Source organism: Gymnoscopelus braueri (genome assembly GCF_963280865.1).
Source record: "Gymnoscopelus braueri genome assembly, chromosome: 1".
In the NCBI taxonomy this organism is placed as follows: domain Eukaryota; kingdom Metazoa; phylum Chordata; class Actinopteri; order Myctophiformes; family Myctophidae; genus Gymnoscopelus; species Gymnoscopelus braueri.
The window spans coordinates 24,573,636-24,827,071 of NC_137603.1; the positions used below are offsets into that span (position 1 = coordinate 24,573,636).

The following is a 253,436-nucleotide window of genomic DNA, read 5'->3' on the forward strand; positions in this document are numbered from 1 at the left end:
CCCCACTCCTGTGAATGCTGTCTCTCTCTCTTTAGCTCCCCTGTTTCTCTTTCTTTGTCTGTCTCTCTCATACACGCGCCGTCCACACTGTTGTTCCAGCCCTATGTGCACAGTACAGTATCTCTCTCATCTACACACACTCGAAACACTTCACTTTAGCGCGAACACACACACACCCACACACATGCCTTACTCAGCAGTTAATCTAGATTCCTAATCTTCTCCAAGAAAGAGAGAGAGGGAGAGAAAGAGAATGAGTTCAGAGAGAGTGTAGTCGCCTCGCATGGCTGCGTGTATCAATATCTGTACATTGATCTCGCCTTGCCTCCTCCTCCGCCATCCGTCCAGATATAGATTGGTTTTCCCAGCAGATATCTGAGCCCAGCATCTGACTGATGGGCGGTATGTATGTGTGGTGGTAGGCTATTGAACCGGGGGGGGGGGGTGTCCTGCATGCCACACCACTGTGTAATGCCTGTTTTATGCTCCGTCGTACAACGGTAAAATAGCAGATGTACAAGCTCACAACGCATCGCACATACGGGCCGTTGTGAGCTTGTAGATTCACCTGATGGCTATTTTAGCTGTGCGACACCGGTCATTAGGGCGAAGTACAGGTTGCAGGCATCAGCAGCCAGGTAGCACATACAGGACAAGTCTTCAGGCACGGTTATTGGTTATGCAAGTGACGCGGTCATGGGTGGGGGGGCTACTACTCCAGCGTTTCTCTATCACTGTCTCAATTAGTATGCATGTGTGTTTGTGTGCGTGCGTGCGCGCGCACGCATGCGTGTGTATACGCGTGCGTGTCTGTCTGTGCTGTTGTCATCAGTGGCTGACCATAAATCAGACACCCCGGGCCTGGGGATCGCCTGGCTCGTGCCTCCATGTGTAATTACAAAGCTGACATTTAAACAGCAGCAACCATATTTCACTCCCTGCCAGCACTGGACCCAGAGTGGTCTACAGATGGAGTAAAAGTTTTCAGGAAAAAAAAAAGAGAGAGAGAGAGAGAGTAGGAGAAAAATCAATAAGAGGTAAAATGCATTCTAATGCCTTGTTAATGGACCCGCATATTAATTATTCAGCGGTGGCCATTTTATCTGCTCATTAAAGTGGCAGCTCAGAGGAGAAATATGCAGCATTGTTCTGCTCTGCTGCTTGCAGGGTTATTACCAGCGTGTCCTCTCCCCTCTCTAACACTGCTTACACAGCGCTGGACACAATGTTCACAGCATTTGTGTTCTTGTTGCAGAGCTGATTCGCCATTGTTGTCTTTGTCTTACATAAAGATCGATATCCACGTGTCACTGTCTCTTAGTGTCCATCTATCGAGAGTGCAATCGAGAAAACAATTCTAAGGACTAGTATAAAGTTAATTAAATGCATTGGAGACTGTAATAGGCTTGTACAGTGTAAAGTTCAGGCTATTTTCCATTAATTTCACTACCTTTAATCTCTAGTATATATATTTGAAAGAAAATGTTTACAAATTTGCTGGATATAACTCTGATATATGCTACCATGATCTGTATCCATAATTAACTGTAATTGGAAAATATGTGATTGGAATCTTAAAAGGAAACATCAGTACATCATGTACTTATAATTTAGGTTGCATGAAGGTCAGAACATCATTGACACTCAGCCAATATCCCCTTTATTAAACTTGAGGAAAATGTAAAAACAAACAAAAGTAAATTGATTTAATGCCATAAATAAAATAAGAGTCAGGCAGAACAAGACCTAAAAACCTTGAACACTTTAGGCTGGCAGCTGGGGGTAGTACAAAGCATGCCATTTGAGCTAGTCCAAAGAAGGGCAATGAGGCTAGTTAAATTATTATAGATACTTCCATTTGTGTACAGTATCGCAAAAGTATTTGCTGCATATATTCATATCTATATACATAATTCCTAATGTATAAAGTACATGGACAAGTACATTTCATGCTTGTTTTTCCCCATTGCACAATGCACATATCTTATCTGTCCAGATTGGTCGCATATTATTTGTACATGACACTGCATATACGTACACTGTATATGACTCTGTATACTCTATCTCCTCGAATTGCTCTTCTGTTTTTTGGATTGTATTCTTTTCTGTTTTGGGGGGATTGTATTATCTCTATTTTGCTTTCCTTATTTATAGCTTAGTTGGAGTACATTTATTCTGCAAGTTGTACAAATATAGCTAGTCCTGCGCCAGACCTTCCACAGCTCCGCCACATCACAGTTATGCCTTCTCTAGATCTCCATTTTAGTGGTTTCTTACTGTTATCGTTGGTCTACAGTCCATCCCACTGTTTGGATATAAAGATTTGACAAGTGATGTACAGTGAAATATTTCAAGCTGTCCATCTTGTACGTTGTGTCATTTACCTCCAGGACAATACGCATGTCAGATGTCTATCTAGATAACCAAAGAAACATTCCTTACATTATTTAACGTTCTGTCTCCAATAAAATAATAGTCAACCTGACTGGAATAAAACTGAATGCTGGGACTCAGTAGACACTGTGGATGAGGCTGGAGGGTGGAGGGAGGCTACTATTAGCAGTGCGTGCTTGGAGTTGGGGAGAAGTAGGTGAGGTGGGATTTGTTAGAGGGGGGAAAAATTAAAATTCCTCTTTGGCCTGCTGTCAACCTGCGTATGCTGGCTGCTCAGAGGAGCTGCGTGACAGGATTCCTAATGACACTGCAGCAGCCATTGCCACAAATTGCTTTGACTTGATTTATTTCTCCTTCTTTTACCACCACCGTTCCTCCCTCCCTCCCTCCCTCCGACACTGCCATTCAAGCATTCAGTCTCTGGCGCGCGCACACACACACACACACACACACACACACACACACACACACACACACACACACACACACACACACACACCCACAGCAATGTCTCCTCTTCAGCACCATGCCAGTGGCAGAGAACATCTGTCTCTGGGTCCCCCTGCCACACAGTGTTATAGTCAGTGTAGGTCGCTCAGTCGAGTGACCGGTCTGGAACGGCCTCTGGGCAGAGCAAACCACAGCTGACTGGGGGATGGGGGCGTCTAAGCGTAAACTTGTCCCCAGGTCCATCCTGCTTGTCTGACCCACACCATGCCCTTTCTGATAAAGACTGGGTCTAAAATAAAAGTATTTAATAATAATCTCCAATCAATGTTTAAAACCAATGATGATAACTAATGAAAATAATTATTTTACTCGTTTATGTTTATTTTTATGATTACTATAGTATGGTCAATCATCTAATTGCCCATGCACTGTGATTGGTGGTAGAGCGTGACAGCTGGTAGCCTTGCTCAGTGGTTGTCAAGGACCCCAAAATTTATTTTGTGCCAGGGAACTCCATACAAGATTTTTGTTGTTAAAATGTTTCAATGTTTCATTTTGATGCTATATGAGCTTATTTTGCTGGTGGTACTGTAGAGCATTGGTTCTCAAAGTGGGGTCCGGGGACCCCCAGGGGTACTTGAGGGTGTTCCAGGGGGTACCCAGAAAAATTTGTAAATATAGCATCAGAATAATTATGACCTTTTATACTTTGGCTATTCAAAAATAGCAGATATACAAGCTCATAGCGCGGCACCGAGTGCCGCGTGCCGCGCTATAAGCTTGTAGATCTGCTATTTTTGAAAAATCTTGAAAATTTGTGCAAATCTTTGAATATATATTTCTTAAAGCGAATAACTCAAATCTTTGCTTCTGGAGGGTCCCTGGACCAAAATATTTTTAGATGGGGGTCCGCGGCCAAATACATATCATTTTGGGGGTCCTTGGCATGAAAAAGTTTGAGAACCACTGCTGTAGAGGGTTTAAGTAGTTAAAATCTGCAGAAAATAAAGTAGACGTTCCCCCACTTCCATTTTGTCTCATAAATAAGTGCTACTCCAAATCAAATTAGCAGAAATCGAAGTTCTGAAATATATTCTAGGTGCTCGGGTGGCGCAGTGGGTAAAGTGCCTGCCCACCACCGCGGAGGTTGTGGGTTCAAATCCACCGTGGTGCATCCGGCTTTGCCGAGCATCGATGTACGAACACAATTGGCCCGTGTTCGGGGGAGTGGAGCCGGGCGGGGAGGGTGAGAATTTTCACTGCATGGAAATCCTACGGGCTGGTGAGGCACCTGTCAGCAGGGAGTGCTGGGCAGGAGGAGTAGGACCTCCTAGTGGGGACTCCTCACTGGTAGGTGAGTCAGTATGATACAACAGCAGTGACAGCACAGAAATGTGCTTGGGGAGGATTTACGACTAAATTGGGAAGAAAAAGGGGCAAAAAGCACACAAAGACATTTTTAAATACAAATTTGTGAATGGAAATGAGCAGATGACAAACAGATGACAGCTTCCTGTGATGGACTTGTAGCGGGCAGGAGTACGGACTATTTCAACTCATTTCAACTCAGACCATTCTGGCTTAGAGAGTTCCGTGCTGTGATCTTTATTGGTCTCTACTTCCATCCAAGAGCCAGTATAGACACAGCACTGAACGACACAAGGTCATCAGTGAAAACTGCTCAGCCATAATGTGTCTTTGTGGTGGCCGGAGACTTTAATAAGGCACATCTTAAGAAAGTTCTCCCCAAGTTCCACCAGCACATCACCTGCAACAGGCAGAGGCTGAAACGAGAGCCCATCTGCAAAAAGGAAGTACGGTCAAGCCGCCGGCCTGGGTTGGCATCCTAGGCCGCGTGCTCAAGGCATGCGTAGCCCAGCTGACGGGAGTGTTCATAGACATTTTCAACCTCTCCCAAGCCGTGGTCCCAGCTGGCTTTAGATCATCCATCGTGGTCCCGATTCCCAAGTATTCCAAGGTGGCCGTGCCTCAATGACTGGAGACCGGTCGCTCTTACACCGATCGTTAGTAAGTGCGTTGAGAGATTGGTGAGAGACTACACCTGCTCCGTGCTGCCTGCCACGCTGGACCCATGGCAATTTGCCTATCGTCAAAACAGATCAACTGACTTGCCTTGGCTTGGCTGTACATTCTCTGCTCACCCACTTATACAAGGGGAAGATTGTGGACTACAGCTCTGCTTGTAACACCATCATCCCAACCAGACTGAACGCAAAGCTCAAAGACCTGGGCCTGCACTCGACCATGTGCAGCTGGATACTGGACTTTCTGTCGGGCCGCCATCAGGTGCTGAGAATAGGTAACATCACGTCGGACCCCCTGACCCTCAACACAGGAGCCCCTCAGGGTTGCGTACTAAGCCCTCTCCTCTATTCCCTCTACACATATGACTTTACGCACAGCTCCAAACGTCATGATAAATGCGAATGACACGACGGGCGATGGGCCTGATCGAAAACAATGACGAAGCGGCCTACAGAGTTGGAACTCTGTGGTGCCAGGAGAATAGCCTGGCTCTCAACGTCAGTAAAACCATGGAACTGATCGTGGATTTTTAGGAGGCCAGAGAGGGAGCACGCACCTATTTACATCAACGGTGTTGCAATGGAGCAGGTCTGTGACTTCAAGTTCCTTGGAATACACATCTCAAGGGGCCACACACACCACACAAGTGGTGATAAATAAATAAAGGCAGAAATATTTTTAAAAGGCCCAACAATGACTCTACTGCCTCCGGCGCCTGAAGAAGTACAGAGTGAGCCCCCGCATCCTCAGAGCGTTCTACAGCAGCACCATTCTGACGAGTTGCACCACTGCCTGCTCTGGGAACTGCGGCGCCATGGAACGCAAAGCACTGCAGAGAGTGGTGCGAACAGCGAACAGCGCATCGTAAGAGGGGAGCTTCACCCCTCCAGGAAATACATGAGAGACGTTGTGTGGCTAAGGCTGAAAGCATCATCAGGGACAGTCACCACCCCAGCCATAGTCTGTTGAGACCGCTGCCGCATCCACGGCCAGGCAAACGATGCAGGGGCATCATGAGCAATAAGACACCAGACTCATGAACAGTTTTTATCTAGCAGTAATTAGACTGCTGAACAAGAGCTGGTGACACTGCACAGACTGAACTGAAATGTGTTTTAAAGGGACTCCTTTTATGTACATACATTCATGACTCCTATTTATTATGCACTTTAGTCACATTAATTTATTATGCAGATTAGTCATATATTATGCACTGTATGCCTCTCCTCTCTCTTTTATGATATGACTCTCTATCTATCTTTTAACTTCAGTGATGAGCCTACACACAACTAAGAATTTCACCCACCTTACTTGTAATGTGATGTGACAATAAAGATTGATTCTAATTCTTCTGATTCTGTAGCATTCGGAGATTGTGGTTGCCCTCCTTGAAACGGTGGGGATTGTATAGATCTTCTGTGCTGCATGGTTGAAGATGTGTGTGAAATGTTTTATAATTTGTAATTCTGAGCAGCAACATCCATATTTGAAGCATTGTCTACTGTCATGGCTACAACTTTGTGTTCAACTGTATGCGAAGCAGATTTACTGGAAAGCACGCTAAGTTAGCACATTTGATTCTGTTTTTGTTTCTTTCAATGAACTTAAAGGGTTATTTCACTTTCAAAACAATTTTGGGTCATTTTATCGTCTACTCAGGCTTATGTGAACCCCCCAGACAGTTTTTAAGTTGCTTGATTCAGTATTTAGATATTTGATATTCATTTTATCAGACACGCCCCCTTCCTATACAAACCCATTGTAACTTCAAACTCCAGTTGTTGTAACACGTTAGATTCATCAAAAACACCCGTCCTTGGTTCTGGTAACTCATCCTGCCCTCCTAATACGTGAGGGGGTCGTGTTTTCTTAATTACTTTTTTCATTTATTTTATTTACATTTTTTATTGTATTTGATTTGTTTCATTTAAAAAAAGAAAATAATTTTTTTTTTTGAAAGAACACGGTCTCCTCACGTATTAGAAGGACAATATCAGTTACCAGAACCAAGGACGGTGTTTCTTATTTTTTACCTTACATTTTTTATCCCGCGATTTTTGTAACCCATTTTTTTCACCCGGTGCCAATTTCCTAAGTGATCCTGGGCGCTACACCAGCCCTACACCAGCACTACACCAGTCCCCCACAGTAGGGAGGCCAGGGCCGAGCTCATGCTTCCTTCAGGCATGAGAGCCAACTGACCTTCTTGTCACCTGACAGGGGGGAGTTTCCCTGGTTGGACGTAGCGCGTGGAAGGAACACGTTATTCCAACCAGTTCCCTTCCCCTCCATCAGGCGCCCCGGCTGTCATGGGGGAGGCGGTATAGCGACCAGGATTACTACATGTTTTTGTGAGGGTATTAACTACCCTAGGAGACACGGGGAGAACATGCAAACTCCAAAGGACGGTGTTTCTGATGAATCTAACATGTTTAAAATTGAGTTTGAAGTTACAATGGGTTTGTATTGGAAGGGGTGTGTCTGATAAAATGAATATCAAATATATAAATACTGAATCAAGCAACTTAAAACGGTCCGGGGCGCTCCTAAAAGCCTGAGTAGACGATAAAATGTTTTTTTGTTTTTTTTAAAGTGAAATATCCCTTTAAACTCTAATAGTCATACAGCAGCACAAGAACAACAATGCTTAAAATCAAGGAGGGCAGCCACACACATCCAAAGTGTGGTCCAAAGTGTGGTTTAATTAAATCAGAAAAATCTATCTCTGATCAATAAATGTCCATGTAAAGTATTCTTCGCACAAAAACATCCATAAAGGAGTTTTATAGTACCTAAAACTTGGCTCTATCTTTGCCCTCATTTAGCATTCCAAGACCTATTAATTATGCCAATATGCCATGCCTTTAGAATCAAGTCCTCATTAATATGCCAATATGACACACCCCTAGAATCATCATGCTGAAATGTCCACGCCGCTGCTCAAATGAGAATGTATCCAGAGGACCCTCTAGTCTGCATTGATTCCAATCACATCTTCAACTGTGCTTTTTATTTGTTCACTTTGATAGCCCATTTGTTTAATATATTTTCCAAGTTATAACTTAATTGCAATGTAAATAATAGTAACCTACTTGTGGCAATACATATATATATATGTATATGTATATATATATATATATATATATATATATATATATATATATATATATATATATATATATATATATATATATATATATATATATATATATATATATATACATACATACATACATATATGTTACAGGGAAATTGGAAAACCAGTGAAATTGAAAAAGGAGCGCTCGTTTTCACCCCCCCTCGCTTCCCCCTTTGTTATCGATTCACTTTGATTGCGACTGGCGACGTTAATCTGTCTATGTAATCAACACACCTGTTACTAGGCAATTCTGTAGAGCCCCCCCCCACACACACACACACGCACGCATGCATGCACACTAATCAGAGAGTATCGTGGATAGTAACCCATGAAAAGATCTATTCTCCCCCTATTGGTTTACAACTCGGACGGCGCTGAGTCGACTAGCAGACCATCGGCCAGTCGGCGCGGGCACTCGCCTCCTCGGCCTCAAGGTCTGCTGAGTCGGCGCGCCTCCGTCATGGACAATAACTATTATCACCGTCTCACGAGTAAAAAATACAGCGTTACTCTGCTCAGTTTGGCTAACCGCTTCATTATCCAACCTGTCATAGAATATTTCTCTCATATTATCCATTTTATTTTCAGCGCTCCTCCGCCTCGCATCAAAGCCCCGCCTCGCATCAAAGCCCCGCCTCGCGCCGAAACCCCGCCTCGTGCCGAAGCCCCGCGCCTAAAAACGAGCATACCTTTCCAATTTCCCAACGAATGCCAATTTCCCTGTAACATACTGTATGTATATATATATATATATATATATATATATATATATATATACACACACACACACACACACACACACACACACACACACACACACACACACAAATCGAGCAAGTATAGACAGCCTGCCGTGCACTGATGTCCTCTGCAATTTTCCCTGTTTCTCTCTCGCCTTGTCGTTCTGATGTGCTCTGTGGATTGGATTTGACGCTTTGCTCGTGTTGTTCTGTTTTAATTTGTGATCCATATTTCCACACTGTGCACGACCGGGCGTGCATGGATATTTCTCTTTCATTCCTGCGGTGCTGTCTGCATAATCAACAGCGATGCATCCCTATATATGCTCAAACCCCGTTGTTTGGCCAGTTTTTTTAATCTCCTCACATTTAGACTGTTTAAATTGTTTCAGTTGAGTTAAGCTTCTATTTACCTTAACCAATGTGGAATGCTATCAGAGGCAGCAGGCGGTACTCTGCCAGTCAGCCAGCAGATAGCTTGTTCATGCAGGGAAAGCCCCGATAAGGAGGTTGAGGAGGGAATACTGTTTAATCAAACAGTGAAGCACAGGGGAGATGAGTGCAGGGAGCCAGGTGTGTTTAAAGGACATTTTTGCTTCCACTTTTCTGTGTCTCTCTTTTACTCGCTCTCGCTCTCTGTCGTTCTCTCTTACTCTGAATCTCTTTTCATTTTTCCATTTTCATTTTCATCTCTCTCAATCACTACATTTCTATATCTCCCTGCCGTCTCTCTCTATCTATATCACCCCCTCATTCCTCCTCCCCCCTCCTCCTCCCCTTTCTCTCTATGCCCTTTGCGGCAGGAGTGGTTGAGGTATTTATCATCTTTATACCTGGAGGTTTGAGGGCCATGCGTTGGGCCTGATAGATGGGCCAGCCACTGATGTGCAGCCACCTCAGGAGACACAAACCAGACAGCTATTTAGTGGCTGAACAAGACACATTGCTTTTCTTTTATTGTTTTCAAACTGCCAGGATGGGTGGGTGGGTTTGTGTGTGTGTGTGGGGGGGGGAAACAACAACAACAAAGAAGAAAACAACACAGATGTGCCCTCCTCCTTGTCCAGAAAAGCCCACAAGGAGCGGGAGCACAAGGGGAGGGCCGTTATCCATCCACTGTGGCGGAGGGCCCGGGGTCTCACCATGCTGTTGACAAATCTCTAGCCCTCTTGACAATGATGACTCTGTGTTATAGCATACATAAAGCACTCAGACACATTCCCTCCCTGCTATAGAGACTGCAGCATGGGAGCACCCTGGGCAAGGGCACACATAGCCAGGAGAGAGAGTGTGTGTGTGTGTGTGTGTGTGTGTGTGTGTGTTGTGTGTGTGTGTGTGTGTGTGTGTGTGTGTGTGTGTGTGTGTGTGTGTGTGTGTGTGTGTGTGTGTGTGTGTGTGTGTGTGTAGAGAGTTTGTACAGTATATTTTCTGTGCATGTGTAAAGGCTTTGCTTATGTGAGTGCTTTGTCTGTGCAAAAGTGTATGCGTGCAGAGTAGTTTCTCGCTGAAACCTGCATGCCACTGATTAGCAATTTATGAATCTGACTATTATAGCTAATGGCAATGTCATTTAGAAAACCCACTCAATTGTTCACCGTGTGCGAGAAGAAAAAATAGAAGCTATGCATTTCCCAGCGCTGTGTGCCAATGTGTGCTGCAGAGAGAACCACACACCACAACACTGTAGTAGCGCTGTAACACAAAGGAGCCACCAGCATGGCATCTCAAGTTCACCCAGCAGAAAGCCTTCCATGTGTGACTTGTAACCTGGCTCTTGTTAAAGTTTCCCTGCTGTCATCTGGCCATAGAAACAAACACGTGTGATTATTTATTGTCAACATGCAAAGCACAATTCACTAAAATACTCACTGGTAATAGAATAGTCTTTTTTTTTACACTCTCATAGTTAAGCACTTAAGCACTCACAAGGCATCACGATGTGATACGTTGTGAGCTTATACAATTGTTATTTTCAACATTTTTGACAGTTTTCACCTATAATAACCATAGACTGTAAAAATATGGACAAAGGGAGCCCCAATGGTTTCTACAGACCGTTTTGAAGCCACTTTTTCGGCGGATTCAAATCCGCCATCTTTGAACTTCCGGTCCTGAAAATAAAACCAGAAACGACTACCATTAATAAAAAAGAATTTATGGGACCATAATTTACTAAACGCATATCATGGTAATTGAAAGAAGACTTTAAACTGGCAACTGAAAGCATAAAGTATTTATGACGATGTTTATTAAGGTAATAAAATCAAGTGTAAAGTCCGGCCAAAAAAACATTTCGCTTGAATAGAGAGTTATTGCTTCTGCAGGCAGCAGGGGGGGAAATAGCGAAACTAGTGGCCATTCGTATGAACTGTCACTTCCTAAATGCTTGCCGCCTCAAACTTAGCCTAGTTATAGCTTAACCACATTCAATCCGGGAAAGTATCTCTGTCATTTTATATTTCTTTGGCTATTAAAAAATAGCAGATATACAAGCTCATAGCGCGGCACCGAGTGCCGCGCTATGAGCTTGTAGATCTGCTATTTTTTGAAAAATCGTGAAAATGTGTGAAAATCGTTAAATATATATATTTTTAAAAATATATATATATTTAAAGATTTGCCAAAAAAAATCACATTTAAAAAAAAATAGCAGATCTACAAGCTCATAGCGCAGCACTCGGTGCCGCGCTATGAGCTTGTATATCTGCTATTTTTGAATTGCCAAAGAAATCTAAAAATGACACTTTCCCGGCTAAATGGGTTAAATGGCTTAAGCTATAACTAGGCTAAGTTTGAACTTAGTGTGAGGTGGTGCAACTGGCCCCTGGTGTACATCGCTGTTGTCAGGCAGAAACCTCTTATCTCCATATATATAAAGCTTTTTATATATTTGTTTGCAACATACATTCGTCATACTACAGGGTCGTGCAGAAATATCTGATCTACAAGCTCACAACGTGTTTTGACACGTTGTGAGCTTGTAGATCGACTATTTTTGCTATCTCTGATGTTTTTTTATGTGAAAGTGAAAGTGGTTAAGTGGTCTGTGGGTTTCATAAATACTGAACCAAGGAAATGTATTAACGAGAGCTTTTGACTAAATAATCACTCCATTGGAATCCATTAGAACAGAGGTCTTCATCAGGGGGTCCGGGACCCCTAGGGGGTCCTCAGAGTTACTACAGGGGGTCCCCCAAATCTTTGTGTGATATGATTATTTTGTTTTACATTAACCACTTCAACCCTAGTATCCCTTTTCTGAGGAGAACTTTAGCCAAAAATAGCAGATCTACAAGCTCACAATGCCTCGCGCTGCGAGGCGTTGTGAGCTTGTAGATCTGCTATTTTTGGCAAAGAGTTATATATGTAGAGGGGAAAAAGAGCAGCAAAAGTTGATCTGAAACACAATTTTATACAATATAGAGGGGGTCCCTGCTTCATCTCTCTCTCAGCTAGGGGGTCCTTGGCCTGAAAACGTTGAAGACCCCTGCATTAGAACACAGGTTCTTTTTACCATTTCCTGAAAAGTATCAGTTTTGGACACTGTTCCACCTGACAGCGGTGATATCCATGTGGACTTACAGAGTGATAGGGCAGTGAGTGGTGAGATGTGGGTGGCAGAGAGAGGGAGGGGGGCCACATGTAATGAGTCAACCGGGGTCTTCTCAGTTTGACTGACAGTTAGTCCTTCACCCCCCTGTGGAAGGTGCCAGGGCCAGGTCACTAGAGAAAGAGTGAGTCTGCTGTCACTGGCATAATGGGTCTCCTTCTATCAAACTTTTTCAGTTACGTTTTGTGTGAAAAATAATTTGAAAAATAGAGGTTAATCGAACTAATCAAATTAATTGAATTAAAAAAAGAATTGATGGCCCGGATTGCTGGCTTTTAGCGGTCCGGGCACTTAGGCTCATAAGTAGCCTGACAGCGCACCGCGGGTTCGAGTCCCGTTCTCGACGGTTTGCTGCATGTCTCTCCCCATCTCTTTCCCCCTGTTTCCTTTCCGTCTCTACTATATAAACTACAAATAAAGGCAGAAAAAAGCCCAACAAAAAAAAGTATGTATAATAAAAATAATAAAAATGATCTTTGATTATTCAATCAAATAATCGATCACTATTTTGGGATTGTTATTTTCTTTTAAAATCTTTTAAAGAAATTCAAAAACTTAAAAATAGAGAAAATAGCTGATCTACAAGATCATAACGTGTGGTGATGTGACGCGTTGTGAGCTTGTAGATCGGCTATTTTGTGCGACAAGGAAGGTATAAAATAGGGATGTAGTGGTTAATCGATTCGTTGAAATAGAAACCATTTTAAAAACTAGAGGTTCGGGGTTAGCTAAGCTGCAATGCATCTACTGTACGTAGGCGGTGCGCTTCTTGCCTTTCCTGGCTTGCCACTAGTTCCAGGTGCCTGACGCAGTGCCCTGCCAGCCTCATCCTCTCTCTGACACTGTCTGTGACCCGTAGTAGGCCTCGGTAGAGGACCACAGTTCTGATGTGGTCCGTCCATGTGACACCTAGTGCCATTCGTAGCATTCATGTGTAGACTCCATCCAAGACCCTTTCCTGTTGTGCTGTGAGGGTCCATGTCTCAGCCTCGTTCAGCAGTACTGACTCCACTGTACCTACGAACAGCTGCCTCTCTCCTCATCCCATGCAGGGCATTCCAGGCAAGTTCCCTCCGGATCTTCAGGTCCTGTTCCGTTGAAGCAGTCCAGGCCCCGAGATATGCCATGACGGGCCCCCCTGATGCCATGACGACACAATTGAGGTTAGACAACACACTCCATATTTGGGCGTAGCTGCATTGGGAACTCCTTATATGGTTATGGCTGAGTCATAGTGACATGACGTGACAACGTCCAATTTGAATAATCTTTTATAATTTGTATTGGCCGGCCAATTTTAATAAAAGAAGATAGAAGAATAATCAAATAATGTTGCTTCACGAGGATCTCGAACTTCATGTGGTCAGACTGTGTAGGGATGCACGATATGGACAATTTGGCCGATATCTGTTTAATTGCAGGGTCAAATCAATTGATACTGATAACGATATTTCAATACAAGTTTCCAGTAGCGTTTACCTTACCTGTTGTACAATAACTGTGATTCTGTGTGCTGATGCAGACTTCTAAAGAACTTTTTATGTATGTATTGTATGTATGTATGTATGTATGTATGTATGTATGTATGTATGTATGTATGTATGTATGTATGTATGTATGTATGTATGTATGTATGTATGTATGTATGTATGTATGTATGTATGTATGTATGTATGTATGTATGTATGTATGTATGTATGTATGTATGTATGTATGTATGTATGTTGAATCTGCAGCCGTCAATCTTTCTAAGCTTCATAAAACATAAATATTCTAAATCTAAAATGTAATAAAGTCAAAACAATTGGGATTATTTAGCTGATACTGATTTTACCGATATAAATTTTTTAAGTAAATATAGTTTATAGATGAACGATTAATCGTGCATCCTTAAGACTGTGCCCACATATGGAGTCATATATCATAGATTCTATGACATATGACTCCATATTTGGGCAAGGTTTCAGCTGCATTATAAAAGTTTATTATTTAAAAGAAAATATTAAATATATGTGTAGGGGGAGGGGGGAAATGTGTAGATGTATTTCCTTGGTCACCTTTGGCACTGATCGGTCAAGCGGTTTGCGGGATTAGCCCCCGAAACACAGACCGACACCATTTCTAGGTGACTCCCCCTGCAGAGCGACACCATAGATACAGGAAGATAAGGTGACTCAGGGGTTCTGGATCATCTCCACACGATGATGGTACTGTACTGTTGGATGCGGTCTGCTCAGAGATGCAACGGGAGGCTGTTTTGTTGAACCACTTGAACCCCAGCATCCATAGTCTGAGGGGGGGGGGGGGACATTAGCCAAATGTTTCTGACGAAGAGATTTAGTGTAGACGGGGGAAAAAGCAGGTCCACGTACAGAGCCAACTCAGGTCCACTTTACTAAGTCTAGAGGGTTTAATTAAGAGGACAAAAAATATGCCAAACACAAAGCCTGAAGAGCGCAGCTACTGTTGGAGCACCACCTCAGCTGCTGCTAACGGACCAGAGGAGGAGGAGGAGAGAGGGGGAGGAGGGGTGCGAAGGAGTTAACCCATTCAAATCGGGAACGGATCTGTGTCACTTTAGATTTCTTTGGCTATTTAAAAATAGCAGATCTACAAGCTCATAGCACGGCACCGAGTGCCGCGCTATGAGCTTGTGGATCTGCTATTTTTGAAAAAAAAATGAACATTTGTGCAAATCTTTGAATATTTATATACATATTTAACTCAATCTTTTTTGCTTCTGGGGGTCCCTGGAACAACACATTTCGAGATGGGGGGCTCGCGGCCAAATACGTATCATTTGTTTGACATGAAATAGTTTGAGAACCACTGATTATAGCAACATACGTTTTTTCAAAAAACTAACATTTGTAGAATCCCCAGAAGCAGAGATTTTAGTTACAAATGTTCGCTTTAGAAAAATATATGCAAAGATTTGCAAAAATGTGCAAAAAAAGATGCTATTTTTTAATAGCCAAATAAATATAAAAATGACACAGACGCGTTCCCGGTCTTAACGGGTTAAGAGGAGGACGGCATCAGCGGCACATCCGAGCGGAAAGAAGACACGTGGCGGCAACGACAGGAAAAAGACGAAGGCTGCCCATGTCCCCATGTCTCCTATGTGCCCCCCCCACCCCCACCCCCTACTGCAGACAAGCATATGTGGGCTGACAACATGACATTGCCATTGGAGAGAGAGAGAGAGAGAGAGAGAGAGAGAGGACCGGGAGCTTCTGTGGCCCTGACGTCCCTGGCTCTGACAGCTGATGGGGGGGAGATTAGACTCACGCTTGCTGGCAACTGTCAGCCCCCCCACCACCCCCACCGCACCCCAAAAGCCACGCGCTGCCCTTTACTCACCTCCACCCACCCTTCACCTCCGGCCTCCTGCCCCCACAGCCATGCAGGCAGAGACGGGCAGGGACCAGGGTATACAGTAGTGTACATTGTCTGTCCTCTGCCTACTCCTGTATGCATGCATGCACGCACACACACACACACACACGCACATACACACACGCGCACGCACATATGTACACATTGCTCACACATATACATATACACACACACACACACGTAGTTTCCCAGACCATGGTCAGAAGTGTTGCATCGATACGTTTGCATCTCTCAATGAATTCGCCTTGATTTTCTTTGTGTGCATTCTGTGCAATATGCTTAGCCTTTGGTTTAGCCAGCTAAACAGTAAAGTCCTACAAAGTGGATGCTTTGATCCATTTGAACACTCTCTGAGTTAAATTAACACAGAGGATTGTAGACTGCAGGAGGCCTTTTAGCCACAGTCTCACGACGACCGTCTTAAGATGATGGGTCAGGAATGGAAATGTTCAGGAGGCCTGAGAGAGAGTTTATACAAGCCGTCTGCCAATTACCGTGCACATTAGATACCTATTACTTTTAAGACTGTAATCACCATGACTCATCGCTGACAGTCATCTTTTACTCCTATAGAGCTATACTATATGTATGAATGCAGTTTGCTGTACCTAACACATAACATCTATTCTGGAAACCATTGTTCGTGTGTGTGCGCGTGCGTGGGTGCGTGTGTGCATTCGTGAATGTGTGTGTGTGTGTGTGTGTGTGTGTGTGTGTGTGTGTGTGTGTGTGTGTGTGTGTGTGTGTGTGTGTGTGTGTGTGTGTGTGTGTGTGTGTGTGTGTGTGTGTGTGTGTGTGTGTGTGTGTGTGTGTGTGTGTGTGTGTGTGTGAGACAGAGAGAGAGGGAGTTGCTTCTATATTTAGTGTGGTTGCCCGAATGGGCAACCAGACTATTGTTTTACAGAAACTTTATTCTCTCTAGATAAACAATATTTCGGGCTGCATCTCCTCCCACAGTTTATTTTTCCCAATTTAGTGCCATATGTCAAAATGACCGGCTTCACCGGGAATCGTGCACTTGTATTTTGCTAAGAGATTGGTTGCATAGTTTTATTGATATTGATTTATTAGTGCATTAAATTTCCCCATCCACTTTAATGAAAAAGTGAAAAAACTCAAATTCAAGTATTTTTTTCTCTGAAACCGTAAGAGCTAGAGTTACCAGATTTGGTGGGGAGGTTCATGATTTAGTCCGAAATTATTTTTTAGAAAAACATTACACCAGTCGGCCTCATGGTGGCGCTATAACAGCCCACTTTACGTTTTGGCCTATAACTCTTGAACCGTAGGTCCTAGAATAAAAATCTTTTTCCCCCTAGATTCCTTGGGTCATGACGCAGCTCCCCATATAGACCACGCCCATTTGCGTCAGGATAGATTTTCCGCCATTTTGAATTTTCTTCAAAACACACTTTTTGCACCTTTTCCTACAGATTTTGTCCAAATCTCACAAAAATCTGTACACATGATCTCTGGACCCATGCGATAATCTGGATGAAACAGAATTTTGATAGTCCATACCGTTCGTCCGTAAATGGCTTCCAAAGTTAGCGGGAGGGGCCCGTTTTACAAAAAAGCCCACAAATCACGAACAAAACGTCCAGTCAATCCCAAATTTGAATCACATGTCAAGTGAGCTTTACTCAACAAATCCCCAAAAGCATTTCCACTTTGACCCATAGGGGGCGCCACAAATGCGCAAAATGTAACCGTTTGACACAAAAACATGATTTTTGGGGGGATCAGTTCTCTCAAAAAGAAAAGCAAGTGATCTCAGGAGTGACATGAAGATGTCATTGGCCCGCTACATTTGTGGGAGGGGCCTGTTTCTTTAGTGGGAGGGGCCTATTTCCTCAAATCAAAACGGCACGCGTCACGAACGCGGGATCCGATCGGCACCGAATTCGAATCGCACGTCGCGCGTCCTCCGACGGTAATCCTCCCGGCGTAATCCTCGCATCCCGGTGGCCGCCCGCGACCGTCGTCGGCGCAACCACACTCTGCAATTGCCCTGAATTGCGACGCGTCTAGTTGTATATATTTTCTGTAAGAAATTAGGAAGCTGACATTTTCCTCACTGACAGATGGAGAGGATGTGTAGTCTGACTCTGCAGTACTGTACATGTGCTTGTGTGTGCATGCACACAGTGTCTGTGTGTGTTCTGTGCACGCGCGTGTGCGTGTGTGTGTGTGCGCGTGCGTGCGCGCACACGTGCGTGCATGCATGTGCTGAGGCAGACATCCACCTAGGGAGGGACAGTATATGTCATCGATTGAGCTGCAGGAAGAGGCCTATTATCTCTCGCCATGGTTCAAGCGGGGGAGTCAAGTGTGTCATATGTGTTAGCTCTAATTGGCAGCCTACCCTGGTGGAAGCTGACTGAAGCTAAAGCTGGAATAACCCCCACCTACTCCTCTCACCCTCAAGCCTGATTTATAGCTCGTAGTAGGAAGGCGTCACGCGCCGGAAATAGACGATCTACAAGCTCACAACGCGTGGCATGGCGGTGCATTGTGAGCTTGCAGATTGGTTCTTTTTGGCCATCGTACAATGGAGTATATAAACTTAGCATCACGCTACCATTGCTTGAGAATTCTTCCCATATCTATTAGCCTACTGTTACATTCTGCTCTGCCTCTTACTTTTGTTTATGTTGTTGTTGTTGTTGTTCTTGTCAGAACAGGAGGAGTGAAAAGTGAAAATATAATTTGGACGTCGTCCAAATGGAGGCAAGTGTCAAATCTCCACTCCTGAAAATGGTGGTGAGCAAGATAACTATAGCAACTACTGCTTTAATCCAAATATTGTTTGGATTATACTTGGTCGTTGTGAGTGTTATTTTCTGACACCTTATTTGGTGTTTTCTTTGTGCAAGGCTTTTCCACCCTGATGTTCTGACTGGCAAAAAGAGTAAACCTGTCTACTGTCTGTTGTTCATCTATTCTGTACTTTACCTTGTCTTCATGGTTGAGATTTGTTCCTCCCTTCTGCAAGGTCTCTCTAATTAGAGAGCCTTCCTGTCTTAACAATCTCCACCTCTCCTCTCCCCTCCCCTCCTCCCCTCCCCTCTCCTCTCCTCTCCTCTCCTCTCCTCTCCTCTCCTCTCCTCTCCTCTCCTCTCCTCTCCTCTCCTCTCCTCACAGTATTGTTAGATGGTCCTACACTGCCCTCTGCAGGAACCTAACAATTGTTCAAGCATTTGTTGCAGCCTCAAACACTGGCAGATAACGTTTTGATCCACCCACAATGAATAACAATGCATGCATTTCTTTTATTGCAAACATATCCATTCACACGGTGCCCTGTTGTTGGAGGCGAAAGAAAGAAGACATAGACATATAAATAAACAAGCAGATAGAAATAACTATAGACAGGGGAAGACTGACAGACACAATGACAAAACAATAGACAGCAGGTGTGAGTGTCATAATTGCGCCCCCAATCTATCTCCCATTCCATTTCTCACCATCTCCCATATCAATCTGATATTTTATGCCTTTATCTGAATCAAATCAAAGGCTGTGCATAATTCCTCCAAGGCTCTGTGAAAGCCTGATTATCCATTAAAAAAGATATCCGTGTTGAAAGAGATTATTCTTCCAAATGGATTAATCAGTGTTTAATTTATTCTTTCTGCACAAAAAGCTCAAAAATGAAACCCTTTTGTTCCTATTATTTGTCTAAGCGCACCATCCTTGATTAGAAATGACATGACGATCAATCATAATTCTGATTTATTTAATTTTATTTAATCAAACAATAAACAACTTCAGGTTGACACTTATACTGTAGCTACTACTTCCACAAATATGACTGGCATCCGTCATTTTCTTATACTTCCAAAAAATTATCTATACCTCTCACTCCAATACTGTGTCAGATCATTCAGGATTTGACTGTAGGAGCTATGATCAGATCCCCAGTTCCTGAAAGGACCTGAAACCATGTCTATGCTTAAATTATATTCCATTATACTACTGTGTTGCTTTAGTTAGAGTACCCGTTGTACCCTGTCTGTCTGTGACCCTTTTGTGCCCATATATGGAGAGATCTTTGTATCTGTTTGTCTACCTGTGTCCCTTTTATGCCCATATATGGAGATCCCTGATGTCATTAGTATATGCCCATACCATGTATTTTAGCATGTGGTTCTGGACAACAGGATCTCCCTATATGCCTATATATGGGCATTTCAGGTTTGTTTATGGTTATGTCTGAGTCAGAGTGACGTGGCCGTGGTCCACCTGCCAGCCGGCTCTCCATTAGACAATTTTAATATAGGATATTGTGGGGGGTTATGGCAGTATGGGAGTGGGGGTTGTGGAGCATGGTGGTATGAGGGGGGGGCTTTCAAGTAGGATGGGGCCAAACAACCAGAGGATGCTTTTTTTTCTAGTAGAGAATTATCAGTGTTTTCTTTTTTTGAGCTAAGAACTTTTATAACGGTAACATTGCAGTTGGAATATATTTTTGTTAAATGGTATAAAATGTCCAATTTAATCACACAATTAAAAACGTACTCAATACAATACATTTTAATATGGACAAAGACCACCATAATTTGGTTTGGGCCTTTCAATGCAGGTTGAGGCCTAGGGTCAAAACCTAAGGTATCACTTTACAATACTTTTCTGTAGTTAACTAAGCAGGCACAAATTAATAGCACTAATTTAACACTTATGTCTGCATCACAATGAGCTACTTACTGTAGGAGTAATGCTTAGTTGTACCCAGTTGGTAATAGCAGACTGAGGCTAGGGATATTTCACTATTAACTAATCAATAATTAAGGCATATATTAATGTCAAAGACCATACTTCCTGGAGAAGAAATAACTTTAACAACTAATAATGAATTACTGATTTTTTCCCCCATAATCAACCAAATCGATTAGTCTGATTAACCACTTAACCCTGTATTATACGGTACTTTGTTGTACAATTGTGGCGCACAAAAATTGCAAAAATAGCTGATCTACATGCTCGCATAGATCTGCTAATTTTTTTAAATAATCGTTCATTAACTGCAATCAAGGCACAAGTTTGTAAGATAGTATCATTCACCACTTTACTTTATACTTAATGTGCAAAATATAAAACCGAAATCTGCTGAGAATGACTGGACCTGCTCATAATGGTTATTAGTTATTTGTTCTCCAAGAGGAATGTCTGTGTCATTAAGATTCATTAATTATTGATTAGTTGAATATTTTGCAGTGACTGATCACTCAAGATAGATATTAGCCAATAATAGCCTAAATGACAACATAGTGACTGAGGAGTTAATAATAGTGCTATTAATTGGCCCCTGCATAGTTACCAGTGATGGAAGAAGTACTCACATGTTTTACTTAAGTAAAAGTATCAATACTGCAATGTAGTACTTACAGTACAAGTAGAAGTCCCGTATTCAAAATGTACTTGAGTAAGGTACAAAAATATTGGTATCAAAATATACTTAAAGTACCAAAAGTAAAAGTACTCATTGTGCAGAATGTCCCATTTCACAACTTCTAAATGTATGAACACTCTTTTGAAAATAGCAGATCTACAAGCTCACAAATCTTTGTTTTTTCCTCTGAGATGTAGTGGGGTAGAAGTAAAAGTATTGAAAATTGTAAATATGGAAGAAAGTAAAAATACATTATTTTTTAACTTAAGTACAGTACTTGAGTACAAGTACTTAGTTACTTTAAACCACTGATAGTTACATAGTAATTACAGAACGGTATTGTAAATTATTACCACTTATAAAAGTTGTATTATTTCCATTTATGAAACACCGTCATGTCTGTTTTATGTTGGTCTCATGTGGCCAGGCCTCCAACTCGCTTCACTCCAAAGCAAGCCTGGGATCTTCAAAGTAACTAAAGCTGTATAAGAAGTGTAAAGTATAAAATAATGGAAATGCCCCGGTAAAATAAAAACACCTCAAAATTGTACTCAAGTAGTACTTATTTATTTACAGGAAATATACTATAGTTACTTTCCACGACTGATCACTACCAGCAGTGGGCAGCAGAGAGCTTCTACCCAGTCTATGGCAAAGGTCCAGAACTTCAAGAATCATTTGTGTCACTTTATACTAGCATCCAGACTTTTTAAAAATAATTATGCTGCTGTCATGATGATCCATCAGATAACACTCCCCTAACACTCCCCAGGCCCATTTGAGCTTCCAATGCCCTCCAGAGTTAAGAAAATAAGGGTCCAAGTTATGGGTATGTGATATTCTAGCTTTACCCCCCACAACCATGTTACGCATGTACATGTAGCGTGGTATGAGAGACTGTTGTGAGGGAGGAAGGGTGTGTATGGACCGAAGAGTTAGGAGAATGGGGCGGCTGCTGCCAGCTGCCGCGGCCTGACATGACAGAGACAGGTGCTGTACAATCATCCCTTAGGGATGAACACACACACACACACACACACACACAGACAGATTCAGGAAACCACGCAAACGCCCACTCATCAAGAAATGTTAGCCAGAAAAGCATTTGTTTTGCTGATCTACTCTCCAGCACAGTGGTTCTCAAAGTGGGGTCCAGGGACCCTCAGGGTTCCTTGGGGGGGTTCCAAATTAATGGACCCTTACAGGTCTGTAACTCTGAGAGTGTAATTTCATTTGTACACTCTCAGAGTTGGAGGTCCTTAAAATTAAAACGTTTGACCGCTGCTCTAGCTTGAGCTAGCAAACCTAGCAGACCACATCTCTTGTGTGATCCCTATCTTTTGCTCTATGCTAAAACTTTCACTTGTTGAATGTATTCCTTGTCCCTTCTCTCTCACCGTGGCGGTCTGGATCCAGTGTAGCCACACGTTACTGAGGTCAATTCCCCGTTCAGCTGTAACCAGCCATCTCTTCTGAGATCCCTGTGTCAAAGCAACGTTAAGACAACACAGGCTGAAGATGTTTAGCAGTCAAACGTCCATATCCACCTTTGACCTGTAAACAGACCTGCTGAGAGGGTGGTGATGGCTGTTGGGACTGGTGTGTGGAGAACACTTAGGGGTCTGGACTCTATACCCTCATCCCCTCAAACCCCTCCAAAGCTTCTTTCATATGTGTTCTCCCTGCCCTACACACACACCTAGCTACTGTAGCTATCACTGCCACAGGAGTCTCTGCCTTGACATCACTCAGAGATGGCTGTAGATCTTCATCTTCTCTTTTGACAGGGAGTCCAAAATAGCTAGGGATCAAAGGGTGCTGTCAGAATGTTGTGCATTTTCAAGGGCAATAACACGGACAGCTCTGCCTGAACAGTGGAACGTCCATTATGCAGCCTTAGAGGCTCCTGTGAAGAGAGGGCCGGTGAAATGTATTGTCTGTACAATGCTTAAAGCATTTAAATTATTATATCCAGGTGCGCAATGATGCGGTGCTACTGCAGAGCTTTAGAGTCCCGGCTTGAACGTGTATAGGGCGACTTTACTTGCTCCAAGATCTAAGAGTGATTACCTCATGAGGTGCAAAACACTTTTCTATAGTTGCCTCCGGCTCAACCGTCAAAAAATATACCTTCCTTCATGCACTGTGACTCTTTCTTCACCGGCACCAGCTGCCTGGCTTCTCTCCTCAACTCCATTATTCCCTCTCTCTTGCTCTCTGCTGTCTCTCTCTCTCTCTCTCTCTCTCTCTCCCTCACTCTGCCTCTCATTGGACTGTGAGTGACAGCACATGTGCTGGGGTACATGGGAGGGCCACTGTTGAAATTCTAACCCCTTCCCCCAAGTCTCCGAGACATGCCCCAGCTATGGCCAGGGAGGGGCTGTGAGAGACATGCACTGGGGGGACAGGGACACACACTGAAAGTGGAGGCTTGGAAAGGCGAAAGGAGGGGGTTCATGATTTTGAGAATTTTGTCCCCATTGCCCAATACTGCCCAGAGCGTGGAGGACTGTGGAGTCTGTGGGTGTCAGAGGCCTTAACACCAGAGGTTTTGAGGCAGGCACAGAGGATGGCAGCCCGGGTGTTGGCAGTGTTGTGCGTTCTAGGATCTCTGCATTGGCAGGTAAGAAAAAATTATTCTTCTTCGTTGCCATCGGTGACACAACAGAGCAAATTAAATGAATTACATTTGAACCCTACATTATGTGGTCCATTAGAAACAGGGTCTGGCGACCTCTGTGAAATGATGTGACCAAAGTTGTACTCGTATAAACTTGTATTATTTAAATATTGAATTCTGCAATGGGCCTTTTCCTGTAAAGCCTATATGTGGGACAGGTGGTCGTGACTTCCACTAGATTCCCCCTCCTGGGGGGTCCGGGGTTACAACACAATCAAATCACTTCTATTTGCCACTTACAGTCCAATGGTGTGAGGAAATATTATATACGGTGATGCCGCACTATAATGCAACCTATACTGTTCTTGGCTTTTCAAAAGGACATTTACTAGGAGGCTAATAGCAGTGTTTGGTGTTAACTTTATGGATGAGTTGAATGCTTTTGCTTCTGGGCACTTATGTTAATTAAGGCATTTGAGAGAAAATGAAAATGTTTCTTAGAGTAGGATCTCGGTTGAGGAATGAACTTAAGCTGTGCCACTCTTCAAATCTACAATTCATTCATGTTTATATGTGCGATCTGTTGAACTAAACATGAACCCACTTTCATCAATAGAGGCAATAAACTTTGTCTGGATTCAAGGGATGTGAGTGAAATAAACATTTCAGCCTAGATGGAGATAATATGATGGATAGCGTTTGAAAGCACAGGAGACTACAGATGTGTTTAGAGGTATCGGGGCATCATTAGTACCCTCTGTCATCAGACACCATTATGAGAACTAGAATGGATGGCCATGTAAACAGATATTTTACCAACTGCACTTTGTTTGGAGCAGTAATGGAAGCCAGGTTAGGGGGTGAGAGAGAAATGACCTCCGCTGAATCTGGGGTGAAGACAAATGGCCTTAATTTGCTCTATAATTAATTATAACTGTTGCAGGTGCTATATAGCAGAGAAAATTTATATCTAATGATGTGTGTTCCAATCACTGAAATGTAAGTAAACTCATGAATACATTAAGTGTACATTAATGAATACATTAAGTGTATAAAAATGTTTCTTCATGGTAGAAACTGAAAGCCTTTTTTATGCTGGCTTTAGGCTATGTTGTGCGAATCAGTTACAGTACATTAGTTGATTTTTGAACATGGGAGTGACAAATCATTTATAGAAATAGGTAGATAACTAGTTCGTCATAGCCATATGTTTGACACAACATAAGACAGAGAAGTAGTGAGTTATGGCTAGCGTCACTGATATCTAGTTAAAAAGGTAATGTTTTGCACATCCATGTAATCCGTGGCTGGTGTAGGACAAAGTAAATGTATCAAAAGAAATAAAAAGTCTGCAGCTTAATGCTCTGAACAAGTTTTACTGTGCAAAATCAGCAAATAACGACCACGTTTAGTCCTCCTCAAGTGAAGATCATTACAGTGACCCAAGACTCTTATCTAGGATTGTGGTGTCACGTGAGCAGAATGATGCAGTAGGGGAAACATATGCAGGTTCAATGTACACAACAAGTGCAGAGACAGTTATACATTTTGTAAGGAGTCCCACCACTAAGATGTGCTAAGAAGATTGCCTAATACAAAAGTAAATACGAAGATAGATTAAAAATACTCCGACAAAAATGACATGGTAAAGCATACAACAGTAACTGTACAAGCGACCTCACTGTTGCATTAAGGCAGGCAAGTGTCCAGTCTTAAAGGTACAGTACATGGTACAATGAAGGCAACACTTGATGTGATAAACAGAGTTAACTATTTGTCAATTCCACCAGGTCAAAATGCAAAGCAATAGGCGCGCACACAATCTACACACATCAAGATGGCAGTTTAACAAACGAACGGCTGCTGAATCTGTAGAAAGAGAAGACAGATCAAAGGTTTTTCTGTTTCTTTCCTTTGACAGCCTCACTGATTATGTCATCAAACCATGATGACATTAAACTGAAAAGGCATTTTAAGACGTATCAACCGTATAGCTAATAATTCCAGTTATGCACAGATCATAATCATCATTAGATTATATAAGCCCTGGAACGATTTCAAAGTCCATACTTGTAGGCTACAAGCCTTCATGATCTAGGCTGCGGGATCCATTAAAGGGGTATTTCACTTTAAAACACTTCTGTGGTCATTTTAACGTCTTCTCTGGCTTTTGTAGGCAGTCCCTTACAGTTTTTAAGTTGCTTGATTCAATATCTAGATATTTGATATTCACCATATTAGATTAATTGAAAACACACGTCCCTGCTTCTGGTGACTGATATGTCCTTCTAATGCGTGAGGGGGCAGTGTATTTTTTTATAATTTTTTAAGTAATTAAAACAACCCCGTCACGCATTAGAAGGACAATATCTGTCACCAGAACCAGGTAGTTGTGTTTTCAGTCTCACATGGTTAAAATAGAATTTGAAGTTACATGTCTGATAATAATAATAATAATATCTCAAATTTATATAGTGCTTTTCTAACTACCCAAAGACGCTTTACATGGGGGGGATACCCCTTTAATATACTTTTTACAGTATTCTACATACAGTATATTGGAGAACCCGCACAGCTCTGTGTGGTGGAACCCACATTGGTATGAATTCCACACTGCAAATGCCAGAGGTGTCATAAGTCAGAGTGGGCTGCTGGTGACAACAACTGAGCTAGGTTACATTACAGACTGTGAGGACAGAAACTCGGTTTGTTTGTTTTCACGTGTTCCAGGTGGACTCGAGGCAATCTGCAATTAATTAGTGAGCGAAATCACCAACATTTATCTCACCTACAATAGCTGGTTTTTCCCAGAGCCAGGCCTTTCATCAGTTTTGCCTGATGACTTTTATTCTCATAATATGCTTTCTTTTTTTAGTTTTTAGTTTTTTTCCCCCCCCCAACAATACATTTGTATTGTTTATGAAATGACCTATTTTAACGTCTACACAGTAAAAATCCTCAGTGTTCTTTTAACTCAGAGAGCGTACCAATATATGGGTCCATTATGGTTTCATTGGTACACTGTCTGAGTTAAATGAACACTGAGGATTTTAACGTCTACTGAGGGTGGGATATACAGTAAGGAGTGGGCAGAAGCCACAGCTGTTTCCAGATGCATACATGATGCCATTTGTCCCGCTCTGTAATCCCCCAGGCGGAAAGAGGAGAGCGGGCCGCTCCTCAACCATGAAATCAGGGACAAATCGAGAGTCCGTAGCACCAGCCGGCTGGTGCTGAGTTCTTCTTACTCATTGGAAACAATCAGTCAGTACACTAGGACAGCGGCTAAATCACAGGATACCTGCTGGCGGTTTTACACTGTCTTCTTGGTTTCAGAGAGAGAGAGAGAGAGAGATAGAGAGAGAGAGATTTGTTCTAAACAGACTAAATCAGCTAAAAAGCAATCTGGCTTTTTTCCCGGCTTTTTGACGGATGTTATAACACATCAACAGTATCAGTAACAGTATTATAAAAGGTTGATGTGGTCTCACTTGAATTGACTCAAATGGATGACTCTGAAGTAATTTAATGGTAAACCTGTGATAGTGCTTCAATAGTCACAATGTATAGTGTATGTGTATGTGTGTGGGTATGAAAATGTGCTTGTGTACCGTATTCATTTATATAGGAGTCTTTACTACATTCTATTCTTATTTGTTAAAAGATTTCTTTAATTTCTGAAAACAAATTCAGTCATTTTGGAGTCTAGGTTATATCCACATTATGTATTTATTGCTGTTATCTGTGTAGTGCTAATTTTAGTTAACAAGCTCACTCAGCAATCATAAAATTCAGACATCTGCATCAGGGGGAAGACACACTTGGAGTGGCCCCGAAAATAGAGTGTTCGGGCCTGGGCCAAGTAGACACAATTTGGCAGGCAGTGGAAGTGAGACGGCATCGGACAGACAGACAGACACGCACACGCACACGCGCACACACACACACACACACACACACACACACACACACACACACACACGCACACACACACACGCACACACACACGCACACGCACACGTACACGTCTTACTGATACAGTGATATTGAATGAATGGGTGACTGGGCCTGGGGGCCAGTAATAGAAATGACCAGAGTCAACATAACCAAGGGACACCTGTGTGACCTCCAACCTTTTGGCAGAAAGGATTGTCAGGCATGCTATATGCTATGCTTCCTGTGTGGCCTCTCCTAGAGCTTTCTGACTGAACAAGGAATAGATATTATGATAATCAGATTTTAATCACATTCCTAACAGACGATTAATGCCAGCTCATAGACTCAAGCCTGATTTATACTACGTCACATGACGGTGTTGCACAGTGTAAATAGCAGAGCTAGGAGTTCACAATGCGTCGCAGTGCGTTGTCATCTTGTTGACAGAGTATATATTAAGCTTAAGCCACCATATCTAAATATGTATTTAAATGTATAACAAAATGAACCTGAAAATGTAAACTTGCAACCTTAAAGGAGGAGTTCACCCAAAAAAATACTTATTTTCTATCAATTGCACACCCTATGAAGCCTTGAATCCATGGATTATTTTTTGGTTTTGTCGCATTCCTAAGCTAATAATTTGATTCCCGTCTCCTACCGGCTAATGTATCCGGTAGGAGACACAAAGTAGATTATTTGTGTGTCCTACCGGAAATACACACGGTCATCAAATTATTGTCTTAGGAATGCCACAAAAACTAAAATAAATCCATGAAATCAAGGCTTCATGGGGTGTGTAATTGATAGAAAATAAGATTTTTTTTGGGTGAACTCCTCCTTTAAGCATGAACCTTATTGTGATTGGTTAGTGCCATTAGATTCATAATAACAAATACCATCATTTGTCTTAGTAACTGTGGCTCTCTACTTTTAGTGGTAAGCTTACCTGTTAAAGGCTAACTGAAACTACGTTGGAAAACAGAAACAGAAATATGCTCTGCAAATATTGATGTGAGCTCATCATAACCACATCCAAATGTCATACAGTCAAATAATGGCACTCGTTTTTTCACATGAATGGTTTGAACCAGCTGACACAGCCAGGCATGTGTGGCCTGATCTGTGGAGGAAGGGAAGATAGACAGCAACAGTAGTTCATTATTTGTTTTCTCTGGGAAATTCCAGGCCTCATAAGACTCCGATAAGTGTAGGATAAAAAATGAGAATGCATGTCAGCGATGTAAATCATACTATATACTGATTTCATGGTAAGATTATAGCTGAACTTATTTGCTCCAAAACTCACGTTCTGTGTGTGTGTGTGTGTGTGTGTGTGTGTGTGTGTGTGTGTGTGTGTGCGTGTGCGTGTGCGTGTGCGTGTGCGTGTGCGTGTGTGTGTGTGTGTGTGTGTGTGTGACCCAGCGTCTGACCAACCACTAAGTTGGCCCCCACCACACTTACCAATGACATTAAAAAAAATGTCATGGGTGTTAAATTTGTAGTTGATGTAGGCCTAAGCCCTTTCTCTCCAAGGCCCAGATTTCATTCATTTCAGCCATGCATGTGTACTAGTGCCACAGCATTGGTATTGCAATCATTTCTGTCTGTGTGTGATTGTAATAGCCATTGTTCCTACAGTTCTGCTTGGATTTGGGTAGTGTTGACAGTTGTCCAAGGATCTGAAAGCATTTCATCTCATCGTCTTCTTCTTATATTAAAATTGGCTTAAGGGAGGACCGGCCGACGGGCGGGCCGGCGGACCACGTCATCATGCTCATGTCACTATGACTCAGCCATAACCATATAAGGAAGTCGCAATGCAACTACACCCAAATACGGAGTGTGTTGTCTAATCTCAATGTGTCGTCATGGCACCAGGCGCACAAATTGGGGTGTAGTAGGTGTGAGGGAAGCGTAGCGGCCCGAACCTCGTGTGTAATAATTTCGATCAATGTCTAATGGAGATTAGATTTTAAAGGGGTTAGAATTGAGTTTGAAGTTACTATGGGGGTTTCTATAGGAAGGGGTCGTGTCTAACACAACATGCACTGATGTCAGACGTAATATAAACCGTTGCCTAACAACACCGACTTGTGAATGTGTCCCCTGGGGGCCCTGATATGGCCATATATGGGCATACCGGTCGAATCGGCGGTGCAACGTAGGTGTGAGGGCCTGAACCTCTAGTCAACATAAATGAGCACAACATGAGTTTTGAGTGCAGTTCATCCATTACATGACATCTCCCTCTATTTGTAGCTACCTATTTCTGAGTTTTGAGTGGATTTTTAACATCGTACCAAAGAAAGAATTCTCCATCTCATCCATTAGCTTTTACAGAGTCGTGTGTTTCATCCAATCACACAATAGTGTCCCGGGCTGAATGTCATGATGCTCTAACTCTCAACTAATGGTTCATGAGCTTGTGCTCTCTCTCTCTCTCTCTCTCTCTCTCTCTCTCTCTCTCTCTCTCTCTCTCTCTCTCTCTCTCTCTCTCTCTCTCTCTGAACTGTCCACAGCCCTCCTCTCAGACACAAGTAGACAGAAATGGTGCTTATAATGAGCATTAGTGAGGAGGACCAATTATATGAAGATGGGTGAAGTGGTCCTTTTAGAGTGTCCCGGCTGAATGTTGCTCTGACCCAACAGATTGCTCATGAGAGCCTGTGCCCGCATCAGCCAGGTACTCAAATATATATTAATATATATAAAAACAAAAACCTTTCATTCATACAAACATGGAAACCCGTTCACCAAGCCATGCTGGCTGCACTAGTACTACTCTTCTCATAAAGATGCTTCTGTGGCAGGGACCGGTGCACAGGGCACATTATTATTGAAATACCTACTTCCTATCTCAAATTCAAAATCAAAGCCTGTGCACTAAAAAGGTCTGGCACAGAAAGTATCCTCTCAAACATAAAAATGTGTAAATGCATTATGAAACATTATGAAGTCACCATAATGGACATATTATGTCCATTATGGTGACTTCCAACAGCAGGCAACATGTCCTGATGTAAGTTTTTGGTTAATGGGTATGAAAAACATCATCAGTGACGATTCAAAGCTAATGGAAACTACAGAAAGCTAGCACACTGAGGTATAGAAGCCTTTGTTCTTGCATCAAAAAAAGAAAAGAAACAGTACAGGTAGTACAGTCAAAGGTTACGCTAAAAGAATAACATGTGCGTGTGCGTGTGAGTGAGTGAGTGAGTGAGTGAGTGAGTGAGTGAGTGAGTGAGTGAGTGAGTGTGTGTGTGTGTGTGTGTGTGTGTGTGTGCGTATGTACGCATCAGTGTGTGTATTTTCAGCTAAAGCACAAGTTTTTGTTGGTATCTTTTTATTATTAGAAAGTTGTTATGGTACACAGCTCTGTTACCACGTTTCTTTATTCTAGAAGGCCTTTATCTTTTATTTTTGTTTGTTTTTATTTCACACTTGGAATTGGAATGGAATTTGAGAATTTGAATTGAATTGAATTTGATTTAATTGAATTGACAAAACTGTCCTCAGGAGGACTAGTCCAAAGGAAGCAGACTGGAATCTGTAAATGTAATTATTAGTATTATTATTATTATTATTATTATTATTATTATTATTATTATTATTATTATTATTATTATTATTATTATTATTTCAATTGTCTCAGTAATAACCAATCAGCATCTCAATAGAGCTACTGTCAAAGGCTGAAAACCAAACATTCTTTCCTCCATTAGTGGCCCTTGGTAACAATGTGCTCCAAAAAGCCTTCCATGCTACACCAAGGGGCTAAGGTGAAAGGCCAGGGTGTTAAAGTATCAGTAAAAAGCCCCTAAAAACAGATAATCTGTGTGTAGTGTTATTGCCCTGCCTGTCAGACAGGGCAGACATTGGTGTAATTGGTAAGATGACACCTTGTTGTTGCCCCATGCTAGCCTGGTAAAGACATTAAGACGGTGGCAGAGATTCACTGGGGCTGCCACCCAGAGACGAGTGTCATCTAGAGTTCAGCCTGCTGGAGCATGACAAGACGGTGACTAAGGGTCTTAAATGGACTGTGAAAAATTTGTTATAGAGCTTGTTAGGAGGTTGTTAGGAGCCTTTCTCGCCACCTCTGAAATGTCTTCTAAAACAGTTGGTAGTTATTGCCTTCAATGTTGGAAAGTGTTGCCAAAGCCTTGAAAATGGACAGTCATCCACATAGATACGAAGTTCAAAATGAGACAACATATAACTGGACCAGAGGAAGCGGTAAGATTAGGGGCCATAATACCCTGTGGTCGCTCAGCAGGGCAGCTTGTGCAGCGCTGTGTCTACGTACAGTATATATAGTTAGATTATAACTATGACTTTGATTTTGAAGTATTACGCCATGTAAGGTTTTACAATTGCCATATAGTGAAGTAATAGCCATGAAAATAGCTGGCTTCCTCATTGATGATACTGGATGACAAGTACTCGTGGAATGTGATTGTAAACATCTCAGTGAGTGTGTACTGTAGATGATGCCTGTAAGTAGGTGGGAGTGGAGAATATAGATCAGTCTAAGATTAGCATGCCCTCTAACTCAGCCCACACATGCCAGCCATGGCTGGCATTCCCTTCCTCACTATTCAGCTGCATGCCACAGTATCAGTGTATCATTTTACCTAAGCAAGAGACCGGGCAGGGCTGCCAGGCCATTCACGAAATAACAATGTAATTGACTGAAATCCACCAAACGACTTAGTCATTTAGGCCTATGGCTCCATTTATTGAAAATTAAGAGGTGACCCATAATATTCTCTTTGACAGGATCAATAATCTTCACATATAGAGTGACATTAAAGTAAATACTTAGCTTTTAATGGAAAAACATCAAGTGCCTGACTTAGAGTAAGCTGGTGTAAGTGATATACTTTAGCTGTTGGTGACACAGAATGGAATAAATGCTGAATTTGCAGCACTCCACAGTCCACTGTGTGTGTGTGTGTGTGTGTGTGTGTGTGTGTGTGTGTGTGTGTGTGTGTGTGTGTGTGTGTGTGTGTGTGTGTGTGTGTGTGTGTGTGTGTGTGTGTGTGTGTGTGTGTGTGTGTGTGTGTGTGTGTGTGTGTGTGTGTGTGTGTGTGTGTGTGTGTGTGTGTGTGTGTGTGTGTGTTTATGCATGTGTTTGGGTGAGGAATTTTGACAGCAGGACAGATCCGTAAGGTGACCCCCAACCTCTAGTCAGGTGCAGAGCTGAGCATAAAGGGGAATTTGTGTGGTGACTGTGTATGAGGGTGGGAAAGCACAGACTCTAAATCCATAGTCGACAGCTGTCATGTGAGTGTGAGTCTTGCATGTGTATGTGTGTGGGTGTGGGTGTGTTCGAATACTGTGGCAAGGCAGCGATGAGGCAAATGAATGTGTGTATGAGTATGTGAAAGTGAACATGAGGCGTTTGTGTTTCCTGGTCTTAAAATTAATTTGCACCCAGATCAAAGGAGGCCGACAAAGACAGAGTGAAACCTGAAGCCATTCCTCCGTATCCCCTCTGCCCTGGCCAGTGCTGTGGATTCCGCATTAGAGACGGAGGGGTTAAGGCTGGAGTTAGGATAGAGCCATTCAATCAGACCCAAAGAAATGCTGTAGCATAGACATAGGGGAAATGTTGACATGGTCCGAAACAGCTGCAAAGTTTGGAACACAGTTTGTATTTGACTAAGAAAGAGTACATCAAACTGTGGATAGACAATACTCTTTCTGTAGTGATCATGTTGCTGGTGGTGGTGGGCGGAAATTGAGTAACCCTGGCGACATAATGATACCGTCCAATATGTGTTGAAGAATAATGGACTAGTGTGTAGGACATTATTCTTCAGCATATCTTCGCTGTCGACCGAAACCTTGTAGTAAATCGTTACTTTTCAGGAAATGGAACAAATATCAATGGATCTAATGTAGTTATTATTTAGTTAAAAGCTCTTGTTAATACTTTTCAGTAGTTAAATATGTATAAAATCTTCAACCCGGCATCCCAATTTTGGTCATGTCATTATAGGTGAAAATGTAATTATTATTATTATTTTAAAAAAATCCAAAAATAACAGAGCTACAAGCTCACAAAGTGTCATGATGTGACGCGTTGTAAAATAGGCATCAAGGCTATCAAGGACAGGGTGTATGTATACATGATCCCACAAAAGTAGACCTATCACAGTGAACTACACAGCTCAGCTGACGCTGCTACACCAGTCGTTAGTCCCCACAAAAGTAGACCAATCCCCACAAACCACACAGCTCAGCTGACGCTGCTAGTACGCCAATCACAGCTCACCTAAGCTCAAGAGTAGCACATAATCATTCATTAGCACATCATTGCTGCCTCATTCACAAACTGTACACTTAAGTAACTTTCTGTTACAGATTGCACAGGGAAGCCCCACCATTATTAAACACTGACTGTTTGTTCTACACCAGTGGTTCTCAAATTGGGTTCTCAGGGGTCCTTAAAGGCGTTCCAGGGGGTCCCCAGCAAAATGAGTAGATATAGCATAAAAGGCAGTTTAACCACTATAAACCTACACCGACAAGCTCAATACACGTCACATAAAAAATGTGAGCAATGTGGAATATTTTTCTTGTGTGGGGTTCCCTGGCACAAAGTATTTTCAGATTGGGGTCCCCAGCCAAATGCATTCATTTGGGGGTCCTTGACATGACAAGTTTGAGAACCATTGTTCTACACGCCTGCCCAAAACAGATCTTTCAGGTCTTATTTGTTTGTGCTGACATTTTTTCTTGACTCATGCTGGAATTGTTGATTCTTTCAGGTGCAAAGCTCCTCAGAAACACAATACAAGATGGAAGAGCTCCGGCCTGAGATCTTTAATCCATGGAGACATAACAGCAGGGGATTGGTCAGGGTGAAGAGGGACTGGATCATCCCTCCAATCAGAGTGTTGGAGAACAGCAAGCAAGTTCCTGAAAACTTGGTCCAGGTTAGATTATATTTTTCTAAAGTAGAGTGATTACTTTGTCAGTCAATGCTTGGGCAACTTTCAAATGAAACGGAATGCCAGTGTTTTCATTATTCATTATTATTATTGTTATCAATATTATTAAAATTATTATTATTATTTTGTTTTTTATTGATGTGATGTGATGGTTGGAAAGGTTGAAACCTTTCCTATGCATGTGTTGACATTCCTGGTCATAGATAATAGGTGTTAGTATATGCGTGTTTATAAAGACATGGTTAAATGTAAATGTTAGTTTTAGAGTGCTAAGTAACCCACAGGTGCATACATCTTACCTTATAAGGAGATGCACATAGAACATACATTTAGAGAAAATATCAACATTGGGTGCGTACAAGTTTTATGCAGTAGCCTCGAATTGCTCTATTTATAGTCTTGAATATTTCCTCCTGTTATAGGTCAAAGGCCACTGTGAGCTCATACCCTCCCAACTTAACCTCCCTTTAAGCGTCAACACACTCACATGTGGTGTGACCACATGTGTTTTGCACTTTCCCGTCCCTCATCCACCTTCCCATAAGGTTCTGATCACCAGCCTTTGTCTCCTGTCTGTGTCTGTCCAGATCAAATCAGACAAAGTCTTCACAGGAGAGGTGATCTATAAATTAGAGGGACAAGGTGTGGACCAGGACCCCAAGAACTTGTTCGAGATTGATGATAAAACTGGTATGATACGAAGCAAGGCGCCTCTTGACAGAGAGAAATTCCAAACCTTCACGGTGAGACCACATACTGCACAGCACATGAGAACGAAGGTGTTGAATGTTCTGATGCCGCTATACAAATACACTTGTAATGGCTCTAAAAGGACGCATACATACAGTACATGAAAGTTGCACAATCAGACGCACATATAGAAAAGTCACAGTGTACTAGGGCTGGGCAATTAACCAAAAATATAATTAGATGCTATCATTAGAACCAATAACTGACTTATAATCGCATAATCGAGAAGAAAGACCGATGTGCAAGCTCACAACGCGTCGCATTGCGACGCGTTGTGAGCTTGTAGATCGGCTATTTTCACTTTTTCATTTATCGTATTCGAGGCAAAGATTTGAAATAATCGTGATATTGATTTGAAGTCATATCGCCCAGCCCCAGCATGCATGCTACAAAACATTGCACAACCTCCTTCAATCCAAGGTTCTGTGATGTTGTTTCACGTCATATATCACACTCGTGTCACAGACATAAGTTACAAAAAGTCAGAGGTCAGTTTGTATGGCCCTTAATGGGCAACCAGGGACAGACTTCAGAATGTTTTGGAACAGAGGACTTGACATGTAACCCATGGCGCTGAAGAAAATATCCTGCACATGTAACATTCCAAAAAGAACAAAAGATATTGTTGCTTTCGGGTAGAAACCTTGTATCTCATATTTCACCTTTTTCTTTTATTCATTTTTGCCTAAAATAGGGACATCAGCTTGAAAGTGCTTTATAAATATTTTGCCAATAAACAATAACAAGAGCTTGTGACTGAATAATAATGACATTGGATCCATTGGAACACAGGCTCATTTTTCTATGTTCTGAATAGTAACGGTTTCGGAGATACAAGGTTTCCGCCTGACAGGGATGATGTGTTTTAGATGGTGTCCCAGAGAGACTTACCAGGCATTTGATTTATATACAGTATGTTGTAAAACCACATGTGTTCACATAGCAGAAAAAACAACATTCACATGAAAACATTTACCTGTTCACAGAACAGGTTAATGTGTTCATAGAACAAGTGTAATGTACTGTGTGTAATGTCTAGTGTGTGTGTGTGTGTGTGTGTGTGTGTGTGTGTGTGTGTGTGTGTGTGTGTGTGTGTGTGTGTGTGTGTGTGTGTGTGTGTGTGTGTGTGTGTGTGTGTGTGTGTGTGTGTGTGTGTGTGTGTGTGTGTGTGTGTGTGTGTGTGTGTGTGTGTGTGTGTGTGTGTGTGTAGCTCAAAGCCTTCGCCCTGTCCACAAGTGGAGAGAGACTGGAGAACCCTACTACAATAGAGATAGTGGTGCTGGACCAGAATGATAACAGACCCACCTTCACCCAGAGCCAGTTTGATGGTGACGTCCCAGAGTTCTCAATTCCAGGTAAATCCATATATTTGACACAAACCCCTCCTCTGACACATCTTGTTGAAGCACATGCACATCTACGACACATTCCCGCTCTGCATTTCATGATTTCAACCTTATGTAAATCGCAAAGTCGTCTTTCGAGTATTAGTCAAACTAGCAATAGAACACAATATTCTATTGATTATTGTAATTCATTTTCCAAAAACCCATAAAGGCCTCGGATATATCATAAAAACAAATAGGTTAAATCCTCAATCTGCAATTTCTTCAACTTGTTGGCTGTATCTATGTAGAACAGTAGGAACATACAGTAGGTTTAGAATGATAATACCCAAACATCATAATTCTACATATTTTGCAGCTATTCAGCTGTTTAGCCTGATACTCCCTGAAAATATTATTATGACTTATCTTCAACTGACAATGTGTTTTGTTCTGTTGTGTTGTTGGTCTTTGTCTGTTATGTTATGTCATGTTTATTTGTTGAAAAATTTATAAATACCTTAATTACAAAAAAAACTGACAATGTGTTACTTTTGGTGAGTGACACAGTCATACGACAGAGTGTAAAATAGGCTTTACATACAGTGTCTTAACTTTGCAGTTGACCTAGTATTTATTTTGATTGTTTTGACAGGCACTTCAGTTATGTCAGTCTCTGCCACTGATGCTGACGACCCGAACACGGATAACGCTCATCTGAGCTACGCCATCCTTCGCCAGGAGAGCGACCCTCCCAACGCTGTGACCAAGACCATGTTTGGCATCAACAACCAGACTGGGGCCATTTACACCAGAGACGTTGGCCTAGACCGAGAGGTAGGGGGCGCTGATGAGACATCTCTGTAGATGTCAACCTCATACATGCTTCAGCTTCTTTTTCTAAATATTCTCGAGATACAATATTCATATATGGTCCTGGTCATATGTCCAAAACCGTAGCTTTACAGGAAATTGAAAAATGTTCTAAATGGATACAATGTTGTTATTTTTTAGTCACAAGCTGTTGTTACTACTTTTCCTTGGTTCAATATTTATAAAACCCACAGACAAACGTAACCACTTTCACGTTCACTTGACGAGTGACGAGTTGTAAGCTTGTTTTTCCTATGATAATACATAATAATACATGAAATATGGAGATACAAGGTTTCTGCCTGACAGCAATGATATATTTGCAAGGATACAAGCAGACCCAAGGACACACGCTCAGAACTTTAGCAGTTGATTTCAGTAAAATGTTCTAAGCTTATATTACATGCCCTCCCTAGGTGGTGAAAAGTTTCAAACTGACCCTGCAGGTGGCTGACATGTCAGGCATGGGCCTGACGAGTGAGGGCGTGGCCATCATACGTATAAAGGATATCAATAACCACGCCCCACAATTCAACCCTGACCTGGTGAGTTTCATACGACCAGTCGTGCTGTCTTTTGCTTCTGACAAAACATCAAACAATCAATAATTTCTGGATAATTTGAGGTGGGAAAAAACTGTGTGTGTGTGTGTGTGTGCGCGTGTGTGTGCGTGTGTGTGTGTGTGTGTGTGTGTGTGTGTGTGTGTGTGTACATACAGTATACATACAGTACATATACTGTATTTAGGTTCTATTCATAGGATGCTATATTTTGTGTGTTTTAATCCCTGCTCTGTGCTTGTAATGTCTGGTTACTGCAGTATGCCATGTCAGCGGTGGAGAACAGGAAGGACTTTGACATTGGCAGGGTCAACGTGACAGACAGAGACGACCGTGGAACAGAAAACTGGGAGGCCAAGTACTCCATTGCCGAGGGCGACCCCAATGGCAACTTTGCCATCAGCACAGACCCTGACACCAACGAGGGCATTTTGACAGTGCTGCAGGTACAGTAAGCTACTGTCAGATATATCTCTAAAACACTGAAATATATATCTCTAAAACACTGAAATGTTTGCAACATTCACCACGTGTCCCGGTTTGACATTTTGATTCTGAAAATATGGTCACCCTAAGGTGGGAGCAGGGGTTTATTGTTGTTATGTATCTCACATGCTACGTATAGCTCCATCATGTTAGAATGACAACCATTGCACGGTGCACTTTTACACAGCTCCATTTGATGCGAACAAATAACTGGTGGCAGCATGGTTCTTTACCATGGTTCTCTATTTAGATTTTTATAAATCAATTCTAAAAAATGGAGGGGAGTTTAGATACAACAGAAGCTCCTGTCTAATTTAAACCTGAAACTACACTGAAGCCCCCCGCCCTTCACACACGCACGCACGCACGCACGCACGCACGCACGCACGCACGCACGCACGCACGCACGCACGCACACACACACACACACACACACACACACACACACACACACACACACACACACACACACACATCCACACTCATTCACTCACTCATACCGCAATTCAATAGCATCATCTAGTGGTTAACTCCTAAACCACAGGACTGTGGCACTCATCTCATGTATCTCAACAGATGCAGTAGGAAATCAAGTTGAATACCAGGCATACACAGTCAAATACGGAATGTTAATTTATCTCTGAAAGCGTAAAAATGCACCTGTAAATGTCCAAACTGTCTGGTTTTCAAGACTGTTGTCATTCTTTACGTGTTTAGGTAGCTCATTCGGCAGAGCACTTGCCTTTGAACCACATGGTCCTGGGTTTGATTCTGTGTATTCAGTGTATGAGTTGGGTAACCAGAGCGCTCGCCCCAAAACACAGTCGTCCCCTTCTTTTTTCCCGCGGACCGCTCGCCCCCCAGCGATTCTTGAATTTGTTTTACTGAGGTTAAGGTTAGGAATAAGTTTAGGGTTAGGTTAGGCATAGTTTTACTGAGGTTACGTTTAGGAATAAGGTTACGTGTAGGCATAGTTGCTCTGAGGTTACGTTTAGGAACAAGGTTAGGTTTTAGCCATAGTTTTACTGCGGTTACATTCAGGAATACCATGGCGACCGTTCCGAGGTCGCCGGATTTGACCCGGGCGAGTGTGTTTTGGGTCGAGTGATCTTGTATTCATGAGTTGCACGGCTTTGGTAACTGAGTTGTGCGTAAAGTAGCCTACTGAGACCTGATGCGCTATACCTCAGCAATCCATCTCCCAGGGGTCTAGCGCATTGAAAAGGGGATAGACCACCTCATCTATCCCCTTTTTTCAGCTTTCAGCTTCAGCTTCTGTGTTGTATCTTCAGCTTTCAGCTTCTGTGTTGTATTTTCAGCTTCTGTGTTGTATCTTGTTTGCCTTACAGCCATTGGATTATGAGATGCAACCCGAGTACAGTCTGATCCTGACAGTGGGAAATGTCAGACCTCTGAGCAAGGCTCTCAGCGCCCCAGTGAGCAGTGCTACAGTGGTGGTCACTGTACTAAATGAGAATGAAGCCCCTCGCTTCAGGGAGGACCCCATAAGGATCGTGGTCCCGGAGTCAGTGGTCCCTGGCACGATACTGTTAAGCAACATTGCCTTTGACCCAGACAATACCAAACTGAGGTACAATTCAGCTATACCCATGTGTCGATTTAAAAGAATGAAAAAAGTAATAATATTAAGTGAACCGGATCGTTCCATTTTACAAGTGTGTCCTCTTCTGTGTCTATGCCAGGTATGAGATGAGCAGAGATCCTGACGGGTGGTTGGACATTGACAAAGAGACAGGAGACATCATCGCCAAGAGAACCTTCAACATTCGATCCCCGCATGTTCAAAACAACGTCTACAGGGCTGTTATCAAAGTTGTAGGTCAGTGGTGGACAATGTTTTGTCCTTGATAGTTACTGTATTAGCCCTAACCAGGCTTTTATACTGATTGCTGCATTTTGTTAACTTATGTTACGTATTTCTCTGTGTGAATAGATGCTGGTGGCGTATCAAGCACTGCCACGCTGGCCATCACCCTCAAGGAGACCAATGACTTCCCCCCTAAGCTGTTACCGCTGAGTGGAACTGTGTGTAGCCATGCATACGGGATGAAGGCCGGCCTGGTTCTGACGGCTGTGGACGAGGACTTGCCTCCACATGCAGAGCCCTTCACCTTTGAACTGCCAGAAGACCTGTCCATCAACTGGACCATTATACAAATCAACGGTAAGGAGGAGTGAGTGGAAGAAGCGCAGAGAAATACTAGCACGACGCTTACAGTTGCACTGGATGAAGTCTCGTCTAATGCCACTGTCGTCCTCCCCCCTTTCTCACATTGTCTCCAGAGACGCATGCTGTGCTTCAGTCGCTAGTGGAAATGGAGACTGGAGAATATGCAGTGACCGTGCTGGTGTCAGACTCTGGCAGCCCCGCCCTGAGCGCATACGCTGAGGTCAACGTTACCGTGTGTCCCTGTGACTCCTTTGGAGACTGTAAGTCGGAGGCGGCGGCCATCTTGGGCTCTAGTGTGGGAATCAGCTTCATCGCCCTGATAATCGTCATGGCCAGCATTGTTCTCTTACTGCGTAAGTGATGACATTCTTATAGACACTCCCCATAGAGTCAAATACAATTGTTAATGCTATTTTGTGGCCGTATACTATAGTCTAACATTATTATGGCATAGTTAAACCCAAATCACAATAACTATATCTAGATTGATCAGGGTCATGGCCCTTAACGAGGTGATGATACACAAGTTTTAAGTTGTTTGACGGTTTCCTCTGCTGTGTGATGTTATTGCAGTGCTGCTCCTCCTGGCGGTGGCGGTAAACACCTGCACCAGAAGCCATCACATCAAAAAAGGAACAGGTCTGCTGGTTGGTGAATCAGATGACGACATACGAGACAACGTGTTCAACTATGACGAGCAGGGAGGAGGAGAGGAAGATGAGGTTAGATTACGTGCTCGCACGCATGTGCATGTTGTGGACACATAAACACTCACACGGGAGCATAGCAGATATTTAATCTAAATCCCTATCCCAGCGTGTCGAGTCTGCTAGAAAATGTTCGTCAGTCTATGTAAAACTCTTGGAAGAGTTGTGTCGGGTTTCCATGTCCTCTCCATAGAACAATGTATGTTAAATATCAGCAGAATTGCCCTTTAACTGATTTGATAAAATCTGCCTTTGTTTGATTCTCGTCCAGAATGCCTTTAACGTTGACCTGCTGTGTAACCCCAACGATGCCCCTTCGACCCCTGGGTCCTTCTGCCCGGCGCCCGGCGTCCCCCGAGGGAGGCAGCCTCACCTGAGGATGGATGCCCCACACAACCTACCTTCTCCTACCTACCCACGGAGGCCTCCTGCAGACCCTACTGACATCGAGGACTACATCAATGACGTAAGAAGCTTTCACGGTGGCCCGTACTTTGAAAGAGCCTATATTTACAGTGGTTCTCAACCAGTGGTCCGGGGACCACCAGTGGTCCTTGAGGGGGTTACACCATGGGACTACACCATGAATTTTAACTTTTTCTTATTATTTTTTTGTTTTTGGTCTCCCCTACCTCTCTTCTATCCCCAAAAATACCCCAGTTTGAACACTCAGGCTTTCACAGCAAATCTAGGGTTTTCTGTAAATTGGTCTCAAAACTGGCCAAACTGATTTGGTCCCTGACGTCACGTCACGTCAGGGTACAATCGCTCCCGTTTTTCAGTTCCAACCCAAAAAAACAAAAACAAAAATATATTATTTTGTTTTACTTTTTCCACACAGAACCAGGAGATAACATGCATACAAACTGGCTCAATAGCACCCGTGCCAAACAGGACAATGTGGTATTGCAGGTGAAAGTGCTTTATAAGCCAGAGAGAAGTTAGTTGGAATGAGTATATCTGAGGCTTGATTTAGGGTCAAACCTTTTGAAAAACGTTTGAGGGACATAAACAATATGATATTAAATATAATTATTATTTTTTTAATTCATGGTGTAGTCCCTTTAATTAAAGAATTGTTATTTTGATCAACGTTTTGCCTGTTTATCTCTCCTATGGATAACAAAACGTTCTTGGTCTGAGGTGCTAAATCTCATCAAACGGTGGTCCGTGGCTCAAATGCCGAATAAACGATGGACCTTGAGATGAAAAGGGTTGAAAACCACTGGCCTATAATAACAGCACTCTTTTCCAGGTTGGCATCTGACGCGTGTTGTCATTTTGTCCTTTAGGGCCTGGAGGTTGCGGATAATGATCCTAATGTGCCTCCGTACGACACGGCGTTGATCTATGACTATGAGGGAGAGGGCTCACTGGCGGGCAGCCTCAGCTCCATCGCCTCAGGCAGCTCTGATGGAGACCAGGACTATGACTACCTGAATGACTGGGGACCACGCTTCAAGAAACTGGCCAACTTGTATGACCCACGCTAAAATGGGCAACAAAGTATTGGCAGGATGACCTATGCGGATAATCCAAGTTAGAGATTATGCCTGGTCTTGGACACGATGTGAACTGGACACACTTGAGCACAATTCAGTCCAGGACTAGGGTTAGAATATGTTGAGAAATATATTCACATAATGCCACATTTAAATCTCTGCTATGGCAAGTCCAATGCCCTTAATTTGTTGGGTAACATTTGGAGTCATTTGCAACAGACTAGGGAGACAATTCTTCAATTTGGTCTCTCTGTAATGTACTCTGGATCATAAGGAACAGTACACATGAAAGTAAAAGTGGTTGTTGACATGATTTGCAAAGAGTGGAATGCAACAAGGGAAACAGAATGTGTTTAGAAAATGTACTTTAACCTCATTCTCAGATTATATGATTGTGCATAGTGCGTACAATCAACAGGACTGAGATATTTTTTTATATATATAAAAGTGACAATTTTGTAAAATACATTTCCTTTGATATTGATTTTATTTGTAAACATATTTATCCATTTGTATCATGAATCCTCCATTCCAGCATCCATTACCTAAGCTTTTTGGAGGCATCTCTTACAGTTTAACATTCAACCACTTCACACAGACGATGTCCTATTTGATCAAATTGTTTAGATGCAATGGTTTGATTGGTGTTTTTAAACATTTTCACTTGGTTTTGATTTTATTGTCAAATACAGAATAAATGTAATAATTTCATGTATTGTGTGTATTCATTATGAAGAGATGTTCCTTCCAGGATGCACATTTTAGATAATTCATCCATTTAAAGACAGAATATCCATCCATGCAAAGATGTAATCAGAATGTTTTAAATAAACCTTTATTTTAATATTTGTTCAGCATGATAAAGCATTGGGGGCTTCACATTCAACTGTGTCAAAGGGGGTGTAAGTGATATGTTTTGTTAAAATAAGTGTTAAATCGCTATATATTCCCATAGCAATCATTGCTATGGAGTGTTTGTTCAGTAACAGGGGTCTACCCGTCACTCCAGCTCTTTAGTAAACAGAAAATACATTTTCAGGTCAGAATACCAATTTCATCCAATCAGGAGAGAGAACTCATACAGATACAGGACCAACAAGTGAAATTGGAAGTGATGAAACAAAAACATTACCAGACAAAATTGGAAATGCAACCTTTACATTTTTTATTTGATCAAATTGGTGACCCACCTGAAAATGTATTTTCTGTTACTAAAGAGCTGGAGAGATTGGGAGAATCCTGTTCAATCAATCATAGCAGTGATTATCACAATTTAGAAAAAAGATTAAGGGGATAAAAGAACGTTAACCAAAAATATCACTTTACAGCACCTTTAAACAAACCAATACTTGGTAGCCTGGTAAACCCTCCCTCCGGAAATCTCATTTGTAATTTATTTCAAATGGAAATGAGATTTTCCGGAGGGAGGGTTTACCAGGCTAAATACTTGGACCCTTTTACAAAAATAATATATATTATATTAGTTTTCTAATGAAAACAAATTACTCCCCCCGCCCCAACTACTTCAACTACTACTGCATGCTGTGCACGTGTCTTGAGCGGCAATGACCAAAAGGCTCAGCATGTTAAGTGCTCACTTTTTCATTATCAATACATAGACTGTATCCATGGTACTTTCTACAATATGGTTAATGTAGTGCTGAATGCTGATCAATAACTGGATGCTAGTCTGAAAGATACATCTGTTGACTCCAAGAGTCAAGCTAGACCAGTGAATCCAGTGAAAGTTTTGAAAATCAACCGAACGAAAAATACAGTCCAGTGGTGGTTCCCAACCTTTTCTGGATCAGGGCCAACTTGAGAATCCTGAGACCAATGTTAAGTGGTCAGATGGGTGGGCCGCGTGCATTTTCAGAGCATGTTTATTTTAATGATCAATCAATCGACTGTGTTCCAGCTTGGATAAATGGAACTAAAGTAGTATACTTTGTTTCTCTTTATCGGTATCACGATGAATTTTTTTCTCTCCAATGTTTTAAATTAGATTATATAACTTTTCATATTAAGTTATATTATCATTAAAATCTTAAGTGTTTTGCCAATTATTTGGTGGACCACTTGCAATATCCTCCAGCCCACAGGTTGAAACACTGAGCTACACCATGGTGAGTATCCTGTAGGTCTGCTGATGTTATCTATTTTCACTGCCCAGTCAAAAGTCTTGAGCTGTTGGACTCTCCATTTTTAATAATGTGAATAACATTTTTTTTCTCAAACCCAGTGTTTGAAATAAACCCACTGCACACCAATAGACCTAAATTCCATTCTACTCCAAGCAATAGGTTTTTTTTTATTCCAGTATTTTCTACGCTCTACTGGTATATGCATCTCAACTGACTACCAAACATGACATTCTCTAGTCATTGTGTATTGATCTAAAATCTCTCAGAAAGCATATGATTTGTCACAAAAAATGCAAAGAACTGTTTGACACAGGGACGCTTATATGGGAAGCTTTTTTTCTCAATGGGATAATGTATGCGAGTACAAATGTAAGTGCAATTCCTGGGGTCACATCTGAAAAGATATGTTACGTTCAAAACTGATGTATTTGTACACACATTTTGAATTTGTGTAGGATTTGTTTAGGGCATGCTTTTTTCCACATAAACTATACCTTACTTGGTGATGTTTCACTTGCTTGTTGAGGACTGCTTTACTTTACTTCCCTTTCTCCTTCTTGTCAATTTATTAAACCTAAGCATTTTTTATTTATGCACAATTTCACAGAGATTGTGACTTAAGTCACGCAAAATATACAGTTTTTGAGGTTTTCTTTTAGGCTTCCAGAGGGTTGTTTGTGTGGAACCTGAGCCACATTTTCTGGAACCAAGAGGCCTCCTCAAAACACAAGAGAAAACCAACATTTTACATACATGCTCCTTCCGACGTCCAAACTTTTCTTCGGAAAGGGAGATGATATAACTACAAATGGACGTCATTCAGAACTGAGGGGCGGTCTCAGAACTCCTGCACCACCAGAAGTCTCCCAACTAGTTCAGAAAGCCCGTCCGAAACGGCAGTTTGTTTCTGACGTCGGTCGGAGCATGTATTGGCCTTAAGAATCATTCTGAGAATTCAGATTTTTCAAATCAGATCATCTGTGGATTCATGTCGTCCTCCACGTCTTTACGGGGCGGTGGCTGCGGTTCATCGTGTCCAGTGTCCTGTTTGTCTTTCTCAGCCTCAACCCAGCTCTGTGGGGGGATCATCTTCTTGGGCCCGTGGGGCGATGGACCGAGCAGAGCCTCTATGTCATCATAGTTCACCACCTCACGCTCCAACAGTGCATTGGCCAACTGGAAATACACATGCACACACACATACGGTTTACAAGTATGTAAAGAGTCAAGACATCAACATTTTAGAACGGCAATGAATGCCAATTTTCAAAACATTTAGCCATTGTTAACCATAACTGTAAAGCCGAAGATAGCAGATCTACAAGCTCACTTGTAGAATGCTGCGAGCATTGTAGATCGGCTATTTTTCGGTGCATGACACTGGCGTGCAACAAAATATAAATCAGGCATGCATCTCCAGCCCCCAACCCCCTAAATATCTGTTTTAACCATAAAACATTCTCTTGTGAGTACCAGGAAAATTGTCCTCACAATGTCTATTTTTCAAATTCTACTATACTTGTATGGGATGTTTGGTCACCACAAGTATAGTAACACTAGCCCCCCCCCCCACACACACGGCTGCAACCGAGTCTTACCAATGTCAGCTTGTCTCTGTTTTCCAGAAGCAGTTTCTCTGTGCGCCTGTAGGCACGCGCGATCAACATCTTAGCCTCCTAGAACGACAACAAAATACATTCAAATCAATGCGTTTACTCAGCTGCCAAACATGTCATTGTATGGAAACAATTACACTTTTTTTGTGTTATCCTTTTAGCCTTAATGTCTGACTGTACCATGTGCTGTTTACAGTTCTGACTAATAAAATCAAAAAGTCAGTTGTCGTCACCATGCACTGCTTTAGGCCTGTCACAATTAATACACAATCGCCTGATCGGAATGATTTGATATAGTCGCAATTATTTTTGCATAATCGTCATAATCATTTCCATGTTGAAAGATGTTCATACAAATTCAAACAATTGTTCATGTACATGTTCAATGCCAAAAACACACTTAAATCAATAATCGCAATTTTTTTGTATGACAATTAATCGTCAAGTACAATTTCATGATCGTGACAACCCTACACTGTGTGCCAAGGTGGCCCATCTGGAAGTGCAGAAGTGGTGCTATTTTGGAACCTACATGGTCCATCTGCTGCTGCAGGCCTTGGCTGAAAGGTCGCCGTCCAACACCTTGCTCCTGGGTGTCTGGGAACGAAACCTGGCCCACACTGTCACACATGCCATACTGCTTCACCATGGAGTATGCCACACGGGTGACCTTACGCAAGTCATCCTGAGCCCCTAGCACAACATAGGGAAACAGGGTGTTTTTTTTCCTTACCAACAACATTGAAATGACACATTTTGACAGTGATGTAGTACATTAGTGTGTGCTACGGGTAAAGGTCAATCAACGTGGCCGTGAATGCATGTTAGCGGCTGTCTTTCATTGCCTTTCTTTTGAAATGTCACTGTACTGAACATGTGGGGGGTGTGGGTCTTAAAGGTCCATAGCTGAGTGGTTAGTGAGCCCGCCCAGGGAGCCAAAGACCCTGGTTGTCTCAGGTACTATTCCAGGGAGGCCAGGCCAGCAATGTGTCGATGTGTGTCCCTGAGCAAGACTTTTAACCCCTAATTGCTCCCAGAGTGCCGTAGAATGGCTACTCACTGCTCCTAGTAGTTATAGGATGGGTAAATGCAGAGGACAGATTTACAGTGACAAAAAACACCCCAAGATTATTATTATTATATGGTCAAATGCTTCTTTTTTTTTTGCACTCAGAGGGGTTGAACACTGTGAAAATGTATTCCCTCTTACAAGAGCAATAATTAGACTGCGTTGCTATGAGACAATAAACAACTTGAACTTGAGTTCGCATAAAATGACCAGTAAATGAGTCCATGGGAAATGTTATTATCCTGGCTGCCAAGTAGTCACTACACAGACCCTTGAAACAGAACACTATGCTAAAATGGGACCTCTTCTTGGTCATTTTGCAGCAAGCATGGAATAAAGTAATTATTTGAATAACATTAGGGTAAATGTGTTTGCAGCCAATTGTTCCTGGCCTGCTTGTCACTCAAGAGGGGCTTGTGTACGTTACCTTAAAGCTCAGAAGTAGGTGATGCGTACCTGTTGTAACCTTATTGAAGACAATAGCCTCGGCGGCCCGTCCCCCCAGGGCCATGCACATCCTCTCAAACAGCTGCTCCTTGGTGAACAGGTACTGGTCACGGGGCAGCATCTGGGCAAATCCCAGGGCAGCGTTTGTCCGCGGGGCAATTGAGACCTGCGATGCACGACAGAAAATTAAGAAGGAAAGATCCTTGAACTCAACTGGATTAACTTCAAGCCTCTATATAAAAAGGTTAATTAAGAATAAAACAAATCAGCGGGTGGATGAGGATGCCTGCAAGGCCTTGTCAAAACAAATCAGGCTTTCTCTGTCTGCATGTAGATACGTACTCCAAACTTTTTTCCATATTCTTTCTTTGGCTTTAACTCATATACCGCCAATCGCGCATTAACCCATTAACTGCCAGAGGTATTTTCATATTTTTTTAGCCAGTGCCAGAGATTTTTCATTGAAAAAACAAAAAGTACTCAGGAGCCGAGATACAGAATTTTTAAGTTTTAAGGAAGTGGATAGGAGTCTCGATCTTCGGAAAATCATATCTCCTTGGTCTTTGGGTCAAATTGGATTTTTTTTGTTCACGTAGATCTACGTGATTGGCAGTGAATCAGTTAATGCGATCTAATAAATAGCGCGCTTGTCCGCCAAGATCGCATTAACACATCCACCGCCAAGGGCTAATCTCATAATGTACTCACCAGTGCCAAGGTTTTATTGTTGTTTTTTGTTTTTTTCAGGTCGCCATAGGCCCCGTTAAAATCCTTTAGATTGCGTGATCCACTGTTTGTAAACAACGTGCACATGTTCTGGTGTCTACTCGTCGAGACCGCGTGTCAAACGGAGCCGCCATGTTTGAGTTCTGACCGTTTATGTTAACATGGGAAATGCGAGGATGAAAAACTACATGGTTTTACAGGGCTTTTTGTGTACGACTTAGAATGGAGGCCGACGGGAAACAAAAAACGGGATCGCACTTCCGGTCGACTTCCAGTGGTGTTACACTGAAAATCGTCCCCCTAGAAAATTGAAAAATGTTTTTTTTTTCGAAAAAAAAGGAAAAAGCACCACAGCCCGTAGGCTACGGGATCGGCGCTTAACCGTTGGATTTAACGGCCCGTAGAACTACGGGCCCGGCGGTCTATGTGTTAATGCGATCTAGTGATTAATTGGGGTTTATATCTCTGATCGCGCTATTCTGCTTATTTTTCATTCTAGGTTTCGAGTTCCACTTACTTCACCCACACTGGGATCCGGTTTCATGACTCGGGTTCCGTTTCCGGTTTTCATTTCCCCCCCCCCCAGTCATTTTCGGCCAGAATAGGGAAAACCACGGTTTTTCACACGGTATAAAAAACTAACGGAGAGGTCCACTTCTATAATCTATGGTCTGGGTGACGAACAGTCATCGCCGTCGTGTATCACATCGTATTTTTCGGCGATCGGAGAATCTGAGAACACGTCACATCCGGTTTGATGTATTTGACTGTTTGACTCTGTGTGGGGGAGGGCGAGCGAGTCAGCGAGCTGATCAATGTGTCTATTTGCTGCTCTCTAGTGGCAGATTTGTCGTATGTGTTTAAAAAAGCACTCAGACAATTTATTTTAATGAAAAATTACAAAATAAAAAAATAAAAAAACACGCAAATCGCTGGCACAGGGGTGAGTACATTAGGAATAAACTCTGGCAGTCAATGAGCTAATTACACTGTGAAAGGTGTTCTTTATGATCTGACCAACGTTTTGTCCGTAGCCCTCGTCTGGGTCTTCTGAAGGCTATGGCAGAAAGGTTAGTCGGATGATAAAGTTCACTTGCATCTATAGATAGATTGTGTGGTTAATCCGTTTTTGGCATGTTTTATGCTACCAGCACCTAAAGGGGAGATGCTTGGTGTGCGTTCTTTTTTTTCTGCCTACCAACTGTAATTCCACTGTACTCACTGTACTAGTACTAACACACAGTGGACTGAAATCAATCCATGCTCTATGGCAGTGGTTTTCAACCAGTGGTCCTTGAGGGAGTACCAGGGGGTCCCCAGCAAATTTAGTTAATAGCGTCACAATCATTTTTAACCACTTAGCTTTGGCTATTCAAAAATAGCAGATATACAAGCTCATAGCGCGGCACCGAGCTTGTAGATCTGCTATTTTCGAAAAAGTGTGCATATCTTTGAATATTTATATTTTTTAAAGCGAAAATTAACTGATATCTTTGCTTCTGGGGGTCCCTGGCACAAAACATTTTCAAATGGTGGTCCGCGGCCAAATGTTTATCAATTTAGGGGTCCTTGGCATGAAAAAGGTTGAAAACCACTGCTCTATGGCCATTACCTTCATGACTGCCTCTGTGTGTTCAAGTAGCCATCCCACTAAAGCGTGGCCAGACTCGTGGAAAGCGACCACCCTCTGCTCTTCTTTAGACAGGATCTTATTCTTCTTTATGCTACCTGAACACACAAACACACACACACACACACACACACACACACACACACACACACACACACACACACACACACACACACACACACACACACACACATGAGTGACATTCTGTCCTAATGTAGACTCATAGAAAATCAACCCTTCCTCTCTGAATACAAGTAGTGCTGCCTGTTGTAATAGATGTACCTGCTATCACTCTCTCCACTGCGTATTCAAAGTTGAAAGTATGAATGGACTTGTAGCCTTCTCTGGCAGCATGCAGGGCAGCCTCGTTGCAGATATTAGCAATGTCTGCGCCTGGAAACAAGATGGGTTTACAAAACACATTGAGCAATCAACATATATGGCTGCAATGTCAACAGCCAGAGATGTACACGAGACAAAAACGTACCACTGAAGCCTGGGGTGAGTTCGGCCAGACGTAGGGAGTAGAAATTAGCGGGTTGAGTTAGCTTCAAGATCTTCAAATGTTGCTCAAAGATCTCCTTCCTCTCCTACAAAACAAATCAGGAAAACACCAAAATATATTTCAATTTACTTTTCAATTCACACCCAAGAAATGTGGGTGAAGTATCCTGTGGATACCTAGTTTGCAAGCGGAATATATTTCTTGCTTTTCCATCCATTCGGCAAACTATGATGCACGCTTTCACTGCTTGGTAATGTACCACTTAACCACTTACTCAGCAGCTACAAAGCTTATAATGTAATGTTCTGACAATTCATTATGTTCATCTATGATCTCTAGATTCTAATGACATAAGAGCAAAAGAAAACATGATGCTCATGAACACACAGAACAGCCTTACGATCAGATAGATTGCAGTATATGTGTGATTGTCACAATGTCACATTCTTGTACAGTATCCTTATTCATTACCCTTATAATGGAATGTAACTTTGCACACAAGGGCCATTTTAAATGCCAAACTATTTATGCAGTTTAACCCATTAAGACCGGGGACGCATCTGTGTAATTTTGGCTGTTTTAAAAAATAGCAGATATACGAGCTCATATCTTGTAGATCTGCTATTTATTTTTAAATCGTGAAAAATATGTACAATTCTTTGTCACTCAATTCTGTCACTGGGGATTCTACAAATGTCTTCTAAATCCTAACAGGTTCTTTTTTTCTTTGTTTTTTGTGTTTGCTATAATATCAGTGGTTCTCAAAAAATCTATGTATTTGGCCGTGGACCCCCATCTCAAAATATTTTGTTCCAGGGACCACCCAGAAGTTGTTAAAAAAGAGTTACAAAATTTTGCTTTGGAAAAATACACAATATTCAAAGATTTGCACACACTTTCACGATAAAAAAAAAATAGCAGATCTACAAGCTCATAGTGCGGCAATCGGTGCCGAGCTATGAGCTTGTATATCTGCTATTTTTGAATAGCCAAAGAAATCTTCAAATTACACAGATGCGTTCCCGGAGAAAATATTTAAATTATGAATATTTTTAAAATATGCATTAATATCTTAATCAAATATCCCATGGTTGGTTTTGAGTGCTTTAAAGCCACCTGTAAAGTGGGCAGGTCTATGAAGATGTGTCTGTCCAGTCTGCCTGGTCTCATCAGTGCAGCGTCCAGGATGTCTGCTCTGTTGGTGGAGGCCAGAACAATCACATGGTCCGTCGTGCCCATTCCTGGAAGAGAGAAACGTCATTCAAGCTTCTTGGAATATTTTCCAGTGTGACTGGGTCAACAGTCCTAAACTCAAAACTCACCGTCCATTTCTACCAGTAGCTGGTTCAGGGTCTGTTCTTCCTCAGTGTTGGAGAAGCCTGCACTGTTGTTTGAGCGTTTCTTCCCCACAGCATCAATCTCATCTATGTAGACGATGCAGGGAGCTCGGGCGCGAGCCTCCTTGAACAGGCTCCTCACCCTGGCAGCACCCAAGCCTAAGCACACAAAAAAAAATCAGATTTCAAAATACAAACTATAAACACAGTAAAATCCTGTACAGTAAAAGAGTGTTCATTTAATTGTGTTCAAATTGATTCCATTTGTAAATCCGAGAGTGTAAGAGACAATTTGCATACACTAAAGAGTTAAATTCACATTGAGGACTTTACTGTGTAAGTTTATAACATCGACATCCACTGATAAGACTAACTCGTAAAATGGGGGGATTATCCTTACCCCCGATCACCTCCACAAACTCAGAACCAGCCATGGCCAGGAATGGTACCTGTGCCTCTGTGGCCACAGCCTTGGCCAGTAGGGTCTTCCCACAGCCTGGGGGCCCCAGTAGCAATGAGCCCTTGGGAACCTTGGCCCCCAGTATAATGTATCGGTCTGGATTCTGAGAAAAGATATCATTAGAGATATTTAAAAGGATAAACCCTTGTTTTATTTGCCTTATTATCATCTAAGGCCCTTTTCTGAAGCTAGAATATAAAATATCCAATATTTAGTTCTAACTGGTGTCAGTAAATTGTAGCTACCACTGGGTTCCTAACGCCAAATCAAATGGGTTCAGATCTGAGCCATGTCTCCTGCAGGAGCGCGTACACACACACACACACACACACACACACACACACACACACACACACACACACACACACACACACACACACACACACACACACACACACACACACACACACACACACACACACACACACACACACACACACACACACACACACACACACACACACGATGTGCCACCATCTTTAATGTAGTTCGGACATCAATACAATGATGCTGAGAGGGAGACAACAGACATAAAACTGATGCATTATAGCTTTAACGGGCTAAAACATGCAAAAACACTGGTAAGGTACTTTAATGTGACAAATTAAGAATTATGAAAAAACAGGTAGCAATTACCATGTACGTAAGTAAGTAATAAGTTTATTGTCAGTATCAGCCGATAATGTCGTGTCTATCCCTGTTTCAATGCAGTAGACACCTGGGAGATGGAATGCTGAGATGGAGTACAACACCTACCATCACAGCACCCAGTACCTACCACTCAACTTAAGCCATGCTACTCATGCACTGAGTTGGCTGTGCCAAGGATCTAACCTAGGACCTTGTGGTTCAAGGTCGAGTGCTCTACCGACTGAGCTACCCGGCTAATTTCATAAATGTAAGATTTGCAACGAAATACAGTATTTTTTGGTTTGTTTCTTACCTTCAAGTAGTCAACAAATTCCTTCACTTCCATCTTAGCCTCATGCATGCCTGCCACATCTTTGAAGCTCACACCTTTCCCTGATTTGCCATCTACAATGGTGAACTTTGCCATCTTCAGCTGATTCTGTTAAGTACATCCAGGAATACAATTAGTGCTCTATAAAAACAACATAATATAGGAATTATTTTGGTACTGTCTACTCACAAAAGCACTGAAGCCACCCTCTCCTCTCATACCCATGCCTGCTAGACGGAAGATATACCAGAGAATAGCCACACCAATGGCAGCCAGTCCCAAAGCATAAACCGCACTGCAATGATAAAGAAACATTGGCTGTAGTCATTATGTATAAGATGGCAATTAGACCAATCAGATTGCTGGGTCAGTACTAAAATACAGTACATACATACATTATAAAATTATACAAATTAAATAAATAAATGCCACCCACAAATATACCTGCAGATCATATTATTTCAGAAACTTAGGCAAACCTATGGATTAACCACACAGAGATTTGGTGTATAGGGGAAAAAAGGGTACCGAGTATAGACCGCTAGGGGAATGATTTACAAATCATGTTCTATTAATGTTTTTAATGTTGTTATACCTAATTGTTTTTTTTTGTTTTGTTCTTTTTAATTTGATTTATTGTATTGTATTGTATTGTATTGGTTGTGGTTTTTGTTGCATTTGTTGTCTATTTGTATGTCTGCTTCTTGTGTTTAACATTCTCCTTTTGTTTATCTTCTACTTTTTGTGTATAACTGAAAAATGAATAAACATTGAATCATAAAAAAAAAATAAAAAAAAGTTGTCATACATAGGTAGAGGCCTCGTACTGTATAAGCCCTTTGGGCTTCTTGCCTGCTCCTGGCCTTTTCTATTTATATTTTGTATTGTTTTTTTTTGTATTGTTTTTACATTTTGTGCTAAATAAATCAAATTTTACCTGGTCAACGACATATATATACATATATACATATATATATATATATATATATATATATATACATACACATATAATGAGTTTAAGTGGTTAATGCACATGCAACAAATGCAACATTCAGGAAGATAATTCTACTAAAACAAAAACAAAATCACTTTGAGTTAAGTATCCCTTACTTCCCAAAGAATCCAGTCCGCTTGTAGGACACCGGTATCCTGTCCTTTGTGTCAATGTGTAATTCCTCTTCCGCAGCTCTCAGTTTCTCCTCAAATTTGTCAATGTTAGCAACCTGCATACGATACATTAGGGCCAGTCTCTGCCAAAAAAGGTAACATAGCACATACAGTGAAAAGCAAGCACAATCTGTCTGCTCACAGAAAACATAATTTAAATATTTTGGATCAGACAGTGGGTAGCAGCATATAGTATTTACCACGACAACCTTATCCGTATCATTATGCAAAATCTAAATCAGTGAATTTAAACACAAAACTGAGTGGGAGGAGATAATTGCAACAGGGGAGAATTTTTTGAGCACACTGTACTCCAAACCTTGATTACTATTATGGCATCTTCCCTAATAGTAAGGAGGTATATTAAAATAAATATTAAACATACAGGCCTTCCAAAGATCACTGCGCCAGGGTGAAGGTAGATGTCCACTATGTCACTCTCTGGAACAACTTGCACTCGGGACACCTCTCCCTTGGCCAGCATCTCATGCACAAAGTCATTCCAAGATATGTTTCCACCACTGGTGTTAATAGAATTCAACAGGATCATGATGAGTGCTATGATGAAGAGCGTCCGCAGGCGCTCCCGGTACATCTGGTCCTCCTGCTCCTTGCGCTTCTTCTCCTCTGAAAGGAAGGGTAGATGAGGAGAGCAAAGAGCAGGAACAACAGGAGGAGCAAGTGAAGGCAATGAATCTACAGTGAATGTATGCCATCAAATACTGAACATGATGATCTACCATCCATGACACCTCTTACCTTCATCTTCCGCTGGAGTTTTCCCCTTTGATCCTTCACTTTTATTTTTCTCTTTTTTGGACTGAGATGTACTAAAAAAATGTGTAGCCCCTGTAACAAAAGGCTTGCTCATGTAACTAGTTAGGTAGATAACATTGCCGGTAGAATATTAATATGTACAGGACACACACACACACACACACACACACACACACACACACACACACACACAGTCTTTACCTAATAGATTTACCAAACCAACAGGGTTTTCCATCAAATGGTTCTTGATTAACACTCTGTTCAATCCCAGCATTTCAGGACTCAATGGTCTGTAGAGGAGATTCTAAAACAGGAAGATTAGGTTTAATACATTATATAAACACAATTATTGGGGCATAGGTGTAGAGGGGCAGTTAACCTTGGAGCCAGGGTGCCATAACACTGAAAGAAATACATGTTCAAATCCTCTGTCCAGATGAACATACTACAAACCATAATTTGACCTCAATACAATATACATCAGTGGTTCTCAAAGTGGGGTCTGGGGACCCCCAGGGGTCATTGAATGGGTTGCAGGGGGTCCCCAGCTAAATGTGTTAAATATAGCATCAAAATCAGTTTAACCACTTTAACCACCCTCCAATACAAATCAAGTTGGGGGTCCTTGACATGAAAATGAACCACTGCGTTACATAACGTGTCTTGAGTAACAACAAGCTTACCTTAAGGATGTTAGAGTTAAACTTCACACCACTGTGTGATTGTCGTATTAGCGACCGTTGTTGTGATCCTGAAGGCATCAGCGTTTGATCACTGACGCATTTCGACAGCAGATGTTTACTGCCATAACTGTGTATGTTTGTTGTCATTAACGGCGAGTTGTTTCGCAACAGTGTCCATTGTAAAGTCCTGTACTTTCTGCAGGAGCCAACGACAGGTCGTTGTAAAAGCATGGCTGCCATGATGACGGCTCGGTTAGATTAGATCAGCGCCCACGTGTAGCAACAAAACTAGAATGTTGTGAAAAGGAGCATATTGTCATGCCTTTTAATTAGAACATTTGTTTACTCAATGCCCCCATCATCTCTGTAGCAGCTAGCTTACCCAACCAGACCCAACCCACACAGTCGTGCAAAGATGGCAATACGACAAGAGAAAAGTAACTCCACCAGTGTTGCCATGTTCACTTATTATAAGCTACTTTGGGCTTCTTTTTCTGTGAAGTTGCTTGTAAATACTGGTAGTTGCGGCGGGTTGTGGTTTTTTGGGCTTGCAAGTGTAGTGTCGTGTAGTTGCTTATTTGGGCCAATTCATATTTAAACCAGTGGTTCTCAAATATTTTCATGTCATGGGCCCCCATCTGAAAATGTTTTGTGCCCGATTTGTGATGTTATTCCACATTTTATTTCAAGATTTAGAAAAATATATAGCAGATCAGAGCAGGTAGATCGGCTATTTTCAAATAGCTGATGTACAGTGGTATATAGGTTTAAAGTGTTTATGTGGCTTGTAATCTTGTAGATCGGCTATTTTCAAATAGCCAATGTGTTAAAGGGCTTGCTTCTTTTGGGCTTGTTTTCAGAGACCTGGTTGCTTATTTCTCTCACAACATCTGGCAACGCTGCACTCCACCCACTCAGTAATATTGTTATTAACGGTTTCAGTAACCTCGCGTCTCTCCAGGCTTTCCACTTGTTCAGTGGGAGGAAGGGTGGAAAAAAACAATACATAAACTCGTTAAATAATAATACATGTATCGTTATTATTGTGTATTTATTTTTTGCATGGGATATGGACTGGAGACTATAATACTTATCTTAACTGCATGTACAATATCTTTACTACACAAACTCCGAACTCTGAACTCTGAAGTGAACCCTGTTCTTTATGCAACTCACTGCTGCGGCGACGTTTGCGCAGGACAGATTGATAAAAAGCACTAGAACCATGAAACATAAACCATGGAGGTATAAATAATATATACATCTTTGCTGATGGCATTTGCAGCAAATCTCTTATACACACGCACGCACGCACGCGCGCGCGCACACACACACACACACACACACACACACACACACACACACACTCGCCCCCAGCGGTTCTTGTATTCTTGATTTGGGTTTACTGAGGATAAGTTTAGAAATAACAAGTTTGGGGTTTAGGCATAGTTTTACCGAGGTTTAGTTGAGAAGTAAGGTTAGGTTTTGGCACCGTTTTACTGAGGTTACGTTTAGGAATAAGGTTAGGTTTAATAGGCATAGTTTTACTGAGGTTACGTTTAGGAATACCAGGTGACTGATTGATTGATTGATTGATTGATGTACTTTATTTAGTAAGACATGTGAACAGTACAGTACATGGGAGTACAAATTCACAAAACGACCGTAACGAGCTCGCAGGATTTGCCCCGGTGTGTCTGTTTTGGGGCGAGCGTTTTGGTATTCCTCTCATCTTGGTCATTCTGACCTACCATAATCCTCCAGCAGAGGGTAGTATTTGTCAATTCTAGCAGTGGTGCTCGACAAACGTTCGCGCGCATGAGCAGTGCGGTGATCTAGGAAGTGAAGTGTTAAAGCCCTGCCCTCTATATTTATTATGTGCCACAGAGCTTTCCATAACACTCGGGTGCCCACCTATGGTGGTGCACTACTGGACATAAACCAGTACATATTCATGTCAAGGACCCCCCAAATTAATATGTATTTGGCCGTAGACCCCCCCTTCCATTAGAAAATATGTTGTACCAGCCACCCATATAGAAGATTTGTCAATATTTGTCAAATAGTTGATCTATCGCGACGCGTTGTGACCTTATAGATATGCTATTTTCGAATTAAGTTTTCCCACTGTACCTCATTTAATGGGGAACCCCCCCCAAGAAGTATCTCTGGGGTCTGGGGGTCCCCTGACCCCACTCTGAGAACCATCGACCATAGGTCAATAGGCATAGCTCAAAGCCTACACGTCTTGAGCAAGATGAAGCTCAAGACTCTCAGTGAACCAAGTTTAAATTCTTAAGTTTACGACTTCACGACGGTGCATGTGTGGATGTGGAAAAGCCTGTTGACTCGAGGTTAACCGTTATGGTGCATTTACTTTCAATAGATCTCACACAGGTAATGAAATAGAAGGGGCAATCAATGTCATTGTTGATCATTAACCTCCCCGTGCCTGAATAAATAACAGCCAACCACCGTGTTCATAAATAAACGTAGGCAATGTTATGGTTACTGGCGCAAAAAAAGAAAAGAAAAACAGGATGTGGATTAAGCGCTTAACGTCACGTTGATTGACATTGAAATAAACCAATGAGATTAGAAAACACTGATTTTAGCCAATGGAAGGGTCCGTTTCATGCTCTTGCGTTTCATTTGGACCAGGCTGAGCCCATGTTGTGGTGTGTTGGGTTTATATACAGTTATGCCCCGCAATACGCTGCTTACCCATTATCTAACCCTTCTCAACCCGTGGGCCGGGATCTTTTAAGACCTTTTTAATACCTTAAAAAGAAAAAAGACCATTACTGCATCAAAAGTAACATACTATACTTTGACACCTGGTTGAAACATTGGCCAAATTATCAAATAATATAAGAAAGAGGATTTTTTAAATTTGTTTTAATATCGGCTATTTTCATAATGTTTATCTGTGGAACCGAGTCAAACTAAATGTACTGCCTCAACTCCAAGTGCTTGTCAGGGTGGGGGGGGGGGGGGTCCCCAGTTCAAATATGATTATTTTGGGGGGTCACGGCCTGAAAAGGTTGAGAACCACATCGATCTGTATAATATACTATATATCTGGTGCTAAATAGTCTCTCAATTGTATGCAAATATGAAGATTTCATGCTGTAGAGAGGGTCGTTTTAATATGATGTATTTTCTAAAAAACTATTATACTATGCCATACATATTTTTTTCTTATCACAATAATATACATATTATTGTGATAAGAAAAAAATATGTACATGCTCGTACATGTGCGAGCATTCTTTATCTCTGAAAATGTTCATTTCCATAAACAAACCACCTATTTAATGAATATCTAGGAAGACAAATCAAGTGCACCTAATGTCCGTACTCCATTTCCTTTGCCTGGTCCCCCAACTGTATAATGGAGCTTGGTCTCCTGCAACTGGAAACTGCGGGCCATGGGTAGCCATGTTGGCGCCAAATCACTGTCACTTCAAAGGGAGAACGGTCCCCTGGCCAGATCCAAAATGGCGTCTGTTTCCGTCAGTGTAAAAATAGTATCCGCCCATAATACGAGTGCGAATCGCGTCCTGCGTTTCATTCCGAAGCAGTGTTGCCATGTCCGCTTATTGTATGCGACTTTGGGCTTGTTTTTCTGTAAAGTCGCTTGTAAATATTGGTAGTTTGCGGTTTTGGGGGCTTGTTTCTTTCTTCCAAATTTCATAATTATTATTTTAGCCAGTGGTTCTCAAACATTTTCATGTCATCATGGACTACCCAAATTAATATGTAGCCTATTTGTGTTGTTAAAAATGTTTCAAAACGTTTCCAAATATTCCACATATTATTTCAACATTTTGTTTTGAAAATAGCAGATCTACAAGCTCACAACGGGTCGCACCGATGCATATAGGTTTAAAGTGTTCATGTGGCCTAGTTGCTTCCAGAGCCAGTTGCTTCTCACATGGTTGCTTATTTCTCTCAGAGAACCTGGCAACACGGTTCCTTCCCCAGCCCCATACTTCACACCAACGTCAAAGGCCGCTCGAAAACGTTCGAATGGGTTTGCTAGAGAGGATTAAACCGAAACAAAACATGACATTTCAAGGTTTTTACGTTCACCAACGAAGCCGTCAAGTTTTAACGATGGACCATTAAACGTTCCCGCGTGGTGACGAAGACAACATAACTCCATTGTTTTCACGTTTTCGGGGGGATATTTGAAGCCTCGTCTTCGGTCGTCTTGTTTGTTGGGTCTCTAAGAATTAGCACTAGCCTGGGCTGCTAGTGAGAATTAGCACTAGCCTGGGCTGCTAGTGAGCCCGATTTAAAGCTGCGATGGTGGCTGCAGGTTTATGCGGATGTCTCCGCCGGACGATGTCTTTTTACTGAACACCGGGGGTGACAAATGGGAACATCCAGCATCGGGGGAGAACATCGGGGGATAGACTCGAGTTGGCTGACATTCTGAAAGAGGTAAGAAGACGCATTATTGTTGATTTAACATGTAAACAAACGGGACCATTGCATGTCTCGATGTGGCGTGCGCGTGGGCGTGTTACGACCACCACACACACACACACACACACACACACACACACACACACACACACACACACACACACACACACACGCACTCACACAGCTCGTAGTGTTTTCAACACAACGTTGACGTATTGTCATGTTGATTTGGATTAGCGAGTATCTCTAAAATCACTTAACCGAGTTCCTGGGTTGGAATTGATTGTGATGGTAATCAGGCTTGTTGAATCGTTTCGTTCATTTGCACTAGACAACACACGGAATAGAAAATAGGATGCAGAGTTAAGTTACACACACGCAACGTTATTATTCGTGCCTTATTCAAAGGTTAGTACGTATTTGCAGTGTTACTTTAAAACTCAAAGCCCAACACACACACACACACACACACACACAGGGTAATACATCAAATGTATAGAAATAGTAATCTAGGATCATAAAGGTAAACCAAGAACCTATCATCAGTCTAACAGTAGAATATATAATAATACAAAAATTGGTGTACATTGAAACTATACACACACACACACACACACACACACACACACACACACACAAAAGCCAGGTAGGACTATTTCAAGTTTTTGGAGGACATATCTTGGAGGTAGCCTTGAATAGTTGTCTTCTTTAGGATAGCCAAATGCTGTACGGCTTGTGGTAAAGTATAGAAGAGCTGCTTCAATATCTTTAGCCCAAACAGTGATAATCAAGTCAATTTATAGGAAACGTAAGATAAAAGTAATTTTGTAATGGGTATGACAACAGAATAGTAGTCTGTCTGCTTCATGGTCACATGGTCTGGGAGAGTGCCTCTATTTATGTCCTTAAGCATCGGCTAATAGATTTAACTAATTATTCCTGTAATGAAACATTATTCACCCCATGCATTTGCTGGCCCAGTATTAAAGCAGTGAGAATGTATGCTTGTAGGTTGCAGGTATCCTAAGTGAATGAACACAACATCAATATTTTTACACAGAGAGAGAAATGTTGGCCATATACTGTAGATTACATAATGGTTAGGATGCAGGTTAGTTGTGTTCTAGTAGGAAGTGGTATTATCAATATCATGTAATAATAACATGTTTTCAGTGGGAAATTCAGATTGACAAACATCTGAAGTTTTGCATTCTGCTGAGTTCAGGACAAATCCCAGCACTATGTATGACTTTTAAGTGCAATGGTTTGCAGTGTGGGATAACAAGAAAGAGAAGGGCACAGTATAATGGGACAACATAGCAGTATAGTGGAAACAGAATATGGATGAGAAGAAGCCCTCTACTTTGGTGCAGTATCAGTGCTGAGGAAAACACTGCAGTACCGCTAGTGGTGTTTTCCTCCAAGATACTGTGAGCTCTTAAGCTTGCTGGGGCGTTCACGTCTTCTACACTGCAGAGGTAGTGATGCATATCACACCATCCCTCTTGAGCTTGCACAGGACCTATTTTTATATTATGTAATTTAAGGCCTCAGTTACAATACTAACTCAATTATGCTATACATTTATGGTTGCTGACTTGTGGAATCCAGAGATTTCCTACACACCCGTGTAAAATTGTAACTCACCTGATTTACAGGTCAAGCTTATTTCACAGTACAATGCTGTAAGGGTAAATGTGAACCAAAAATGTACAGCATCAGAATGCATTTAAAATAAACATTTAGTTTATCCATATCTAGTCTAGCGTAAACATCCCATTAGTAGCTCTACTAGCTCTGTCAAAGAATCGTTTCAGACCATGGACTAATTTAGTAGTTTTCAGATTTCAAACCATGTCAAGTCTTGGACTTTTTTGCATTGACAAGGAAATATCCTGAGATGCTATAAACATTCATGGTTGTAGTCACAGTGTATATTATTGATATTTAATGATATCGTTTTTTGCAGATACTACTTTGCCTTATGGGGTCTAAAGGTCCTTACACACCGGCGAATATGCGAATATACGCAAAATTCGGACTCGTTCCGAATAATTAAAAGACGCTTTTTCGCTTCGTGAAACTGATGTGGACGCTTGCATTGACTTTATAAGGTTTTTAAAAAAAAAGTATTTATTCGCATGAAGAATTCGCCCCGGTGTGTAAGGACCTTAAGAAGTAAGAACATGATGATTAGTTTTCTGCTTATAGTCATTGGTATAATGGCTGCATTTTACTTGTCGATTTATCTACTCAATGAAACAAAACAACACAACTTTGTGCTAAATTATTATGGCTTGATGCTATTTGATGCTTCTAGGGCTCCCTTTCAGCTAGCATCAGTGGTGACCAAGGTTCGTCATTCATAGGACTGTGAACAGAGAATCAAGCCATGCCTTGTGCCTGCAGCAGGAAATGGAGTCCTGACTGGGTCGGGAGGTCAGGGGTTATGTCGGTAGCTGGGATTTCTCACGTTTCCTGTTTTAGGAAGACAGCCTGCCATTCTCTGCTTTGTTGATTGGCCTTATGCTGTCTACAATTCTCCCACAACTAACTAACCTCACTCAGTGCCTTTCATAATCTAAACAGTAGCTCTTGTATCTCAAGACGCTCAGTCCAGGTTGTCCACCCTGACCTACTTAGACCGGAGTATCAGTCATGCTTGCTTTCAATAACTGCCACCAACATGTGAAATAGAACATTTAACAAGCTTCATGTATTGCAGGTCAGGCAACGTCAGGGTTGCTCTTAGATTAGCTCTTTGCAGTGCTGTGAAATGTTGCGTAGCAGCATGAGCTTAAAACATGGCTGGCTACTATTCCCGTTTGTATGTGTGGTTTTGTCCTACCACTTCCTCCATATTCTCATAATTTGAGAGTATTATGCAGGGCAGGGGTTTCATTAGCCTGCAGCTTTGATAATAATATGTGCCACAATACAGAGGAGATGAATAGTATGAAATGTAACAATGGCTGAATGGTTAAATGATTATAATGTCAATGTTTTAAATTTAGAGTAGGATTACATTGTCTTTGAGGAGAGATGGATTATTGGCAACACAAAATCCTTTAGACCTGTTTATTGTACACATTGAATATTTTATAGTTCATCAGTGGACTTGAGTAGAAGGCGTTTTGCTGTTGTTCTGCCCTCTGCTATCTTGCAGTGTTTAATATGGTGAGTGAGCGTCTGACAGCAGAGCACCCAGTAGATTGTGCAGTGGTTGTCGAGGTAACCTACTTCTGGAGGTGCTAATGGAAGAGCAGAACGTCTGATGCTCAGGAGGAGGGGAAATCGGCCCTAAGCACCAAGTCAGCCTCACACACTGTGCCTGCCTCCTGTCTGTCCAAGCAACCCCCCCCCCCCTGTGCTGCTGAGAGAGTGGTATTTTAGGTAAACAAGCATGGCTGCTCTTGTTTCTTGTTTCTCTCTCTGTCTCCCTCACACAGCTCTTTCTCGTTTCACCCTTTTTCAGCTGTGTAAATCTTTTATAGCTCCTGACCTAGCAGTACAATCTCAGCGGACAGTCAAATGACATCTGAAGCCCTTTGAAATCCAGCCTACTCCTTTCCCCCTCTACCCTGCAAGCGAAATAGAACAAAATGGCGGGCCCCATTCCTGCTGTCTCCCTGAGGGACAGTGGAGCCTCATTTGGGGGTTTAGGAGGTCTTGATGGCTGATGCGCTGTCTCCCCTGCTTAGGTCGTACTTGCCTGCTACCCTTCCGCTGCACCACTTTTGATAATATTTTCTCTCTCTGGATCTCCTGTACATCAAAGTGGGAAAGGTTCTCTATTCTGGCTTGCTACTGCTTCTACAAAAATGTACTTTTAAAAGATTTTGCTTTTGCTTTTTCTGACAGCAGTGACACTTTAAGAAAGGGAATGAATACATTTAGCTGTTTTTCTTCATGGATGGGAGAAATTTTCATGAACTTTTACATGATAACAGACTCGAAAGGTTTATGCTATTGCTAGACTTTGTCAGATTGTAGGCTGGGTTGTAGGATTAGAATTATACAGGTATTCTGCTTCACTGCCTGTATGTGACATATTTATACTTAACCATTTCATTTCATCATACACTGTTAATTGGGATATTTTTTGGCAGACGTCATTACAGACAGTGAACGTAGTACCGTACGTGTGGCGTTTATTGTGTCAGTTATTACCAATAAATGTATCATGTATCATATTGCAGCATCATAATATAGTTTCCACTATACGTGGGTTGCATACTGTGTTTTATTCACCTGTTCTTGGACATAAACGATAATAAATAATACGCCAGGTTGACCTCTAAATGTATTGTAGGTCAGGTCTCCCAAAAGTAGTATCATCAATAGTTCACCACTAACATTACATTTAACTAACGCATAGAGGTCACACTATCCGTTCACACTGAACGGGTAGTGTGTGTGTCAGTATGGGGAATGTGCTCTGTGAACGTGGGCAGACATGAGTTTGGGGGAGGGGGTGGAGAGAACATTTGGTGATTTGATTGGGTGTGCTGTGGAGCAGGGGGCTGCACAGGGATGATCTATTATCCATTTGTGGCATTGGAAATGTCCTGAGGTTAGTCAGCCAGGTCTGGGAGCTGAGAAGGTAGAGACTTGATGTGCCCCTCTGGGCTCGGCTGCTCTGGTCTAATCAGCAAGTCCTGCTTTCATGAGATCACTTGTCTTTTCTGTACCACCTCCTCGATCTTAAATGTTTCATATGTCTTCCCATCTCCATCTCTGTAGCCTCACCTCTGATCAGAGCTTGCCTGCTTTTGAACCAAACTTTTTATGCCCCTCTCAGATGTATAAGTCATGTTATGTAAAGCGGATGACTGGCATTTTTCAGGAGGGGAAAAAATTTGCTCACTACTGACCACTGCATTGGTCTGAATCACATAATGAGCGCAAGCAGAGAAACTAGCCGCTGTGTCTGTGTGGGCTGCCTTAAGTTGTGCCCAGCACTCTTCTGTGGCACGGGGGATCAGCCGCAAGCTGAGAGGTGGGGTGGTATGACCAAGTGTTGGGGGGGTGAGGGTTGGGCTGGTGTGGCCTGGCTGAATCTCAATCACCAGGGCCCTTTAGTGGTGCTGCCCTTTTGAAGGGCCAGCTGCAGCCTTTCAATCTGCCCATTTACATTGAAATGCACCGACAGGAAGGGGGGAGGGGAGGAGAGAACGAGAGAGAGGAGACAGACCTCTGCGTCTGTCTGTGTGGGTGGGTGGGTAGTGGGGTTTGGGGTGGGTGTGTGTGTGTGCGTGAAAGCAGAGCATACCTAACCACAAAACACCCAGGAGAGGAGGTCCATCAGCGGGGAGGGGGTGTGCCCCGATCGTCCAGTCCCAGCGACACTTTGTTTTCACCAGCCTGCTGCGGGGCCATATAGTGCACACAAAGGCTCTAAGCACCCTCTTTTGACCGGTGCCTACGTTTCCACCACTCAGCTCTTTTCTGTCTTTACAGCTAGGCCGGCAGCACTGATTTGTGGAGGTTGTGGTTTGTCCCCCATCAACCTTTTTTTAACAACACGTTCCTGTTAGACTCATTGTCGGTGCTGCTTTCACACTTTTATCCCTTTCGCAGAGTGTTTGTCTAGTTTAGCTTCAGACGAAGTCGTTATTTGTGAGCTTTTTGTTTATCGGGGCTCGATCAGTCACATAGCCTAGCGTGGAGATGATGTTTTGAGTCCTGGTTGCTGGCTCAGTGTAATGGAGATCATACTGTGCTGTTGGCTGGTAAAAGGAAGCCTGTTCTGTAACTCATTAGGGGCTCCATAGACAGGCTGCGGTTCAGACAAATGAGGCCAGTGTGTCATATTCCTATGTTCATCTAGCTTTCCAGGATAACTTGGAGCTCCTCAGAGGTGTGTGTGTGTGCATGACAGTGATTGAGGGGATAGTCGTGAGTGGGGGGATGGGCTAATCACTAGTTTCGTGTTAGGCTTGGGTGGGAAGGGTGTTTAATTTTTCTCACATGTTCTGAGCTGCTGGTAAGCAGTTTGGACAGGTTTCAGGTTGGCTGCAGAGACTTGCCCTGTGGGTTATTTAGCTTTTCTCTCTCTCTCTCTCGCTGGCTGAGATCACTATAACTGTTCAAGCAACAGCAGCAGAGTTACACGCCTTTGTTTGTTTTGTACCTAAATCCTCCTCTGTTGTAACTGCACTTTGAACCGCACTGAGGTTACCACGGCTGTAGTAGACGGCTGACAACAGCCCAGAGGCTTTGCATATTTATCCATTGATATATGGACAGAGGTTCCTGGCACTTTCAGACTTGCTGCAGAATCTGGAATAGATGTGAAATGGAATGGTTTGGAATGTCAAGCATGTAATTCCACTTCCTTATCCCTCAGCATCATAAAGATGACGTCTTCAACATAAAGATGACGTCTACTGCAGTGCATGCACGACATAAAATGATTGTGTATCTATGTGGAAAACAAACCTTCTGTCTTGGAAGTTAAAAGTTCAGTGATTAATTATTCCAGTGCAGTCTAAATACAGCCTATCATCGCACCTGCTCTGTGGAAGTAGTGGTATACTACTCCACTTGACTGTGTGATCTCTTTGATGTGTAAGATGCACAGGCTGCACCACCATACCATGTGTGTTTTAGGTCCAATTGTGACATTTTATTAAGTTGCAGTCCACTGTTATGAATGCTGACTGTAGCCCATATAGCAACACCGGCCTTTAAAGTTAGTCTATGTCCTCAGTTAGGCCTACTGGTCATTGTTTAATTATCACAGTGTTTACTAAGCAGTTGTGGCTTGTGCCAAGCTAGAACAAGCACAGCATATTTTGGTCATTGAGTCTTAAAACGGTCCCCCACCTTTGTTGATTTTTGTTGTTTTGTAACATGCCAGTTAATTTCTGCCAAAATCGACATTACTCTAATCTAAGTACATTGAAATTGCTGATAAACAAACGCCTCAGTGCACTCAGGTGGCACTGTGCCATATAACTATAATCTCAAACACACCTGAGAATTGGTCACACTGGTTGAAAAAAAATCTTCAATTTATTGGATATTTGTTTAACCTTCAGGTAACAATATTGTGCAAGATAACATTTTATTGTTCCCATGTTGAATAACACTGGCTATTTTCTGATGTTTAGCCTAATTATAATAATACACTTTATTTATAAAGGGCTTTTCGAAAATGGTGTTACAAAGTGCTTTACAGTGCCAAGATAAAGACCATAGGGATAAACAACAGTCAATACAAATTCATAGATGAAATAAAACCAAAGCATATACATAAACGTTCATACACATATACATATATTGAAAGTAACACAATTGAGACAACCAAATGTGGAAGGTAAGGGTACTAAAATCTAAGGAAAGGCCTTGGTATACAAATACGTTTTTTTAAGATGACACTGACTTAGCTAGCCTTAGATCCACAGGCAGGGCATTCCAGAGCCTGGGCGCCCGGGCCGCAAAAGCCAGATCGCCCATGGTGACGAGGCGAGTACACAGAGTTTCGCTATCTACTTCGTTTTAACTTTGCCAAGAAAAGTTTCTAAAGATGCATCTGTTGGTAACAAACATACGTTTATTATCGGGTAAAGGTGGCTCCACCAAACCCACTACTCCAGACTACTACAGAGACTGGCAGTTGGGTCCGATGTCGGATTTTCAGGTGTCCAAAAGCTCTGGTCGCCACAAACTATTGCAAATGGTCGGCCAATGGCACCTTGTTGTGCGCATGCGTCAAGAGGAAATCGGATGAAATAACTCCACACCAAGAGGTGGCTGTAGTCTACAGTCCTCAGAGCACTTGGACCAAAACAAAAAACACAGAGCATTTTTGCGCTAGTCGTAGTACTGCTTTGCTTTGGAGTTGATCGTATAGGAATTGAGAGTTGAGAATATGGTATCAAGTTCAAATGTGCGATGTTCAGATGAGAGGTCTACTTCTCTTTCTCTACGGAGCCTTTACCCTTTGTCCCCCCTCTCCACCACCCTGCTGCTACCGACGGGCAGTAGCTGTCGGTAGCCGAACGAGCAAGTTTGGTCGGCTTTCAACACTTCTTACGACCTGACAAGACAGCATGCCCATTTGACAACAGAGTTTCGGCCACAGACGCTTTCCAACGCTTACCCACGCCGACGTCTGTGCGGTGGTGAGCTACCCTAACATGAAAATACATTTTACACACAAGTTGGCAATCATTAAGCGACCAAACAACCAAACAGTGCCACTTTGCATCATGTGACATTTGCACTAATGTAGTGTACATTGTTTGTTCACTATGTTTACAGTTGTAGGCCAGATCATTTGCAGTGGACTATGAATTCTTTGAGGTTTGGAACACCCAACAAAATGGCTGACACCCTAAAAGTAGTTCACTATATTCTGAATGAGTGATTGATTTGGAACACAGCCTTGGGTGTATGTATGCAAACTGGATGCGAAGCATACATGCGCTCACAGAGCTGAAAGACCTGCGGTGTAAAATACATTGTAGATTGTTGTTTTAGCATCATACTACAAAACGGCAACTCATCTTCTATATAATAGTCATATTTGTGGTTAGAATAACCGTTTCTCTGTGTCATTGATCACGCCTGGTGTTGCATATGAGTTTATTCATTTGATAAACACCAGTCTTGAGGCTCTGTGATGCACTACTATGTTTACAGAAAACAATAATACTTTCATTGACAAAATCATGCCACGGAAGGTGTGGAGAAAATTACACCAGCGTAGACCCTACAGCAAACCAAAGGCTTATTATTATTGTTATTATTATTATTATTCACAAGAAAAGTGGAATAAAAATGGGATACCCTTATCCTGATAAAGGTGCATGACTAGGCCTAGCTACTGTGTGTTTAACCAGACCAGTCTGCAGGGAGTGGAAAAACACATCTTCCTTCATTTGGCCTGCATGGGGACTTTCCCTCCTGGATATGTGGCAGCAGAGAGAGCAGCTCTTAAAGCTACAAGCCTGCCTATGTTTAGCATGTCTATTAGGCTGCTGCGTTCACATCGTAGTCCTGCTCTGATGCCATCAAGAACGTTCAGCCATGTTACTTGGTTTGCCCATTAATGAAAGGAGTCGAAGAAAGTTTCGAAGTTGTTTGGAATAACGGGAGATAGAGTGGACATTTCAAGTTGACCTACAGTGAGCTGTCATTGGCCCTTGTGGTTGAAGCTATTTGTTCACCATTTGTTTGTTTTTAGCCAAGGCCCAAATGTTCACTGATCTAGATCCAGAGACAGTAGTGAACCAGATGTTAATCTAACAAAGTTGTTTTGACTCTGAAACCGTATTACTTCTAAATGCACATCAATTTGTGTGTCTGTGTGTAGCAGTCAAAATTCCCTGCAGTGTATCTTTTTATAGAAACACCAGCAGTCTAATCTCTGGTGTAGATGTAGGACAGTCTTTTACTCTTCCTAATTATGCAAAGCCATTTTACAACAATTACTGCATTGCCTCTTTGAATGTGTCAACGTCACTGATGGCCACATACTTGAACCTTACATTTCCATATGTTGATTGAATGATTGATTTTATGGTCCATCTAGTGCTACGTACTGAAATTCGATACCTTTATAGCACTGATGAAACTGCGTCGATAGCATTGAGTACCGAAAAATACCTTGTCATTCGGTACCAAATATCGATACCTACAGCCCTAATGTATCTAACAACGGATCGCAGCACTAGGTGTTTTTAGCTTGCAGATCTGTTTTTTTCACAAGGCATACAGAAAAAACACTACGTTATGCCCAGAGGCAGATTTCAGGTGTGTGTGTCTGTGTGTTATATTGATAGGCTGGACTACTGTGTGCTGTATGTGTACTAAGAACGGAAAAGTATGGCTTCATATCAAGCTCGATTCCAATAGTGCATGATACAATTTAGAAGATATGCAAAAAGACATTGGTACCAAGAATGCGTTTGACTGCTCAACTGCTGAGGACAGCGATTTACACCAATTTTCATTGCTGTATAAATCCTTCCAGGTTGTGCATAAAATGTACTGTATATCTGCGTTATTCTTTGATCCCTGACCAAACACAAAACACTCATACGCTCCAGTGACATTTGAACCAGTTCATTAAAACTTCGGCACTACCTTAGCCCGTAGCACTTGACCTAGCCTTGACGACCATGCATTGCAATCTTATGCAAAAGTAAAAATTAGATTAGTAGATTAGTTATTTAGACAGATGCCAGGTTCATTTGTTGACCTGGAATCCTATAGTTTGTGTAGTTTCAATGTACAGATTTTTTTTTTTTTTAATGTTATACTGCTTGGATTGATGCTAGGTTCTTGGTTTACCTAGATTCTATCTATCTATCTAGACATAGATTACTGAGGCACTACACTGTCTCTATGCATTTGATATTGTGTTTACCTTGCTTACTGTAAGTCGCTCTGGAGAAAAAGCATCTGCTAAATGCAACTACAATAGGAATCATGGGATGCAACAAAAATGGACATTGCCATTTCTTCTCACAGTACTATATCTGTAAGAAATTATACATAATTTACCAGATGTTAAATATGACCTTTTGTTTAAAAAAAAGTTTAAAACATTCGATTTGTTTTTAACAAAGTCACATCAATGCTTGCCAGTGAGGCAGTAAGTCTGTCAGCAGATACTGTTTGTTTGTTTGTATGTAATCCTGCTCATCCTAATTTGTTTTATTTGTTAAGAAAATTGATAAGCTGTTAATATGTACTGTAATGTGTAATATATGTCAGGGCTTGAATTTGGGCATGGGATTGCGAGAATTGCGAATATGTTTTAGAATATTTAAATTGATTCCTGCAAATATAGAGCTTATAATGCAGGACATTTCCAGCAATGTTAATAATATAATCTGAGCCAATGTGAATGCGGGACTCGGTACCGGCTGGCGCTGTATAGACGGACCTCATGCATGCTCTCTCCAGAGTGTCTGCCTCTCTCTACAGGCCACAAGCCCGCTCCCACTTCCCTCTCTGCTGGCTATGTTTATTTATAAATCATCGTACGTCGGGTGTCGTGCACCAAACCTCGCGATGCGCTGCTCAATGGCGATGCACTGTGAGCTTGTAGTCTATAGATGACTATTTTAGGCATGACACTGTTGCAGACAAAGTGTAAATTAGACTTAAAAACATATAATACATAATCTGAAGGGAATCTTTGTAACAAAATACCAGACCAATAAATGCTGGCACAACCGTCTGTACTTTTTCCTCTCCTCCAAATCTTACTGTTCTGTCTCTGTTTTTCTTCCCCCTTCCACATAGCGTTTGTTGCCTTGTTCTTTAGTTCCAAATCTATCTGTGAAGTGAAATGATCTTTTTCATATTATTACTTGACTATGCATCTTTATCCTTGCATTCTGACTTTTCAAAGAGTAGATACGTGCATAGAACATATAGTAGGAGACATGTACTGTAGGCACAGAAATGCATACAGTAGACCTCATACCTAACCTACATAATTCTATTGATATTTAAAATCAATATTAAAACTGTAGACTACTACAGTTTCTTTCTGTCCATCTCTCATCCCTTACTCTCCCCTCTCATTCTCTCACTCTCACTCTCTCACACACACACACACACACACACACACACACACACACACACTGAAACATACAGTATAGAAACCTAGAGCAGACATACAAGCTCACAACTCGCCGCGATGCAAAGCATTCTGAGCTTGTAGATTTGTTAATTTCAAATAGCCTAAGTACATAGGGCTGAAGTGGTAAATTTACGTTTTGTAATAATTGAACCCTATAAAAGTATAGTGACTAAAAGTACAATATTTGCCTCTGAGAGGTAGTGTAGTAGAAGTAAAATATTTAAAATACTCAGTAAAGTAAAAGTACCTCAAAATTGTACTTAAGTACAGTACTAGAGTAAAAGTACTTATATACTTTCCACCACTGATACAAACCGTCCCACAGACACTGCTGATGTGAGGTTAGTTTTGTTGCAATTAAAGGCTATATACATATAATTCAATGAAGGCACAGTGAAGGCTACTGACTGCACTTTGCTAGAAGTCCGATTGAGAGAGGATACAGAAACGGTTTGTGTGCGTGCATGTAGGTGAAATAACTGAATGTCATACTATCGAGGGAAAGTTCTCACAGACTGCAAATGATTCTGGTTAGCTTAGCATCACCAGCAGTGTTGCTAACACCAGGGCAGGGGTACATTAAAAGACAGAGTAGCTGCAAAAATTAACAGATGATGATTAAATGTCTCCGTACAGTCAACTATTTCCATCATCAAGCATAGACCTCTCAGTTAGTCACCCCTGATATGTCCACAGAGGCTGCCCATGTAATTGCTTCTGTTTATTTACCTCTAAAAATGTCACCCTGTCCTCCCCAAATAAATATAAATAAATAAAATAAGGGTTGTTCGGAAACCCTACCAAATGTCTGATCCCTTATTAATTGCTTCGGGGCCAGTCCTACATTGAGGAACCGGTATTGAAGTCAAGTTAACTGTATTGACCATTTTTGAATGATACCCAGCCCTTGGTCTATCAAACACAGAAACAAAAGATATAAACGATAACATGATTAAGTGACGACACTTATTTCCAACAACTATGGTCATTAGTGTTTTTGTGTTCCGTGTTGCATAGCAGGTGGATTTCTTTAGCGAGAGGAGGCTTTTTGAGTTGCCCAAGAGGCTGAAATTGAGTTCTATTTAAAGCTACAGCTGTTCTATTATGAATGTTTTGCCTAATTAATTATTTAGTTGTGAGGAAGGAGACTATATTTGGAGTTAGTTAAAGCCGGAGAGGGATATAGATGAAGAGAAGGTCCACTGTCACTACAACAGCATTGTGTTTTCGGCCAGCCTCACAAGCTTGTCCTGCAAGTGTGTGTGGGCAGGTGCGGCCACCACGTATGGACACTGCAGTGCACACTCAGCCACGTAACACACACACACACACACACACACACACACACACACACACACACACACACACACACACACACACACACACACACACACACACACACACACACACACACACACACACACACACACACACACACACACACACACATCCTCGTCCTTCTGGTAAGCAACGTTTCTGATTTGTAATTGCATGTCTGCATCGTTGGATGCATGATTAGACTGTCCTGGCCACCAGTTGAACCCAGACAAGCCATGTGCTGTTATGCTGGTCTCTCTCTCCCAGATATCCCCCTCTGCCACCTCCTGTTCCCTCTTTCTACCCCACCCCCCAACACACACACACACACACACACACACACACACACACACACACACGTCTGCCTCTGCACAGCAGTGCTGGTTCCACAGGAAGTGCTGCTTGCAGGAAGCCAAGGGCGTTGGACCTGACTGTTTGCCCCGTTTCCTCCTCTGAGCAAATCACCATAACACATACGCACACGCACATATGTATCTAGTATTCTGTTACCTTTGGTCTGTTGCTTTTATCATTTTCATTTCAACTCCTGTTGGGAGTTCTAAGCCTCCACGTTGTCCCAAAACAAAAAGGCTCAACTTGCCCTCAGTCAGCAGAATAGAACTTCTCTGGAACAACACATGTGCTTTAATCTAAGTGCAGTGTGATGGAGAGAGCTGTGGTGAAAGTAGTTTCTCTTCCCTCTGTGCGGTGGGAGGTTGTGTTTGGGCCTCATCTTCAGTCCTGCTTCCACAGGAGGTGGAGAGAGCTGTCAGTCTGTTTTCATCTGCCAGATCAAAGCTCTCCACTGCGAGCCCTGTGTGATTTACCTCTCCAAGCTAGTACAGAGAAAAGAAAACAACATGCACATAACACAGATGCACACACAATGGCGTGGATGTCTATAAGTTGTGATGTGGATCATTGGTAATGAATGTTGGTGGTAATAGGGCTGCAACATTAATCGAACTAGTCCATTTAATCGATCATAAAAAAATAACCAATCATTTAAGCTTGCTGTGCACCACGACACATTGTGAGCTTGCAGATCTTCACTATTTTTGTATAAAGTATAAAATAATGCTTAAATGGTTAATTGATTTGTTGATATGCGTACATACTGTATGTGTGTGTGTGTGTATCTATCTATATACATACATATGCACACACAAATGCTCTTCTTGATCATACAATTAATTGAAAAAGTAATAGAAAAGAATCGATAGTTGCAGCCCTATTTGGTAGAATGTATATTCTTGGCAGTCTCGCTTATGGGGGTGTTGTGGTCTGTCTTTCAGAGCTAAACGTAAAGTGATGCATCTCTGTCCACCTTCACAGTCTTGACCATAATCAGAGGATGAAGCATTACTTTGTGTGTTGATATGCATTTTTTTGTTTTTACTCCCCAATTTCCCTAAAATGACATTGCAATTTGCCATGTAATGGATTTTCAATTTTCATTACTCTTTTTGTAGGCAATACTGTCTACACACACACACACACACACACACACACCCCCACACACACACACACACACACAGCCTTTTGTGAGCTGTGCAGTAATTTCAGCAGGCATTAATTCATGCACATCCTGCTCTCCTGGGCAGACAGCTTTCCAATGAGGACGGAATGAGAAATCACAGAACGAGGGGCTCGGCAGGTGTGTTTGGCTGCGGCCTATCAGCAGACAGGGGATAGGCAGTGACAAACAAGCCCAGCAGAATGCAACGGTAGTCTGAAATGGCTCCTCGGCAAGGTGACAAGGGCTGCTGTGTATATGCGTGCAATGTGTGTGTGCGCACACACACACACACACACACACACACACGGCAGAGTTAGACGTTTTGGTCAGTTCTTGTTCTTGTTACTATGCTACTGTCAGTGCTATGTCTGCCTGTCAGCTAAACAGGAGAGCAAACTCTACTTTACCATGCTATCAACATCGCCAGCCATCACACCCATCCCTGGGAATCGATAGCATACGTTTACCGTCACAAGCTGGAGAGTTGCATGTGGTAAACAAGGCTATCCGTAATGATAGGAATCAGTTAGACTTCTGGGATGAGGGAGCTGGATTCAGCTGGATTCAGGTATGTGTGTGTGGAGGCTGTGTACATCAGCTGGACCTGACTGAGAATTGTGTGGGTGGATGGAGGCTGCAGGCATTATAATGTAACACAGTTGACTTGGATTGCAGTGTGAGAGAGCATGTGCGGGTGTTTGTGTAGATGATGTACCATGTGCTGCGCCTCCATTTCCAATATTGCTGGAACCTTGTCCTCCTATGCTACCATGGCAACAGAAAGTGACAAACTGAATTGCTGTAGAAACGCTCAGGTTTCTGCAATTCTGAAATTTTGCAAGCACTTTCCCATTAGTCGGAGGAAGAAATGCCTCTTGAAAATGTGCAAATCAGCCTCATGGTGGCGCTATTACAGGCCGATTCGTGTTTTTGTCTACAACTGCACTGATCATTTTTCACATTTGCCTTTTATTGCGCCACCAAAAGGCTGACTTATGTAAAACATATTATTTTATATTACTCCTTCAAATGTTATCAACATTTCCTGCAAATCGGTACATATGATGATGTGATCAAGATGGATCTGTTTGATTTTTCATATTCCATCCTGATTGGCTAAGATTGACATCTAAAGTTTGCAGGAGTGGCCCGTTATGAACAAAATGCCACAAACCATGAACGCAGCGTCCGATTGCTGTGAAACTTGTACGTACGCAGATTCGCACTACGTTGAGGAACAAATGCCACCCTTTTAACATTGCCCTATTATAGAGTTTTGCAAAACACATTTGTTTATATTACTTATATATGTTAAACTATTTGTTTAACATCACGTAAATCGGTACACATTATCTCTACAGTCAAGTGATCAATATGGATCGGTCCGATTTCATATTCCATCCTGATTGGAGAATTCCGAACATTGCTGGCCCACAATAACCTACCTGACCTGGCGGAGACCTAGTTGATATCTGTTTTCGATTTAGTATATTTTTGGTTAATTGCCCACTCAAGGGAAACTTGAAATAGTGGGAAATCACTGGACTTCTTGTCAGAAAACAAGATTAAACATGAGGCTGATCTTGCCAGTACAATTCATTTCAAATTGATAGCTGACTATATAAACAAGACATGGCGTGAATTCCCTGTGTAACAATTGAAAAGGCTTTCAGACAGTTGGCTAAATTAATTAGGTTATCGGTTATCTGGCTAACCGGCTTAAATCCCCATACATATAATTGCCTACATGATCAAATACAATTTGGAAGAATAGTGGGAGAATTGCTTTCTTTCATCCTTTTACATTGGGCTATACAGTATCTTGGAACAATGCCTATACACATCACCAATGATAATGCTAACGTGAGCTTTGTGTGCTACTGTTGCTGACCTGTGATTGGTGTAGCAGTATCATCTCAGTGCTAATGTCGCTTAATTGTGATTGGCAAAGTAGCGTAAGAGAAGCTTTGTGATTCTCTGTGATTGGACTGCTTTTATGGGGATTGTGATTGGTGTAGCAATGTCAGCTAAGCTGTGTAGCTTGCTGTGATTGAACAATCTAGAATCCATTCCAGAAAAAAACGCACCAAAACCAACCGAGGGACTCAAACATGGGTAGCAAGCAACATCTAACTGTTTTTTGTCTGTGATGATTTCGGCTTGTTTCAGAATGTCCGGGTCTAGGAGTCTATCTGTGTTTATTCCAACATTATGGAAAGCAGTAGCAGTTAAAGCTTTATTCATAGGAAACCCACTAGACCTTTAAATGATAAGGATTGTATCGATTCAGATTACTTAATTTTTATGGGTACCTGGCTATTTGGATTCGGTTCCTATTTGGAACTTTGGAATTTTGACACCCAACCCTAGACACCAGTGGTAGCTACCTGGTCATTACAGCGATCTGTTCAAACTGCAATTCCCAGAAGTCTGTTTGAAATTACTCTCATTTCGCCAGAAGCACCAGTCCGAAATGGTTTGAGCTGACTATGAGGCGACGAGTCTGCAGGCGGACATGCCACTCCACCAGATCAGAAACACCTCTAACAGTAGAGCATTTACTCTGATAAATAATCTTAACTGTACACACAGTGCACTCCTGCTTTCACAACCTTACTGCTAAAGGCACATTTATACTTTGTTGTGGGGCTGGGTGTTAGGTTCGAAATCAAATATATCTTGACTAAATTCCTCTTTCGATTCCATCTATATTTATTTCCCCCCTTCTCCAAACTGCATCTGTCTTGCTGGTTCTTTATTCCCTATCCATCTCTGTTTCTGTTAAGTGTAAATTATCTTCATATTATCATTATGAACTTTGCATCATTGTCCGTCGTGTATGGACTTTCCGAGGATTAATGTATAGGTCGTACAATAGGAGACATGTACTGTAGGCACAGAAATGCATAAACCTCTTACCTACTGTAACATTAAAACTGCCCATACTACTGTGCAGTTTGTCCATCTCTCGTCCCCCACTCTCTCTCTGTCTCTCTCTCACTCACTCACTCACTCACACCCACGCACACACACATCCCTTAAATTGGAACAGAGCGACAATGCAATCTGAGACGGACAATCTAAGACCTTTAGTTAAGCTCACAAGTAGTATCCACCCCAAAGTGTATAAATCCCTCTTATGTGAAGCTGGGAGGCAAACTGGAGCTGGAAGTACAATGGAATTCATGCAGTCAATGACAGCCGGTTGGACCAGCTTATAAATAAACAATATTTGTCTCCGCCAGGCTGAAGGCATGGTGGAGAGTATGTTTTACCCTCCGTCCGTCCGTGTGTGTGTGTGTGTCCGTCCGTCTGTGAACACCTAACATTGGTCAAGCTTCACGTGACATCAAAATATGTAAAATAAATAGGTAAGACAGAATTAATCAGGAACAGTACTTTCTTTTACCACCTCGCCTGGCGGAGACCTGTGCTCCGAGGAGCACATTTTCTAGTTTTTAATGATTGCAACCTTTGCCAGATGAGCGATTCAGGAAGATAAAAGAAGACATATTACTCTTAGTTTTCTGCTCTCTTGTTTTTTGATGTGCACATAATATCATTTATATGCCTCAATACGATTATATAGTGTGCACACCGAAAAACATGAGACCAGGATATGTGATTTGTCTTCATTTATTGTTCTGAACCGATTATTTAACAAAGGTTGCGATCATTAAAAGATGGTGTTTATTCATAAGCTTGTCCACAGGACTCTCATTGACTTCAATGCATTCCATCGAACTTCCAGCTGGCTACAGTTTACCTCCCAGTACCTGACGTATCTACCAGCTGTAATTGCTTGACCAAGAAATTGACATATGTCCTTTCGTTCTTTACATATCCTTTATTAAAACCAGGAAAATATAACATTATTCTTTTGCACCATATTACCACATCGGAGATCCCAGACTATATCTAGTCTCGATATCAATATAATATCCTTATTTAGCCCAGCCCCACTCATTACTATGATAGCGTCACATGCCAATGCCCCAATTGGGTATCTGCAATCTCACAGGGTGCCGAGAGGATGATCTGAGTATGTTCGCCTAACTCTCCCTAGGGTGTGGTGTGTTGTAAATGTATGCTATTTTCCCGTCTTTCCAATGATGTCTCCCCCATATCCTCTGACAATCCCATTAAACACTTCTCCATTCACGACTCCATCCTCTGCCCTATCTGCATTCTCAGGCTGTGTTGATGCACCAATTCAGGCACCCGCCACGGTGGCAGCGATGCTCGATGTGTCCATGAGTAGTAATACACTGTAAAGAGGTGTGGTGAAAGCACACGAAAAGCACTGTCTAACGCAAAGATGGCTGTAAACAAACGCAGCCAGGTAGACATTTGCAGGCAAAGTACAGATGCTCAGCACAGGGCTGATTACATCAGATCATCATTATGAGCTCTCAGAAATCCCACTGAAATGCCAAGTGTAACCCCTGCTCATACAGAACGGCAGAGAGAGAGAGGGACAGACGTTTTGGCTAACATGCTGGACCAAGAGACTTTAGCATCCTGCTGCTGCTGTGGCTGTGGTCGCCCCTGCTGAGGAGGAATCTGTGAGATTGCTGCACAGATTACCATGGTGACAAGTAGAGTGCTGGGCAGGGGAAAGAGACGGATGGTTGGGTTGGCCTTGACTGCCAGTGGTCAGATGCACTTCTAAGTATTTTCTCACTAAACACTGCAGCTTGGTTGCGTTGAATGCAATGATCGCTGGCACTGTAAAATCTAGTGTATCTGTTATAGTTAAGAAAGATAGAAATATTAAGGTCGACGTTGTACTGAAGGCGGCGCCTATAAGCCGTGTGCTACTAGTGAATGGTAAATCCTTGTTTATATTCTGAGAGAGAGAGCGCTGTGTGATTTTGTCCCCAAAAATTTGATATTTTAGCATCCCCAAATGCCCAGTCTCATGTGCTTCTAAACACCTCTCGCATAATCTTACAATAACTACTGTACCGGTAGGGCTTGGCAATTAACCGAAAATATATTGAAAACCGATGTTAAGAACCAATAACTTAGCTCCATAGACTTGTTTTTTTTGTTGTTTTTTTACCCGGTTTTACGCGGTAGAATATCCCTCAACGCATTTGTTGTCTTTTTTCTGCCTGTTAGCATTGGGAGGTATAACGGTCGGTAATACAAGGCATCACGATGGTATCGATTTCACCACCTTATGCAATTTCATCACCTTATGCAATGCAAACAGATACAGTGGGTGTTGTCCTCTGTAGAAGCTAGTGTCAAGACTCTGTGATCTGAAAGCTGTTTATTTGTTTCCCCCATAACCACTTAAACCCTATGCACTTCATTGAGAGATCTTTTTTTTAAAAACCTTTTTCTCTACACCAAAATGAAATCTCTTTCCCAAAAATAGCTGATCTGCAAGCTCACAAATTGACGCCATGCCACCGGATGTACACCCCAGAATAAGGAAGCTAAAGTTCATGTGTTTATTGGTTATGTTCACTTCTTTGCGGTTCATACTGGAGTGGGGTTTGCATGCATGAGGGAAGTTGGTTTTGCAAATCGCGACAACAGCATGAGAGTCAGCAGTGGCTCAGAAGATGGAGCAGCCATCTGGGAGTTTTAAGGTTCCCGGTTCGATCCCTGGCTCGATCCCTGGCTCCTCCTGGCTGCATGTTGAAGTGTACTTGACTAAGACAATGAACCCTTAACTGCTCCGGATGAGCATGTTGGTGCCTTGCATGGTCGCCCCCGCTGACAGTGTGTGGATGTCTACTGCATTGTAAATGTGTAATTGTTCTGCCGTTGTGGTATGTGAATGAGTGAATGTGAAGTACATTGTAAAGCATATTTGAGTGGTCAGAAAACTAGAAAAGGTGCCAAATGACCGCAGTCCATTTCAGTTAACATTAGCCAGGCTCGATGGGAGAAAGAGGGTCATCATGGCTATGAGTTGGGGCTGGGCAATATGTCGATATTGTATGGATATCGTGACATGGGTGTAGATATCATCTTTTTGGTATTGGATATTGTTGTGATATGGCATTTGTGTTGTGTTTTCCTGGCTTTAATCACTTATTTTCAGCCTTATTTTATACTTAAATATAATACTCAATCTACAAATGTAGGTCACACACACACACACACACACACACACAAACACACAAACACACAAACACACAAACACACACACACACACACACACACCCCTCCCTACCTAGTACCTACACACAGTCACACATGCCGTCACCCACACACACACACACAGTCACACACACACCCTAGTACCTACACACCCTAGTATCTACACACAGTCACACACGCACACACACACACACACACACACAATCCAACCACCTCTGGTGTTGCAGATGGATTGAGCTGTGTAGAATAGATACTAGGCGTGCTGGAGTAAGGGTTCACCCCATGTGTGTGTATGTATGCCTGTTGGTCATAAACAAGCCCACGCTCATAGCAGAGGGATGCTGGTGCACAGCTCTGCTTGACTCCTCAGTCCATCTATAAGCTTTAATGGCAACCATTAAGACATGACACGGTTACTGTCTGTGTCATGTCCAGGGAAGTAGCCCATAACTGCATTTCTATTACTAGTCTGCATTCCCTTAACTGTTGTGTTCACAACCTTGGTCATCGAGCCACATGAGGAGTAGAGAACATGGATCTGGCTCCATAGATGGAACACCTTTCACTAGGAAAGAGCACCTTTTCTGCACTAAACTGAATATAATTCCCAGCACAAATATTGTACACTAGAAACCCACTGCTTTTCAGGTATGTTTCAGTGTTTGAGAAGTCATTTCTTTTTTGAATGTGAGGGGTTTATTTATTTTTTATTTTTTTATTATTTTTCCTGTACAGAAAACTGGTTACCTTGACAACAGCAGAAGATTGGAAGTGAGTGAGCAGGCTTGTGAGCGAGCGTTGAGCTCAACGCGGCATGGCTGTGCTGAACAAACAAGCACTGCTGCTAACTGTGTCACGAGTGCTGCTGCTGCTGTTGCCTTCTCAATGCGGCCCTCTATTCCTCCCTCCCTCCCTCCCTCCCTCCCTGGCTGCACCTCCTCTTCCTTCGCCTCCCTCTCCCTTCACCTAATATCAGCCTTTTATTTAGCAGGTTTGTTGTTTGACTAGTATCCACCCCTCCTGGCCATCTGTCCGCCTCGACTCCTCATCTTCCTGATTTCGACTTGTTTTTTCTCCCCCCCCCCCCCCCCTACTCTCCTCTTTCCGTTCTCCTCCTCCATTCTTTTATTATTGACTGTTATTCTCATCCTTTAGCCTGATGTATTAGCCCTGGTACCATGTGGTGTGTGTGTAGTAACCGTAACTAGACTATGATAGAGAGGATGAGCATGTGAGCATGTTGCTGGCCAATGTGGGGAGACCCTCCCCTGCAGAAGGCAGGCAGTCTGATCAATAATGTAGATGTTATTGAAGAGTAGGAGGAGAGGTGTGGTGTGCATCGCTCTCACTCTCTCTCTCTGTCTCTCCTGCTCTCTCCCTCTCTCTCTGTCTTTCTCCCTCTTCCTTGCTCTTTTTCACACTGTCCCCCCTTTTCAGTGTCAGGTTTCTCTCCAGTGTGTTTGGGCAGGGCAGATAGAATGACTGGATCTAATTAGTGATATATTTCAATAAGCGCTGATACCTGATGCTTTGACATACAGCATACGGCAGGACCTTGGCTGTCGTATTGAACTGCTGCTGCTTCCTGTTGTCGGTCGTGGCTCGCAGCTCTGACTGAACGCAGAAGCGTCCGCTGTGCCGAACCTCTGCCGAGATGGTCCTCTATGCCCTGGCCCGCTGTTATTGACACTTCATCCATAACATGCTAATGCATTAGGCAGAGATGGGATGAAGATGGCAAGATTGGATGCGGGAACATGAATATAGAGCGGTTGTTTACTTGGTAGATATTTTTCAATGTTGCTAGCCACGTTGTGTTGAATCTCCTGACAGAACAGGCTGATGTACAGATCTGGCATTTTCTCATTTTTCATTTTCACCCAATGACGTCTCAGTTTGTTTTTGTGTGTTGTCATCTGGCCATATCGGCTACAATATTCTGCCTATGTGATGCTATGCTAGGTCATGATATTTCTAACATTACTCAACAAAATCAATGATGGGAGGGAACCATTTGACAAACCCAATGACAGAGGCATTAATCTAATGTAGGTTTCACTTCTACATACAGTATGTGCCCATTCTAAAAGTCACATGGGATGGATACTAGGGCTTAACAACATAAAGGAATCTTCATCACTATTAAATGTTTTCATGTGGCCTACTTTGTTTATTGTTTACTGCTGTCGTGCTTACATCCAATTGAGCCATTCTCTTTGTATGCGAACGGTGGATTTCATGGCACGTGATGAAGTCATTAGCACTGACATGTTTCTGTGTGACACGCTATGCCCTAAACCATCTGTATCATTGTTTTGGTAAAGACATGTTTTTGTTATTGTTACATATGGCATCTACAGTCCTGTTACGCTGTGCAGCATTTCTCATAGGTTTTTACCATCTGCACGATGGAGTCAGTTGAGCAGCAGAAACTAGTGCCTCCATGCAAGGCAGTACTAATAATAATGCTGTGGGATGATGAAGTTGTTGGACACACCACATCACAATAGCCTACTTTTGATGAATTTTGATTGCAAAACTGGAGACTGAACTTCCGTAGCAAAGGGAGAAATGCTGTGCAGTGTGTACAATAATCTAAATGGTTTGCAGACGCAGACATCCAAAACGAGTAACGGCAATGCATTTCTTTATACATCCCACACATCTGAGACACAAGCAAAGTTAATTCACCTGGTCATATTCATATAGTATTTATAGTTCACTTTGCTTTGCGCAGCCCCCTGATGACGTAAATGTGTCACTTGTAGCCTAGATGCCAGTCAGGCGTGGGGACTGGGGAGTATGAACATTTTGGGTTGCACACAACAGGGTGACTTAAAAGGTTATGAGAATAGATATTTTTTACAAAAATAAGCCGTCATCTTTGATAACATTTTAGTTACTTACCGTAAGTTAAATTAGTGGTTGAAGTGTTTAATTTGGCACTTGTAGGAAATGCCAACTCAAGTTCTTCTCTTCTGGCATTCCTGACCAGACTGTCCCAAGCATAACTCGGGAACTTGCTTCGTTCTTAGTAGGCCGGTGCCCGTTAATTGTTGATTGTAATATCTAACGTTATTTGTACTGTGTTAATGGGTACCGCAGTGGTTACTCTAAAGGTGGCTCTCCACCAAACAGAATAGACTACTACAGATTACTACAGACTGGCAATCGAATTAAGTCGTGAGATCAGTCGGTTGGAAGGTGTGGGGAAAAAAAGTTGCTAAATGCACCTGAGAGCCGACACCGACAGACGGCTACTATGGTGCTAAAAATAGCCTATGGCTTGATGTCTTTTTCAACAACAAACACATGAACATGTACATGCTTAAATAAATCATTTGAGAAATGATATAAGGATAATTACTTCACTGCAGGGTGCTTAGGGCATGGGCACAAGGTTATCTGTATTTAAACTATTTTCCTTTCAACAGAAAAAAAACTAAAATGTATATTCATTATGATCTTATGTTTGTAAACACACACGCTATCCGTGTTCGTCGCCCAGACAACAAACATTCCAATCGGATCGGCTACTTCTCATGCAGCTCCATGTGAACACGCCATTTCTCGTCAAATATGCACGGTTCTCTTACTTTTTCAGCTCGCCACAGAAAATGTACATCCCTTATGATCGCTTGTCCGACTGTTGGTAAACACACAGGGTACATGTCTGTGTGGCCCAGAGAATAAATATTCCATCCGCGACATTTCCTTCTCCCCTATCAGCAGTTTCAAAACGGTGCATCTGGCGGAACACAGCGAAAAAAAGAGGCAACTTGAAAGAGTTAAACAGGAAGCGGACGGAAACGGAAATCTTGGATTGACGTTATTTTCGTATCCGTGTGAGTTATAGTGAAAGTAGTCACTGCGAGTGATAAAGAACAGCGAGATCTTTTATAAAATCAAATAAATTACGTTTATTACGTCTGTGGCAGAATTGGTTATTGGAAAAAAAAAAAATCCTTGGCAGTGAATGACTTTCCAAAGCTTACCGCAGTCGGTGCGATGGAGAGCTACCTTAACAATGGGTACAGCGAGTACAACAGGTACTGCATAACCGGGTCGGGCATGCATTCCCAACTTGCATCGTTCCTGTCTTGCATCGTTCCTGTCTTGCATGGTCCCTGTCTTGCATGGTCCCTGTCTTGCATGGTCCCAGAGTAAGCCGTTCGTCTAGTATAAACAAAGTAAACAAGCAAATACAAACAAAATAAATAATACTGTTTTTGATGGACTCGTGAAGGAATAGTTTAACAGGGCCCAATTACATGAAACATTTTCGTAAAGCCTGAGTTTTGCACTACAGAACACAGGGGGGGGAAGTCTGCTGACATAACCTAACTTTCTCTCATGTAGCAGATGGATGCAACGTACTATTGCCTTTTTTATCCACCACTCTCTTGCTATCGCTCTCATAATTCACAGGGAACGCCAGACCTGCTGATCTTCTGTTTCTGGTCTCTCTACTATGGCATTAGCGCAGCACACCTCTCAGCGTGTCTCACTGGAGTAGTGTTGTTTTTATTTGGGGTTGGAAGGGGCACGCAGCACGTTGCAACTTGCCTTTTGGTTACATCGTTTACGCTGCCTTGTTGAGTGCAGAGACTCAAGCAACAGGTCTAGTTCATTGTGAGGAAGTAGATTCCTCTGAGCCTTTATTTGATAGGAACACGAAACTGAAAGAGTAGGGGAGTGACATGCAGCAAATGCTCCAGCTGGCCGGGATTTGAACTGGGGACTTGCTGTCAATCATAAGGGCCCATAGTATGCTCCCTGACCACTCGGCTATCTGGTTGCCCCAGAGGAAGTCGATTAAAAAAAGAGAGCGTGCATGCCGAGAAATCACTGCAAATGCTTGGTTTCAAGCTGTTCTCGAAGGGATTGCCCCTGGTGGAAAATTGGAGAACGATTGTAGTTGATGTCCGGGACTATCTAGCCATGTGGACCATCTGTGGCGCTTTCAAATTGCGGCTGAGCATATAGGCGTGTATATAGTATAGAACATAACAATGACATGGCTTCCTTGTGGATCTCAGAAATTATGTGGCCAGTATATCAGTCATCTCCATATTTGGGCAGTTTCAGCCCAGTCCAACCTCCATTGACTTTCTGTATTAAGTTTAAGTTCCAAAAAGTTTAACTTTAAATAATATTCACAATCTGTTGGGGAACAAAGTCGGGGTGTTACTTCCTTGGCCTACTGACATTATGCACAAGGAATGTGGCTGATTGGTCCAACGGTTTACGAGATTAGCCCCAGAGAGTCAGACAGACACACACCTGTAATTGCTACACCACTAGTAACCATCCAATTACTAGCATTGATTTAAACATTTCAATAAGCACCGCAAACAGTTTTCACTATACTGAGATTTTCCTTTTCATAGTTTGATGAGATATTTAACCCCACCTAATTTAGCTAACTTATGTGTTTATCAAAAATGTTAGCTATGCGACAAAGTGGTCAGAATGAATGGTGTACATGTGTGGACTATGATGCACATTATGTATTCAGACAGAGGTCAGAGCTGGCCTCCCAGGTTGCCTTTCAGCTGGCTCTGATCTGTTCTCTGATAGGACAACGAGACACAAGGCTGACTAGAGATGTGTTCTATAGCTCTGGGGGCCTCAAAGGGGTATGTGTTGTTGGTTGGTTGGGTGGGTGGGTAGGTGGGTGTGTGTCTGTTTAGGTGAGTCTGCCTCATGGTCCAGATTTTCCAGATAGATGCAGCTATGATGCCAGATTGTGGAAATGGCGGCTATTCCTGTAATCTGATGCCATGGGGATGGGGGGGGGGCATCATGACAGGCGAGAAGCTGCACAAAACATGGTGGTGCCCCAGGGCTAGTATTAGAGCCCCCATCGACTACTTAATCCCACAATACCCAGTGGTGCATATAGGACTGCGTTCTTTCTTTTTCTTGCACACACCGTACACACACACAAACCTACACAAACGCATGGCATAACACCTCTGAGTAGCACGCATACAACCAATGCTGTGCCGACAAGCAATCTACAGCTGGAGCTGTATTGTGCAGTTAGTTTCTTAGTTCTACCATCTTTGGGCTGGGCTGAGGTTTGTGTTTTCCAACTCTACTGAAAATGAAACTACTGGAAAACACCTAAATTCCCAAGCCACCTTCCATGCATCTTTGACATGGTGCATAGCCTCATTCACACATGCACTGTAACCGTGAAATTATCTAGACATTAACCGGTGGGGCTGTATCCGTGAACGTAAACATCCGACACAGTAGGACATGACATGCAATGGACTGGACGCTTCTAGCTCACATGAGTTAAGTCGGTGTAATGTCCGATTCAGCCCAAACAGCTCAATGTGTGAATGGACCTCACCAGGTTATTGTCCGGTGAATTTACTTTGAGCTAATGGGCGTGTTGATGAGGCTTCCATTGTCAAGGAGAGAGAAGCCTTCCAGAGTGCTTGGAGAATGAGATTTTATCACAGTAAAACTGTTAATTAATTCTGCCGTTTCTATTAGTAGTACTGTTTGAGCTGGAAATATTCACAGATTTTAACTTTGGTGATAAATGGCTCTTAAGCAAAACATTGTTAAAACATAAACAATTCCTCTTCCCTTCCGTAGTAATGTAAACGAGATGCAACCAAATTTTCATTTCAGACGGTCCCTGCACATACAGACTGATGTTATTTGTAGGATGGCTCATGTTGATGAAAATGAGTTTGTAGCCCGTTGTCAACACTACCGGAAATTGATTGATTGATTGAATATTTTATTAGGCAAAAAAATGTAAAACAGCACAGTTACATTTAAAATACTTTGTCTAACAGGTCCGTTCATAAAAGTCCTTGCGGACTTGTTTCCAATGAGGGCCTTGGTATAGGCGAGTTGTTTTGGGTTTAACAATGTTTTGCTATTTATTATGAAAGTTTGATCTCTTTACCATAGTTATTATAGTTGCAAGTTGCACATACTCCCCCTTCTGTATTCCTTTATACCCCCTTTGCAGTATTATTTAAAAAAAATGAGCGTGTGTAATATGCTTACAAATTTGATAATGGTTTGATTGATCTTTCTTTACACAGTCCTTGTAGTGAGTGGTCTGTTGTGCATGGGTGCATCAATGAGAGACTACAGTTACATTCCTATACATTAAAAAAATGTATTTCATATCTTGTCATGTTCTGTGGAAGGAAATTAATAATAAAGAAACTGGACAATGTCCTCACCTGATTCCCTGGACAGGACACGTGAAAGACTTGTAATAAAAGCTAGAGTGGGTTTGTCTGAGCTTGTTATGGATTTGCAGTTTGCAGTGTTGATGCTGTGCAGTTCTAATGGTGAGGTCCATGTGGAGATGAGCTATTTTTTGAGACCTGAATTACTGCAGCCACAATGTCCACTCTAGTCATTACTTTCTCTGAGCGTCATTGAAAACATGGCCCCTATTCTGCACTCGTGATGGACTGTCTGCGTCAAAGCTAGCCTGTGAATGTGCTTGAAGGTTAGTGTTGAACTAGGGCTGGTCTCGCCAGATCTCTCACTCAGCAATGCTTTGAAGAACTTGTAGGGGAGCTGCCTTGAATGCACACACATGTGCTAGCTCCCCCACCCTCTTCTTACAAGCACTGAATTGTAGCAATGTGTCCTACGCTATTGGGGACTATTTTGGGTCTAAAACACAGTGCTGAGATTTCAGCTGTTAGGTAACAGGGACATGTCCAGTAATCATGCCGATACATACAAATATGCTGTGTATATATAGACTACTTTGGCATGGCAGTTAAGGCAAAGGTTAGCCCCGGAGACCCAAATGGTATTTGAAACAGTGTGTCATTTCAGTCCTGGAGTGAAGCTATATTCTTGTAGTGTTGTCAGTGTAAAAACGTCAAACCAACTTGATATTTAATTTGAAACCGTATCAAACTACTTACTGACTTTGACCACTTACGGATGCTTTTTTCTTCTGAACTTTAACATCAAAAGAGTATATAAAATAATACATTTCATTGTTTACATTGAGCTCACCTCTTTTCGTTGACTTGAAATCCAAAATGTTGCAGTTAAAGTTTTCTTTGACACTAAGCGAGTCACTGCGTAGACTCCTCTTGTCAGAAATCTTGAACTATGTCAACAACAGACCATGTTTGTTGCTAGAGGTGTGTAAATATATCACTTCTAAGATGCATCACAATGCAGACATGGACAATTCTGCATCAATGCAGTGACATTACATATATTCGATTATAGCCTTAACGTTTATTGTCACGTTGAACTGTGCCCTAGCAAACTAGGCTACGTGCAAGGCCAACTTTATGGAGGGGAGATATGACTGAATAATAGGCTGAGATTAGCAACAAGTCATAAAATGTGCACCCGGTATTTTGAAAGCGTGCATCTGGAAACATCTCATTTTACTTCACAGTCAAATCCTCTGTTAATTTAATGCCGGTGTACAACGCCTATCTACATGCTCACAATTGAAAAAAGCAGATCTATAAGGCCGCAACGTGTTGTGATGTGGCGCGCTGTGAGGTGGCTGGGGCTGTCTGGTTGGCTGTTACCCTTGTTCAGCCCGAGCAACTAGTTCTGTCAACATGTGGAACTGCACAGGAAAAATGTTAGAAAGTCTTTCACAAAACAGGGCAGTGACTGCAATGACTAAATGACAATTAAGCCTTCTTTAGTGGTTGCTTCTTCGATTTGTGCTGTTGAAAAGCAATGATCCATAAATCATTATTTGAGATCTACATGAAAACTGTATATGCAGTTGTGCATTGCACTCTGACCATTTAATAGCATAGCAGTTATAAGTGTCAGATTTACTATGTTTAGACTACTTGCATATGGCTGTACTGCACAGTCCCCAGTACTTTTGCTTTCCTAGTTGTCTCTTTATCAGCTTTGTGAGCAAAACCTTTCTTGTTTTTAAAAGACGAGCCATTCAGAACAAAGGTGAAACTTATCTAGCTGGTTTCTATATAGCATGCAAAGCCTCATTACGCATATAAGCTTGATTGATCGCTTCTTGCCTGCAGGAAAATTACATGCCAAGTTCATTGCTGTGATCTTAGTCTACTCTTGAAAATAATATCCTAATAGAAGTGATATGTTTTACAATTTGTTTTTATATAAAAAAGTTTTGGTCGACAAGAGGGGGTGAGAGGTGCATAAAGACAGACAATTCAATCTGAATATGCATGTGTCTTAACAATCCCATTTACAATGTCAATCACACTTAGGCCTACACAATGTAAAGCAAAACACGCTATTAATTTAACATTCAAGTGCATTCGTGTTGTCTCATCTCTGTTCCTCATTGACAGTGTGCTGTCGTGTTGCTATAGTAACCCGACACTGCTTTGTTTTTGTTCCCAATGCTGCTTGAGCTTGAGTCATGCAGACTGCTGCCTCCTCCTGGCATGGAGACTTATTTCCTTTCACGCAGGCACAAAACGGCGCCATCAGCCGACCGTCTGTGCGGTGTGTAGAGAGTTTGCACACGGCAACCTTTTTCACACCTTTCACCTGACTGATAACTCGAGCCTCTTTCACATGTTTGGTGGAATCAAGTCAGGACATTGTCTGGTGCTGCCCTTCCACACATGTAGCACAACAGAAGAATGTCCTTTTCAGACTTGTTCTGACATAAATCTAAAATTGTCTGTTTGATTAGGCAAGAGGTGGTGTCTGGATAGTAGAGGAATTAGAGGCCGACCGGTACCCGATTTGGCCTCATTTGGCCATATTGGGCCTCATCTTATCGGTGAAATGTCTCCCGATATGAAAGAAAATACATGTTGCTGGTTTGATTTTAATACCTAGTTTACTGTAGGCCTGTCCCCGACTAAGGATTTGTTTAGTCGAATCTAATTGGCGACTAATTGCCAATAGTCGACTGGCAGTCGACTAATGCAAAAAAAAAAAAACGTGTGGTTGCAGGTGTAGACTTGGCCAAAAAACAATTAAAAACATTTTTGGCCCTTAAAAAAAATATATATATATATATTATTATTATTATTTTTATTTTTTTCGACTAGATTCGACTAAGAGACACGCAGTCGACTCGGACCCCCCGCGACTAACCAGTCGACTAGTCGACTTAGTCGAGGTCAGGCCTAGTTTACTGATATAGTTTGTCCAGCTGAGCGTGCCGAGCTCACAGCCCGCCCATCGGCACTCACTCATTGAGACATGAAGTCTCACATGACACCTTTCAATTCGTCACTCAACTCTTTTACATAGAGGTGTAATCGATTCTAAGATGCATCGCCATGCGGCCTTGCACACTTCTGCATCAATGCAGTGAGGTGACATTATCGATTATAGCCTATAGACGACGTTCAGTGTTGATTTTCCTCTGCGTCTTCACTGTCTGTACTGCTAGTTAGCTACATGCTAACGCTAGTGCCGTTGACGTCCCTCTGAGGGACAAAGTGATGCTCGCGTCGCCAGGCTTTCCACCGCTAGAGAGTCATGAATTCAAAAGTCATAAAACGTAGTCAAGTGTTTTCAAAGCAGACAATCTAATTAGCAGTGATTTACAACAGCCGTTCTACCGAGCGTTCTACACACTCACAATATATCGCGTCTCCCGTCCGCTTGTACACTCGGTAACCTCAGTGTTAATTTAACTCTTGAGTCAAGAGTTAAATTAACAGCAAGGTTTTTACTGTGTCTAATCTACTTTGAACTTGAAGTGCCCCTTCTCTTACAGCTGTGAAAACCTTATTTGTGAGAATCATATCTTTTATTCATGTGTGAATGTAGGCAGTTTGATGTGTAGGGGCCTTTAAACCCATTTAGACCTGGAACGCATCTGTGTCACTTTAGGTTTCTTGGCTATTCAAAAATAGCAGATATACAAGCTCATAGCGCGGCACCGAGTGCCGCGCTACGAGCTTGCAGATCTGCTATTTTTGAAAAATCATAAAAAAAAATGTTTTATATTTTTTTTCAAAAATCTTTTAGGATTTAGAAAACATTCTAAGAATCGCCTCAGGTCTTAATGGGTTAATGCTACCAGCCAGGACTAGAGTCAGACTGGTGCCCGTTGGGCACCGGCCTACTCGGGAACAATGCAAGTTGGGAACGATGCAAGTTGGAAATGCATGCCCCACTCGGTTATGTAATATCCGTTGTACCCGTGTCAGAGTACCCATTGTACCCGTCTGTCGGTCTGTGTCCCTTTTATGCCCATATATGGAGTTCTGTCATGCATGCCCAAATATGGAGTCTAGGCCAGTTGATGACGTCGGGTTGCTCCATATGCGAATAGCGTTTTCCTAGGGAGGCGAGGGGGCGGATGGGCCTGGGATTCTAGTGCTGAGATGCTCTCAGCAGGAGGAGCGATGTTCTCACTAAATAAGTGAGGAATATCTTGTGAAGTTTCAGCGACTATGCATCCCAGAAATATATAGCTTATAAGGATTTGTAATGTAAGGAATTTGTAAGCTGTAATGAAATGTAAATATGGCAACTCATTTAGATGTATGCCTAGGTAGCTTTATGGTTTCCCAAGGACTAGCCGTTTCACTCATGATACAATTTCTCTTTCATAACAGATACATGTGCCAGATAATCCCCTACAACAAAACACCAAGAGAGTAAAAAATCACACCCAGTGTGAAGTGGGCGGTGTGGTCATCACAGTGGTCATCATAGTGATAGAAGCTCACTTCGAAAAAATAAGGATTTTTCGAAGTGCATAATCCTATTTATAGGTTATTAATGTCATCATGTGTCTCGCTAGCCAATCACAATGCTGAATAGAGTCAGCCAATAGAGTCAGCCAATCACAGTACAGCTAGGGGTGTACTAATGAGCCAATCACAATACAGCTAATGAGGTGTCCCAACCCCACTTATAGGGGCGGCTACACCGCCCAAAAATAAAGTTTCAGTCATCCAGTCCGACTTCACTGTAGCCTATAGTAGCCTTTTCATAAATTATATTTGTACTTAGACATTTAGACTGAATGGCCCTCATTTATCAACGCAGCGTATAAACCGGCTTATATTTTTCCATATATTCGGCGTACACCAACGTCAAAGTCACATTTATCAACGGATCCTACACAGCCAATCCTGGCGTACATCAGGTCGGAGCTTTGATAAATCTCACGTCTGAAAACGAGCGTCATTTAAATAACACGCCCTTAAATATTCTCAAAACGCCCCGATTTTACGACATGAAGAAGAATCAGAATACGACCAAAGACATCAAAAGCCAATAAGAAAGAGTTTCCCCCGATCGCCTCGCCTCGCTGCCTGTCAAGTCACACACACACGCACACGCACACGCCTCACCTCTCTCTCTCTCTCTCTCTCACTCACACACACACACACACACACACACACACACACGCCCAACTGTGTCTTTCATGTAATCCGTAGCGGTACAATATTTGTTACTTAGGCTTGTAGCCTTGTAGCCTACATGAATGACATATTATGATACCAATCACATCGCCATGAATGGAATACGTTTGTATATTAATTTATTTAACCCATACCGAGCAGTGCACAAGCAGTCATGTAGGATATTCCCCGTGAGACTCGGACGGGCGGCAGTCATTCCGCGGCAGTGATTCCGCCACGTTAATAAGAGATTGGAGCGTCGGGTTTATATCCTTAACCCAGCCAGGTTGTAGACTTCGTAACTCTCTATGACATAACTCCATAACATAGGACAAGTTACTGTAAGTTTGTACACCTCACTGTCCATGAAAAGATCGTCGGCAGTCCCGACCGCGGGACTCCCGAGTCCCGACGCAAAAGCGCTCGTATATTTTGAAAATAGCAGATCTACAAGCTCACAAGGCGTCGCGATGCGACCCGTTTTTGAGCTTGCAGATCTGCTATTTTAAAATAGCCAATGCAACTGAATGACTGTTAAAGCAGTTTGTTTAAATTACTTTATAAAATGTTATATTTTCACAGGGATTAATTATTAGTGTGTAGATATACATTTAGGAGTGGATTATGTGTCCAGATGCCTGTCAGACAGTCAGACAATGCTGCTCCGCAGGTCTAGAATGGAATAAACGGGCGCAGCCAACGTCAACAACTGGTCTCGACCAGACGTGAGATCTCAGTGTACGGTAGGATGAAGCCCACGTCAGGATATATTGATAAATGCCGAAAGGTGCGGTGATCTCGCTCTACGCCCATTATTTGGGCTGCACCGCGTTGATAAATGAGGGCCAGTGTGTCCTTTATCCTCAGCTTGCGCTAATGCACGCAACTGTTTTGGCAGGTTTTATTTTTGTTGTTTCTCACAAGCGTGCATCCGTTGTCCGTCAACAACACAGCCAGGCTCTCTCCCCACCCGCCCCCTTGCCTTCAACTCCCTAGGAAAATGCTGTTCGTGCTCCATATATGGGTATTTGTGCTGTTAAGTCTGTGGATTATTAGTGTAATCCCTGGGTGAAAATATGTTTCCTACAGGTGTGTTACAACAACTTTTTTCCAATGTTTAAATTGAGAAGACCTATTTTCTACAACTGAAATTAAAATGTATTTAAGAGAGTAAAGTACAGACGAAATGTACAGTTGGTTACGAATTCCAGGTATATGTATAAATGTGAATGGTACCATCCAACCCTAGTGTTGTGCATCACTTTATTTTTGTCTTGAGTTAGTGCATTGAGGCAACGCTTCTGACTAAAGGTTGGGTGAAATGGAAACCTGCCTTCAGTAGGGGGTTGGTCCTTCAACTCTGACCTTCGACCACCACTATTGTATTTGCACCTTGTGTAGATAATCACCCAGATCCCATTGAAAATATATGCATTTGTGCCAGTGTGTAATCCTTGTCACTTCATGTAGCTCACCTTAAAATCCATGCCATGCTGCTGATTGGTATCTGAGGATTTGAGTTCCCTTTTGTGGCAACATTGACTTGTCAGCAGCTTTTGTGTGTTTGTGTGTGTGTTTTATTTACATGTTTGTGTGTGTGTGTGTGTGTGTGTGTGTGTGTGTGTGTTTCCTTTTCACTCTCTCCTGGTGCTGCTGAGTCAAAGCTAATTAGTTAGGAAGCAGCCGTTACTAAGGAGCCTGTCAATGCCCCCCAGTGTGCCTGTCTCCAGTCATGTAAACATATTGAATTTGGGAAACCAACATCGTCACCAGAGCCCTGTTTGACTGGTCCCACCGTTAACTCTGGGAAAGGTAACTGAATTAGAAACATCCATGGGTGGATAGTGGTTTAATTACTACTTAAACATTCAACTCACTTCCTAATAAGACAATAGTGCTCGTAGGCTATTTGAGAGTGAATTATGTTTTGGTCCTCTGCAAGGACGTCGCCATTCGCATTCAGTCCTGTGTGTGTGTTTGTGTGTGTGTGTGTGTGTGTGTGTTTGATTCATCTACTAGATCTCTAAGTATCCTGACCTGTGCCATAAAATCCTCTTGTGCAGCAAACATGCATCACTTTTATTTTAAATGTAAGCCCTAATAGGAGATTTATCACTGAACTTTGTGTGATTCTGCCGTTTTTACTGTTTGCTACGCATGCCCAGTGACAGTGTCTTTAGAAGCTTACATATTGCCGGTGGAATAAACATTTTGTGACCCTGCAGCCTGAGGCATTAAAGCAAGAAGCTTTTCAAGCTGTCTTTTTTTCCTTTTTTACAATAAAATAAACAGATAAATCCTTTTATCTAATCCTCCGTAGGAATGGATGGCATTCGGGCTATGACATTTTGTTTGGCACTGAGATATTGAAGCCACAACAAAATTGTAATGGCCGAACTCTTCAATATTATTGAAGTTGTAATGTTATTGGCTACAAGTCTATTAGTACAGTGTTTATAATGGGTTATGGTTATCCAATATATTTGATATTTTTCAGTCAGATTTGTAATTCTCCTGTCTGCCCTCAGTTTTTCATGCTGAATTACTTCTTAAGGCCTTTCCCTGGAGTTCTGCTACCTGGTATAAACAACTCACTAGTAACTAGTGTGTTGTGATGAGATATACACAGATTTTGATTAAGTTTGACCAATGACCATCATCCATCAATGATGTTTAAGGTTATGTGATGTGAAATGGTTTATTTGCATTCGACATAGCAAGCTAGGATGCTGTTGTTGCTTGGTCTGGCTCTGACGTATTACTTTAGCTAGTATTTCAAGTTTAGACATTCAAAATATTTGGACACAGCTTTCAGTTAAATCCTGTCAAATCTAGATGAGGCACTTCTGTAATAAACCTCCCCCTGTTCCTCACAATGCTTTATGACTTGCTCAAGCTTGCAGCTAAACGCTGCTGGCAGAACAGACTAGCATTAGCATTACACAATTTATGCTAGAGTTAAAACCTTTGTGCTGCTGATTGAAATGCCAATGCTATGAAACTAGCCTAATAATACATAATTTGAAAGCTACCTACATTGAAAATGATTGAAACTAGCAGGCTGATTAAGCAGTTAAGTTGGCAATATCATCTATAGGCGTGTTTCTTCTGTGCTGCGAGTGGGTGTAACATCACTGTGCATGGATGCTCCCAAGTTTTGTTAGCATGCTATAAGAATGGATGCTGGCATTGTTTTTCACCAAGTCACCAAGAGACACTGAGCAGACATTAGCTCCCTAGGGTTGATGTGGTGTCACTGCTTGCTGTTTCTGTGTGTGTTGGCCTGTCAGAATTATTACATAATCGACTGATCGCAATTATTTGAGCGAATGTAAATTATTTTGCATAATCGTATATGAAAACAGCTGGATGAAATTTACATGTCGTGCACCCTCTTTTAAACACTCAGTTTCAACCTGTTGTTCCATGTCATGATGTGCCACATTGTGAACCTGTAGATTGGCTAGCCCATTTTGTCATTTGACCATACTACATTATTTATTTTGATTAATGGTACCAGTCATTGTCAGTCATTTATTTGGATATTTCAGTAATGTACAGCATATATAATTTGTCATATCTGCCCTGAGTATTTTTTGTTTACAGAAAATACGTGATATCAATATCACGATTACGTGATGCATGATATCGTGATATACGTGATATCAATATCACGATTATTTCAAACTTTTGCCCTGATTACAATGACTGAACTGCTATAATTTTTTAAATAACGAAAATAGCCGATCTACAAACTCACAACGCGTCGCATTCAACAACAAAGTATAATGCAGGGTTAAGTGGTTAATCAGACTTCGAAAAATATATTCTAAGTTTTTCATGTCGATTCTGCTTCTGATTATTCAGTTAACCTACATAAGCAAGATGATTATGTACTTCTAATTGTCAGTTTCGATATATTTGCAGTTAATTGCCCAGCCCTATGGCAACCTTATCTGTGTGGTCATCATCAGTAGGGGATTGTTTTAGCTATATGCTAACTCTCCGTTAGGAGGCCAGTGCCGTTCTGCCTCCTGACAGGATTATACCAATCCTCCAATCCTGCACTTGCCGCTGGGAAAACCCTGCGTGGTGCTGATGGAGAGACACGAACACACAACTACAGTGTTTCTCACTGGTTGAGACTAGGCGCAAACTAATTGATTGAATCGATTATAAAATAATAATCAATAGTTTTAAACAATTATCGAATGGTGAATAATCAATCCCTTTTTAGGCATGTCATTAAATGTCAAAACATTTCTACAAAATAAATCAGCGTTGTAGATCGGCTATTTTCAAAAAGATTGCACAACACTGTTATACAACAAAGTATAATGACGTTTAAGTGTTTCATTGTTGTGTTGATGTATAACATTCTTGATTATTCGATTACCGGTAATCAAAGAATTCATCGTTAGAATAATCACTACAAACATAATCGATAGCTGCAGCCCTAGTTGGGACCTTATTTGCGGTGGGGGAGTATCACTCTAGTCAATCTACAATCAATAACTAATTCAAGTTTAGATATAGGCTATAAGCTAAATACTCAATTTCATACCTACACCAAGACCTATCACGTTGATGCATTTCATCTTCTAATCAACAGTGTTCAGGTGATTTATTTATTTTTCCAAATATTTTTTATGTTAGCTTTATGTCACACAGACATATACCAGGTCAGTGGTTGTTTGCCAACCAACTAGCCAATTTGACTGCCCCTCCAGATTACGGGATCTACACTATCAACTACCCAATTTGGGGACTGTCCCTTTGGGTTGTAGCAGTGGTTCTCAACCTGTGGGCCGGGACTCCAGGGGGGTCCCTAAGTGCTTGTCAGGGTGGGGGGTCCCCAGCTCAAATATGATTATTTTGGGGGCTCGCGTCCTGAAAATGTTGAGAATCCACTGGGTTATACGAACTAGACCAGTGGTTGTCAGGGACCCTCAAATTGATATGTATTACTATTAGGCAGTGGACCCACATTTGAAAAGATTTTGTGCCAGGGACCGCAATAAGGAGCAGATTTTTGTTATCAGATTAGACTTACCACAGAATTCTACAACTCTATACTGTAGGTGGAGAGAGTGAAACCTGTGATCTGAATAGTCCTTCTTATACATTCTCTCATTGGACTAACTTGAAATAGCTGTTGAAATAGTACTGAAATTAAACCATTCCTTATTTTTGCTGGGGCCTCCCTGGAACCTCTCAAGGACCCCTGTGGGATCCCAGACCCCACTTTGAGAACCATTGACCTCGATTATATGAATCGCATTTTAATTTGTATATTGTGCAAATCAAAATCTGGTCGGTGTGCGGACAAGTTTAGCAGTGAGATCGTTCAAAGGACTGAACTCCAAAATGTTGTTTATGAAAATAATTGCAGACAGATATACCAAACTGTTTAGCCAGGTCTACGTGTTAAATGACTCTATTGTACTATTTGTGGCATAACATGTTTTGACTAAACCCCAGTGATACTGCACGAATGATTGCTTTGGCAGTTAGGGACTCAAACTTCTTGTTTGAAGATTACGATCATTGATTACCAACAGGTTTAGCCACGACAGCGACATGTGTGCTCTGCTGAGTGTTAGGATTTTATGATGTAATTTACAGGTGATGCTGAGTCTCAGTCTTAAAGTGATTGTACAGCACCAGTGGAAAAGTTAGTCTGGAGCCCTCACTGAGCATGTCTGATCTGAAATGACTATGATTGATTTGATAGGTTCAGTTTCTGCCATATTGCTTTTACCTGTTCATACTACAATTAAGTTAATAGCTGAAACTTGGAACCAATTCTCAATTTCTCATCTACAATTATTTATGATTGATTTAATATAGATTATAGATCGGAGAACGATAGGTGGAAAGCCACGGTTAATTGATCATCGATGACATAGTTTCCACAGGTTTTATAAAAAATATATACATTCTATAGAAATGCATTTTTAAAATGGGTCTCCAAATATGAGTGGTCGTTAATATACCTGGGCAGCTGTTCATATACCTAGGTATACCTATGTGTATGAAACACTGTACTTCCACCCTCATCCTCCTCATCACTCCTGGTTTGGCTATCCTAAACCCCATTCTCACTCGCTTGAAATGGCTGCAATGTACTGGTATGTTTAATTTTGGTGTCCTGTGGGATCGTGCACTGCTTTTGAATGCCGGTATATTCCGTGTGTGTGTACTGGGGCGAGAGAGCAGAGCGTGTGTGACGGCGAGCCAATCACACAGCGAGGCTTCCTGCAACCGAGGCAAATGTGTTCAATGAAAGCTTGATAAAAAAAAACAGCAATGTTGGCGTAACTGTAAGAGGTTAGCTGAAAAGATACTGTATATGTTTTGCATGCATGGAGATGGAGTGTCCAACTACGATGAGAGGTATACAAGTAACGGGATTCTACTCGGTACACTGTGGTGCAGAGGAAGAGAGAGAGAGACCAACGGAGATTAAAGATAAATTAGCTGGTCTGCTAGCCTGCAGATGGTTATTTATTATAATATTGTTAGTTACTTTACCAGTAATATTATCTCTCGTGGGAACAGTCACATGACAGTAATGTGGGAATGACTCTTACCTGCCTAATGCCGGCTTATATCTGGCAATATACTGGTCTTCCAGTGGAAACATGGCTCTAGTGAGTCCTGATTCACTAGACCTGGACCTATCTGCCATCCTACCTGGTCTGTCTTCTACTCTGCATCCTTTACTACCTTTTTGGCGTGTTCGTTGACATTTGTAGATATTTCTGAGCAAGTAAACCTTGTTGCTTCTAGACACTGGTTTGTGCATGCTGGTATTGCCCTTTGGTCGCCCCTGGTCCCTGCGTCTCTCACTGTTAACTTTATACCAGTGTCATGGAAGAAATGCGAGTTCAGTCCTGGGTGACAGTCACACAGCCATGTAGGAATGTCACCCCTCAGAGCCCCACACTGGGCCCCTGCAAAGCCCCCCTGACTGCCTCCCAAATCCAGATAAACCCCTGTCCTGACTGAGAGAAGGGATGGGACTGGGGGCAGGGCAACTGGAACCGGGGATAGGAACTTGAGCAGGACTGGGCATGGCTCAGGGACACTGGGTTGGGCTTTGGCTGTGTTTCTGGACCATGGGGCCAGAGATGGGAGAGAGTTTGGGGGGACAGCTGGGTTTGGGTTAGTTTGGGTTAGATGCAGGGGCGTATAGAGCTGGGGCACTGCTGCCGCCCACAGAGACTGGGTGAGACGCTGGAACAGAGGCAGGACACATGGAGCCAGAACAAAAGGTTGCGGACAGGACAGTAGACCTCCCTGTGGTACATGACTGAGGAGGAGGCCCGGCTGCAGGCCAAGGGCTAATGTATACGTCGTCGTACGACTGTCTCTAGAAGAAAACACCACATTTTCACCATGCTTTTCAGTTGAAAATCTGTATATATTAGGCGTAAGTTTGTGACACATGGGGAGGGGGCTGAATCTGCAGCATATAGTCCCTTTATTAGGATGAGGGGCTCTTTCTGGGGACTGAAAGGCTTGTGGTGGGTTGGGGTTCAGGCCCAATGTGCGCAGCCCTCCACATGGCTCCCTGGACTGGAGGCTTCCAGCCCTGCCAGAGAGAAGTGATCCTGGGAGCGAAACATGACCCTCTCCCATTCCTCCTCCTCTGCCCCCCATCCGTCATAAGGAATGTGAAACTACTAGCACCGTGCACGTAATTAATCCCTGGTTCTGGTTTCTTCTTGTTTTTCAGGATTCTGTGGACTCTTCGGCAGTGGAAGCAGTGTTTTTTTTTTTTTTTCTCCAAGCGGGAATTCAGTCCCCTGACATCCTCCCACAGCCATGGAATCGGTATGTTGGTTCTCCTCGTCTTCCTGAAAATGACTCCATCTGACTGTCAAACAATGCTCTCAAGGCCTTTGCCATAGCTACTGTTATGGAGACCATTTTGATTAAAAGCAAAACAAAAAAAAAACACATAGTGGATAGTTTTTCATAGTTGGCTGTTAAGTGTTTTTGACTGATGTAGACGGTAAGATGGAAACTGTTTGTGGATACATAGTACGACAGGCCAGCCACGCTCTTCATCCAGACATACAAGGGTGTGTGTGTGTGTGTGTGGGCACTGCTTGTACCAACAGGCAAGCTCAAAGAGCTACAGCATTGAGCTTTCTACACTGGAATGCATGTATTAAGAGCAGAGCTTAGTGCATACCTAGGCTCTGCCTTCCTGTCCTTTTGTCAAAGGCTTTCTGTTTGTGTGTGCGTGCATTTGTGTGTGTATGGTGTATGGTGGTGTGTGTATTAGTGAGACTGAAGAAAGTGGGTCACCGTCTCTGTTGTACAGAACCAGCGGGTGACCAGCAGCAGCGACCACCCCACACCTCCTTCTCTCACACAAACACGTACATAGTTAGGCCTCGACTTTGTCTTTATATTTCACTTTGCCTGTTGTCGGGCTGAAGCACACTCGAATCCTCATCTCTCTGAGGCTGGATCAGAGACGGGGACAGAGAACTGCACCGTGACGCAGGCAATTTTTCCATCATGTAACCGTGTTCCCAAACATCTGCATCACTGGCTCAGACGCACTCCGCCATGCACAGGAAGCTAGCCTTGCTCTCTGAATTTCTCTCTCGCTCGCTCTCCTTCTATCTTTCCCTTCTCTTTTCCTCCCTGTGTCTCTCTCCCTCCCCCCTACACGTTGTGAGCCAGAGGCAGTGAACCAATGGGAGCTGCTGCTGCTGTTTACCACTCTGAGCCGCCTATATCTGCTTACTGTCAGTGGAAACCAAGGAAACTGATCACAAAGCTTAGTATGCCACCGGGGGTGTAATGTGTGTAGTGTTTATGCCACCCCCCCTTTCTCTCTCTCTCAATCGCTCTCTCGCTCTCTCTCTCTCCTCCTCTCTACTCATGTGATGTAAGTCACATGGTTTCCAGGCAAGCATCTCAGTAAATCAGAATCAGACTTTATTTTTAACCGCTCCAAATCCTCCACCTTGCCCGTGGTGAGCAGAGACAGACTGAAAGTGCCTGACTCTATCTCGTTCCCTCTGTCTCTGTGTGTGAGTGTGTCTGTCTCTCTCTCTCTCTGCCTTTCTCTACCTCTACCTATATCTCTCGGTCTCTCTCTCTGTCTGTGTGGCTCTCTTGGGTGCCACTCCCTCTACATCTCATGAAACGCCTTGCTGCAGCTCTTGCTCCCATTCTCAGTTTCTCATGTCACCTGCATCTCCCTCTTTCTATATTAGTACCCAAGTAAAAAAATGCTGCTCTCCAAATATAAATATAAAAAGAATAAAGTATATAAAACACCAAACATATTGACAAACATAGAACTAATCACACATATACACACCCAACAAAAGGCATACGAAAAAATGCATGCATATTAAGCGTTACACTGTCAGAGAGATCATCTCGTTCAACAGTGAAACAGTGAAATAGGTACAAAAAACATTTTTGTACTGCTAAATTCAGAATCTCAGGGCTCTATAAGCTGCCAGCCAGAGTGAAACAAATACAATTGAATTCACTGTAAGGTTGAGAACAGTCCTATAGAATAGATCTGGCCACCACCACACTCTGTAGCTGCTTGGTGTAATAGAGATGATACGCTGAATTGAGCTTTACCTGTCAGGTTGGTTTAGGCTGTTCTGTTTTTAAAGGCCAGATTACCAAACCATGACACAAGAGATTATACAGTAAAAATATCTACAGTGTGTGTGTGTATATATAATACGCACACACACCATGTATATGTGTGTGTGTGTGTGTGTGTGTGTGTGTGTATATATATGCACACACGCACGCACACACACATACACACACATATACACCCACACACACGCTGTATGTCACCCTGAGTTTACCTGTCACCTCAGCTTTATGTAATGGAATACCGAAGCTGTTGCCCAGGTCCCACTCGGTAAGCCACGACCCCATGATTGCCATGACGCAACAGTCTCTGTAATCCCAAAGTTGTCAAGCATTTACTTGCAATTTGTCAATTTCTTTTTCAAGGACTGAGCATTAACCATGTTCAGAGAAGGCAGTGGGTTATGGCTTAGCGGCTGTTTCCTTAATCACAGTCTGACACCACTTTCATTGTATGTCTATTAAGTTTCATTTTTTATCTCTACGAAGTCTGGCTACTGGAGGTCTGTCCTGCAGAATCGACTCGGTTACGTTCAGATCTCTAGTGTATTGTGTCCTCTGAAGATTGAGTGGAGCTGCGTTGCAGACAATGTATAAGTTGATAAAATTCCACAGGGTGGCAAGAAGCAGAAAATCCATCTCTTTAATGAACACTAAGAGTAGTATGAACACTTAATTCATGACGCCAGAAACCCATAGCCGGTTCATAAACCCATTGCTGCTCAGGACCCTCCAGTCATGGCCATCGGCCATGTCATTCCTAGTGTTATGACTAGGGGTGGGACGATATTGCGATATATCGCGATACTTCCTCCCGCGATAAATAATCGATATACTGCCGAAAAATATCTATATTAAAAAATATATACCGTATATATATATATATATATATATATTTTTTTTTTTATACGTTTATTTTCCGACTCTGTATTTGTGTGATGATGATTTTGAACTGTTTGGTGCTATTTTATGTGTTTATGAATTGAATACAAGGACTATCGTGATATTTCGTTGGTGAAATTTCATGCAATATATCGTGATATCGCAATATATCGAATATCGTGATATTGTTGTTATCGAGGGCCTAATATCGCCACAGATATCATATCGTGAGATACCCATATCGTCCCACCCCTAGTTATGACCTAGCAGAGGTGTGTGTGTGTGTGTGTGTGTGTTGGATGAGATACAGATGAAATACCTGTGATCGTTCTTTCCTACCTGCTTATTCCCACCATATGTTGTTCATGTGTCCTCTCTCCCTCTCTCTCATTCACATTTCTCTGTCTCTCTACGTATGTTTATTATATATCTTTCTGTCCAAGTGTCCGTCCCTCCCCTGTCCCACTCTGAAGCGGGGCCCTGTTTCTCAGTGGGGATTAGTGTGTGGTAGCTCTGTGAACAGGCTAGTGGGCCCTGCCAGTCATATTACATAACTCTCCCCTGCTGGCCCGGCCCGGCCCGGCTGGAGACAACTATAGGGGCTTTGTTCTCCCAACCTTCACTTCTTCCTCCCCTCTCCTCACCCCCAACCCCCCCCTCCTCCCTCAGGCAGGCCACATACTAATGGCAGATAGAAGGAGTCTGTTTGCGGAGAACAGGCACGGCTCTGTGAAGCAGAGTAAGTCGCCATTAGCAAGCAGGATGGCAGGCCGCTCACATCTTCAGCAGAGGAATGTGAAGTCTGCAAGCGGGGCTGCACGGACCCAGAGAGAGAGATAGGGCCGGCGCTTTGTTGTGCTGCCGGGTCAGCCTGACCTAGGCTCTCTGTCCACTCGCGCTGCAAGATCAGAGAGGGAGGTTGGAGTTCATTTAGGGAATTACTGTGCATGGCATTGACTTTCATCGGGGTTTGATTGGTTGCTTGTTCCCTAATTCTTCCACGTTCTTGAGCTGTTGTGCACTGCAGTATGATTTTGGCCACAAGCAAGTTTCCCACCTGGCAGCGGGCCACAGTTAGCAGGCAAGGAGTGGGAGGCCAGCATCCCATGTGACGGTGGTTCAGACCAGTTAGCCTTCTGAGCTGGAGACGCAGCAGCATGTGGGCGTGAGATTGAAAAGGATAAATAGTCGAGCACGGATGGTAGGAGCTTCTACACTGAACAGTTTTATACTGTTGTTGAGTCTCTCGGTCTCTCTCTCTCTCGGTCTCTCTCTCGGTCGGAGTATCACTTTTGTGTGTGAGACTCAAAAGACAGAGTTCTTTCTGACTCTTTCTGGGGTTTTAGGGTTACTGCTGAGGGATGGCAGTGGTTTCACTGAATGGTGAAATTCAGAATAATATATCGATGTTTGGAGGAAGACGAGCACAGTGTGTGACTTTCCTTCCATGTTTTATTTTCTGTGGGAAGTTGGTGTTTGTTTCCCAGGCTCTGCTCTCCATCGTATTCTCGCCCTAGCATCATGCTAGTGCTATCATGCACACGCGTATTGTAACTCTCGATAGGAGACGGTCAGACCTGTGTGTCCTCTAGTCGGTGTGTGCGTCTGTGTTTGCATACAGTCCTGGTTCGGTCCCTGTGTGTTGTGTTCAAGCCACAAGCCAAGTTCCCATCAGAGAGTGGCCGCTACACCAAAGTCTGTGTTTAGATGTAGAGGCTAATTTTAGAGTTGCTAGGCTCTCGTCCAGCATGGCGGAGGATAAGATAACATTGAACTAGACCTCCCTCCACCACTTTTCTGGTTTGTTTGTCCACCCAACACCGTCAACCCACTCACTGCAGCCCCTATGAATTTTGAATGCGAGTACAAAATAACAAGTTTCATTCATGTTAGACTGGCTGGTACTCAGATCCCACCAGTGTCACACAAGCAAGTAGGTACTCTCTCACGCACCTGTCAACCTAGGACATTTGAAGCTGCATTGTATTGATATTTGAAATAGCCACAAGGCATGAAAATAAATGTCCTTTATGAAGGTTTCATTGAGACAAGAACAATGTTATCAATATCCACCCCAAATTCGAAACTTCTCCTGAAGGCCCTGACACACCAAGCCGCCGTCAATTAGCGTAAATGGACGGAAATCACCCGATTTGGACAGCTCACACAGAGAGAGAGAGATAGAGAGTGAGGCAGAGAGCGAGTCTCGCTCTCACTTCTGGCCAAATTACATCATCATTGTTCAGATCGTGACAGACATTCTTTATTATTTGTAATGGCAGATAAAGCTCCTGTGGTGATCATTTTGTGCCCATACTATAAACGGGTATGATCTGATTCAAACGTGAATTGTCACTCGGATTTGCCCTAGTGTAGCTGGCACAGCACACTAGGCCGAATGTCATGTTTGATGTCATTGTCGCAGACAAACATGTAAAAAGGGGGTGGGTTCAACAACCCAAGTATGGTAGATTTATTTCCTCTCACGCAGTTGCAGAAAAGTGCCATGAACTGATTGTCAGCTGCTGTCTGTGTGGTGTGTGCAGGAGCAACTTTTAACACCTTTTTAAGACCCAACGTCTCCCAATCTGATCTCCTGACCCCTAGCCTGTAGCCAGTTTGGTGTGTCAGGGCCTTTTGACTTTCGGCTCCCCTCCCCAAGCTCCTACCAGATTTGTTTTAGCACCTTGGCATCTCCCTCACGCTTTAAATGGGCTCACACCCTCCCATACCCTTGTTTTCAACTGGTGGATTGCTAAGTGCAAGATGGCTTCTTTCTAACTGCATTTCATTTCAATGGCCTTTACTAATTACAAAGATCTGTATCCGTGCAACACAATAACCAATTGAATTGCTAGGAAACATTTAAACTACCTACTTATTCAGTCTTCATTTGACATAATAATAAAACTGAACGAGCCTGCCAGTAGTTGCTGAGTTTGTCTCGCTATGGGTACCATACTAGTCTTTATGAATGAATGAATGAATGGGTTTTATTTCGAACATCATTAATAAAAAGACAAATAGAATACAAAACTGTAGAAAAAAACAACAACAACAACAATGTCCGAAAAGGAGTAGGATGAAGTTTAAAACGTATAAACTCCTACCCCCTTTTTCACTAGCAATTTTCACATTTTTTGAAAAAAAATAAATGTATTCACACCTAAACATCTCCACTGCATGTTAAAAAGCAAATATAAAAATAGAACAATAAAAATAACCGCAGTAATAACAGATACAATAAAAATAAAATAAAACCAACCCTACTAGTAGATACTAGTCTACATGGGTCAACATGGCCCCTCCTCAACCAAATATCTCTTAAATATGACACATTTATAAACCTTCTTGAAGTGATTCAAATTTGGACTTTGCTGAACCTCCAAACTCAGTCCATTCCACAATTTGTGTGGAAATGCACATACTTTTCAAGGTTGAACCAACACAATGCATTGTTATATGCAATTGTATTTTTATATACAATGCATATAGTCTGTTGGCAACAGAGCCAGAGGATGGGGAGGGTTGTTTTGAAACGGCTTGTTATAGTAACTTCCCTTGTTAATCATTGTGTATCACACAATGCAGCTTTAAATTCCCCGTATTGCATCAGAATGTAAGTACACAGTATGCTTAGCCAGAACCACACCAGTCTTTTGCTGGAAGTTTTTGAGGTTGAAGACATGACGTAATTTGCAAAAAACTCTGCGTCCTCCTTGACTGTGCTGAGAGAGACACTCTAGTTCCATCTCCCTACCCATTATATATAGGTAGAGAGATCAAAAAATCCTTTAGATCATTGGAAGGAACACACATAATCAGAGCTGGGGGGGGGGGGGGGTCAAGGCCTGTCTGGATGGGCAGTAGAGCTAGTTTGAATTGCTAAACCTTACCATCTGCCCAGGGCTTTGGGTTGAATTGGTGGTGTTCAGTTTCTATAGGCCTCTCTGCTGTAATCTCTAGCTCTATCAGAGGGCTCCACTGGTAGATGGGGCCTTTTTTTTTTTTTTTACGAAACCAGTCAAAGCCATGCAGCGGGCTATTAAAGGTTGAATGAGCATAGAAGTAGAGAGCAGCTAAGATCCCTACTCTCCAGTTTCCAGCCATAATGGCAGCGATAATGGCTCCTTTTTCTGATTTGTTTATGTCAGACTGGCATCTGATTTCAGGAAACTCAGCACTGAACGGGGAGTAGATGTGTTTGTTGCCTTTTTTTTCTCCCTTCCAGTAATCTGAATTCCATCCATCTCAGTGCACGACGGACACATGCATCCACGCGCACACGCATCCACTTGAATGTTACATGTATGCACACACACATACGTGCATGGGAACATGCACACACGAGCATAGAGCCCCGATGGCACAGCCCTCCCTGTCTGGCCCCAGTCTCCTGTCCCTCTTGTAGCCACAGAGCAGTGACCTTGGTTTCAAGTGGCTGTGCTCTGTTAGTAAGCCAACACCTCTCCTGGGATGGGCTGACCTTGTTCTCTGACACACTGTAAGTCTGCCCATCACACACACATACTCATGAACACACACACACACACACACACACACACACACACACACACACACACACACACACACACACAGTGGTGGTGTCCATCGTGATACTTCAATGCGAGAATCAGAATTTGAGGTTAGAGCGTGCGGGCCATGCTGCTACATTGCTGTTGTTTGGTCAAATGTGTTTGCTAGCAGCTAGTGTTGTCACAATAACATGTTTTTGTTTCAATGCCAACACCAAGTCATGAATGTTGATTCTTAATTACTTTTTCCTAAAAACAGGGGAAATACTCCCAAATGCCATTATTGTGCTTTGTTTCGAATGCTGACTTCAGTCAAAATTACAAACTTTTACATATGGAATAACTAGTATTGCAGCATAGCTGACTTGAATTCCATTATTGGCACAACATTTGCAAATTAGTTGACTGTCAGTGGCAGTGCACATGTCACTGTCATTGGATAAATGTCAGTCTTCTGATTGCTCGCTGCATTGGCAACTTGTGTAACGTGTAAAATCAGTCCAGATGAAACTAAGTTGCATTGTAGTTGATAATCTATACATGTAGAAATATATATATTTCAGCAAATCTCTTACATTGTTAGTGTAAATAGTTCTTACTTGTATTGTAAGATTATATAGTTCACTATGTCCAAGACAAGCCTGATGTTACAGTAAACTGGCCACTGCCTTGCGTTGCTTAAATAATGTAGTTATAGTTCACCTACTATACATTGCATTGATGTCAGTGCAATTTTTATAACCAAAGTGAAAGTCATTAACCCTATGCCCTATTTTACAATAGTGTCGTTCACCAAGAAAATGGCAAATCTACAAGCTCACAGTCGCAACATGTTGCGTATGGCAACGTGCTTTGAACTTGTAGATCTGTTGAAAATGTCACCTGTAATGATGACATACAGACATAGGGACACCAGGGTGAAAGTGGTTACGAGAAAGTGAAACTTACTCAGGCTATTGTAGAGAGAGAGTGGGGCAATTTATGGAATTGCATTTTACGAAATGCCTCCTGCTCCCACATTACGCCAATATGGAACATTGCCAGTTGATTTATGGCTTCCAGTGCAAGTCGGAAAGGGGCTTATAACATCGCATGCACAGCGATGGCGCTGTATTTACTGGCTCGCCTTTTTCATTCACTTTTAATCCAAAGCATTGCCATATTTCACTTTGTGCCCCCTCTCTTTCAACAAATTGGGGTCTTGTTGGCACTGCTGCCATCTCGTATATCTCAAAACACAATTCTCTGGACAATGCTCCGCTCTGTACCAATGCTGTGTCACATGTAACTCAGTCATGCTTGTTTCCTGATACGTCATTAGCTCAACATCACTGCTGTGATGCAGTGACGCTGACATGATCCCTATTAACCAGATAACGCAGTCATTTGCTTTTTACGGCTTGGCGCCTAAGAGGGCGAGCCGTCTAGAACAGTGGATCTCAAACCTTTTCATTTCAAGGACCCCCCAGTTTGGTATTCATTAGACCATGGATGGACCCCCATAACTCTGTCGGTATACAAATGGAACCATGTCCATTTGGTTCCATTTGTACACTGACAGAGTTACAGACCTATTGGTGGTCCACTTGGTTCTTAACTATCAATCATCATGCTGGGGACCCCCTGGAACCCCCTCAAGGAACCCTTGGTGTCCCTGAACCCAACTTTGAGAACGACTGGTCTAGAACAGGGTTTGTGCCACAAATTTCGTCCATAAGTTCGCTCCCCCCCCCTTCAGTCTATCTGCGGCTGATCTCGTAAACCACTACACAGCTCAGCACAACATTTCTTGTGCACGCTGCCAGTAGGCCAAGGATACATGATGGATTAAAGTTCTCCGTCGTGGCAACGGATTTCCGTCGTGAGGATTCCTAAGGGTCTATTTATGAGATCAGTGCAGATATGCAAAAAAAATAAGGGCGTTGGGGGTTATGTGTAGCGATGGCCGCGGTGTGAATGACATGACCGAAGTCGTCAAAACGCAGCATATACTTGCTTGTCAAAATGATCTCCAGACTACAAAGCATCCATCCTCCCCAGTGATCTATCATAAAGATCAGCTGCAGTGCAGAGTGCTGCGCCACGACGAGCTGAATGTAACTTGACACCCCCACGTGTTAGCCTCAGCTATACTTACAGTACGTTTTAACAGCGGGCGACTCTCGGGCGATCCCGGGCGACATCGTCCAAAAGATAAAGAAAATCCATCTTTCATCGCCCCCCCGCCCACTTCGCCCTATCGCCAGTAGTCGCCGGCTCTCATAGACATATAATGCACTTCCGGAAAATACTATCCTGATCGCCCGCTGTTAAAACGCACCGTTAGTTGTGTGCCGGTGTCGTGCGCAGTAAATAGCAGATCTACAAGCTCACAACGCATCACGAATAGGACGCGGTGTGAGCTTGTAGATCTGCTATTTACGGCATGCAACAACAGTGTGCAATTAAGTATGTTGTGCTCCGTTCCCCCTCATTAATTTATGACTTAAAGTAGCACAGATTTACCACTGAAGTTATGGAAGGTGGAAGGTTTCCAAAAGATGAAATCCCAGGAATAATGGAAGACAATGGAGTTTTAAATTGAAAGTGGATTACGCTATGTAACGGGTAGGATCTCATTATTTGTTGACACGGAAGACCAGCAGTAATTAACAATAAACGTATGCTTACGTTCTCTTGCATTAAAATAAGCAGCGGAACAATTGCTATGTTAGTATCATGATAGGTTTTCAAATCAGTAGTTGGAGGTTTATCCAGTGGCCTCTATGTTGGATTGTTTCTCGAGAGAAGATGCATTAAATTACTCCAGTCGAACGATATCATCACGGTGGCGTAGGTGATAAAAGAAGGTTCGGACGTGACTGTCATTGAGAGCACAGTTAAACATGAATGGAGATGAGCTTGGCTGAATGAAAAAGTTGAAACGGGAAAGCCGTTCAGGTCATGGTGCCAATCCTGTGGGTGCTCAGGAGCTCATGCACCCACGGGAGACGGCGAACTCCGTGTATGCTGTTGTCCGTGCTGCATATGAATTAAAAGTACCAGAAAGGACTTTGAAGTGCTGGCTATTGCTTTATTTACTGTGAATCTTTGTGAGCCGTGCACCCGCAAACTGCACCTTATACAGACTGAGAGTGCTCGTTGTTATTTTCTATAGTGATATATATATAGTACCATTTTCAAAACACTGCTACAAGGTACTTTTTATGGCGTGGCTCCTAGGCCACACTGTTAGTAGACCCCATCTTGTTCAGTACCGGTTTAGTGTGCAGCACCATTAGCAGCTAGCCTGCATCAGACGTAGGACGGTCTTCCCTTTCATCGCATGCCATTGTTGGTTCTGGGTTAAGGGGGTTATATTTACTCTGGCAAGTGTCATGTGCAGTCCAGGGTTTGTATGTTGGAGCGGGTTAATGGGGATACATTGTGTAATTCATAATACAAAGGCAGAACAGGTCGAGGCAGATGGCCGCCCAGCCTAGAGCCTGGGTACATCTGACGTTTCTTCCAGTTAAGGGGGAGTTTTTTGTTGCCACTGTGACTGTCGCAAAAATTGCTTGCTCAGGGTGGGACAATGTCGGGTCTCTGCTATATATGTAAAGTGTCTTGAGACAACTTGTTGTGATTTATTTGGCACTATAATAACATTTTATAGGATTGAACAGCAGTGAGGGTTCAGCACGTTTGTTTCTCCTCTAACCAGGTGTGCCTTCGTGAGACCACAACAACATGCTCTTTTATGAGGGTGTGTGCAGATGCACGTGTCGTTCCCCCTGTTCCTGACTTTGATTGTCTGCAGCTGTCCGGCTGCACACTGTGCGGATGAGTCCAGGCTTGTATGGCTGCTTAACTTTAGGTAGCTGTTGTATGTTTTTCTTCCTCTCTCCCCTTTATTCTTTCTTTCCTTTTTTCCCCCCATGCATAAGCTCAGCTCCGTGGGTTATAGCCTAGCCTTCTCAGATTGCCTTGTTAGAGTTTCTATTTCCACGTGTATGGATTGAATAAAGGACTAGACCCGTATTGGAGCAGGGGCTGCCTTGCTTTTAGTTTGTAGTCGCTCTCTTTTGGTCAGTGTTACGATCATTTCCTGTTACATATCAATTAAGACATTTTGGAGAAGTATAGTCATGCTCACATTATTGTCCCTATTTGAACAAAAGGTTCACATCTGGATCAAAGATGGGCATCTGTGATCTGTATTTGGACAGGGATTCTGCACAATACCTGAATACCTTTTTTGTTGGCCATATGGAAACCTTTTCACTTTGATAAAAACATCATAGACCCTTACAATTTGGACATTTGAGTGTGTGTGAGCGTGTGCGTGCGTGTACACAGTACATGTCAGTTGTCCATGCTTTGTGTCGGGCTGCAGACTGGGTAAGAACTGGGCCAGGAGCCAGCCAACAGAACAGACAAGGAAGCAGATGGGCCTGCTTGGACTTAACCCTTCCCACGCCACTCCATCCTCCAGCCCAACCCCCCACCCAGCCAGCAGGCCCGTATGGGCAGAGGGGTGGTGGGGGAGACATAGGAAGACCTCTAGTGTTTTCCTCTCTCCCTTTGACCAGACACCCAGTGTGGGCTGACCTGTGGTCAGGCAAACATGTGGCTGTTACCTCCATGCCCCCCCCCCCCCTTACTGTCCTTTTCTATCTCATCTCCTTTGTCGGTTCCCGCTGTGCTTTCTTTAAACTGAACCAGAGCTGTGCTCTTCACTGCAGTGCAAAGTCCCTGTGATGTTGTGCTTTTTTCCTGGGATGTAGAGACACCACACCCTGTGAGATCCCCTGGCTGTCTGCCAATTGTCTCCAGCCACTACTCTCTCTCGCGCTCTCTCTCTCTGTCTCTCTCTCTGTATCTCTCTATCTATCTTCCTGTCCTGGAGAGCGAAGTCTGTGTCTCACTGGTAAACAGGCCATATGCTAGTTGCACGGCACACATCCTATCACTATCAGTACGCTATCACTATCGGTACAGTGACTTAATGACTTTTCACAACGTCTGTGTGAGTTTACCATCGGGCAGGTACTGGTAGTATGTTTGAAGAACACAGGGTATCTGAGAAATGTAGATTAGGTCCACAAACGCAGAATCCTGGGAAATTGCTGATCAATGGTTGCTGAGTAAAGTTTCTGGAAGACATAGCACACACGCACACACACGTATGTTCTCCCTGCTGACTAACAGACTGTAAATAGAAACCCCTGTGGGGGGATCAATACCAGTTCGGCGATTGATGAGGCGAAAGCAGCGCTCGAGCTTAAGGACCTCCTGTCGTCCCAGGGCCAATAAATATAGGATAGGGGAGGATGTAAATTCATTTTGGGACAAGAAATGAGTGGGGACTGGGGAATGCTAATATTATAATGAACGGTGATGAAAATGAAACTGACTGCATGTTTTGTGTAGCACAGTCCTTCATAAACATCCATGACAACATTCAAACGCTTACATTACAGTATGTTACAGTAGACGTGATATAGTAACAGTCAGAGTCAGTAATCTTACCATAAAGAATACACATTAACATTGCTTACCAAACATCACCAAGAGGACAGTTAGCCTTTCTCTATTTGTGAAGATGGAAGGCTGGTGCATGGGTGGGCCAATGGGAGAGATACTTCTCTAAAGATGAAACGGGGCAGAGAGGATCACCAGGATACTCACACATGCTGCTCTCTTTATTCTTCTCTTGTGGCTCTTTGTGATTGTTTTGTAAGGTTTATGCTCGTTGAACACCAAGATTGTATATTTAACTCTGTTTAGGTCTTTTCTGGTTGTGATTGAGGTGGGTTTTTGGGCTGCCCTAGTTGCAGTTGGCAGTCAAAACCACACCTTATTCACCAGGCCATCCCAGAGTGTTGCCATCCAGGGCTTTCTTAATTTCCTTGAATTCATCCTCTTGATATTGAAGCAATGATGGACTGTCTTGTCGAGTCAGTTTATATTCTAAAGGTTTTCTCAACACCAGTAAATACAGTGATGCATTTTGTAAACTCTGAATACTAGGTTGTTATTGTATCAGTTAGGCCCACAAGGAGACATGTATAGCTGATATCTGATAATGGCATAGAAATCTTGCAAGATTTTAGACCCTTGACGCTGTTTGAAGATTTAACAATTTTCATCTGACGGACAACTTTATTTGCTTAATAGTATTTTTTTTATAGATAATATGCCTCCACAGAGGTTTTGCATAGGGTCAGGGTGTATGTTGTTCATATATCGTTTGCTTGCATAGTGTCATTGCTCTGGGCGGGACACTGTTTTGACACTGACTATGTATCTTTTGTCCTACGTAGTGCAGGCTATTTGTATAGGGTGTATGTAGGCTGTCTTATACTCTTCGTATACGTCATTAGCACAACATCACTTCTGTGATGAACTGACATTTCATCATTCATGGTGCTTTTTTGTGATGTTTGTCTTATGACTACAGCACCGCTCTTACTCTGTACCTGTAACTCGACTGCTGTGCTGCCTCTGGCGCCTGAATTCCCCCCACGGGATCAATAAGAGAGAAGTTAACCTTAAATGTTGTCATTTTGGTGTTGATTTCAGCTCGTGATTTTGAACGATTTTACCCCTTAGTGAATTAGAACTGTACAAAGGCAGACTCCATGGTATATGGTTGTTATTAGAGCTAACACAATATATCGATGTTACGCGTTGGAAGCTTGTAGGTTTTTGAGTTGGACTTAAAAGTTCAGTGTCTATTTTATGTTTACGTGTTTGCTTGTATAATTCAAGTTAAATGTAAAATGTTGTTTTCATATATTTCAGTTTCATATAATATACTTAATTAAAGTTGTATGTATCAAAGTTATATATATTTTATTTTTTTATTATATTTTTGCAATATTTTGTAATATATAATGTTAACAAAAGGTGGTCTAGGACTGGGCGAATCGGCATCTGACCCAAAAATCTGGCATTTGGTTGCTCTGGTTATCGAATAATTTGTATGATATATTATCTATTTTAAAGGTCACATCAATTTCAGGACAGCTTAGTCCTGGCTAGCTGAAAGGATGGCCATGTTGGACATGTGAGAGCCGTCTTCCTTTTAGAGTTAAAGACGTTATCAATGGCTTGTGTAGCTAGTTGTTATCACTCTACATAGCTCTCCTTTAGGTTGGTGAAGATAGCAGAGGTCACGAACAGCCCACATTTCACGCCACACTCCCCTCCTCCTCTTGCCCCCCTTTTGGAAAGTAAGCAGCCGTGGACCAGTGGAGTGATGTCATCTGTTGTAACAATACCTTTGGTCACCAAACCCCCTATCCATACCTCCAGCGGGGCCCCTCAACTGGCTGGAGGAAGCTCAATGCGTGGAGGGGGGGTAGGCAGGCATCTGTGGCCTGGCCTTTATTGTTTTGGAGACACATGGATAACCGTAGCTGAAAGGAGGGATGGAGAGCCACAGCCACTGGGGGATATTATTGACATGTAGTCCTTCATGGTGCAGGGGATGGGAGTGTGCAGTCAGTGCTCAGTCAAATCTTTGCTGTTCTTTTAGAAACATTGAACCTGAAGTTCCTATTTTGGCCTTTTTATCAAATGTTTTCTGAAAATGTCCAAAACAAACATTTTAAACATAAAAAAAAATAGCACATCACTTTAGCTATTCATCGTACAATGAAGTATATCAGGCTCAATGGTTAACTCGGTAAACAAAAGGGTGAAATGTGGACCCAAATGGACCAGTAACACAACATTTTATGGTTCGGTTGGAGTCTGCACAATTATAGAAAAGGGGGCTGTTGGCTGTGGATTTCGTCAGAGCTGACCCCTGCTTTGAAAGCAGACGCAGTGTGTTAATCAGTCAGTTCACCGTGTCCTGGCTTCTCTCTCATGTCGTCTTCTCCGCTGGACATTGGTCTGAGGCTGGGCAAAGAGTTCTGCTCCACTCCACTCTCCTCCTCACTCCTTCATTGTTCTGCTAGCTGGTTTCCATTATTCTTCCCATCGTACAGACCAGTATTGACCTCTCCATCGACCTATCGCCAAGACATAATGACAATGCATTGACAGCCCTACAGGCCTCCTCTTCCACCCTACCATCCTTTGCTTATTGTGCGAGGAGCAGAGTGCAAAGGTCGGGTTCAGGACACACAGCATTGCTTTGAATGATGTGCTGTTCTTTGGAGGTGTTTTTGTTTGTGTGTGTCCTTTTTTTTAGGTGTTTTCTGAAACATTCAAATGTTTGAAACTCACTGGTAGATGACCGGAGAGTCTTCTGTGTCGACCACATAATCGCAAGTTCACAGCATCCCTTGTTTAAGTCCGGCTTGAGACCTGTGTTTCTTGTCCTTCCACCACTGCCCTCAGTTTCTTGTCTCTACTATTGTAGAGTGTGTATGTTGTCGAAGTATTAAACCTAATCTAGGCCAATATAAACCATTTGGTCCAGGGTGCAGTTTATTTGTAGTCCTAGTAGCCAGGTGGCTGAGATGATGCCTGGATTCCTCCAGCTCCTGAGCCAGAGACCAGTAGATGACCTTACAGTGAGGCCTTTAGATTGTAAGCTTGGAATTGTGTGGTATAGTTGCTAATTGTTCCACTGCTGTGACTCCCAGAGTGTCTTGTGTTGGACAGGCTCTGCCGGTTCTGTCACCACCAGGAATGTTAACTAATTTTAAGTTAATGAACGACACCACTGTGTGTGTGCGTTAGGACTGGTAACTTTCCTCAGAAATGATGTTCGAATATTGGTCTAAAAAATTGGCAGATATTCGAAAATATTATTATAAAAAATATATTTATTAATTTGTTATGTTTATTTGACAGGGACAATACAAAAAACAATGTATCAAGTGCTAGGATCCAATAATACATTGTTTTTTGTATTGTCCCTGTCAAATAAACGTAAAAAAAGAATATTAATTTACCAGCCCTAGTGTGTGTGTGTGCACAAATGTGTTCGTACATGCATCCTCTTATGCAGCCACATTCATTTTGTGTGTGTGTGTCATCCTTGAGTGACTGTGTACTAGAGATGCGCGGATCGCAGTTTTAGCCGCGGTTGACCGCAGTTTGGGTGGATTCGGGTCAATCAAATATAATTATTAATTAATATTGGATAAACCGCGGGTGAAATATTGCGGTAAATAAATTAATGACATCTAATATATCTATCCATAAAATAGCTAAATCTCTGCGTGCTTGTGTCTGTGTGAGTGTGTAGAGCAGCCTCTGTGCGATACGATCTCAAAATGCATTGATTTAGCCTATGGAATGTCGGTGCGTCTTTTTTATTTTTTTCAAACCGGTGCTGCGCTGGCAGCAGAGCAGTGCGCTCTGTATGTTGGATGCCTGTATGTTGGATGCTGCACAGTATATGTTCAGCGCAGCAGAGCATGTGCGCTCATGTTCAGCGCAGCACCGGTTTTAAAAAAAAGAAAAAAGACGCACCGACATTCCATAGGCTAAATCAATGCATTTTGTGATCGCATCGCACAACTAACGGGGAATACCAGAAAATAATCATATTTTGACATACGGGAAAAACGGTTGGTGCGGATATTTAAATTGGCTAATATAATTATTGCGGTTGGATAACGGGCGGATAATTAATTTGTACATGCGGATTCGGATGACGTGAGAAGCCATCCACGCATCTCTACTGTGTACCTATGTACAACATTTAGGTGTAGACCAGGAAGAATGTCATACCAGTACTCCTGCTTAAATTTGAATCCATTTGAATTCTGCCATATTTGACTTTGATATCGGACTAGTGTCCTTACTTACTATGAAAATAAATAATAATAATACATAATTTCTTAAATTTTTTAATACAAACAAATCGACACAAAATAATATTTTTTTATTCTACTTTTTATAATTGACTAAATCGAGTCTGATTAACCACTTTAGCCTTTTTTATACTTTATTGTACAACGCTGTCACGCATAAATAACCAATCTACACACTCACAACTCATTGTAAGCTTGTAGATGTGATATTTGTGCTATTTAAAAAAAAAAATTGAACATTTTCGCCTGGAATTATTATTTTTTCCCCCACAAAATCAATTATTTTATTAAAATATACACATATATATATATATTATATTCTTATCATTGATTTGATTAGTATTAGTTCAATTAACTTTTGCACCCCTGTATTGGACACAAGAAGCCAACGAGGAGGTCGCTGTTATTTTGATGTACTGTTTGTGATCCCAATTCAACGTCATTGAACCTCGCTAGATAGACGGCAATGTTTGTGTTGTCCAAAGCAGCCGATGAATTCACCTCCCGACTTCACGTCTCGTTCCTTTCCCAGAGCCTCCTGCGCTTCATTATTCAACGCTTGCTCCAGTTGTGGGGTGTTATATTTAGAAGCGTTGTTGGGGAAACCAACATACTGCATGTACCAGTTGGTAGTCAAGAGGCACATGTGGCTGATCTATATCTGTGGTTCAGGGCAACATGGCAAATTATGGACATATACCTCCTTACTGTCTCATCTCATGCTATCTTTAGCCCTCTCTGTCTTTTTGTCCTGTCCTGTCCCTCAGTGATGTGTTTTGAGTGTTTTTCCTGCCAGAGCAGTGGGAGCTGGTTACTGGCACTCAGGGCCCAGGGTTCATTCTGCTCCACATTTACTCCGTTTGTCTTGAGAAAAAAAAATCTCTATCTTCTCCCGTTCCCCCTCGTTTTGCCTCCCTCCCTCTTCATCGCTCCTATTTCACCTAGTTCTCTTTTTCTCTTTCTCTCTCTCTCCCTCTCTCTTTTTCGCACACACCCACCTATACCCACACACGCTATGCTCGCTTGAGGAACTGATTTATTTGCCTACCAAAAATAGCAGCCCAATTATGATACGTATATTTTCTTCCTCGTGTTTCTTGTTTCTTCTCTTCCAGCGACATGCATTTTATCCGTGCTCTGTTCAAATTGCAGTACATACATAGCCATAATCATGATGCCCAGCTTCGCTCAGCATCAGTTTCTAGCTTATTAAAATGTGTTGCTCATTGCCGTTTTCATTGTGTGTGTATACACACACACACACACACACACACACACACACACACACACACACACACACACACACACACACACACACACACACACACCATGTATATCCATGCACCATTGTTATTCTTTACAAAAATAATACATCACTCAAATAATACATCATATATTATTAACAATATTGCTGCTTTGTTTGTCATGTGCCAGACAACAAATCCATGTTTTTCATCAGGCTTCACAGGTAAAGTAATAATAATCAACAATATTCCAAAAAGGATTGAACAAAGAGGGAGATTTATGTTGTCATGAAGTGTCCCTGGACTCCCTTTTATGCCCATATATGGATATCTCTGTATCTGTCTGTCCACCTGGGTACCTTTTTATACCCATATATGGAGTAGTCCTGATGTCATTAGTATATGCCCATACCCTGGATATTGGCATGCCCATATATGGGCATATTGGTTGGATCGGCGGTTCTGGACAACTGGATATCCATACATGCCCATATACAGTATGGACAATTTGGTCGGACTTATGGTTCTGGACAACCGCATATCACCGTACTCCCTCTGGTTATTTATGGTTATGTCTGAGTCATAGTGACATGCCTATTGCTGATATATGGGTGTATCGAGTTTGTTTATGGTTATATCTGGGTGATAGTGATATGCCTATATATGGGCGTATGGGGTTTGTTTATGGTTATGTCTGAGTCAGAGTCAAGTGCCCCTGAATTAATGTTGTTGTTAAATGTCCCCAAATTGATATTTGTGTTGATATTAACTGATTCACTGCCAATCACGTAGATCTACGCGAACCGATTTAAAGCCGCCACGTGCCAATCGCGTAGATCTACGCTTTTTTTTTTTTTTTTTGGTATTTATTTTCCCCAATTTGACCCAAAGACCAAGGAGATATGATTTGTTGAAGATCTAGACTCCTATCCACTTCCTTGTTAACTTAAAACTTAAACATTCTGTATCTCGGCTCCTGAGTACTTTTTTTTTTCAATGAAAAACTCTGGCACTGGCTAAAAAAATATGAAAATACCTCTGGCAGTTAATGGGTTAAGTGTCCTTGAATTTCATTAAGTGTCCCTGAATTCTTGTTGTCATTAACCACTTGAATCCAGCGTCCCTATTCTGGAGCAAACAAGGCAAAAATAGCAGATATATAAACTCAAAACGCATAGCGACGTGACACATTGTGAGCTTGTAGATTTATTTTTGGCAAAGAAATTTGGTGTAGAGGGAAAAAGGGACAGGACCAAGTATAGAACCCGGGAGGACCCCAGTCAAACAAGTATAGGGTTTAATTGGTTAAGTGTCTTCATGTTCTCGTTGAGTGTTCATAAATTGATGTTGATGTCAAGTGCCCCTGTGTTCATGTTCTCGCTAAGTGAATACATTTTGTCATTAAGTGTCCCTGTGACGATGAGAATGTGTCCTGAAGTTATATCGGCCGCAGGACGGTTCTGCACATCAGTGCCGACCGTGGACATGACACCGAGCAGGTAGCCTACACCTCCAGGCCGCACTCGACTTTCCATCTTGCCATCTTTCCATCTCTCTGCTTCCATCATCCCTCTCTCTCCGCAGGGTGAGAGCATTATCTCTCCTGGCTGCTAGAGCTCCATTACCTAGCCAGCAGACCTGAGTCTTACCCCTTCATAATACAATGTTCCATTAGATTGCATCAGCTAGATTTATAGCTAGTCTCTCTCTCTCTCTCTCTCTGCTCTCTCTGCTCCTCATTTTCTTTGTCTCCTTTCCCGTACTTTAATGTCCGAAGAATGGACGGTTTTGTGATGGTGGTGTCGGAATGCTGAGCGGAACAGTGTCAATCAAAAGACAGATGGACCAATATGAGGCTGTTGTTTATCATTATATTATGTCCAGGCACAAGCAAGACTGGTTTGTGTGTTTCTGACCAGCCATAGAGACTAGTTGTGATGAGGCACTTGCCTGAATATGTCTAGTAACATTGCAGTGAGGTAGCTGTAACACGTGATATTTCATTGTTTTCCTGTGCCTAACCGAAGCAGTTGTACTGATCGTGTTATGTTAATGTTGACAAAGACTAAATGTACCTATAGCATAATGGCCATAGTGGCCAAGGCCCAATCCCTTCTTAGATTGCTGTTTGTTCAAGGCCAGAAGGCAGAGTGACTCACTGCCATCCGCCCACACATGGAGTGGGAATGGGTGCATGTGTGTGTATGAACACCGCTGAGGGGTTTGTGTGTGTGACAGTGATGTGTGCAGATAAGACATCAACGATGCGGTGACTGTCTGTGTTCCCTGCCACATCTAAATCAGCTCGTCCTGGCCACATCATTAGTTTGAAACAGGCCTGTAGAATACCTTAGATAATAGAGACCCATTTGTGAATAGTGGTAATGGTCTAGCCGGGCACAGACTGATCCAGCGTGATCAATGTCAGGAATATTAGTATTACCATGATGCTGTCCATTTAATCACAATCATCTTGGGGAAAAAAAGAAAAAGCCCCACAATGCTGGCACTCCTTGTTTTTTTTACAATAATAATAATCAGGCATGCAAAAACAGCCCCGGGGTGAAAAGGGTGACAACATGTTGTTTTATTTTCGGGTCAGGTGTCACACTATTGCCCTATTTGGATTCAGAACGGCTATTGTAGCTGAAAAGCTACAAGTTCGCATGTCTGAATAATGCAAAAACAGAATTATTTGTTTGCATTTGCTTTTTTTCTCCCCCATATATTTTTCATAATAAAAAAGTGCGTATCGTATCGAAATCGTATCGAAGTTGTGAGCCAAATATCGTATCGTATCGTTTGGTGAAATTAGTGTATCGGCACACCCCTATGCAGCATGCATGCAGGCCTCTTTATTTCCAGCTCCAGAATTGATCAGTAAATTCATACGGCACCAAAATTGAGTGGTCGTTTTCCTTAAAGCCTGATTTATAATCGTACATTACAACATTCATGTTGGATGATTATATTATTCGCTGTTTCTGCATCCTGATTGAGTTCTCTGTCCTGGTTGGATAAAATTGGAAATGAAACTGAAACTGAAACAAAAATGCATTTTCTGTTTAATAAAGAGGTGGAGAGACAAGGAGACTCCTGTTACTGAACAAACACACTATAGCAATGAGTACTATCAGAATATAGAGCTATTTAACACTTATTTTAACCAAAGCAAATCACTTACCCTACCTTTAAACCTCCCAGTGGGTGACTATGTTTAAACCACCTAATCGTGGCCCTTAAATAAACCGCACGTTCATAGACGTTCATAAATGCGTGCTTGGGCGACAATTATTTTAGCACATAGTACACCTAGTGACTGCACCTTTCAACACCGTGGATGTTCGTTAGAATAATGAGTGGATACGGCGTCGAATCGATCCTAAAGTGTTTACAGTGTTTGATGTGTTGCCGTCTCTGTTGCGCATCTCCCTAGCACCTCCAATATAGAACCAGTTGACAGGTAGTCTGCCGTCACTGGTTTACTCATATAAGCAGATGGACACAGTGACACAATCTTTTGTGTTGCATACGTGAGTCAGCATGAACGTGACGGAGCTATGTAACTTAGGTCCTGGTCCTAAGATAATATGGAGCCCTGCCTTTGTTTGCACTAATGAACAGCGGGTAATCAAAACAGCTGAGTTTTCAAATAATTGTTTAATTTCATCAAGTAAATTCTTAACGGCAAATAGTCATTAGTCGATTAATTGTTAACATCCCTACACCCCAAACATCCATTCTGTTCCAATAGCAAGTGCAGAAAAGATTTGTGTTTTAGCTGAAAGTTGTTTAGAACACATGATATTGATGTGATGCATAGGCTACGTGGAGGAAAGGGAGAAAGGGAGAGCTTTTGCAACCAGATGTTGTTCGCCCCTTGAAATGGACATAAATTTTGGTTTTGATACACATGTATCTAGAACCAGAGAATGTGACGATGGGAAAGTTTGACAACGAACACTCCAGTTGTCTACTTGCAGGGCTGGTCGTATGCCTGTTATCTAGGGACTGGCAAGACACAAAAGTGCTGACTATGCAGCTTGTGTGGCTGTTAGTCTGTCTAGACAAAGACAGCAACATGTCACCTTGCTGTCCTTAGCATCTGTGCTGTGTGGCCCACAGAGATGAGGGCCTCGGTGTGCTAGGCACTCGTCTCATGATAGTATGTCATCATGCATCTGCGGAACTGGATCGATCTAGCCATTGATTTGCAAAATATGAAAATACATACGGTATGCATGACTGAATTAAATAGTTGGGGGTGGTGGCTCTGTGTGGGCATCTTACAATATGCCCTTTGTCCATGAAAGCCAGTGGTAATATTGCCTCTCGTGTCTCACTATAGTTCTCATGCTGGTATATCTTTATCTCTCTGTGGTTTGAAGTCAACAGTGGGCTGACTAATCCCAGACCTATGTGCAGCGCAGAGCTAAGTGGACTGTTAGATTGAAAGCACATCTTTACCAGCAGGTCTTGGCAGCAGGAGGCATCAAGAACATGGTCCTTCTCATCACCCCCCTCCCCCATGATGAATTGAAGTGATAAATCTGCTTGGTCAGATGTTAACTCTCTCACTGCCAAGAACGACTTATGGCGAGACATCGTCATAACGCCCTGGCTGCCAGAACGACAAAAAAAACAGGAAGTTAACCACTTCCTGGTTAACTTATTACTTAAAAATCCTGTATCTCGCCTCCTGTGTACTTTTTTTTACTATGTATTTTTGGCCGAGACATGTTATTTTCAAAGGCGTATAAAAGCGAATGGGAGGTCGCGATAAAAAAAAAATTCTTCCCGGAAGCACAGTAAAACCGTCTGTGGTTAGCAACTATCAGGGGATCGATCATACTGGAGATAAATATCCTGTGACTACTTCAGAAGGTAAGAAAATCGGGGGAAATCGCTGGCAGTGGGTGCACGCAGCCAGAAATAAGTCTGGACAGTGAAAGAGTTAATATCCACCGGGTTGTGCTTGTGCTACGTAGGTGTGACTTAATCGGATTTCCTCCACCTCTCATCAGGTCATTGAGTTCACCTGCGGTGTAAGATGGCAGTAACAGTAAAAGCAGCTCATTGTTGAGAGCAGGGTGCAGTCAGACCAGATTGGCTCCAGTTTCAACACTGCGCTGTCTGCTTTTCTGCAGAAAAATGTTACGATGACCTCATAGTCAGTCAACCTGTGCCCCAGTTGGCATCATCCTCTGTCATCTTCCATGCTGCTGGGTTTTTCGTTTGTGCCGGAGAAGAGAGGTCCTGTGTCGCCCTGTGTAACGAGCACAGCAACACCTGTCCTAGGTTGCAGAGGAGATGTAGTAGCCATACTGTCTCTCTTTGCGTTTGTGGCCTCTATTTCTAACCTCATTACTTAGCCTGTGGGTTGGGCCTAGACGTGTCTCTGTGGAAATGCAAAGCTGTGTGTGCATAAGTTTTGAGTGTGTGTACGACGTGTGTGTGTGTGGGGGTGTGTGTGTGTGTGCAAGTGTCGTGTGTGTCTCTGCAGTAAGTAATTGGTTCCAAGTGAGCTGCACCTCCTCCTCCTCTTGCCCCCTGTGCCTCCTTTCCTCGCCTTCTTCGCTCTCCGTTTTCTCCTCAAAGGGCTTGCCGTCGCTATAGCAACTGCGTGGTGGTAGCCTAGCCAGCCCGGTTTGACGGAGAATGGGAGGGGACGAAAGAGGGGTAATGGGAGCTGGAGACAGAGAATGAGATGAGGCTGATCTGTCCCTCACCTGTCCTGCAGGGAGGAACACACACACACACACACACACACACACACACACACACACACACACACACACACACACACACACACACACACACACACACACACACACACACACACAACAAGGTAGTAGGGCATGTCTCTCCCGAGTGTTGGCTAGGGAATTTCCCCAGCAGTATAAAGCCCACCTGTTACAGACTCACAGGCCCAATCTCAATCACTGCGATATTGTGTGTAACCATGCCTCTATGCCTGCAATGTACCCGGTGACTGTGGGGAAGTTGGAAGCTTGAACAGAGGTGTAGGTGGGCGGTGGGAGCGGCGTGGCTTTGTAGTGATGTGTGTGGATTACAGATCATATCTGTCAGCGGCAGCGTAAATGGCTTTTGGGGTTAGAGGCTCTGCATTCTGGTGTAGATGATGATCACTAATGACAACCTGAGCCCAGGCCCGCACTCAGCTCCTAATCTGCGGCCTTCACAAAGAATTGCTTGCACATTTAGGGAACATGGGTTGACATGGGCCTACTGGTGCTATTGGTACCATTACTCTCTGGAATGTTTAAAGCTGGGATAAATATGAGCTGTGTTTTTGCGGACAGAAAGACCTGACATCCCCCCCCCATACACACACAAACATACAGAGCATAAAGAGCATTTCCACAGTGCTATCTCTAATCAGAGTTGGACTGTAAGCTCACCCACAACAGTGGCCATTTTAGCTGTGGAAAATATTTCCTCCAGCCACATCAGTTGGCATGTCACGCTCCTGTTGGTGCAGCAGCCCCGGTCTCTTTAAAGTCACCAGTTGTGTATGATTTCTCATCGATCATGAAGGTAGCTGTAGGAGACTCACAGTTGTTGCAATCCCAGCAACTGTGAGCGAGGGTTGAAGAATTCTTTGCCGTTCTCTGTCACCATATCGGTATGTTTTAAAGGTTCCCGCAGATTGCAAAATTTTTGCCATCTTCCGTCACATTAGGTTATATTGTGTGATGGGAAAAAGGTACAATTGGGAGTATCACCCTGTCAGACTGTACCAGTCTGACAGGTGAGTATACCTGTCACATCTTGCAAGTAGACCGTGACCTACATTAGCAGTAGCACTACACTAGTGTATGCTTGGGCATTGTTTTGCTAAAAAGAAAACATAGCTTGGCAATTCAACAATGGGAATGGTAACATAAAACATTTTCATAAAACTCTATGCACTTTCTCTAGCAAATAGTGATTGACTCATTTATTCAGTATAGTTATCAGTATTTGTATGTGTTGGTAGCTGTTGTATATAACTTTCTTTCTGGTGTTGACTTCTCGTTGCACCACCAGCCACACTGCACGAATGTGACCCTACATTTCAGACAGTGCCAGAACTCCGTCATAGCCTATGATGGTGTGGATCAGCTTCTAGATTGCTTGACCCTGTCACACTGAATGACCCCCAATGCGTACGAAGATGACAACAGTATATTTAGTCAAGAACGGCACTGATCTGGACGGTATCATACAGTAGGGCAAAATGGACAAAATCCAGTATCACAATATTTTAAACCAAGTAACTTCATCAATATTGTGACATTGTGGGGATGTCTATTGGTTCTTTCACAAAATATTTACACAATGAGAGTTGAAAATCTAGTCATCATTAGTGCCTATATAATAGCGAAGTTGGTAAAAGCTAATTATTATTAGCTGTTCTATTGAACAGCTAGAGCAGATGGGTAAATTCACAAAATTACATAACTTTGCTAGAATGCAGCCTTTAAAACCAGGAAAATGACAACACTATACAACACAATATCTAAAATGTCGAGTCTCATAATGTCTATATAATAGATATACTGCGCAGCCCTATCATACAGTGCGTATGGTCACTATAAGTCACAGTCATTCGATGTTCTCTGCATCAGACCGGAGCACCATTTCACACTGCCTCACAACCTCCCTGTGGTTCTTCTTTACACTCGTATCAGCAGCGACAGAAGGGATGGATGGTTGTATGAGTTGGGGGTGGTAATGCAGAGAGAGGGAGAAAAAAGAGATGGGTGTCTGTCAGTCGGACCAACACAACACAAAAAACAATAATATTGTACGAGTGAGACTGTGATGTCTCTATATGGTTGAAGGTAACGCTGTGTGGTGGGTGTCTGTCTCCAGGCAGAAGTGAACCAGCAGGCCGGCCGGTCTCCTGCACTTCCCCTCTGCCGTTCAATGGCTTTCACACTCGGCAGAAACGTGAGCTTGAATAAATTGTCACACGCTTGCAGATTAGCTTCTCAGGATGTTATTTTGTGCAGGGAGGATGTTTGAAATGCCAGTCACAGACGCATGGCGCACCCCCTAGCCCCCGCTCCCCTCTTTTCTCTCTGACTCTCTCACACAGTCTTTTATTGGCAACCTTTGAGTAGCGTTAGAAGAGCGCAGTGTAGTATTCCAGAGCTGCACAGGGCTTAGTTGCCCTTTTTATTAGTATGTTGGAAGTCTGTTCTCGTGTGTGTGTGTGTGTGTGTGGTGTGTGTGTGTGTGTGTGTGTGTGTGTGTGTGTGTGGAAATGGCGTGGCGTAATGAGGCAACACGTGAGCCGTTCTCACAGGCAGACTTTATGGAGAGGCTGATTTACAGCTAGGCTATTCACGCCATCCTATTTTCTCCCTCTCTGCACCCTCCCCTCTGGCTTTCTCAATGACCCTCTCCCTCTTTATCTCTCCTTTCAGCCCCTCTTCCTTTCTCTCCCCGGCTCTCTATCCCTTTCCCCTTCATTCTCTCTCTGTTTCTCCCTCTCTCGCTCTCTTTTTTTTTTAACGAGCGCCCATCCTCCCCTGGAGCTCGCTTGGAGAGAAGAAGCGTTGGAGGGAGATTGAGCCGGGCACCAGGCATTGACAGAGTAGTGAAGACACAGCAGGAGGGCGAGCAGCTAAATATAGAGTGGCTTTGGAGTGGTTGATGATGTCACAGGCCGGGGAAGAAAAGAGAGGGAGAGAGAGAGGCATGGGCGAGAGAGAACTGCAGGATTCTTCTGAAGGCCGTGCAGTCGTTTTATTAGGCCCGTGGCTAGTTAATGGCTAGCCCCCCTGCAGCCACACAGGAAGGATTTGTGATCTTTGATCTTAAGGCAGACAGGAAAACTGACAGGGAGCAATTCCACCGAGGTTATTGTTGTTTTCAAGTATAGAGCTTAGGGTTGAAAAATGTTTTGCAACCCTAAGCTCTGCCTTTTCACTGCGTAGGATTGTTGTGGGTCATGCTTATATTATATAACGTATTTTGTTGTTGTCAGCTGCAGGACAGGTAACAGATTGTTAGTTGATAAGGAGAGGACATCCCAGGCATTGACCAGTAACAGCCACTCAGACACCTGGGAGACGGCTTGGCTACATTTGTTCCACAGCAGCGATATCTAATCTCCCAGAGATGGCTGCGTAGATGCGAGAGCTGACAGGTGATGGCAGTGAGAGAGGCAGAGGGCCAGCAGGTAGCGGACAACAGACACCTGCAACACGGTCTCTGGGTTTAGCCTCCACCCGAGGAGGCACAGGACAGATGCGAGCGCTGCTTTTTCTTGCGTTGGGCATCATAATATGCAATAGAAGTAGTGGGGTGAGGACTGAGGAGGGGTATAAACCCACATGCGTGGTTAGGTGTATATAGGTCAGGTGCATGTGTGATATGGGGATAGTGCGGGTGACATATGAAAGGGTGGAGGGCAGGGTCTGCTGGTAATCCAAGCCAGTCTTTTATCAGTGCTAGCTTTCACTGGGCCAGGCCCGGCTAGGCTTTTATTGCAATGCGGCAGCCGCAGCACAAAGCCCATGCCTTTTTCCTATTGATCACTAAGCCTGATGGATTCTTAAATACAGCTGGCTGGTTGGAGCACCCTTACATCATCTGCATTGAGTAGACCTGCTGGTCTGTTGCAAGCTGCCTGTAGAGAGTCACTTCCGTAAGCCTACCACTATTGTCGCTAAAGGCTTTGCTGAATGATTTATCTGAGATAGAGATATGGGATAAAATACCTGAAATGTGACAAAAGTCATGGAGACTTAAAAGTTTTGCTTTTAGGCAGTGTAGGGATTTTCTAAAGTGCAGAGTGCGAGCTTAAAACAATGTCAGCTTTTTGAGCCGAGTGAACCTGAAACGGACTATGCACTGTGGCTTTTGTGTTGGTGAATATGCTGCTGTTATAAAACTGTAAAGCTGCTCCTTTATCACCTGACTTGGGAGTGGAGCAGAGGAGTGTCTGCCTACTTCGCTCTTACATCTCTTTTTGCCTCTCTCTTTCACCTCCCTTCTTTGGCGCATTGCCTTATTATTGCCATGTCCTTATTGCCACTCACTCTTCTGCAGCCTGTTGTAACTAAGTAATTATTTGGGTCAAACACCCAACTGCAGCATTTTGAAAAGATTTGGTCCTGTTTAAAGACCCCGAATTGACCTGGGGGGAGGGTTGCATTTGAAGTGTTTTTATTTTCGCCTCAATGTTTACGTGCAGAATTGTGTATCATATGTGTATATTTTCTCAGTCCATCAAGTGGACTTCTGTAGTGTGGCTTGCTTGCGTAGGTTGCTAGGCAACATGCTTTAGAATTCTCAGCCACAATCTTTCATGGGAAAAGACGAGAGGGGAGAAGCAGAATGAGAGAACAGTTCACTGTGCACATCTAAACACACCCGTAATGTGTTTGGTGATCTTTGTGGCACTAATAAAGAGCTACAATTACCCTTTTGTTTTGGTGGTGGTGGCAAATATCTGACCATGACTCAGCTGATTTTTGTGGTTGTATTGTGCAGCTCATGGTTTTATTGTGTCGCCTTCCATTGGGACTACATTATGAAATTGCCCTGTGTCGTACGATACAGGGCAATGCTCAGCAATTTAAGACGTTTAACTCGCATACATTAAAGTGTAGTGAAATATTAGAAAAGTGCATTTAGGCCAGTGGTTCTCAAAGTGGGGTCCGGTTACCCCCAGGGGTCCTCAAAGGGGTTCCAGGGGGTCCCCAGCTAAATTGGTTAGGGGACGACATTAAGGCTTGTCCCACTTGTCCTGACAAGTAATAGAGCTTTAAGGACAAGTCCATTCATTCTCAAGTGTTATTTTTCCTTCACAATAATGTGACGCTCATGTGAAGCATAACTCTGTTGGTTAAACACCGTTGGATGGTTACGCACCGAGACGTATATCACTCTCGAAGTAGCACTCTCTCGGCTACGCACTGTTGTATCATGGAGAAGTTACTCATTTTTGTAGTTTCCCATACATCATTGTGTATTAGCTGTACATTTCTCAAGATGAAATAAAAAACGTATTTATTTTAGACTGGTGTGGTTTTATCTGTGGCTGCTACACACGGCTAGCGTTAGCAACCTAGCTTTTAGCCACCGGCCCAGTGTCAGTGTGAGAGTCTGGCAGAGAAGAGTGGTGGAAGAAAAAACAACAACGTATCATGCAGTGTTGCCAGGTCTGCTTATTATAAGCCACGTTGGGCTTGTTTTTCTGTAAAGTTGCTTGTAAATAATGGTAGTTGCGGGCTGCGGTTGTGAGCTTGTAGATCGTCTATTTTCAAATAGCCGACGTGTATAGGTTTGAAGTGCTCATGGGGCCTGTAGTCACTTCTTTTGGGCTTGTTTTCATTGACCTGGTTGCTTGTTCCTCTCGCTAAATCTGGCAACACTGATTACATGGCTTTGAAGAGGAGCAGATCTACAAGCTCTCGACATGTCATGCTGCAAAGCGTTGTGGGCTTGTTGATCGGCTATTTTGATAAAAAATAAAATGTAGTGAAAGAAAAACACGAATAGTCTTTGTTTTTATCCCTTGCCATCGAACAAATCTTCGAAGCTCCCAACTACTTGGGTCAGCTCTAAATATGTTTTTAAATGGCCATCGGCCTTCCCCATTCTCTAAATATAAAAATATATATATTAAAAAAACACTAATGGACACATTATAGTGTTTTCTTATCTATCTTTTTGTGCTTTATGTTAAACAACCAATCAAACTAATGGTTCTATGATTAAACATATTCCATCTCACCCATTTGAGCAAATATTTACACGGACAAGTAACTTTAGTGCCCGGACAAGTGAATGAGAAATGTAGATCAGCTATTTTCCCCAAGAAAAATGGGAATATTTCTGAAACAGCTATCTTTTTCAGATGGTGGTCTGTGGCCAAATGCATATTCATTTGGGGATCCTTGACATTAAAATGTTTGAGAACCACAGTGTTGGGATATCATTCATATTCCTGGGTTCAAGCAAGAAATGAACAGCAGCAGCCAGGCACAGCCAGGTTTTATAATGGATCATCAGCCGTGTATAATCCCTGTGTGTTTACAGAGAGCAAACTGAGTCGCTGCCTGTTTGTGCGTGTGGTTTTAGTGAGAGTAGAGTTTGTGAATGGAAAGGAAGCACTTATTAAATTATATTTGGGTATTGTTTGCTGTGCCACAACCATTAACTACAAATTCCCTTTGTATTGTAATTACAACAACGGATCATATATTGTATTTGTTATTTGCAACGGGAGAAATGCGACCAACTCTACTGGTTCTCAGCAAATCAGATTTTGTTTAGAAAGAAAGCTAGAAACAGAGTGTAAACGGGAGAGTGAGAACATTACTGTTGTTGTTTTGAGGCAGGGTGAGCAGAAAGAAGAGCGGAGGCTAGCTGTTGTTTTGAAACAGAAGGGAGCGAGAGAGCGTGGGGGGGAGGGGAGGGGGGTTGGGTTGGTTAAGAGCAAATCGGTGAGAAGCAGAAAAAAAGAGGCAGCCAGAGAGAAATAAGCGCGAGGAAGGCAAGAGAGCGAGCCAGCGATGACGGCAGTAGGGCGGTGTGTAGCCTAGCTAGCTCTATCGCTGAAATGAAAAGCCTTTGTGTGCTTAATAAGAGTGCTGGCACAGAGCCAGCGGCTCTGGCTAGTGTGGGATTAGACTGAACAATCAGCACTGCAGGATCAAAACAAGGAGGCAGGAACGCCAGGGTCATTCTGCTTGCTAGGATACCATCTGCCCTGCCTGCCTGCCTGCATGCCTGCCTGCCTGCCGCAGTCAGGGGGAGGGGAGAAACGTAGAGGGGGTGGGGGAGGGGCAGGGCCACAGCTACAGAGGAGCAGAGAGGCTCCACAGGCAACGACGACGACGTAGAGGCAGGAGCTCTCAGTCCGCTCTGCTCTGCACTCACACAAGCCCCAGCAAACGTATTGGCACACAAGATAGAATTCACCAATGTTAACACAGATGTTATCTGTACGTGTCTGGAATCCTGGATACAGGCTGTTCAACTGATGGTTGCCCCAACGCAATTTAGGACATTTGAAATTTGACATTTGCGGATTAGTATAATCATATCTATACAATGGAATTGTGAGTGTTAATTTGAGTGAGTGTTAATTTAACTCTGAGTTACAAATGGATTTGTTCACTCAGTATTTTCTTTACCTCAAAAAAAGAAAAATATGTATATTTGAGTAGGAGGCTATAGTAGAGATTCTATTTTGACAGGTAGCGGGGTGACTAACTTTGCCATTTGCTACCAACACATGGCCACCAGTTATAACCTATTTTGTATTGACCAGGTATTAGCCATTCTTTATCATGTACAAGGCTATACACAGCCATAAAGTGCTGTCATAGGCGCTTAGATAGCTGTTCCCTTTAATTGTCTGAGTCCCTCAGCCTACAGAATGCATACGCATATGCACGTACGCCGATGGGATTGGTCCATTGTACACTCAGTCAAAGGAGGGGAAAAAGCAACCTCCCACACAAAGCTTTTCAAATCGTGCTTGTGTGTATTTCTTGTTTGTTTTGTATTCCCATGCCGAAAAAGATGAGAATGTGGCCTTGCACACAAGATATCACAGGCTGCTCTCTCCCTTGTGCACGTGTGCTTGCTCGCTCGCAGAGAGAACGTAGCGTTATAGTCCTCCCTCGCTGTGTCCGGCATGGAAAATGGTGCATGTGGAAAGTGGCGACAGCTGTACACGTAAAGGGAGAAGGCTTGCAGGGTGGAGGGAGGGGTCACGGATAGGAAAGGGGTGGAGGTATTGCGAAAAGGAGTGCATGTACGTGGATGTGGAAACGGGTGTCTGGCCAAGAGGAAGGAGTCTTATGCCTTCGTGTGCCGGTCCCGTTGGACTCGTACACAGTGAGCTGAATCAGCTGATCTGTGGGGGCAGGCACGTGGAAACAGAGAGAGCCTTACCGCTGCGGGGAAATCGAGATGCTTCAATCCAAGTTGGAGACGTTGCAAGTTGCAACGCAGCGGCCCAAAACTGTGTGTCCGCGTCTCACCTTTTTTCATCATTCTTTCTCTCACTCCTCCCCAGTACATTCCTCCTCTCCTCCTCCAGCCTTCCACTTTCCTTCCTCCCCTCAGCCCCAGACCCAGTGTTTTCTGCAGGCCCATGACAGAAAGACTGTGTGTGTGTGTCTGTGTGTGTGTGTGTGTGTGTGTGTGTGTGTGTGTGTGTGTGTGTGTGTGTGTGTGTGTGTGTGTGTGTGTGTGTGTGTGTGTGTGTGGAATGGATGTGTCAAGCAGTGTGCCGTACTCAGTGTGCACTTGGGATTGTACTGAGAACCGGTGCTATTTTGGTACCGGTACCTGATAGGTCAGAACTGAAATACTTGTAAGCTCCTGGACGGTGCTGCTATCTATATTTTGCCTCTGCACTAGCGTCCAAGATGTGTTACTACCCGGCCCCTATATAACAGGATACCACCACGCGGTTTCCTGTTTACATTCCTTGCAAACATGGCAGACAGGGCGAAATGCTGTGGGCTTACTTTACAAGCCACACACCTGCTTCAGAGGATGGAGCTATTCTGCAAATTAACGTCACCGTTTTGACCTTTTCCTTAACTAGTCAAGGTAACGCTCGTTATCGAATTAAGCATGTATTTTAGTCCAGGGGAGTAATAATACAGCATCATTCTAATCATTTTTCATTCATGTACAATCGAGATAGGTAACAGTCACCATTCAAACCAACCCAACCACTTCCTGATCACAAGCCAAGCGAAAATAACACGGGAAAGAATGGCAGAATGCCACAGGGCTATCACCAAGTTTGTGGTCCAAGACTTGCATCCCTCCATTACAGTGCAGTTGGTTTAGGTATGTTTGATAGCCAAGCAAGTTGACTGACACAAATTAACGTGTGAATAAATCAAAGATTCAAGATTTTTGCCATAAACAACCGTACTGTTGATTTGGAATTTGGTTCTGTGTGCTCAAAATGACCAGAATGCATAACCACACAACACATACAACACAAGAAGATCTGTGACATGTCCTATGCCCATAAGTGAAAGTGCCTGTGCTTAAGTAGTTTAGAATCTATATACCTGGTGATGCATTTAGGATGCGGATTGCTTCAGGCTAAGTGCTATTGTGGAAAAGAGATGTTCTGGTCTTAATACCTGCAGTCTTACCAGAAAGGAAATAATTAGCATAGACCAATCACATCGAACTACATAGCTATGCCAATCACAGCTCAGCAACATGGAACACAAAGCTCACGTTAGCATCTTAGCGCAACCTTTTTTTATGTGTAGGCATTGTTCAAGATATGCATATTACAGTAGCCCAATGGAAATGAATGTAGGAAGCTTCCACTTCTGTAAGCTGAAGAAATGTTTTAATTTACATTTTAAGGTGGAGTCTACAACTCACATTAGCACTTATTCTTGATGTGTAGGCATTGTTCAAGATAATATCTTATATCACTACACAGCTGATGCTGCTACACCATTCACAGATCACCTCATGCTGCGAAGCTCACGCACATTAGCCCATCAATGCTGCTTCGTTCACAAACACTTACGCTTGAAAGCCACCAGGCGCGCAAGCATAAGCATGCAGATTTTCTTCCGCTCCATGTTAATGAATGCAGCCGCTCTCACTGGCCACACATGGACGCTCTACTCGCACACGTGAAAAAAAAATCCCTTCACGCATTCTCATTGAAACGCATTGACCAGACGTCATGCTGTGGCCAGGTTTGGCAAGATCTATCAATTTGATCGGGATGTTTGGTGTGGAAATACCTCTTCATTTTCACTGGCGTTTTGCTTTCATGTGTTAGAAGTTGAACCTCAGAGTGCAGTACACTTTGGTGCTGATCCATTTCATAACATTGCAGGCAAATCCATGCTTGAAAAAACTGCAAATTATATGGTGGTAATTGCGTCGCTTTGACAATACCTGTGGGGTGTCAGGTGTGTGGTATTTTTAGATGGATTTGAACTGTAACTCCAAGATCCATCTGCCGTTCCATCCACCGTCCCCAGGGCTGTTGAGAGCCACCGTTCCATGTTGTAGCGACAGAGTAAAAAAGGTTTCCTTACATAGAATAACTTTTTGCTGTTGTATGAAAGTTTCTTAGACTTTGGTGGAGCATAAGTTGTTAAGTTTATGAGGCAAAAGGGAAGACTGAATCTTGCCTGCTGCACGGGCCATTATGATTGGTATGTTGCAGTGTGCCCAGACACGCATACAGGCACACACACGTGCGTGCGCGCACACACACACGCACACACACACGCACACGCACACACACTCAAACACTGGCTTACTCTCTCCCTCCAAAGAAAGAAATGTGCCTACTAATTCAATGTAGGCAAATTGAATATTTTTTTATTTTGCACATTCAGAAAAACATCCTGTGATCCCTGCAAATTATTTGGCGACCCCTCGGGTAGTCGCGATCCCCAAGTTGAGAACCACTGTAGTGTATGTAGTATTGTTATGTACAGTATCGTGATAAAGCGGTGACCATGACGTCACAAGTATATCAGTATGTTTACACAGATGAGAGTAAAACAGTCCATGGACTGGTCAAATAGATAAAGGTCAATCCTAAGATGTATCATAACAGTCACTTACATGGCTCCATTTCTTGAGCTTTTGTTATACTGCATCTCGTTCTTCGGATGATAAGGATTTTGTGTTCGTTTTTTTTTTGAGCTCTCATACCAGCGCTCCTACCAGCTCTCATACCAGCTCTGCCTCATACCATTGCCATTCTCATGAATATCTAGAATATCTGACTGCGTGTGTACTAGGCCTGACCTCGACTAAGTCGACTAGTCGACTGGTTAGTCGCGGGGGGTCCGAGTCGACTGTGTGTCTCTTAGTCGAATCTAGTCAACAAAAAAAAAAGAATTTAATGGCCAAAAATGTTTTAAATTGTTTTTTGGCCAAGTCTACACCTGCAACCACACGTAACTTCCACTTTATTCTTCTTATTCCTCGTCTTTGTATTGGTATTGTTTGTGTTGGAGCGCCTCAGTGCGGCTGCAGAGTTCATGTGCAACCTCTTCCAGAGAGAGATAGAGACACTAGAAACTCTGCTGGAGACAAAACAAACTGTGTAGACTTGGCCCTTTGAAATAAAATGTATTTTGTATTTAGTCGACTGCCAGTCGACTATTGGCAATTAGTCGCCAATTAGAGTCGACTAAACAAATCCTTAGTCGGGGACAGGCCTACTGTGTACACACGTATAAGTAAGTAAGGTTGAAGAGGCTTATTATCTGCATCAGCTGAGAACGCGGGAGTCTTATCCCTGTTTCAATGCGCTAGACCCCTGGGAGATGGATTGCTGAGGTGGAGCGCAACACCTACCATCAGTTCCATGTACTAACCGGAGTTACCGCACGACTTGCCGCACCCAAGACGTGTATCTTTGTCTTTACTCGTGACAGGTTTTCTATCCTGTTTTCCTACGCCTATTCTTCCCTTTTACTGAAAACTACAAATGATAGAGCTTTTACGATTTTTTTTTCCACCCACCTGTTTATACCTGTAAACCCGTGATTTGACAATAAAGCTGATTGTGATTCTCTCGTATGCATGGTGGCATGTGTGTGAGTGATAGAGAGGGAGTGAGTCATCCATCACTCAGAAGTTCAGTTACACTGCAGAATTCACTGACAGCTTCTTTGTAATTGCAGTGTCTTATACTGTATATCGTTTACTGAAGTAGTGTTATATTTGTTACTAAATTAAACTGTCACATTTTATATCTTTATTTTTTACTGTGTCTTTGTGACAAAATTAGGATACGAATGCTGGGTGATAATATGTTTATCATATACCATACCCTTATTTATTAACAAAGACGATGATAAAATTTGAACAAGACTTTTATTTGGATAAACTATTACTATCAACAAGGAACTACCCTACTGTGCCCCAGTGAACTAAATGGAAATGTCTTGACAGTGTGGGGAAGGGAGTTGGCTGACAGTGGCATCATCCTTGCTGAAGGAACTCAAAACATCAAACATGCATGAAACTCGTACCACAGTTGTTGCAGATTGTCTTGTAAAATGCGCAGTTGAGGTGACAATGGTTTTATCCGTGTGTGAAGTGAACTAAAACACGGAGCTGAAAACGACCTTCGACGGTTGACAGAATTGCTGCTTAATGCAGTGGTTGGCCGTGGGTGGTTCCTTGTTAGTGTATTTTTTCAATTACAATTAAATTCCACGATCAAATTCTATTTTCTCTTTGATTTAGTTAATAGATAACATGCTATGGGTTTGCGATTAATACATTATCGTCCAGTATCCGTCGCAGTCCTCGGTATCCAACCTCGGGCAATGACTCATGGCCTGCCTTGGTCATAATCTATACAGTGCCGCCTGAACATAATGTGTGACAGCATGCTAGGGACAGTCCAGAATATAAACTGGACAGAGGACAGGAGACCGAGACTGGGGTGGGAGTAGGGGCGGTAAAGCTGATGTAATGTGTAACAATATCCAAGCTGCTTTTTGAACTGTGTGTGTGCGTGCATTAGTACTGTGGCCCAGCCTGCCAGCACCCTCATCAATAATTCACCAGTCCTTTTAGTGTCTCCCCACCTCCTCTTCTTCCTTACGTCCCCTCCCCCACCTGTTTTCTCTGTCCTCCCTTTCTCCTCTAATGCCCCCCCCCCACTCCCAACACACACACACACACACACACACACACACCCTCCCTAACCCCCCTCATCCAATTCCTCCCTGTACTGTGCCACCCCCACCCCCAACACATTGTCCAGAAAGCATACAAATGTAGTGTCTCCCCCCCGAAGCCAGCCAGTGCTGAACCAGAGTCCATCTTCTACCCCCCTTCAGTCTTGCATTCACAGACGGATCCTATATGAATGCCAGGCCCTCCGGGCCAGTGTCTAATCACTCTAGTCTGATTCTGATTAGTGGTAATAGGTCTGCATCTCAAAATACTACCTTCTGCGTGTGCACGCAAAGGGACGGATGATGACGGTGCAGTGTTTTGGTCTCGGTCATCCGCTGTGGCTGGTGATCCTGCAGCTCTTTGGCACTGCTCCCATGGCCACATTTTAATGGTGATGCAGCACAAAACCTAAAGGGAGAACCAAAAAGATCACAGAGAGGAAAGCAAGTTTTCTTCTATTTTTTTGGGGGGCTTATTGCCTGCTTTTGTTTTGTTGTATATCCCCTCTTCCATTATATTCATCCCCTCCCCGAATGACCAAAAACTAGTTTCTTGAAAAAAATTAATTATATATTAACACAATTTTAAAACATCTATGAACAGAGGAACAGGACACCCAGTAAAAAGAAGTTTCCATTGTCCTTTTAAATGGAACATTAGTACATCAGACTATGCCAGTATATGACGATACGTGAGTGATAATCCTGATCCTTTTTGGACTTTGTTTATGTTATATAATGGACATGGTTACAACTTCACATTTACATTCCCTGCACCAATATTCATCTGCATTTAGTTTGGGTCGATTCAGCTTCCTCCTCTTGTAATTGAGAATGCCACGTAGTGATATCACCTGCAATGCCAAGTTAAAGGCAAAGCTAACATTTGTACACTTTTGGGCTGTTAAGACTTGCGTGATAAATGCACCTTTACATTTGATTGTAAAGGCTAATGCTATTAGCTTGTTAAGCTGCCTATTCACAAGATCATCCTTGTCTATGCTGATTAGTTTCTGAGTTGAAGTCACTTTAAGTACCTTATGTGTCAAGCTAGATAAACTTTGTACGCACAGTGTTGTTACAACCAAGTAGTTCCAAATTTGAAAACCCATTTCATCTGCCTGAGAAATTATGCCAAGGGTTGAATACTTTGTCTGACTCTAGTCCATTCAGAATGACTCCATACACTCGCTTCCTTGCTCTCCGTTGTTTCCCTTCCATGACCCCCCTTGCGTCTTGTGTTCCTCCCCCATTCTCTTTCCAAACAGGCTGACCCAGCTCAGGCCTCATGTGGTGTGAAAACGGCTCCATTGTATTGGAAAATCTGTGGGAGGGACAGAGAAGGAAGGGGATTGGGTGATTAGGAAACCAGATCCACGACTGGGCTTCAAAGGCAACCGGATCCCTCTGCAGTGCCTATTGATTAACCTCGAATGTTGCTAACCTCCTCAGTATTAGAGCCAATTCTAGACGGGATATCAGGGAAGTTGCTTCCCTGCCTGTAGATAATGTCTACATTAGAAGCCCCTATTAGAGATTCCTGGAAGGCACTGCACTTTCTATAGCTAAATGCAGCTTAGCGTGCGTGTAGGGGATCCGTGCTGCTTTAATGTTGGTAGATGCTCTGTGCCCTGGTCAAACTTTTGTCCAAGGTTTTAATGGGAGCAGATGAGGCTCCTGCTCACCAGGTGCTCCCTCAGACTGTGAAGCAGTCCCGTCTCCCAACATGACCTTCTGTGTATCATGAAAAGTAGAGATCAAGGCAGGCCCAACTGCAGCAACTATTTCTTCAACGCCCCCTCTACTTTCCTGCCACATCTCATCGTCTCTACTCCCTTTTTAAAAGGACCAATAAGTCAGGCCGTCCTGATGTTATTTGCTCCCTTGTGCGTTAACTGTCCCCCATAGGGAAGGTGCGCGCAGAGCCGAGGCAAGTAAACACTTTGATATGCGAAAGCTCTCTCGCTCACTCGTTCTTTCACCCTGGCCTCGCGCTGTCTCTGTCTTCCACACACCGCCTATGTAGGTCACCATGACTCACTCCTTTACGCTTCAAAAGCCCACGGATCCCTGCTCGCTCGCTCGCTATCTTGCACCCGCTCACGTTTAGCATTTTCTAAGGGGAGGTGGGTGCTTGGCAGTGAGTGCATGTTGACAACCATTTTGTGTATGGATTCGGTGTTTCTCTGCTTGTTTGTTTTGATGTGGAATTCTTCTTAATTGGTGCTCGAACCTTTTGTTTGTGTCCAGCGGTCATCTGAGGAGGCACTTGGGACGGTTCAGATGCCAACATGCTAATATTTGTAAACTGTGTGTGATGTTTGCGTGAACGGTATTGTACTGATTGGAGTGGTTTTGCTCTAAGTTGAGGGTTTTCTCTTTAGTTGTCATGGGTGGTGCTACCTTTGTTTGTATCCATCGGCCGTTTGGCTAGCCATTTCACTGATGAGCTAGACAAATAAATAAGCTAAACCCGTTTCTTTTAAGAGACAAGTGATTTCATATGTTGTACTTCCTTATTCATTGTCACAGAGAAACACAAATTATGTTCACTGTAGCACAACATGCACCAAATCCCTCCTGCCCGTGCACTCATCTCAACACAGCATTCACTCTGACCTAGATGTTGAATCCATCAGCAGCAGCAAGCAGATTTAGTATTGCATCAGAAATAAAAAATGCTTAGGCAAGGTTCCAAATTTGTCTTAAGATTTTGCTTTGATGTAAAGGTTGATAGGTTGAAAAAATGCTTTAGATGGTTAGGTGGTTTATTTTATCTTTGCGTGACTATGTTAACGGCTCAGTAGGCTCAAATCCAGGTCACTGCACACTGAACATCTGGTAATTTTGACTTACTTCATCCACCAGCTTTCTAACGTCCGTCTTGCTACCTGTTGGTTGGCTCCTCTGTATGTGTACGCCCGCATGTGTGTTCCTGTGTTAGCCTAGGTCCGGTGTAGAGAGGTCCATTCTTCTGTGCCCCCTCCACATGGCAGAGGATCTACATATGAATGCTGCCTTCTGCTACTCTGGTCTCAGACAGTGGGTGAAAAAAACTCTGTTAAACTGTGGGCCTCATCATATGTGTGTGTGCACTGTGCATATGTGAATTGTGAATGCAATTGCATGTCATAGACAAAGACATTACACAAGGCGGATTGTTTGGATGTTTTCTCAGGTTTTGTACTGTGTTGATGAGGCGCGTGTGTATGTTTTTTTTTGCTTTACTATCTTTACGGTAGTAAAACCAGAAGACAATAGATTGTGTGGTCAGTTCGGGCTATCATTATGAAAAGATTCAGGTTAGGATTAGACATTTAGCCGTTTAGGGATAGTGATTTCTTTTAGGTAGGTAGTGGTTAGGCTAAGGTTAGGTTGCCATTAGGATAAGCAAAATGGTATTTTAATGAATGACAAAAATAGTTTGTCCCCACAATGCTAGTAAAGCGGGATGGTGTTGGAGTGAACGTGCCAGAGGCTGCAGCCTGTCTGAGATGTTTAATAGCATAGCAAGGCTTTGAGGAACTGCTAGCTGTCCTGACCTAGATCCAAACGGGCCTTAGCGTGCCACATGCGAGTCCCTTTGTCCCCCCTCTCTCCAGGGCTGCTTTCATAGCAGCTAGGGCTCTCCTCCTCTGGATGGGGAGGAAGGAACGCGCACAGGGGCTATTTTGATGAGTCACTCAACCGCGCAAAAAACAGGAGGAGGGGGTTGCAGGAGAGAATACAATGCCTAGCAACGCCCACCCTCTTCAATTGTCCTCTGATGAAAACACTCGACCATTACATCACACACACACACACACACACACACACACACACACACACACACACACACACACACACAAAATCCGGAGTGGTAATTTAACCGTTTCTCTTTTAACTACAAGTAAAGGGACCTGTACTGTCTTGCAGCTTTCACTACAGTAGCAAGAGTTGGTTGGGCTTGTACTGCAGAGACAGCTTGTATATGACCGAAAACCTGTCTGGCCTCATGTGGTATGAAACTCTAATCCATTTCCTGGAAGACAATAGGATAGGAGAGGGGACTGACTCAGACACCAGAAGCCAGAAAATTGGTGGAAGTTGAGGCTTGGGGCTAGCAACCCCGACCCGTAAAAACCTATATGCTACAGAAACTGCAATGTGGCCCTATGCTCCACCTAGGTTCTACAGAAATAATATGTCAAGTAAGTCAAAGGGACCTGTACCTAAATGTAATTTCTTTGTATTCAATAGAGTTATCCACTTAAACCCTATATACTTGGTTGATCCGGGTCCCCCAGTGCTCCAAATATCTTCTCTGAAAATAGCAGATCTACAAATGTAGCTTGTAGGTTGGTGAATTTTAGCTGAATATTCACTCCGGAATAGGGGCGCTAGGGTTCATGTGGTTAGATACACCAGATTTTGCTGCGTAAACGCACACACAGAGGCTGATGGTTACGAGAGTAGCTGGTAGAAGTTGGCTTAACCATTCTGCGGCATAAACCAAAAAACCTTGGCATGAAAAGATGTAGAGTGAACTCGGACCATCAGGGAAGCGTGTGAGTGTGTGTGTCTCTACGACGTGTAAGACCGCGGGGCGGGGACTGGGACCGCGGCGGTAAAATGGGAGCTTTGTGGAGGAAACCTGAGTAGGCCGGGGCTTTGGGGCTGTGCATTCTCATGCCTGTATCATCTTTCCCCTCTCCCCAGTCTCAATGCGCCCCTTGTCCTCTGAACAGCCCCACCATGACGGACCCCCTGCCCCCACACTTCCACTAAGACCAAGGCCCCTGACCAAATGACCAGCTCTCTCCCCCAATCACTCCCAAAACTCAGTCCAGTTCTGTAAACACAGATGGAGCGGTCCAGTCCAGGGTTTCATCCCATCCCCTGATATTTGTATCTCCCTCCTGTCACCGTCGTCATCATCATCACCCCATTTCTCTATTGATACCAAGCCCACTGCGTATCACGCTGTGGCCATTATCTGATACAGCCCTATCAGCTGTCTCTATTCCCCCTGCTGCACATATGTACTTTCCACCATCGTGTGTGTGTGTGAGTGAGCAGCGTGTGTAATTCCAGCAGTCGTCCGTTTCCCTGGCAGGTAATTTAGAAATGTGCGCCAGATAGGTGGACTTGCAGCTGGTCACAACGACACACCGCCATAACAAACGCTTGACTTTTGTTTTTGTTCCCCCCCCCCTCTCCCATTTCTCCTCCCTCTCAGTCTCTCCTTCTCCTCCCCCGAAGGAGAGTTTTCCATACGAGAGCAGGCGTTTGCACTGGGCCATCAACAGGAAATTCCAGACTTTAGAGTGTGGGGGTGGGGGACGAACGGCTGAGAGCAGAGATAGAGGGAGAATGAGAGAGGGAGAGAGAGCGAGAGAGAGGGAGGGCGATCATGAGTTAGTTTGGCATCTTGAGCAGAATACCCAGAGGTCCGTGCCTCTGTCTCCTCAGTTTGGGCTGCATGAGACTTCCTGCCGGGACAGTCATGTGGACTGCAACATGGCCAGAGGAGTCTGGCAACAGGATCTGCCCGCTGCTATTCACACCCCTCCATCTGTCTGCTCTCTCCTAAAATCTACTGTCCAGCTTAATCTCTTTACTTCTCCTCAGTGTTCCATGAGCATCCCTTATTTTTATACACGCATGGTTTTAGTGCTTGTTTGTCCATTATTTGAAGAATTTTTAACCCTGCTTGGCGTGTATAACAACAGTATAACGTCGCTTGTATCTCCATATGTCAACCTTTTATGTTTTTCCTTATATTAATGTCCTAATTCGTCATACAACGGTGTTTGCACAAAAGTTGCGAAAATAGCCGTTCACAACAAGTCGTTATGTGTTGAACCAATGAAAAATATTAACAAGAGCTAGTGACTAAATAATAACTACATTGAACCCATTGGAACGCATGTTTTTTCTTTGTTTTAGTTTTTTTTATTTCCTGAAAAGTGACCGTCTTGGACAATGAACATACAAGGTTTACACCCGACAGCAACGATATGTGATCCCAAGTCACAATACATAATGCTGGTCATAGGATCCTGGCAGAAGCTCCTCATCCAGTGGAAACAGTCCTTTTGTTTTGTAGATGTTTTTCACAGCATTCACATTCTGGAGGGATCAAGTGTTTGTTCTTTTCAGATAACAAGTGATCTAGCCAGCTAGTTCTCGGACACGCTGAGTTAGTCACTGCGGGCAGCAAGGGCGGCATAGGCCTCATGTTTTATTGATCGTTGTAATATTATATTTAAACATACATTCTTGACACAAGGAAGCTCTGACATAACGGAGCCTGGCGCCAAGCTTCACAGTCGACACCAGCTTCTGACATCACCAGTAAGCGACTGATGGAACTCTAGACCTCAATGACATCAAAACCACACAGCGGAAAGCAGCCCTGTAAAACAGTGACTCCATGAGGGAAATGACCGAAGCAGTGAAAACCGAGGCTATTTTAACGTCATTTACCCCTCCTTTCTTAACTGGTTGTAACGCAGGTTTCTGTCCTGTGTGTCTTCTCTCATTGTGTCTCATATGAGAAGGGCTTGTGTTGCGCTGCGGTAGGGCTGCTCGGGGTTTACGGCTAAAACCTTTAATTGGCTAAATTGCATACATATGATGTTAGCTGTTGTCCGGAGGTGTTTTGCGTGTTTGTTTGTGTGTGCATGATGGCTTAGATGCAAAGTAGCGATACCTTGTGAACAACGGAAGAGCAAACCCCTCAGGCTAGCGCCTCCTTCTTTCAATTACTCCTGCTTCCATCCTGGGCCAAGATGGAATGCTAATGTGCGTACAGTACATGCGCTCACACACAACACTTGCACAGGCACACGTTGCCACATTAATAGATAGCTAAATAGGCTTAGCTAAATGTACAAAATGTCACTGTTTGATAGAGCCTGTTGCGCATAGATTGATGATGTGATACATGTGTGGGCTCTTGTGGGATGACCAGCCAGACATTTTCTATTCTAGTCTCAGGCTTGCTGGGAAATATATTGCTTCGTTCCTTTTGGTTAAAATTGTGAGATAAGCAAATTGCCAGGCCAGATAGGGAGAGAATGACTGTCCTTGTGCTCCGAAATGAAGAGCGAAGGCTGTTGATTTATCATTGAGAAAAGATGCCTCTCAGTTTGTCCAGGAAGCACCTTTTCTCTGCTCATCAACTGCAGTGATGTTTGCTGTTATTTGTAATGCTGTCATATTACTCCTCTCTCAGCTACCTGAACTTGAACTTCAGTGTTGTTCAGTATAGCCCTCAATGAACACTGTTCTGTATGCCTGGGAAAACATGTGGGCTTTAGCCCTGCTGTGACATGAACTTATCATTCAGTAAACCATCAAAGAGATCTACAGCACTCTTGCTTCAAGTCTTAGAAGGTTAAATAATCTACCGTGCTGTCACGGCCACCCTGATGTGGAAAAACACTTGTGGGAAATGTGACATTTGACTGATGCGTTTTCAAAAGAGATTTAGGCTACATTTCCTGTATGCAGAGGAAGTGCTGTCGGGGCAAATCAAAATCGAAACCCTTATCACAGGATGAACTGGGATTGTCTCAGATCCGTCAGTGGTTCTAGCAGATAGTGGTGGTTGTGTGTGTGTGTTTTTATTTTCCATCCTTGCGAGAACCAAATTTGCACATGTATGTTTATTTGTAGACATGTAAAAGCAGCCATTAACGCAGTCACTGAAACGGAACATCTTCAGACTGACTGAGTGTGTATAGTCTCCTAAAAGCTGTTTGGCTTCAGTGATGTTGGTCCGACATTATGTTCAATCTAAGCCTGTCACAATTATTACATAATCGTCTAACACAATTATTTTATATAAATAAAAAATAGCAGATAAATAGCAGATCTATAGCAGATCTATAAGCTCAAACGCGTCGCATCGCGACGCGTTTTGAGCTTATAGATAGATCGGCTATGTCCACTATAATTTTTTTTTTAAAGTATAAAGTAATTAAATTTGTTGTTTGTCATATCTGCCCTGTGAAACTTTTGTTTACGAAAGCTAAAAGCCAAACAGAAATGTAATTTTTATTCATAATGTTCCATTCATTTTCAACGACAGAAACACAATTAAATCCTTAATCGCAATTATTTGAGTGACGATTAATCGTCTACTTAAATTTGTAATCGTGACGGACCTAGTTCAATCCTGACTGCCAGGCTTCATGTCTGTAACTGATTGTCTGTTCATAGCTGCTATCTAACTATTGGGTGGCTCAGTGGCTCAGTGGTTAGCAGTGCTGCCTCTCAGCAAGAAGGTTTATTGAGTGTTTTTAGATTTCCATCAACACCTAACTATCCAAGACCTGTGTTAGGGACAGGGCTCAGTCAACCTGCCCACATTGTCTTCTGCTGCAAGCTAGCATGTTTTAGCTATCCCATATATTGCTTAGTGTAGTTAACTATTTAAGCTTGTATTAGGTGACTAACACTATACCTAGTGTTGCCAGCTTGCCAAGGCCATATTAGGTGTCCCATACATTGCCAGGCACAGCCTGCTGTCTAAGCCAGTGTTAGCTCTCTCATATTCTGTGTGGTACTCTTAGTGTCCACACTAATATTTTGCCATCCCATATAGCCTATACCGCCAAGTGGAATAAACTTTTTTTTTGCATGTGTCTTAACGGCCCATCTACACCAGACTTTTCAAAGCGAGCGTATGCGTGGTGCGTACAGCGGTTTGTTTAGATCCAATTGATTATCAATGATACCGGCTACACCAGGCACGCGGATACGCGAATCCCCCATACGCAGACTTTAAAAATAGGACTGGATCTAAAAGTGCGCGTGTGCGTATATGCGCGTGTGTGCGTATAATTCTCTGGTGTAGATCGGCCGTGAGCTGTCCCAAACACTGTTGGGTGTAGTCAGCTATTGGAGCTAGCAATACTACCTAGCTGATTAAAATTAATTCCTTGTTAGACCACACGCAGGACCAGGTTAATCTTATTATAGAGTTCCATCTGCCTTTGCATTGCGTAGACCCCAGCCCAAGTGTTCAGTAATTGCAATGGATTGAATGAATGCACAGGCTTAGGGTGCAGGGCAAGTGTCTGTTTACTTGTGTGCTCAGTGATGGCCATTTACGGGTGCTCTGCAGTCTGCACTAGGGCTGTGACAGTATTGAACCTTTCGAAACGCGGTGAAAAAGCAAAGTGTCCCGGCGGTTCACCACTCCGCACCATTTTTTAGGATTTGGTCCACGGTTTCTAAATGAAGCCGTTATCGCTGCCAGCTATAACCCATGTATTTTCAGAGCAGCACTGCTGGATAAACCTGTAATAATAAATCATAGTATCACTATCATTACCGCATTACATGTTGAAGTCCCACAAATTACTCTTTGAGTAATTTTGTTTTTCTTTTATATTAACCACCCTAGCATCCCTATTCTGCGGACAACATTCACCAAAAATATCCGATCTACAAGCTCACAACGTGTCGCAGCGCGGCGCGTTGTGAGCTTGTGGGCTATTTTCAACAAAGTGGTTTGGTGGTGGTTGTTTTGGTGGGGGGGAAGGGGGGGCGCATGTGAATGATCCAAGCACCACCGAAGAAGAGTACACCCAGAAATCACGTGATCACAACAACAAAAATCTACGCACCTTTCATGTCAAAGGATTTATAAAAGTCTAATTTTCTCGGCTTTATGTTGTTTTTTTGCTGTTTTTCAAAAAACAAGCCACATTCAAACGGCCAAATCCCTGGAATAGAGGATCGCGACCCCTCGCACCAAGGTCAAGTGACAGAAGTTTAGTTTTTCCCATGAATATAGGATGGAAGACAGTAAATTATGATAAAGCAATGATTAATGTTCATATTAAGCTTACATTTCATATCGCACAACATATGCACTCAAGTGTAACTTTCACTACTACTACAGAAAATAAATGCAATTGCGGTGATGAGCTCACCCCCCAAGGTATTGTAGTCCTACTCTGGACAGCACTTCCTCAAGCCACTAATTGAAGCAGTTCTGCCCAGTCTGATGAGCATATTGATTGTTCCATAGTGAATGTGTGTGGCTGGCTGTCGACGCAGTGTGGCCAGTTATGTCTGTCTGTTTAGTGTCCCATTCACATGACGTCTCAAAGCGTTTGTAGTTTTCTGTACGTTGTGTTACATAAGTCTGTGCATATGATCACCTACAGGCTTGCATATTTCCAAGAAGATAAAATAAAGCATGAGTAGCCTTCAAATTTGGCTTGAGTTGTCCTGTTTTGTTTTGTTTTGTTTTCCCTGACCATCAGGAGCTCAGTGAACTCTTGTCATTCTGAATGGTTTGAAAGGTGAGATGTGATGTGCTACCTCGGTTAGCTGCATTTATTAATCTATGTTTACGTTCAGTGGTGCACACACACACATACACACACACACCACGATGAAAGAACACAGTTGGCATATTGTACAAAAACATGCACTTTTCTCGCCACTCCCTCATTCGGGCATCAGCTCCCTGCCCCCTCTTTAAGCAGGCACCGCCCCGACCCTCAGCTGGCTATGCTCTGCAGTAGCAGGCCTTTCATCCCTCCATCCCTCCATCCGGCCCTGCCCAGTGATTTATAATTCATCTGGGATCCTGCCTCCCTCTGCTCTGCTGCACCAGGACAGCATTAACATTCTGTTTGGTCCCCCGCTATGCTATGCACCCACGTGTGTGTGTGTCTGTGTGTGTGTGTGTGTGAGTGAGTGTGTGTGTGTGTGTGTGTGTTTATGCTCTCATGGTTGTGTGCATATCTGAGGCAGGATTCCTGAGTCTGCCATCCCAGCCAACACGGCTCCATTTGGAATGGCTGTTATTGTAGCTGTGTGTGTTGTGTTGTTCTGGCTGTGCCTGCGTTGCTCTGTCAGTGTGGGGATCAGGTTGCCTGCCTGGCACTCGCCTCTGCAGCTCGCCTCTGTCGTTAGTTCTGCCTCTCTTCCCTTTCGGTGCGTGCCAAGTCATCTGCCCCCTTGGTTCCTGTGTAATGACAGAAAGCAGTGTGTCCAGAGACACTATGCGGATTGCATGAGGTTAAGCCCAGAGATCTGAAAAGCAACAGTATCAGTGTCCTCATAACATGTACATGTGGCGCTAGACACACCAGCAAATAGCAGCACTGGGCAATAACCAAATTAAAAACTAAAGCAAACTTTCTAATACATCATACCAGTGTTGTTGGGTCTGTCTGTAGTTTGAAGATACAAGCTGGTAAAGTATTGAGTAAAGAACAATGAGAGATACATTGAATGTCCATGCAACCTTGGTCTGAATTACTGCCACAAGCGGATGAGTGTCTGTTGCAGGACAAGTGCTCAAGAGAGAGTGAATCTATGTGCTTGCCAAGCTGAAAAAACAGCCATCCGCAGACTTCGTTCAATATTGCCCTCATAGACCAGTTAACTGGATCATGTAAGGCAGATCACGCCCATGAACTACAGGACCCTTTCACATTTCTGGGTTCTGTGGTAACAGGTGATGTCATTGACGGGTAAAACGGCTGGGTAAACAAACAAAATCCTTACCAATAATTGAGAATTGCTTCACTAATTGCACAAGATCGCTTGCTGTAAACACCACCTGTGATTTTAAAGCAGCTTGAAACGAAGGCCACCATACTGCATACTGCTTACTTACTCTACCATCATGTCATGCGTAACCACAGTGTCACACCTGTGAAAAAGGACTATCCCGGCATCACATGACTAAAAACAAAACAAAGAAATAGGGGTAAGAAAGACCCCAGATAGCTGTAAAAAAATATTCAATGTTACAATACACATACATACCTGTCGAGTTGATTTCTGTTAGCTGAAATGTTAAGGAAATGCTAATTTTTGAGTCTTTTCTTTTTTTGTTTTCTTAAGTCTACCGGCCTCTGGTCCTCCAGGACCGACCCTATTCTGACTGATACCTGGTGCCCATGGAGCAATGGCGCTCGTAAAACAGACACTCCATTTTGTCACACAGAACCAGATGCAAAGGCGCACTACTGGCTCGCGCGTCTCCCATGTGCGCGTGAGGGCGTGTGCGAGATGTTGTTTTGGTGTTAATCTCTGGAAAGGTCACATCCACCCTCTCCTCCTCTCCTCCCCTGCTTTTCTCTCATTCTGTTCATTACCCAGCGCAGCTCTCTCTCTCTCTCTCTCTCTCACTCCGCTCTGCGTTTATTTTTACCTCCTCTCATAATCCTTAATTAATGCAGCTTCAGTCACTGCGCCGCACATCTCTCTCACCCTCTCTCGCTCTCTCCCCCTTACATCGTATGCACGTATATTATGCACACGTACCCACTCACTCATACATCTTCTCTGAAGCATGTGCACAATGCACACACACACACACACACACACACACACACACACACACACACACACACACACACACACACACACACACACACACACACACACACACACACACACACACACACACACACACACACACACACACACACACACACACACTCTCTCTCTCTGTCATTCATCTTCCCTGTCAGTCTCTTCCACAAGCCTAATTATCTAGATCAGATACACACACGCACACACACGTGCACACACGCACACACGTGTGCACACACACACACACACACACACACAAAATAACGGGCAAATCTTAATGCTAGCCCTGCCATTGTGTATTCCTGCTTGTGATTGACCATTTAAATGGGAAATAGGGAAGAAACGCATTTTCAATCTCTATACTAGCAATTTGCTTGGACTTATCTAGGTTTGTTGGTACCAGAGGCTGCAACTCAAACCGTATAGATCAAGTTTACATTTTCACCGGGGCCTCATGCAGGCAGTTCTTTTGGTCTGCTAGGCCACAGAGAAAATCATTGTTCCTCACTGTTGTTATTGTGTTATATGTGATTTATGTATCGTTATGTTTGTTATGGGCCCCAGGAAGAGTAGCTGCTACTTTGGTGGCAGCTAATGGGGATCCAAATGAAAAATTAAAATAAATGAATTTCAGCTTATAATAACACAAATGGAAATAGCTTTGACACTGTGAGCATGTGTATTTCAGTTTGTCTATATATCTTAGTGACTCATTGTGAATGTCAACAAGGCCAGAATGATCATGGTCATGAAAGCGTCTTTGCTCGCATCGTATTGTCAGTTGTTTTAGAACATACTGATTGGAACGTTCAGTCCTTTGTGTGGCTTTTAATGCAGATCATGTGCAGATAATTTTACTTTAATAACAGACATACTGTGTGTGTGTGTGTGTGTGTGTGTGTAATTATGTGCACTCTGTTATTTCACCCAAATGTAGCTCAGATGAATGTCATTGGTTCTCTCTTTTGATGTTTGCATGAGAGAGAATGTCACATTAAGCAGCATGCTTAAATTTGGCCAGTTGCCATTTCCTTGCTAACTGGTAAACATTGATACATCCTTGTGGAAAGGATGTTACATTAATTTATTTTCTTGTGAATCTCTCATGAATAGGAGGCTAACCCAATGCTACCCGTTGTCTTATTTTGAGTCTCTAGAAACGCTATTTGGAATCGTTGTGACAGAAGAATGTGGGCTATCTACCTCACTATAGCCAGATTGTAAAGCCATAACATACCTAGTGGACATTAGCTGTTAAATGTTGCACATTTAGTTGTTTGGCTCTTTTGCCTTCATGGTCACTGATTAATTTATAGAATGGAACTGCTGTAGCATGATGAATATCGGCTTCTATCTACGAAAATTCAATGATGCAATGCATGTTGAAAACAAAAGCAAAATTGACACATGAATGTACTCGTGGTTAGTTTTTACTTCAATTCAATTGATCAAATTCTAGCTCTGAATCAAGCCTGAGTTCACAGAGTTGTAAGAAGATACCAGAAAGGAATGGTAATCAAGTGACATGACGTGCAGTTTATTAAAGCTATCATTTTAGGAAACGTGGATCTTTCTCTTGACCGAGTAACATAAATGACTGCTGATTTGGAGGCACGTCATGTTCTTCAATGTATGGTAGAAAGCGATTGTCGATGATAACACTGAACTTAATATGTACACTATGTAAAGAAAACGTCAACCCTTTGTCACGAAAAGCATGAACAGATGGTGAACCATCCATGTCAAATTTAATATAAAGAAACGGGGTCCGTTTGTCTTTGTTGCGCCACCTAATATTGACTACTTCAAGGCTTTTGTTAATGTATGTGTCGGTCTGGGTGTGTGTTGATGTGTGAAAGAGCTGCTAGAGGGAAGGAGCTGGAGGCTTTTATCCTCCAGGGATGTCCGTGTCCAACCAGCTGCCCTCCTACACAGAGGCTGATTACTGCTGAGTTCTGACTGACCACACTAAAAGCTCCAATTCACAGGCCTCACAGACAGTTAGCTAGCCTTAGTTGGTGTCCGGAAGTGGGATTCATGCTTTGCAGTGATGCACCATAGGGCATGCAGAACCACGGCCCAGTTGTTGCTAAGCCACAAGCAGAGACAACTGCACTATAGCCTAGTTTGGAGTGTCGTAGACCCACTGATCAATGACACATCGATCCACAAATGTGTGCTGTGTGTTTTTGTCTCAAGAAGACTACTTTATACTTTGTCTTTTCAGTGTCATACAGCAAAGGATAAGTTAGGCTTAACACAGAAGCTAAAGGTTAGCTAGCTAGCTGGCTACTACAACATATGCTCCCGGGCCTAATTTCATGCTGGAGTGCTGCTACAGACAGACTGCCTAAATAGAATGACCAGCTTGCTACAGTTTTCGTGAATATGATCATAGTCAGATATGCTGCAGTACATTTCCTGATTTGGGGATGGTGCTAACAAGTGCTAGGCTAATTAATTTAATCAGGCTGCATGAAAACATTCATGGTCCACATCTATCATGTAGCTAGATAATGTGGCCTCAGCTCATCTGTTATGGTATTGTGTTGTGAGCAGTAGGTCTGCTTGAAAACTCCACTTTAATAGGCTGTCAGCAGCATATCGGTATTCGGTTGTCAGACAGAAACCTTGTATCTCAATATTTCATCTTTTTATGTTCTTTTCATAAAAGACAACATTATATCCATTGGAACCCCAGGCTCTTTTTTTTTTCCATTTCCTGCAAAGTAATATTTTTGGATACCGACAGCGATGATATAAGAGCTATAAGAGGCGATGAGTAAGGAGAGATCAGTCCTTTCTGTCAGAAGGTGAACAGAAGGGGAGAGAATGATTGAATCCTCATTGCTATAGGTTGATATGCAGAGGCACACTTCAGTCACCAGGTCTGTTCTCTCCCTCCCTCCCTAGCCTCCCTATCTCTTTCCCACTCTCTCTCTCTTTCCTTTCTCTCTGACATAAATACACATATATTGCCAGCTTCTAGGCCTGCATCTGTCTCATCCATGAGTTGCTAAGCAACAGGCTGTGTGTGTGTGTGTGTGTGTGTGTGTGTGTGTCTGTGTGTGTGCTCTTATTGTGGCAATGTCAGGTTTTTGCCTTTGAGAGAAAGATGTTGAGAAGGAAATAGAGAGAACCAGGTGAGATGGACGTCTAGAGAGAGAATGAGTCAGGGCAGCGATGAAGCTGAAGGATTGGGGAGGAGAAAGCCAAAAACGCAGGAGATTGTCTCCAGGCTCCCAGCCGCCTAGTTGAATATATACAGGCCTGCCACTATGGTAGCGAGGTCACTGGCAAAGACAGCATGATTTACCAGACTGGCAGGCAGGCAGCAGCCACTGAGCTGTTATTGGAGGAGAGCGGGCATGCTCAGAATAGAAAATCAGACAAAGTGATTGGATTCCTCCCCACACCTCCCCCCTCCTCTCTCTCTCTCTCTCTCTCTCTCCCTCTCTCTCTCATCCTCCCTGTCTTTCTCCCCTCTCTCCTTGTACTCTCGAGAGCCTTATGAGTAATAGGGCCACTCCCACCCAGCACTCGTTTCCAGTCTGAAATACATTCTGCTCCGTGCAAGTCATTCTTCTGCTGCATCACCCCCACTGCTTGTGGTGTTTCTCTCTGCGAGGAGGACCTTGTGAATTAAGAAAGGACGTGAAAGGATCCAATCTTTGTTATTACAAACTAGGAATTTTAATAGGAATACATACACATCGATTGCGTTGCAGCGAATGCGACGCTAGTGAATGCTAGTCGTTGAGAAAGGCGGCATGTGTTTTTTTTTCTGCGATTGGTTGGACGGGTAGTGCCCTAAACATATGACATACTTCAACCAAACACGTTCGGTGAAGGCTCATTTAGAAGCTTGGCATCCCTCGTGGAGAAATGCAAATAATGGCCATTCCACTGTATTGAACAAAAAAACAGCACTTTGCACCCAGCGATACCATTCTGCGTTCGCCCTTTAAGCAGGTGCCAGCCACCATTTATCCTCGGCCTAATGCATCTTCACACTGTGGGCTTGAGTACACAATACACATCGCACGCAACACGGTTTGCTCGCTGTGCAACCTTGCTCGCGTGTGTGTATGTGTTTATCCCCTCTATCCACATATGTTTATAATGAAGCGAACGGGTTTGGGTCAGGGACTGATCGACCGAGCCTGGGCTGTGGTTGCCTGGATACAGCAGCAGGGCCCGGCTGGCTTTATTTGCACACCAAATGGGCTGGCTTGCCGCTGCTATCCCCTCCCGTACACCACGTTCTTACATGGTATGTCAATCGTCTGCCACGAGTGCTGCCGAGCCAACGCAGTGCATGCTGTGCACGCACAGTGACGCACACACATAAGTCGTTGGACCACCCTCTTTGGAACGCCTTGAATGTAATTAGGGTCCCAAACGTGACCCCTAGAGAGGTTGGAATGGATCCTGTATCACATTGGTTTCATCGTTCATGTTGCAGTTGTGCAGGCTATAGTGTATCCATTTAACCAGCACCGTGCAACAACTGACTTACTGCCAGGTTCTGCACTGCTGTTTTTGTTTCTGGTTAAGCAATAGAGCACCGAAGTCCTGACGTCACTCGTTCATCCCCAGGTTTGCGGAAGTAATTTCTCTATGGAGAATAACATTGGGTCATCTTAGAATCGTCTCATATAAGAATTGTGGTCCAAAAATAAACACCGCGTGTCGGCGTTATTGTCAGGGAGGAGGTTCTGTATAGTTTATGATAGTCAGTCACTTATATTTGATACAGTCTGTTTCTGGCGAAAATGTAACTAATTTGGCGGAAGTAACATTAGCGTTTTCTCACCGTCAGTTGATGCTTCATATCCATAAGAGTCAACCCGCCGTGGTCATTTGTTTATTTTTGGAACACAGTTCTTATTTGACGCGATATTAAATACGTCTATGGGATTCAGAACGGGGGTGGAAAACTGCGAACCAGGTAGACAAACAAAGGATGTGTAAATGACGTCAGACTTCGGCGGTCTATAGGCATTGAGAATATGCACGCACACACACATACACACGTGCGCTCACAGACACACTGAAACATGCCCTACCCCACTTGCAGCTGTTGTGTTGTTCAGCTGTTGGAGTGGAAAATGTGAGGTGTGTGTGTATGTTGTGTACAATGACAGGCGTAAGCTGGGAGCAGCCGAGGGAGGGGGGGGGGGGGGGGCAAATGGCTGCTTTTTCATCTGTATGGCAGCAGCAGGAACCTTTTAGAATATCTCTCATTAGCGAGCTCTGTGTGTGTGTGTGTGTGTGTGTGTCTGTATGTGGTGTTTGTATAGCCATCTTGGGTGTGGGGTGGGGGGGGGGGGGGTACTTCTGTCATGTGGATATGGTCAATGGTTTGTGTTTCTTTCGGTTTAGAGTGGAAAACATTGCAACTAGACTATAATAGTGAAACAAACAATTATTGGCCAACCAATTTTAGCACTTTCACTTTAATATCTTACATGAAACTAGAATAATTGAGGTGAAATCCCCATTAATCATTTACAAATTGTTAATCATGTACATGGTTAAAAAATAAATACATTAAAAAAACATAGCATTCTATGACTTCACACTGGTGTTGTTGGCAACATCATGTGCTTGTTTGTGAACAGACTTCAGGTAATGTTGTTGCTGCTTATTTGCTTATAAATACTGAATTACCAAGCTACCATAGGAGGCTACTGCTTAGCTTAGTTGCTAGCTTGCAAGGGGATGATATTTAGCATAGCTTTCTTAACCAATTAACAGGCAACTGTACACTTGCCAGCTTCAGAAACACTCAGACAAAGCCGGAGAAAGTGGTTGAAGGCTGTGGTTTTTCAGAATAACCACCAGACATGTCCAGACATGTCATATTGTTCATTTTTGCAACCTGAACAGAAGAGGCTTGAATGATTGATTTTATTTGGTGATATCACATAAAAAAGAGCACTTTCCCGACATACAGTCATAGCATCACAGAGGATAAAAACACCATAAAGCCTGAGGGCTTATTTCTATTGTGGTCCTCTTCACAGAAATATACTTAAAACATTAAAAACAATAACACAACAATACAAATACTTTATGGCTTTATGGAAGATGGTTTTGTTGTTCATTGATTAAGGCATGGAGGAGAGGATGGAGAAGATAGCTGGCAAGCTCCAGTCCATGGTAGAGGGAGATTTCTTCTTTTACTCTCCCCTCCTCTTTTCTGCAATCTTCCTCTGAGTGAAGCACACTGACATCACCCACGAAACATTAGAGCATATTAAATCTCTTCTTGTGTTGCTCTTGTCTGACATGTGGGAGCTGGCAGTGTAGGTACTGTGTAGACTTGATGACACTGCTTCAGTGGTGTCACCGGCCCAGACAACATGCTCTGTCATGTAGCCATTCGTGAGGCCAAATGCCCTTCTTCAGTGTTTCATTAGAGGTTTGTTTTTGGAATTGAGATCTTGTGTGTGTGTTTTAAGCAGTCTGACAGCAATAGAACGGATCATTACCACACTTCCGCAGTAAGTCATGCTTCAATTTTTTTTTTTTTTTTTCATTTTTAAAGACAATACAGTGTTACAGACAATACAAAAAACACCACGAAAAATAAAAACAAAACAAAATATTACAATAACCAAAAAAAAGACAAACAAAACACATTGCTAGGTTTGCAGATGCAGCTGTCGTTCCCGACAATGCTTCAATTCAATGATGCGTGAGTTTTAATCCCATTTATAAGCATAAGGTATGGCATGGGGTCAAGTGCAAGAACATAGTGGATGCACAGAGTGCAATTCTCAATATTTGGCCAAATTAGAATCCTCAACATTGTGCCACATTATTTTAAATTATTTGTGTGAGTGCAGAGTAGACACATCATATCATATGATGTGTTTGCATTCTGCATGTGTGTATTGACGCTACTCACCAAATAATGAGTGACTTCACCAGCATTATGTGAACTCCTAGAGCAGCCCAGGCTGTGCGTGTTTTTTTGTTGTTATTATACTGATAGCTGGTTTTCTTCACTGGTGTCACCCTGTCTTCAAAGAGAAATTATCTCATGTTAAAAAGAATAGCTGAATAGCATGTTGCTGACCTCTGGTCTGTGTCAATCAAAGACATCTCCATTGATGGCCAAATTAAAGCGCCCTGGCTCAGTGTTGATCAGCCAATACTGGTAGACTGGTAAAACCGGTCTGTGTGCCATGTTGCCTGCTTCGGAGGATTTCAAATGTCTTCTGTGAGAGTCTTGTGAATGGTGGCATGGACAGGCAGCCTCGTTAAAGCAGTACTGTGACCAGTATGCAGACGCAAAAATATCCCATAGGTTGGGCCGCAATCTATACTGTATCTGTTAAGTACCCGCTCTCTCTCTCTGTCCCACACCCACACAAACTCACACTCATCTGGAACAAATCAACACAACATTACGCGCAACACTTCAGTCAGAATGATCACACACACACAAACGTTAGCAGATGTATCTTCCGATTGGGACAGTGTAACAGAGGAAGCGAAGCTTGTGTTTTCTGAGTGGGGTTTCCTCTCAGGATTGTGTGTGTGTGTGTGTGTGTGCGTGTGTGTGTGACTTCCCTGCATTTTGTATACTAGAGAATGTGCTCCTCCTCTCTCTAATGTAACAATAAGCACTCGTGCATAATAGTCCTAAATTGGTGTTGCGATTATTCTTCTAGAATCCTAGCTGACCCAGTTTGAGTCTTGCATATGTGTCCCTGCGTGGTTTGTTTATCCCTGCGAGTCGTCAAGCATCCTGGCACTTTGTTTGGTGTGGTGTGAGGTGGGAGTGTCGGGGTGGGGTGGGGGGGGGGGTCATCGTCGAGGAGAGAGGGAGCAGGGGGGAGGGGGCTGTGGTTTGCTCCTTCTCCATTGTAAAAGCAGAGCAATAGCCTATATCTTCTGTAGCTGTGTGCCTCTCTGACTGACTTACTGACGGACTGGTTGATTTGACTGGAGTGTTATAAATAGAAGTCTTTGAATAGGAGAACTGCAGAGGGAAGGGGGGGGGGGCAGTGGCGCCAGGGATGAGATGAGTGCCAGCGTCCCATAGTAGTGGAAAAGGAGGCAGGCCTGGTTTCTGCGTGTGCACGCCTACACACGCCCCCAGCGGAGGGGGGAGGGGGGGGGGAACGCATTATGGAGGAGAGAATATTGAGGTAATGGATGTATGATTTATTCATAGTCCTGTGGATCAGAAGAGCCAATCTAGTGAAGTGGATGGAAGTCCAGCAGCTCAGTCTGCATACAAGAACGCTAGCATACAAGAGCGCCTTCAACTATTCCGGTTCAGCACCAGTTCATTATGCCATCATTCGTTTTTAGTTTGATGTATGTCATTCGTTTGATTGGGCGTCTGCCGTTGTTTTTCAGCGAACTCTCCAGTGATAAGGGGTGCCCACGCGCCTCCTCAGGAACTGTGGCTTAATTCTCAGTGCTGCATCTCAGGCCTGTTGTCCTCGCAGTTCTCTCTCCAGTAGAGGAGTGAAGTTGTTGAAAATGGAGAGCTGGCTGATCTACCGCTAAAAGCAGTATTTTGTGGCGGCATGGTAAATGTGTTTTCAAAGAAGCATGGTGCTAACCCGCCCCCGTCTCACACACACACTCTCTCTCTCTTTCGTTCTCAGACGGTCGATGACGATGCAATGGCAGCGTGAATGAGGCTTGGCGTGGGGAGAGCTGAACGATGCCCAAAGGTGGGGGTTCTAAAACCCCCCAGCTGGACCATTTCCCACTCGGCACCGACATGGTGGAGAAGCAGGGTGGGAAAAAGGTAAGAGCCTGACAGTGTCTCACTCATTGCTGTGGTAATCTCCTCACACAAGAGTCTGGTCATTTACTACGATGAATAGAAATTATGTGCCATGACAGGATGAGAATTCATATAAATTATGTATTTCCCCAATCAGGACAAAACAGAAAACTCCAGTGGAGACAAATATGATATATTAACATTAAAGTGACGAGCATGACACCTGTCGGTGTTGTCAACACTCACAGTTGTCATCAAGGTGTAAATGTCTTTAGTGCACTAACAAATTGGCGTGAAGCTACAATAGAAGCTAACTAAATTCTGTCCGAATCAGGTCAGGGGAGGAAAAAAATTGTAATTTGTCCAATCTTTTATTGAGACAAAAAGAAGGAAAGGGGTGCAGAGTTGAGGGCTGCAACATCATCAACAAAATGATCTACAGTTTTCTAATCAAGGGTTGGTGCAGTAGAAGGATTTTTTCTGAACTATAATATAATAACCCAGACTGAAATCTGTCATTACTAAAATGTGCTAAAGGTTTGGAGGAAATGTGATCATCCAATGGCCTGATAAAGCAATGATATTGTAAACAAAAGCATGTATGACCCTCATGCCACAGGGAATATTTGTGCCCTGTTACACTGTAGAAGTCCTTGCTGCGTTATCAAGGCTCACCATGAGAGTTGGCACCTAACTGGCTGCCAGCCACTGTTCTCCTGTATATGAATCCTTGTGGCCGGGTATCTGGAGGCTCTACCACCATGACAGCTTTACTATAGGAAATGACTGCTGATGTTCCGTGGGAAGTGTACATTGCCAATTATTAAAATAGAATCAGTTTGGCTCTGAACATTGTTTTAGAGGCAACATGTCAAGAACCCCCTTCCATACTGGTACCAAAGTGGCGGCCATTATTTAGTCTTGTTCATGTAATTAGAACCTATGATGAAAGAGTATGTCGAGACAAAATGTAATAAAGAAAAAAAGATTATAATAGCTTCAAGAGAACAAATGATTCTTTAAGACTTGGTGTCTTAATGAATTGTGAAAAAACATGAATTAATCTGAAAACTAAGTGATGTGTTATTTGACAAGTGATTGCAGGATTTTATGTTTTTGCTAGCCGACGTGTCGTAGGCATTTACAGATTAATTGTTATGTGGGTTTTGGTTTTTAATTCTGATGTAGGCCTAAAATATTGACACTAGGTATGTTATATGGAGTAGAGTAGTAAGAGCTACGTAGGCTGTGTTGGATAATGACAATTACCAGTCATGTCTGTTATAAAGTTATAATTAGTTTGTTGTTATAATTAATTAGTGTGTTGCTGAAGTGTTGAGGAGGGGATATTATTTAATCATATCCTGAAACGAATGCATAGGGCTGCATATCCTCGCTATGAACCCCCCAATAGTTTAGGTATGGAGTTTGCCCTGTCTGAATCTGCATGGAGACTGTTTAAACGTTGCGGAGAGGAGTTGCTCTTTCCTACCGACTCTCTCCTTGCGCTGTCAACAGACACAGTGGGGTGATGTCTTCGTAAATAGGTCATCATATTGGAAGTATTGCACTGTGCTTGCACATCAGCGTTTGACTCGTTTTATCCACCATTTGTTTTGTTTGTTATTGTTATTAGGTCAAATTAAATCCTACAGTAGACCGAAATGTTGCTGGCAGAAAATATAACTGTACTTTTTCTTGTCCACTTGCCATTTCCAAGACTGACAGCTGCACTTCACACTTTATCCATGTCAACTGAGAAGTTTCACTGGGGTTATTGGTGCGAGGCTTTCAATAGGCTATGTGCTAAAGCTGTGATTCCTCAGGTTGGCTGAGGAATCACAAGGTTAGGTTGGAAAGGTTATAACCTTGAAAAGAACAATAAAGTACGCACATCCACTCACTAAAAACCAGGTGCTGGGCTGAGGTCAGAATCCACAAAGAAAATGAATGTCCGCACACTGGATCATGCTCTTCATCAGACTGATGAAGAAGAGCCGTTAGGCTCAAACCGTATGTCAGTATGATCAATCAGTGTTCCAGCCAAAACGGCTCATTGTTTGCATCTTGTAGAGGTTTGCCATCTTTGTATTGGCTGTTGGGTGCTTTCAGAAGCAGAACTATGCCAAATAGCCGTGGCGGTTGTAACATAACGGCTCACTGGACATTTGATATAAAGCCTCGACTGTGACCAGCTGGTCAGCACAGTAGATAGACCAGTTTTGACCAGTGTGTTAGCAGTGTTTGTTTTTGGGCGTTTTGATTCTCTTTCATCACTTACAGTGGCAGAGTTGTTATGGGTGCAATATTAGGCAGATAAGGCCACAATGTTTAGGCGCATGTGTATGACGTGTGAACTTTGTCCCACTTGTATTGGCTTTTTCCCCCCACTGCAGACTGTTAGACACAGGCTTCTGTGCACTCTGGACTATTTCAGAAGAGTCCATAATGGAAATAAAATTCCTTAAAGATTCAAGTGATCTGCCTGAGTTGGAACCGTTTCGTCTGTCTGTTGTTGACGTGATGTCGCTTGTTATGCCACAAGGTCTGGGACGCAGTCTGATGATGTCATGCTGTGTGCTGCTAACTTCTAAGCTGCCAGCAGCAGCGCTGGATAGAGTGGAGAGGTGCAGCTTACGCAGGCGTGGATGTACAGCCCTCTGCACAGGATTGCATCAGACTCTGGCATGAGGGGAGGGGAGGGGAGCACGCAGGGGGTGGGAATAAAAATGAGGGAGGCAGCGCAAGGAAAGCAGAGTGAGACGAAGAGTGCAAGCATTGCTAGGAGACCACCAAACAGGGAGGCTCGTGAACACAGGTTTGCAGCAGGCTGTTGTAGTCATAGCTGTCTGTTAATTTGAACTCCTCAACACTGACCCGGTGTAACTCTGGAGGCTAGCTTTAGCTATTCTCTGTAGACTCACATTAGCGTTTTTTTTGTTGTTTTTTTTTGGGTTGTTTTTTAACGCCGTTTGTGTAACCATGGCATTTTGGCAACCAAAGTGTGTGTGTCAGTGTCAGTGTCAAATATGAGAGCGAGGCAGACGAGAGATCAGCAACTGTAGCTGACGCTGTTTGTCTATACTGTACCATGACATCATAGTCTTATGACTGGGGCAGGGCAGGGGGAGGAGCTTCAACAGCCCCACACATAATGGAGAGCCAGGCCCAAGGAAAAGGAGGCAGGGAGGGGAAGATTGGTGGGATACATGCAGGGCAAAGGAATGGAGGAATAGTGAAACACATGGAACTTGGAAGGGACTGTACAGTATACAGCTACTCCTCTTTATTTACATTTATTATCTGACCTTTCCTGCCTCTCGTCATCTCTAAGACCATGAACCCAAACTTTAGCCAGGGGAAGAGCTCTTTGTGTCTCATTAACATCCATCATTAAATCAATACTTAGAGGGGTATTTCACTTTCAAACATGTTTGGGGTCATTTTAATGTCTACTCAGGCTTTTGTGTGCACCCCAGACAGTTTTTAAGTTGCTTGATTCAATATTTAGATATTTGATATGGGACACGCCCCCTTCCTATATAAACCCATTGTAACTTCAAACAAATTGAAAACACTGATATTGTAATCTAATACGTGAGGGGGCCGTGTTTTTTTCAATAACTTTTTTTCATTCATTTTATTTATTTATCTACCTATCATTTTCCAAAATCATTATTTTAGAAAAATGTATTTGAAAACACATGGCCCCCTCACGTATTAGAAGGACTATCAGTCACCAGAACCAAGGACGGGTGTCTTCAATAAATCTAACATGGTTAAAATGGAGTTTGAAGTTACAATGGGTTTATATGGGAAGGGTGCGTGTCTGATCAAATGAATTTCTAACATGGTTAAAATGGAGTTTGATGTTACAATGGGTTTATATGGGAAGGGTGCGTGTCTGATCAAATGAATTTCAAATGTCTAAATACTGAATCAAGCAACTTAAAAACTCCAAAGCTTGAGTAGACGTTGAAATGATACCAAGCATGTTTGAAATTGAAATATCCCTTCAACATTTTGCTACGCTTCTCAGTCCCCTGCACTCGGACATTTGGCAATCATTTGCTTTCATGTTTCGCATATGAAACACAATATTATTGTCCACTTGCCAGTGTTGTGAATCCCCAAATTTCACCAATTGCACTGTTTTAAGCTGCCAACTAGATTTTTAAAACGGGGCTTATAAATTAATAGTTGACTGCCAAAATTTCGGGTAGACAGAATCGGCATCCAATATGTTCTAGGGGCGGATGTTGTTTATTTCCCAGATTGGCAGTGTGTAAGCTTATGTTTATTTTAATAGTTCAGCTGTATTCTTTTGCAACTAGCACAAGAAGCAAAACTATCTGATTGAGTCAGAAATGTAAACGGCAAGTAGTGCTGTCAGACGGGAACGCATCTGTGTGTCAGTTTTAAAATTCGTTGGGCTATTCAAAAATAGCAAATATACAAGCTCATAGCGCGGCACCGAGTGCCGTGCTATGAGCTTGTAGATCTGCTATTTTTGATCAAATCATGAAAAGTTGTGCAAATATTTAAAAAAAATTGGCGGACATTTGTAACTCAAATCTTTGCTTCTGGGGGTCCCTTGAACTAAATATTTTACAAATGTTCGCTTAAAAAAAATATATAATCCAAGATTTTGTCACGAATTTTCAAGATTTTCCAAAAATAGCTGATCTTTGGCTATTCAGAAACAGCAGACATACAAGCTCATAGCGCGGCTATGAGCTTGTATATCTGCCATTTTTTGAATAGCCAAAGAAATCTAAAAATGACACACGGATGCGTTCCCAGTCTTAACTCATTCAGTGCCAATGACGTCGCCGACGTCATGAAAAAAGAAAATTTCACTCCATTGACTTCTTGTTTAACTTCTTACTGAAATAGGCTGTATCTCGGCTCCTAAGCACTTTTTTTTACAATGTATTTTTGGCCTTGGCACAGGGGTGATAAAGCCAGAAATAAGATTGGCACTGAATGAGTTAATGGGTTAAGGCTAAAAGCTGTGTCTAATTAAAACCCAGAGACGAGATTGCCTGTCTATTTGTCACAATGACTGACAATGTTGTGATTAAACATGAGTTAAAGAATAAATAAGAGCGATCTAGTGGATGAACAATTGCATATAAAAGTACTCGTTGTACCCGTCAGTCTTTGATGTCAGTACTATGATGTCATATTGATGACGTCGGGGATCTCCATACTTGTAGAGGCGGTTTAGAGGCGGTTTAGAGATTCTGTATATTTATGGTATCTATTGGTTTGAAAGGTAATCTTTGCCCATCATGCATGTAAGGCTTCTCTCTCTTTGCTGTTAAAGAGCCTTATGGCGCTTCTGCACATCGCCTGCAAAGAATGGTGCAGAACGGCAAGCATTTGGTCTTCCCCACATCGTGGAGCCTGCTTTACAAACAATAGATCTGTTAATTGAGTCGTAAAAATAGGTTGGAAGAGAGAGAAAGTATTGCTGAAAGAGAGAATTGTATGTGGGCAATGCTAAAGAGAAGATTTTGGCTTTGTTTGTTGATGTAAGCAAAGAACACGTGTATTTTGTTATCTTTCACAGCTATATAGCACATAACATTCCGACTGCCTTTGGGTTTATCCTGAATTTTCAATTTACAAAACACGTCTACCTCTCTCATTGATTTGGTCGTAACATTTTGCTTAGCCATCACAGCACTCCATCTCTTTGGGCTGTCGACACAAAAATATTATATTCTGCTATCTCACAATTAGATTTTATTCCGATTCTTGTGGTCACGATTCGATTAAAAATCATTTTTTCCAATTCAAAATGATTTAAAAAAATCAATTCTCATTTAAAAAAATCCCAATTGGTTTTATCTAAATTATTTCAGTCAGATTGTTTTCATCTGGTCTTTAACAACCAAGTGTAGCCTTGTTATATCCAACAGCTCAAACTAGAAATGATATAATACCAGACAAAGAGGGTTGTGTAAACATTCTTGGCTTTGATGGAATCTTAGATTAGGTGTAGTTCTATTTGATGCAGAAACACAATATAATTGCCTTGATGCAAGTAACATTAATGAGTGTCAACGAGGGTCAGCTGGACAGTGACACACACACCTCAGCTCTGCTGAACTGAAAGTGACTGGAGTGAGTTTATTTTTTTAAAGCCCTTGATATGACTGAAGACATGATAATGTTTACTGTGATTGTGGTAAGCTTACATTTCATATTACAAACACCATAGAGTAAAAACTCCTGTAACTTTAACCAGCAAAAAATATATATATGTGTGTGTGTGTGTAAGAAAATAGAATCGCGATTCCTACATGAATCGTTTTTTTCCAACACCTCTACCTCTGCAGTGAATCACTTTGCATGCCTGGACCACATGCGTCTTCACTCTTTAGCCTTGATTAAAGTCCATCCACTTGCTTTATAAATGGTGCATTTATTTGGCCAACTGATATTTAACCAGTGATTGATTGCTTTTAGTTGCCAATTCAAAGAACTTACTGAAATGTTACTCCACAGCGGAGACCATAACATACAATGCAAGGCAGTGTTTCAAATGCTGTAGTGAAGGTAGTTCTCCAGTGGTGGTAGCCAAAATAAGCAAGATACTATATCAGCTCTCAGTCAAACTTTAATAAATGCCTAGTAAATTAGTTTTTGTTTAAAAAACTAATGCTCACTGTAACATAGACATCTGCTGGAGCAGCCTGTGATTGGTTCCAGCAGCTGTAGACCACAGAGCCTAGCCGGCGTCAGCCTAGTCTCCTGTCGCTGAGCCTGGTTCTTTCTGCTGCTGCCAGAAAGCCAGGAACCAAGGAGGAAATTCCATGGAAAAGTTACGCTCTGCAAGGCCCTAATGGCTGCAGGACTGATGCTGAGGGCAGAGAAAGACCCAGACTATAGGAGGAGGGGAGTACGTTGGTGGTATATGTACAGCTTCCCTCTGCTTGCCTCCTTGTCTGCTCCTCATTCTTCTATTTATGATAACGAAGTTTTAATTTAAAACAATATATAAATAATGTAAATAAAATAGCTGACTCATAATGCTCGGCCATATAAATTACATGCAGCTGGAGTTGCTATTTTTGGCATTACAAAATATTATTTTATTTGGTATGAGAATGATGTTATGGATAAAGTAGATGAAGCCTGTATCTCCACAAAGTATATTGTTTGTATTTTTAAATCTCTGCACTTTCTGTTTTGCTTCTATCGCAGGATAAAGATAAAGTTTTGTCAAACAAGACGCCCAAATTGGAGCGCAACGATGGGGTCAAAGAGATGAAAGAGAAGGCACCTAAAAGGAAGCTTCCCTTTACTGTTGGAGCCAATGGAGACCAGAAAGATTCTGACACAGGTAAGGGCTTGTTGGCTTTCTGACACGTTTTGTGTTTTCTGTATCCCACTTGGCCTTTAATTGGCAACTACAATGGGGGACGCATGTTATTACACATGCTGACATCCTCCCCGGCAGGAAGTAGACGGGCATGATCTTAGATATGCCGGGGAGGGGAGGGGGCGCATGGCAGTGTGAAGTGGAAATGCTTTGGTTCTTAGTTTAAAGGAATACTTCACAGCCAAATGGCTTTTCTTTCTCAATTACTCACCCCGTGAAGCCTTGAATTCATGGAGAAATGTTGTTGTTCTCTCAGTCCTTAACCCATTAAGACCTGAAGCCGATTCTAAAAATGTTTTCTAAATCCTAACAGTTTTTTGAAAAAGATCTAAAAAATACCTTTTCACGATTTTTGAAAAATAGCAGATCTACAAGCTCATGGCGCGGCACTCGGTGCCGTGCTATGAGCTTGTATATCTGCTATTTTTGAATTACCAAAGACATTAAAATGACACAGACACGTTCCCGGTCTTAATGGGTTAATGGTGAATCAAGTATCCAAAAACAAAGAAAATACATATCGAAGAAAATTAGCGGTCCAAGATTAACAACAGCAGAACTATACCATTTATAAAGTCCCATACAACTCTCACTGTATAATCCAAATGTCCTGTATCTAGTCATAATGCTCAGTACTTCCAAAACACCATGTCATTGATGGTGTGTTAGAAAGGGGTGAGATTATGCTACATTGTATATGTTGTTGGTAGGATGACTTCTGAGTGTAACCAAATGTACCCTTTATTACCATTAGCATTCTGCTACTGTGTTTCCTTTATGTATTCCTTGCACTTGTTGTAAATATAGCACATGCAGTAGGGAGTAATTGTTATTCTTGTAAATATAAATGACACTGTGTGTAGCAATAAACTGAACATTTTCTTACATTAGTTTCGTTAGAAGTGTCTTTGTGTGGCACTCTTTTAGATCCATAGAATAGGGTGTTCAGCTATTAAAAAACGTTTAAACTAAATGTTGTAAACGAGTACTTAATCAATGTTCAGCAACTGCATGACCTACTTCTTGCCTTAATGTTTCCAGAAACTTTTTTTGATGGGCTGTATATGTTAAAATGGAGATTGTTTCCAGATAGCATTATCGTTAGCTTAGCACTGTTTCAACAAAGCATGTTTTCATGGGGGTGTTACTTGATGACCATCACCTCTGGGGGGAGGGGGTACTAGGAGGGGGGTCCAGTTACAGTACAATGGAAGAGCAAAGTAAGTGGAGTAGAGTAGAGAAGAGGCATGCCGGTGAGCCAGGACTATGTATGGAAAAGGAACATTGGATTATGCTGTGAGAGTTGTGTTGGAGTTTATAAATGGACTTATGATATAGTTTTGCTGTTGCCAAACATGGAGGAATTTTATGAAGTATTTTCTTCATTTTTTGATTATCCAATGAAACGCAAAGGAATGCGAGAAATTCAGTTCAATACTTCACATGGTAAGTGATCGATGGATGAAAACGTAATGTTGGGGGTGATGTTTTGATTTTTTTTTCTCTAAGTTGCCCGTGTTTGGGAGGGGGTTCCAGAAGTACAGTATTTTGTTTTGTTTTTCTTCAGTAGTCAAAAGGAGCTACTTAGGAGGACCACACATAATCAAGAGCCAATTTAGTGGAGATTTGTCTGTCTGGCTGAGGTGAGGATTTGGCTGTGTGTATTTTTATTATAATTTTTAATTGGAGAGAAGGAATAGTGCTGCTGCTTGTTTGTTTTGGGGCTTTGTGGATCTGAATCGGGTTTGTTGTTAATGGTCAGAAACACATTTTGTAACACAGCTCTTGTCACTGAGTTACTACATTGGTTCATGACCAGTAATTTCTCATGAAAAGGGCTTGTGTCCACCTGTAGATATGGAGTAGTGGTAGGAGTCCTGTGTGTCGTGCTTCATGACTGTGTATCTGTTATCTGTGTGTGGACTTGGGGCTGTGTGCATTAGTGTTACTGTCGCTCAAGGGAATTAGGAATGAGTGGAATGTCCCTCCTTGCTACTATATGATGGACTCTTGAGTCAGTCAGCATGGTCAGTTTCTTTGTGTGTGTGTGTGTGTTGGGGCGGGGGGGCATAAACTATCTTATCTGCCATTGTTTTGTTATGTGTCTTTTTGTTTTTAAGTTATTACAACAACTGTTGTCTGGGTTTGGGTCCACTGGTCACATTTGTTGTCTTTGACTCGGTAATAGCTTGCTTCACATCACCTAATTCAGCGGTTTGCTTCTCTGGGTAGCTTTGCACATTTCCTAGGCCTTTGGCAAAAAAAAGAGGTCAAACAACCCCTCGTCCAGGGGAAGGAGAGCATGAATAATGCTCTTGCCTCAGGAATGGTTGTCTGTTTGTATGCTAATAACATTAACCTGTCTATTGTTTGGTTGGGATATCTGCTCTTCCCGACCTGCTCCCATCCATTCCACTCTCCTTCACAATTTCCTTAATGTATTGTGTCGTGGGAAAATAGCCGATCTACAAGACATTTTGTTTTTGAAAGATTTAGCCTATAATGACATTCCCAAAATAAGGGTGCTGGGTTGAAAGTACTTAAACTTTTAGATCCAGTACAAACTACTCATAATCCACAGTACATCCTTAGTGTTAATTTAACTCATAAGAGTGTACAAATAGTTCCATTTGTAGGAGGAATTTACCGTGTATTCTTGTTTACAGACTCTCCTAGTGGTCTGTGTCACAAAAATGTCATGATACTCTTTACACAGTGTAAACAGTTCAGCTTCTGCCCAAACCAGTTAAGTTAGACATGACACGACGAGTTCAAATGAGCACAGTTTGGGAGCCACCCAACAGACTCATTACTCATGGTCCTTATAGATGACATCATGCTAGTAAGCTAGCTTGTCAGGGGCCTCTTTATCTATTGTTTTTTTTTTTTCTTTCTTTCTTTCTTTTTTTTTTTACGTGCCCAGGGACCGCAAATGCAAAATTGGTGACATAGCTAACTCTGGCCCAACAGTTCTGTTGTGTATGGTCCGTGTTAAATAAACAAATCTTGGTTGATACAAGTTTAGCCTCAGTGGTTACGAGCAATGGTTTCTAAAAGTAATTTCCCATCTGTGTTCTCATTTCTCAATATCAGTGTTCAGACACATCGGTTTCTTTACACCTGTGATGTGACACGTCTGCTTGTCCACTTCAATGAAAACATTCCACATCCTCTGTGTGTTTGTGTGTGTGTGTGTGTATGATGTAAGCAAAACATCTTGCAGTTGAATTTAATAATGCATTAATACTCAACTCATGCAGTTGATTGTCATCAACAACTAATCATACTCATGTTAAGGGAGAGCGACATTCCTTGCAAAGCCTGAGAAAATGTGTGCATGCTTGTGCGAATGTGTGTGTTTAGTCTGATCTTCAGTTGTTTGGGCCTGGCTGGGCAATTGTCTCTCCACTATGGACGCACATTTTCACTCAAAGGACCACAATGGAAATAAGTGCCCAAGGTTTTTTTTGTGTTTTATCCTTTTGACAAATATATATATTCACATGCGTTTTTGTCGATAAAAATTACAATCAATCAATCAAAACCTACAGGCAACACTTAACACCGCTGACACATCATACCACTCCCTGCTTCTCATCACTTTTTCAATGGAAAAATACAAAGCTTTTATTTCATTAGAAAATGGTCAAGAGTTGTTTTTATGCACAGGCTATCGTTTCATAAATGTATAGTAAGTCCACGACAGCTAGTTGTGTGTGTGTGTGTTTGTGTGTGAGAGAGAGAAAAAGGAAGGGTGAGAGAGAAATAGATAGAGCGAACAGATCTTCTGTGACTGTGGTCTGCTACGTCGTCAGTCAATTTTGTGTCAGTAATTTAAAAAATAAATGTGTAGACTATTGTTGTAAATGTATAGAGTCTACAGTTAATAGTTGTCAAACAGCATAGTGTAGCTAACGACAGATACTGACGCTGTTGTATATGTTGTGTTATACCTCATGCCTCACGTGTTGGTTCCCAAACGCTTTCGTTTTTTTGGTTCCGTGTGGATCTGTGGCTGTTCTTTACGCCACAATTGCGGGGAAAAAGTGGCTTCTGTGCATGAAGCCTCATTTACACTTTGTCGTATGAACACGAACACGTTGCTAATGCTAGCAGCTGAAAGCATTATTTTCGCCAAGTGACACAACCATACAATGTAACATAAATCAGGCTTAACTTAAATATGCCACCAAACCTCTGCCGTGGGCAACATTTTACATCAGTGGAAATTGTACAAACTCAGACACGGGATGGATGGCTAACTTGTATTGGGGTAGATCGCCTGACGCTGGCTAACTGTTCTGCTGTGTGTAAAGTGAATCCAGTTACCGCGGTTGTGATGAGTATCAAGCCTAAGCAAAATAGCTTATCTCACAATGTTCACCATTTATTCAACAGCAGTAAGAACTTTTAAAAGCAAACGAGACGTCGTTGGTATGCAATGCTAGGGCTGTTCTGCTGGTGTGTTATGTGTGTGCAATGCAGATTACCGCTTTGCTGTTTACAAACAACAACATCACCTCTAAGCAAGGCAAGAGTAGAAGTGATGTATATGCGTGATGAGGACACGGTGCTTTTCAGGGAATCATTGCTGTAGTTATGTAAGCTCTCTTGAGTTTCAGTGCGCCGCCCACCCTCCGCAAAATCTCCAAGCCTCCCTTGACCTCCTCTGGAGCAGTGCTGGACAGCAGCATTCCTTCTCCCTGAGGTCATCCCCCTTCCGCTTTTCTCTCCCTTCTTCCTCTTTACCACCACCAGCCACAACAACAGCATTCAGGAAACCACAAAGTCCTTCATAGATTGTTTGTATTCTATCTTGTGGCCATTTCATCCTCACCTTATACATGTCATTTCTTTCTCTTTTTAGGCTATTGCACAAAATATAAATGTTCAGCTTTTCTTCCTCTGACAGTGGTTTAGGTTAATGATTGTTGTAGCACCTTTGACCACAGCTTAGCACAAACTTCACAACCACAACAGATGGGCTAGGCTGTGAGCTAAGGCTTAGCTACATAGAGTGGGCGGCAGAAGGAGACAGTGATTTGTACAGATCTGTTGCCCACACCATTTTAACCCTGGCAAGCTGTAACACACAGTATTATGTTTCTCCCTCTGTCTTCCACAGACACTCACACACCTCTGAATACAAAAATCACATTGGCTATACAGTTGCTGATTAATCCATCTAAACATTTATGTACCATACACCAGTATTTCATTCAGTCTTATTCCATTTATGTCTTATTTTCTATCTCTCTCCATCTCCCTGTTACTCAACACAAAGCATTGACATCCTGTTGGCCATTTCCTGTCTCTTCTCCCTTAATTTCCTGTTTGTTTTCAACGTGAGTTTCTGTAGAACAGAACATTAACTTTGACTATATCTGAATTCCCTCTCTCTCTCTCTCTCTCTCTCTCCCAACTCTCCCCTATCTCCAGCCCCCTCACCCCCCCCCCCCCCCTCTGCTCTCTTTTGTCTATCTCTCTCTCTTTCTTTCTCTGTCAACCCTCAACCTATGGACAGTACAAACAAACTTGACATACCTGGTTGAGCTGGTTAGTGTGGTTCTTCTGGCAATGGAAGCTGTTGGCTTGCTAACCTAACCGTCTCTTTGTTGGCCAGCTCGACTAATCGCCTTTCTTTCTTTAGAGTCTAGCCAACACAATTGCTTTGTCTGCCTGCCATATCAAAGCCACTGGCATTTATGGCCTGACAGCTCTTGTGATCCACACCCATGGCTCAGGTTAGGGACCACAAAGCAAATATGCTCTTCTTTATGTTCTCGTTTTTCTGTTATCGTGTCAGTCCAGTTGTCATCATCAGTGAGAGATAGTTTGGTTTTCACTGTGCCAGTGTGCAAAGCTTTATAAGGAGAGAAAGGCCATACCTTTATGTCTGAAAGACTTCCCGGGAGCTGGGAGCTGGGAGCTGGGAGCTGGCATTCTAATGATTTCTTTGTGTCTATCTGTCTTCATGTAATTACATGAAGAGGAATGGGAAATTTACATGTGACATTTCCTGATTTGTGTGAAAGTGAAGTCGTTGCAGTTGAACATTCTTTGCATTCATGTGGAACTAGTTTACTATATTCTACATTCACTTGATTACTTAATTAGTTTCTTATTATCACATTTTTGGCAAAACCTAATGACAACCAAGGGCAATTCCGTATTTTTGATTAATCTGGAAAGTATTTTCAGGCCCTGCTGTGATTGTTATCCTGAATTTACACAGGGTTCTCCGAGTAAAATAATTCAGGATCACAGCAGTAGACAGTAGGCCATAGATATTCAATTTGAAAACATGCCCTATGCCTGAACTTCATTTTGTCAAGTAGAAAATGGTCATGTGATGTGCAGTTAGATTTGCAGTTTTACACTACTAATGTTACAGATAAGTCAGCCATATTGATATTATGCATAAACATACTCTAATCCGGGGGGGGGGGGGGGCTCGCATTGTTGGATTTCCCCTGGCAAGTCCCCGCACTGCACCACACTGCACCGCCTACTTGTGCCGTCGTTTACGAGGACCTGGTCCAAAGTGGGCTCAGTGGGGACGAAAGTGGGGTCCAAAAAGGATGCCACTTTTGGCCCCACTCCATCAAGGTTCTTTTGGGGCCAAACCAATGACGTGTAAAGCTTGTGACTACTGATTGGTTGGCGAATCGTCACAGTTGTCTGTCAACACAAACAACCACTTGTAGACAGGCTGCTATGCCGGATTGTTTTTTATATTAGCATTTTTGTATCTTTGAGAAATACAGGTCGACAAGACTGAATTTTGTTTACCAGCGCTGCTGTTGAGGTTCCACGAAGCACCAAGAACATATAACCAACAACTACAAACACATTGACAAACGGCGGACAAATCGATCGCCACGAGTCGGCATAAATTACCCATTATTGTTAAATATTTGTATTTTTGGATCCTCTCAGTGAGATGTCTCCCGTGTGTAACTGCTGGTGTAGAATGGGTGAAAGACTCTACCGTGTTTGCTCTGGCAGTGTACAGATATACAACCAAATGGACCCAGCAGTTCCTTAAACACACACATAAATAATATAGCACAGTGCAGTAGAGGGTGAAACTGAAGTTTTTTCTAGTTTAGGGACTTAGGTTTAGTGGCTTTTTATTGAGTGTTTTTGCTTAGTAGCAGGACAGCTAGCCTACATTCTAGGATAGGGTACTGCGAGGGGGTACTTTTGTGTAATGGAAACCGGAGATATTTTGGGTGCTGGCTGGGCCATGCAAGGCTTTGCAAGGCCAAAAGATCCAGTGCGGTGCGGGGCCAGACTCCCAGTCGAAATCCGACAGACACAAAAGAGAAATGTGGTGTCTCCCAGGGACCCAAACGTACAAAAATACATCATGAATCAATCACATTTCAAAATGTTCAGAAATGTTTTCTGGTTAGTTTTTCTGAAATAGTTTGTCATTTATTCAATTAAAAAATGTAGTTACGGTTAAGAAAAACATTGATATGTACTCGCGTAACCCACAAAAATGGGGTCACGATCCATTTTGGGTCACGACCCCGTGTTTGGAAAACACTGCTCTGGTGGATCAGCACAGTTGACTGGGTCCTTAAGTGTTGTTTCATAGCAATCCTCTGTAATGGTGAAGCAGTCTCATTACTGCGTTTCTGGTGCCCAGCCTTGTAAACACAGCCTGGAAAAGCTAGCATAGCATTTTTCTCTGCTCTGCTGCTCAACAAAAAAGCATGTTTGGACTGCTTCTGTGGTTCCTGCTGTTTAAGTCGTAGCAGGAGGAATGTGTCTAAATGGCAAATGCCTCGGAGAACGTGAGAGTGTATCAGAGACGGTGGGTGGGGGTACATTAACTGTAAGTGTTCGCAGATGTTAGTGAAAGTTCATCAGCTCTGTATTCTTCACTGTGGAAAATCTTTCCCTGGAAAACCTTTAGCCACCGGAAGCCAGATCCGCCATGTTTCCCTCTTCCCCCATTAATTATGTTTTTGTGGCCTTGAGCAACACGGCCAGTCATAGCACTACAGACGCAGACACATCTGCCACTCTGCTGGTGTCTATGTACAAGCCTCTCAACGCAGTTGCATTCTATTTAGGTTTTTCTTACCCCTTATAGGGCTCATTTATTTACACATGGTTGCACAGCCCTGTCGTGTGATGAACATAACCAATTGTCAACTTTGAAAGTAGAGTTATTTTAGTCAAGTGACACAGTTGTGCATCGGAGTATAAAGCAGACTCCATGAGCTTTACTGCTGTCAGAATTTTTTAATTATGACAGCACAGTCATTTAATAATTTCATTTGATTTGTTTTGTTGCTTTTGCTGGGAGTAGTTGACTCGTGCATTAGAGTGTGTTCACTATCTGCAACGTTCACAGACACTTGGTGTCCATCGCTTTTCTGTAAACAGTGATACATTTTAGGGGAGAAATTGTCTCAATCTTGATCAGTTCTTCTCCCCCCTCCTTTTTGTGTTCTTGTAGATCTGCTATTCATATATTGATACTATATATAAGTGTCTGGCTTTGCTGTCATGTACACGGGTACTTTCACCCCAAGACAATCCACAAGGGGCAGCTTGTCTATTGTGTCCTGGACACGCTGCCACTGAAAATAATTGTGGTCCACTGTGGAGTAGCTGCTTTTATCCAGTAGCACTGTCTCAGTCAGCCAAGCAGGCAAGCTAACCGGCATGTGGTGACCTTGGCCAGGCCACATTGAGTTGAAATGTACACCCAACTATTTCATAATAACTGTAGCTCTGCCAAGTTGCACCCTCTGTACCCTCCACTCCTCTCTGACTGACTTAGATACAGACAGACGAGCATAAACACACCGTGCCTGCTGTAACCTCCGTACCCCATGGGCACCTGGGTAATCACACAGTAAAGTCACCTCTGCCACCACCTAAAATATATGGACCATAGCTCGATGCTATACACGGACAATCATATGTTCACAGATGCTGACTTAGACAAGAGGCACCTGACTTGTTACCAGTGGAGATGTTGAATTACAACACCAGCTTGTGCTTGACTTTGCATCAGTGACATTCACAGATAAAAGATTTATTTAACAAATAATATTGTATCACAATATTTACACTGTCAAGAAAGTTACTGGCCAGAATGCTCAATAATACCAAAAAGAGTACGCATATTGGCATTTGTATTCTCATAACCAAAGTGGTCTAAAATCTGTTGACATTTGTGTGTGTATTGTATGTTTTCTGCGTGCTGCTCAGTAAGCTTGACATGGTTTGTTTTGCCTCTCTCTCTCTCTTTACAGAGAAGCAAGGTCCGGAGCGGAAGCGCATTAAAAAGGAGCCTACCAACACCCGGAAGGCAGGCTTGCCGTTTGGTATGGGGATGCCAGGGATCCGGGCCGGGTACCCCCTCTCCGAGCGGCAGCAGGTGGCCTTGCTCATGCAAATGACAGCTGAAGAGTCCGTCAACAGTCCAGGTGCGTGCTTGTAATGGAGGCCACGTCTTCCCTTGGGGGGTCAGTGGTGGCTGACAAGGAACACAGTAACATCCTCAGTGTTAATTGAACTCTGAGAGTTACAATACATTTGTAGAGTTACAAATGGATGAATTTAACACTGAGGATTTTATGTTTAACCCATTAAGACCTGAGGCGATTCTTTAAAAAAATGGAAATCCTAACAGTTTTTTGAAAAAAATATAAAAAATATTTTTTCACGATTTTTCAAAAATAGCAGATCTACAAGCTCGTAGCGCGGCACTCGGTGCCGCGCTATGAGCTTGTAGATCTGCTATTTTTGAATAGCCAAAGAAATCTAAAGTGACATAGATGCGTTCCAGGTCTTAATGGATTAAGGAGGGGAACTATGTGTGAGTGTGTGTGTCCGTGCGAGGTGGGTGGGTGGCATTTGTGGTTCGTGTTAATCATAAGGGTACATGGGTCAAATTGTATGCTGCTGGCGTGACTGCAACATGCCTCTGCCACTCATCGCCCGCTTGCCACACCATTGTGCCATGCTCCAGTGAAGAACAGACACTGCCGCTTAATTAGATTTCAATTATAAACAAGATAACCCTCATCAATTCACATTATTGCGGCACTGTGTACATCTGCTGTCTCCATCCACGTGTGTTGGTCCTCGGTTGTTTTGCGTCGACAAACATTCATACTCTTGTTTATAATTGCATTATTTGGTTTTTGGAGAACGGCACAAACAAATTATGCGGGGAAATGAAAGTAACGTCCCCAGTGGTATTGTGTTGGTGTGAGACTGACTAATTGTGCAATGTCTGTGTCTGTGCCAAACTGCATTACATTCAGGGTCCTTTCAATTATTGCTTTGTTTGTTTCATATCTGATCTGGTTCCTGATGTTGGAGTAATTCAGTGTTTCAATTATCAATTTTGTGTTTCCATCGTCAAGGAATTATTCTTTATATTAGTGGAACACTAAATAAAATTGTGTGTACAGTACACATTTCAGAAGCCTACTGTAGCATGATACGTATGTGCTACACTATGTATATTCATTCCATTAGAGTATGCCTGAAGGAATGCCCATAGATTAAGTGAGTTTCAAATAGCATTTGGGACAATAGCTGTGGAAACTCAATAATGTAAATGTGATTAAGGCTTGGGTTTAATCTTGTAAATGTGATGAAATGAGCTCTACTGAAGTTGGCGCTGCCACTTGGCTGCTAATGTCTAGTCCTAGACTGCCCCCTACTGGCTAGGAGGGGTTCACACCATTTGTTTTTGTCTGTTGTCATCTACAGCCATGTATATTGCATTGATAGTATTCTCTTTTTTTTTACATAGTGGCTCCTATGGAGTCTTGTAGACTTGTCTGTCTAAACCAAATTATTTGTCTTTTTAGAACTTTTATTTAATATTGGAAGTCAATGGAGGTCAGATTGGATTGAAACTTTGCCCACCTATGGAGATTACTGCCATGTGTGTATGGTGCTCTTGTCTTGATGTTGCAGTGCTTGTTTGTAATCTGCTGTTAAAATCCTTTTTTATTTAGTTTTCATTTTTTTCCTAACTTGAATTACATTGTGTTTGCCCTTACCCCCTCTCCCTCAATGTGGTCTTGCCTAATAATATTTTTTTGTTAATGACTTGCCTGGTGAAATAAAGTTCAAACATAATTCTGACATCATAGACTGTCCGCATGACATCCGAGATCTACAAGAAAGTTATCTCCACCAGGCCGTAGGTGTAGGCAAGGGGGGAGATCATGTTTTCACCCCTGTATGATTGTCTTTCTGTCTGGGGTTAATCTCGCAAACCTCTGCATTGACGGCGCCAAATTTCTGCACACTGCCAAGTCATTTTGTAATGGAAGTCAAAGGCTGATGTCATAGACTCATATAAGCAGTTCCACCCAGCCTGCGTTCCACTGACACTGCACACCTTTTATATGTTTTTGTTTTGTTTGTTTTAAGGTTAAACATGGAACATGTTCTCTCTCCACGTGCTTCTGTTTTAACACAATTGTCTTTTTCTTCTGTGCAGACACAACACCAAAGCACCAGTCACAGTCCAACATGGGTCAGAAGGGAACGCCAAACTCTGCATCTAAAACCAAAGACAAAGTAAACAAGCGGAATGAGAGGGGCGAGACTCGGCTGCACAGGGCAGCGATCCGCGGAGAGGCACGCCGCCTCAAGGAGCTCATCGGTGAAGGGGCTGATGTGAATGTAAAAGACTTTGCAGGTGAGATGCCCCGCATGCTTAAAAACCCTCTAGTATTGGAGTAACGGACTTGAGTTACAACTCTACTCGGAACACTCGTCCGTACACCAAATCTCTTCGGCAAAAATAGCCGATCTACAAGCTTGTTTTAACCCATTGAGACCTGAAGCCGATTGTACATGTCTCCTAAATCTCAACAGTATTCTTAAAAACGTATGTTTCTATATCAGTGGGGCTCAATCTTTTTCATGTCAAGGACCCCCAAAATGATATGTATTTGGCCGTGGACCCCCATCACAATATTTTGTTCCAGGGATCCCCCAGAAGCAAAGATTTGAGTTAAAAATGTTCGCTTTAAAAATATAAATATTCAAAGATTTGCACACATTTTCACGATTTTTCAAAAATAGCAGATCTACAAGCTCGTAGCGTGGCACTCGGTGCCGCGCTATGAGCTTGTATATCTGCTATTTTTGAATAGCCCAAAGTGTAACATAATGCTTTTTAGCTCAAATCTAAAAATGACACAGTTCCAGGTCTAAGCTAAAATAACCGATCTACAAGGTCACAACACGTCGCATGTCGGCGTTGAGCTTGTATCTGGATTTTTGCTCCTTTTGTGTGACAGTAGTGTAGTATGACGAAGTAGGGCATACATTTACCGGAAGAAAAAGAAACGTTGAAAAATGGAAATCCAAGGTTTCTGCCCGACAGTGACGATAATTCACATTTCTATCACACTTGTCACACATATCCAGGCTGGACTGCATTGCATGAGGCGTGCAACAGAGGGTACTATGATGTGGCCAAGCAGCTGCTGGCAGCCGGGGCAGAGGTCAACACCAAGGGTCTGGATGATGATACCCCTCTACATGATGCATCAAACAACGGACATTTCAAGGTTAGAATGAACATTTTCCATAAATTAACCTTCTTTAATAAAAAGAAAAAAGAGAGAAGAGAGAAAGGAGCGCTATCTGTTTGGCTGGAGTAAACCATATAACCTTCTGTATATTTGGATATCTTCGTGAAGTTAAAGAAATGCCCCCAGACTGTGTTGTCAGCACACTGTCGAACCCTGATTAAGAGAATAATACAGCATTTTGATTGATTGATTTCATTACGATTCAGACATCATCCCATGACATGAGGCAATAAAAAATCCAGAGGATAACACTTAAAAGCATGACTTTCCTCGGTGTAAAACAAACACAAAACACAAGGAAATGAATGACACAAAATAAACAATACAGTTATTCCAATTAAATCGTATTGGTGCTGAATCGAGATGTATTGTATCGTTGGAGACAAAAAGATACACATCCCTCCATTAAACTACCTGTTACATTATGCTATCCCGGTCAGTCTGAGTGCTGATGGCTAAGTCAGACTCTTAAGTCTACTACTACTACTTTTGGGTGGCCATAACTGATCGTTAGAGAGCCCACCTGGGAAGCCAAAGGTCCCAGGTTCGATTCCAGGCCTCAACAATGTGTCAAAGTGACTCCTTGAACAAGACGCTTAATTCCTAATTGCTCCCCGAGCACTACCATCAATGGCTGCTCACTGCTCCTAGGATGGGTAAAATGCAGAGGACAAATTTAACTTAATATACAGTGTCAAAAACACTTCAAGGAGTGGGGACCAAATTATTGTAATTATATATATATATATATACATACCGTGTGTATATACTGTATAAATATATATTCATTTATTTATTTATTTACCTATATCTATCCTGTTGTTTCATGCCTACTGCAGTGCTGCTATAACACCTAACTTTCCCCACAGGGATCAATAAAGGTTTATCCATCCATCTATAATTTATTGATTATTGATAAGTGTACTGTGTCTCTTACATTCTGTAATCATTGGCTGTTGTTGTTTTTTAGGTGGTTAAGTTGCTTTTACGGTATGGAGGGGACCCACGTCAAAGCAACCGGAGAGGCGAAACAGCATTGAAGGTTGCCAACTCACCTACTATGCTGAATCTGTTGTTGGGGAAAGGCACTTACACCTCCAGTGAAGAGAGTTCATCGGGTATGTAGGCCCTCTTAACTTCCATCGTCATATGAATGACCATAGATAATTTGCACAAGCCTCTATGGAAAGAGGAAACCAACTTGTTGATTTGAACTGTGTATTGATTGCCCTTTGTCTTTTCCTCAGAATCGTCAGAGGAGGAAGACGCCCCATCGTTTGCCCCATCCAGCTCTGTCGATGGCAATAACACGGATTCAGAGTTTGAGAAAGGCCTTAAGCTGAAAGGGAAAAGCATGGACCCTCCCAAATCTGCGACCACCACACCTGTCAAAGACGAATATGAGTTTGATGAGGATGATGAGGATGAACGCGTCCCGCCTGTGGATGACAAGCACCTCTTAAAGAAGGACTTCCTCCGTAAGGAGCCCGTGCCCGTCACCGTCGCTAAGACGGCCAACAGCCTCGTCGCCATACCCAAGATGGAGGTCAAAACCTATTCCAAAAGCAACTCGCTCACACCAAAGAAAGCTGTTCGGCGGATTATCTCTGACAGTAACAGTTCTGACGAGGACGATAGGACATTGTGTTTTACACCCACGCCCACGCCTCGGCAACAGGCCCAGCCAACTAATACTAAGACCAGGGACTCTACCACACTCAGTTCCAAACAGCAGAAAGATAAAAATAAAGTCAAAAAGAAGCGGAAGAAGGAGACAAAAAATAATGTCAGTAAAGAGGTCCGCATTCCTAAAGTCAATGACAAGTTCTGCACATCAGACTCTGAATGCGGCGACATGGAGAGTGAGGACTCGAATAAGGGCTTGAATAGTATAAAGGACTCCTCCACTACGAGCCTAAAAGAATCCTCTGGCTTTAACGCATCCTCCTCTTCCTCTCATGGTAACCTGAACTCTCAGAATCAAGCGCCATCATTAGCGGAGCAGCACCCTAAGCAGTGGAGGACAGACGGTTGGAAGACGGTGTCGTCACCTGCGTGGTCAGACGTCAGCTCCCTGTCGGACTCGGTCAGGACACGGCTCTCCAGTGAGTCTGACTACTCCTCGGCAGACTCCAGTGTAGAGTCGGTCAAACAGGTGAAGAAGAAAGCACAGGAGAACAAGAAGAAAAACAACAATGTGCACAGCACCATGCTAGACCAGAAGGACTTCTACAAGAACTCCAATGCAGACAGTACAGTCTCGAAAACGGACGTAGATGGTAAAGTATTGAAAAAACATAAGGTGAAGCACAAGCACAAAAACAAAGAGAAGGAAAAGGAGAAAGCCCCCAGTCTGGTGCTCAATCAAGACATGAATGAGAAGTTTGTCAAAAGCTACTCTTTTGATTTTGATGATTCAAGGCAAAAGTCATTAATTGTCGAGAGTGAATCTCCTGCTGAAAGCAAGGTCAAGTTGTCCAAACATGAAAAAGACCATTTGAAAAAGGAGGATCGGATCTCTAAAGTCAAGTCTGAGGACAAGGACTGGTCATCCGGAAAAGAGTTGCAGAGAGCTGTCAAGGAGGAGAAAAATAAGAAGACTAAAGAATCCAACAAGGAGAAGGCCAGCAAAGAGGAGCGGGAGAAACCTGTGAAAGCTGAAAAAGAGAGAAATGTCAAGGAGAAGGATAAACCTAAGGAGGATAAACAGAAGGCTCACAAAGAGGACAAAAAGAAGAAGTCCAAGGAGAAGTCCTCCACAAAGGCAGACAGGAAGGGCGAGCCGAAAGAGGAGAAACATCTAAAGGTGGACAAGGAGAAAAATTCCAAGGAAGAGAAGGAAAAATCTAAAAAGGAGAAGATTCAGAAGGAAGAGTCTGAGTATGAAGGCAACAACCGTTTCCTAAACCTAGAAGACACCAAGCTCAGTGCCTCAGACGACCACCACGACAGATGGGCCTCAGACATGTCCTCTGATTCCTCCCTCTACGAGGAGGACAGCTGGGACGCTCCTGTAAAGGAATACAAAGCAAACAACGCTGTTAAACTTATTGTTGAGACAGTGAAAGAGGAAACTAGAAGGAAGGAAAACAAAGTCAAAGATAAGAAGTCCGATCATGCTGAGAAACGAGCCGAGAAAGAAGTCACAATCAAGAAAAAAGAGAAAGAATCGTCAGAAAAGGTAAATGAAAAGAAAAAGGACTGGGTGGAGAAACAGAAACTGAACTCTGGCCATTCGGTTGAAAAGGAAAAGAAGCGGAAGGAGTCAACAGAGGCTATCAAGGAGAAGAAAGAGAAGGACTCTGGGGACAACAACCGAGAACGTAAAGACTCTTACGAGTTTACGAAAGAGAGGAAGGACGCAAAGATCAAGCAAGAGTCTGTGAGAGATGACTATGGCAACGATGCTTTCTTCAAAGACATTGAGTCTGCTGGCAAAACATCTGATATCAGAGAGAGAAATCACTCTGGAAAAGAGAAAGAAAAGAAGGGAGACGCAGCCGAGAAGAGAGAGAAGACAAAACCTGACAAGCACAAGGAGAAGCCTAAAGACAGAGGAACTGATCAGGAGAAGGAGAAGAGTGAGAAAAGCTCTGCAGAGAAGGCTGTTAAAGAGAAAGACACTGACCGGGGCTCCAAAGACAAGAAGGAGGGAGCCAAAGACAAACATAAAGACTCTCACAGTAAAGACAAAGACCGGAAAATTTCTGTAGAGCAGACCAAGGACAAAAAAGAGAAGACCTCTCAGGATAAGCATGCTGACAGGGAGAAAGACTTCCTGGAGGTAAAGAAAGAGGAGAGAAAACCTGAGAAGGTCCGGGAGAAAACCTGGTACAAGATAGCTGACATTTTCACTGATGAAAGTGATGATGAGGAAGACAGCTATAATGGGGGTGTGGCCAAGTTAAGCGACTCACTTGGTCTTTCCGACTCCCACAGAAAGGACTCGACACCTGATCAAGATGAGCTGGATCACTTTCCGTCAGAAAAAGTGAGAAAGTACTCTGTCGAGACCAAACATGTGACAGAAAAGCCAAAAGAGAAAGAACACAAAGATAAGAAGAAGGAAAAGGCTGGATTTGACACAGGCAAGGAGAGGAAAGGCTCCCTTGAGAAACATAACAAAGACAAGAAAGACTCTGTTGATGCGAAACACAAGGACAGGAAAGACCGAATGTCAGTGGACTCAAACCAAGACAAGAAAAATAAACAGAAGCTGCTGGACAAGAGGGACGCGAGTGAGGAGAAGGCAAAGAGCAAATATAAGGACAAGCAGGACCACTCAAAGGAAAGGAAACCCTCAAAAGGCAGCGGCGAGAATGAGAAGTCCCTCCTGGAAAAACTGGAGGAGGAAGCCATGAATGATTATAAAGATGACTCTAACGATAAGAACAGTGAAATGTCCTCAGACAGCTTCACCGACCGGGGTCATGAGCCAGTGCTCAGTAGTTACTATGACTCTTCCATCAGCCTCCCAGATGTCTCTGAGGAGAGGAGAGACTCTCTGTCCATATCTACGCCACAGGATAAATTCAGAGAGAAAGAGAGACACCGGCATTCCTCTTCCTCCTCCTCCAAGAAAAGCCACGACAAGGAGAAGGAAAAGATCAAGAAGGAGAAAGTGGACAAGCGTGATAAGGCAGAGGAGATTAGAGAGTCCTATGGGCGTAGGGAGAGCCTGCCCTTTGAGAAGGAGCCCATGCCTCTAGAGGCAGACCCTTATACGTTCCCGTATGGTTCTAAGGCCGATGGAGAAGACGAATTGGACAAGACTTTGGAGTTTGAGAAAGAGATGTCCAAAAAGGACAAGGATAAAGTGAGTAGTGTCATCAGTGACAAGATGAAGGACAAAAAGAAAAAAGAAAAACACAAGGAGAAAATAAAAGAAGAAAAGCATCAAAAGTACATTGATGGCTCCGGTTCATTCAAACACTCCAAGGAGGATGTCAAATCGGGGCTGAAAGAGGGATCACAGGTCACTGTCCTGAAAGACAGGTCAAAAGAAGAAAGCCCGAAGTTTGACCTGAAAAAGGACAGAAATAGGGATGCAGTAGAAAAGGACAACAGGGTGGACCACACAAAGTCCAAGGTTAAGGAGGAAAATGAAAAACCTCCTCAATCTAAAGACCCTGTGCGGAAAGATATCCGCCCACGTGAAAAACTTCTGGTGGATGGTGATCTTAGACTTACCAGTTTCGGTCAGATGTTAAGTAAGAAAGACCAGGAGATCGAGGAGCGCCACAAGAAACATAAAGAAAGGATGAAACAGATGGAAAAGCTGAGGCACAGATCTGGGGACCTAAAACTGAAGGACAAAACCAAGTCCACAGAGGAGGTGAGGAAAAGCCGCAATGAGCTATCAACAAAGAAATCTAACAGCCTGGAGTCTGCACTCAAGGAGAAGAAGCTGAAGGACGTCTGTCTCCCATCCCAAATGATGTCTCCTGACAGGAAGTCCCAGCCCATCGACAGCCAGAACTCCAAGGACTGGCTGGCTGGCTCCCAAATGAAAGAAAACCTCCCTGCCTCCCCCAGACCAGACCAAAACAGACCAACCGGTGTCCCCACACCGACGTCTGTCATCTCCTGTCCCAGCTATGAGGAGGTCATGCAGACGCCTCGGACCCCCTCCTGCAGTGCCGAAGATTACCCTGACATCATGTTTGATGGTCTGGACTGCCAGAACTCATCAGCTATGACCATGTCAATGAACGCCTGCTCACCATCCTTCTTTGAAAGGTATTATAACATACACAATCATATTAGTGTTGTGCAGCACTCGTATAGAATGACAGCTCATGTTCCTAACTGCTGCCATTACATTTTTGTTTTGTTATTATTAACCCTAACAGCCTCCCCTTCTTTCCATCTGTTTGTTTTCTAGCAGGTACTCTAACTCATCCCATAGTTTCCAGGAGGGCACCTGTCTGACCCCAGCTAAGAACCTCCAGCTTCCCCTTGTCAGCCGCTCTGCATCAACAGAGGTCCGTCGACCCTTGGAGGATGAGTTCAAGGCTGATAAGTTCCTGCGACAGACGAGTGCTCAAGAGGGTTCTGAATTTGACGCCGTGGCCTCTCAACCTCCAGAGGAGAAACCGGGGCCAATGGACAGACTGGACTGTATGTCCCCGTCCTACTTCTCCCCCATGATGCTCTCGCCCCGGATGGAGTCGGCTCACCCAGCCCCATCCATCCATGCTGGCCCAGAGAGTAGTGAGCACCTCCCCGAAAGCGCATACAACAATTTCTTGCCCAAGCCCTCCACGCCCGTTCACAGGCCGGACCCGCAGGAGCCCTGCTTGGACATCGCTGCCCCGCCGACTCCAGCTCCCGCTGCTCTTCCACCCCTGGACATAGACGACATCTCTGAGCCTCACCACAGCGAGGCCAGCCTCATCCCTTCAGACCCTGTTAGTGGCACTGATTACCTGCCCTCCGTTACCGAAGAACAGGAGGAAGAGGAGGAGGAGGAGGAAGAGGAGGAGGAGGAAGAAGAAGAAGAAGAGGAGGAGGAGGAGGAAGAGGAGGAGGAAGAAGAGGAGGAAGAAGAAGAGGAGGAGGAGGAGGAAGAAGAGGAGGGTGAAGGTGAAGGCGATTTGGATGAGAGAGTAGATGGAGATCATTGTCCAGCCGAGGAGCCAGAGCAGGCGAGAGAATTGTGCTCCTTCTCGCCTCAGGTTGAAGACCCTCTTAGGAAGAGCTGGCCTGCTGAGTCCCCAGAGCGACAGGCACCAGAGGTCCACCAGCTCACCCCTCCACATCCTCCGTCCAACCTGGGCGAGAACTCCTGTGACCACAGCATGGGCTGGAACTCTGAGATCCTTCTCAAATCTCCCCACAGGACATATGGGGAGATAGAGGCTGCCGTCTCCAAGATCACCAGCCCTTTCTCCCACTCAGATGGGGAAATGCAGCATTTGCCCGGCCACCCCTCTGTGACTCCCCCGTACGCCGCCTACTCCAGGTCCTATGTACCTGACACTGACTTTGATGAGCAGAAGGAGGCGGTGGCCGACATCCCCTCTCCAGAGAGGCCTGACACGGCTATAGACAGTGAACCCAACTACATGAATACGTCCTCCTCCTCCACGAGGCTGGAGTCCTTCTTCGCAGACTGCAACAAGTCTAGCACTGAGGAGAGCCACCAGATGGACACAGAGCCACCGTGTGTGGGTCCAGACAGCAGACCCACTTCCCATGACTTCACCACCTCTGCTGAGAACCACATGGCTCCCGCTGTGGGCCATGAGCCTGTGGTCCCTTGGGCAGACCCTGTAGTAGACCCCTTCTCTGCAGCCGTGGATGAATTGGATGACTTGGGGCCTTTTTCTCTTCCAGAACTCCCCCTCCCAGACAAGACTGAGGAAGCAGAGGCTCGAGAACCAGAGCTTGCGGACCACACCATAAGCATGTCGGCCCACATTCGACACACCACCACAGACCGTGAAGATCCGGACTTATTGGAGCTGGACTTACCGAGCCTGGCTAAGGCTCCGTGCCCCTCTCTAGGTTCAGGGCTAGGGGAATCAGCTGGGCAGGATTTGGTTGTTCAATCCCCAAATTCCAACTTCCAGCCAGAGTTGGAGCCTGAGCCTCAGAGTGTGCCAGTCGACTGCTCACTGTCCCTTAAACAGCAACAGATTGGCGTGCTGGAGGGCAAAGGGTCATACGAAGCACCTGATGAGACGGATGGCAACATGCTGTATTCACCTGTGAACTCTGATGCCAGCCAGCAGCATCACAGGCACATTCAGTCCCTTACTGATTTACAGCTCCCTCTGGATCCAGTGGCTGTTGTCAAGCCAGACCTGAGACAAGAGCTGATGCCTGAGCCTGCAGTGGGACCAGTGTCTTGCAGTCCACTCCCTCAACTCCCAGTGGCAGTCACCATTTCCAGTACAGTGGACCTGTCAGACACTCAGGAGACCACATCCAAGCTAACGGTCACCCTGACCGCCGTGTCCACAACCACTGAAGTCCCCAAGAAGGTGGAGGAGATCCCTCAGAGGATGACCCGCAATCGCGCCCAGATGCTGGCCAATCAGAGCAAGCACAATCCCCCAGCTCCTGCTGCAGACGCTGTCCCTCCTGCCAGCGTGATAGCCTCGACTACAACGTTAACAACCCCCGTGACAACAACCCCGACCGTAAGCATTACCCCGGCTCCCGTTCTCACCCTGAGCCCCACCTCAGCCCCTTCCTGCCTGCCCATAGAGAAGGATAAGGAGCCGATGGTCAGTCTCCCCTTGACCTCTCCCAGCTCCACCCCGGCAGTGGCCGCACCCACTTTGACCCCTAGTCCTACCCCAGTGGTCGTCAGCAAGACCTCTAAAGGTCGCCCACTGCCTGTGGAGGAAGAGGAGTCTCAGACCCAGCACCCGCGGAAGAGGAAGTTTCCTCGTTCGGCCGTGCCGCAGGTCCAGGTGCAGATGGTCAACACGGCCATGCAGCAGACCAGGGAGGTGATCCAGCAAACGTTGGCCGTGATCGTCAATGCCATCAAGCTGGATGACATTGAACCCTACGTCAGCGACCGCTCCAACCCTTACTTTGATTACCTGCAGATCAGGAAGAAAATTGAGGAGAAGAGGAAGATCCTGTGTTACATCACTCCCCAGGCCCCGCAGTGCTATGCTGAATATGTCACCTACACAGGCTCATACCTGTTGGATGGAAAGCCCCTCAGCAAGCTGCACATCCCTGTGGTGAGTACCAATCCTGGTTCCCTTTTCTACAAAACGCATTTTGGCTGAAAATACACATAATGTTTAAATCGTTCACACAACTAGCCTGGCTGACAGTAGAACACACCAGGAGTCCTTTCTAAAAAAAAAATTTAGTTGGAATTAGATCATTGTCAGCTTTCTGTAATTGAACAGTGAGGTGACAGGTGATATTTGTAGACTTGACCTTATTGTGATTTGTTCACAGATTGCTCCACCACCATCGTTGTCAGAACCTCTGAAGGAGCTTTTCAGGCAGCAGGAGGCGGTGCGGGGAAAGCTGAGACTACAGCATAGCATTGAGAGGGTACGTCACACGTATGCTTATATTTTCCAATTGTTTCCTCATTCCATTGTTCTGCACCCTGCTTTCATCCACATGGGCACACACACACACACACTCCCTGTGACACTGGGAGTGTTATGAACAGTCCTTTGATGAACGATCAAAGAATCAATGTAATAGAAAAGTTTGTGTGTGGAGTGCAATCAGAAATCCATCTCGTCTTTCTCTAATGAAGCAACTCTGATCATTTTTGTGCAACTCACACAGTAGCTTTGTTGATCGAAAACCATTTCCATTAACCGAATGTCCTCTCTCTTTCTCTCTCTCTGTTAACAGGAAAAGCTGATTGTGTCCTGTGAGCAGGAAGTCTTGAGAGTCCACTGCAGAGCGGCCAGGACAATAGCCAATCAGGGACTACCATTCAGTGCCTGCACCATGTTGCTAGACTCTGAAGTGTACAATATGCCATCAGAGACCCAGGTAGGACAGGGTTTTGATACATAGTTTGTTGGCGTGAAAAGTCAATTATACAGCTAGCTTTTCAGTGCAGCATTCCAAAGCAGTCAACAGCACATTATGAGTGTTCAGTCTGAAACCATATAATTTATTAGCTATTCTTTCATATTCTGTGCTCCCAGGGGGACGAGAACAAGTCTGTGAGAGATCGCTTCAATGCTCGCCAGTTCATTTCCTGGATCCAGGATGTGGATGACAAATACGACCGCATGAAGGTAAATATTATAATATTGACATTCACTTTGCTTGTTGCAATACCGCTTTTTTTTTATGATCAAAACTTTATTTGAGTTTTTACTTTTAGCAAAACAAATAATAAGACAAATATACAAATAAATGTAAGAAAATGTATACTCAAAGACAATCAGTAAGAAAATGTACACACAAAAAACCCACCCACAAACAACAATAGTATACAAATATACATGGCAATACCGCTTTTACACTGCCAACTCCAATTCTCACCACCAAATTTGAAGAATCAACTGATACCATTTTACAGTATTTGAATCTTGAAACCCGTTTGTTTTTTCTCTTCCCCCAGACATGTCTGTTAATGAGGCAACAGCATGAGGCGGCTGCCCTCAATGCGGTGCAGAGAATGGAGTGGCAGCTCAAGGTGCAGGAGCTGGACCCTGCAGGGCACAAGTCCCTCTGTGTCAATGAGGTGCCCTCCTTCTATGTGCCAATGGTCGACGTCAATGACGACTTTGTCCTGTTGCCGGCATGACACACCCGTTCTTATAGAGAGATAGAGAGCAAACTACTTGTGCATCACTTCTTCTCAAAAAAGACTTCGTTGAACAGAACGAATGGAAAGGGCTAGCGAGTTTAAAAAAAGACTTTAGCGAGAAAAAAACTATATATTATATAGAAAAACAAAAGTAAAGACAAAAAAAACTTGCTTACAGTTCCCTTCCGTGAGAAAGAGGAAGCATCTTTTTATCGGGGAAAAAGAAAATACACACAACTTGCACTTTCGTCCTCGGAAGTTTTTATGCTTTTGTTTGATCAGAGTAAGACTAGCAAAAAAAAAAGCTTTTTTGCTTTGGAGCTCTGAGGGCGGGACACAACTCCCCAGTGCTCAGTTAATGAGTTAATGAGAGAGGGGGATAGAGTTCTATTTTCTGCATTTGTTTTTTGGTCCCCGCTTTAACAGACCCACCACAATACCGCAAGGTGGGAGCACCGGAGAGGAGCTCTCCAACTGGTGTGGTGCCTGTCCTGAGGGAGGACTGAGGAGAAGCCTCCCCCTATAGACCCAGAGCTCCTGGTGGGCCTGGAGAACTAGACAGAGCTCAGTCCTGACCCAGAGGACGGGGATGGAACCGAGGTGTATCACGTGGGATCCTCGATGTATCCCTATATAACAGGATGGCTGGGACAGATCGACCAAGGTTAGATCCAGCCCCTGATGGTTGGGGGCTTTCTGACCTTAGAACCAGAGAAAGCCCCCATTCCGTTTACACTGCTCCATACAAAATGTGCTGCAGTGCCCCGGCAGCACACTGGACTACAGCAGAGGGTTTGCAATGTGTGTGAGTGTGTGTGCATCAGGGCCCAGCACCGTGAGAGGAAAGACTGTTCGTGCAGCCTCTCAGCCTGGCTAGATGGAGGTTACGGAGTGGATTTCTGAGGACAGACCGGAGCGTTCTTCAGCCACCTTCAGTGCTCCAAACACACACTCACGAGACGGCCACGGACTGCAAAAACAACACGGGAAACAAAACTCAACGAATGTTGCGCTTCAAAGAGACATTTGCGATTATGGTGGTTCAGAGAGAGGAGAGAAATATTCTTCTTTTTTGTCTATTTTACTTTACTTGGGCATTTCATTGTTTCTGAGGAAGTGACTTGAAACACTACAGAGCCAATATTAGTTTAATGGAAAAAAACAAAACAAAAGAAAACTGAAAAAAAAAAGTTGTATTCCGTAAATTATGTACAGTTTTTATATTCGTTAACCAATGTATACTTGCTGCCTTCTAGATAATTTATTTTGCCACACATTACTGCACAGTTGTAAATAACTTATGTACTGTAACATCACTCAGTTAAGTGTAAAGAAAAAATAAATGAAAGAAAAATTATCTTTGTATGTATAGTTCACTTTTGGGCAGCACTTTCCCCCCCTCATACCCATGGGCCAAAATGTGTACACGATTCTGTCAGTATTTGAAAGACTCCAGTGCACAGTTGTATGATCCCATCTCTAGATTCTGTCCAGGGTTGGTCAATGCACTTCACCTGGGCTTGGATCACCACACCACACCCTAGCTAAGTTGATCGAGAACTCTTCTGGATTAAACAGGGCCTCCCAGGGGGCCACGCGCCGTATAGTCCGTCAGATGTAGCAGAATGGTTATTATGGATTTATTTAAAGAATAGACAGAGGTTTATTATTCATTGCTTTACTACACAATTATATCTGAAAAAATTCAAACCAAGAAAATGCCTTTTTACAGTGGAAAAAAAATTATAAGTTACTCAATGTCAGGCAAAGTCATATTTAAATATATTTGGGTGGGATGAGTGTGAGAGATGTCATTCACAGGCAAAACCATCCAATTTGCTTTTTCAAATTCATTTTCCCAGTAGTTTTTTTTTATGTAGATTGGACTAAATTTACTTTTCTTTACAAATTTCTTTGTCTGAAACCAACAGGTCACAGGTCATTCAGTCAGCTCTTCTTTCTGCTAGTTATATTGCTTTAGGCAGGAAATCCAGATTCATGTATTCAACATGCCGGCTATTAGCTGGCTTATGACATGAATTGGACTGATATCTGAAGGATAGTGACTGCAATGGAAAGGCTTCATTCCAGAGTTTTTATAGTGTGTTTGTGTTTTGTACCAGTTTGTCGGCTCCTTATCCAATATTGGAGAACAGCTGATTGTCTAGGTGCTGTTCTGCCTTTACTCACTGGATGGCACCAAAGTAATGTCCTCTGTGTCAGAAAATGCCAGAACCTGATTGACTTTGCATAGCACCCATGCCCTTTGAGTTAAATTGATGTTTTCACCTGTTAAAAATCTGAATAGCACATTTTAAAATTATCATCATTTTAGAATTCCGTTGAACCCTCCCAGGATAGATCCGTTTAATTGCAGAAATTGTAATAGGCTCATATCCATTTCGCTGCATCAGGCAGATACTTGTCACTTCAGCCTTCCAAGTTCTACCAGGACTTACAGAATCTGTAAGGGGTTTGGCTAGTATTGTCAGGGATATCGAGACGTTTAAATGTTTAGTTGAAGTTGTTTCCTCATGAAGCTCTGTTGTGTGGTGGCAGTTGCCATAATCATGACCTTGTCACGCGGCAGTTAAGAAACTTTAATCTCAGTATGAACCAAAAAAGTGGACACAGACATTAAACAGTAGAGGGGAAAGGATTAGCCTGTGCTAAAGTGTTGGGTAGATGTTTTCCTCTTCTTTTTTTTATCCCATTGAAAGGTTGATTTGTGATGACTTGTATTTTTTCTGTATTTTTTAGTGGGCCCTGGTTTTAAATAGCTTTCCTGACCTATCACATAGGCTGCCTGTCTGTGTGTGAGAGCTGCTCATGTATCCTGATGGCAATATTCGCTGAAACTTTGTGAAGTTATTTACACACCGTCAGCATTGCTGTGTATGGTATGTCTAGTTAAGTGCAATGGTCGTTGCTATTCCACTGTGCAGGCAAGTTGGCTAGTAATAGAGTCCTGGATATTTTTTTGAAAGACACACAAATACAGTTTATTATACAGAGATAGCACATACAAATAGCCAGAAGTTTGATTTCAAAGCCCTGTTAACTTCTTATTTTTATTTTTTATTTTTTATTTTTTTGGGAGAAGGGTGTTTTTGTCCACAAAATCCTTGGGTATTTTAGCTCAATGTATGTAGTGTTGAAAGTCATCTTGTTTGTCTTGGGAATTGTTTGTTTTGTCTTTTAAATTGTCTTTTTGTTTATCTTCGTGTATGAAGCATAAACACCAGTGGCATGTCAATCACTTTGCTTATGGAGCAGCAGAATGTATAGCGTTACTATGCCCCGACCGACCGCACCCTCACTATTGTTTACAAGACATCAAGTGTGTTTCAGTTTCATGTGTCACATTTTAACAGTTTGAGCCCTGCCTTGTTTTTAACTTCTTTTTTTCTTTCATTTTATTTTTTTTATTGTTTATTTGAACCAGAAAGGCTTGAAATTGTGATGGCTGACAGACGTCATCATGCTTTGGCAATTAACATCCATCCATGTTGGCTCTCCAGTGTGCAGTTTGTAAATATTCACATAACGTAAAAAGTGATCACTGGGTAAATTAAAAGCATATTAGTTTCCTTCCCACCCACTGCACCGCAGTCCTCAGATGCACAGTAAAGCACTTGGCCATGCTCATCCAGATTTAGCCTCAGTCAGCAACATGTTACCTCTACTCTACTCACATTCACTCAGTTTATTTTAGACTTGTTTGTTTGCTTGATTTTCTTACCGGACATAAACATCATTTGACCCCCCCCTCCTCCCATAATATAGAATCACGATTTCAAGCCTTTCCCCCCCTTAGTTTTCTTTTGTTGATTTTATTTAACCCAGTCTGTAGCTGTTTCTTTGTTCCCTTTTTAGAATGGAAAATGACTAATAAAAGCATGGAGAACTACTCTTTAAATGGTGAGAAATAACCTATTTATTATCTTTTTTTTTCTGACACCTGTGGTATGTTTTGAGTTGAAGTTGGTCTCCGCTGTGTAAATTTTCCTCCTGTAATGCGTGAAAGAGACATTCTGTACATAGCTTTGTAAATAAACCTCCCAGGACGTTTTGCACCCTTCTCTTTGTACTAGTCTAAAAACTTGCGTAGAATGTGGGGTTCTAACAGCAACGAGACAAGTGCGCTCGCTGCAGGTGATTATGATGTAACAATGTAACTTTTTTTATTTGTACAATGTAGTTTAATTATGTACATATTGTTGGAGCAGCTATTGGGGGGTTGGGGGGTATGGGGGGGGGGTTGTTGATGCTATCGTCAGTGCTGTAAAAGGATCCAGTACTTTCACCTCTAGCTGTTGTTGATTTCCTGCAAAATAAATGCGAGAAACTGAAAAATGAGGATGGAAAAAAAAGACTAAAACTGAAAAGTTAAAATTCAAAATTGTTATTTTCTACAGTTGCATGTACAGAGAGCGCGAGAACTGCTGTTGTTCCTCAGAGATTATGTTCGTTAATAAAATTTTGAAATATTACCCCTGGTTTTGGTTTTCTTTTTTGCCTTGTTTCTGTGTTTATACATTAGTGTGTGTGTGTTATTTTGGCTTACAGTGGTGGACCCTCAGTCCTTGAAACCTTGGGTCACCTGATGGTGAATTGTCTTGAGCCCATCCTGAGATTGATTCCTTAGTATAACATGGGAATTATACCATGCATCACAACATCACAAGGTGTAGACAGCAATCATTCTTACTACAATAACTTTAAGGGCTTTTAGATCATATAGTATCTTTATCCAAATTTCAAAAATATATTGTAGTCTCCTGCAATTAATCATTATTTGAATTGTGCAGCTAACTAATTTCAGTACAGAATAAGACAAAATATTCCTTTATGGCTTGTGAATGTTCAGTGATACCAACCGAACCATAGGGCAGAGGAAAAATATGTGAATGTTAGAATAAATCTCATTCAGTGCCATTGATGTGTAACACGTCAATTTTTTCCAAAGCCCAGAGTGCCAAAGGCGTGTACGTCCAAACCGTGTTTTCAGTGTTTACGCTAGATGGCGCTGTTCCCCAACCTATGAGTGACCCTGTAACTTCTGGAGAAGAGTAGATCCAGAAATAATGTGATGATAACAAACCCAGTCCCGTCCGATCTCTAATATTAAAGGATTTAGAAAAATACATTTTTCTCTGCTTTCTTGTTTTTTGGGCGGTGTAGCCGCCCCTATAAGTGGGGTTGGGACTGTGTGTACTGTGATTGGCTCATTAGTACACCCCTAGCTGTACTGTGATTGGCTGACTCTATTGGCTGACTCTATTCAGCACTGTGATTGGCTAGCGAGACACATGATGACATTAATAACCTATAAATAGGATTATGCACTTCACTTTTTAAGTGAGCTTCCATCACTATGATGACCACTGTGATGACCACACCGCCCACTTCACACTGGGTGTGATTTTTTTCTGTGTTTTTGGTGCGAACAAGCTATATTCAACAGCCAATAACTAAAGAGCGGAGGGTCGTGTTTTTTCTCCGATGGAAGCAGAGACACTCCTCCGTGTTTTGCGACACTCGTGTGTCGAACGTCCTGGAACGAAATATTCTGTGGCTCTTGAAAGGTTAGTAAAAAATGCCCAAAAACGCTGGCACTGGCTGACTTAATTGATAAATGAATTCTGGCACTCACGGGTATTCCCCTTAATGTTCCCTTTCTCATACACAAAAGATGTCTTGTAATATGTTGTAAATATACTTTGGTTTTAGGAATGTTGTGTCAGAGGTTACATTTCTCAAGCTGAGTCGAGGTCTACTCCAAGGTACCTGTTTAACTACAATCCGGAATCTGGCTTCAGTTTCACTCTATCTAAACATATGATCAGTAGTGGGACCTCATTTTTTTTATAAAAAAAACTAGTGGGACCTCCTGAAGTCTTGAATCTAACCTGATCAGCAGTGTTAGGTTTGGTTCACTCACACTACAAATAGTGACATGATACACAGATCTCCCCTCTTGCACTCACTAAAGTCCATTAAGTGAGGCTACGGATTTCCTTAATAAAGATGTAACGGCTCCATGCATTAATTTAATAAAGAACTATTTTCTCATTTCAAGTATCGTATTTCTTTTTAAAAAATTAAAATCTTTTTGCATGTCTTTTTCAGGGAATTCCAATCATGTAACTTGTTTTTCTGGCCCTTCAAATGTAAACAATTGTTATTATTATAATTTTTTTACACCTTATGGTATCTTATGGATAGACGAGAACATAATGTATACTTCATCTAGAAGTCCTTTTCCAAGAATATAGGACTATTAGCTTCTTTCAAGTGATCATGGGTCATAGTTTACAGAGTAAGTACATACTAGGCCAGCTGACTCGTTCACGTTCATGCTTCATGGTTTGAAAATTGAAAGAAAGATGAAGTGGTTGATTAGCTATCTGCCATATAGCTTCTCTTATTCAGTACCTACAGGGCTGTTACTTCATATCATATGGCACTTCCTGGTGGGAAACTTGTGTAGATCGTATATCCGATACTACATGAAAGTACTATACATGTAGAAAACCAGAAGTACTCATAAAAGTTACGTCTACTTTTACTACTTCAACCAATCAAGTCAAGGCAGGTTGTTTTAGATTACTTTGCCTGTCCTGAGCCTGCTATGATGCAGGTGTCCACACACCCAAACAGGATACTAAAAACCTTGTGGTGAAGGTGTTTGCCCATAGAGATGGCACAAGCAGGAAGTGGCTGACATATTGTAATGAATATCATGCTATTTTTGTTTTTGTTTTGTATGCTTGGCCTTCAGCAAGGCAACTGACTCCAGCATTTCCGTGACTGGAATGTCAGACTGGAGATGTGCACCACAGAACGGAAGAGCGTGAAAAAAGCATGACTCACAGAAATTGTGCCAAAGCTTATTTTTTAAACTGCTCAAAAGCTGACCTCGTCATCAACCTATTTGGGGCAGACGGCTGACAGCGCAAAGAGATCAGGTCAAGAGGCATCAGGTTTTGGAACGGGTCGTGGAGGTCATAAGAGTTATATAGGGAAGAGGTCTAAGGTACAGACAGGAGGAGAATGAGTCTGTGTATATCCTGGATGACGATAGCATCGACCATGAACTTTAATAAAAAATGTTTTAATCATTTTATAGAGAAAATATGATATGTTGCTTGAAAGAGCATCTCAGTAATATGATTGAGAAGAGCAAGAGCTTATTTTGATTTCTGAATTTCAGCGTTTTTTAAAATAGGCCCATGTTAGACACCTTTTACAAACACATTATTCCGAGATTCTTTTAATATTCCCCGACTATATTGTCTAAAACAACCGTTTTAAACGTGATGATTTTTAGACATTTTATCTGTGATCGAGAAAATCTGTAACTTATTTCGGTAAAACATCTCCACTGCCAGCTGGAATGTTTTCTGTCCAGCTGGATACAACGTAGGACATGACAGCGCAAGGCCAATGTCCAGTCGTTTTAATGTGTGTGACTAATGAGAGGCTTGTTGTGTTGAAGGGGTCCAGTGCAGCGTGTCCACTGGGCAGTCCTGTGTTTACTTACGGAGTCCCTTGAGAATTGAAACTGTACACAAGCCTAATATAAGCATTGGATATGCCACAGATGGGGCTTCAAACATGCAGGGGCAGTAGCTATGCTTCTCTGCACTGCTGGCATCGCAGTCCTCCAGCCATTTCAGGTTGGGGGGGACTCTCTGTGTGTGTGTGTGTGTGTGTGTGTGTGTGTGTGCGTGTGCGTGTGCGTGTGTGTGTGTTATTTGTTATTTAGGCTCACAGTGGTGGACCCTCAGTCCTTGAAACCTTGGGTCACCTGATTCGTTGGTTGACACACTAAAAATAGTACCATGACTCACAGCAGGTTTTCCCTGAAGTCCAACATTGTTAAGTGTGTTAGTAAGCAACAGATGACAGTGGGAACCCCAGACTGGGAGGCAGTGGTGGAAAGTAACCAAGTAAATTTACTCAAGTACTGTACTTAAGTACAATTTGGAGGTGTGTTTTACTTTAGTGGACTATTTCCATTTTTAACTTAACTTTACTTTACTTCTACTCCACTACATCTCAGAGGCAAATGTTATTTTTACTCCACTACAATTATTTGAAAACTTTAGTTAGTTGCTCTTTGTTGTAGATTTTGTTTATTACAAAACATACATTACCCACTTCAGTCCTGTATACATTTTGTCCATTTGTAAATAGCAGATCTACAAGCTCACAATGCGTTGTGACACGACGCATTGTGAGCTTATAGATCTGCTATTTTCAAAAGATTTTTTTTTTAACTTGTGAAATGGGACATTCTGTATGAGTACTTTCCACTTTTGGTACTTTATTTTTTTTTAGATAAATTAGTATTTTGTACTTCTGGTACTTTTTTTTTGTCTTTTTAGATTTATTTTGGAGCTTTTTAAGCCTTTATTGATAGGACAGTTGTAGACTGACAGGAATGGGGAGAGAGATGGATGGGGAGTGACCGACACGCAGCAAAGGTCGTCGGGAACGGGTTTCGAACCCGCGACACGCTGTCAGGCTACATCTCAGAGGCAAATGTTATTTTTTACTCCACTACAATTATTTGAAAACTTGCAGCCTAGGGTGCCTGGACCGCCACGCCGCAGCTCAGGCCTACTTATGGTACTTTTAAGTACGATACCTTTTGATGCCAATACTTTTGTACATTGTACATTTTGAACACCAGACTTTTACTTGTAAGAGAGTATTTCTACAGTATTGATACTTTTAGGCTACTTTTTCCAGCAGCACTCAGGGAACCCCAGACTGGGAGGGATCAGGATGAAAGGGTCAGATCATGTCCTGAATGTGTCTCCGCCCACTTTAGCTTTACCTGCTGCGCCCTGTGGCCAGCGTTGCCATGTCGGCTTATTATAAGCGGCTTCTTTTTCTGTAAAGTTGCTTGTAAAAATTGGTAGTAAACTGTTTCTAAAGTGTACTTGCTTATTTAGGCTTGCTTCCGATTTTCTAAGATTATTATTTAAACCAGTGGTTCTCAAATAGTTTCATGAAAACATATTTGTGTTGTTAAAATGTAAAAAAAAAAAAAAAATGAAATGTGAAATGGTTAGAGTGCTCATGTGGCCTAATAAGTTGCTTCTTCTGGGCTTGTTTTCCTAGACCTGGTTGCTTGTTTCTCTCGCAAAACCTGGCAACACTGCCTGTGTGGCGCATCTCACTCAGCCAGAGAGAGTCCAACCAGCTGCTGTGAGCAGCAACACCAACAACAACTCAGTCACTTCAATACCATGGACTATGAGACGAAGATCTACCCTCAGGCGGGTGGTTATGGACGATACAACAGGATCCTGGTCATATTCAGCTGGTTTCCCAACTTCGCGGTGATGCTGAATCTGTTCTGCGACGTCTTCTACACCCTGATGCCAGACTCCTACCACTGCCGACCCGACCCGCAGCTTCTGCCGTCCGCCTTCCTCCTCAGCAACCTGACCAGACAGGCGTATCTGAACCTGACCATACCGTGGGTCAACGGCACCGGCCTGAGCCACTGTGAACTGTTCAAGTACTCGACCAACGCGTCCGATCTCTCTGAAAACGTCCCTAAAGAGAGGGTGTCCTGCACTAAAGGATGGGAGTACAGCCACACAGCTGGACTGCAGAGCAACTATGTGACAGAGGTAAAGAATGGAGCAAAACTAAACGTGTGTGTGTGTGTGTGTGTGTGTGTGTGTGTGTGTGTGTGTGTGTGTGTCTGGGATTGATGGTTGTTTGGACGTGGCTGAAGTTTCAACAGGGATGGGATGGGAAGAAGTAGGCCTACTTACATTTCCAGTCCAGAATTCAAAATGTACTTGAGTTTAAAAAGTACAAAAGTATTTGCATCAAAATGTACTTAAAGTACCAAAAGTAGAAGGTACTCACTGTGCAGAATGTCCCGTTTCACACGTTTTCAAATGTATACAAAATATTTTGAAAATGGTGTTGTGAGCTTGTAGATCGGCTATTTTCAAATGGCTGAAATATATAGGGCTGAAGTGGTTAATGTATGTTTTGTAATAATAATCAAAATCTACAAAGTAACTAGTAACTAACGTTTTCATATAATTGTAGTGGAGTAAAAGTACAATATTTGCCTCTGAGATGTAGTGGAGTAGAAGTAAAAGTACTGAAAATTGGAAATAGTCCAGTAAAGTAAAAAATACCTCAAAATTGTACTTAAGTACAGTACTTGAGTAAATGTACTTCGTTACTTTACACCACTGCTAAACGTATACGTCTGGAATTGATGGTTGTTTGGACGTGGCTGAGGTTTCAACACACTCACGGTTAAAGTATTGTCATCAGTCACACACTGATGATAAACAAACACATTGGCTTCTGAGTTAGCTCTGTTTAATCTTCACCAAAACAAATCCAGCTTCATGTTTAATAGCCCTTTCTCTGGTCTTGTCCAGTGGTAGGAAAAGTACTACATTTTTTTACTTAAGTAAAACATTTGAGTACTTTTCCTACTGTACTCTTACAAGTAAAAGTACAGAATTCAACAATTACTTGAGTAAAAGTACAAAAGTATTGGTATCAAAATGTACTTAAAGTACCAAAAGTAGAAAGTACTATTTATGCAGAATGTCCCATTTCACTAGTTTTCAAATGTATAAAAATCTTTTGAAAATAGCCGATCTACAAGCTCACGATGTGTCGCGAGCTTGTAGATCGACTATTTTCAAATGACCAAAAATATATGTAGGGCTGAAGTGGCTAATGTATGTTTTGTAATAATAATCAAAATCTACAAAGTAACTAGTAACTAAAGATTTCATATAATTGTAGTGGAGTAAAAGTACAATATTTTCCTCTGAGATGTAGTGGAGTAGAAGTAAAAAGTATTGAAAAATGTCAATACTGAAGAAAGTACCTCAAAATACCTTACCATACCACATAAGTACAGTACTTGAGTAAATGTACTTAGTTTCTTTACACCACTGTGTGTAATCGTCAACAAAACAAAACCACCTTCTTGTGAGCCCTTTCCCAGGTGTTGTCAACACATTATTATGTAAAACGCGTTTACTGAACGCTGAAAAGTCATATACCAGTTATGGTTCTGTAGAATTTAATCTAGTTCACCCGCTGTTGTTGCTCTGATCTCTCACTCTGGATAAGAGCGTCTGCTAAATGCCTAAATTGTAAACTGTTGGAGCCTATATGTGATAATGAAGTTGGCAGTCTGTAACGTTCATTCAATATTTGCTCAGGTTAAACAGCCCAAACTTCCCTGCCTTGTTGATGCCTAAAGCTTTTAGTTGTTTTCCCCCACTCTGTAATCTGCTGCTCCATTTACCAAGGTCTTTAGTAACAAGTAGACACAGTAAAGCTTTATCAAATGTTTTGTAAAGCTTTTGTTTTGTTGCCTAGTTTTCTGGATCTACCGATGAGATCTTTGTGGTCTCATTTCAGTCCTGGACTCAGTCCTGAAATTGTCAGAATGTATTGATAAACCTTGGATTGACTACCACAAGGGATACCTTGACCAAACGAGCCCCAGAAGAAGATGTTGTTAGTCTGGTGCCACTCCGTACCGTAGTGTGATTGTGTATGTAAAGCTTACTCTTGTTTATATTTTACTTACCCTATTGTTCAACAGACTCTTATGCCAGTTAGGAATCAGGATCCATCCCACTCAGCAAACACTGACAACGGATCTTGGTAGCAAAAAAAAAACACATCTCAGAGCAAACAACTGCTACTAGATATTCCCATGTAATACAGCTGTTCAAACAGCAATGGCAAGATTTAATACAAAGGCAGATTTTAAAACTCAATACATTTTTATTGCACTGCAGAAGGTTTCATAACATGGACACAATTGCCATGGATAGTGTGGATGAAATTAAATAATTAGTATCTCAATACTGATGAGCTAGCAGTATGGTCATTTGTCTTCGGGAAAGGGCCCTTCTACCTTCCCTCAACTGGTTAGGGCCTTAAGGAAATGAATATAGGAATAATTGAGTGTTTGTGCCCATGTGTTGTGATGCTAGGAAGTCCAATGCCCACCCACTTCCTGTGATCATGTCCTTCCACCAGTAATGGTTTCCCTTCTCCATGACGTATGTGTGCATGTACACTGTACTGTACAAGGAAAAATGTAATGGAATACAGTACAGACATGAGGCACTTGCCTGATTAGAGCACAACTGATGCCAGCTTTTCAGGTCCAATACAAATTCTAGGGGTCCTAGACAGTGATGTGTTCTACCGTGGTACGCTGTATACGTAGTATGGCCTGCAGATTTTTTTCGTCGCCACCGTATACATTCAAAAACATTCGAAACGGCGTATCTGATACGTTGATACGCATCTGATACGCTGCACCCAGGAGTGGCTGGCTGGGGGGCGCAGCAATACAAACAGCAAGAATGTGGTCTGACCGTCTGACTAGTCTAACTCTGAGGTGAAGGCTTATCATGTGCGTGGCTATTGTTCTTGAGGTGATAATTAATGGCTACTGGCGAAGGAATTCACACATTTCAACGACCTGCCATTCACTTCATTGAACGTAGGTCACTGAATTGAGTACTTCATTAGTATTCAAATTGCGCGTCATAGCACAGCAAAATCTTGAATCTTCAATACAGTTTGTGTCTTCAATGCCAAGTTAATATTCTGTAATAGATACAGGAATGCTCGCTGTTAACACTGCTATTATATCTGATAAGCCTAACCAGCATTTATTTATAACAATCCTTGCACTTCTATGGTAATAAAAATAAATACAAAATAAATGCATCCAAGGCTAAAAGCAGCTCCGAAGTGGTTGAGTTACAGGGTGATTAACATTAGAAACAGTAGAAAATCAGTACAAAGCATATTGTAAGTGTAGCCTACTCAGTGTGTTACTGTGAAACTGGGCCTGAGTGGGCATGGTCGAGTTTGTGGAGCGCACGTTTTTTTTTTACATTAATCAATAATACACGCGTGCGTGTGGGAGGAACTAGGGGGGAATTGTTATAGTATACCCTCCAAAAAAGTCTAGAACACACCACTGGTCCTAGACCACTGATTACCGGTGTTTTGACCGATATTTTGTCAAAAAGTGTAACATTTTCTTTTTCTAATCAATCTGAAAACACAAAACAACTTAGATTTGATTTTAACATTTAACCTGTAAGCAAAAAAAGCAATACAAATGAACAGAAATAACTTTTTTGATAGATACAAAATAAAAATAAAAGTTGAATTTTATTTTGTGACGTGTTGTGAGCTTGTAGATCGGCAATGTTTTTAAAAAAAAGTCACCTATAATGATGACATGTCCAGATTAGGGACGCCAGGCTAATTGGAACACATTAGCTGCATAATTGCCGATACTGATATCTCAAAAAAGTATAATAACAATAATGCCTATACTGTTTATCGGCCCGACTGATCGATCGGTCTGGCCCTAATTTGATGCTCAAAAGCAAGAACCAGTGCCCAGGCGTGCAAGCAAATAGATGGTATGTTTTCATGAGTTCACACAAGATGATGACGCCATAGCCCTTTGAACCTGGTGTGAGGGATTGGTGGGCAAGAAAAAACCTGCAAGAGAAGAAGGAAGAGGGAAGTGGAACAGGGTTTGGTATGTCACTATACGTCATAGTGCTGCCGTTTGTGCACTTTTGTTAAGACACAGGTTTGTTCTAATGTAATAATACTGTCAGCAGACACTCTAATTCAATCAGGAGGGACATGATCTACATTCCTCCTTGAGTCGCAAAAGTGTGGGTGTGTGTGTGTGTGTGGTGCACAATTCTCAGAAAGTTATGTAGTCTGATTATAATGAATGCTTATGCAACACTGTACAGTTGAAGATTCATTTAATTCATTTATTTTAATGTTGTAAAGTCAAAAATTACACAGATGCAGTGGTTCAAATCCCTCAGCATCAAATTAATTCAACTGCCTCTCTCTCTCTTTCTCTCTCTCTCTTTCTTTCTTTCTGTCTTTCTTTCTTTCTTTCTTTCAGTGGAACCTAGTTTGCACCGACTACTGGAAGATCCCTTTGCAACATGTCTGCTTTATGACAGGGTGGATTCTAGGATACATCCTCCTAGGCACGCTGTGTGACTGGTAAATAATGACTGTGTATGAGTTATGTCTGTCTCTATAGTATATGGGATAGAGATGATGACTCTACTCTGTACAATCCTGAGTGTTCATTTAACTCTGAGAGCGCACAAATGTAACCTGTATATATTGCCAATCTAGGTTACGATGACCAGTTGCACACTTCATGTGACTTCTGAATCATCCCTAACTTGTACTTGTGTCTTAAGGTTGGGTCGTCGCAGAGGTTTCCTCCTGTCTGTCAGTCTGTCCAGTCTGCTCGGAGTGGCGGTGTGCCTGTCCAACAGTCCTGTGGTGTTTCTCCTGCTGCGTCTCGCTCAGGGTGCCATGCTGGCCGGGATCTTCATCTCTTCATACATTTCCAGTAAGAGAAATTGTATTTAATATAATCCCATTTTTGAGTATCCAATTATTTTAAAGGGATAGTTCACCCAAAAAAAATACTTTTTTTCTATCGATTAGTCACCCCATGGAGACTTGAATTCATGGATATTTTTTATATCAAACAATAATTTGATGACCAGCGGACCGGTAGTCAGTGGTTCCGGTAGGAGATACAAAAGAGACTCTTTGTGTCTCCTACCGGAACCGCTGCCAGTCATCAAATTTTTGGCTTAGGAATGTGACAAAAACAAAAAAATATCCATGAATTCAAGTCTCCATGGGGTCACTAATCGATAGAAAAAAAAGTCATTTTGGGGTTAATTATCCATTTAATGTAGTTATTATGCCAATGAACCCTCCCCACACATTTATGTATTGCCACTGCTATTTCACTCACCTGCCAGTGAGGAGCCCCCACCGGGAGAAGGCAACATCTCCATCCTACTCCTCTTATTCAACTCCCCCCTGCTGAAAGTTGCCGCCCCCAGCCTGTAGAAGTAGGCTACGTGCAGTGAGAAATATCACCCTCCCGCCTTACTCCCCTCCCCTGAACACGGGCCATTGGTGTTGCGTGCACCGTGGGGGGATTTGAACCCCTAGACTCTGCAGTGGCCGGACCGGTACTTTACCCCTGAGCCACCTGAGCGCCCTCAAATGTTATACTTGGTTGCATCGAAAATAGCAGAGCTTGAAGGTGGGCTATTTCCAGTGCGCGACATGATGCACTATAGTATAAATCAGGAAGTGCCCTGTTAAATCGGAGCAGCTGGGTCAGAAAAGCGAGCGACGGGTGGAACTCTTGTGACAAATTGTGAAGTGAATGGCAACAAGAAGCAACACAGCCTCATGTGTCTTATGAGATATGGAGAAAAATCCTGTTCGATCCAGTGTTCATTTTGTTGACCAAGACTAAACGACTAATTTAGTCGACTAAGACTAAACAATTTCAGAGGACTCGAATAGGACTAAAACTAAATGTGTTATTCAAAAGAATAAGACTAAATCAGAATTTGCTGTCAAATTTAACACTACTTAGTATTATTACTATTTTCAAACAACCGCTCTATTGATAGCACTTTATGTTCACCTCTGTGGGGAAAAAAAGACACGTCTCCCTTGCATTTTGATTGATAGAACGACATTGTTTTATGCGTAACATGTTCTTGTCCATCGACTGAGGTTTGGGATGTGCATATTCTTTTCTATTGAGCCTTTGGCACACTTTCAGAGGCTCATGTCTGTTACAGAATTGAGTATACAGAAGACTACTCAGAAGAACTTCTGTGTATTCTATTCATTGGAGATATATTTAAATCTTGTGTGAACTGGAACAAAGTGTTTTGCCGTGTGTGTGTGCGTGCGTGTGTGTGTGTGTGTGCGTGTGTGTGTGTGTGTGTGCGTGCGTGCGCGTGTTTGACCATTTACGCCTGAGAATGTTAACATTGTTAAGGTGGCCATGTGATTTCTATTCTAGGATGAAACAAGGTATATTTGCTAGATTGGTTGAATAGATTCTCCAGACGCACTGCTGTAAAGCACTGCTCACTCTAAGCTATTCTAGCAAAACAAATAATAACTCTGACAATACAAGTGTTGTGGTGCCTTTTGATGAAAAAGGACAAATCTAGGGTCATATATCACAATATATAATCCTAGGTATGAAGTCCCCCCTTTGTCACATCTCATTGTACCTCGCCATCATATCTGTCTTAGGAAATGTCCCAATTTGCCCTAAGAAAAACAAATTCCGCCCTGTCCTATCTTGTGTTTATTTAAGGACATCATAACAGTTGTAACTGGAACCATTCCTCTACCAGTAATGTCTTCAACAGGTCATGATGAGGCATCCTTAAAGTGTAATTCAGTACAGCAAGTCACCCATAATCACTGAGAGGTGTTTGTGAGAGGGTGGGAAGCTCACTGCTTTGAGCCAGAAACATATTTAAAGAAGCCAGAAACTATAAATGCACAATACCTCAAGCCACAGTTAATGTATTTTAGCTCATGTTGATAGCAGTCTCTGGGGGATTGGTCTGTTATCTTCATGATGAGGTGTGTTTTCACATCACAACGTACAACAGTGAACATACTGTAATATCCAAATGGACATAAAACAGCTACATCGCACCGACAGCTCTTGTTCTATGTCACTCCGTCCTCGACCCGAGATATGACTGATTATGTCATTTATTTGAATTTTTTAACATCACGTGGAACACCATTGCCCAACTAATTTCCTTAGAGTGACACACTCACGGGATGAGCATGACTGTACGTGGGTTAGATATGAGTCTGATCTGCCATTGTGGATATGATGCCAGTGTATTAAGATGACTAAAGCCTGACCTGCATTCAGGAACAGTTGTTTTGTTATGGCCAAAGTGCTGCACTGCATCTGTGTGATGATAGACCCTGACCGATGCCAGATTAATGGGTCTGATCCCGATTTTTGGAAGAATCTAGACTACTATTTACTATCTTGAAACCAATTTGAAAAACTTTCAGATTTTGATTAAAGTTTCTATTTGAGAACATCTAACTTACATGCAAGAAAATAAATAGAAAAGTACCCCCCAACTTTCTGATAGATGAAAAAAAAAGTTATTTCATTGTATATATAATAAACTTACATAATACAATGAAGTTAATGAACATTTAACTAATTATGCAATGAAATGTCAGGGATTGTAAAAGGCACAGTAAAATGCTTAGTGTTGATATTTAGTAGTCAGGATTTTGCTGTGAAGGAGAGATGGTGGTGAAGGCGGTTAGAGGCAGTGATGTGTTCTACCGTGGTACGCTGTATACGTAGTATGGCCTGCAGATTTTTTCCGTCACCACCGTATACATTCAAAAACAGTTCAAAACGGTATCTGATACGTTGATACGCATCTGATACGCTGCACCCATGAGTGGCTGGCTGGGGGGCGCAGCAATACAAACAGCAAGAATGTGGTCTGACCGTCTGACTAGTCTAACTCTGAGGTGAAGGCTTATCATGTGTTTGGCTATTGTTCTTGAGGTGATAATTAATGGCTACTGGCGAAGGAATTCACACATTTCAACGACCTGCCATTCACTTCATTGAACGTAGGTCACTGAATTGAGTACTTCATTAGTATTCAAATTGCGCGTCATAGCACAGCAAAATCTTGAATCTTCAATACAGTTTGTGTCTTCAATGCCAAGTTAATACTATTCTGTAATAGATACAGGAATGCTTGCTGTTAACACTGCTATTATATCTGATAAGCCTAACCAGCATTTATTTATAACAATCCTTGCACTTCTATGGTAATAAAAATAAATAAAAAAGAATTGCATCCAAGGCTAAAAGCAGCTCCGAAGTGGTTGAGTTACAGGGTGATTAACATTAGAAACAGTAGAAAATCAGTACAAAGCATATTGTAAGTGTAGCCTACTCAGTGTGTTACTGTGAAACTGGGCCTGAGTGGGCCTGGCCGAGTTTGTGTGGGCATTTTTTTTAACATTAATTAATTATACGCGCGTGCGTGCGGTGCGTGTGGGAGGAACTAGGGGGGGAATTGTTATAGTATACCCTCCAAAAAAATCTAGAACACACCACTGGTTAGAGGGGAATGGCATCCATCTCCACTGCTGATCGGTGTGAAGCTGAAGCATTCGGAACAATCCATTCAGTTACGTGTATATTGAAAGGAATCTTCTGAAGTTGTACATGATGTGTGGAACAAGCTAGTACTAGGTACTGCTCTGTTAGGGAGTTCCCTATCTGTTTCTGATATGTATGTACATTCTCCACATTCCTGTGAGGTCAGGAGTTATTGAGACCAGATTTTGTTCTGTGGGGTAAGAATGATGCGGTGCTGCCTGGGTGTAAGGACTTGGGACTGGGAGGAACATTTCCCAATTCCCTTCCCCACAGCCTCTCCATAGGGGGACAGAAACAATAGCAGGACAGAGGGCAGGGAAGTGAGCAGGAAGTGACCTATCTGCTTTCCTCCGTACCTCTTTTCAAGGTTCAAGGTCTCTTTATTTGTTACATCTTGTGTATGAGTACAGAAGAGTAAAGTTCTTTTGTTCTGATTTCCTCGCAGCAGTGATAATAATAATAATAAACATAACCACATCAAGGGAAAACAAAAAAGGAGAACACTTGGGGGACATGAGGTGGAAGTTCCTAGGCATTTCACACCGCATCTCAAACATGCGGTATTATATAGCCTAACTCTGTTGGACACAATCCCATACTTGACCACAGTGAGCAAGGGTTAGAGAGTTACAGTGAACAAACTTAGTCTTGCGTAGCCTAATCAGACCATCATAGTAGTTTTTTGAAATACTGGTACTGTAGCTTGTTTCCGGTTCTCCAACCGAGAGGTTCTCATTTCATTTGGGGCATCTGGAAAGTTTGTTTTGGCACTTTCAGCACCCTCTGGTGGTCTTATTTACAGACAGCATGACATAATGCATACCTTATTATACAGCCTCATTACAGTAGTTTTGCATTGATGTGTTGATCAACTAATAAGCCATATGCTGATCATACAACTGTCCCATTGGTTTTGGATTGTTTACAGAATATGGCTGTGCATTGGCTCACAGTATATGTATAAACTTATAATGACATATCATGATCTACTAGCAGCAACAGTTATACAACATCGGTGTCTAAGAATGTGATTTGGGGTTTTTAGTTTGACCCCTGTAGTCAGCCTCAACTGTCTTCCCTTAACCCATTAAGACATGAAGCCGATTCTACAAATGTCTTCTAACATTTTTCTAAAAAAACGTATGTTGCTTTATCCGTGGCTCTCAAACTTTTTCATGATTGTCAAGGACCCCCAAAATGATATGTAATTGGCCGCGGACCCCCCATCTCAAAATATTTTGTTCCAGGGACCCCCCAGAAGCAAAGATTTGAGTTAAAACGTTCGCTTTAAAATAATACATGAATTCACAGATTTGCACACATTTTCAAAATGTTTCTAAAATAGCAGATCTACACTCAGTGCTGTGCTATGCACTTGTATATCTGCTATATATATATTTTTTTTAAGTCAATGGCTATTAAATGTCCCATTGGTTTTGGACTGTTTACAGAATATGGCTGTGCATTGGCTCACATTAAGTGTCATTCTCTCCACCTTTCTCTCGCATTCTCTCTCTCATGTCCTCCTCCTGCTGTCAGGGTTGGAGCTTTGTGACCCTCCTCATCGCCTAATGGTTGCCATGGTCAGTGGCTTCTTTGCTGTGAGTGCAGAGCTGCTGTTGCCGGGCTTTGCCGTGATGTGTCGTGATTGGCCCATTCTCCAGGCTGTGGCCACACTGCCTCTGCTCTTCCTGCTTTCCTATTGGTGGTGAGTCAGTCTGGGTGCCATGTTTGGAATGTGCAGGGTACGGCTTCACAATACATCACACATATATCACACTAACACTGTAGTCATATCGCAAGAGGGCTGCATACTTTTAATAGAGGACAGCCTCACAAACAATGTATTCTAGTGTTGTGCTCAAACTCGGGCCTAAAAATGTTAAAACGTCAGGAAATCTTTCATTGTATTCAAAACTGAGCAAATTCTAACCTTTAGCATGCCCTCTCTCCAGTTGTTGTGATCATTTGTGAACACAGAGAGACATTGTATAGAATTAGCTGTTCTAATGTATTGCAGAACGTAGGAGAAGCACAGTATTTAGCAGAAATATTCTCTGTTATATCCTGAAGCCCTAGGATCTAATTATAGGGTGATTGGCTTCTACAAAATGGACGGCAACAGGGTAAATTTCACACCAAATTGTGCTACAATGTTCTGCTAGTCTCTTCCTGAGTTATTGTGATGTTTTTTTACCATGTACTGTAGGCTTTACTAAGTATTTATGATTAAAGTAAGTAATCATAAATACAAATTGTGGAACGTGAGTATGTGTGTGTGTTACTGACATTATGATGTGCTCCTCAGCTGTGCATCAGTGTACCCAGAGTCTCCTCGCTGGCTGCTGGCAACATCCCAGATCCAGGAAGCTAAGAGGAGCCTTCAGGATTTCTCAACTAGGAATGGAGTATGTCTGACGGATGAGATCTGCCCTGGTGAAACTCTGCTATCAGGTACGTACACACACACACACACACACACACACACACACACACACACACACACACACACACACACATGCGGACACGGATACGGATAATAGCATACATAAATTGCACAGTTTCCATCTTCGAATTGCTGAGAGGCATTCTAATGAATGCCAATATCTCTCCATATACTTCTCCAAACGCAACCTTACCTGCTGTAACCTACAGTAGCAACAACTGCCTGTACTACGAAGCAAATTCAACATACCCAGGATATCTTTTTATTATTTGGCTTCACTAACCCTAACGACCACAATCACATTAAGCCGCCACGCAAAGGTTGTGATCAACACGTTTGTGTTAGCAGCGTATGATCAATCGCAAACATGGACAATTCTACTGGCAGCAGAGCATCCTATTTCACAAACTAAACTATAGATACTAGCATTAATAACCATAATATCAGACAAATACAAATAACTCAAACATAATACAGGTTATAGCACCCTTCACACACAGGGCAATTCAAAGTGCTTCACAGAATACAAACACATTTTATTAACAATTCACAATTAAAAGTGCAACTTACAGATCAAAGAAGAAAGAAATCAAATATTCCCACCTTTTGATGCAAGCAAGACCTAGTTGTTTTTAGCCATTACTGGGTAGATGACTCGGGTTATTCCCAGATAATACGCTCAATGTCGTGCTATACAAATACCACTGAGCTGCAGCACTAAAAGACTGCAGCACACAAATATCACATGGTATAGTGCTCACTGGCATGTATTATAGCTTGATTGCTGCATTAATTATAAACTTATAATGACATATCATGATCTACTAGCAGCAACAGTTATACAAACATTGGTGTCTAAGAATGTGATTTGGGGTTTTTAGTTTGACCCCTGTAGTCAGCCTCCACTGTCTTCCCTTATTAACCCATTAAGACATGAAGCCCATTCTACAAATGTCTTCTAAATCCCAACAGTTTTCTAAAAAAACGTATGTTGCTTTATCAGTGGTTCTCAAACTTTTTCATGATTGTCAACTCAAGGACCCCCAAAATATGTATTTGGCCGCGGACCCACTCATCTCAAAATATTTTGTTCCAGGGACCCCCCCCAGAAGCAAAGATTTCAGTAAAAAATGTTCACTTTAAAAGAATGTGTATGCACAGATTTGCACACATTTTAATTTTTTTTCTAAAAATAGCAGATCTACAAGCTCGTTGCGCGGCACTCGGTGCCGTGCTATGAGCTTGTATATCTGCTATTTTTTTACATGCGTTCCCGGTCTTAATGAGTAAATGTAGCAGAAGTACACCAAATTATGGCCTGAAATGATATTAGTGGTAATCTGTTGGAATGGGGTTTTGCGCCATTCCAAGGTCAACCTGATTCGGATGGGTGAGTAGTATATTAGTGTGAACATGTGTTGTCATCATTAAAGTTGTCTGTGGACCTGTTTGTTCCTACAGAGATGGACGTGGCGTATGGAGAGGACTGCCAGCCAGAGTACCACTCTGTCCTGGAACTGCGTCAGACCCGTGTCATCTGGAAGAACTGCCTCATCCTCAGCTTCACAATGTGAGTTGCTATAGACCGTTTTTTTTTTGCACTCAATGTTCCCATTTGACTTGCATTTAGGGCTGGGCAATGTGACTTCAAATCAATATCACGATCATTTCAAACTTTTGCCTCGATTACAATTAATGAACGATTGTTTGTTTGTTTTTATGGTGAAAATTGCCAATCAACATGGCATAATACAGGGTTTAATGTTTAGATTCTAAACACTAAACCCTTCATTTAGAACCTTCCCTAAAATATCCGGGACAACGCTCCACATGTCCCAGACTCTTCTCCCTTCTGGCTCCCAAACTGTGGAACGAACTCCCCATTGCAGTTAACACATTGAGTGCCAAAAACGGTCCCGGCCGTTTTTCATAATCCAAACAAGGTGTGCCAAAAACGGTTATAACCATTTTTGGAAAAAATAAAAAATAAATAAAAAAAAGATTTAGACTTTAATCCACGTCCTGGTTAACTTATGACTTCAAAAGCCTGTATCTCGGCTCCTGTGTACTTTTTTTTGGACTATTTTGACTATTTTCAACTGGCTGCAACTATGGAACGGATTACCGAATGTTTTAAAAAAAAATCCCCCGATTGTACGAGACCTCTATGTGTGTAATGAGGGGATCACCGTGAGGACGGTGATCACTGAAAATATTTTGTGACTACTTGAAAATGGTTCAAAAATGGTAAAAAATCCAGGCACTGACTGTACCCTGTTTAAAAAAAAACCCTGGCACTCAATGTGTTATAGCTGCAGACTCACTCCCGATCTTTCGCCGTAATCTGAAGACTCACCTCTTCAGACTCCACCTTATCCCATAGCACCTGCCGTAGCACTTGCCCTAGCCTTGACAACCATGCAGGCTTATGCAAAGGTTAAAATGTCATTTAGATGGCATGTTATGTAGACAAATGCCAGGTTCATTTGTTGACCTGGCATCGTATAGTTTGTACAGTTTCAATGTACAGGTTATTTATTTTTTGATATTATACTGTTAGACTGATGCCAGGTTCTTGGTTTACCTATGATCCTAGATTACTATTTCTATGCATTTGATGCATTACCTCCTTGTGTTTACCTCGCTTACTGTAAATCGCTCTGGATTAATTAAGGGCGTCTGCTAAATGCCTAAATTGTAAATTAGACTAATCGAGTTAGTCAATTATTTTAGAAACACAACTTTTTTCATGTCGATTGGTTGATATATACTGTATATATTTTTTTATTATCATAAAAAAACCTGCTTCTTGATTAATCGATTAACCTACATGAGCAAGATTAAGTCGGTTATTGGGTCAAACATTTGTTTTGTTTGTTTTGAGATATTTTCTGTTAATTGCCCAGCTATACTTGCATTATATTTAGTTAAAAGCAGTAATTATAGAAAAAAATACACACACACACACACACTATCATGTTGAAACCAGTGAATAGGTATCGCACGTAAACAGGAAACAGGTTCCCAAGGCGGTCCGAGAGCAGAAACGGGGGTCGTGGCCGAGGAAACCCGTCTGTACACTGGATATAGACATGTAAGCGCCTATAGCTGAATGGGTAGAGAGCCCGCCTGGGAAGCAGAAGGTCGCAGGTTGATCCCGGCAGTGTTGAGGTGTCCCTGAGCATGACCGCACCCACCCCGGTGCCCCCCAGTTTGCTGAATGGCACACCATCCCATTATATCTTCACCGAACTGAATTAGACCCATTATATTAGTTATATTATACCTTGTGGGAACGTTACTGGGTGAGTGCTGACATGGGCCCAATTTTCACATGTACGTGGCTCGCTGGGGTGGGGATCAAGGTGACTGTGTGGGCTACTCCCACATCTATTTGCGACTGAAAAGTTGAGTCACCCGTGCTAACTGATTCCTCGTTTGTCTGCCCCCCCAGGTTCATTGGAACGGGCATCCAGTACTGCTTCACCAGAAACCTACACAGCTACTCCAGGAAGTTCTATTTCAGCTACTTCCTCCGGGTGCTGACTGGAGCGCTGGCCTGCATCTTCCTCTGCTTCACCGTCAACCGTTTAGGCCGTCGTGGCATCCTGCTGCTCTCCGCCATCATCACTGGTCTCGCATCACTGGTACTGTTGGCCCTGACTCAGTGTAGGTGACATCATCTTGCTACTCTATCCTACCTTGCCATTACTCTATCCTACTCTTATCTTACCTTGCCCTGTCATCCTAAAGCCTTATTCATACTTTGTTGCACTACGGTTTCGCTTGTCGAAATTATGCTCATGTTGTGACCATAATTAAGCATATATTCTCGAAGTTCCTGTGTTTACGCGCCTCTTCTGATTTGAAGCAGTGTTTGTGGAACATTTGGCTGGCTACAGTATTCAGATACTTTGTAACTTTTCTCATATTTGGGATTTTGTCCCAATCTGACACTCTCACATACCTTCCAATTATTTCTGCCTCACAACGTGCACATTCTTACACACCAAAATGTACACAGTATTAGAGCTTCATATTTCATACAGACATGGAGCTTCATATGTCAGAAAGACATTTGTCTAAAACTAGTTCAAGAAAGTGGAGCTTAAGACCTGATCACTGATCAAGCGGGGTCTTAATCAATCTGATGCTTTTTTTCTCTGTTTATGCAGCATCATAATAATATGAGGAGTAAGTGAAGTTACCATGTGAGTGTGTATTCTCCTATTATTGCTCCCAGACAGAGATTATATATTTAAAAAATGTAAGGAATTTTGGGGGTTGTTTTTCAAATTCAGAGCAAGGCAGTAATGTCCCAGTCAGTGTAGAAATCCAGATCTGTTATAAGGGATTGGATATAAAGTACCCAGATTGTAATGTATTTGAATGAGTGTACAGAAAATCAAGTGTGTGTGTGTGTGTGTGTGTGTGTGTCAGATCTACGTGGAGGCCTGGTGTTGGTGCTGTCTGTTCTTGGCCTGCTGTCCTCACAAGCCCTTGCGATGCTCAGTGCATTCTTCGCCAGTGAGGTCATGCCCACCGTGGTTCGGTAAGTGCTGCTCTGGTTGGCTCTATCCTGGACCTGTGCGTCTGTTAGGGCTTAGGGATGTACTTAGACTGTAGTTCTCAAAGGTTTGACTCTGAGAGTGTATAAATGTATACGCTGTCAGAGTTACACACCTGTAAGGGTCCATTTGAAATCCCCTCAAGGAACCCTGAGGGTCCCTGGATCCCACTTTGAGAACCTTTCTTTCGACTAAGGCAAAGATCCTTAGAGACAACAAGATGGCCAATACCACACCTCGCCACTAGTACGTAAAAGTGGACACAAATGGTCTCCTAAGTGGGACTGGTAACTGCACTTGACTCATTTTATTTTATTTTTTGAATATTGCTGCTACCCTGAACAGGGCTCCGTCATAAAATAGATTTTGTATCTCAATGGGACTCAAGGTCAGAAGTTCAGAGTGCTCTGAGCAGCACAGATTCTCACAGCGTATTTACAAACGCAAACCCCTAAACCCACGCGACACGACACAGAAGGCCAACAACCTTGCTGTGTTACTTATTAGGTCCTGCACTTGATCTCAGACACCCCCAATTTTTGATCTACAAGCTCATAACGCATCGCAAGCTTGTAGATCTGTAATTTGAGATATCGTTGAACATTTTCGAAAATAAAATACGGGCATGAAACCTTATGATTTTATTTTACAGTTTTTATGGCAAGCTAGTAAGCAACGCAGTTCGCAGACATATTAGCTACTTTAAATCTCTCATTGTTTTTCTGTGTGTGGTATTGATTCAAATTGGGAAATCACAATCTCTATTCACTATTACCGTAGCTCAAGTTGGCTGGCTTAGAGCCATCTCAATGGCTCTGGCTGGTTGACTCAACAGGAACTAGTTAGTGTCTCATTGTATAACAAAGTATAATACAGGGTTAAGTGGTTAGTAAGACTTTAATTTATGTTTTAAACCTGCTTCTTGATTATTCGATTAACCTACCTGAGCAAGATTAAGTCTGAAGTTCATTGATAGAGATGTTGCCTCGTTATGCCACCATCTCCATCTGTTTCTGCCAACCCTGCCTTCTGTGTCTCCTTGACACTTTGTTCACTCACCTTCCTCTCCACACAGAGGTGGCTGTCTGGGCCTGGTGCTGGCGGCAGGCTGCGTCGGCATGGCCGCCTCCTCCCTGATGGAGCTCCAGAACAACGGGGGCTACTTCCTCCATCACGTCATCTTCGCCTCGTTCGCCGTCCTCTCCGTGCTCTGCATCATGCTCCTCCCCGAGAGCAAACGGAAGCCCCTCCCAGACTCCCTGAAGGACGGCGAGAGGCAACGCCGGCCGCCTCTCTTCCTGTCCCAGGGCGACAGGGACAACCTGCCGCTTCTGTGCACACGGCCCCGTGTATCGGAGTACAACCCTGAGAACTACCACCGGCTCGCCTCCGCCACCAGGAAGATGTTGACCAAAGATACGTTGCCCTACAAAATTGGCGCCACGCCCGTGCACTCCCCTCTGCTGGCGGCCAACGGGGCACCGAGCAGAGAAGTGGGACTAGAGAACGGCCTGCTGAGAGAAGACGTGGCGTAGTGGTGTGTGCGTCGCGGCCACTCTCGTTCGGACCCGTCCTGTACAGACCCAGATTATGTACCGAGCATATACCTCTACACACGCTGTCGTCATCCCAAGTGTCATCCAATACATTTTCAATCTAGTCACTCACCAGATTACCTGACCTTGGCTCAGATGCGTCTCGTTTCAGAATGACATGGTCAAGAAATATGTCAGTCTTTGTGAGTTATATTCCATAATTTTAACTTTTTTCCTTTTTGTTGTTACATTTTTATGTTGTTTTTTTACTGAAGTGATATATATATATTTTCAAATCTAATGATGCACTGAAAAACTATTTGTCGACAGCCGTGTCGTTTGCTAGGTTTGTGACCCTCTTTGGATAATGCAACATTGCACCATGCACAGTGAAATCTGGAGTGTTTTTTTACTAAGAAAGTGTAGAAAATGGATCTGGGTCTGTTTTTGAACTTTCACAGTTAAATTAATATGATTTTTTTTACTGTGTATGTTCTTGTCGGTGGTATATTCACTAGAGCATGAACACATTACTAACCACTACAATTTTGAGGTCATATATTGTCTGTGTAGAGACATGAATGTAAATGGAGAGGAGCATGCTGAACCATACAAGCATTGGTCATTCACACAGCAACGCCTGTCCACTTATTGGAGACTCATGGAGACTCATGCTTGTTATTAAGAATGGTTGTCTGTAGCTGTCGCCTCCTGTCTGACTGTCCGCTCATTTAATTCACCAGAGACACAGCAGTTTGGTTCAAATTGCCTGGTATTTTGTGTTGTATATATGGAAGCAGACAAGAGGGCACCTAATGCTTAATTTATGCTCTGTCGTATGATGGTGTTGCTCACCGAAAATTGCTTGTAAATAAGCTATTTTCAGCGAGTGACACCATCGCACAATGAAGAATAAATGGGGCTTAATGAGTTGACTGAAACATTAGTTACTTAATATAATGACATAGGAGTCAAAGGGCATTCCTTTTCTGTTTTGGTCTGTTTTCTGGAGAAAGCGTGCTTGTTTGCATGATTAAAATATATTTATTGACAGTATTTGCCTGACCATTTTTGGTCAGATCTGTATTGTGTGGTGATCAGGGTAGTGAATGAACAGCAGTAACTTTTGGCAGGTAATGATCACTTGGAGGTTCTGTCCTATACTAAAATGGTGAAAGTGGATGGTGGATTTGGGGAATATCCACTAATGACTATGAACGATAAATGTAACTGCCACAGTACTTTTAAGTTATGATCCTTGAACAGGTTTCTGGGATAATAAGAAGTCACTTTTGTGAAGTAGCTTTATGTTTCATAACTACACAGTAAAATTCTGTTAATTTAGGGAGAGTAAAATATGTACTCAAATAGACCTGTTTTTCCATTCCGTGAGTTTAATTAACAGTGAGCATTACTGTATTAGAAACGTAAAGAGACATCTATAATTTAAGGGAATCTTAGACCGTAACGTTAACCAATAGGATGCACACACCTATGAAGTACCCCATGGAGTGTTGTTACGTTATCCTGTTGTCGGGTTTTGTTTTTTTCCGACCGTTTAATTTTTGTAATCTGAATTAGTTTTAATACCCACGCAGATGTGATTACTCAAGAATATAACTTATGTCCTTTTTGTTTAATATAGCACAATGAGGATGACCTCAACAAAATGTTTAGTATTATGGAAACTCCACATACATAATGAAATGCTCTTAAGAATTGAAGAGTATTTTATATAACACTATTGTCTATTGTGTCTTTCAGCTGTTGGCAGTAAAACTAGAAATTACTGTTCAGTATTTGGGAATGTCAAATGCTTTATTTTTTTAGGCCTTTTGTGAGTTTCATTTCATGTGGCGCATGTCTGCCCATGTTGTTATCCTTTGGCACCACTAGATGGTGCTCTTCTCTCAAAACTCTGAATTAGAATTGTATTGTGTATATTTCTGTTCATTCTTATGTGTAATTTAAATCTGCATGTGAATGAAGATTTTGTTCAAATGTCACTGGCACGATCATCACACAATTCCAACAATGGTTTTGCTGTGCCTATTACGTTCTCATTGTCAGATAAACGGTAGAATTCTGGGCTTTGTTTTAATAAACAAGCCAACTCAGTCTGAAGGAACGAAACATTGTCTGTTTTTATTATCATATATATAGTAGTCTTGTCACAAGTTGAGGATTTTCTTGTGTTCAGTGAATGTTGCCTGGAGCATTCATAGACATAAAAGTAGTAGCACAACCTGGACCAATTAAATTCATCATTTAAAAATGATTGAACTTCATTGGCATTTAAAGGTTAGGTAAAGTCTGGGTAAAATGGCAAGTATACTAAGGTGTGTGTGTGTGTGTGTGTGTGTGTGTGTGTGTGTGTGTGTGTGTGTGTGTGTGTGTGTGTGTGTGCACGTGCGTGCGTGCGTGAGTTTTTTTAGTGTATTCCCTAAATGACATTATTTCCCTCCTAGATTCTTTAACTCCTAGGCAGATGATGAGTGTCAGCCAAAATGTTTTTTTTAATAGTTTTTAATATAAAAAAGCTTTTAAATCAACAAAGTTATTTGCCATTACTGCGGATCCCAACATGCAGACAACACCTTGTTTCCAAGTCTGGCCCTGACTTTACATTTCTGCAGTTATCTAAACAAAGAGTTCTGCATTTCTTTTTGTGGTGAAAATAGGCACTCAGTCTAACACTATTGTATGCCTGCTAAGTGGATGTTTGGTAGAATATTGTGGCATCTGCAGGTGTTTCCATGTTGTTGTGATCATGATTCTTCAGTTTGATCCCCATACTGATGGAGGTGAGCAGTGGTGGACTTAAAGTACTCAAGCCCAGGAAATTACAGATACTCCTGGTCAAATATTGTCATGGCAGCTTGGTGGTCCTGTCTAGTATCTGACATTCTCTGCTTCTCTCATGTCTATTGTGTTGGAGTTGCATTCTGCATGTGTCCTGTCAATTACTTACTACTTACTTCTATGCGTGTATCCTTCTATCTGGCAATCACCTGGATAGCTACAAATACCTGGCTGTGACTGCTCTCTGTGCTCAGTTATAACTTCCAGCTAGTGCACACGCTTGTGCCACTAGTGTTACAGTAAGTACAAGTCTCTCCAGCAGATATTTTAGATTGACAACCTGATCAACATTTGGCTTTCAGTACAGTCAGCCTCCCATGCAGCTCCAACCTGGACCAAATACACAGCCTGAAGATATACAACAAGAAATACTTATGTGCTTGTTTTTATGCAGCTTGAGAAGCTCAGTTCTCAAGCTGTCTCAAGCTGTCTCAAGTTGAGACCTCAGTTAATTGTTGCTGCTTGTGAAGAAGCTTGTAAGCATTACTAAGGATTGAGAAGCTTGTTCCTCAGTTTATTACAAAGGCTTTATCTTTAATTAAAGGTCAAAACTGAGGTACAAGCTTACAAGCTTGTACCTCAGTTTTGACTTTCAATTAAAGATTGTTCTGTATCTTCATTGTTTGCCTTGATACATTAGTTACTCAACTAGAAGTTACTCAGTTCAATTTGAGTTAAATGATTGAAGTACTTGCTTTTCAAAATGCTTTAAATGTGCATGCTTTAAAAAATATAAAGAATACATTTTGTTTTTAATATCAATGCATTGCTGTAATGAAAGTTAGACATTTCCCCCCAAAAATAGATTTTCCAAAAATAGATGTCCAGAAGGAAAAAAATTGCAATAGTCAAAATAATAGATCTACAATCTCAAAACGCCTCGCATTGCGATGCCATGTAGGAGTGTTGTGAATTTAGTTGACCCTCCATGCGGTCCTAAGAGTCTCCCTTTATCTAAGGGTGGTGAGTGATGGCTCAGTTGAGTGGCGAGCTCGGAAAACAAGATGACCCTTGGCAGTATCACACGACAAGTTCTAAAGTTTATTACACACATAGAGAATATACAGTATACAGTACTGGACCCATCGTGCACAGTCTGGTCAGAGTGGTTCCCAAACCTTTCAGCTGGAGACCCAAAAGATACATTTGGTGTCTCCCCAAGACCCAAACTTAAGATAAAATACATTATAAAATTTGATTTAGAAAATGTTTTAGAAATAATAATTTAAAAAAATATATAGAAAACGTCCAAAAGGGGAACTTTCCTTGCGACCCATACAAATGGGTCCATGACCCTAAAATGGGTCCCGAATCAGATGTGCTTACGCAGATGAGAGTGAATCAACACATTAATGACTGAATGAAGCAGATAAATGTCAGTCCTAATCATATAATCATAACAAGGAACGTGAGCAGAACCACTAGCAGGCTGAGTGAGTGCACAGCGCCAGCATTGTCTGGGCCAGGGCCTGGATCAGGGTAACCATCACTGGTCCTACACGGGTTCTTCACTTCATCATATGGTATAGGAACATCATCTGGAAGGGTGGTGTTCAGACTGTCACGCACCTAAAATACAAGGTTGTACAACCAGTTAGGCATCAGTGAGCTGTAATCAGTGTTCACTGGGTGCACGTTGTAGGAGATGCAGAAATAAAATGGTCTAGCGCCTTCATCCACAGCGTTTTACATTCACACACTGATGGTGGAGGCAAACGTATAAGGTACTACCCTTATCAGTTATAGGGGATCGGTGTCTTGCTCAAGGACACTGGCACACAAAGCCAGGGATCAAACCGGGAACCTTCCGGTTCCCAAACGGACCCTCAACCAACCTCCTGAGCCTGCTGCCTGGAGTTGGGTATGATGACATGTGTAGATAAGAGATCGTAATCAAGATCAAAGAGTAGCACACGTCCGAGTTCTTTGAAGACAGGTGCTAGCCCCGAAGTGAACTGAGATCAAAGAAGTTGAGCCGCACACTGTAGTTGCTGCCTTTGTCAATACATTTTTTTTGTTTTATTTTGAGTGACCCTTCGAGTCAGACTGAGTTTGAAGAAGAGCATGGACGTCATTCCACTTCTTTGATCTTAGACAAGAGATAGTGACATTATTTTACAGCAGCAGACTAGGGCTGGGCGATATGACTCACTATTTCAACCTTTTGCCTCGATTACAACGAATGGACGATTATTTAAAATAACTTGAAGTTCGGGCCGCTATGTGGCCCTCACACCTATGTCGCATGCCGATCCGACCACTATGTCTGAGTTATAGTGTTGGAGGCTTTGTCAGAGTACCTGTTGTACCCGTCTGTCTGTGTCCCTTTTGTGTAGAATGTCCATATATGGGCATATTGGTTGGATCGGCTGTTCTAGACAACTGGATAACCGAACTACTCGAAGGCGGGCACCGCACTCCCTTGAGTCCTTGCCGCTGCAGGCACCGAGTTTGAAGTCGGTCGGTCCCATATATGTACATGACCATGGATGGGCATAGCGGTCCGCTCTGAACAACCGGATCTCTGTATCTGTTAGTCCTTGTCCCTTTTATGTCCATATATGGAGATCGCTGATGTCATCAGTATATGCCCATACGTGGGCATGTCTCCCTTTGTGCCCATATATGGAGCTGACTGATTTGTTTGCGTCTGACTCCATGGCGACACATTGAGGTTAGACAACACACTCCATATTTGGGCGTAGCTGCATTGGTAACTCCTTATATGGCTATGGCTGTAACTCCTTATATGAGTGACATCAGTGGTCTGTCCGCCTGCAGGCGGACAGACCACTGATGTCACTCTGACTCAGCCAACATTACTACTGAGAGGCTTAGTACAATTACAACTGAGAGGCTGCTAGCTGTCTTCCAGGTCTCCCAGTGTCGGTTACACAACACATACTGTACCTGTGAAGTGGGCAGAAATGTCATCATAACCCATAACAACATCGCTATTTTTGTACGCAACCATTCTACAACAAAGTACAGTATAATACAGAGTTAAATGGTTAATTAGACAAATCAATTAAGTCGATTATAAATAATTTTTGTGTTGATTCATGAAGATTCGTCGATATAAGAAATAAAGAAGATTAGGTCGGTTATTGGTTCTAAATATCGGTTTAGATATATTCTCCGTTAATTGCCCAGCCCTACAGCATACAGAATATCATGTTCTGTTAACACTGAGATGTGTTTCTCCTCACCGTCTCCACTTGTTTCAGCACCCTGAGCAGATTGTTCCCCAAAGCCGCTTTGACATCCGTATCGGTCCAGTTTCTCCTCAGCAGCTCGGCTACCAGGGCAGGCACCTTGGACACATCCTCCAGACCCTCTGGTACTCTGACAGCAGGAGAACACACTACATTTACCACAGTGGTTCTCAAAGTGGGGTCCAGCTAAATTTGATTAATATAGCATAAGAATTGGTTTATTATGTTTTAAGTAGCTGATGTAGGCCTACAGTATATCAGCTATAAAATAAAAATGTGGAAGATTTTTTGAAACATTTTAACATCACAAATCTTGTATAGGGGTCCCTGTCACAAAATCTTTTCAGATGGGGTCCACGGCCAAATATTGTACATTTGGAGGTCTTTGACATAAAAACTTTTGAGAACCATTGATTTACAGCATGGATGGTGTGTATTCCTCCCCATGCAGATATGCACAACATGTATCAGTTTTCATTAAGCTTTGGTGAAAATATCATGCAGAGAACAGGTTTGTTTCCGCCCCAAACGTCACCAAAACAACAGTGACTGTGATAACGAATTGGAACCCCACCGTTGCCAACAGTTTATTAGCATTTATTCTGTTTACCTTGTCACCCCATCATAATCCCCTCCAAATCCAATGATGTGAGCCCCCGCCACCTTCTTTATGTGGTCAAAATGATCTACAGTATAGGGACACAAATCAGTGGATGCGCACATTTGAAAATGAATGACAAATACTGATAACTGAAATTGAGATATATGTGTGTGTGTGTGTGTATATATATATATATATATATATATATAGGCTAAACATATGTACACACAAACATTTCTGATTTCATGAACTGCATGCCATAATCATCAAGATTAAAACAAAAAAAAGTTTGAAATATTTTACTTAATGCACAATGAATCTAGAAAAAGTTTCACTTTTCACACGCACGCACACACGCACAAATTGCAGATTAGGCCTGTTCAAAGAAATAGTCTATTCCTCCTTCCTTGTACTTAATGAACTATTACCTTGTTATCTGTATTAGTGGGGAGTGGTTAAAGGTAAACAGGATAACTAATGAGACATTCAGCAGTGTAATAATTTACCAGCGACGTTGGAGAGGTTAGCGGTCTTGCTGCAGGTGACATAGTCATTGTAGAAGTTCACCATGACAATGCCGTTCTTTTCACTCTGCAGAGAGACGATTGTGAAAATCCTTTAAATTCATTGAAGCCAATGTCCAAGTAACCACTTTTAGATGCTCCATGAAGCCTTGTGTAGTAAAAAAGTACAAACATATTTGCATCAAAATGCTCAAATCTGTCAACATTTTTCAAACTTTTTCAAATAACATAACATGTCTTGATGCAATATGTTGCGTAGATCGGCTAATTTCGAATAGCCAATGTATAATATAGGATTTAATTAATGTTTTGTAATAATAATCTAAATATGCACAGTAACCACAATAGTAACTAAAGCTGTCAAATTATTGTAGTGGAGTAAAACTAAAAAGTAGTCTACAATATTTGCCTCCGACATGTAGTGGAGTTTCTACTCTAGGCTATCCCTTCTCAGACTCATAGAATGTTATGATGACGTTATGATGTTGGTCAACTATAGCCAATTTATGTCATCGCACAACCGGCTAAAAATGGTTAGTATGAATCAGACATAAATCTCAAGGCAAAAAATCTGATGGTGATGGTGTGTGTGTCTCTGTGTCCAAAATGGGCTTCTCAATTTAATGAGAGCGTGTTGGTCAGACTATAGCCCATTGTGCAGCCTTTGTAATCTTCCTATTGTACTCCAGATGGACGGTGGACGTGAGGTGACTAAAATATAAAACTAGAAAAAGTGCTCCTCGGAGCACAGGTCTCCGCCAGGTCAGGTAGGCTATTGTGGCCTCCTGGTGGCGCTATAATAGGCCAACGTGAAAAGGGTGCCATTTCTTCTTAGGCCTTGCACGACAATCGGACACTGACTGCATTCATGATTTGAGGCATTTTGTTAAAAACATTTGTTTCGCTAAATTAGACCTGCTGGTGGCGCTATAACAGGCCAATGTTAAAAGGGTGGCATTTGTTCCTCAACATAGTGTGAATGTGCGTGCAAAGTTTGACCACAATCGGACGGTGGGTTCATGATTTGTGGAATTTTGTTCAAAACAAGCCAATAATGCAAACTTTAGATGTCAATCTTAGCCAATCAGTATGGAATATGAAAAATCAAACACATCCGTCGTGATCACATGACTATAGAGATCATGTGTACCGATTTGCGTGAAATTTGGATAAAATTGGAAGGAGTAGTATAAAATAATGGGTTTTACATAAGTCGGCCTCCTGGTGGCGCTATAAAAGGCAGATGTGAAAAATGCAGGGCAAAGGTTTTTCCTTGACCTCTAGGGAGTGTGCATACAAAGTTTTACACAGATCGGTGCAGTTATAGGTAAAAACACGAATCGGCCTGTTATAGCGCCACCATGAGGTTGATTTGAAAAAAATCTAATGGTAGTTCTTCCTCGGCCTAATGGGAATGTGCGTGCAAAATTTCACGGAAATTGCATGCTGTGTTCATGATTTGAGGCATTTTGTTCAAAGCGGAGCACTCCTGCAAACTTTGGAAGACATTTTTAGACAATCAGGATGGAATATGAGAAATGTGAAAGAAGTGTTTCGTTTAATGACTATAGAGATACTGTGTACCGATTTGCGTGATTTTTGGACGAAATCTGTAGGAGTAATGTCAAAAAATATGTTTTGCACAAATCGGCCTCCTAGTGGCGCTATAAAAGGCCCATGAGAAGAATTTGGGACAGAGGTTCTGAATTGGCATCCAGGGAGTGTGTGTGCACAGTTTCGCTGCGATCAAGACAACGGTGCCGGAGATTAGCTGGTCACAGACGGACGGACGGACACACGGACGGACACACGGACGGACAGACACACGGACGGACGGACAGTCAGGGGGAAAAACATACTCTCTCGCCATGCCTTTCGGCCTGGCGTAGACAATAACAGTTGTTGTTGACGAACTGGCCTACTGGCAGGGTGCACAAACATTTTGCCACTGATAGGACAAAAACACACACACACACACACGCCCACGCGCCTTCAGCTGTCAGAGATAACAAGCAGCAGTTGAAGGTTGAATGGATGTGCAAGGAGAGGGCTCTCTCTCAATATTGCGGACATTTTCAGCCTTCACTCTCCCTCCCATTATGTTGGACTGTGTTATGTAAGATAATGTTCTGAGAGGGTCCGGATGTTTTTCTCCGAATTCTTTATTTGCCAAAATACAGAACATTCCCCACACTGTTTGTTATTCTCCCAAGGTGAATTCATTTGTACCAATAAATCATTTTTTGTATCCATTTGTACGGTTCCATTTGTACAGTCACGGAGTAATGGGGGTCTGTGGCCTAATGCATACCAACCTGGGGATCTTTGAAATTAAAACAGTATGAGAACCACTGGTTTATTTGATCTATACACACACATTAGTCTCCTCTCCTTTCACTTTCCCCTCACTTACCACTTTCTTCAGGATGTCATCAGGCACATTCCTCTTGTGCGGACAGACAGCATAGGCAGATGAATGGCTGAAGATGACTGGAGCTTTGGACATGTTCAGAACCTGGTTCATCACCTTCACGGTGACATGGGCCAGGTCAATCAGCATCCCAAGACGGTTCATTTCCATGACCAGTTGCTGTTGTTGTTGTTGTAGGCAAGCAGGGAGACAGTTTATACCGTTATTAACCACCCTAGCATCCCTACTCTGGGGGCAACATTTGGCGAAAATTGCAGGTCTACAAGCTCACAACGAGGATATTTAGCGTGAAGGGAAAAAGTTTAGAATTTTGTTAAAAGCACATACTTTTGAACATTTAAGTATTTTTAAAGCAAGTACTCAATTACTTTAACTCAAGTACAAAATAATATGAATGAGCAAATGTCTCTTGTAGTTGAGTAGTTAATATTTGAGTAGTATTAGAGTATCTACTTTGACTCAAGTACTGGGGTTGAGTACTTTGTCCACCACTGGATATTCTATATAAGGATATGAAATGAAGGTGTTTTTCCCAACCTGGTTTTAAAACTGACCTGCCCAAATGGAGACAGTCCATCGTGTTCAGATGGCTCTGAACCAGTATCAACGCGCCAGTTATCGGCCCTGAGGGACAGATTATTGTCAACACCAGTAAGGCCCTTACGCTTAATAAATGGAAAGAATATAAATGAGAGACCATGGTTCCACAGAATAACTAGCAGTTGCATATTTTCCTGGAAATGTTTTAATATTCTTGGCCTTCACTCCAAAACAACAACCCTGCAACTTCTCTATACCAACTTTTGAACTTTTCAGTTTTGTCTGGAATGTGTAATTGACACATTTTGGCACAGCGGGCAATCAATGTGTTTTCTGATCAATACACCCGGGTGTATTGATCAGAAAACACATTGATTGGTATAGTGAAGTTGCAGGGTTGTTGTTTTGGCATGTTGGTTGGCTACTCCTGCTGTTAGCAACTTCCTCACAATTTGACCACGAATGGTAATCATCACAGCAGGTACCAGTGCTTGTGTGCGTGAGAGAGAGAGAGAGAGAGAGAGAGAGAGAGAGAGAGAGAGAGAGAGAGAGAGAGAGAGAGAGAGAAAGAGAGAGAGAGAGAGAGACACACACACACACACACACACACACACACACACACACAGAGAGAGATATTACTGTGTCCTACCATGGTGTGTTACAGGAGTGTGTGAGGGTGAGGTAACGGACTCCCAGCTGGTACATGACACGCAGGGTGGCCAGGCTGCTGTCCACAGAGTGACCTCCTTCCACCCCGATCAGACTGGCTGTCTTGTTTTGACGGAAGGCCTCCATGATGTCTGTGGAGGAGGAGTACAGACAATGAGGATAGTAATTAAAGCAACCATAAATGAGGCAGGGTTGTTGTTGTGTATGGGGAACTGAGATCAAAGCAGTGTTAGCACTAAACTGTGGTAAACTAGAAAATATTGTTCCTGAAGAAACAATGTGGGCTCCCTTCAAGCCAAAAAATAATATAAAAAGTACAAATTCAGTCAGGGTCCCAGGCAGTGCTCTATTTGACTTGGTATCTCTGACTGTGTTGTATGTGAGTTTGTAGACTTGGCTCCGGTTGATCAGCTGTTTCCATTTTCCTAATTGTCATCAGTTACGCCCCTGCTGGTGTATGGTGTGTGTGTGTGTGTGTGTGTGTGTGTGTGTGTGTGTGTGTGTGTGTGTGTGTGTGTGTGTGTGTGTGTGTGTGTGTGTGTGTGTGTGTGTGTGTGTCACTACTACTATTTAAAATATACTTTAAGTACCATAGTAAAAGTACTCACATCTTCCAAAGATTGTCAAGCCTTCTCCAAAATAGCAGATCTACAAGTAAGACGCGCGAACGCTGGAAGCTAACGCAGCTTGAAAATATTGTGTATTTACAGACTTGTAATCCGTGTTATTTCACTGTGATGGGGAGAGAACATTGACTGTGTGTGTGTGTGTGTGTGTGTGTGTGTGTGTGTGTGTGTGTGTGTGTGTGTGTGTGTGTGTGTGTGTGTGTGTGTGTGTGTGTGTGTTTTGCAGGCTGTTGTGCATTTTAATCAGAGCATTGTCTAAATTCCTGCACTCTGGTGCCCTCTGGCCCTCTACACAGGCAGTGCATGCACACAGAATGCACACAGAATGCACACAGACACACACACAACCCGAGCACGGTTACATAGTAAGCTCCACTTGGTCGGAGGCGCGCCTCCTTCCGCGTTCGCAACAAGCTCACAATGCATCACAGTGGCTGTGGTTACATGGACAGAAATATTCCACTTATATTCGGAATGACTGCTCATTCAGAATAAAAATGCTCATGTAAACACTTCAATTGGAATAGAATATTCCATTCCGGTCTGATCGGAATACATTTTCATCTGTTTTGGAGGTGTGGTATATACCATTTGAATCGGTATATACCAATCGGAATTGACCATATAAACACTTTATTACGAACGCTCCTCTCTGTTTGGAATACATGCATTCTTTTGCACATGTTCGCGCTTAGTAGTGCTAAAAATTACCTATAAAATCTCCAATTTGTACTCTTTTTTATATAAAATATTGCATATTTGTGTGTATGTATGTTAAGCCCATACTTGTCCAGGAGAACGGACACTCCGAGGATCTGAGCCTGTGACGGAGGAACAATCTTTACCTGTCCTTGACATGAAACGGGAACTTATAATCAAAATAATCTATTCCGTCAGAATCAGATGAAACGTTTTTTGTTTGAATATACAATTAAGGTAGCTTACATGAGAAATGTGACAAGTAGTAGACTAGCCTAAGTTTTACCGTGTCTGGTACCAATACAAAAAAAGAAACTGGTCTGAGCTTGTAGATCTGCTACTTTTGCATTAAAACGGCGATAACAAAGGAACGGAGGCTCGCACCGCACACAACGCTGCCTGGCAGGAGTCGGTGCATTGCTTCCCGGCCTGCCTACGGCCGACAAACCTCCGCCGCGGAGGCACAAGGGGGCTATTGCCGCTTTAAAGGTATAGTAGGCAACATTAAGCCTATATTTGAAAAATACCTCTATATATATATTTTGCATTTTTTCCCCTCTATCAGCCACTATATAATGATGCTGGGGTGTTTTCCTGCATTGAAAAACACTCCTCTTTCTGAAATCCGTATTTTCCCTACTATTTAGGTTACACATCCGGGTATCCGGTGCGTAAATTCACGCACGCATGTGCTCATCCGTGCGCGTCCGTGTCCGTGTGAACTTTTTACTTTCGGTTTTAAAATGCTCTCAAACTTCGTTTTTTAGGCACATAATTTACTTTTCAAAAAGCGTTTGGATAGAATTTAGTTGTTTAACTTCATATATGTGGTCAATTAGTCATGAAAGAGCCTATTTAAAAATAAAAATTCAGAGAACCGGCAGGGGCGGGCAGTTCCGCGAATTGTATCCGAATAAAGTAACCTATATTCGGCATGGCCCGTTTAGAAGTCTGCTTACTCTATGGAAGTCCTCCGTGCGTCACCCCCTGGTGGTCGGGGAAACGAACTGCTGGATTTTTTTTCTTTGTTTATCTCTGAATCGCCTACAATCCCTTTAACGTTTAAACAATAACATTTAGTTTGAATCAAGTAATCACTTATAGCACGTTTACCTGTTTGAGCAGATATGTGTGGCCTGTTTGCCATCGCTGTTTGCAACCCTTTCCTCAATAAACACACATTTTTGTTTAAACAAATAAAACCACTCTGGGCTGTCACCATATATGGCCATTAGAATAAATACATAAAGCCATTAAACTACACAAATGTATTTTGTTGTATGATGTAATTACCTCAACAAAATGCTATAGTTTCAAACCTGTTAGGTACCATGGCTGTTTTGGGGGATCTTCTGTTTGACATAGATCTTTATCTCACAATCTTCAAATCTCCAAAATAAGTAACACACTGAGCCACTAAGACTGCACACCCATCTCATTTTCAAGTTTGCACCATACACCATTGCACCATTCATACACTACATCAACAAAACCAGTCAATCAGTCAGTCTGACTGTTGTTGACCAGTTGTTTGTTCAGGTGTCCGGCTCTTTAATAAATAGAAAATAGATTTTCAGGTGAGTCACCCATTTCATCCAATCAATCAGGAGAAAGAACCTCATAGAGATCACGTATCAGCTTGTGTTCCAATTCCACATTTGTCTGCTCATTTATGTTTCCTCACAGCCAATTTCATTTCTTTATCCTGTATGAGTTCTCTCTCCTGATTGGGTTAAATTGGTTTTAAACATCTAAACAAAAACAAAAAAATCGGAACTTTTAAAGTGAAATATTTCTAAATACGACAAAACATTTCAAAGATTCATGTACAAGCACACGATTCCACAGTAAGTTGAACATTTTAAAGTTTGAATGCTGTTTCTAGGTGTAAGCATGTAGGACCTCGAGGGAATTTTTCTTTTTGCACTGGCAGATTCGTCTGGTCCCACGCTATGTAGGACTAGTAGCGTGCCAACAATGTACAAAAGTATTGACATCAAAATATACTTTAAGTACCAAAGTAAAAGTACTCACAAAAGCTGAAAAGATTTGCTTTAAAGTGGGATAGCTTCAAAAGTATAAAAGTGATCAAAAAGTTAAACACAGCAATGGAAGTCATAATATACCTCAACATTTTAAAGTTTAAATAGAGTCTGTAAGAAGTTAAAGCATGCTGAAGTAACATGATCGCAAACAAGTGAAAGAAAAAGGGGTTTTCAGTTGAAATCACATTGACTTTCCCATAGACTTTTTGAGGTGTTTAAAGTTAAATATTTCAAAACTACAAATTATTTCAAAAATAAAAATACAAGCATATGTGTCGACAGTAAGCTGGATCTTTTTTTTACAGTTTGAATGGAGTTTCTAAGTGAAAGTATGTAGGAGTAGTTAGGTGCCAAAGTTTTGGGGAGAATAATAAAGAAATAGTGACAACATCAATAGTGTGCTCGACTGCTACTGCAGCGAGCCCACAATTACTTGAGTACTGTTAACATTTCCAAGAAGGGATAAGTACATTATGAATTAACCACTTATCTGTATTTCAAATATAGTGAAAATAGCAGATCTACAAGCTTACAATGTGTCGCATTGTGAGCTTATAGATCTGCTATTTTCAAATTATTGGTATTTGTTGAAGATTTCTGGAAAATCTTTGGGGTACTCCAGTACTTTAATTCAAGTACACATTTGACGGAGCCACTTTCACTTGTAGTTGAGTAATATTTGACAAAGTACTACTGGGATTGAGTACTTTGTCTATCACTGGCAGTCTCACCTTGGCTGCTGGTGGCAAACATGAATGTCTCCGGGTATTTCTGACACATCCTGTGGACAACATCGATCTGCTCCAGAGTCTGCCTGACAGCGTCTTTATACTGAGACTCACATGGGACATAGGCAGACCAGAACTAAAAGAGGACACAAGGCAATATTTAGTATCTTTATCGTCTCTCAAGCCTTCCACAGTCTTCACCTCGCAAAAGTTGCGACAGGAAGCTACAGTATCAACTAGTTTGTAATTTCCGTTCATGGAAATATATTTAAAAAAAAATTAAAATACATTTGCTTTATTTTTTAAATCATTTTCAGCACTTCCAATGTATAGACTTTTTGGCAGAAGCATTTGAAAATCGTGTGAGCTAACAGTCTGTCTCTCGAGAGTAGTATCCTTAGAATGAACAGAGGTTAAGCATGTGCACTTAGTTGTAACAATACAATACACAGTAAAATCCTGTGTTTATTCCAGAGTGTACAAAATGTAACCAAGTGGACCCGTGAGGGCTCATTTGGACACATGTTTTGTACATTTTGTGTCATGCTTGGTCATACTAATAGGGCACAGCTTTCTCAATAACCAAAATGTCATCAGATCACAAAAAGCCTGGATGAATGGGGGAGGTCCAAGCCCTACCTAGAGCCAAGAAAGATGCGTTCATTCAGATCAGATGACAAGGGAGTGTACTGCATCTCATGGTAATTCCACCGCATGCTCTAATATTTTTCATGAACACTAGTGAGATGAATCACAATCACAGATGAATATACAAATCTGGTTTCATGTTTGCAAGAATTGGAGAGCACGTCTTGACTCCTCCGATTATCTCTATTGAAAGTTACATACTTTATTAGATGTAGTCTCACATAGCCACATAAGAGATCTCTGCCTATACATCTGGTGACATCTGATTTCAATGTAGGGGTTAAACCTGGGTGGAAAATAAAAAAATAACTGCATCGCAGAACCAATGCAAAGACTTTAGAGTGGTCCTTCATAGTGGGATGGTATCCACTATCGAGGATTGGATTTCTAAGCAGTGGGCATAGGCTTGTTAGCACTGGTTTTCTATGCCGTTCAAGCCCATACATTTGATTTCCCCAGACATATCGGTATCGGTAGGTGGAGTTCTCTGATCGTCTGGCTACGCAAGAGTATATTAGATGGGGCTGTCTGCTGTTATCTTGTCTTTCACAAACACCTGACTTCACCGGCATACCTCTCTGCTGACTGCTTAAATTGTAAATTGTTGTAATTGATGAGAGAAGTATAGCCTTGATACAAGACTGACATTATGACCCGATGACCGTCTTGTGATCCAAGGCCAGTGAGAGAAGATGCTTTCAAAGGGCTCATGAGATTATCCGGGACGGTTCACACCCCTGTCCATGGACATTGTGATCTCTTGCATTCTTGGCAAGCGTTATAGGAGGATGTACTGCCCACACCTCCAGACTAAGGAATAGCTTCTTTCCCTGAGCAGTGACCCTGCTAACCCCCCCCCCCCCTCCGCCCCCTCTCTCTCTCTCTCTCTCACCCCCACCAACACTCACTGCCTCCAGTACATTACATCCCTGCACTCAGCCACTTTATATTACACTGATAACACCTTTAACAACATCTGATCAGGCCACGTCTAAGGCAATAAGCTACTTCATAAGCTATGGTATATGGCCAGATTTGTTGGATAGATTCTCCAGTCTGACTGAGTGTTGGGAAGCACTGTAAAGCACTGCTCACTCTAAGCTCTTTCAGCTTTAAAAAGAAAAACAAACTCAGCTCGGACAATGAGCTAAAGGTATTGGGGTGCCCTTAGAATGAAAAAGGACAAATCTAGGGTCATACAGCATATCACAATATAACTTGAAATGCCCCTATATCATATCTCATTCTACCTTGCCACCCTGTGTGCGTGCGTGCATGTCTGCGTGTGTACATGCGAGTGTGCGTGTGTGTGTGTGTGTGTGTGTGTGTGTGTATGTGTGTGTGTGTGTGTGTGTGTGTGTGTGTGTGTACATGCGTGCGTACCTGTGCTCCCAGCCGCCCCTCCTTGATCTTGGGAATGTTAGTGTGTGTATCGCTGAGTGTGTTCAGATCCACTTTGTCGAGCTGGTTATTGAATTTCTTCCTTAACTGCCAAGGCAGGTCGTTATGGCTGGACAATCAGAAGGCAAAGGGCACACAGATACATTATGTATTGTAGAGCTCATCTCCTTTACAGGCTCATCATAACATAAATACGAATGACTGTGAGGGGAAGATTGCTCACATTGTGCCTGGTCAGCGCTGCAAATGACTTCAAGCTGTGCTTTTATTGCGAAATGTGACTGTTTACTGCATGCAGCTGCTGCTTATAGCGTACACAGCACATAGTTGCAGAAACCTCTTATCTCCATATTTTAAACTTTTTATGATGTTTTGTAAATGAATGCCTTAACTTCGTCATACTACAGTGTCACACAAAAGTAGCAAAGATAGCTCGTCACAGTGAGTTTTGAGCTTGTAGATCTGCTATTTTAGCCTTTTTAATTTTTTTTTAAATTCTGAAAAGTAACAGTTTTGGACATAATGGTTTCCACCCGACAGCAACGACATGCACTGTAACATAACATTGTGCATGAGGTACAAAATAACAGTAGACTGAAAACAGCTAATCTTGATTAAAGATAGCCAAAAGGGCTCTTAGGTGGTACGTTACTGTTAAAATGGGAAAATTAGACTGCATTTATTTCATCTAGTGTCAGTCTTAGCCACTATAGAACCATAGTGTCCCTATCCCGGGGCGAACATTTGGCTAAAATAGCAGATCTACAAGATCACAAAGATATTTAGTGTAGAAGGAAAAAAAGGAGGGGGCCTAGTATAGACCCCTGGGGGTCCCCGGGCAAGTAAGCATAAATGGGTTGAAGTGGTTAGGAGTCACTTACCCATCGATGAGCGGCGTCTCAGACATGAGCTCTAGAGCCCTGGTCATGTACGTGTCCTCAGCTGAGAGCTGTGGGAGGATGCATGATACGACACACAACACCACATACACATGTACACTAACTCCTGACAACATTTCTCACTCCTTAGTGCACCCTTACTGAAGATACTTTCCTCTCCACTCCTTACCACTGGTGCAATCCCGACAAAACCACAGGCAACGCTATACGTGACCTTGACTTTACCTCTAACCTCTCTAAGGGATCTGGAGAATCTGATTCTGCAACTGCCTCAAAGTTGTTGACTGCTCTCTCTGCACCGTCTGCTGTCTATTCCAACCTTTTACAAATGTTTGTATTCTCCCTGGACTCCTCTCTGTCTCCTCTTCCAGAATTCTTGTGGGTTTTAGCTGGAGTCTATATTTTCCCATTGCTCCTCCTCCCTTATCACTCTTTATATATTTTCCAGTCATAAATCTGGTAGTTTATGCTGTAACTAACACGTGGGTTAATGTGTAATGTTCCTGATGACCGGCTTGCTAAGCAGACCCAGTCCTTTCTTATATGAAAGACAGTACACTCAAGATTTGATGTGTCATTCCTGTGGTCTCATCATGCTGCCTACAAGCCTGAGGCAGGGGTCTCATGTCTTCCTAAATTCCGGCTCATGGCCCATGGTGACTGGGCTTTTGCTGTCAAAGCTTTTATACCTGATCCCTGCCTGAGATTCTCAAACTAGTAAATGTTTGAGATTTAAATCTCTTCACTTTTATAAAGCCTTTTCATAATCCCTTCACCGCTTCTTTTCCTTGTTTTATTATCTTACCCATTTATCTATATATCTTTCTACTTTTGCTGTCAAGGCTCCTCAGCTTTTCTCCCTGCCTGAGATTCTCAAACTAGTAGACGCAGTACCTTCTTTTAAATCACAATAAAATGTTTAATCCCTTCACCGCTTCTTCTCCTTGTTTTATTGTTTTATTATTTTACCCATTTATCGATATATCTTTCTACTCCATCTATTTTTATTTCACCTATACAATATGTCCTTTCTTTTGTTTCCTCTCTTGGCCAGATCTTAATCTATTTTATGACATCTTCCTTGTCTCTCTGCCAAAAGAGTTCTAGGTTTCCAGGAAGGTTTGTCATGGGGCAACAAACAACAGTTAACCTTTTCACTCTAACTGACAGTCTGACAGTACGTGGACCTCCATGGGCCTCGTGCCCATACCGACTTTTTTTAAATTTTAGACTATCTTCAAAGGAGGCTTTTTGGGGTATCATCGAACTTGGCCACTAACTCAGCCGTTCGTTCGGCGGCGCCATGGCCATTTCCAGTTTTTCAATGCTAATTATGCTAGTCTACATTTTTCACACATACTAAATTAAAAGTTCAATACTGTAATACTATACAACTTAGTATTTTAAACCATGATGAAAGTTTTATGGTAGAAATTATGAAATTGAACCTTTACCAAAAAGGGGAAATACGGTAGTATGACTGCACTCTACTGAGCGTAATTTTCAATTTCTTGTTTATTACATTACAACACCAATTCACAACCAAGTTCACTGCTTGTCTTATCTGCAAGGCTGCTTTTACGTTTGGTGATAAAGACACATTTCACACAGTCCTGTGTGAAATGCCTTCCCGAGTAACTATGAATGGCCAATCTCACTTCTCCCATAGAAAGGTGATGGCATTCACTGCCTACCTAAAGTGGGTACCGGTGGCCGGCGGTGGGTACCATTTGATGGCCGGCGGAAAGATGCTAATATATCCGATAGGAGACACAAAGTACACTGTGTCTCCGGTCATCAAATTATTGGCTTAGGAATGCGACAAAAACAAAAAAGAATCCATGAATTCTCGGCTTCATGGGGTGTGTAATTGATAGAAAATAAGTAATTTTTTGGGTGAACTACTCCTTTAAGACTGGCTGACTTTAAAATGAATGGAGCAATCCCTGCACAACTAGTCATGTTGTATGTATGTGTATGTATCTCAGTTGAACTTGGGTAAACTTCACTAAGACAGTTGCCTGGCCTTCAATGTGTTTTTAACTTCAGAGTGTGCTTTGAAGCTTTATCTTCCAACCAGGCACGGACAGTTTGACCTTGTGCGTGTGCCCGTTTCCATGATATTATGAAAATGGGACAAGATGCCAGATGGCCAAAAGGAGTTGGCTATTTGCATATTATTTGATGTACGAAAAGTGTGAATGTCTTATGAAAAAGGTATAACAGTTACTGCAATGTGTCCATTGTGGAGTCTATTATGCAGAAAAGTCGGCTTTCATTACTCTGTGTAAAAAATGTCAATTTCAATATTCTAAGTTAGTTATCTGGATTATTTTTAATTATAGTAATTAGGCTAAGTATAAAATAATTTTGACTTGAGATGTTTTAGATTATTTTGTTCCAGGGGAGTAACACATTATACATCAGCAGCTAGACTGATGTGGTTTAAAGAGTTATATGTGGCAAAAACTAATTGTGTAGACTACGGCTTGAGTTTCATTGAACAAGCTTCTTACATAAAACAAACGGAATGCTCACATAGATTCAGCAGGGCTGCTTATGTGGATATCGGACTTCAAGTATCTATGACATATGCCTCCAAATTTGGGCAATGTTTCAGCCAGATCACAGCCCCATTGACTTCCATTTTAAAACTAAAGTTGAATAAAGTATGAAACATTATGCGGAACCTAACATCATATTTGTTTTGAGTATTCCCTTGGACAGTAGCTTCTTTTATTCTTTCATCTTGTGTATTCGATGAAACAATGTTGACGAGGTGTCTGACATGATGTTTCTGTAGCGGCTAATAATGCACTCACGCTCATCACTAAATTGCTTGGATGTCTTCCGAGCCACAGATTTAATTTCACACCATATCAGGCACTGAACTAATCTGCTGAGGGTAAGGGGGAGATAAGGAGAGAAGGACAAGCCGCTCAATGTTTTGTTGCTGCGGATAAGAGCCGGAAGCAAACTCATTATTTTCTAGTCAGGAGTAGCCATGGTTGAAAGTTTGTGTGCTCATATTTTGTAAAATGTTACAAATCGAAATCCTCTCTCGATGAGAAGACCACACAGAGTGTTGTAGACAACTGCAGCTATAAATCCAAACTCCTCAAACCCTGCCTGTTTTAAAAGGGGATACTTCTGAAGTATTGGGGGGTAGCCTGGCCAAAGGTCAAGGAAGGTCATCTATGGTCATCTGTGGTGCTTCCTGTGGTGCTTCCCTGTCAAACAGTTGCTTAGTAAACAGCAAGGTTCTTGGTTATTGTCTAAAAGGCCTGATAATATAGGAGAAGTAAAGTAGGAATGGCCAGGTGCGGGGATTATGTTTTCACCGCCACCCGTCCCGCATCTCATTTTTATATAAATCTGTAAATCCACAAATATATTTGTGTGTTTGTTTGCTGTATGTATCTTATAATGCTGAAGTTATTTGTTTGTTTGTTTGAAATTGGTTTGGTTTGGTTCAGACAGGTAAGGACAGGGCGGATCAACACAGTATTTGTCTACTGGCTTTACTGTCACGTCACAGGTTTGGTGTAAAGAAAGAAGTGGGTGAAATTCTTCATACAAGCTCCCATTTGTAGTTTTCAAGAAATTAAAGAAGAATAGAGACAGAAGAGTGTATTATTATGGGCACAGATACTTCATGTTGTTATTCACCTTGTTAAGTCACTCCAGTCTAAACTCATAGTATCCCCTCCCCCCAGTAGTGGAGGTTTATCATTTTGAAGCTTTTTTCACTCTGTAAACAGACGCAATACAGCGACCATTCAACATGTTTGTTGGATATTTTCTGATTTATTTTATTATGCGGTTTACATGGGATAGGTGTTAGGATACACAACTGTGCACACACACACTCATGTTAACAGCCCGTCTATCACACATTCAATGTACCTTTGAATAATACATACAGCGGAAATCCTACATTGATGAGCAGTGGAAATGTGCTCTCTGTGGTATTATCACCCATTGAAAAGCCTATCATCTATGTGTCAAGCACAGCAAATATGAGTCAGGGAAGTGCATACCAGGAATTGATTAGCATGCCTTGTTTCCCAGCGACAGTAGAGGATAGAGAATTCAGGCCTGCAGCTGAGCACACACTACTCTCCTTGCAAAACACTAACACCAACCGTTGTTATCGTCATCATCTAATCCTGTATTGTCTGTCTGTCTGTCTGTCTGTCTGTCTGTCTGTTTCTCACTCTCTCTCTCTCTCTCTCTCTCTCTCTCTCTCTCTCTCTCTCTCTCTCTCTCTCTTCCTCTCTCTCTCTCTCATCTCATGATGAGAGAGAATATACTTAAAGGGTCAGGACACCCCAACTCACTTTTTATTTTTTTATTTTCTGAAATATAAATGTGTCGCTTGTGATAGGGAATCATAGCCAATTGGAATGTAATATGAGAAATCTGACCGAATTGCGTGAGATTTGGACAACATTTGTAGGAATAGTAGTAAAAAATGTGTTTAGCAAAAATCGGCCTCATGGTGGCGCTATAACAAGACGATTAAAACATCCAAAGTCTCTCACTGATGGGTCCAGCGGTGCTTGTGGCATTTCGTGCAAAATGGGCCCCTCCCGCAAACTTTGAAAACCAATCGTCGTCAAGCGGAATGGAATCCAAAAAATCTGACAGATACATCTTGATCACATGACTACAGATATATGGTGTACCAATTTTGATGAGATTTGGGCAAAATCGGTAGGAGTAATAGCAAAAACTTTGTTTTGCAAAAAGAAAGCGCAACATGGTAGAAAACAGGTGGAAATGGGCGTGGCTTATTTGGGGAGTTGCGTAATGATCCAAGGAATACAATAATAATAAATATTTTTTATTGTATGACTTACGGTTCAAGAGCTATAGGCCAAAACGTGAATCTGCCTGGTATAGCGCCACCATGAGGACGATTTAAAAAATGCATACAGGGTGGCATTTGTTCCTTGGTCTACAGCAATTGGACGCTGCATTCATGATTTGAGGCATTTTGTTCAAAACGGGCCACTCCTGCAAACTTTGAAAGCCAAACTTTGCCAATTAGGATGGAATATGAAAATCGGACAGAAAAGCTCATTTCAACTGCTATTCAGAAACGCTATCTATAGAGTTCATCTCATCTAATCTGCATAGGAATGCATAACTCCCAATTTCATATACTACCTAGTGGGGGGATTAATCAAGATCAAGATTTATTATCTGCAAGCAACGTTAGAAAAAAACTAAATTATGTTTCTCCTCGTTAAAGACAGCAGGATTCATAAAATAATAAAAACAAATAGTGCAGAAAAATACTCTCGATCTGACACAATCGATCTGAATAAATAATCCTAAAAACTAGAATAATTCATGTCATAAAAATAAGCATATACCCAGATCAAAACTGAATTAATTTCCTCCATAGAGTATATCATCTATTTTAATGCATGGTAATGCATACCTCCCAAAGTTCATGTACTATCTACTAGGGAGATTGAAGTTCAAAAGTCTGATTGCCTGGGGAAATAAACTGTTCCGCATCCTTTCCTGGCACTGATGCTCCTATATCGTTTCCCAGACGGCAGAAGGAAGATCAGACTATGAGAGGGGTGGGTGGTGCATTGTATATTAAAGGAACTGAGTCGAGCATGGGTTATAGGTAATGTGGCTGGTTTGTGGGCTGGGCTCACAGATCAAAAAATTGTCAACAGACAACACTATAAATCTACTGTCACCAGTATGGCTAATACAGTGCAAATACATGTAATTTTGGACGTAGAATCCATTTCTGCTTCGGCCATTTTTGTATCGGGCATAGTTAGTGATATAATTTGAATAAACTAGCAGAAATAAGGTCATCCAACTTGTGTTTTAGTGGTTTCCTGGTAAAATAAATAATGATGAATAATGATCTCATTCAGGTGTAAGGATATTTACATTGGGTAGGTTTATGGTCGTTAATTGGCATATATTATGCATAATAGTACAGCGGGTTAACTCCTGTTTTTGAGCAAATCGTGCACTTTTTGTAAGAAGCGTGAAATTTTCAGCATAATTAGTAAATAATATATCATTAATTTTCAGAAAGGGAGGGAAGTCAGATTTGACCTCTGAGGACCGTGAGAGGTCAAATCCAAAATGGCCGCTAGTCCAACTTAAGTTTGGAACCAAACACAGTAGAAAAACGTTTAAAGTATCATTTCCAACTAAATAAGGGATGCCTTTTCATTTGGTGATACTTTCGAGATCACCAGATTTCAAGGAAATGCATTTAGGTTGAGGTCAAGGTAAAAATGTGCCCCAAAAAAATTGTGCAATGATTTCCTCAGAATCAACAAATGGCAGTGTAACAAACATGGATCTCTTATAGGCGACACCAACAATGCACATCCTGAGGGGTTTAGACAATTAATTAATTAACATTCCTCTAGTAGAGGGCAAGGAACTTTATGCAACGAATGGAAGTGGAGTCGTCTGTTCTCCTGATTCTCCTGCTGATTCAAACTTGGCCTGCCTTGCCCCATGTTCACAAGAGGAGGCTGACACTTGTCTGCTTCTGCATGTGGCAGATACTGTGCTAAAGGGGTGTAAGAAGGCGACCATACGTACTGTTCATACTGATGTGGTAGTACTGTCTTTGGCTTCATTCCGATGAGCTGTGGGTTGCCTTTGGTGTTTTATCAAGCTTTCAGTACATAGCTGTTCATTAAATGGTTGCCACAATGACTCCAACACAGTGTCTGACTCTCCCAGTCTTTCACCGGGTGTGACACTGTATCTGCATTCGCTGGCAGAGGAAAGGAGACTGCCTGGGAAACTTGGAGGTCATTCCCAGAGGTGAATGAGGCTTTCAGTGAACTCCTACACATGCCAAGTTAGGTCAGTGAAGGATCAATGTTCCTGCTAGAGCACCGGCTTCGAATGCTATCAATGCATTGAATGGGAGATTATCACGTTTTATCAGACCTTTGAATGGGCGAGTAGGCGACGAGTAGGCGCGATTTAGACCTACCCGCGATTTGTCAGACCATTCATGGGGCGTAATCAGGAGCTACTGACCTACTTGGAGGCGGAGCAGTCCCCACAACAATATTTACGATTCTGTGCCTATCGGTACATAACTCGAACTGCGCTGAGTAGGCACAGGCGAACGTCACACCGTTCAGGACGGCAACTCGGTCGCTTCAGCTCCCTCGGTGGTCCTTCACGGGGTGACAGTTCGCCTGTGACTGCGCGCCTCCGTCATGGTCCAAAACTAAAACCAAAACCGAAACTGAACTATTTAAGTCATCTCCGTTGGTAGGTCAGTATGTCTTGATAACACCCAATGAATGGTCTGATAAATCGTGGGTAGGTCAGTATGTCGCCTATTTCGCCCATTCAAAGGTCTAATAAGAGGTGATAATGTCCCATTCAATGCATTGATAGCATCCGAATCAGGTGGCTAGAGCGATTTGTGGTGCTCATCAATGACCGAACCAGTGAGTGCACGGAAGTGAATGATGCCAGGAAACGGTTCTTCACACAGAAGTCAAGAACACTAGAGACATTCCTCCAAACTCAGGCAGCTCTCAAGAAACACATCAAGCACACTTGTTACCAGGCCAACTGTTGGAATCAGGCATTGATCCTGGAACCAGAGATGCCAGAGCGATCTGACCGGGGCTGGACAAAGGAAACAACTGGGTGGCAACCATTTTGGACCACTCTCTCTGAAGCATCACAATCGTGCCATGAATTAATCCGCTGTTGCTGCACGAAAGGGTGTACTGGACGATGCAAGTGTGCCAAAGTTGCACTCAAATGTACTGTACTGTGCCTCTGTTCTGGAGACTGTTAAGTTTTTTTGTCTTGTTTTTCTCTTTCTGTACGCAAGATGTGACAATAAAGAAGCCTTGAACCTTGATTATTGTCATTTACTATTAAATCATTAATATAGACTACCACCATGGTGGGTTTATTCTGTTTATTTGTTTTGTATTATTCACATTGTCACAAAATGGAAGAACAGTTTCACTATATTGCAGTATAACCCAGTGTCCAAGCTAAATATACTTATTACTATGTAATTTTACCTTGACCTTGATTTAATGTATGTCCTTGGGTTCTGGCAATCTCCAAAGTATCATCAAATGAATGGGCAACCCCAACTTAGTTGGAAAGAACGGCTTAAATGTTTTTTTTAAGTATTTAGACATTCAGACCCTGAATTTTTTTTTTCTGTATCAATTATGACGACTTCTTGACGAAAAACAATGGTCACATACCACACTTTTTACAGTTGATCCCAAGGTAATTTGTCCTGTAAAATCCATTTCTGCCAAAGACATTTTTGTAATGTGCCCATTTAATTAGATAATTTGTATATTTGAACAAATTAGTAGAAATAAGCATACTAGATTAATGTATTGATCATTTGGGTGTAGGTAGACCAATATAAGTAATATAGGGCACTGTGCTGTCTCAGGAGGAGGAGAGCGGAGAAAGAATGGTCGAGTACTACAGCTGTTCCCTGAACTGTGCCAAGAGAAAGTTGACAGCTGGACAGTTCCCTGCGTGATCTACAGTGGCAATTTTGGTCAAAGACAACAATGTATCCTACTCACAGTGTCCCAGCCTCACTGTAATCAACAGATTGCTGCATTACTGTGTCAACATAAGGTTAATGAAGATTGTGTCTTCTTCCTGACAAACATAGCTCGCAGAACATTTGAAGAGGTCTAAAAAGCAAATATTTGGAGACAATGTCTTAAGCAAGATATAGATTATCCCACACCAGAGTACAATGGCTGGCAGCAGCAATTTATTCCATGAAAACACAGTTCAGACTGATTAACCATGGACTATGGTTAATTTTTATTAATCAATATAATAGTGGTGTTGCTGCTCTGGGTCAGGTTGTCTGTCAGCACTTCCAGGAATGTTGTACTTGTTACCCTCTGCACAGCTGAGCCATCGATGGTCATTGGATGGTGTTGTGGCCTGATCCTCGTCCTGAAATCGACAATCATTTGATTGAGAGAGGGCAGGATTTTTCTTATTGAAGTTCAAGAGTCTGACTGCCTGGGGAAATAAAAATGTCCACATCCTTGCTGTCCTGCCACGGATGCTCCTGTATCATTTACCCCACTGTTTCCCAAACAGTGGGTCGCGGACCACTTTTTATGGGTCGCGTTTAAAGTCCCCCTTTTTTGTGAGCTTGTAGATCTTCTATTTTCACTAGTTTGGGTCCCAGGCAAAATGTATGTCTAACGTCTAAATTTCTCTTTTCGGTCTTTAGCTAAAACGTTTGGGAACCATTGATTTACCCGACGGCAGAAGGGAGAACAGGCTGTGAGAGGGGTAGGAAGTGGCACTAAGTCACTCTCCTTGTGCATCCTGACCATGATACTGACATGATACTGACATGATACTGACATGATACTGACATGATACTGATGATAAGCAACTCACTTCCAGGGGAAAGGCACGCTCAACTCAAAGGGTAGTCTTAAAGCGTGGTCTCTTGAGGTTAAACTGGGTGCAGATTCTTGACAAGTATACAGTGAAGGAATTATCCACACTCTTTTGAGAAGCAGCAGCAGCAGTCAATCTAGAGAAACGGACACGTTTCGGTAGGCCTCAGCGTTTCAAACTCTGTTTATATGTAATCAAAATCTGTATTACATTTGCCTTAATGCTCAACATAATTCTGCTCACAAATAAAAGTTACAAAGCAAAACGTTTTTAAAAACCAAATTAACCACATAAAACCTAGCATCCCTATTGTGGGTCAAACAATCAGCAGAAGTAGCAGATCTACAAGCTTGTACTGTAGGTCGGCTTTTTTCAGAGATTAGCTGCTAAGGGACGGACAGGACGGACACACGGACGGACACACGGACGGACGGACACACGGACGGACGTACGGACGGACAGGGGGTAAAACATACTCTCTCGCCATGCCTTTCGGCCTGGCAGAGACAATTATAAGGAGCTTGTAAGCTTATAAGGAGCTCCAAGCACCTTGATGTTATGCAAAGCTCAGCAGGAGTGAGCAAGAAAGAGTGCACAGCAAGACAAGTAATGACCGCTGACAGGGACATTAATATTTTAGTTGCTACGGAGGAGCTCCCTGCTCCTTACCCACGATTAAAAAAAAAGATGCATTTCCCTCAAACATTAGCACATATGCAGTATTTTTGCTGGAAAAGACTGTGGCACTGGTTCTTCATGGTACCAGCATAGACATGATCAATGATCATGTTTCGACTTGAGTGAATGTTTGTGTCCTAATGTATTAAAGTTTTGATAAATATGTACCTGACATTGTGATTGTTAGATCTATTTTTAATAATCATTAACACATTAGATCCTGATTTGTGTATCATTTTAGATAGTATCATCTTTGGCCTAACTCTCACTGTCAAACTGACACGTTTCACCAAGAAGTCAGGGCCTTGTCTGATAAACGTTTTGCACGTTTTGCAGTAAACAGATTTCAGTCTGTATACAGCTGTGTTGGTACCAGTCGACTCGAGGAATGTCATAATATTGTTAGTTAGAAGGAAATGTTTTCAGCACACTACAGGAGTTTTGATGTCACCATGAACTTGAGTTGATTAAGCATGGAGGAAACGGAAATGAACCAAGATGGCCGCCACTGACGACGACGTGTGATACCTCTCATCCAATGAAAGGATTGCACCTCCGTACAGAAGCTCACCACTGTCAAATCCATGATGTCATATGTTTATGTTACCAAACTGATAAGGGTCATGTTAAAACCCAAGTCCATTCTGTCTCTCGTTAGAGAGGGAAGCCGCTGCTGGGCGCTTAGTCCAGCCATGTGATATCTGTAAAACCTTTCTCTCTCCATCTAAATAATACAGAATATTGATCACCCAATGGCTGCCTGTGTGAGTTTCCTTGTTACCTTTCTGAACGTTTTCTGTACTTTATATGGGTGATAAGAAAATATCCATCAGTGATATTAGACAACCAAACCACATCAGCAGCCAGACTCACACAACTCTGGCCAATTTAACATGAAACGTTTATTTTCTACTTGCCAAGCAGTGATAATGACTTTTAACACAGCAGCAATAATTGCTAAACCCTCTTACAAAGCAACGTTCATTACAGTATGACATATGGCTAATCCAAATGAGACAATGAAAGCCTTCATTATAATTGAGTTTATTTTATTGTCATTGAAATGTCTGAAAAATACCGATTAACATGAATCCAACATATTGATAGAAAAGAACGGTGTAAATAAACAAACGATAATGCTGTCAAACAAGTCTATGAAGCCATCTATGAAATATGAAAAAGTTTAATTTGCAACATAATTTCATACAATATGTAGTGGGGGGGTCCCTGCTTCTCTCTCATCTATGGAGTCCTTGGCCCGAAAAATGTTGAAGACTCCTGGTGTAGTGTGAAAAAATATCCAAAAAGTTGCAACTCATGTCCAATTTACTAAGTACAGAGGGTTCAAGTGGTTAAGGTTGCCTTGCATACATCTCAGCCATTACTGCAGAACGCAAAGCTGACGATCCCTCTGTATCTCCCCTGAGGACAGCGTGGATCCAGGGCAGATATGCGGAGATTTTCATATAGACTGCATACATGTCCCCGCGGCAGGAACGGTCAAAGGACAGAATGCCTGCTGCATACACCTGACCATCCTGAGGGTCTCTGACAGCCAGAGCACCTCCTGCATCCCCGTAACAAACGTTTTCTTCATACGAGGTGGGCGCCGTGCAGAACATGTTGTCATCCACCTTCGGGATAAGATAAGAGTAGACAAGATAAGATTAGACAAGATAATCAAGATAAGATAAGTCCTTTATTGATCCTGTGAGGGAAATTCAATCCAAAGGTGGCATAGCAGTTAAGATACAGATTACTAGGCAAGAAAAAGTACTGTAGATACAGCAGGATAAAAATAAATCACATCCAAACGAACGCCATCACATAATTGGCTAAATGTACAATACAAAACATTATACATCTATTGTACACACTCAACAGTGTTTGCATAGTGCAGGACAAAGGGTCAGTACCGTACTGTACTGTTGTTTTCCTAGCAATTAGTATATTGAACGAGCCGGACGATCGCGTTTCCGATCATGACATCTTACTTGGCGGTAATTTAATTGTGCTTTTTGGCACTGAACATTGGAACATATATATAAAAATCACATTTCTGTTTGGCTTTTAGGTATCCATAATCAAAATGGGCCAGAAGAGGCATTTTTTCAGTACATTAGGCGATAATTATGTAACAATAATTGTGACAGGCCTACCTTCGGAGTGCGTCCGCCCTTATGCTGATTCTTACAGGAGTCCTGATTGGCCAGGGACAGCACCAGGTGTTTGAGTGACAGGGCATGGGTAAAGAGGGCCCCCTGGCCCCAGCCAGCGATGACACCTGATGAACCCATGTCCTGACCTGGCTCTGGTAAGGGGATGGGGGTCACTCTGTCCCCCACGGCCACAGGGTGCTTCAGCTGGATCAGAGCCAGGTCGTTGTCCCAGTCCGACTGGTTCTGGAAGCCCGGGTGCAGAACCACCTGGGAGTTGGAGGTAATAAAGAATAGAAAGGTGAATTCTAATTTAGTTAAAGGTAGGGTAAGTGATTTACTTTGGTTAAAATAAGTGTTAAATAGTTCTATATTCTGATAGTACTCATTGCTAGAGTGTTTGTTCAGTAAAAGGATGTGTCTCCAGCTCTTTATTAAACAGAAAATGCATTTTCAGTGCTCTCTCCTGATTGGCTTAAAATGTGTCACCTACCTGAAAATGTACTATATTCTGTTTACTAAAGAGCTGGAGAAACCCCTGTGACCAAACGAACGCTCTGTAGCAATGATTACTATCAGAATATAGTACTTTAACCTTTTTAACAAAAATAAATAAATTACCCAAAAATATCACTTACCCTACCATTCTTTTTGCGATTAAACTGGTCTTCACATTTTTAGAATGCTTGGGAAACAGATCGTTACAGTCTAAATTATTTTTTTAATCATTACTCTATGGTAATTATGGTTGTATAATTATTGTTGTTGTTGTTATTATTATTATTATTTGCTTATGATCTTTTTTATTACATTTTTTAAATTTCACATTAAGAATTTTGTAAATATTGTTTTGAATAGTGATTCTTGTCATTGATATTAGAATCACAGTATTGTTTTGTGTTCTCTAATCCACATCAAAGAACCGCTCTTACGCTGTAAAATCCTGAGTGTTCATTGTACAAATGTAACTTGGTTGCATCCGCACACTCTCAGTCAGTTAAAATAACACTCAGGATTTTGCGGGGCACTTGCTCACCTTCTCAACTGGATGCTCGGTAGAAGCATTAGCCCCAGCCCGGTGGGAGATACCCAGGTACACTTTGGGGGTGAGGGGTTCTTTTCCCAGAGTGTCCTGGCGCTGCTTCTTGACAAACAAGTTTCTGCCAGTGGTCAGAACCCAACGGTCAGAGATGAGAGTGCCTCCTGCAAAGCCCCCATCTGACTCTCTGTCGCCCAGATACACCATGGCCTGCCAAGGAACATGAGGTGCCAAGGTTCCCCCAACCATACGTGGGAAACGCAATGCTCCTGGCCTTAGAGCTGGGACATAAACATCAACATTTAAAAAATATGCAGAATTATTACAATTTTCAAACTGTCATCCCTATTTTGTCATTCTAGGTGAAATTTTCCAAAACATTTTCAAAAATATTCGCCATGAAAAATACCCAATACCCCTCTTGTGTCTCATTAGCGTCCCCTCCCTGCCCATACAAACTAAGAAATAAGTAACTAAAATAAATTCTGATAGAATGAATTAAATAAATGAAAAATAACAACATAATAACAACCTAACCTTAAGCACTGCCTGCACCTGACCAAGTCACAGTCCGTGTATATCGGCTGCCCACACATTTGAACCGACACATTGTTTACCACAGTTTACACAAGGATTTGCATGCATGCACACGCCCCGAAATAATGAATATCAACACCTAATCACATATGCATTGCTTTGAAGTGAGAGATGAGAGGCTCTGAGAGGCTGGAAGTATTTATAATAAAAATGTCTGTGGTGATGGATGACGGTGCAAAAATCTGGATGGGGACTGAGTCAAAAGTTCGAGACAAATAAGGCAGAGACAATTCAAAGTTTTAAGAAGAATGAGTGTTATAATTCACACAGCATTAGCACAGAATCGGAATGACCAGTCAGCTAGAACACACTGACTGACTTCGACTTAAATGCCTCCACTCATCAAAGGAAACCCCTTCTGTTACAGACATACCTAGCCAACATCTTTTCTCCTGCAACCCAACCATAAACTAGCATAGTAACAAAAGAAATGCAAATGGTCAGGAGCCTATAGGCGTCTACAACAGGGTATACCAAATGCATAGGTAAGAGAGGAGTGTATTCCACTGAGTCATTATTACATTAACCCATAGTTCTTTACAAATGTTTACTTATATTCCAAATTACTTTGACATGGATCCGCAGTCAGTTCTAATATCTCTGACATAAGATTAACCTTCTGTTCTTGGCCCCTGCCCTTTTCCCTCTTCACCAATCTCTTTACAGAATACTTTGCAGCGAACTATTTTCACAGTTCGCCTATGACATGCCCAGAATATGGACGTATAGGGTTCAAGTGGTAAAACAAAACAAAAAAAACAGCCAAACTTGGGCATGACCGTTAATAAAACATCAACTCATGCACAAACTTGGACACATCATCAGTGTTGTTACCTGGAGTCACTGGGTGTTTCGGGTCTTGCAACAGACACCCTCCTCCAGGCAACCCGACCGAGGCTGATCAGACCCCGGCCTGTGTCCAAGTGGCATGCTAATTAGGGGTTGGGGTTAGCCTGGCACTAGCCAGACCGACCAAATATACATCAAGTTGGCTGAAAGCATCTATCACAGAGAGGTGTCAGAAAGGTTCGGGTACATTTTCGATAACTTAGCTTTACTATAATGGATCCTATGAAGTACTGAATTGAATAAGAATGAGTCTCGTGCAAGAAGAGGATGAGCTTATTGCACTTAAAGTGGCACTATGTAACTTTTTTCAATTAATAAAATGTAATTTTGTCCAATTTGTATGGTAGAGTATGTTTCAAGCTTCAAGGGGATGGAATTGCACTTATGATCCCCTATGTACATGCTTGCATGTATAAGGCCCCTTTACGAAAAGTAATGTACAAATTCATATGTCGTCTTGAAGAGTCTGACAATCATGTTATTAAGATTTTAATTAACCCTGTGAAGAGTTCTACTCGGTTCTCTTCCATGATTTGGAGACATTGGCGCAACAGCCTCTGCAGACTGTGAGCAGCTGTAGTTGGACTGATTTTATGTCTTTCTTTTGTTTTTTTGCTTTTTGCTTATATTTATCTTTGTGTTTGCATACATGTATACAGAATCTGTCTTTATTTCCAATTCCAATTCCAATTCTAATTCTAATTCTATTTCTGCGTGCGTACGTGCGTGCGTGCGTGCGTGTGTGTGTGTGTGTGTGTGCGTAAGTGCGTGCACGTGTGTACCTGACATATCGTGTTTCATTCTGCCTTCAGGGTGAGTCACATCTGCCAGACTGGCCCATGCAGCCAACTGGACCACAGCCAAGGAGAACCTTAGGACAACACAATCACATGGCATGTCATTCTAAAACACAACACTGTAATGTCCTCAGTGTTCATTTAACCTTTGGTTACATTAGTTACCATGAATAGCACCCGCCACTGACTGCTCCTATGGGATAATTACCATTTGTGGTATAATATTGTTATAAACAAATGATCTTTTAAAGGAACTAAATGTGTTGGTTGATAAAACACTTTTATGAATTGTAAGCAGTAAGCACTATTCTTTGAGACAAACATACAGGTATTTGGGGGCATAGCCAATTCCGCTATTGTCTTGGAGGTGCAAACAACAAGGTATCAGCATTGCATTTGTGAGAAAGATTGTACACACTACACAGGGATATATTTTTCTGTCCTAATGCAAAGCTATGGTTGCGTATTGTAGCGCAGGGACCTCCAATAACCACCATCATGAAAAATGAAGGCGGGGTGTCCAAATATTTGCTTTATCACTTTTTATAATCAAAGGGGCTCAGATTGTTTAAATTTGGTCACGGATGACGTTGTTGGCTACCGGTATGCTCTTTCAGAGCCAAGCCATCTACAGTATAAGAAAGTATGAGTGAATTGGGCTGAAACCTTGCCCAAATATGGAGTCACACATCATAGATAAGTCATAGACAACTGCCATCATAGACTGGCCACTGACGTAGCCAGGTGAACTACTGGCCCCAGTAGCTCACCTGGTGTAGCACATATACCATTAAGGCTCAGAACCCCGGGTTCGAATATGACCCGAGGCCCTTTGCTGCATGCTCTTCCCCATCTCTCTGTGCTGCCATTTTCTGTCAATCTCCACTGCCGCTGTCAAATAAAGGCTTGAAAATGCCCCAAAAATAAATAAAAGAGGTCTACTGAGGCAGTGACTGCCAACACTCTGCCTAGAGATCCTGGTTATGTTTGACAGGGTAAGGTTTCAATAAACAAGTAACATGAATAATTACTTACCACAATTTGTTGTGAGTATCCATCTTCTGCGTGATAAATAAAGTATGTTTCTTTCTATTTAGTCTGCTGCTGTGCGTGTTCAAGTTTTGTGGCCCCGAGACTTTATATCGGTTGAGAACAGCCTCAATTCTTCTGGGAAATTCTACAGGACCTCTGATTCCTGGAAAAGAAAAAAATCTATTGTGAAATCTCTGCTGTGGTCATTTTGGATACTGCCCAAAGCCTGGCTGCATCTAGCTACGAACTGTGACCTGTTATAGATAAAAGAAAAACACCAATCTATTTTAGAACTTTACCAGAACTTTGGCACTAAAGAGCAAACAACTCATAGCTTGCCTGATATGACATAGCAAAATTGAAGCCAAATCTAACTGGAGACTATAGTCAAAATTAGGTTGTCAAAAAGAACACACAGCTAAACAGGTATCATTTCTGGTTTAGGGCAGGACATGACACAGAGTGCTCAGAGTTCAATGATTCATCCCTATGATGATGAAGTACATAATATCGCAATACCTTGTGTTGTTTGATTTATTATTGCTTAAAGTAAATAAAAACATGTACACACTGACTCATTGAAGTCCAGTTCTTTTGTTTTGTTTTCACTACGACAAGAACACATGTGCAAGTGTCGTCAGAGCCTGGGGTTTAAAAATAAACACTCTTGCATGTAGCTTTCCTTAGGGAAGGGACAAGTCTGACAGATTAGATTACAGAGAAATATCATTGTGATACATGTAGTATCACAAGTTTTATTTCAGGGTTCACTTGGTATGTACAGTAGCAGCGCTTATTTGATGTTTTATGTATATCTGAAGTTGTCATGAGTTTGGCCCTGTTACAGTATGTTTTTCCTGAGGGATAAAACTGTCAAGGCAAAGATGCAATTCTAATATCAAAAGTCATTAAAGATTGAGCAAGATGAAAGCTTGTACCCTCTATATGCAGTGCTCTGGATGTCATACCACTTTCTGACACTTAGTTTTCAGTTGAATCTGTCATTTTTGTTGAGTGAATCACTAGAAAATACTGGAGAGGTCAGAGGTGCAGCCTAATGGAGTGTAAACATCAGAAGAATCACACATAAGATTCTCTTATGTCCGTGTTTGTCCGGAGCTAATCTTACGTATGTTTTGGTCAATGGTTCTGGGATTTACAGATTGATGACATATGGGATTTCCACCAGGTATTGCATAACCAGAGGGCATGTGTTGCTAACGGGCATCGTTCCCAACAGGGATCGATGCCCAGTGGGCATTAAATGGGACACAGATACACAGACAGAGAGACAGATACAAAGACATATATTGTCGGTTCTGTCGGTCCTCGGGTTACACAGGGGACAGACAGACAGACAGACAGACAGACAGACAGACAGACAGACAGACAGACAGACAGACAGACAGACAGACAGACAGACAGACAGACAGACAGACAGACAGACAGACAGACACGCACGCACACACACACACGCACACACATAGACAGAGAAAGAGAGAGGGGAGGTTAGTGCACAGATGTTACATAAGAAATATAGCTTGCATGCCATATAGTCAGTGTCACATAGTACATGCAACCATGTGCACACACATCACATCATATCATACTACAGGTTCAAATGCAATCCCTGGTCTTCAGACAGACCTACATGCTGCTAGCACTTTACTAAATCCCAATGTCAAACACAAGTATGTGTTTGAATTGTCTGTACTGAATTGTCTTACTGCAGCAAAGTATGTAACAGAAAGGTATTGTTCTGATCTATTGACTGTACTCTGTGACTCAACCTCTGTAATGCTGAGAGTGGGTATGGAGGGAGGCAGTTCTGCGGGGCTAGAATATAATGTTAGAACCTGCTGGAGGAGTCATGGGTCTTCAGATTCAACACACACCTGCCCCACATGTGGAAAATGTGTGGATCGCGAATAGCTCTACCTCTACACCGCCACATGAGGTAGCATGAGCTCACCAAGCGCTGATAACCCCTATACCCCTGGGAGGTATGAAGTCACCTTCGATAAGGTTTTTACACTTTGATAATTATATTTACACAATGCCTGAAACTTCAAAATGTCACCAATCATAGCCAGGAGCCCTTCTCATATTTCAATGTATCCCAAATCAAATCAAATCAAATCAAACTTTATTTATAAAGCACATTTACAACAATCGAAACTGACCAAAGTGCTGTACATGGTGAGACAAAAAACATCAAACAGGAAAGTATGTGAGTGAGACAACAACAAAGTCACACA

The 253,436-nt window shown here is 42.4% G+C and overlaps 6 protein-coding genes across 8 annotated transcripts; 3 read left to right on the plus strand and 3 right to left on the minus strand.

Moving 5' to 3' along the window:
* The first annotated feature begins 23,581 nt into the window (after positions 1–23,581).
* On the plus strand, positions 23,582–43,793 carry cdh15 (cadherin 15, type 1, M-cadherin (myotubule)). Its single transcript, XM_080430093.1, has 14 exons — positions 23,582–23,793; positions 34,506–34,673; positions 35,276–35,431; positions 36,649–36,793; positions 37,419–37,600; positions 38,053–38,181; positions 38,457–38,642; positions 40,032–40,273; positions 40,386–40,522; positions 40,637–40,867; positions 40,987–41,226; positions 41,447–41,595; positions 41,852–42,046; positions 42,873–43,793. Exons 1-14 carry the CDS (start codon positions 23,740–23,742, stop codon positions 43,071–43,073), a joined length of 2,415 nt encoding a protein of 804 aa, XP_080286219.1. The 5' UTR covers positions 23,582–23,739; the 3' UTR covers positions 43,074–43,793.
* A 1,294-nt stretch (positions 43,794–45,087) lies between these two features.
* On the minus strand, positions 45,088–56,987 carry spg7 (SPG7 matrix AAA peptidase subunit, paraplegin). Its single transcript, XM_080427332.1, has 17 exons — positions 56,605–56,987; positions 56,123–56,225; positions 55,904–55,993; positions 55,530–55,771; positions 55,088–55,227; positions 54,167–54,272; positions 53,960–54,085; positions 52,957–53,119; positions 52,542–52,715; positions 52,336–52,460; positions 51,202–51,304; positions 50,997–51,107; positions 50,697–50,812; positions 48,368–48,524; positions 47,375–47,535; positions 46,825–46,902; positions 45,088–46,402 (listed from the first exon to the last, which is right to left on the minus strand). The coding sequence occupies exons 1-17, from the start codon at positions 56,842–56,844 to the stop codon at positions 46,196–46,198; spliced, it is 2,442 nt and encodes an 813-aa protein (XP_080283458.1). The 5' UTR covers positions 56,845–56,987; the 3' UTR covers positions 45,088–46,195.
* Positions 56,988–60,604: 3,617 nt separating this feature from the next.
* ankrd11 (ankyrin repeat domain 11) lies at positions 60,605–194,284 on the plus strand. Of its 3 annotated transcripts, none has more exons than XM_080425283.1 (14): positions 60,605–61,053; positions 101,691–101,788; positions 159,675–159,820; positions 167,015–167,153; positions 176,474–176,647; positions 178,687–178,887; positions 179,625–179,767; positions 180,762–180,909; positions 181,039–185,530; positions 185,676–188,496; positions 188,723–188,821; positions 189,137–189,280; positions 189,439–189,531; positions 189,861–194,284. In XM_080425283.1, the coding sequence occupies exons 3-14, from the start codon at positions 159,734–159,736 to the stop codon at positions 190,044–190,046; spliced, it is 8,727 nt and encodes a 2,908-aa protein (XP_080281409.1). In that variant the 5' UTR covers positions 60,605–61,053; positions 101,691–101,788; positions 159,675–159,733; the 3' UTR covers positions 190,047–194,284. The 3 variants fall into 3 exon arrangements, with proteins under 3 accessions (XP_080281409.1, XP_080281411.1, XP_080281410.1); XM_080425285.1 differs by having other exon boundaries at positions 185,679–188,496; XM_080425284.1 differs by lacking the exons at positions 60,605–61,053; positions 101,691–101,788 and adding an exon at positions 157,189–157,206.
* A 5,015-nt stretch (positions 194,285–199,299) lies between these two features.
* Positions 199,300–219,036, plus strand: slc22a31 (solute carrier family 22 member 31). Its single transcript, XM_080417731.1, has 9 exons — positions 199,300–199,702; positions 204,034–204,137; positions 204,344–204,498; positions 209,689–209,857; positions 210,458–210,603; positions 212,057–212,165; positions 214,050–214,264; positions 215,036–215,147; positions 216,239–219,036. The coding sequence occupies exons 1-9, from the start codon at positions 199,313–199,315 to the stop codon at positions 216,696–216,698; spliced, it is 1,860 nt and encodes a 619-aa protein (XP_080273857.1). The 5' UTR covers positions 199,300–199,312; the 3' UTR covers positions 216,699–219,036.
* A 1,715-nt stretch (positions 219,037–220,751) lies between these two features.
* On the minus strand, positions 220,752–234,874 carry dpep1 (dipeptidase 1). Its single transcript, XM_080430762.1, has 10 exons — positions 234,569–234,874; positions 233,670–233,796; positions 231,642–231,774; positions 227,521–227,671; positions 226,886–226,955; positions 226,314–226,490; positions 223,883–223,967; positions 223,386–223,461; positions 222,770–222,905; positions 220,752–221,129 (listed from the first exon to the last, which is right to left on the minus strand). Exons 1-10 carry the CDS (start codon positions 234,700–234,702, stop codon positions 220,947–220,949), a joined length of 1,272 nt encoding a protein of 423 aa, XP_080286888.1. The 5' UTR covers positions 234,703–234,874; the 3' UTR covers positions 220,752–220,946.
* An 11,060-nt stretch (positions 234,875–245,934) lies between these two features.
* Positions 245,935–251,265, minus strand: hp (haptoglobin). The gene is made up of 5 exons (XM_080428618.1): positions 251,182–251,265; positions 250,132–250,220; positions 247,901–248,184; positions 246,868–247,134; positions 245,935–246,342 (listed from the first exon to the last, which is right to left on the minus strand). Exons 1-5 carry the CDS (start codon positions 251,202–251,204, stop codon positions 246,061–246,063), a joined length of 945 nt encoding a protein of 314 aa, XP_080284744.1. The 5' UTR covers positions 251,205–251,265; the 3' UTR covers positions 245,935–246,060.
* Between the last annotated feature and the right edge of the window lie 2,171 nt (positions 251,266–253,436).

What these genes read in the sequence shown, in the direction of transcription:
- cdh15 (XM_080430093.1), top strand. Translation starts at nt 23,740, where the DNA reads ATGGCAGCCCGGGTGTTGGCAGTGTTGTGCGTTCTAGGATCTCTGCAT. An exon ending in GACCATTATACAAATCAACG is followed by an intron (nt 40,868 to 40,986) that starts GTAAGGAGGAGT and finishes CATTGTCTCCAG; the next exon opens with AGACGCATGCTGTGCTTCAG. An exon ending in TCGAGGACTACATCAATGAC is followed by an intron (nt 42,047 to 42,872) that starts GTAAGAAGCTTT and finishes TTTGTCCTTTAG; the next exon opens with GGCCTGGAGGTTGCGGATAA.
- spg7 (XM_080427332.1), bottom strand. Translation starts at nt 56,844, where the DNA reads ATGGCAGCCATGCTTTTACAACGACCTGTCGTTGGCTCCTGCAGAAAG. An exon ending in AATTTGTTGACTACTTGAAG is followed by an intron (nt 53,120 to 53,959) that starts GTAAGAAACAAA and finishes ATCTTTTCTCAG; the next exon opens with AATCCAGACCGATACATTAT. An exon ending in CTTCAATAAGGTTACAACAG is followed by an intron (nt 47,536 to 48,367) that starts GTACGCATCACC and finishes ATGTTGTGCTAG; the next exon opens with GGGCTCAGGATGACTTGCGT.
- ankrd11 (XM_080425283.1), top strand. Translation starts at nt 159,734, where the DNA reads ATGCCCAAAGGTGGGGGTTCTAAAACCCCCCAGCTGGACCATTTCCCA. An exon ending in TCACCATCCTTCTTTGAAAG is followed by an intron (nt 185,531 to 185,675) that starts GTATTATAACAT and finishes TTTGTTTTCTAG; the next exon opens with CAGGTACTCTAACTCATCCC. An exon ending in GCAAGCTGCACATCCCTGTG is followed by an intron (nt 188,497 to 188,722) that starts GTGAGTACCAAT and finishes ATTTGTTCACAG; the next exon opens with ATTGCTCCACCACCATCGTT.
- slc22a31 (XM_080417731.1), top strand. Translation starts at nt 199,313, where the DNA reads ATGGACTATGAGACGAAGATCTACCCTCAGGCGGGTGGTTATGGACGA. An exon ending in AGAGCAACTATGTGACAGAG is followed by an intron (nt 199,703 to 204,033) that starts GTAAAGAATGGA and finishes TCTTTCTTTCAG; the next exon opens with TGGAACCTAGTTTGCACCGA. An exon ending in TTCCTGCTTTCCTATTGGTG is followed by an intron (nt 209,858 to 210,457) that starts GTGAGTCAGTCT and finishes TGTGCTCCTCAG; the next exon opens with CTGTGCATCAGTGTACCCAG.
- dpep1 (XM_080430762.1), bottom strand. Translation starts at nt 234,702, where the DNA reads ATGTTGTCAGGAGTTAGTGTACATGTGTATGTGGTGTTGTGTGTCGTA. An exon ending in GAGACGCCGCTCATCGATGG is followed by an intron (nt 233,797 to 234,568) that starts GTAAGTGACTCC and finishes CTGATTGTCCAG; the next exon opens with CCATAACGACCTGCCTTGGC. An exon ending in ATGACATCCTGAAGAAAGTG is followed by an intron (nt 223,968 to 226,313) that starts GTAAGTGAGGGG and finishes GTCTCTCTGCAG; the next exon opens with AGTGAAAAGAACGGCATTGT.
- hp (XM_080428618.1), bottom strand. Translation starts at nt 251,204, where the DNA reads ATGGATACTCACAACAAATTGTG. An exon ending in AATGAAACACGATATGTCAG is followed by an intron (nt 248,185 to 250,131) that starts GTACACACGTGC and finishes TTTATGTCCCAG; the next exon opens with CTCTAAGGCCAGGAGCATTG. An exon ending in AGGGCGGACGCACTCCGAAG is followed by an intron (nt 246,343 to 246,867) that starts GTAGGCCTGTCA and finishes CTTATCCCGAAG; the next exon opens with GTGGATGACAACATGTTCTG.